The 269,323-nt window shown below is 41.6% G+C and overlaps 18 protein-coding genes and 3 long non-coding RNA genes across 34 annotated transcripts; 7 read left to right on the top strand and 14 right to left on the bottom strand.

Moving 5' to 3' along the window:
- Window positions 1-2,382: 2,382 nt before the first annotated feature.
- Window positions 2,383-9,090, bottom strand: LOC134094772 (uncharacterized). The gene is made up of 3 exons (XR_009940498.1): window positions 8,824-9,090; window positions 5,132-5,290; window positions 2,383-2,470 (listed from the first exon to the last, which is right to left on the bottom strand). It is a non-coding gene; the product is annotated as an uncharacterized LOC134094772 (long non-coding RNA).
- A 32,645-nt stretch (window positions 9,091-41,735) lies between these two features.
- On the bottom strand, window positions 41,736-49,316 carry api5 (apoptosis inhibitor 5). Of its 2 annotated transcripts, none has more exons than XM_062546953.1 (14): window positions 48,977-49,316; window positions 48,168-48,329; window positions 47,981-48,074; window positions 47,576-47,641; window positions 47,193-47,344; window positions 46,709-46,915; window positions 44,357-44,461; window positions 44,152-44,241; window positions 43,716-43,897; window positions 43,357-43,450; window positions 43,089-43,145; window positions 42,904-42,986; window positions 42,374-42,492; window positions 41,736-42,251 (listed from the first exon to the last, which is right to left on the bottom strand). In XM_062546953.1, exons 1-14 carry the CDS (start codon window positions 49,046-49,048, stop codon window positions 42,172-42,174), a joined length of 1,563 nt encoding a protein of 520 aa, XP_062402937.1. In that variant the 5' UTR covers window positions 49,049-49,316; the 3' UTR covers window positions 41,736-42,171. The 2 variants fall into 2 exon arrangements, with proteins under 2 accessions (XP_062402937.1, XP_062402936.1); XM_062546952.1 differs by having other exon boundaries at window positions 42,350-42,492; window positions 48,977-49,313.
- A 77-nt stretch (window positions 49,317-49,393) lies between these two features.
- On the top strand, window positions 49,394-52,861 carry traf6 (TNF receptor-associated factor 6). Of its 2 annotated transcripts, XM_062546951.1 has the most exons (7): window positions 49,394-49,862; window positions 49,969-50,286; window positions 50,387-50,537; window positions 50,704-50,862; window positions 51,053-51,124; window positions 51,478-51,555; window positions 51,686-52,861. In XM_062546951.1, the coding sequence occupies exons 2-7, from the start codon at window positions 49,982-49,984 to the stop codon at window positions 52,487-52,489; spliced, it is 1,569 nt and encodes a 522-aa protein (XP_062402935.1). In that variant the 5' UTR covers window positions 49,394-49,862; window positions 49,969-49,981; the 3' UTR covers window positions 52,490-52,861. The 2 variants fall into 2 exon arrangements, with proteins under 2 accessions (XP_062402935.1, XP_062402934.1); XM_062546950.1 differs by lacking the exon at window positions 49,394-49,862 and having other exon boundaries at window positions 49,924-50,286.
- A 567-nt stretch (window positions 52,862-53,428) lies between these two features.
- On the bottom strand, window positions 53,429-65,711 carry prr5l (proline rich 5 like). Of its 3 annotated transcripts, none has more exons than XM_062546954.1 (9): window positions 65,571-65,711; window positions 59,314-59,438; window positions 57,873-57,953; window positions 57,696-57,744; window positions 56,942-56,999; window positions 56,541-56,632; window positions 55,974-56,114; window positions 55,685-55,805; window positions 53,429-54,487 (listed from the first exon to the last, which is right to left on the bottom strand). In XM_062546954.1, exons 1-9 carry the CDS (start codon window positions 65,592-65,594, stop codon window positions 54,147-54,149), a joined length of 1,032 nt encoding a protein of 343 aa, XP_062402938.1. In that variant the 5' UTR covers window positions 65,595-65,711; the 3' UTR covers window positions 53,429-54,146. The 3 variants fall into 3 exon arrangements, with proteins under 3 accessions (XP_062402938.1, XP_062402939.1, XP_062402940.1); XM_062546955.1 differs by lacking the exon at window positions 65,571-65,711 and adding an exon at window positions 61,354-61,693; XM_062546956.1 differs by lacking the exons at window positions 59,314-59,438; window positions 65,571-65,711 and adding an exon at window positions 58,740-58,980.
- On the top strand, window positions 64,712-72,775 carry LOC134093744 (ubiquitin-conjugating enzyme E2 H). The gene is made up of 7 exons (XM_062546957.1): window positions 64,712-64,976; window positions 68,522-68,598; window positions 69,063-69,137; window positions 69,535-69,574; window positions 69,692-69,744; window positions 70,187-70,315; window positions 70,765-72,775. Exons 1-7 carry the CDS (start codon window positions 64,924-64,926, stop codon window positions 70,887-70,889), a joined length of 552 nt encoding a protein of 183 aa, XP_062402941.1. The 5' UTR covers window positions 64,712-64,923; the 3' UTR covers window positions 70,890-72,775.
- A 7-nt stretch (window positions 72,776-72,782) lies between these two features.
- LOC134093739 (nuclear receptor subfamily 2 group C member 1-like) lies at window positions 72,783-83,936 on the bottom strand. Of its 3 annotated transcripts, none has more exons than XM_062546948.1 (14): window positions 83,502-83,936; window positions 82,634-82,774; window positions 82,228-82,452; window positions 81,190-81,271; window positions 80,901-81,080; window positions 80,160-80,304; window positions 79,949-80,045; window positions 79,382-79,569; window positions 78,991-79,144; window positions 78,316-78,437; window positions 77,753-77,895; window positions 75,775-75,912; window positions 75,466-75,571; window positions 72,783-74,950 (listed from the first exon to the last, which is right to left on the bottom strand). In XM_062546948.1, the coding sequence occupies exons 2-14, from the start codon at window positions 82,706-82,708 to the stop codon at window positions 74,776-74,778; spliced, it is 1,830 nt and encodes a 609-aa protein (XP_062402932.1). In that variant the 5' UTR covers window positions 82,709-82,774; window positions 83,502-83,936; the 3' UTR covers window positions 72,783-74,775. The 3 variants fall into 3 exon arrangements, with proteins under 3 accessions (XP_062402932.1, XP_062402930.1, XP_062402933.1); XM_062546946.1 differs by having other exon boundaries at window positions 82,634-82,765; XM_062546949.1 differs by having other exon boundaries at window positions 82,634-82,755.
- Window positions 83,937-84,085: 149 nt separating this feature from the next.
- Window positions 84,086-97,240, bottom strand: LOC134094522 (FYVE, RhoGEF and PH domain-containing protein 6-like). Its single transcript, XM_062548063.1, has 21 exons — window positions 97,040-97,240; window positions 94,006-96,037; window positions 92,367-92,499; window positions 92,118-92,185; window positions 92,005-92,035; window positions 90,673-90,824; window positions 90,369-90,525; window positions 90,141-90,228; window positions 89,136-89,186; window positions 88,958-89,016; window positions 88,779-88,850; window positions 88,222-88,290; window positions 87,434-87,517; window positions 87,265-87,344; window positions 87,051-87,153; window positions 86,787-86,927; window positions 86,486-86,612; window positions 86,112-86,206; window positions 85,858-85,986; window positions 84,978-85,129; window positions 84,086-84,889 (listed from the first exon to the last, which is right to left on the bottom strand). The coding sequence occupies exons 1-21, from the start codon at window positions 97,050-97,052 to the stop codon at window positions 84,853-84,855; spliced, it is 3,873 nt and encodes a 1,290-aa protein (XP_062404047.1). The 5' UTR covers window positions 97,053-97,240; the 3' UTR covers window positions 84,086-84,852.
- A 3,478-nt stretch (window positions 97,241-100,718) lies between these two features.
- LOC134094385 (uncharacterized) lies at window positions 100,719-104,222 on the bottom strand. The gene is made up of 7 exons (XM_062547889.1): window positions 104,054-104,222; window positions 103,545-103,758; window positions 102,906-103,245; window positions 102,393-102,509; window positions 101,554-101,696; window positions 101,212-101,370; window positions 100,719-101,090 (listed from the first exon to the last, which is right to left on the bottom strand). The coding sequence occupies exons 1-6, from the start codon at window positions 104,220-104,222 to the stop codon at window positions 101,247-101,249; spliced, it is 1,107 nt and encodes a 368-aa protein (XP_062403873.1). The 3' UTR covers window positions 100,719-101,090; window positions 101,212-101,246.
- A 1,108-nt stretch (window positions 104,223-105,330) lies between these two features.
- Window positions 105,331-106,195, bottom strand: LOC134093615 (uncharacterized). Its single transcript, XR_009940366.1, has 3 exons — window positions 106,091-106,195; window positions 105,675-105,824; window positions 105,331-105,426 (listed from the first exon to the last, which is right to left on the bottom strand). It is a non-coding gene; the product is annotated as an uncharacterized LOC134093615 (long non-coding RNA).
- Window positions 106,196-111,964: 5,769 nt separating this feature from the next.
- On the top strand, window positions 111,965-113,233 carry LOC134094538 (uncharacterized). 2 transcript variants are annotated; one of them, XR_009940450.1, is made up of 4 exons: window positions 111,965-112,036; window positions 112,167-112,252; window positions 112,470-112,605; window positions 112,868-113,233. It is a non-coding gene; the product is annotated as an uncharacterized LOC134094538 (long non-coding RNA). The 2 variants fall into 2 exon arrangements; XR_009940449.1 differs by lacking the exon at window positions 111,965-112,036 and having other exon boundaries at window positions 112,112-112,252; window positions 112,868-113,231.
- Window positions 113,234-115,537: 2,304 nt separating this feature from the next.
- On the top strand, window positions 115,538-123,369 carry LOC134093785 (methionine aminopeptidase 2-like). Of its 2 annotated transcripts, none has more exons than XM_062547036.1 (11): window positions 115,538-115,724; window positions 116,840-116,944; window positions 117,153-117,212; window positions 117,555-117,657; window positions 118,362-118,523; window positions 118,708-118,889; window positions 118,989-119,083; window positions 119,308-119,404; window positions 119,501-119,604; window positions 121,060-121,175; window positions 122,565-123,369. In XM_062547036.1, the coding sequence occupies exons 1-11, from the start codon at window positions 115,568-115,570 to the stop codon at window positions 122,815-122,817; spliced, it is 1,434 nt and encodes a 477-aa protein (XP_062403020.1). In that variant the 5' UTR covers window positions 115,538-115,567; the 3' UTR covers window positions 122,818-123,369. The 2 variants fall into 2 exon arrangements, with proteins under 2 accessions (XP_062403020.1, XP_062403019.1); XM_062547035.1 differs by having other exon boundaries at window positions 116,837-116,944.
- Window positions 123,370-124,664: 1,295 nt separating this feature from the next.
- On the bottom strand, window positions 124,665-130,747 carry LOC134094313 (cilia- and flagella-associated protein 100-like). The gene is made up of 16 exons (XM_062547799.1): window positions 130,615-130,747; window positions 130,340-130,390; window positions 130,182-130,250; window positions 129,837-129,928; window positions 129,047-129,209; window positions 128,861-128,928; window positions 128,617-128,780; window positions 128,426-128,506; window positions 127,690-127,871; window positions 127,414-127,495; window positions 127,224-127,317; window positions 126,769-126,920; window positions 126,524-126,659; window positions 125,329-125,531; window positions 125,060-125,153; window positions 124,665-124,898 (listed from the first exon to the last, which is right to left on the bottom strand). The coding sequence occupies exons 2-16, from the start codon at window positions 130,368-130,370 to the stop codon at window positions 124,788-124,790; spliced, it is 1,722 nt and encodes a 573-aa protein (XP_062403783.1). The 5' UTR covers window positions 130,371-130,390; window positions 130,615-130,747; the 3' UTR covers window positions 124,665-124,787.
- Window positions 130,748-134,002: 3,255 nt separating this feature from the next.
- Window positions 134,003-142,218, bottom strand: hal (histidine ammonia-lyase). Its single transcript, XM_062547806.1, has 20 exons — window positions 141,937-142,218; window positions 139,850-139,910; window positions 139,595-139,622; window positions 139,405-139,479; window positions 139,230-139,302; window positions 139,048-139,114; window positions 138,920-138,957; window positions 138,607-138,732; window positions 138,374-138,513; window positions 137,952-137,999; window positions 137,621-137,768; window positions 137,417-137,512; window positions 137,263-137,321; window positions 137,100-137,180; window positions 136,426-136,491; window positions 136,160-136,325; window positions 135,917-136,051; window positions 135,457-135,565; window positions 135,254-135,323; window positions 134,003-135,059 (listed from the first exon to the last, which is right to left on the bottom strand). Exons 1-20 carry the CDS (start codon window positions 142,181-142,183, stop codon window positions 134,928-134,930), a joined length of 1,965 nt encoding a protein of 654 aa, XP_062403790.1. The 5' UTR covers window positions 142,184-142,218; the 3' UTR covers window positions 134,003-134,927.
- Window positions 142,219-142,554: 336 nt separating this feature from the next.
- Window positions 142,555-149,934, top strand: LOC134094321 (ETS domain-containing protein Elk-3-like). The gene is made up of 5 exons (XM_062547808.1): window positions 142,555-143,085; window positions 145,494-145,702; window positions 145,825-146,601; window positions 147,570-147,692; window positions 149,288-149,934. Exons 2-5 carry the CDS (start codon window positions 145,496-145,498, stop codon window positions 149,384-149,386), a joined length of 1,206 nt encoding a protein of 401 aa, XP_062403792.1. The 5' UTR covers window positions 142,555-143,085; window positions 145,494-145,495; the 3' UTR covers window positions 149,387-149,934.
- Window positions 149,935-150,317: 383 nt separating this feature from the next.
- On the bottom strand, window positions 150,318-172,039 carry LOC134094320 (cyclin-dependent kinase 17-like). The gene is made up of 17 exons (XM_062547807.1): window positions 171,771-172,039; window positions 165,145-165,293; window positions 161,774-161,938; window positions 161,422-161,555; window positions 158,864-158,989; window positions 158,093-158,149; window positions 157,764-157,878; window positions 157,202-157,296; window positions 156,866-156,928; window positions 155,331-155,454; window positions 154,757-154,877; window positions 152,975-153,072; window positions 152,709-152,814; window positions 152,207-152,249; window positions 151,887-151,977; window positions 151,532-151,609; window positions 150,318-151,409 (listed from the first exon to the last, which is right to left on the bottom strand). Exons 2-17 carry the CDS (start codon window positions 165,269-165,271, stop codon window positions 151,372-151,374), a joined length of 1,581 nt encoding a protein of 526 aa, XP_062403791.1. The 5' UTR covers window positions 165,272-165,293; window positions 171,771-172,039; the 3' UTR covers window positions 150,318-151,371.
- On the top strand, window positions 171,986-176,632 carry ucmab (upper zone of growth plate and cartilage matrix associated b). The gene is made up of 6 exons (XM_062547809.1): window positions 171,986-172,129; window positions 173,609-173,777; window positions 174,032-174,100; window positions 174,187-174,282; window positions 175,586-175,684; window positions 175,906-176,632. The coding sequence occupies exons 2-6, from the start codon at window positions 173,720-173,722 to the stop codon at window positions 175,980-175,982; spliced, it is 399 nt and encodes a 132-aa protein (XP_062403793.1). The 5' UTR covers window positions 171,986-172,129; window positions 173,609-173,719; the 3' UTR covers window positions 175,983-176,632.
- A 693-nt stretch (window positions 176,633-177,325) lies between these two features.
- camk1db (calcium/calmodulin-dependent protein kinase 1Db) lies at window positions 177,326-194,301 on the bottom strand. Of its 2 annotated transcripts, none has more exons than XM_062547972.1 (11): window positions 193,851-194,301; window positions 184,418-184,549; window positions 183,147-183,221; window positions 182,634-182,772; window positions 182,408-182,531; window positions 181,882-181,957; window positions 181,333-181,445; window positions 181,098-181,176; window positions 180,566-180,653; window positions 180,310-180,472; window positions 177,326-180,119 (listed from the first exon to the last, which is right to left on the bottom strand). In XM_062547972.1, exons 1-11 carry the CDS (start codon window positions 193,943-193,945, stop codon window positions 180,004-180,006), a joined length of 1,200 nt encoding a protein of 399 aa, XP_062403956.1. In that variant the 5' UTR covers window positions 193,946-194,301; the 3' UTR covers window positions 177,326-180,003. The 2 variants fall into 2 exon arrangements, with proteins under 2 accessions (XP_062403956.1, XP_062403957.1); XM_062547973.1 differs by lacking the exon at window positions 193,851-194,301 and adding an exon at window positions 184,897-184,977.
- Window positions 194,302-195,076: 775 nt separating this feature from the next.
- Window positions 195,077-206,554, bottom strand: dhtkd1 (dehydrogenase E1 and transketolase domain containing 1). The gene is made up of 17 exons (XM_062546833.1): window positions 206,285-206,554; window positions 205,821-205,973; window positions 205,283-205,494; window positions 204,948-205,142; window positions 204,439-204,708; window positions 203,540-203,711; window positions 203,236-203,434; window positions 201,258-201,570; window positions 201,037-201,121; window positions 200,200-200,339; window positions 199,826-199,976; window positions 199,423-199,529; window positions 197,705-197,869; window positions 197,360-197,442; window positions 196,437-196,606; window positions 196,062-196,147; window positions 195,077-195,870 (listed from the first exon to the last, which is right to left on the bottom strand). The coding sequence occupies exons 1-17, from the start codon at window positions 206,463-206,465 to the stop codon at window positions 195,769-195,771; spliced, it is 2,784 nt and encodes a 927-aa protein (XP_062402817.1). The 5' UTR covers window positions 206,466-206,554; the 3' UTR covers window positions 195,077-195,768.
- Window positions 206,555-207,560: 1,006 nt separating this feature from the next.
- Window positions 207,561-230,747, bottom strand: LOC134094753 (CUGBP Elav-like family member 2). 2 transcript variants are annotated; one of them, XM_062548391.1, is made up of 14 exons: window positions 230,657-230,747; window positions 222,471-222,667; window positions 220,814-220,896; window positions 220,074-220,122; window positions 219,692-219,829; window positions 217,028-217,107; window positions 215,949-216,107; window positions 215,591-215,657; window positions 215,018-215,149; window positions 214,619-214,738; window positions 213,541-213,717; window positions 212,539-212,682; window positions 212,233-212,408; window positions 207,561-211,150 (listed from the first exon to the last, which is right to left on the bottom strand). In XM_062548391.1, the coding sequence occupies exons 1-13, from the start codon at window positions 230,707-230,709 to the stop codon at window positions 212,281-212,283; spliced, it is 1,527 nt and encodes a 508-aa protein (XP_062404375.1). In that variant the 5' UTR covers window positions 230,710-230,747; the 3' UTR covers window positions 207,561-211,150; window positions 212,233-212,280. The 2 variants fall into 2 exon arrangements, with proteins under 2 accessions (XP_062404375.1, XP_062404374.1); XM_062548390.1 differs by lacking the exon at window positions 230,657-230,747 and adding an exon at window positions 228,816-229,157.
- Window positions 230,748-237,689: 6,942 nt separating this feature from the next.
- Window positions 237,690-249,353, top strand: LOC134094217 (S-adenosylhomocysteine hydrolase-like protein 1). Of its 4 annotated transcripts, none has more exons than XM_062547659.1 (17): window positions 237,691-237,906; window positions 243,325-243,439; window positions 243,688-243,831; window positions 243,927-244,027; window positions 244,247-244,349; window positions 244,535-244,629; window positions 244,854-244,960; window positions 245,115-245,231; window positions 245,327-245,390; window positions 245,757-245,845; window positions 245,942-246,012; window positions 246,221-246,315; window positions 246,658-246,756; window positions 247,407-247,475; window positions 247,689-247,767; window positions 248,463-248,583; window positions 248,710-249,353. In XM_062547659.1, exons 1-17 carry the CDS (start codon window positions 237,712-237,714, stop codon window positions 248,714-248,716), a joined length of 1,671 nt encoding a protein of 556 aa, XP_062403643.1. In that variant the 5' UTR covers window positions 237,691-237,711; the 3' UTR covers window positions 248,717-249,353. The 4 variants fall into 4 exon arrangements, with proteins under 4 accessions (XP_062403644.1, XP_062403643.1, XP_062403645.1 ...); XM_062547661.1 differs by lacking the exon at window positions 237,691-237,906 and adding an exon at window positions 239,450-239,658; XM_062547662.1 differs by lacking the exon at window positions 237,691-237,906 and adding an exon at window positions 242,389-242,518.
- A 16,514-nt stretch (window positions 249,354-265,867) lies between these two features.
- On the bottom strand, window positions 265,868-269,218 carry gpr22b (G protein-coupled receptor 22b). The gene is made up of 2 exons (XM_062547558.1): window positions 268,060-269,218; window positions 265,868-267,553 (listed from the first exon to the last, which is right to left on the bottom strand). Exon 2 carries the CDS (start codon window positions 267,547-267,549, stop codon window positions 266,194-266,196), a length of 1,356 nt encoding a protein of 451 aa, XP_062403542.1. The 5' UTR covers window positions 267,550-267,553; window positions 268,060-269,218; the 3' UTR covers window positions 265,868-266,193.
- Between the last annotated feature and the right edge of the window lie 105 nt (window positions 269,219-269,323).

Below are 269,323 nucleotides of genomic sequence, written 5' to 3'. Positions count from 1 at the left end.
ACACAGACATCTCTTCATGACTGATACAGGCGCAAAATGCGTTGTATTTGAGTATTTGTGACCAACGCGAGATATTTTAGAGAAAGAGATAGGTAAGACTACAGGGGTGCATAGCTGACAGTGGCTTGGTCTGTAGGCTTGATATAACATGCATTCCCACTGTCGCCATTCTTGCTCGATTTACGGAATAGACCTGTAACTAAACGTAAATACCAAGCAAACGAGATATGGTAATGGACATTTGGTATAAGTAAGTGGTTATGGGAGGTTCCCGGAGTATAGGAAACATTTTATTTTCAGGAAATCTGGCATAAACATTATAGTTTAAACGTGAGAATGTAGATGTATAGTGAACCACCATCTCAGAGGACTATTCCTGCCCCATACGCAAATTTCAGTTTGACGTGAAATAGCCTATTTGCGACTGACAAAACATCCCTCTCTTTCTTACATTTTATTCTTTACATAGCCTTACTCACATGGAAATTGTACCTCACACAAGCACACGGGTATTCTGAAAAGTATGTGATTTGCAATATGATGACTTTATGTGCAGCTTGTCTTATGAAAGTGTGAAGACAGAGGACACAACTCGAGATACATTTCAGACACATGATATATCATAAAGTTTATTAAAGTTAAACACACATCAAACACATAAATGAAACATACCATGGTAAAAAAAATATGATGGTTATAGTTGCACCATCGACAAATTCTAAACTAAACAAACTGCTCTAATTTGCTGGATACACCATTAGTAGAGACTAAAACCTATTCATGCATGGAAACACAACTTAATCATTCCTTTTCATTTTATGTGTACAATCTGTAACATTATGATGTCCCTTTTTAAATATATCCTATGCCATTACAAATCTACAAACCATTTTAAAAATAGGTCGAGCCTTTTACAATGTATTGCACCTCCGTATGCACCAACATCAACTTTAGACTACCACCACTTTCCTTTGAGGGAAACACGCAGTCACTATAAACGTTTGTTCCAAAGAACCTACAGAGAGACTATCAGTGAGAGAAACTGCATCACGAGAAAAGTTATCACATGAAAAAAAAACATTTAAACGCAACTTCAACTGCTTTCACGAGCTGAACAAGAGCAGAGCAGAGCAATTCAGCACCACAGGCAGCGGACAGCGACCAGTCTTGCATTGCTTTATGTTACATAGCTTTTGCTCCCTCAATTCCACAATCATCACGGTTTCGATGCACTTAAAGAACTTCCATGAATTTGATACGTTGGTAACTGAATGTAGGCTACCCAGTGGTTGTTATTAAAATCTACGTTTTTTGCAGTGACCTCCATAACGCCCAGAGGTATCTCCACGGTTTTATGTAGGACTACATTTTCTGCGATACACCATTCACCATAAACATTTCAAAAGCACAAGAACACTGAGCAGTGATCACACACACTCTCACTCTCTCTCACACACACACACACACACACACACACACACACTAAGTCACTGCTCAGAGACTAAGGCAAGGAATTTAGTAAGAACTCACCTTGAGCCTTTCTCTTATGCCTTTAACACGGACTTTGTCTGTGTTTCATATATTCCTAACGTTCTAACCCATCATCAGTATAAACATGATTTATTTACATTAGAAAAACCTTTAAATACCTGATCAGGAAACTGAGTTTACAGTAAAAAAAAATATGAGCAACACGTGAGCAAGACACGCCAGCCAGAAACGGATATTAGCGGACACGTACCTCACCGTCAACTTCTCACCGAGCAAATTCTTTGACCTAACGACAATTCAGCGAGTTCTGCTTCATTCTGGGAAAACACAAAATACTTGTAATTAAGACATATTTTAAAAGCCAGACATATTAAAAACAAAAACAAAAACAAAAAAAACCTTTTTCAATACAGAAATCAGGATTGACTTTCGTTTTATAAGACCTCTAAATTATATGGTATGGACAAACGTATCCTCCTCTTTGCCTGGTTTATTGTCCAACATTTAAATGATAATTAAGTCCAATGAAGACAACATCTCTTTTTACCTTTGTGTGTTAACACAAAATCTTACAATCTCTAACAGCAGTTTTTAGCATGCTAATTCAAACAGTACTCTTACATGTTAGTACTCACAAAAAAATGTAACCTTGTGTGATACATTTCCAGTTATTCACAAACAGCAAATTCGTTCTGGACAGCTCTAGTTTTTTTCATCTATCAGTGTGAGTGTACAGATCCCTGTGTGTGTGTGTGTGTGTGTGTGTGTGTGTGTGTGTGTGTGTGTGTGTGTGTGTGTGTGTGTGTGTGTGTGTGTGTGTGTGTGTGTGTGTGTGTGTGTGTGTGTGTGTGTCTATCTGTCTGTCTCTGTGTGCACTGTACTTGCTTTGTCCTCACAGGATGAAAGGACAGACCGTCTGTAAATGGACACTTGTTTCGGATGGTCTTGTACTTGTCCCTTAGTGGTCTTCATGTTGTGACTGCAAGAAATAAAGAAAAGGAAATATTTAGACCTCTGAAATTCAATAATAATATGCACACACGCAATATGCACACACGCACGCACGCACACACTCACACACGCACGCACACACACTCACACGCATAGAGAGAGTCAAACTCTCTGCACAGTTACAGCTGTCTGTTGGAACTAATATATTTTTAGTATCTGTCATACTTTGGATGTTGTAGACATTATTATACAGTGTAGGATAAAAGCAATCAGAGAAAGAAACAATGAATAAGTCTGTGTATGTGTGTCCAAACTTTTGACTGGTGCCGTACATACAGAGATAAATATGCACATCTATGAAACACGATACACATATACAGTATACAGTACAGTATATGCACATGCCCACAGATATGCAGTAGGTTCAAGATGCACATTGAGGAAGACGTTGTCACAGAAAACATTAATGCATGTACAACCAGTCCACAGCACACACCACGCACACACACTCTCTCTCGTTCTCTCTCTCTCTCTCTCTCTCTCTCTCTCTTACACACACACACACACACACACACACACACACACACACACACACACACACACACACACACACAACCACAAACCACACACACAAGCACACCACCACACAACCACCAAGACAAACATACACCTACCCACACATAAAAAAGAGCATTTTATCATGCGTACACACACACACACACACACACACAAACTTACAGTCATTCACATTATAGTGTCCTTTGATACATACCAGCCAAACATACATACACAGCTACCTCAGTTTACGTATATGAACACACCTTTCTTTATTTGTCTTTCTCTCTTCAATACAAATACACACACACACACACAGATACATACATACACACACACACACACACAAGCTTACTTTTCAGCTTATATCTCCCATTCATGTTAAAACATCCGTACATACACAGTCACCTAGGCTTACAAATTTGCTGCCACACCTCTCTATTTGTCTTTTTCTGTTTCACACACACAACCACACATACAAATCCACATGCACGTGTCCGCGCGCACACACACACACACACACACACACACACACACGGAGAGTAATACATCTGGATAAACTGTTGATATATCTCTCCTTATTTGGTGATATAAAATATCTAGTTTTTTTTATTTTTGAGTCTGGGATATGTGTGAAACATCATTATAAAAAAAAATCATAGATGCTAGTAACCCTTCCCTTTGTTTTTATTAATAAATAAAAAATAAAAGAAATTAAAATTATGTAAGAGTATATTCAGATCAACTCTTTAACTGAGCCTGACCTGTTCAATATTTTTTCGGCAACAGCAATTTTTTTCCCACTTGGACTGTGTCGACGTACCTTATTCAAAGTCTCATCATTTCTCTGATACTGAAACCGTTTTTGTATTCATAATAAACAAACAACACATTTTCATCACAGTCAACCTAATTCAGAACACAAAGACTTCCATTCAAAAATCCGTTCAAAATCTAAAACAGTCAGTAACATGTCACTCAAAAGGCTTTCCTATTTGTGCCTATGGCGTCTCTAGAGCTAGGTCCATATTTGACGAATCGAAAGACACATGCCAGATCTTTTTGCCATGCACAAAAGTCAAGCCACACACACACACACACACACACACACACACACACACACCACACATCCCACACGCACACAGTAATCCACATTTTTGCTCACTTATTACAAACCAGCCATAATAAGCCATAGTAATATGACATTCTCTCCTAAATACTTATGGTCTACCACATACACAAAGGTATTTCTCAATGTAAATATACTCTCTTTGTAGAGACACTGTCCACAGAGTCTTTTTAGAGCAGAAATGTAAAGACACATTGCACACGTGCTGTACCCTCAACTATAGCTATATTCTACATGATCTGTCAAGCCTCCCTGTCAAGCCTCCCACTGTGAGGTAAATACGTACACCATGTTGCACACAGGTCATCTCCTGTGTGTATGTCTGCACTGAATCAGCACATACAGACAAGCTGTCACATGTGCACACACAAACATACAGGCATAGACATACAGTAGGCCTTGCTCGACGACCTACTACACATACATAACATCTACTCTCTGCTCAAAGTCCATCCAGCCATACAATAGTCATAGGAACAACAATTCTTTAAAGACTGCTTTAACAAAACCAAAAAAATAGAAAAAAAATCATACCACCATCACATCCAACAATTCATGCCAGAGCACTTGCTTCCAGGCATTTGTAAACTAACTAAACGCTTGCTTCTGAACTTTAACATGGATAGCCTTGTCTTATCAATGTGAGATATTAAAACTCTGGCTAATATTAGTTTTAAAGAGTTTGGATTACTCTAGCTTTGAGAATTCAAGTAACATATGATATACAAACTTCTTTTCCAATCAATGGGGACCCATTTTGAATATTTCAAGTAGCTCAGGATTCTAATCTTTGGATCTAAAGCCTACACTACAGTTTGACCAAAAAAGAAAATCTACATGTTTACCTGCAACTCCAACAAGATTTACATCACAGAGGCCATTCAGCATACCCTATTTCCCCTGATTGACCACTTCTGGGTCCCTTGAATAGCCCCACCCGCTCTCTCTTCAATCCCACCTCTCATTGTCCAGCCCAGGTATGTCAGTAAAGGTGTTGGCTGATACCTGGTATAGAAACAGCAGCTGTTGTCCTGCCCCACTCAGAGACCGGATCCTTGAGCCTCTCCTGCTCCTCTCCTCCTCTCCCTCTCCACTTCTTCTGTTGAGGTGAAGAACGATCTCTCGATCTCTCTCTCTCCCTCTCTCCAGTCACCCACTAGTCTCCTGCAGGACACAGACAAGTCGTCGAGACACAGTCCAAACAAGTTGAGAACGACAAGTACAGTATGTGTGTCTGACATAATGTGTGTTTTGCTTTGTTTTGCATCTGAGTCGGACTGAAACATTTATTTGTAAATCAGTTCCTTGCAAAACACTTAAACAATATCCTCCTTCCCTGCTGTCTTTCTTACTAATTTTATTTCTGACATCTCTCTCTCCCTCTCTCTCTATCTCTTTCTCTCTATCACTCTCTCTCTATCTCTCTCGCGTGCGCGTGCGTTCTCTCTCTACAGGTAGTCACACACACGTGCACACCCACACATGCAAGAAATGTGTAAAATGCACTTCCTGACTTGAAATAATAAAGAAAACATCCAAACTCAAAATGTCACAATGAACACTGATCCAGATATCCATATAACACCTATGCAATAACAAAACAGAGTCAGTGAAAGGTAACCTTGGTTGGGCTGATCCCAAACTGTTTGTTTTTGAGCATTTTTTGTTCTCTGCACTACGAGTGAAGCATATGGAGAACGTAATTAGAGGAGCGAGCCTGCTCCGTGGAGCGGGGACCTGGCTGCAGGACGCCCTCTCCAAATGCCCCCTCAGGGCCCTGTCCCAGGCTGCACGCAGATTAAGTGTAATTTGCGACCACAACCGCACAGACACCCACTCACTATCACACACACACACACACACACACACACACACACACGTGTGTGCGTGCGCTCACACACACAATCACACACAGGTGTGCGCTCACACACACACAATCACACACAAGTGTGCGCGTGTGCTCACACACACTCAAACACGCACAGACATTTACACACATGCACATTTATACACAAGCACATTTGCTGGCATGGAGATAAACACTCACACAGCATGTGCACAACTTTAAAACTAAACTAAGAGCAAAAAGTGATTTTAAAACAAGCTGAAGTATGGCACATCTTCCTCCTCAAATCAAATTGACCATAAAAATGGTTATAAAAGAGACGCTGGATTAACAAAAGATGAGGATGGTTAAAGTAGGGCTTGATAATAAGCCAGCACTTCCATTTAGTGAGTCGAGACATCCCGTTTCTTCACCAGCCGTCCATTAAAACTGTTTACAGCTTTAATTTACCTGTGACCGTCTATAAATAGCCACGGCCCTTTGTTTTTGAGTCTGAGTTTTGGATACTCGGGGTCCGCACGTCATCCACTGCTCTGCCCTCTGTCTGCTTGCAACAGACATGGGAATGTCTGTCTGTCTCTAATTTCTCTCTCTCACTGTCTCTTTCTCTATTACTCTTTAAATCGGAGTGGTTTGTCTCAAGGTCTGTCTCAAACAGATCGTCTTTTGTTTAATTGTTCATGCTGCTTATTTTCTTATTTTCACGATCATTTCACCCTTACACCTTGGATTTCATGAGGTCTGTCATAAGAACAAATCACACATTAGGTGGTTAATTGCATTTCTGCCAAAATATCTGGCCAAATGTGAGCACTGTCATTAAAGATACACCAGTGGACTTACTGTATATGGAAAACTGTGACTTTCCATGTTGATTCTGATTATATAGAATTTCCAGGAATTCAAAAGCAATTTAAACAAAACAAATCTACAAATATATATAAACTATCAATTTCAACATATACTGATCTAAGTCAGAGATTACAAATAATCATGAAAAGTTTTAGAACACTCAGTAAGTAGATGTGATTTCTTGTAAAGTGTATTTTCAAGCTACCTGAAGAAATATATTAAATCTGTTACATTTCTGCTCTGGTAAATGCATACAGTTATGCCTCAACTACTTTGTTTATTTTGGAATAATTTCTGTGTCGTCTTTGAGCTCCCTATGTCCCCCTTATTTAAAATGTAAAAGTATTTAAAGCATCTGAATGGAACTGAGTGAACCGGAGCTCGAATTACGTGGGAGCCATAGGGAGCCGAACTCCCATAGAGTGAGGACTGGCTCCCATGAAAGCAGCAAAGTCAAAGATCTGAGGAGGTCTCTCATATCTGAAGGTGTCTGCCATATGTGGTATTGTAATTTAATCTAAACAACACACATTGTCCATCCCTGTGCGGTCTCTTACCATTAAAGACGTTAAATTAAAATAGCCTACTGTATATAGGCTACCATGGGAGGTACTGTAGACCTGAGCCTATCCTACTACGCTCAAGAACATAGCCTGGTTCATCAGGTACAGTACTTATTTTGAATGGTTCACTCCAGTGCTCGAATTACCTTTTTGTTTCGAAGGGGGTCTCTTATTATTTGACAATATAAATAATAGGGATGCATTCCATTTCAGCATTAAAAGGTACAATTTCCAAGAATTTCAGTGTGACGTACTTTTCTGGTGAATATCAGCCTGACTCAGCCTGATGCCAATTTGTTTTTAGTAATGTCAGTGAGAGCTACATAGGAAATAGTATCTCAACTGGCAAAGACAAACCTGCTGGCATAGATGGACTAGAAAATAAACTTATTAGAATGGTTGCAGATATTTTAGCACCTGCGATCTGCCACATCATCAACTTGTGTTTCAGTAAGAGTATTTGCCCATCTAAGTGGAAGATTGCAAAGATGTCTGACCAAGCTAATGGGGATCCAAATAAAAATCCAAATCCAAATCCATGTTCACAAATTCCTCACATCAAACAGATAGGGTCAATGTTCGTGATACACGCTTCCGGGTATTTTCTTCCAACATCGCATCATGTATAGTATATCACTCAGCAGACTGAACGTTTTGCACATGCACAGAGCTATTTAACTACCAACATTTAACTACTAACAATATTCAACTACATAAATGGAAATTCATATTTACAGTTATTGCACATATTATACTGGACATATTTCAGAACTTTCAGAACTGAACAACTATCATAAGGAACACTATATAGTCAAATAAAATGGTTGGAGTATGTGTAATGTGCACTTAAGATTTGTGTAGAAATATTACATTTGTTCCATGTTTGCATGTTGCAAAACATTTTGGTGAATTAAAACAACTGTAAGTATCTTATAGATGAAATATTTCAACTATTTGCCCACCGTTTCAAATAATGAATGTAATTTCTATTCCTCTAGAAAAAAACCCATTGTGCATTATATACTAGTTTCAACTATAACTACCTCTTTTTATGGTTTGAAAATTCAGAGGGTATTCAAATATTGCAATTTGCAAATGTCAGGGAGTGAGTGTGTGTGTGTGTGTGTGAGTGAGTGAGTGAGTGAATGTGTGTGTGTGTGTGTGTGTGTGGAAGTATTCCTTTTGGCTAATATTTCTAATGAAAAATGCCTTCCTCTCCCACATGAATGAGCATATGCCCCGCCCATGATCCATGTGCATCTAAACAGGTTCACATCCTCTGTGTGCCCACCCACGTGTGATCACAAGTTATTTGCAGCCAGAAACTAACGCTGACGCACCCCCACCTGGCACGCTCTGTGAACCTAAGGTGTGCGGAAACAGCCGGGGCGTGTGGCAGTCTGTACCTGTTCTCCTGACGTCACCGGGAGCCTTACCTGAGCATGGGAGGGGCGCCGGTGCTGACTGACCCCCTCGCACCTCCACTGACTCATCAGCTCTCAGCGCAAGGACACGAGGACACCGGAGGCAGGGTGGAGAACACCCACGGACACAGCACCTCAACTCTTACACACACACACACGCATGTACACACACAGATGCAGACAGACAGACAGACAGATACACACACACACACACACACACACACACACGCACAGAGAGAGAGAGAGAGATACTGACACATATGTCATATACTGTATCTCAAGAAGGCAGAACACAAAAGCAGAACCATAATTACAAAATTAAAGATATTGAGTTCACAAAATTAATTCATAAATGTATGTGAATAGGCTAATACTACAATGTTTTAGTTATAATACAACTCTTTTATCAATAGAGTGGGCAATCAGAGACACATCTTTATCTGCAATTATACCACTTTCTCACACATAATCAACAAGAAGTATTGGTGTAGTTGTATTACAAAAAAATGACAGGTGAATGTAAGCAACATAGTTTGATGTCAATCATCATCATCAAATACTGTCCTCACCATTCCATAATGAAGAGATGTGGGGAAAGAGAGTCCATGGTGAGGTGAGGTATCTGTGATACAAGACTGGTCATGATGACATATGAAAACATGTACAGGGTTCCATGATTTCCCTGTAACGGATGAGGAATAGTGAGAAAAGGTAAAGAAAGATTATATAACAGATATTTAGAAATCATTGCTGGACTAAGGCAGCATAAACGACTTAATACATCAGCTACTAGAACAGAATGACATCTTCAGAGAAAGGACCTTATCCTTATCCTTATACTTACAGTTAAATTACTGTAAGTATCTATGCACGGTAAAGAATGAAAGCACAACTGAAAAGGAGGAATGTATTTGTAGGTGCAAATCTGAAAAAGGTAAACACTATAAACGTGAGTAGTGCATTAGTCTGTTTGCACCATTAAAGACTGCAAGTGAGATCAGTGTGCTCCAGTCTCCTTCCTTTACGATAAAAGTCTATGAACATGAAAATAAAAATATTTCTGGTGTATTACTATTTCTCAGAATCATGTCACCCTTCTTTAAAGTGAACAATTTAATTCTCACAACATAAGACTCAACAAGGTCTGTGTGTGTGTGTGTGTGTGAGAGAGAGAGAGAGAGAGAGAGAGAATGTGCGTGCGCTCTGTGTGTGTGTGTGTGTGTGTGTGTGTGTGTGTGGACTGGTTGTACGTGCATGAATGTTTTCTGTGTGTGCATACTGTATATGTGTATCGTGTTTCATGGATGTGCATATTTATCTCTGTATGTACAGTACCAGTCAAAAGTTTGGACACACACACAGACTTTTTTTCTCTGATTGTTTTTATCCTACACTGTACAAGGCAGTAAGGGGTTCGCACTCTGAAAAAAGGCTCACCCAGTAAAAAACCTTTCTTCAGCAAAGACTTTGTCTACATTTTTTCAGAGTGCGAACCCCTTACTGCCTTTTTCTGATACCTTTTGGTTTGACACACCTGACTAAAAATATTTTCATCGAGAGCACAACAGTACCCCACCTTCTGACACTGTACAACAATGTCTACAACATCCAAAGTATGACAGCAGACAAAGGCCTCTAAACATATATTATTTCCATTCCATCCAAATACATTAACTCCATATTCCTCGCCATTTACCTCTATGACAACTTTGCACACAAAGACACAATTGAGATTATTAAAGCCAACTTAATTCTTTTCAATTAAAATCAGTGAAAGACAAGCCGCTCACAAGTGTTCAAAATGTATGGGACATTTGTATGTGAAATTTATATGGAACATGCCAAAATTGTTAGATGTCTATTCCAGCTATATAGAGTTGCTTGAGACATTGAGCAAAAGCTCTGTACTTTGAAGAATTTCATGCAAATAAAATATCAGAAATGTATTCACACTTTTTTGCTTTCAAAAAGTGTGTGTGTGGGTGTGGGTGTGTGTGTCTGTGTGTCTGTGTGTCTGTGTGTCTGCGTGTGTGTGTGTGTGTGTGCAGGAACTACTGTATGTACGTGCTCTCACATCCATACTTGAAGCATATCTGAGATCATATATGATTTATGAATGAATTCATATGTTACATGGTCAGTTAGTACATGTTAATGTTATATGTGTGGACTTGGTGATAATCAATGTTGTAGGCATGCTTGTGTGTACATACTGTGTGTGTGTGTGTGTGTGTGTGTGAGAGAGAGAGAGAGAGAGAGAGAGAGAGAAAAAAAAAAAGAGTGAGAGAGAGTGAGTGTCTGCACATTTTCTCTGCATGTTTATTATGCTTATGATTAGTGATGTACAGTACATATGCTTGATGACGTTTACACAAGTTTTTGTACTGGGTGCCACAGTGATTGGCATGCCATGTTGGTAAAGTACTAGCATTTTTGGACGGCCAACAGGCTGATGTACTTCTGCACTTCTTATTATGTGTACTATTTTTTCCCTCGCACTGTGTGTGTGTGTGTGTGTGTGTGTGTGTGTGTGTGTGTGTGTGTGTGTGTGCACATGTATGTGTGTGTGTGTGTGTGTGTGTGTGTGTGTGTGTGTGTCAGCCACTGGGCAACTCAGAGTGTAAGTAAGGTTGTGAAGTGTGTGTGTGTGTGTGCAGGCTTTCGAATATAGCTGTAACTAAAATGGATGAATGAATGAATGAATGGGTGGGTGAATAAAGTTAATTGTTTTAAAGCAAAAGATCAAATTGTGGCATTTGCACCTTTTTATCATCATCACCCGTATCACACAAATATCATGGCAAAAAATAGCTCTACTATGACGTTTTGAGTGTGTCTCAACTGTACTGATCTGAAGTAAACAGTTGCTACTGACCTGAAGCAACAAAAAATCAGTTATAAAAAAGTAAAACAAATCTGACGCATAGTATTAATGTAAATCAACACCTAAAGTACATAATTACACAGCTGTCTTAAGTAACTTTTCAAATACAGGTATAAACCCAGCCAACGATTAACTTTGTCGAACATAGTCAGAACTATACAGTAAAACCTACCCTGAAGAAGAAAGACAGGAACTTCACAGATTATCCTTAACGATGGATATGCACAAGCATGCTTCATTTGTAAAGGATTGATAAAAAATGTCCCTGTCGATAACTGACTAACAAAAAGTTTAATGCCTTCATCTCAACGCTTTCTATCCAAACGGAGAGGGGAAACAGGGTTCCATTCCTACGGAGGTAAGGGTGAGGCAAACACTTTCTGCCCTCTCTCGACTGTTTAGAATTTGAGTGCTGTAAATCTCGGTGTAAAGCGTGTATGATGTATGAGGTAACCCTGGACATACAGCCTACCTGTCTGAACATGAGCATGCGATAACAATGGACTCCTCTGGTTTAACGGACATGTCCAAGCCCCTGAGACGGTCGTCTTTCTTCAAATGGAGATATTGTTTTTCGGACCTGCAAGGGCACATGACGTTGGGAAGCATTCAGTGTAAGGAATTGAACATTATCCCAAAATCATAAAACACACAGCACGGTCATGCAATTCATTGACACAACCTCTAAATTGCTGAACTTTTATAGCTGAACATACCAACATTCAGCGAGTTAAACTAAAAGTGATAAAAGAGTGATAACTGTATGCTACTGACACATCACTTCCATAAAGTAACGTATAGGCCTGGCGTCCATAGTCCATTAAATCCGAAAAGATGTCCAAACGACGCCTATTGTAGGCATTCTAACATAAATAGATCAACCGTTTTATACATAGAATCAATTCACTGGACATAGGTCACAAGTAGGCTATGCCTCAAACCCCCGTTCGACTATAACCTTTATAACAACGCAGGCCTTATATTGTGTCACAGATCAACGGGTAAAACGTTGCATGCAGATATATTCACAAAATGACCGGGCTCGGTTGTCGATATTTTATGTGGTGTGCTCAAGAGTCTGTGTGGCAGTCTGGAACAGTGTGGGCCAAATCAGAGGGCAAATAGTAACCTTTGCCCTGGCATATTATTCCATTTCGCATGTAAAGGCGTGGCAACTGAAACAAATATAGCCTACTGTGTCATCACTTTGATTACATCTAGTTCAGCGAGTTGTCAGAGTTCTGATTTGCGGTTTAGGAAATGGCTCGCCTTGAAATATGACTATGAAGCTAAAAAGAAGGTCGCCATATATATTTGTAGGCCTGTATACACTCACTGATTATTAATTTCTGATTTCTTAGCAAATTAAGGTTACATTTAAATAACATGTGCCTCCTCGAGTGTTTTAATGACTGCTTATTCTTTGACTTAAAAGTATGTCGGCTGCTTTCAAAAAGGGACTGGGTCAGAAACTGGTGTGTTGTGAGTGAGTGAGTGAGTGAGTGAATGAATGAATGAATGAATGAATAGCTTTGTGTTAGAACATTGTGTCAGAGGAATTCCTGGTGTAGACAAATCGGATTAGTTTTGTTACAAGTTTAACTAACGTACATCTTGATCTAAATAGCTAGAATAGTCATAACGAAACATGGTAGACTAACGTAGAAGTTTACCTGTATTTCCCTCTGGTGCACATCCTTCCCCTGATCCATATGATGGACAACTAGTGAATAACTTAACGTGACCTATACCTCTAACGTTATCTTGCTGTACAGCGCACGTCTGAGGGGGTCTCGAACACGTAGGCTACCTACCTCAAGACCCCTCGACGTGAGGTGTACATCAGGGTGACGTTAGAAGTATGTCACACATTTCTAGGTCGTTGTCCCTGACAAAGGTCTGTGAAATTATGTGAATCAGAGAGGCAAGTACACGTTGACTTCTACATTCCCATATTTCGTCTTCGTATATCTATTTGTTAGGCCTTATTATTATTTTTTTATTCATTCATTCATTGATTTATTTTGGAGGTATGCATGTTATTAAATAGTAGTTAGTTTCCTACTGCCTATCTTATATATGGTTCTCTAATGATCAGTTTATCAACCACAGAATTCTTTTCAGTGTGTTAGTCTTGAAAATCATAATGGGGGAGAGGTGTAAGGGGCCATGGGACATCAATTAAAAATCCTTAAACACGTGTGTCCGTGTCCGTGTCCGTGTGTGTGTGTGTGTGTGTGTGTGGAATGTGCGAGCGGAGGATGGCTAAAAGCATCGCAGCGCACAGCTACTCGGAAAGGGTGATCGTACGCCGCTGCTCGTTCTCTCCCCCTTCTCTTTCACACACGCGCGCGCGCACGCACACACACACACACACACACACACACACACACACACACACACACACACACACACACGGTGTACATTCAGTTCGAGAAGAAGGAATCTGAAAGTTACGTCGCTACTTATTCTATCCTCACCTGTCCATTTTCGTACTACGAGTATAAACCAATCAGATAGGCGCCAGGTATGCATGCACTGTAAGCCATGTGGTCGTTTGGTGCATTTCTAAGATGATGTCTTGCATTGGTGTGTATCAGTGTCTTTACACTCATGCCATTATTGTGTGTGTGTGTGTGTGTGTGTGTGTGTGTGTGTGTGTGTGTGTGTGTGTGTGTGTGTGTGTGTGTGTGTGCGTGTGTGAGTGTGTGAGTGAGTGTGTGTGTGTGTGTGTGTGTGTGTGTGTGTGTGTGTGTGTGTGTGTGTGTGTGTGTGTGTGTGTGTGTGTGTGTGTGTGTGTGTGTGTGTGTGTGATACACCAAGGGATGAAGAGAGGGGTAATATTTCAAGTACAAGTAGAAGAACAAGGGATACACAGGTGAGGTGACCGCCCCACCCCTATCTCACTCCCCCTCCCTTTCTACCCCACCCTATTTTGCTTCTCCACGTGGAACTTGCCCCTTTCAGGATCCCCTTGTGTTTACACCCAGTTGTTTTCACTGTGTCCCTTCATTCAGGTGCTTTTACTCTTGCAAAAGGTGGAATGAGAATTTTTGCTGGACGGTCTGCAACATTTTTGTTTTAATATATCCAATGTATGATGAAAACTGAGCCATTGCTCTCCTCATTTGGAAATACCTAGGAAGTCGGGAATACAATGAAATTTGAAGTTCAAACTTAAATTTTAGTCAACAATATTACAAATAAAACATTAAATGTTTTCATTAACAAATCATTTAAACAACATCAATAATAATAATAATAATACAAATAATATTAATTTCATTATTATAATGATAATAATAATAATCCAGGAAACATATGAGAGGTCCTCTGTATTGCGACGCACTTTCGGTGAATGCGCCCTCCGCAAATGCTTTTTGGGGTAAGGGCTTCCCAGCTTACTAGTTATGAACAGCAAGCCCAGACCGCAAAAAGATTCGCGAAGGACAAACGGCAGTCTTGTCCGGCGGAGTCCAGAATATTAAAGTGTGACATCCAGAGATCTGATTTGTCTTCATTACATATTCCCTGCATCCAACGGAACACCTAAGCACAGCAACGTTTTGTGCACTCAAGTGCGTCTCCAACTCGTATTCAGTTTAAGCGAACAGAGGACTTCCACTGAGGCCAATATCCCACTGCCAGCAAACTGCCGTCTAGCGCTGTCCGTGGTGCTGAAAATTCTCCCGTTACAGTTTATTTTTCCTCTCTCGACTCACGATCCAGTCTAATAGGGTTCAGTTCGTTTGTTTTTGGAGGACGCTTGTCATACGCCTTGGCAGTTAATTGTAGGCTACCATTAAGTTCTCAGTATCTGTGTGCACCAGTGTATTTTGTTAGGTTCTATTTCCTTCGTTCGTGCTGTCGTCCAGTACTGAACTGAGCCGCTGGAGTGCTCTGAGTAAGGAGAGAGCAGTCTGTAATCTGTTCGCAATAAATAGAGAGCAGGGAGGGATCTTATTGGAGCAAACAAAAAATCGTCATCCACCAATCGCTGTCTAGCTCAGATAGGGACCCCCCTTTTTGAAAAAAAAGGGGAGGGGGGGTAAATTGTATCCTAGTTGGCACAAGACTCTAGATAAATACATTAGTCTAGCGCTGTACACAAAGCAGATGTTTATATGTATGTACATGTGTGCTCTCACATTACATCATTCTTTTTCTGTATGTTTAGTGATTCGCCGTCGATACATCGTAGCCCACACAATATTCACCGTAGCGACTGAGTAGCAATTGCGATTCAAAATGCTTGCAATCTACAGTCACGGTTAACAGTATCTTCGCGGATTATCCTAAATCATTTGGAGACCTATACTGACGAGATATAGGAGAACGTCGCAACGCCTAATGCATGTCATTCAAGTGCGGAGGGCACCATACCGGCCCTGCACGACAACAACAACATGGCAAGCTTCTGAAGCGATTTCATTGCATGACCACTGAGAGTTCACTGGAGGATACCACTAAGTGAGGACAAGGGGGTCTCTAAACTCCTTTCAGAACCCTTTAAAGTTTAATGCATACAATAGTCAAACATGATGGACTAAGATGGTATTAAACAGATGATTCCAACAATAATGCAATATTGTTGGAATGCAACAATTCCAACAATAAACAATAGTCATAGCAAAAAAATATGTATGCCAACATTCGAGATTATATTTTAACAGTGATTGTAACACCGACGGTATTTGCTACTAATGAATACTGTAAGACCAGATTTATGTTGAATAACAATTATTTTATTTAGCTCAAAAAGATCGGTTAGATAAGAACAGAAAAAAAGTATCATCATACTTACTTTTGGCGTCCTTTTCTCAAAGTTCCAATTTTGTATTGACTAGTCGATCTATCAAACGCCCCACAACATGCCCAGGCATTCCATTCTTGAAATTGTGTACAAGTAACTGTACCAAGTGGGAGGGTCACGATCTATATCTGGATCAACCCCCTCCCTCCTTCTGTGTCTGATTTCATCCCAAACTAAGACTCCCACCAATCGCCCCATGAAAACATGAACACTGAGAATCTCCTTCTCTCTTTGTTGATGCAGGGGCAGTGGATTGGACAAGGAGAGGAATTCAGGCCAGGCATGAACATGTGAAAAATCCGGCCGCGTATGATATCCTGACGAGAGTTTTATTGGGAAGTCTTTTCATTTGCGGACGTCTCCAGTCAGTCACGACCCCCCCCCCCCCCCCCCACCCCCCCGTCTGCACTGCACAGTGACTGCCTCTCCTGACGCAGCCAACGCGCGCATATTACTCACTTTAGCAGTCACGACTCCAGAAGCCGTGTTGTTTCCACTAAAATTACACCGCCAGCATTGAATTATTTAAGAAGATATCACCTCTGAGCAGGTTATGACCACTAAACAAAAACGAGTGGATTTAAGAGGTTTATCTCTTTAGTGTCTTCTCACAGGATATGACCATACAACATCACAAAGCAAACCATGTATTTCTGATTCATTTGGAACTGAGACAGACCAACTTTTCCCCTAAAACCTCATTCTGCCTGGATATCATGGAAATTATCCGGAAGAAGACTGGGGGGAAAAGGTACTGGGGAGTTTCTAGTATAGCCTACAGAGCTCTTAACGATGCTCGTTGCCTGTCTAGCTAGTGAGCGAGGATAAAATAATTGCCGAGCTTACAGATCTTTACGCCAAATGAGTGCTACTCAAAGTTTAAAACGAATGGGTAGTGCTGTTTTGTATGTTGACCACATTCAGGTGGTGTTAAGAAGAGTTAATCTGTTTCTCTGTTTGCGTGACGATGCCAACAATACCGCTTCACACGGACAGACTTTTAGAGTCCTGTCCGTTTTTTTGCAGAGAAGTATTGATGACGGACAATAAATTCATGTTTCAAGGCTGCACGGGTGGCATGCGTTAAAACTGGCGAGCACACAGTATAGGATGATTTCGTCTGGTGCACTAAAGACATACATGACGTGGGCGGAAGAGTAATGCAAGTCAGCCCGCCTATAGCTTCTCTGTTTTCCTGCACATCATCTGATAATACTGTTCAAACATCGCGGGCGGGAAGATCAGCAAACTGCTTTATGCACTAGCAGCCAACGCGAGCTTTTCCGGCGCATTTCACTTAATTGTAGTTTCAAACACTATCAGCCGTCCATAGCTCCGCTGGTATAGCTTCCATCAGACAAGCAGGCGTAGTTCATTTCTATCAAAGGGAATTTGTTGGTCTCCTGGTGTTCGTGATTTTGTTGCAGGACACTTAACGATAACCCATCCCCTTCTATTTCCCTGTGCATTAAGACATATTTTCAGCACCACCACCGCGTGGACAGCTCCTCGTACAACCTCCCCTTCCTCCCTATTTTGTCAGCGTTTTGCAGTTCGGAGTCCTCCAGTACATTTCCATTGTTGTGCTTCCATCAACGATGTATTATAGTCCTTGTCTTAAAATACGAGAGTATATAATAGTTACTTCATCAAGGGAGGATTCCGGCCCCTTCCTCAACATACTTGCAGAGAGAGAGAAATGTGGAAAGAGACTCAACAGCGCCGTCAGACAAAGGAGTTTGCAGTTGCTTCTCATTCACACATTTACCATTAGGGTGATTCCTCTACTGCAGAAACGGGCTATTCTCATAGAAATCGCAGCTGTTTTGCGTGCACACACATGCATGCATGCCCTATGAGTTAAAATATGAAGCTAAAAGGGCAAAAGCAGCATAATATCAAAAACATGCTCCCGCTCATGCAAAATATAAAAATAGATGGAGCTACGTGAACGCTGTGCTTGCGAATGGTACTTACCAAGAAAGGGAACCCTTCCTGAAACAAGGGAAATAGAAATACACATGAAAACACTTTTTAAAAGCCATACATTCCTTAAATACAACATCCCACTTAAAGCAACACATTGCATCAACAAACACTCACTGAGCGATTTCTATCCTCGGCAGCAAGTCCAAGTTTTCCTGAGAATCACGTTCCTTTTTATACAAGTGATACCCTCTGTCTATTTCTGGAGCGCGATCAAACCCGGATGCTATTTTTAGTTCGCGAAAAGGAAAAAAAACACTCACAAAGGCATCGCTCAGGAACGCTACGTGGAGTGAATGTAATGTACATTAATTTTGCCTCTCCAACTCTGCACAAGAGCTCCGATTCCCCTTCATTGCATCATTGCAGTGTTTTTTTAACAATCAGCCTCCGATTACCCACCCCCTTGTTTTTAACACAAAACACTACCTACATGTCTACCTGAGCGCACAGTGTCGGTATTTAAGTTATTTCAGGTTCGTTTTGCATGTCTTCAACCGTATATGGCTAATCCTTATTTGTACAGTCCTCTCGTCCTCGCAGAACTTTCGCCGGAAAACCCTTGGCTGATTTGTTGTTTTTTTATCTCAACACACACAGCACAGCCAACGCTTACAGGATCCATTCAAATGTTGCAGTTGTAATGTTTGTGGTTTTTATTTTCCCTACTGAACACCTTACATTTGTTATAATTAAAGCTTGCTGACAAGAAAAATAGATTTTTTTTCCGTTTCAGGGCTGCGTCAGTTACTGGGCATTGACGTCACGTTTAGGTTTTCCCACTTTCTATAGCTCCATACAAAAGCCGCTTTCTGTTTAGTTCTAATGATATTTGCCTGAAACCATAAAACAATTGTAGGTGAAATATACGAATGTCGTGTGTAACTATATTATATATTTGTCTTCGAGGCAGATATGTAAGGCTTGGCTACTGGCACCTTTGACAGCATCTCCTGTTCATGCTTAGCTCCCCTTTGCATGTATTGTGTCAGACAAAGGCTCTGTTCTAGCAGGTGACAATAATAGTGCATAGAGAATTTCAACGTGAGCTTCCTTTTCTGCTAGCAGCTCGTGCCCACGCGCCAGACTCGTTCTCCCACGGAATCGACTCGCCGTGAGCTGTCAGATCAGAGAACAGCAACATGATGAGTTTAACCATTCTATGAATACGACGCTTTCCATTCCTCCCTTTATCTACCCTCAGTCTCATCTGGATTTGGTCACGGACTCTCTTCCACTTGCGTTCTCCCGGCATCCAGTGGATGTCACGCGAGACATGATCACTGCATTTCATTTAGAGAGCGAGCTGTCTGTACAACGAGAAACGGTTACCTCGAAAAGTCAGCTCAGAGAAAAAGGGCAGTGCCCGTCGCATCGCTCGATGCTATTTTTATCGCATAAGCACAGCTCCTCTGTGGCTGCCACTGCAGATTCTCCCCACTAGAAAACATACATAGCTTCGTCTCTTCCCTGACCCCTTAGGGCTGCTTAACCTTCGAGTCGTGTGTCTTTGGTCGAAAATGCACCGGTGGTGTCCAGATTCTATACACAGTGAATTATTGGCAAAATCTCGAAAGTACACTGGACAAGTTCCTTAAGTCTGGACAGACGGTAGCCTACACTATTTTAAGTGGAGGGTCCCATATTAAGCGGTGTAGCTCTAAAAGTAATATTTGCATACTATTGTGTCTAATTGTAACATTTGTGATCACGATTGTGCGTAATATAAGCACAAAAGAGTGCATCTCTGACTTTATTCTCTGTCTCCCATTATTGTTCTTACAACTCCCTCACGCCCCCTGTCCTCCAAAACATACCAAAACACTACTTAAATATTGATAGGGAGTACTGGTGCCTGTGCTCACATATGCATCGCATATCATTATCATATTGAACATAATAATTGTATCTGATGAGGAGCTAAATATCAATGAGTGGGTCTGTCTTTGGAAGCCATGGCAAGCCGCGTGGAGTTGCCTTATGCAGAGTAAAGGGGGCGATTTCTAAAGTTTCGAAAATGTCTGCTCGAGCATATCCAATTTCCCCTCAAATGTGGTCTAATTGATCAAGTGAATGTATAATGACACACCATTCTTACACTGAATGGCATGAAGTATATGCACAGCAAATGCAATGTTGAACATGTAGGGCGGCCAGAAGACCCGTCTCCACAGACATGTTTCCAACTTTTCAGTAAATCATGCGGTCATGGGAAATCTGCCGTGAAGATCCAGCAGTTTGAGACAACTCTACAAAGACACCTCTCAAAATCGCTAGCACCCCCACATGCAACTCCGTTTGTCAAGAAGGTGGTCAGTGCAGTGAAACACTAATCCTTTGACAACAGCATTAAGCTCCTTGTTTTTCAGTCTACCTTCTGTTTTTCCAAATTATCAATTGAAAAGTAAAGATTTGGGTTTTGTCCCTCGAGATATGACACAAGTAGATTGCACATCACGTACAGATTTCAAAAACAGACATGAATGGCCGTGGTGGACGTGTGAAAGTATAGGGATGGACGAGAGTATGATATATAGTAGTCAAACAAACTTGACTGGGGCTAAATTGTATTCCATAATACTGCACTGTCAGTAACGGTATAATGAGAGATGTTTTTGTGGACGTTACCATCTTGGAAATGTGCCTGCTAGTCCAATGTCTTCCTCACTCCTGTGATAATGGACACTCATGGGTTGATTTGAAGTTGTAACACACATCATGCCAAGAGGAAAGTTGTTTCCATTCATCAAACTCCGAAAGCCCTCTCCATGTATGTGCATGTCGTGATGGGACGAGAACAAGACAGACGTGCTGGGGACTTTAAATCAATAAATCGGGACAGTGACAAGCTAATTAATTATGAACATTAAAAAAAGAAGAAGGAAAAAAAAGAAAAATTATGTTCAACACAAAGTATGAGACTTTGCTCTGCCTGCCTTGGCGATTTGGAGCCTTGCTGTTCTCTCCTCTTTTAATTCCGGTACTCTATACTATTGCAATAGCAAAGAGAGGGATATGAACGTGGCGCTCTCCATGGTCCTGACCAGTAGTTGCGCGCAGGGGCACGCGAGTGGTACTCCAGGTAAAATCACAACTGGAAAATAATGCCTGCTGCATGTAGCCTATTAGAGTATTAACTCATCTGATGAGACTTTTATCAAACTTATTTTGCCGTCTTTAACTTCCCAATTTCTGCAAGCTACCAAAATTGACTTGTTAACTTGAAGCAGTCTGAAATAGAAGTCCCCTTCGCCCAACATTACTTATGATTAGTATATTCTTTCAGATTGCGTGTATAGTTTCAACAAATGCCCATGTAGCTATTTACTTTAGCCCTGATAAAAGTGTTTACCTCATATTGTAAATAAGGGTAAGATTTTCAGGTGAACGCCGTGTGGAAACCTGCCTTTCAGACAGTCTGACAGCTCTTATAGTGGCGGGCTGTTACCAGGCATTTTAGCGGAATGGCAGGGGTACCTGAGGAACCCCAGCACGTGTATACGTCTATGCATTAGCGCATTCAGGAATTGGTCCGCTCATCCAACGCCTGTGTATCATGTGTACTGATTGTAAATTGAAAGCTTACGCTTTAATATAAACAGAACAAGAGATTGCTGATATTTACAAACGTCAGTTAAGCACCCAAACACATTCATATTCTAACCTTTTACAATACTGTTGCCAAACATTCACCACAGGTGTTCATTGACAGAAGTGTTGCACTGAGCCCCAGCTTCGTACATGTGATAAACTGTTCTGTATGAATGAACTACATTTTGCAACATGTCTATTTGCCATTGCATGTAACCATATAAAGCGTATACTTACCTCATTGGTAACTTGTTAAGACTTGTTTGAAGAAACTGAAAAGAGCAAGACAGTAAAATCAGATCGCTCCTTTTTCCGTCAGGACGAAGGATATGGGTCACATACCGTGTTGGTTCAGTTTTCTGTTTGTCGCGAAGTGTTTTGTGTTGGCACTCTGGTGGCGAGACAGGAATGGCAGGCGAGAACATCATGTTACGAGAACCGCGCGGTTATAAAAAGAAAAGACGATATTCCTGCTACTGGTCATGGGATCGGACAGGAGGCTCCCTCTCTGCTCCTCCTAGATCGAGGGGAGAGGTAAGAAAAGGTGTCAGGGTATCGCATTCTATTAATCCTATCCCGCTTAATACCACTATTCCTTGGCAGAGTTGCATTGAGTTGGGATTTAGGGGTTTTTACGAAGTATTTTTGAAGTGTTCTGATGAATTCAGAGCTTTGAAGAGGACTTGGTGTTTATTAAAGGCGAAAGACGTTGTTTTCACGTACAGACAGTGGCTTTTGGGAGAAGTTCTCCAGCATCCTGCCATAGTCTGCATGCGCAGCCGCCAGCACGCTCCTCTCAACCAGTGTGCTATTGACCTGCATTGACGTCACTGCGTCATTAGGTATCCCTTAGAAACACTGACTCTCAAAAATAGTATCAAATTAATTCAGCAGGCAAGGAGGGTGGACGAGTGCAAGGGTAGGGTGGGGGTGAAAGGGATAGAAGGGGTAAATAGTTAAAGCCAGAAGGAGGGATACCACTCTTTACCTTAGCGAATGGAGCGATTGGGACTTGCAATGAACAGTTTTTCAGAACAGACCACATCCATCCATCCCAAGCGAGGACCTTGGGCATGCTGAGTAGAACAAAAATGAGTGAGTGAAGAAAAAACATTCAGTCTGCGTATTATGATCAGGGCTTCCCGCTAAATGCATGCCCAAAACCGGAGTGAAATGTAAACTTTCTAACTTTCCAGAACGGATTGCTGTCTGAAGCTTGCAGATCCCATTGGCACTATATGAATGGGTATTTATGAACACAGAATAGCCTATGAAACATCACAAAAACTTGATGGATCCCGATTAAGATGGAACAAGGCAACAGTAGGCTAATTTTTGGGGATCACTTATTGAGCTATACGATTTCATTGAAAAGCTTCACTGGAAAGGGGAAGCTATATTATTCCAACAAGAGGAAGGCCATATTTCCACAACTGTGCTTTAGTCCACGCATGTGATCAAACTGTGTTCTCCCCATAGAAAATGTAGGCTCGGTGGCGTTTAACACCCATTTGATTTCACTGTGACAGAGGTAATGTGGATAAAAAACAAAATGGGCACAATCTACCAAAATCCATTTCAGTTTGGATCCAAAATTCGAGAGTTATAACGAACTATGTGTGGTGAGATAGGCTTGGTAGTCCACGAGGCCACTTAGTTTACTGTTTGACGTTAGCAGCCTGAAACGTCCATAAAGGGCGTATTGAAACAGGACAATCTCTTGCTTTGAGATTTTCTGGAGATATCAGAGCTAAGCTACAACCGAGACAAAAGCAATTACAGTTCACCTATTAGACGTCACGGTTGCAGGGCTTTAAATCGACCTCCTGCTCAAAAATGAGCCTTGGCTTACTATATGTGATTAACCATGACAATGCATAAGTGCAGTCTTGCGAACAGTGCAAAAACAATAAAAGAGGATATTCCTTTATACAAATGACCAATTCTCCAGATTTTCCTTTGGCTTCCTTATAGAGCACATATTGGGAGAACATCAGGAACCGTATTCTACTCCGCCAGCTAATCTGACAGGATGTTTTGATGATGAACCCACATAAGGTGGATCAGAAAACATCATTGGGAATCATCAGCCTTACGCGTCACTCAGGGGTCAGTGTCAATGCCATTGGTGCATAACCATCTAGGGGATGATTAAGATAGGCCTACGCTACAGGGTATGGAGACATTTGTCTCTCCCCTCCAAATACATAAACACAGTAACCCCACCCGTTTGGCCGGTATATCAAATCAAGTTGAAACGCAATCATTGGCCTTGATAAGTGCGTGGACGACAATCCCTGAGTCAATATTGCCCGTTTTAAAACATTACACACCCTATTTCCATTAATTAGACATCCAAAATATTTGCCTTGCGTTGTCCGGTATACACGGCTGTGTGTATATGGATCTTTTAATATGTTTGATGTCCCTCCCACCTGTTTTAGCGGTTCCATTCTATCAGGCGACATGTAGATGTTCTAGGAAACGGACACTGTTTTTGTTGTTTACTATTGGGAGCTGGATGTGAGTAAGGATTGATGGGGGTTTGTTTGAATATCAAGCTAAGATTAAGAATCTCCGCCCCTCTCTTCTCTCTCTCTCTCTGTTTATTTTTCCATCTCTCCTGCCTAAATGATGTCAATGGAAGCCGAGCTATAGAGCTATTTATAGGATAACCCCCCTCCCTCTCCCTCTCCCCATCCCACCACCACCACCACCACCAGCATCACATGGTTCAGAGCCGATGCACAATATTCACCTCAAGAGAAGCGCATGAATAAGGGCGGTGAATATTTGTGAACGGGCTGGCGTTGTCACATATGCCCGCAGCATAACGTTGGGAAAGTTTGTGTACAACCTAATAGCTGAGGTGTGTGAGAGCATCAACTCGACCACGCCATTGCCATGCCCCAATCAGCGCTGTTGTATGCGGCTTTCTCCAAAGATACTTACTCCTGTGTGCTCATTCATTCATTAGAGCTATCATTTTACGTACCTCTTCATTCACAACCACTTGAAGTAGGCTATCTCAATGGTCAAATGCGCGAACTCTCCCAGGGCCAAAGGGTTGGTCAGTACAGTTGTGGTTGTGATGAGAGCGCACACAACTACACAACTAGCGCTCTGGTAATTCATCTTCTGTGCATGGCGCACTGCATGGTCGACATCTCTTCCCCAACCCCTTCTCGCTCATCACATGCCATGTTACGTAACAAGGCTTTAAGTCTCCTTCCATAACAAATAAACGCACGGTTTGCTGCACAAGCGTCTTCCATTGAGAACTCGGACTGCTATAAATAGAACACACTGTTCCCAGAATCTCTTTGAAGGGAATGAATTGCAAGCACTATGCTAAAAAGAAATGTTTTAAGACAACTACATATCAATAGGACATAGGAACAAAAAATAAAAACGTCTCAAAGAGCCACACGCTCAGAGAATAATAACATCCACTTGTACATGCGGATACCGCAATGCATCTCTCGTATTTTCATGACTGGGCTACATGATCGCCCCTGTCGATGTTTAATTAATGCGAAACGCGATATTTATAGTAGTTCATATATCTATAACTGCAACACGTGTGCAACCATTTCCCTGCACTCCTGCTGAAGTTGACATGTTAACACTCACTGGCTGCTATATTTAGTAACCCTCGCAGTGCTGTTACTATTCCAAGCATTGTACATGAGGGGGCGAATCGTGTTTTTTATGAAAGGGAAGAGAAAGTTCCTTTTCACAAGGCGTTATCTCCAACTGTACATTTCAGACAAAGCTCTTCAGGACTGTGTTTGTCCATCACGAACAATGTGCAGCTAGAGGGTTTCAGAATATGGTCATTTAGTCGCATCTCAATTGACATTTTCGTAATTCTTGTACGATCATCTTTATAAGCTAATCGTCATTGAGATGCTGTCCAGATCAAAGCGCGTTCAACAGAAGCGTCTCATATTTGTACGATGAAAATGAGTGCACCATAGACGTTACAGATACAAAGTTGAGAGATGACTGTCCAAAGCCTATTTTGCTGGCCTGTAGAAGGGTTTCAGAGTCAGTGAGGTCATCTCATCTGAGACTGCTGCAACAGACAATCCACAGTTCTCGTAGGCTATGTGCCGCTGGCAGGTAGGCGTACTATATTTGAAGTAACCTATACGAATGGACCAAGTTGTTCACTAAATGCTGTGCTTCGCAAGATCATACATGAATTGCGTAATTAAATTCCTACCTAATGGTTACCTGTTGACAACACTCACAGCCTCAGAAATGATGGTAGCGCCCGGTAGTCTGGCCTATCGGTAGCTTCGCCAATAGGGGATTTATTTTGGGTTTCCTCATAAAATCAACATTGGACTTAACAACGTGATTAGGCTACTTGTTATTGATGCTGTCCGGGCTCATGTGAATGGCACACAATTCGCAAAATGCGGAGACATCAGAATGAATGCACTGCATGTGTTTACTGTGACTACTGCGAGTGGAAACTCGCCACAGCCTGTTTTTAAACGATTGTCTTTCTGCTTTCCTGTTTTTGCTGTTGCCCACATCCCCCTCCCATTTTTGATTATTTTCAGCAGCAGAGAGTGCGTGTGCGGCACATGTGCAAGGTACCGGCTGGCTGGTCTGGGAAATACCTGTTCACGATCAATCAGAAAGTAGTTTCAGTATGGAAACATCGCCCCCAAGCGTAAATATATTCAAACTGCGTGTAGAACCATATTTAGGGAACAAATGTAGCAGTTAGTAGGCCTAGTGCACACATTTCAAGGGTCATCAAGATATTAGACATTAGAGGAAAGAAGAATTAGAGAAAAGTAGCCTACAGTCAGCACTGTTCTGAATTCTAAGCGCTCACCTCTATCTGTAGGCCTAATTAGTGTGCTTGCAAAAGCACACTATTGTTACATTGCATGTCAATGCAATGTACTGTTATCACTGTTCTTCTTATAGTTATTCTTCTTCCGACCAAAATCAACGATCAAAGGCTCTAAAACCACTGAACCGTTTGACGTCATTCAAGCACTCCTACAAAGGTCTCGAAACAGAGATTTGTTCTATGTATTTTTCACATTTGTGAACTTTATACCTTTTGAGATATTTACGATAAAAAAGTTTAAAATTCCCATAGAGTTTACATTGAGACCCTTTGGCGGCAAAGACTAATTGTTACGTCAGTGCTCAGCTGTCAGTAATCAAGGATCTCTGAGTCTGATCCAAAGCCATGGCATCACCGCGGCGCTAAACCAGGCTTAACGTGAATGTTACGTTACGTCTACAGCTGTGAAAACATTCTACCTTGCCACTGTAATCCAGGACGTTGTCGTCTTGTCTCCTGTTAGGCTACTCCTTACTTGATTTGTTTATATCGTTACAGTAGCCTAACCGGTTTGCTCTCGGTAACATCAACAGCTAAAGACAATCTAACCTAAAGACAATCTAACCTAACGTCAATGTAAACACTGTTTAGCTAACGACAACCAAACTTGCTCCAGGCTACGTTTAACGTCGGGGTAGGCTGCAAGGCGATCAGGGTTTAGCAAGCTAGTCGTTAGACTTGCCAGCTAGGCAATCATTTAAAGCTTTCGGTATCATTCACAAATTAAAAACCTAAGCTTATTGTACATTCCTGTTAGGACAATCACGCACCTGAACACACTTCGAAGAACATACTAGCTCATCCTGTAAAATGTGTAGCCTACATAAAATATCGTACTGTAAGCTAACGTTACATTTGCTAGATATCCTACCTGTTGCTGCATCATCGTTGATTGGCGTTGTTTGAGAATGAGATTGTATTCCGTATTCCATGCCTACTACTTTTAACCTGCATTAGTGTAGATATGAAGGCTATAAGCTATCCTACCAGTCGTTTCACTACTGAAGTGTCAGCTCTTGCAACTCGTTTGAAGTTGGCAACTTCATTTCAGTCTTTTCAAATTCTAATAAATGAAGAGTTATTTTCCAAAATAGCCTATATCCACAATTTTGATGCATTTTCATAAATCACTTTTTAAATGTGACTTTCCAAGTAATTTCAGTGGAATTGTAATTGGGTTATTGTTATTTATCTATTCGTCTGTGTAGCCTAGTTGTCTTTTTAACTATAGGCCTAATACAATGATGTCAGTAACCTTTTTGCATTTACATGCAATGGTAATTCCTTCCATGGAATTACATTTTCTAGTTCTTCCTATTATTATCATTTATCTTAACGCCAACTTTTGTCTCCCTAACTTGTCCTAGGGATTTGGAGCTAAAGACACCGTTCCACCTCTCACGCGTGCGTCCTGATGCGACGATGGTGGCTTGTATACAGCTTTTTGATACGCCTTGTCGTTCTCCCGTTATTCCAGTTTTTCCGGTCGATTTTTTCCCATAGGAATGAATGGAAAAGCGACTTTTGAGCGCTGATGCCCACACATTTTTCCACCTGTAGCCCAAACCGTAAGACATAAAGTCATGAAATTTGGTACACTGATAGAGGAGACTACCCTGATTGACACCACCAGGTTTCATGCTCGCCACTCTCACGCCCTAGCGCCACCAACTGGTCAAAGTTGGAAAACACGTTAATGCCTGTAACGTTTGATCCGTATGGCCGATTTTGATAAAACGTATACCATTGGAATCATCTGACTCAGCTGATTCCAACGCACCATGTGATGTAATTTTCCGCCATGATGGATTTTCCACCATTTTGAATTTTGTCCAAAGTCAAAGTAAAGCGACTCTGGCCGCATAGTTCCTCCGATCGTCATGAAACTTGGCACGCGTGATCTACAGACCAAGGCGGATCAACCGCCTTGATTTCGCCTTCATACGTCCAAGCGTTCGTCTGTGATAACCAATTAAATTCAGCAAACGAAGCCGCCAAACAGGAAGTGTGCCTATCTTGGAAATACTGTGACGTATGAAAGCCATATTTGGTGGGATGACTTGAGACCCCATCCAAAGCACCCTCAATAAATTTGGTGTTATTCGGTCTGTCGATGGCTCTATAATTAGCAAAAACGTGAGTGTTGACGAATGTATACTATTAAGCAGAATAGCTCATCTTAAATTGCTTAAGTAATGTCAAAAGGACATTCCAGAGTGATTTAACATACAATGTTGATATTTTCAAAAAAAAAATCAAAGTATGCCAATTCTTGCAAAAGCAACTGGGACGGGATCTATCATCTCGTTAATTTGTTGACAGCTTAGTTGTATGGCAACATTGCGCCGATATCCTAGTCAGGCCCATCTGAGATTTTCCGCAACGGTACGATTTGGGTTGTCGGCAGCGTTGTCTCATCCAGAGACTGCGTGTGTCTTAACGACGCCATGGCCTCGAGAGGCAAGTACGGACTTACTCGTTGTTAATTTCATACTATGTCCAGGTGGTATAAGGTTGCAATCACACGAGTTTTCACTGTGACGGTGTTTCGTTTTTGACAATTTGTAATAGTTTCTCTTCGTAATGAATTGCTATTTAGGAGATTGTAATGATTACAGGATATTGTTTGATATATTTGTGATGTTTTGAGAGTAATTCGATTTTATTTCTTGTTATTTACCATAATTGACCGGAGCATTCTGGGTAAATCACTTCCTGTAATAAAGACCGCTCCTGCACGTATGCACCAGTCATTATGTCCGTGCACTTTCTGAGCGAGAGAGACATTGTGCTATCTTTGGCGTGCGTGTGATGATAATTGACCATAAAGTGAGTTTGACACCTCATTCCTACATGTTTATTGTTTAGTCAATAGTATTGTCACGGTCTGAGCCGACCAAGATTTCATTTATGTTATTGCACTCAGTATTTACCAGTCATTTGTTATGTTAGAGCGCCATCTACTGGCCTTATCAGAATCTACTTTGGAGTGTAGTAGGCTAGTAAATACTTCCTGCTTAGCGTTAAAACGAGAGAAGTCACTGAGATAATTCACACTGGTTGCTGTCTCCGGACAATTTATGTTTTTCACCTGCTATAGTTATTTCTTACCCATACGAAGGCAATGCCTGTAAGTATACATTGTTCTGGTGAAATATGTGTTTAGACATAAGTACAGAAAATAAGATATGTTTAAGAGAAAGATTTATTTGTTTTTTGATATAGTGGCAATTCGGTATATGCGTGGTTAGACAAGACAAATGGACTGAAAATAGTTTATTTTTGTATTCACAGTTTTACAGCATAAATGAAGGAAAGGAGAAAAAAGTGAAGATTTCCTGCATTCTTTGTTTGTCCTTGCCTAGTGATTGTAAACTTGCTGGATAGCTGAGCTAGCTCAGAACTTATGAGGCAGTAGCCTAGCCTACAATATTTACTGTTCAGCATATGTTGTAACGTGCCTGAAACATGTTGTTTAACGTCTTTAGAAGATGTAACGGAGATTAGGCCTATTGTTTACTGTCGCTTTGCATTTTTATATGTAGGCTACTGCTTTTGTATTCGTTGTGTATCCTTTGAATGTGCACAAGTTTACATCTGTAAGGTATTAGCGTGTAGAATTCATTATAGTTTGAGTGATTATGTAGAAAACGCCGGGACTTTTGTGTGTTCGCTGTGATTTAGCATTTGTCGCGATATTTCATGTGGTAAACTCGCGTGCCTTCCTGTTAAGTTTCTTATTTTTGTTAGCAGGCCTACCTGCAGAGACGTGCAAGTTCGTTGTGCACTAAAACAGAGATAATTAATTTACCTTTTGACAATTCCTACAGTTATCCTGAATAATCCAGTCTTTGACATTCAGAGTTGCGAGTCATTGATGAAAAGTAAGTTTGTATGATGTTTACATCGAGTTAATTCACACTGGTATGCAAGAGGTTTGCTTGTTAAACTTGCTCTTGACATAATTTCCATGAAGTAATATAGTGTAAGTGTTCTTTGAAATTATAATACTTCATGTGTTTCGCTTAGGAATCTACCGTTTAGCGTGTTGTAAGGATGTTGCATTTCCAAATAGAGGAAGTTTTTAACGCTATTACACCGTACCATTTTACGCCGCTAGATGGCGTAATTGACCACATAATAACTGTAGTCACGAACAAAAAGGTTCCCTTTCTATCTTGAAGGGGTTAGCGTTGCTGTATGCGTGTCCTGGCTTACAATTCAGTTTAATGAGCTTAGTGTTGATGCATTTCTGTATGCTGCAGATATATTATTTGTAAGACTAGAACCTAAATTGTATTTGTCTTTTTCTTATTTCAGACTATCTATATATATATATAAATAGCCATACCCATATTTCTCTGTATGGAAATCCTGAATGTCTCTGCTGGAACAATAGTTAAACCCCATCTCTTCTCCGTCCTATATTCTAACCGATATACCATCCAGTATATTGCCACCACCCTACCCAAATTAGTGCAAACCTATAACCTCCCCAGTAATAATAGTAATTATAATTAGGTAAAAATAATAGTTTCCGCTTTAGGGAGAAATCCCAGAATTCCACTACAGCTAAGGAAAGTGGGAGCTACGTTTTTCGACTCGGTAGGCAAGCTTATGTGTGGAGACTTAAACTGAGAAGTTTGGCCCACTTATAGCAGTTAACAATTCTAGGTCCAATTAATTACATCCAACACAAAGTGTTATAGAAAGTATTACTGTGTGTTTCATTTAACTATTGTTCATGGCAAACATTTGATTAATTTAGGCTATGGGTGGTATAGGTGAATTATTGCCACACAGTTACTATTTAGAACTACGTAATCCTTAATTGAGATTTCATTGAAAGTGATAGGTTGAACTTTTAAAAAGGGGTTTAAAAACTATTTTTGTACTTTCATTTTATTATGTCATACTGAACTGAATTCTAAGAGTTGAAAACAAAGGATACAATAAATGTTTTGTGATCGTTGCATTATGCATAGTATTTCATTGAGGATAAGCTATATCAAAGCAGGTAGAAGTAACTGTAGTCACTTGACATTTCTGAGGATTTACATATTTCCACCAGGGCAGTGGTAAAGACATTCTTCAGTGGAGGCACCACACTAGTTAATCACGCTATCAACATCTTCTTTCCTTTTCTTCTGTTATTACTATTCTTTAACTTTATGGTAGACAGCGAGTCCAGCAAATTGAGAACCTAGGATCCTGTTTATGTTTATGAATGTGACTCCAGTATATGTTGAGACATAAGGGTGGAAAAATAGGCTACATTTATATAATGCAAATGATTAAGTTAACAATATCATTGAATATGTTGTACAAACAAGAAGAGCGAAAGGGTAAACTTTTAAGAAATCATCATCCACATCATAGTTTGACGCTGTGTGGGGTTATGGACTTGACAGTTTTGCATGGAATTGCCCATACAGTATCTACATATATATATATATATATATATATATATATATATATATATATATATATATATATATATATATATATATATATATATATATATATTAAGATTTGACACATTGCAGTTTTTTAATGCAGGGATTATTTATAAATCAAAGAATTGTGGGTAGATGTGGGTGAACTGTGCAACATGCAGTTTGTGGACAAGAGGCAGACGTAACAGACAGATATTTGGGTTTGAAAGGGGTGTGTTTATGTGTGTGTGTGTGTGTGTGTGTGTGCAGGGCTGGACTGGGACCAAAAAACGGCCCGGGCATTTTTGGCCATAGTGGCCCACCATGATAATTTACACGATAAAACATATGTGCACACTGTTTTGTTTGTAAAAAATATTTAAGTAAACCGCAGTAGCCTGCATGGAAGCGAGTAGGCTAACCTACCCTTGCTAAAAAAATATCCATTATTATTATACTCTCTCTCACACACACACACACACACACACACACACACACACTAGAGTGACCTTTAAACCAGCAAGGATGAGGTTGTGCACAAAACTCATATGCTATTAAATGCTTCACTAAATAAAACCTGCTATAATTTATGTTGAGCATTTGCACAGTTTTAGCCAACAATACACCTTAATACTATTTAGTGAAGATGTATAGGCTACACATCCCAAAACATTTTCATTGTTAATTCCATGGCCTATCGCCATTCCTGTTTCATTCCATGCGTCTGACTGCATGTCTGTGTGTATGGGTGTCTGCTTGTCTGTGCAAAGAAATTTGATAGTTTGCTTGTTGTACTGCGTCAAGATTGACAACAATTTCGACCAATCGTGACTGTCTTAAGATTTCAGAAGGTTGATGGCGAGCCGACAACTCGTTAATTTGATGGGTATCGCAATTCAAATGCATGCGAGAGGGGTAGGCCTACACAGAAACCACACAAAAAGACGCGCTCACACTATAAAACTTTGTTTTGCTTAACTGGGTGCTGAATCCTACATAGTAAGCAGGTTAATACATCTAAAAGAAGCAAGGGGAAGCAGCAGTCGCAGATTTCAAAAATGTTTGTTCATTGTGCGCCCAAAAAGTTCAGCCAACATTTCGGCTACTTCTTACCTGGCTCACAGTAGCTATTCTGACCTCCTCCTCAATCTGTCCCTGCTGGGTCACGTCTCTCACCTCTTCCTCCTCCTCCGAATCAATTTGAATAGCTACTCCTTCCTCTGTGTAACTACTCTGTTGCACACTCGCATGTGCCTCTCTGAAGCCTGCACTCGGTGCTGCTTCTGCACTGCTGCTATATGTCGACGGCCCTGTTTGAACTTGTGGTGGCAAACATTTCTGTAATTTTAGCACATTTTTGCTGCATCCACTTGTAGGCTTTTGCCTTTTATCTCGCAACTTCTCTGCGCCCCCCTTGCGCTTTTGTGGTTTGTCTTCGTACATTTTCATATGCAGACGGTCTCAAACTCCGGTCGAAATCCAGTCAAGAGGGAGATGAGGCCGGGAGGGAGATAGGGAGGGCTCTGAGATTTCATTGGACTAGCCCAATGTCCATTAAGGCAGTCAAGCAATGGGCCGCGATTCGCTACCGTTGTGGCCGTACGCTATATAAATGAGCCTAATATTTTTTAAATTATTATTAAATTGACAGCTTCGGCCCAAATAATGCGTCGGCCCACCGGGCATTGCCCGGTATGCCCTATGGCCAGTCCATGCCTGTGTGTGTGTGTGTGTGTGTGTGTGCCTTGTTGACGGTGTACAGTATTTCTGAATATGAATGCTGTCTGGACAGGAAATGGCATAGCTTTTATCACATGCAACCAATCCAAAATCGATTTCATATTCAGAAACGTTAACCAGTAACAGCCTGGTTGCTTTGACATATCAACACCAAATTTGATCCTATTACACCATTTGAACAGGTGAGTCGTCCTGTTTATTCTACCATCAATTTGAGGCTATAACACATTGCAACTTACTCAACAGTGAGTAAACAGTAGATGTTCCCGCAATTCTCCTAACATTACTCGTATTTGTTCTAGAAACATGCCTAGTTCCTTAGGCTCCTTCCTTCTTTCAGTGGTTACGTGTTTCATGCTGGCTACACGTGAACAACTCATACATAATTCAACACAAGGTCTACAGACCTTAGAGGTGTACATTTCATTTCCATACATCAAAGCGTTCGCCCATGGCAGCCAATCAAATTCGATGGCGAGGCCTCCAAACAGGAAGTGAGGTAAAATCTCGGAAACGCTTTGAGGTGTCAAGACCATATTTGGTGGGATGATTTTGGACACCATCCAAAGTAGCCTCAGTAAATTTGGTGTAATTTGGCCACTAGGGGGCGTCGCAATTAGCAAAAATGCATTTTGTCTCATATCTCTTTACGTCTTTGGGATGACATCCACATTTTTAAATTGAGGTGCTCTGGGACATACCACTGATGAACCTAGGCAACCCTTCACGTCAGTTTAAGAATTCGGCAATCGAGGGCAACGCCGCCAAACTCGAAGCAGCTTCGCGTCTTGGCCAAACTTTGGCGCTTTGACCTGAGGGCGAGCGGTCGCGTCTCCTGCCGGGAAGCTGTCGCGGCGCGTCGGAGCAAGCACACTTCGCACTTTCCCATCGGGGAAATGCATTCTAGTTAGCTGATTGCAGCCCATTCATTCAAGGAGGCATGTGAGTTTGAAATAATAAAAAGGTTAAGCCTTTTAATGTACCCAACGTATAGTGATACGAATCAATAGTTTCAGTGATCCTGCAATGACCTGTTAACAAAAATTCCCAAATAGGCTTGCTGAGGAAATCTGGTCAACGTTTGTCCTCTAGTGGTGAAACACAGAAAAAACATACAGTATTAGACATAACCTAGCACCCATGTATCAGATGATGGAATATAGGCCATTAAATAAATATGTCTACTGTTGTGAGTGACATTTTCCTTATTTGTCTAGAAATCTTAAACATAACAATCATATATACTATATCTCTGCTATACTTCTATAAAGAAAAATATGTAATATTTTGCCAAGTGAAATGTTTTTGAAGCTTTGGGCCTTTAAAGACATTAAGACATCCTAGCTCATTCTGATGACATGTTCAAGTAAAATGGGACAGCCCGTCAGCTAAAATGGGACCGAGCCAGCTCTAGCCTACTACGCATTGGTGGGTTGGTAAAAATGTTGGGTGGGCAACATAGCAAAAAGGTCAAGTTGGATCAAAATTGACAAAAACACAAAAAATCGGTACCTAGCTTGAGTTGCTGCTGCCAACAGCCAGGGATAGATACATGGAGCACAGCGTTAGTTCAGGCAGGGATAGATACATGGAGCACAGCGTTAGTTCAGGCAGGGATAGATACATGGAGCACAGCGTTAGTTCAGCCAGGTCACGGAGTCCCGCTGGTTTCCCTGGATGGCCCAGCTTGACTGTCAATCTAACCACTGAGCTGATTGCCAGCTGAGTGCCAGCCAGCCAGGCTTTGCTTTCATTGGTGGAGATCATTCGATTTAAACTGCCTTTGCCAATCTGCTGCCATTGGCTTTTTCTGCAACTTTGCCAGCCACCTCCTCCCATTAACCCCCTCATACGTCTTGTCGTTGATGTTTGTTCTGTACCTCATTGGGGGATTATTGCTGCACTCCCTGCCTTGGGCTTTCTATGTTTGAACATGGAAGGGCAAGGGGCCCCCAGAACTGAGCATACCGTCAAAATGTATTTCATTTGAGATTCAGAAAGATGATCCAGTGCAAGATGAGTAACATGTAGGTTGCGCACGCACGCACGCACGCACGGACGCACGCACGCACGCACGCACACACACACACACACACACACACACACACACACACACACACACACACACACACACACACACACACACACACACATTCACACACACACACACACACACACACACACACACACACACACACACACACACACACACACACACACACACACACACACACACACACACACACACACACACCACAAACCTCAACTGTTTTTCAGAACTTTAATCATCCAATTGGAAGACATGGAACCGGTTATGTAGTTGCCCTGCAACAAGTTGCCTCATGTATCGCCTTAATACAACACAATGAAAAATGAATTTAATTAATAATTTGGCCAGACCCCAATCATAATATTGAGATTCAGGAAGATGATCCAGTGCAAGATGAGTAACTTGTAGGTTGTTCACACACATAATACACTCCTTTATACCAACCTCAAACTTCTTGAGAACTTTAATGATCAGTTTCTTGAGAACATTACTCATTCAATCGGAAGACATGGAACCAGGTTATGTGGTTGCCCTGCAATACAGCTCAATCTGGGTGTGCATTGACAATGTCAGAGACTTGTCTCCACTTTGTAGCCTACTGATTGACACGTTCAGTTGTGACTTTTTGAGTGCATCTCTGATACAGTATTTAGGCTATGAGAAGTAACAGGCAGGTCAGCATATTGATCGGGTCGACTATTTGCAGGTTATGGCAGGTCTTGTTTTTTTTTTTTTTAAATAAAATACATGTTTTACGTGTAAATACGTGTACTTTTGCCCAACCCTGTCAACAGCTAGAGGCAAGCATGTGCTGGGAGCATATTTAAACGCATGCCCCTTTAGTATAGCTGCCTTGCTATAAATTTACAAACCATAACCTATAAGATGCGCTTTATATACTGTGCATGTTGAACAGCTATGAGAGACCCCTCTTGAAAGTTTTGAAACTATTAAAGGAACGGTGAGAACTGGGTAACTCATTCCACCAACATGGAACCACTGATGAAAAAAGTCTTGAATTTGACCTAGCATTTATAACTACTCGACACAACAGACGCTGATCAGAAGACAGCAGTGGGCGGGTGGTCAGTGTCCTTTAGGCCAACATGAGAGATTTAAATTTAATTCTGAGCCAGTGGAGTGCAACTAGAAGAGAAGCTACACGTGTCCTCTTTGGCTGATAGAAGACTTAGCATGCTGCAACATTCTGAATCAATTGTAACAATCATACAAGCAGGTAGGCCAGCTAACAGTGAATAACAATACTCCATCTTGGAGATAAGGATGGCCTGAACAAGAAGCTGTGTGGAACATTGTGTCAGATCAGATCTGATCTTCCTAATGTTGCAAAGGACAAACCTAAATGATTTTGCAATTGAGGCTACATGCTCAGAGAACTGAAGCTGGTCATAAAATTATGACACCCAAGTTATCGCCCAAGCATGCATGCTGATCTAGTTGGGGTTAGTGAAGATGAGTCAAGCTGGATGTTAATCTGTTGGAGAATAGTTGTTTCAGCTTTTTGGAAACACCAAAAGCTCAGTTTTTGAGAGTTTAAGCTGAAGGTGCTGATCCAGACTGAAATATCCTTAAAGCATACAGAAATCCGATGGGAAACACTAGTCCTTTGGTGGGAAAGATAGGTAAAGTTGAGTGTCGTCTGCATAGCAATGATATCAAATCCATGGGAGCGAATGGTCTCACCAAAGGAAGTGATGACAATAGAGAAAAGCACAGACCCTAATACTGATCCCTGAGGCACACCTCTAGTGAGGTCATGAGATTTTGATGCCACTCCCTGCCAAGACACACTAAAGGTGGTTTTCCACCAACAGCTAACCCGGAGTTGAACTGGTGCCATTCGGAATTCTTGGATGGGTCATCAACAATTAGGTGTTGCATGCTAAAGCAAAAGTTAATGAGATGCATAAACGGGAGAATGATATGACCAGTTATATATGCATACAGCATAGATGTAATGAGTCAAGGAAAGCCAGCCATGCAACTTCAAGAACAGAGGCCCAACAAATCTTGTGAGAATCGTGAAACATTACCATACCAGTAGATATAGCTCAGTTAGAATAGAATAGAATAGAATAAGTCTTTAATTGTCCACCAAGGTGGAAAATTGTCTTTGGCTCACCCAAAACACAGGATAAAACAGACATGTTTCACAGACACATTGATTGGACATACAGCAACTGGACATACAGCAACATACAGCAACATAGCAACTGAACATACAGCGACTGGACATACAGCGACTGAACATACAGCAACATACAGCAACATATGGCAGCTGAACATACAGCGACTGGACATACAGCAACTGAACATACAGCAACATACAGCAACATATGGCAGCTGAACATACAGCGACCGGACATACAGGACAAACATCAATGGTTATAAAAACAATATAAAATTAAATAAATAGGAGCAGTTCTTGCTGTCAGGGGATTCACTTTGAGTTGATAATATTAATGGCGTTTGGGATAAAGGATTTTTTAAAAATGCCTTTAGCCAATGGGACCCTGTAGCGCTTGCCAGACTTTAACAGTTCAAATTGGCTACAAAGGGGATGAGAGGCATCAGCTGCTATTTTCCTGGCTTTCCTTTTCAACCTGTCAGCATAGAGGTGGGTTAGCTGTTTTTGGGGTTTCCTCACTATTTTGCTTGCCATAGAAACTACCCTGTTTAGTTTGGTCTTACATTTGCAATTTAAGTGCCCAAACCAAGCAGGGAGGTGGAAGGTTAAAATACTCTCAATATGTGTAGTATACACAAGTTCTAGGATCTGTGTACTGACACCAAAATTGCTTAATCGTCTGAGAAGACTTAATCTCTGTGAGCATTTCTTGAACACACTCACTGTGTTATCAGAGAAGCTAAACTGGCAGTCAAGGAGTGTGCCCAGATACTTAAAAGTTTTCACAGTCTCAACACAATGGTCATTGTTGTTAATCCTTGATATCCTTGATATCCACAACAAAAGCATTTCCATTGTGCATAAGTCACAAGAAGTTTGCTATTTACAACAACTGAGTAAAATATACAGGAAGTACTACGGTCACCATAAATACCTAAACCTGCATAGTATTAAGTACAAACACAACACAGGTGTATCATTTTTCTAATAATTTCCCAATTTTCCCACATGAAAATGAATGTTTGGGATAGAACAACTACATTTCCACTGAATGTTCTACATAAATTGTGAAATTAATGCAATGACATTCACATTTTTTCTTCCTTTTCTTCAAGATGAGAAATTTCTTTAAGGAATTCTGGTTTCCTCTTACATAATGAGATGGAAAGCTGAGATTATCTGTACCGATTCAGAAATTTGTGGTGGGAGAGCCCACCCACTGGTCTGCCCACATACATTTACACATGTGTTCATGCATGCAGACCTTAAATTATTGAGCGCCTGATTCGACTTTCTACTTCAAAGCAGCGTCCCCCCCCCCCTTCAGTCCCAACACAGTGGGAGCTGTTTGGAGGAAGGCGCGGGGAGAGGGTGAGGCTAGGAGTAGGTGTAGGTGTGAGGAAGACAGAGGAAAGCCAGAAAAAGAGCATCCAAGCAAAATAACTGGGTGGAGAGACTACAGGTACACATCAAAGAATGAAAATATAATAGACCCCAAGCTGATGCTAAAATCAGCCTGCATATACAGGTATTCCTGCAGGCTACATGACAGAGTTCTAAGTGGGGGGCAGATAGGAAGTGTGAAAAATGCACTGGATATAGAATGATACAGTTCTGGAAGGTGGTAGTCAGTGTATTGTTATACACGTCTGTTGTGTAAACAAATATTTATCCATGAATGCATCTAAAAATAGGCAACTCAAGTAATAAAGTATCACCTCGCTTGAAATGTAGCCTACTAAAAGACTTAAAACTTGATTTCCCATGGCATCTCTGGTTAACAACCATGGCAGCTGAAATCACTGTAGGCTAAGCAAACCCATTTAAGAAGTTGGAGAGAGATGTTAGGAAGCAGGGCAGTCAGGGAAAAACTATGATTTGCAAAGGCAATTGGGCCGTCAACTGGTTGATGGGTGTGCTAGACATGCCACATTTAAAAAGGATATAACTGTTCATACATGTACAGTGTTTTCCTCTCACTCAGTCTTTTCTCAAAACAGCTCTGGAGGACTTCGTATCATCTTTAGATTTATTTTCTTTCGGAATATCATCGCCATCTGAAAACTTGAACTGTGGAAACAGCTGGAGCTTTGGCTGGCCACTCATCTGGACCAAGGACTGGGCTATCCCGACAGGCACTTGTCCATGTTACAACGTTAAGCTGATCTTGTTGCCTTCTCAGCTAGTTATGGCAAGACACAAGACTGGTCCACTTTAAGTGATACTATGGGGCAAAAAAGGGCCATTCGAGCTCCAGGTATCAGTTATGAAGCCTGTTGTATGTTAAAGTAGAGTTTGAGAAGGTGTTACAAGTGGAATGCAACTACTGACAGCTACACAGTGAACAGAAGCAAACAGAAGTGTAGCTGGAGCACTTACCATGCAGTACCTGCTGCACTTCATTTGAACTTTCTTGTGCATAGGTAGAGTTTATGGAGTCAGATTTGACAATCGCGTAATTTCCCAACTATTAGCTGTGGCTTATACATTGATTTTACCCCATAAAATGTATTCAGCTATTAGGTTTATACACGTGGGAAGTTTTGGCATCAACACGGTTTTGTTTCTTTTAACTTACACAAAACACTGTCCTGCGGCTTATATGCAATGCGGCTAATACACAGGAAATTACTGCAAACATTTCATCTGCGAACATAATATTGTAACAAAATACTTCTGGGCACATCAGTGTGATCCCAGGGCTTGAAAGTCAGTAGCTCTAAATTACATTTCTACAGCTCAAAACTCCACCCTATCAGCTTCATAATATGAATTAGAATTCATTTGGAATATGGATAATGTAAGAGGATATTTTGGACAATTATTATTCAGGCTCAAAAGCAAGCTATATGCACACATTAAAAACAGAAAATGAATGCAAAGAAAGAGCAGTAATTTGAAAACAAATAAATTAGGAATAAACACTTGCCATCCCACCAATTTCTACCTGTGGTTCTAAACTCTTCAAAAACTGGTGGTCAGATCATGTTTCAGAAGAATCAGCTTTGTGATGGGTCTGTGAGATAGATGACTACTGCACATTCCTTTGGATAGAAAAGTTTACATTTACTTTGTTAACACCCTTAAAAACTGAAGTGGATTTCCCACCAGTGCCAATAACAGAACTTTTGATTGCTGATTGATTACTGTGACGTTCCCTACAATCTCACCGTTGACATTTAAAAGCAACATCACACTACAATACTTGACTACTCCCACCAACGATTAATCAGATTTAAACTGTCAAAAAAAAAAAAAAAAAAAAGGATCAATACTGCCAGACCACTGTATAGACAAACGCGATTAGTAATACTTTTCTCACAACGACTTATATTAAATAGTAGTTCTTCCTATGGTATGCCTAATAAAGTTACAAATCTAATCAAAGAACAGCAACATGTGACTTCAAATACAAGTTTATGATAAAAATTCAGATGAAAAACATTATCAGGATTTTACAAACTTGCAACAGGTTTCTCTACGTCAAACATGAATCTCTAAAAAAATTAAAAGATTAAATAAAAAAGGTACAATGTAAGTCATTTTGTAAAACAATCATTTTTTCTCCATCAATCAAAAACAAACTATCAAAGTACAAGTTGGCAGTCCTTGTTCCACAAAAAGGTCAGGCAAAGAAGGAAAACTACAACAAAACGTGATGCGGATCATTCTCTGGAAGGGATCAAAAATTCTCTTGGAAAGAACAAAAACAGGATCTAAAATTGCGCTGTAGATTGGACAATGGCACTGAGGTGATCAAGCTCAGCGCACCAACGGTCTTCTTATGCCTCAGTTTGTGTGTGTGTGTTATGTGGTAACAGACAGTCCTTCACCACTCAGTAGATCCTTCCTCGGCTCCGGTTCCCTCTGCCTCCAAAGCCTCGACCTCTACCTCCTCGGAAACCACCACGCTGTTCTATAAACAAAACAAAACAAAACAAAAAACACTTAAGAAACTATTTTTTCCCCCAATTTGAGAAAAAAAAAAAATTATGTGAGGACAAAAGTCCTCACCATTTGGGAAGTTGCCGATGGTACCACTGTATTTGCCACTGGGGGGGTTGTAGATCTGACGGGCATCTCTCCTGGGCAGCGTTGGTGCCAGCTTCTTCACAGTGGTGCCAGGGCCAACATCATCCCCAGGCGGCCGTTTCTCGCTGCAGAACAAATTACATAATTTTCTCAAATTCCAAAACACTTCGTGGGTTTCACAGGATGGATGGTTAATGTTCATTTGCTTGAACCACTGATTGGTCCTAATTTCCCCAAACTTCTTTGGTTAATCTACACTTTAAGAGCTATATTTACTTTTCTGCGTTTTAACATTTTGTTGCTGGCTTACTGTAGCATGGTGATGTTTACATATGGCACTTGTTGATTCAACAGGTCTTGCATTTCACTACCAACCTCAAGATCTCAAAAATCTCATCCAACACTAGATAAAGGTCCAAAAGTTTAGCTGTGGACCTACTAAAGCTGGGAACATACCCAGTACATTAGAGATCCTGTGGCCTTGAGTCTACCTCTCTGAAATCAGAGAGAGGAGCTCAACTAAGCAAAAAACGTACCCGACTGCTGCAGCCTCCCTCTGCACAGGCTTCCAGGACAGAGTGACAGTGCTTTTGTAGGAAGGAGGATTGTGGAACAGATCCTACATATGAGAGATGAGGGTCATGAGAGGTCATATGATTTGTTTGTTAGTTTCATTCATAAAAGAAAGTCATTGGTCATACAGTGTGATTTTGAGAGATACCTTGATGAGGACGTTGATATTGTTGGTAATTTTCAAAGCCACCACTTTGATTTTGTTCTGTAGGAGAAAAAAAGAACGCAAAACATAAATTCCAGGAGACCACAGAAAAGGTATTGTGACTTTTTAAGTAGACATTACCCACCCACTAATCTTATGTTTTTATTACTATACCAGCAACCGTGACTTCAAATATTATATTTCTAACCTTTGGCAGTACTAATTGCCAACATAACCAAGTAAGACATAACAAACATGACGAGACACGTACCTCCTCCGTTTTAAGTGCCTCCCCTGTCTTGCCCTGCAGTGCAACTCTGAGCTGACGAATGTACACCTGCAGTCCTCTGGCAAAGTACTGCAACCTACACAACAGTCATGAAGTAAACAATCAAGTACAACTTGTATGTCTCAGGTTAAAACATTTGCGGTCACAGGGGGCAAAACATATTAAGTCAACCATAATTTCTCAACTATTAGTCGCGGTTTATAGACTGAATTGATTTGGCAAAATGTCTTCATTTATGACATTAATACATAGGGGCAGTTAATATGGTATTAATATGGTTTTGTTTCTTTTAACTTGCATAAAACACCGTCCTGCAGTAAAGAAAGAGTCTTATAACTTGCCTGATTTTGAAATCTTTCAACTTGTCTGCATCGATTTTGTCAATGAGGAAGTCGGGCATCTTCTTGCCAAGCTGGTGGAAGCTAAACAGAAGGCACTCCACATAGCTGAACTGCAGCTTGGGTTCCTCGTTGGCGGTGTTCTCCCCGTTCTCTCCTTCCTCTGGGGGCAGAGGCATGAACTCCTGCAGCAGGAGAGAAGCCAATCATCAACACAATTCATCACAACTCAAATGCGTTTTTATCACAAACCAAAGATCAGTCCAGAAAACCACCAAGGGCATTATTTCGAAAACGGATAGATTGATGGATTGAATGGATGGATGAAAAATAATTGCTGGGTGCTCTAGGCACTGTGGCTGGCAAATGTCTCGTGAACTTGCTTCGCCCCTGCTGCACACGTCATTTACTTTGTAATACTGATGGGTAGAGGCATTACCAGGAGTTTCTCAAACAACATCTTGAGGTTGTTTTCAAGCTTCTCCATATCACCACAGAACGGACTCATTTCTGCCAACAACTTCAAAACCTGAACAGAGATAAAGAAAATAGATTACGGCATTAACATCTGCCCTTCAGTAAACAGCAAACTACACGCTACATGAATTCCATCTAAAAATTACAACACAGAAAAAAACACTGACCTCCAGTTGGATATCAAGTTCTGCCACTGGACTGGTCAATGTGCTGAGATTTGGCAGGACGTTGTCAGAAAAATACGTCACAAAACGTGTGGAATGCACATTTTTCTAAGGAAAAGAAAAAAAAAGGGCACAATTATTTAACAATACTTAGCTGCACATGAGAGAACAGTAATTTTCACCAGATGACCCGAGTAGCTTTATTTGGGAAGAACAAAAACAAACTAACAAAAAAGTTGGCATTCATGTATGCAGCCAAAAACAGACTAGCCAGACTATCCGTTTTTGAGGTCAAACCCTGATCTATGAAAAGTCACTGGTGTTGATAGAAAGAAACTGGTCTTTTTTTTCAATCCATTATTATTTGTTATACCACTGCTTGGTCAAATTTCCTATTGTGATACGCTGTTTGGAACGTGCATTATTTTTCTATATACCGCACGGCTATGAAGTAGTTCCCTACTTTTGGGCTTATTATTACACTTGCATATTAATTCGCCAATGTCAATGTAACGGTAAAATCAACAACGTTGTATCTAAGACAGCGGCAATATAAACGAAAGTGATAGTAGCAGTGGTATAAGCGGGATAATCAACTCCGCGCCTTGCGTTTATAGGAAAATAATGCACTTATCGAAGTGTAAAGTCCCCTCCGCCTGCGGTGTCTAGGGGTGGGAATTGGCAAAAGAATGACAATTCGATACTATTGCGATATTTGGGCCACAATCCGATATTATTGCGATTCTAAACATATTGCGATACAACAAGTATTGCGATTCGATGCTGCGATATATTGCTATTCATGTCTCTCATATTGTTCGAAAGCATTACAAAAAATAAGGAAAATAACACTGTTCAACCCACTTTGTCATGGCATGGTGCATATCAAGGTCCTTACTATTTGCTTTTTGTTGAAAACCGAAACACACCCACACTTTCAATTTGAAATTGCCGTTGAATGCACAATAAAACGCCACAACAAGCGCCACCTTGTGAGCGTAATATCTTGAATTTCCCCCTTGGGGATCTATAAAGTATCTATCTATCTATATATCTATCTATCTAGCATATTTAATGTGATCAGAGTAAACCCTGAGTAAACTCGCCTCAAATAAAAGTAAAATAGATAATTAAATTATATAATTAAGTATTGCGATACTTTGAGCTACTCGTATCGATATAATTGCATGCACAAAATATCGCGATACTGAACAGAATCGATTTTTTCCCCCACCACTAGCGGTGTCGGGTCCTTATTACCACTTCGAATGTGCATTATTTTCCTATAAACGCGCGGCGCGTCGTTGATCATCCCTTACATAATTATTTTGTGAGGGAATAAATCTATTCCTCATGCTACGTCAGTGTCTTTCTGCTCCTCCTGTGACAAGTGAGGCTGCAATGATGACATATCCCAACATATTTTAAAGGGGGGGGTCTCCAATTGGTACGCTATATCCATCTGGAAGCCTATCCATCTGGAAGGATGTCTAACTATCAGCAATGCATGGAAAATATGACAATGTAACTCATGAACAAGCAATAACTTTGCAAGACAAGTGTTAAGCAGAAGTAAATTCACAATTATACTCTGTGCATATTCTTTTTGTTTCACAAAGGAATTCAGAATGGCCAGTTACGGGAATGTGAATTTGCGAGTACACTAACACTTGTTAAGCTCACCAAGGGCAGAAGAAAAGTAGCCCAACAATGTTATGTTTTACCTCGAGTCTATGGTCAGACATACACTTAAGTGTAGCATGGGGCATTTGTTAGTTAGCCAACATTTTCTTTTCCTCGGTCATAGGCAGGCTATGCATAAAGCCTGCCGTGAAAAACAACTAATAGGCAGGTCTGCAAGAAACAGCACAAAAGGGAGGCCAACCACTAGGCCAGTGTTTTTCAACCTTTTCCGAGCCATGGGACATTTTTTTATATTAAAAAAAAAAAAAGTGTTCTATTTGTTTACAGTTCAGAGTCTGCTTTTTTCCCCTTTTTCAAGTAGGCTAGGCCTATTTATCTATCTCTTTTCACCCATAGATAGAGTACGCTCTATTAAGAGCGAGTTCTATTAAGCAGCATAGGCTACATGAACGCGAGCATCATATTGCAACACAACAAGAGACATCGGACTGATCGCCAATCAGTGACACCGGTTTCTCTATTGGCCTACAGTAGGGATCTCAAATTCAAATGAGCTGGGGGCCACTGTTGCCAACGTCATCTGATTGGAGGGCCAAGACAGTGCCCTTGACAGAGTAACACAAATCGGTAAATGGCAAAGAACCAGCCCTGTACTCAGATCAGTGTTAGAAATAGGAGACGTCGGCACACCAAACAGCGAGGAACACTCACCGAGAACAGGGGCAGAGCCTGACGCGTGCACTGCAGCAGACGGTCTACGGCGTCTGCGTCGGCCGGGTTGAGCGCCTGTTCCAGGAAGGCCTGCTCCACAACCAGCTCCACCAGCTGCTGCCGCCCGCTCACCGTCTGCAGATTCTTCAGACCGGACAGAATGCGCATCAGCAACACAAACTCCTCCCCCGTCACATCCTCCAGCACCTGGGGGAAACACAGCAACACAGTGGTTAAGTGGAAGTACAGACAGGTAGTAAGTAGGAATACTGAAACAAAACAAACAGTAAAAGCTGAGGCTTAGTCCGTTTCTCTTCCATGCAAATCCACCACTCATTCATTCATCCATCCATCCATCCATCCATCAATCACTTTTAAATAGCCATCAACAACCACAACAATGAATCTCCACCCTATTCAATAACAGTGACCCCCCCCCCCCCCCCCCCCCCATTCAATGATGATTGAATCTTTCCTAACTTACTTTCTTGGTTTCAGTGAAAATGTGGTCTTCAACCTCTTTTGTCATAACATCTTCAGGCATTGTCTTGAGTTTGGTGGAGAGAAACTTAATAGCCCGCTCCCGCACAATGTCTTCTCCATGCAGTATTTGGCTAAACAGACCACCCAGAGTACCTTGAGTAACAAAAGAACATGCAACAAAATGACCACAAAGCACAGAACTGACAGTAAGTTACATAACAAAATCCTACATACAGCATCTGGAGGACTACATTTCACAGCACCAATGGTATATAATGTTAATTAGATGCATCTGGTTGAAACGAACAGTCCAAAAATATAATAATATCTATTCCTTTGACATCGCAAAACACTGCCACAATGGTAAAACACAAAGAAATGTACCTTTGGCATCAATCTTGAATATGGAGATCAATGCTGTGTTCACTTGGTTGAACTCTGCAGAATCATCTGGGCAGGAAACACGCAGGAAGGCATGAACAGAAAATCTCAGTTCATAACAATCATCTAGTATTATTGCTTCTATGACAACGGTAGGTTTCTGCATCCCTCAAGAAAGTACTTCAATGTTCACTGTGTAATGCCTCCAAGTCTATATCATTATCACAGGTCACATTGTACAGCGTGATAAAGATACCACCTTGCTCTACACAGACTGAATGATCTTGACAACCAGGTTAAAAACTCAAAACAGAAGGAATAATGTAATGCGTAAATGTCAGTACACTACTCTGGGAAAGTACATTGTGCCATTGATGTAACCACCAAGGCAGTTGGGGAATAATATACCTGTTTGCAAAAGCTGTGTCAGGATGTCAGCCACTCTAGGGAGGTTTTCTCCAGCAGCAAATCTAGGGAGTTCCTTGATAGCCTGCCTACGGATCTGGAGAAAACAGACATGCAAACATTAAGGTACAACAAGCTCAAACTAAGCAACCCATCAAACACCGTTTTACAAACATGCTCATATTCTTACTGAGACATCTTCATCTTCACATAGGTCGAGCTGTGCGTTGATGGCAGCATCAGCCAGTTCAGGGAAACTGCTGAAGAATTTAGGGATAAACTGGGCGGCCAGACGTTTCTCCTTCGGGCCCCCCTTCACCCCATCCAGAATGACTTGATATGCATCCTTGTGCTATTTGAAAATGAGCAAAGGAAAACATCACAACATGAAGTTAACACAATGTGCAGTTGCTAATAGGCTAGAACGCCACTTAGTGTAAGTGACGATAAAGCTAACTTGAGCAGCGCACTTACACACATTCGTTTCTGACGTAAATGTTTAACGTTACCAACTGGTAAAATGTATCTAGTGATACCTGGCGACAAATCAACGTTATTGACCTACTAACGGTAAAGCAATGAACAATTGGCTAATTTCGTTTAATTAGTTAATGCTAAATGCATCTGGCTGTGTTGGTTAGCCTACAATGCAGAGTGCGAGAGTCGAGGGAAGCTAGCTAACATTAGTTATCATCCCACGTTATCACTTAGCCAGGAAAGCGGACAATCCCATAGGGTTAGCCGAAAAGCTAATAGTATGCGATTGCGCTGGCTAGTGAGGAACTGACATAGCTAACAGATAACCCACAGGCTAACGTTAACGTTGCTACTGCTAGCGGTGTGTGGCTTAACGCACGGCCATGCTCCTGTAACATTACAATTTGTGCCTAGCTAGAATAGCTTACTTAACAGTGTTTGGTTGTTTACAAGGTTACCCATATAGCTTTGTTTCCCACCTAGTCACAAACGTCCCACAAAATACTCTTTAAACCGACTTACCTGACTCAAGTCATCCTTTGCGTCTGCAAGGATCCCATAGTTTCGATACAGCTCCTCTACAGTGGCCGCCATCAGCTTGTGACCGTGTTTGTATAACGTTAACCTTAGCTAGCGTTTGCAAGATGAAATTCCTCGTTTGCAAAGTTTCTTCTGATACCAAAAACAGCAAATCCGGTGAAATTATCTCCTGCAATACCAACCGGGAAGGGGAAAGGGAATGGAAAATACTAGAAACAAGCGAGATAATATCCCACTGCTTCTTCCTCGCTTTCAAGCTGTTGATGCTACAAGCCCACGGCGACCAGCGGCAACAGAGCATGCGCACAAGATTCACCAAGTACGCAGGCGTCACATATGACTTCAGGAGAATACCAGCAAGCTCCGCCTATTATATCTACAATAATTGCTGATAGTCTACTGCCCGGGTTTGGTCGACTATTGTTATCGTTCAATATAAGCCTGAAACTCAACTTTGACTTAAATCTTAGTCCTGACTAACGCAGGTTGTGTAAAATGAAATGTAGTTGACACATGCATAACATTCTTTTGACTAGGTTACACAGCTGTCCGAAGCGGTCCGAAGCCTAAAGTCCCCTAAAACATTTTAGCCTAGGCTAGGGTATTTTTGTAAATTGCCTTAGCAGGTTATGGGCGAAGGCGTCTGCTTTATCAAATTTAATTGGAAATGTGATTCAAACCACCACTACTCTAGTTTATGGTGTGGTCACACACCTCACAGAAATGGGAAGTTAGTCGCATTGTTCTCTAAATCATGTCGAACAATTCTCCATATTGAGGAAGTAACTTTAACTATAAGTTCAGTATCAGTCAGAATTGTGTTCACTGTAAAATAGCTGCATGTGCAAGAAGTCATTGTCGCTTTCGGGTAAGAATGATAACATTGGAATAGTATGGGCCTACTTTTTTATGGGCTTCACTTTAGTTTATATGGATATTACTCTTATATTGTCTACTTTATTCATTATTTCCAGACATCAAGTCGAAATGATGGGGGAACAGTGTTGTAGTAAGCCTACTGTTAAAAGCTGCGGAGACGATGGAGGATTTGAGATGGGCCTACCTGTGCATGAAAAACTTACAAAATCCATTAGATCTACTGACACTTTGAATGTAGGCCTACAGGAAGACTCTGGTATGCATACGCCTCCGCCACAAGGCTATGATGCAGAGTTTGACCCTCCACTTGAGAAAAAATATGAATGTCCAATTTGTCTTATGGCGCTCCGGACGGCAGTGCAAACTCCATGTGGGCATCGGTTCTGCCGTGGTTGCATCGAGAGATCAATTAGGTGAGTTATTCAACACGTCGATCGATTAGGCCAGCAGACTTTGGCTTGGGTTTTACATTATTCCTACAAAGAGATCGTATTTATCTTATGTCATTGATAGGGACGCAGGATCAAAATGTCCAATAGACAATGAGGTATTAACACTGGACCAGCTCTTCAGCGATAACTTCGCCAATCGAGAGATCCTGTCTCTCACTGTGGCTTGCTGCAATTCCGAATGCCACCAGAAGATGGAGCTCCGATATTTAGAAGTTTGTTTCGCAAAAAAAAGAACACAACACATTTTTACTGCGAAGTGCGGACAAATCCTCTGTTTTCAAAATGTTCTTAAATATTCCAGATGATCAAAAACCAAAAAAAAAGGACATGGTCATACAAAAGATTTATCACAAACTGACAGATTCTTCTTCCTAACAGTCTCATTTGGCCCAGTGCCAGTTCTCTACTGAGCCGTGCCCGTTGTGCCAGGCTGCACTGCATAAGAACCAGCTGGACGAGCACACAGTCCAACACTGCCTACGTCGCCCAGTTCCCTGCCCTGCTTGTATGGAAATGTACATCTGGGATGAAAAACAGGTGTGTCACAGCCATAAATAACGTAGTCGACCCACAGTTATTTGATGTCGGCGTGGAGTGTCATGTTCCATCAAAATAATTGGTTGGCAAAGCCTTTGCATTCAGAGGAGGAAATGACCGTATACATGCTCAATTCTAGTCATGTCCTGCGTTCAAATGTTATAAGTTGAACCCTTTGTTCCTCTTGCAGCTTCATGAAGACCTGTGCCCTTTCGCCAGTGTGGTGTGCAAGTACTGCAGTGGAGAGCTCATTCGTGACCATGTGAGTCAGTGGAATCAACAAGTGCTAAATTAATTGAACAGTTACTAAAATCATACTGATCACAAGCACCGCACAGTAGTTAAATCCTTGAAATAATGTCTAGGCCTATAGCTAGCCATGTTTTCACTGTTTTCTTTGTTGAACAATGCTAAATATAGCAAGTGTATTGTGTTTAACCTGACAGTGTAGCCTACAATCCAGACTAGGCTCGACCATTGACTAACATTTAGCCAAACATTCTTCCAGGCAAAAATACAACTATATACCATGAAGAATGTGGGATAAATGTATACATTAAGGCAGATACTGTGGCATCAATAAAGTTACATTTTATGCTCAAACTTTTATTTCAGTTGGCGTCACATTGTGATACAGACTGTCCTGAAGCTCCAGTCACTTGCACTTTCAGTTCCTTCGGATGTGAGGAAAAGGTCCGTTTACTTTTAATTTGTATTTTTCAGGGGTCACTATATTGTCTCCGCTATTTAGCTACGTGAAGAGCACTTCTACCATTGACACCATCGATCCCATGAACATATTCACAGTTGCTTTTGTCTACAGATGTCACGCAGTTCCCTCGCCCAGCACATGCAAGAATTCACCCACTTGCACTTAAATTCCATGGCTGCCTTTCTCAAGCGCCAGAGCCTATATGGAGAGCCGTCGTCCATGGGTGCGGCTGCGAGCAGTTCTGCAGTCACATCTGAAATGGATACTGGCTCGGTGGACCACTTGGGCCTGCGACAAATGCGTGAGACGGTGCAACAGCTGGACGGTCGCCTGGTGAGGCAGGACCACCAGCTCCGCGAGCTGAGCATCCAGGCCCACACCCAGGCAGCGCAGCTGCAGCACCTGCACCAGCAGACCGCCACTCTGGAGCACGCCGTGCAGGAGCTGGAGGCCCAGCAGTGCAACGGTGTTTTCACATGGCGCGTGGAAGGCTTTCAGGAACACCTCGAAAGCCACAGAGCCAATCAGCCCGTGGTCTTGTACAGTCCAGGCTTCTACACCGGCCGGCCCGGCTACAGGCTCTGCCTGAGGCTGCAGCTACAGCCACCCATTGCCACCCACAACCCCAACTTCCTGTCTTTGTTTGTGCACACCATGCGTGGGGCTTTTGACCACCAGGTGGCCTGGCCCCTCCAGGGCACATTAAAGCTGACCATACTGGATCCAGCTGAAGGTCTGCACATGACAGAAGTCATGGAGACCAAGCCAGACCTACTTGCATTTCAGCGCCCTACTGCTGATCGCAACCTGAAGGGCTTTGGTTATGTCACTTTTGTGCACATGAGCAAGCTGTCTAAGAGGTATATGAAAGACAATGTCCTCCAGGTGTGTTGTGAGGCCACACCAAAACTTTAAGCTGAAGGGGAAATTAAGCCATTGTGGTTCACCTCAACATTTGAAGATGCTGTAAGCGATTCTGGATGACATCACGTTTGTTGATATTTGAACCAAATACCACACAAAAAACCAGAGAGTGAGCATGCTTACTACACTATGCTACAATTACTCTGAAACAGAGTATTTTGTGTAGTGTATCAATATCCCTTGTTTTTTTATTTAGTGTTTAACATTCTTTCAGAAGTTCAAGCAACTACAAATCATAATCGTAGAAAGTGTAATCATTGTCAATGTTTGAATAGTGTAACTAAGAACTGGGTTTTACCTAACAAAGATCTTAACTCTGAAGAACATTATCATAAATAATAAACATCAATGTTTGTGCTTAAAGCCCTATCCAAGACAAATGATTTGCCTAGTTATTAGTCACATTTTAATGACTGCCCATCATTTACATGGAGGCCCAAAGAGTGAAACAGATGTCTGTGGTATAAAAGGTATTCTATGCGACTGACTTCATATTGAAAAAACAGCATGAACTGTCTAAAACACAATTGTAATGAAATAATCTAAACATTCACAGTTATTTTTGCTCCAAACGCATAGGCTTTTAAATGAGAAACCTTGGACTAACAAGACTAGTCATGGCCAGTTTGACCTTCAAAGGTCAAATGTCACTGTAACACTGAAAAAAGAAAGGCTTACTCCAATGCTAGACGAAAGCATATTACAGCACATAAACAAGAGTGACACTGTTCTACGGGTCTCCACAAAGGTTTTCCCAGGAGAGGATCAGCATTGGAATAAGGCCACCAAAGCTCCTTATCCTCTCCAGGCCCCTGAATAGATCACATAGAGAAGCTCTATACCTCATGGGTAGTGTCTGCGTCTTCTCTAGAGATGCATCCAGTTAATCATTCTCTTTATCTAATTAATACACTTTCTTACACATCGTGAAATATTTTATTCATCAGTTTTATTGAAAAAAGACATTGGGGGAAAAATCTTAGTAAACGTTCAATACATATACTTTGTACCAGAGCCTCCTCCATTCACCAAAAAACTGGACAAAACTCCTTCAAAGTCCAGTTCATCAAGACCACTTGTTCATTAATGTGCATTACAAGAACCTTCAGAGACTCAAGCAATTGAAAGTGATAAAGGACCAGTTCCTCTAAGGACTGTGTAAACTCATCCCTGGCACCTCATGGTTGTGTAAGGTTTTCGTGTTAATACCAAATGAAGTCTTTGTAAACGAAGTGGTGATGCTGAGCAGGACTGGAATTCCACACGCCAGTGGCACTTCCATAGCGGATGGCACGGCGGCTGGGACCAAGGGGGGCGGAGCCTGTCCCTCTCTCCCCGAAATTACAGGCCCCTTCAATCCTGTCTCCGTTCCTAAAGATGGAGCTTCCTGTGCCTTCACCCTCCACCACTTAAAGGCATCTGGCTGCAGGCTGGAACACAGTGGCATAAAAATCCCACAGCTGGAAAGCATTCGTTCCCCTGTTAAGGGGAAGTGTTGCATTCAGTGAGAGGCACGAGGAGAGGCAGTGATCTCCCCATAAGGCCCCATCAGTGAAGTGAGTCTTCCTTTACAAGGTCTTCTTCAGAGATGTTGATTTGTACCTCCCAGGCCGGTCCCCTGTGAAGAGGGCCGTCTCCAGTGACATTGCTAGCTGGGTGGCGCACAGATGAGGTCTCCCGAACTCTGTCGTCTAGACAGTCCAATCACCCCTACTGGGGACTCTAGGATGTCAGATTCACTGGAGAATGTCTTAGCCGCCATACTTCCCCCTCCAGTCTCTCCACTGCCAACATGCATCCTGTTGGCTGTGGAGAGGAGCTTAATGTCTGAGTGGGCATTAGCAACTGTGTGGCGTCGAATGCCACCTGCTTTCTCCAGGTAAGCCTCACCTTCTTGTTCCACCAGGGGTCCAAGTGGGTCGGTCACAAACTGTGTGATCATGATCTCTGGCTGGCCAAATTGTGATCTGGAGTGGGGCAGGTTGCATTCTATCAAAGGTTCAAGAAATATGTTAATGATAACTAAACATGACGATCAACCCATTTAATTGACCACTTTCAGAGGTAAAGTCTGCAATTCTGGCAAAAGGTTGCTAAAGTTTGATATCAACCAGCAAACCACATCCCTAGTGTCTGCGTGCCTGAAACAACATGCTGATCGATTATGGCTCGGACCAGAACTTTGTTTGGGTAGCATTCACAGAGCAAACACATACAGGACTGTGTGGAGCAATTGACTGGGGTTTGTGTATTTGAATAGAATTATGAATCTCATCTTAACAGAAACCAGGGATGAGTTTTCACTGTTTCATACAATTACAGTTACTTTAGATAAGCATGTACCAATATGAGCAATTCTGATACTTCACTGTACTGTATATCTGTATCTGATGGCAACATACATGAAAGATTCTATCATTATTTCCGAAGTGATGGGTTTGCATTCTGCAGAAATAGATTTAACATCACTTCAAAATTCCTGTTGTATATAACTCCCCAATGAATTCTACACAACTAATATTATCTCTAGGTAGTATCAGTATGTCCTTTCACTCTTTTATATAAGTATTCTGCAGTTGCCTATTATTTCCTTTAAATAACTACAGATCCTGAAATGTGGCTACATGTGGAGACTAATCCTCTGATATGAAATGTCAATAACTGTAAAATTGTGTATTTCTCTCAATATTTTAAGTAAGTAAGTAATGATACACAAGGCAAGTTTTTGATCAATGTGACTTGGCAGTGTCCCTTTAAGTATTGTGGTTCTGGCACCTTCTTATTGATTGTACAGCAATCGTTATGTGGTTGCCCAGCAGCATTGCTCAAAAGGCTGCCCCAGGTGCGCCACACCTCAAAACATTGCTGAGAGCGGCTTTGACATGAGTGCAGTGCACTGTGATTTCGACATTCGATTACTTTAACAACATTATTCTCAATACAAGCAAGTCACCAGTTGAAATCATACAAGTCTGAGCAACAACTGTTCTCAATCTTTTGAAATGCGACTAACCATGCCACAACAAACAGAAGAACATGGTAAACCGAGTCTTTACCGGCCTCCAGTCCCATTTATCTGCGTAAGGCTCAGATTCTAGTGCTGTAGAGCAAATCTTCACTCCACACTCTGAGTACACCACACCTCTGTGTGAATGTTTATTTTCTGCCCCTCACATGGCTGCTAACCTGGAAGATGTTCCCCATTGCTCCAACTGAGATAGTTTCCCAGGTATGGCGAGATGACCATAGCCACCAGTCTCTCCAGAAGGCAGTACTCCTCAGTAGGCCCATTGGGTTCATGGATGCCCTGGATCAGACACACACACACACACACACACACACACACACACATTAAATTATGTTTTAGGCCATACACTGTAGAAAACAAGATAATAGCTATATGTGGGTTCATGTATAAACACATTATGAAGGGAAGATGAACTGGTACAGAACTCAGTGTAGAGGCTTCATTCACCTGGAGGATGAGCAGCATCTGTGTGATAGCAGGAGGGTGAGGAAGAGGCGCTTTAGGCAGTAGGGTCTCAAGGGACAGCTTTAGAAGCACAAGGTCTCTGAAGCCCAGTAAGGCCATCTGTCTGACGGTGAGCTCCTGACCCTACACACACACACACACACACACACACACACACACACACACACACACACACACACACACACACACACACACACACACACACACACACACACACACACACACACACACACACACACACACACACACACACACACACACACACACACACACACACCAACAACAACAACAACAACAACATTACATAAAAACAACAGAAACATTTATTTCCAGGGATACTTTTCTTTTTCACAATGGACTCTGTCATGGATTGACACATTATGAAGTCAGGTATGGAATTGCATATACCCAAATTAGACACACACAAGCTTTCTCATGGGAGGACCATAGTTCCTGGGTGTACACCCACGCTGTTCAGAGAACATTACACCTCATTTTACAACAGGAGACAAACACAGATAATGGGGTGTGATACCTGTCACGACCCACCTGCACTGGATAGAAAATGGCCTGAAGAGTTGGCATGGTTTCCGTGAAAAATCTGCCCCACATCTCAGACAGGATAAGCAGCTGATCATCACCTGAACGGGGTCAGCAGAGCTAGAAAATCATACCTGTGCTTTTCTTTCTGTGCTTCCCAATTCTATATTTCTCCATGCACAGTATATGAGGACTGAATTATTGTCTTATTTTACTACTGTGTGTCTGTGATGACTGACACAAAATTACGTTCTTGATGAAGTTGCAGCAGAATGTGCTGGGCAAGCAATTGAAATGCATCTGCCCTTGGTAATTAAGCAGATAAAGCAATCAGTAATAAAGCAATTGTTGAAAGCAAATTATCTCATATAGACAAACATAACATAACATAACATTGCCATCATGCCTACCATCATATAGCTGAATTCGTTCCAGTATATAAGCAAGGCCTTTGTTTAGAAGCTGATTCTGTAAATGAGCATATTATAAAATTTCAGTTAGTAAAATGATTTCATTGGCAAGATTCTGATTTTGCCTCAGGAGTGTCTATTGTCCACTATGCCAAACCTTTACAACATGGTGCTTCAAGGTGACCATAAACTGTAATGTGTAAGGGACACCTGTAATGACATTTCTAAATGGTGTGTTGTATTCATGTCGTATTTATTTTCATTTAGTGGATATGTCATTTCAAACAGACTACTTTTTCAGATACCTTTTAGATAAGCTAGGTTTGATTCCATCACTGAAAATATCGGCATTTATTTTCTGGGAAGCATTTAACTTGAGTATAACATTGTCATAATGTTAAAAAAGACATGTTGTCCTATAGTCTTTGCCTTTGCCTCTGTTTAAGTCACACACATCTTGGTCTGCCAAGTACCCTTGACTTCTCACCCCCTAATTTAAGCAAGGTAGCAGAATTTGGCAAGGGTGCAACTGATTAAAATGCCCAAGCATGCAAGCAATTTAAAGTTCCTTTGTGTGTGTCTGAAAAAAGAAAAACACTTCAATCTACTCCCCGCTCTAGATTAAAGGTAAAGGTCACATACATCAATAGTGAGTCCATTTGCATTACATTCTATTGCTTTGTTCACTAACTATCCAGTGGATATACCCAAGGCTGACAACCATAAAAACTCATTGTTTTTAAGTCAAATCCACCTGGAAATACTCGGTGATGAAAGAGCCAAGTTCTGTTTTCAGAAGCCACCTGCAGGAATGAAGCGGCATAAGTCATTTTTAATTGAAGTGATCAAAAAACATGACTGTACAAGTAATAATAATAATAATAATAATAATAATAATAATATAGTAAAAAAAAGTTCTATCACTTTGTACCTTATGCTTTCATTGAGGGTGAAGAGCTCATTGGTCTGCAAACCTCCTCCTTGGAACACTTTGACCACAGCAGACTGGACACTACAGAACATGCAACATTAGAACAAAACAGAGACATAACATGGTCATCCTCATTTTCAGTTACTATTGTACATTAAGAGTTGGGTCCTCCATTTACAGTATATTAGTATGTCAACTAGTCTATGCAGCACAAAACAGATGTCCCTTCACTTGGCATCTTTTGGCTAACATTAGGGCTATCTGATCTCTTACTTCATATCCTGATGTAGTTGTCAGCTTTAAACAGGTAACAAAACAGCCATGCTGTATGATTTTAACACAAACACAGAAAGACAGAAAGACAAGAAATCAGGAAAGACATAGCTAACTGTCACTGGTCAGACTGTTATTTGGCTTTAAATGGTTTCATTTGTTTGGTCTTTCTGGCCCTCACTTGAGCACAATACATTATGCAACAGGAACTTTGAGTGCTGCATTTGATGGCAGATACACAATGCAACCTTTCAATTGGCTGACACAAATGCCAGTGTGTAGAAGCTAGATATAGAGATATGAGGAAATGTAGACAAGAGTATCTGCCACTCCATCATGATATCACAGGATCTATTTACATATGGATACAACACCCTTTAAAAAATCTTTCATGGCACAGTTTTTTTTTTCAAACCATAAAATGAGTGTGGACTGGTCCGTTGCACTTGAAATCATCAAGCAAGTTATCACCCAATATAGAGCCTAAACAAAATACAGAACATGCGGCAGGTCTGCTTTTCACACTTAGTAGCAAACTCACACATGCAAATGAGAACTTGTCACAGAAGACAGCAGTCATGGTCATGGACTTACTGCTGCATGATAATATCCTGCTCCACTGGGTCCTCTCTCCCCTTTCCTGAATGGGAGGACCAACCTTGTACACGTTTCCACACGGAAGTAAAAAGGGCAGAAGGCTCACTTCCGTTTCCTCAGCAGGACATTCTCAGAAACAGCTGCCTCAACAGGATTCTCCTGACTCCAGTATTTTTCCACGCCCCAAGAACCACACATTGGGTTCGCCAGATGACAGGCTAGGCACTGTGGTTTGTGAGGATACAGTGATGAGCTACCTAAAGTTGTCCAATTCTGACCAAACACGTAGCCTACTGACTACACATCAGGCTGACTACCCTGCAAAACACTGCATTCACTTCTACTTCCAGTCCCTAACACTTTAGCTATATACACTTAAGATACTTATGACGGACATTGATGTGGAAATGATGGAGACACCCAGATATACATGTACATTTGTGAGAGTTTGGGTTGGGATGATGAGATGAAGATGAAGCCCCGATGTAAGCCAACAGTGGCAGCCTTGACAAAAATCAAATGATCCGTTTTGGACCAGATCTGTCCATATGTGTAAAAGCAGTCCACCCACCTGTTCCACATGCTGGCATTTGACAGCTGCAGCGCAGGCGTACTCGCATGGAAGCGGGCGAGGTCTGTGAGCACGGGCGAGCTCATGAAACGAGGGCGCCTGAAGGAACCCATCACACTTAGCGGCTGAAAGGAGAGAAAGAGACAGATATGAACACAGAAACCAAGAGGCATCAGTTTTTGTGTTGTCTTAGGGGTACAATCGAAAACCATTTGTAATCCACATGTAAAGGGTGGTAGGGAGTGGGCCTCAGCAAGAAACGTACATGAGCAGTGTAGTAATACCCACAGTGAGAGTTTTTAGCTGAAAAAAAAAGGCGAACTGGAAATACCGGGGCTTGTCAAATAAACAGTAACACAGAGTGCAACCACAAAGTCGCCTAAATAGAGGTGTGTGTCATTCTGAAACCAGAGTGACAACTCCGTACAGTGTGTTCATGCTAACTTCCTCTGGTCTGCAAACTTCCTGCCTCACTGTAGGGTAAACGTATGATCACAATATGTGCAATGCCTGATACCTGGTCTTGTTTTCTGTTCAATAATGACTTGCGCTTATGAAGTTTTGAAGTTGAGATTGAATGTTTTAAGTAGACCCAATATGAGAATGGTCCTTTGAGAAGCTAAGCAGTGTCTGCAGGCACAGAGAGTTTTCATTGTCAAAACGTACAAAGCGTGTCCCTGCACTCCCTTTGCCTCGACTACACAAGTCAGTGCTACAGATTGGCATGAGGCATGTCCGTCTGTGAGCACTCAGTCATGGACAATCCTACGGCTCATGAGTAAGCCTCTCCCACTCCTTTCTGGCTGTGATGAACCCCTCTCAACACCTCTTTCTAAACACATCTGATAACAGCATCTGGTTTTCAAGCCACCACAGGCAATCAGTCGTTTGAGCTTCTGTGGTTCAACTGTAACTCACTTCAAAGAATCTGTGAATCATCAACAGGCAAAAGAGCATTAATCTGAAGCATGCCAGTAAGACTCTTTCAAATCGTGTTGCTAGTGGTATATGGACCAAGATATCCATGACAGAGTTGAAAAGCCAGTTTGCACTCAATCTCAATAGATCCTATTCTCATTTTCACCATCTCTCCCAGACTTTCTATCTTTCAACCCCCTCTGATGCTGTTGCCTTTGTCTGCACGACTGAGTTGCTTGGCGACGCTAAATAAGTATTTAGCGTTGCCTTCTCTCTTTGGCAGACAGATGAAAATAAACAAAGGCATGCTTGTGAGCACCAATCCTAAACGCTCAAAGTGCCTGGCTCCAGAAGCGCGTGCTTACGGATTGAACTGAAACGGGCAAGGCAGAGCCGACACTCCCATTATATCTTAATAGCCAATGTGCTGGCTACTTTGAGTGTACCAGTAAGTAAAGCGTTATTTTTCTGAGACCACAAATTAACGATATGTTGAATGTGCACTCAACCTATCAGCGGATGGGCTTATTACATAACAACTTATAAGGTTCTAGGGTATAGCCACAAACAGAAGATTTAGCCTATAGGCTTGTTGTCCAAAAGCAGGCCAGGATGCAACATTTTAATGTTCAGCTCCTCGCATGTTGTATGGAGAAAGGTAATTCTTGGATCTGTAATCCTATAAACGAAGACCACGGTCATGGGAAACTACTCAGTTGAGCTAATGCAATTAAAATGTCCAAAGAAAGAGTGACATGCATAGAATTGTTTGAAATCTTAACGCAATGGATCAGTCAAATAAAATGTGTCCATGCGATTGGTGTCCATATTAGTTCACGAGAACATTCAATTCAACAGAACACTGCCTTGTGTAAACCTAAAACAGACCTGATTATAGCACCAATTGTTTTTGCTTATGGCAAAGTAGGCTATCAAACTCGGCATTCATTATATGCAAAACCAGAGTCCAGCGGCACCTATTTCCATTAATTTCGCCATAGACATTTCCTTACATCAAACATTATAAAGACAAATGAAAGCTCAGGATTTGAGATGAGATCATTTGAGAAATGACGAGGTAATTTTACATTTGATAGACACGGTCAGCAATAGGATACTCACGGTTCTCTTGCTCCAAACAACGTTTCCCAATTTTGTAGGTCTAACATAAAACAAATGCACAGGTGCAATGAACGTGGATGATAGATACTTAAGCGACACTATAGCCTAACACTGGACTACTTTTCCAGGATAGCCTACTCCCATGCGCTTTGAAGTTAAAAATATTCGTGTAGGCAACGCAATCAATGCGAAACAGGCTCGGATTTTGCCTGATGCATATCCAATGACCAATCAGTGACCCCAATATTCAGCCATCAACTTTATCTAAACACATTGAAAATATTGGTGATGCTAGTCCCGTCACAGCTCGCACCTCCGCGAGGCATTGCATGTTGAAAGCGCATGCGAAGTTTTAACGTTGATTTGGCGCCTCCCAGCAGACTTCAGGGAAAGTCCTCCTCTTTAGAAATTATTCATACTTCTGAAACATTTTCGAAGCTAAGACAGCAACTTCACTAAATGACAATGTGCGCTCTCTCTGAATGAGATTATATTGGCTCACTGTCACCGATTTCACCTAAAAGTTAAACACATAGCCTGGCGCATGGCCCAGGCCTTACGCGCACTCATTGGAATTCTGTGTACAAATATCATAATAGCATAACTGCGTGTGTCGTTGATGTGGAAAGACATTTTCCTCCTCACTCAAGGCACTTCTACAATGTAATTTCTATGTTAACGTATAGGCTATTTTCCGGTATCATGAGGTAGCCTACATGTGCCTAAAATAGAAGCTGGGAACATTTTATTATCCATTTCCTCCTAATAGAGTTTAGGACAGAAACCTAATTTAACCTCCGTGATAAGTGATGGGTAGAATCTAATAATTGAATAAGTTCTGCCACCCAGTGGCTCACTATAAAATAGCTTAGGGCTTAGGCACCGAATGGATAGGATCATTCTTCCAATGTCCTCTTGGCATTGTGTATCTAATACAGCGTTGGTAGGTCACCTGTAAAACTTTAGGAAATCCTCGTCCGAATTGGGTGATCACCCAAATGTTTTGTTTTTTTTTTTGTCTGAGACTATCCTCATTCTTATCCTCTGATCACTATGGTAACCCATTAGACTAATGGGGTTTTTTTTGTTCAGAGGACATCTTCATGTGATTTGGATAAGGATGTCTTCTGGTGAAAAGACATTAATAGCATTAAATAAATATCAAAATCAAGCCGGGTATTACAGTTTTTTTCAATCGCTAACAAGCGTTTGTCCATTCATTTGACACATTTTCAAAACTCTAAACACAGACTCACACCTACAAAACACAATTGGCCAAATGGATCATTTTCCTCTCAAAAACACATTCCATGTTGTTACACTACATTTTGTTACATATACACTAACTCGTCATTTCTCTGCACACACACTAACTTTACCAAAACACTGGAAATCTGACCCAAAATGAAATAATTCTGTCAAAGAATAAACTTTTCACTTCACAAGATACATGCAGTCAGTCAGAGTACAATAGGTTTCAAAATACTGGCTATTGTTGACATTACAAAAACTGCATAGACTTTTATGTTTCAGTTTTACAGGTATCTGCATGCAAAATATGCAATCCACCATTTTCACGCTAAATTTCTTGGTTAGGAACTGTATATCCACATGTAATGATCACATTCAAAAGCATTCCAATAAAAAAGCTAATAGAAAGTAGAAAGTTGTACATTATTGCTTACAGTGAACAAAATATGAAACACACAAGAGCATTCTGAACAAAAACAAAAGCAAAAAGCCCAGGTAAAAAGGGGGGAACAAAACACAACACAAAATCACTGTGTCATCAACATTGCATCTGATATTTACATGTATTCTCACCAGCCTTTCTCGGTGAAAGGCCTAGGTTGATTACATGGGCAATGGTAGTGGCACAAATTTCATCACTACTGTTCTTGCAGCCCTTGGAATGCTACCACCACACATTCTTACACCTCTACCTTGCCCTCTCCTTGGGCCTACTCTTCTCCCTGGCCCTGCTCCTCTCACTGCTCCTGCACCTCTCATGGCCTGCCCTTCTTCCTGGGCCCCTTGCTCTTACTCTTCCTCGTACAGACATCACAGTGTTTGTCTTTTTTCTGTTTTTGCTTCAAAAAACATCACTCCTCAAAGTCCTCCTTTTACTGTGTCAATGTCATATGAAAAAAAATAACCCCTGCCCTGCCACTGAGTCTAAGCCAGACTGGAATTGGCTGTGGTTGGCCCAATTTACCCAACATCATGTGTGTCATTTATTCAATTGTTTGTTTATTATCAGCTGAGATATATTGCTTTTGAACTGATATCATTGCAGAAGCAGAGGTTTTTATACTGTATCTCAGGTTTGGAATATTGTGTTTGCTATTGTGGGATGTTGTGTGTTAACAATCGTAGATAATAGAAAAACGATCCATAATTTTGTTAAGAGGTATAGCTTGTCTGTTAAGAAAATGTAAGCATTGTGGAAATGTATTCACTGACTGCATACTCTGTGAAAACGACATGAAATGTGTGAATGGTATAGCCACAAAAGACCGATGCTGTGCTAACTGTGTTAGAGTTTTGAAAATGTGTCAAATGAATGGACAAACGCTTGTTAGCGATTGAAAAAAACTGTAGTATGCAAATTGCAGTTTATGAACTTCACATGTGTGCATGCTAACATTATTTCTAAATGCTTTTGAGATTGATGCTGATGCAAGAAGAAATTAATCTGAAACAATTATTACTAACATACAAATGACAAAATTCATATATTTCTTTGCAGAATAAAACTACCACTCAAAGACATGTTTTTGTCTGCCTTACTGGATTGTTGAATGAATGTGCCAAACTGAATGCTGATCACAGAGAGTAAGAGTAGGAGCACATTACAAGTAAGAATGCTGATTGACTTCACATTCAAGGTAAATGATGAGAGTCTGGCTCTAATACGATCAATGAAAACACTTTTAGGCAAGAGGAGGTGGAGATGAGAGGAGTTCAAGACTATCATTGTTGCAAAGGCTGTGATTAGCCTACCCCAAATATGCTGATTTCTTACCAACATTATCTAGGCTACTTGACAAGACAAGATCACTGTGGGGAAAAAACAACATCTGATTCATTGTGCAAGCTGCATAGGCCTAGACCCAGCCTCAGGGTGGGCTACCTTTAATCAACACTCGTGGTAATCAGATAGAATTACTCTAAAATAATCATGTGGACAAGTATCAACCATGCAGAGCTGCCAATGTTGTTGATTTAATTTTAATCAGTACTGGTCTATGATCTTGAATCAATTATAAACTACATGAACTACAAAGGCGCATTTGTGTGACGTTTAATACAGGCCACTTTGCCGTGTCGCTTCTGACACGTCATTGGCAGAGGGAGAGAAGGTTCAATAGCTTGTTAGTTGAGGAGAAACAGTGAACTGAGTTCTCGTGGTTGACAGAGGTTATTGTGGGGTGAAAGTGGGCAACGTTGACAATTTTAACAACGGGAGTAGATTAGATTGTGTGTACGAAGTAAGATCAAACTCCGAAATTTAGTGTCATATCGCACAAAGGATTTCACTGCAGTGTTGCACTGTACAGGGACGCAAAAATGTCGTCTCCAAGTCCGGGCAAGAGGCGAATGGATACCGACGTGGTGAAACTGTATCCTTTTTCTGTAGATTAAGAGAAGATCATTTTTTGCTCCGAAATTACAATGACAGTTATCAAGAAGTAATTGCATATATACTATTATTATATGTAAGCTGCCCATTTCTTTGTGTAACGTTACTCTTATGTCAATTTACAAATACTTTTTATTTGTGTTTGTTATGGGAGAACAAAAGTACAAACCATATTTTGACGGTCACCAAACGTTCGAATAAGTGTTGTGTTGTCTTTCAGTAAGCCTTTGTAGTTTGTCATTTCAGTGACGCAAGGTAACGTTAGATAGCTTAATAGCCGAACGGTCACTTGTCAAATTTGTTTTTGCCCCCCCAAAAATGCGTCTAAGGAGCCAACTTACATTTGCTATCTTGCTACTTAGAAAACGTCAGATAGTCTTAGTTGACTGAGCAAACAACAACTCGTCGTGGCAGTCGAGCTAGGTAGCTAGCCACGGAGCTGTTGAGGAAAACAACTCGAGTTCATTTGTCGTTAACAGCTAACGTTAGCGTTAGCTAGTTATCTGTAACAGTTTACTATTACTCTCCATCCAGCTATATCCTGAGCTGCATTAATGTCAACCAACGCTGTTACCTTTCTTTGATGCATCCTGGTCATCTCTTGTAAAGTATTCTATTGTATAGCCAAGTATAACGTTGACAGTTCGCTAACGTTAGCTAAGTAAACTGGCGTAGTCAACCATATTTATGGAACCAGTTCACCGAAGGAGTAGGCAACCATAGTTCCTTGATTAGGTTTTAGATGCAAAGCAGTTCAATTATTGGTCGTCAGCTGAACATAGTGGTTAGATTCATTGATGGCTACCTAACCATCTCTTGTTTGATAACATGAGTGCTCGCTTGAGAGATATCACGTAGAGGGGTCTGTATGAACAATCGTTAGTGCAGGCCAACGTTGTTGACAGGCCCGCTGTCTGAAAAGACAAAAAATACAACGCAGTCTCTATATTTAGGCACAAGGGTATGACGTTGGGATGAAAATCACATAAAAGTGCGAGTACAAAAATTGTCATTTGTCCATCGACTTCTCCTTTGGTATGCTACATTTGGTCGGAATTCGGAAATATCTTGTGTGATTGAGCTTGTTATGCAATATTATTAAGCTTTTTACGAATCCGTATGCAACCGCATAGCAAGTAACTTATGATTAGTATTTCGGTAGCAATTGATACTAGATGACGGAAACAAAATAGAAGCAAAAGTAATTTCTCGAGACGTGACCAAATGTAAGCCATTAGGCCTACAGTGTCGTTATGGATAGATCCGTAGCCTACTGCAATTCATTTATCAGTAGATATGTGTCCATATATAATGACTTTGATACATTTTGTGCCATTCGTTCTTTGTGCATGTTTATAGCATGGTGTATTTTCGTCCCGTTTACGCTGTGCACAAAATAGGCGATCACTGAACGGCGCGTCAGAATTCTGATTTTTCAAATCTGCTTTACAAATCTCTAATTTGTATGTTTCTGTAATCATTTGTTTATAGGCCTATCTATAAAACCCATCCCAACTTGCTTGAAAATAATTCGTGTTAGACACGGTGCGACCATAGAGAAGGTAAACTCTATCTGTAGTCTACATTGCGTTTCTCCAAATAGTCTATCTGTCTTTCGAGTTTTATCGTGTGTCCGAGTGCGTTTTACTGTCTCCATCAGCGGGATGTAGCCACCGAAGTTTGAGCAAAGGCTGTGTGGTCAAACGGGTCTAGTATTGTTTTTCTGCTCATGCAGTAGCAGCTGGGAAAGTGATTGGATGGTGTGTTACCATCCGGAAACGGGTTGGAGGCGGAGTTTTGCAAACAGCTGATCGAGGACAACAAACCATGCACTAGTCTGGAGCAGGGGCTGGGAATAGCATGCTCAGTGATCAGACTATAAATTGTGGCCCACCTGGCTAACGTGTCTAGGTTATGGGAGTGAGCGACCCTCACCCAGAAAATCACCCACTCTAGAAACTTTGGAAAAAATGTTCAAGCTACAAATCTGACTTGGCTTTGTGTCTTATGTCTTACCCTTTAACTTCAATACTAACTAATACTATTTCCAATTTCCATTGTGGCTAATACTATTTATACACCAAATGATTCTAAAAGGAGTGATCAGTTACATTGATATGGTCATGGATTCTGTTTTAATGTTCGATCTCCATGACTTCAATGCTTTAGAACAGCACACATGTTTCAATGCCTTTTTCTGGTTTTGTGACTTTAAAATGTAAACATCATATTATTTTACAAGTTGAGTTTACTTTATGGTGTATCATGTATTTGATTGCAGTTCATTGAATTGAATTTGAAATGCTACCCCTTTTGACCACTGGTGGCAGGATGGCAGTTCTGACCAAACAGGTTGAGGGCTTTTATATGTGAGGGGTGTCAAGAGACTGTTGCTTACCTATGTGAGAGGTGGGACCAGAAGCGTAAATTCCTCTAGTCCTGCTCCTCATCCTGGAATTCTGCATGCAAACGAGCAGTGTTTAAGGTGACAAAGCTTTCACAGTGGGATTCTGCAGTTCAGCTTCTTTGGAGCAGCTGGATGGGCTTGCTTATGAAGCTGCACTTCTCTTATGTGTGGGGTTATCTCCCCATCAGTGGTTGTTTTGCAAGGTAATTGTTTTGCATTCACTAAGAATGGTCTCAGGCCCAACTGGAAGATCTTGTCCTAGTTTCGCATATTTGTGAAGTCCACACACTTGTAATCTAAAAGAGGATAAAGGAACAAATGATAATAGGTTAAAAGAAGATGTGAAGCTTATTTAGATATTGGGCCTCCTTAACTACTTGTATTTGAACCACAGGCTATTTTCACCAGTTGTGGAGACTAAAATCCAACTGCAATCCAGAAGCGATTCAGGTCAAAACCCAGCAAATAATGGATTTTTGCTAGTGTGTGGAAAACAAACTGAGGTGCATACAGTACCGCCCACAACAAGGGAAACAGCTAAAAGAAGATCTAAGAAAGGAAACACCCAAAATACAAAGAACAAGAACAGTGGAGGGTGAACAACATACAGTAGTCCCGCTTTGGAGTTGATGTGATTTCAAGTACTTTGACAATGTTCACTGGATTTAATATATTTCAGTCAAAATACCTTTTCTATCCTGGTGACCTAAGTAATCTCATTTGCTACACTTGTGTTTGCTTTCAAACATTGTTTTTCAATTTACATCCTCAACAGGAAAAACGGGAGCATTTAGAAGTATTTCATAACTCACAGTATTTAGTGAAGGTAGATGCTGTACCAATTCTAATCATGGATTGAAGGCTTTCCGCCTAAGTAGAGATGAACCTAATGTACTAACTATAGGTGAATATATGGTTATATACCGTATATAATGTTCCTGTATTACAGGTGTGTTAGAGTTTTTAATTTATGACCCATTGAGACCTTAGGGGATGTTCTCCAGCTCTGTCGCTGTACTGTGTAATGTCATCGTTAGAGTGACTAGCCCCAGAAGCAAAGGTGTATGTTTTTTCCCCCTTCTGACTCACAATCAAGTTCCTTAACAACGCGGCAACAGCATTGAAAGCAAACATGAAGTTACTATCCTGAGTGGACTGAACGAGTTTGTGGTGAAGTTTTACGGACCACAAGGAAGTAAGAGTTTTGATGTTTATGCTTGTGTTTTCCCCCCACATGTCTACTACACCAGTTACACTATTTGTTTCCATTGTATTGCACAGTGTGCAACTGTTTTTGTGGCGGTCACAAGGAAAGTTTCAGAGGACAGGTCATGAATTTTGAGCTGACAATTTTTACACTTTTGGAGTAAATTCCCATTTTTTTCCCCGTTGGAACAGCTGTGAGATAAGCTGTTCTAATTTTAGCATCCGTGAAGGGAAATGGCTTTTCATATCCAGTCTGACAGTAGGATGCACATGCATTTTCACTTAAGAATTTTATAGCTGATTGCAGCTATAGAATGTATGAAGCTCAGTCTATTTGTGATCTCATTTTGGGGCACATGGCCACTAAAGAAGTAGGACACCGACAGCATGTTTATTTGGGGTGTTTTTTTTCTGTTGTCTTCAAATATTTTCAGTTGATTCATTCTTTTTCAGCGCCATATGAAGGAGGAGTGTGGAAAGTGCGGGTAGATCTACCAGACAAATACCCGTTCAAGTCTCCGTCTATAGGTATGGTTAGTGGTGCTTTGTGCTATAATGTCTCGCCACAACTATAATGACAAAAAGACACTGGCTGCAACAGGAAATCACTCTTGAGTCACTTTTCAGTTTGTCGTGCATAGCAACATGCTCAGTGTAAAATAAACATGGCCAGTATCATGTAAACAATATAATAAGACGGATGTAGTTTTATGTATTGTGTATGTATGTATGCATATTTATGTATGTAGTAATATAAGTGATGAGAGTTTCTGCCACAAAAGTGTCCTATTACAATCTATGTCTACTATCTATATTCTGACTTACTCTGTTGCGCTATACAGTACACCATTTATAACACATGCTAGCAATGTGTCAGCTTTGTACATGTATTTGAGTTTTGACATGGGATTTGTTGTCTTTACAGGTTTTATGAATAAAATATTCCACCCAAACATCGACGAAGCGTAAGTGCAGCCTTACAGATAGAATTATGTACAAACCAATGCATTCTAAAATTTCTCAAATGAAAAGCCTTTCTGACCTACACCCAGTAGTGATACACTTTTTTGTGCACCTTACAGATCAGGCACTGTCTGCTTAGACGTCATCAACCAGACATGGACAGCCCTTTACGGTAGGCAAAGCTGAATCATACAGTACATTCACCAGAAAAGTAGAGGTACACCCAAAATGGCTATTTGTGTATCTGGTCCAGTTTTGTGTGAAAATGAAAAAGTGGAAAAAAAGCTTTTACAGTGTGTATCACTGAACATTATGTAGAACATGATGTTTTAATGTTCTACATCATGTAGAACATTGAAAGACTCAAGTTAGCATGCTAGTAAACTTTATGTTGCTGTTGATGTTTGTAGGGATATTTGCCTTTTTGGTAGTTGTTAGTAGATTGGTAGTTTCAGAACTTCCTGATGCATGAAGTAGTCCTCTGGTGTATAGTATGTGACCAACTTCCTCCATGTGTGTCTTTTTGATATGCCAGTTGTAGTGGTTAGTACACAGTGATTCTGTTCATTTTCACTATTTGTGTATTTTTGAAAACTTTTCCCTTTCCCTTTCAGATCTCACCAACATCTTTGAGTCCTTCTTACCTCAGTTATTAGCATACCCTAATCCCATTGATCCATTAAATGGAGATGCAGCTGCCATGTACCTCCATCGGCCAGAGGAATACAAACAGAAAATCAAAGGTAAGCCACGAAGGCCTCCTTTTTAAACTGAAAACATGTCAATCTTATGCAACTAACTCAATTAACATAATGAGATTGATTTTTCCAGAGTGTGAGTTATAACGTTAATGAGGCCAATTACCTTGCTTTTTTTTAATGTAATCTTGCTGCTAGTTTAAAACATTGAAGTGTAAGAGGTCAGTTTATTCTAGAGCAGTTTAGGTTAGTCTGTGAAAGGGTTTGCTTGAAGATATGCATCTACCCAAGCTGATCCCATCAGTGGTTGACCTCTTCCCTCAGGGCTCTTTGTGGTGCTGATTCTGTTTCTGTGCCTGATGTCCGGCCTGGGTCAGGCAGTTTAAAATGTGAAACTAGATCATTATGTGTACCAGCTTCAAACATTTCTCATTATTTTCAAACATTTTCCATGCTTAAAAACCTGTTCACTGTTCTGTTTCCCTCTCTGGTAGAATACATCCAGAAATATGCAACAGAAGAGGCTCTTAAGGAGCAAGAGGAAGGCGCTGGGGACTCCTCTTCAGAGAGCAGCATGTCGGATTTCTCAGAGGACGAGGCCCAGGACATGGAGTTGTAGGGTCATCCTGACTCCTTTCCTCACAAAGACTATGATGTTTTTCCTAAATATCTGAAGCAGACTTATGATATTCATATTTAAACATGGCAATTTTTTATTACTAAACAGGAATTTTTATGACTATATTATTAGCGTTTGTGTTAAATGGCACCCTTTTGTGAGGGTTTTTTTTTTTTTTTTTAATTTCTTGATCATCTTCCCTTCAAATTTCACAAAGCATCGTCAAGTCCTGTCCCACAAGAGTAGTAGCCCAGTCTGACTGCATGAGACGACTCATACCCCAGTCATTATTTGTCACAGAAAAAAAAATGGGGCTGATGTTGATAAGTGGTGGCCTCCTACACCGACTGGAAAAAAAATGGAAAAGGAAACTGTTGCTGCATCATAGCAACACTAATATGGTCACTTTCACAAATGGCCACTTTTCGTCTGTTTTGAATTGAGCTGTTTATTTTTACAGTATACAAGTAGTTATATATGGACCCGAGTAAGGATTTCAAAGGCTTGTGCTCGTTATCTACTACCTTATTTGCCTCTTGCAAATTTTCTCTGCGGATTTTGGATTTCTTGCTTACTCTGAGTTGTGTGTGGGAGGGTGGGACAAAGGGGTGTTGTGGACACAAACATCAGCAAGACCTTTTTTATATGCACAATGGATATTTTCACCTAATTGTTCGTATTAAGAGCATCTTGTGTACATAGAACGTGGCGCCAAACTGAGGATCAGAGGCTTTTCTGATCTGAGATGGGAACTCTTTATAGGCATCAACCAAGACACTCTTCAGGTGAACTGTTGCCTGACCACGAGACTGCTGTCAAGGCTGTAGACATCTGTAGTGAAATGCAGCGATTCGTTAAGCCTCGGCCCCATCTGGTTTTGTGTCTTATGTGTCTTTTATCCTTTGCTCGTGACCACAAGGATTATTTACACGGAGATACCCACAATAAAATGTCCTGAGCATTGCTTTTAAAATAGCCTGCAGATATTTTGGGTAACTGGCTGTGTGTATGTATACATCTTGTGTAGGCTAATCAGTATTCAGTTTTTATTTGGGGAGTGGGAAGGGGGAGGGAGGGGCGTAGAGTGTGTTTCATTTATCTTGTTTTTCCAGATTGTTAACACATCAATGTGTTAATTCAAAATAGTCCCGCATATCATTCTCCATGTTGCCAGTCTCGACAATGGCTTTGTATCATGACAAATAATTATTATGTCAGCAGGATTTGCTATTCTGTTAAGTCACTATACAAGACACTGTACAAGCCAAGTCATGTAAAGAAAACCAGTTGTATTCCCTGAAAAGAGGAAATGGCAATAAAGAGCGATGTGGGGGAAACAAATTATATGTTTGGAAATGAAGGCCTAGTGACTCTCTAGTTGGAACAAGCAGTTGGTTATTTGTTTGTTATATTTGAACTCTGAAACAAACAAGCCAGCGCGTCTTGAAAATAGATTGACTGTTGACATCTTGACGGAAGGCATTGTAAGGGACGACAGACTGACATTTTTTCTTGAAAGTAACGAAGCAAGCCAAACTTTGAGGATTTCCATTTCGAAAGCACTCTGATCTGTCTATTGCCTGTTAAGTTACATATTTATACCTGCTGGAGTTAAAATATTTCATACAGGGGAAAAATAATAAGGGGTATCAGTCTCTCTAATGAGGAAACTATAGTTGATACAGACTAATTAATTATCCACTAGATTGTCACTAGGTTTTCAATACAAGTATATGCTAATGAGCAGCAGTACTTTTCATGGTTCTGGCATTTGACATTTCACTGGGGTGACCAGAGCTTACCTGAGTTCTGTAGGCTATTGGCATTTGATAGATTTTAGTGTTTGAATCAACCAATAAATTCATGCTGAATGAACGGGCCAAGAACGTGATATTATGTTATTTATTTTTTGACAGAAATTAGGCTGAAATGTGAATGCTGATGCTGCCAATATGTTTTGCTAAACACTTCAAATTGAATGTTGAATAACATCAAGTTGTTGCTGTGGGTCAGCTATATCCCTTAATTGAAGGACTCCAGCTGCAACATCATTGAAACATAATTGGGTTACGTGTTTTCCTCTGTTGTCATACTCATAATCAGTAGCTCAAAGGCAAGCCATTGTTCTGCTTCCTCTTTCCTTTTTACATTTCAATATTATTTTGCCACATATTGTAGTCATTTTAACTTTTCTTTTCTCTGTTTAAAAACCTTTCGAAGCCCTCAACAATTTCGGGAAACTAAACTCAAGTCTGAAGTCATACAAAAAAGCAAATTCATTAAATTGTGAAATCAAAGACAAAGACAACCGGACACTTTTGACACTTTTAAGTAAAAAAAAAGATTTCCTTAAGAACATGCAAATGGCTGTTGAAAGCTGAAGTTTTACATGATCAAAGTTACAACAACCAACTAATACAAAAAAAAAAATGGCTTCACTTCCCCTCCAAGTTGTTCTCAGAAGGGCGGGCCTATATAGGCCTACCTATATACAAATTTATACATGTATGACAGAAAAAGGTCATAAGCTAAAACAACCCTGTAAAGGCCTCTGAAGTTACAACGTCACAATTAGGGCTGTAACTTAAACTCACTGTTCTCATAATCAATGAATCAGTTGATTATTTTTTCAATTCATGAATTAGCTGTTTGGGCTATAAGATGGTATGAAATGTCAGTCAGTGTTTTCCAGAGCCCAAAGTGACATCTTAAGATGCCTGGTTTTGTCCTAACGCCAAACATATTCAGTTTATTGTCAGAGCAGTAAAAAAAAAAAAGAAAATTAAACAAGACGGACCAATTAATTTATAACCAAAACAGTTGGCGGTTAATTTAATAGTTAACAACTAATCAATTATTTGTTGCAGCCTATTGAGGCCAACATGGCCCAATTTGCATGAGTTTTTTTTTTTGTGGGATGTCGGCCACACTCACCACATTTGGATCAGAAGATAGTAAAACGAGAACAGAGTTGAGATGGAACGGCAAGATGGGTACCATGTGGTCCGATACCCTTAAAACTAATACTAAAAGCGTGCAAATCTCAAATGTTCCAAAATAACATAAAACATATGAAAATAGAAAAACTCTATACTATAACCATAAAAATGCTTACAATGAAACATGGAATTTCAAAAAAATGTTGATTGCGTATACATTAACTCCCAAAGCATTCATAGCTAAACCTGTGGTAAAAGAAATAACTGGGCTGGTGGAGCATGTTTTGTGTGGGCACAGCTCTGGGTTCTGCTAGGTGTTTGTTTGTTTACATTATTCAGCTTTTAAGTCACCAAGCTCACGAAATTGTGAGTCATATGGACCACACAATTACATGCTGGCTCATCCCTCCTTCAGAGGATTCCCATCTCTGCTAAATGTTAAATAAATAAATAGATTGGTATCATTATTCCAATCATTGTTCATGACATTAATTATAATGGATTTCACCATAAGCAAGAATTTGCCTGATTAATGAAATGTTCTGTTTATATGGCTTTGATTGCGATGATAAATCAACTAATGAAACTACAGAAACAGCTGATGAAACTTCACCATTTAGTGTGGCTGTCGCAGCCTTTATGCACAGTGGCCATTACGTTCCGGGGCATGTCCGGTCATGAGTAAATGTTTTGTGTCAAAGCCTATCCAGGTCTAGTCATGATCAGGTCAATGCCAGGACAAGACCTCATGAGGGGCTGCGCTTCTTTGTCCTACTGTACATGGATGATCACATATCCGGGCCTGTTCTCTCTCCTCTTGTAAGGCAGAAATGATTAACTCCATCCACGGTATTAACAGCTGAAGGTAGGAGGACCTTACGCAGGTGGCCATCTTGCTCATGCAATCTGTGATCAGCAGTGCAGCCAAGACGGTGGACTTCACTGAATCAGGCTGTCGAAGTGACCACCTGGCTGTTGTAGTCGGTGGACTCCATCTTAAGGATGTAGGGGATGATGCTGTCGATCTGGACGTTGCCAATGAGACCAGCGAAGAAGAGCTCCTCTGTGATGGCCGCACTCATCAGCCGGAGCGCCGGGAGACGCAAGAGCAGCTTGGACAGCCTGGAAGAGGGAGAAGATCAGCTCAGCAACAATGAGATGGCTCGAAGGAGGGAGAGAAGAAAAGAGGCTCTACTGACAGACTTAAATGTGTTGGCAATCTGTGCAGAAAGGTGTCAGTTGGAGTAGTCAAGTATGGCAGGCTCTCATTAAAATTTAAAGCCCTCCAGTCGGTAGTGCTCTCCTCAGTCAACTGCTATATGATAGCTGCTGACATGTGTGGACTTCTTTTCAACTGCGGCACGCTAGACGGTTGACAGATATGCCCAGACACACCCGACATGTTTGTTTGATTAGTCTTATTTTCAAAATGTTTTGCAAGAAAGAATGTTGTGCCACGTATGTAAAAAAATTCACATATTACTACACTTTATGATGTAACTACACTTGTCTAATGTTTATATTAACGTCACCAAAAAAACTGCACATTGCCATATAAAACTTATATCAGACAATTTATCAAGGCATGTGTCTTTCTTTTCTACTGCCATTTCTGAGAGTGTAAGTGAGTGTCCAACCTGTATGTGTCCTCAGGATAGGTCCTGGCCACATAGTCCTGAAGCTCCATGATGGCTTTATCCTGGAACCGCTCAATCTGCAAGGTGTTGTCAATGCCTGGATGATCTGACAATCACAAATGTTTGGATTTACAATCACAAGCATGGTCTATTACCATCAATGTGGAGACTCCAGCTCTGCAGCTCAGGCCAGGCTCACCCATTAGGATGCCAAATTACGCAATGCAGAGGTAATTATACTCTATCTATTTCTGACCATCCCTCCCACAACCTCCCATCACACACGCGCTCTCATGTTTCTGGCCTCACCAGGGCTGAAGAGGACGGCTGCTTTGAGGTAGGCGTACTCGTACGCATCTGGGGAGAGTTTGGCCATGCTGTTGCAGAACTCCTGCATCCTCCAGATGTGCTCCATCACCAGCTTGATCCTCTCGGCAGAGACCTTCTCTGCAAGACGATAACCAAACATTAGTCATTCTCTGCAGACTTCAGAAGACTCAGAAAAGCCAAAAGAAGCACTGGTAAGTCATGCATCTCCCAGTATATGTAGGCAAATGCATATACAGCCCCCTCTACATTTATTGCCAACCTAGTAATGATGAGTAAGACGAGGTATTTTCAAAAAAATTGGCACATAGTTTTACAAAGAAAACAGTGAGAAAATTCCAAACGTGATGGGAAACAGATTCATTCTGAGAAGAAAAAAGAAAATACAAAAGGAGATTTGGGGCCTTATTTCTGAATATCTGCATCCCTCAGATTCCTAGGTCCACACTATTGCATTCACCTTTTTAAGTGCACTTCACTGGTCAGGGAAATGAGATAATCATAACAAAAACTTGGATTTTGTGTTCAGTAAACCAATTCTGTGTTGATTTGTACATACGATTTGCATCACTAACCTGCTGGGTGATCAAGTCATGACCCACTTTGACGCATGATGCATCTTGGCAGAGGCATCCAGATTTTGATTTAAAATGCCCAAGTATTTCATGGAGTTCATCCTGAACCCTAAGGAGCTTCCCTAAGCCTCTGGATTAAAAACAGCCCCAAAACATCAAAGACCCTCCATCATACACTTACTAAAGCATGGGGTTCTTGTCAGTAAAGTCATTCTTCTCTGTCTGTCAAATCTTTTCATCTGACCCTAGAATATGATTCCAGGATAAGTCCCAGTAGCATTTAGCAACCCCAGCGATGTGCATGACATTTTCAATAAATTGTTAGCATGGAGGTCACTTCTGATGGGGGGTTTTAGACTTTGTGACCAAGATGCTATATTTATCTGTATGTTATCTATCTGTATCTCTCCCAACAGTTATCCTTATTGATCTTTTTGCCTTTAAACCACACTCCTCACTATGTGCAGGGGCAAGGTAGACATTCAATTACATTCGATTGGAACTTTTTAATTATAAAATGCGTATTTCCAAGCAAGTAACGTATTCTATACCCATTTCTTAACTTCTTGACTTCATGAAGGTTTTTTTTTTTTTTTTTTAAAAAGTCACGTTTTTATTGATATTTAGCCTCCGTGTCACTTGTGCTTACTTTTGTACCTTATTGAAACAGGATCAAAGGAAACAGTAATTGTTGAATTTCAGCTAGAATATTCTGTACTCTGACCACCTTTTGATTATAAGATTGTCTAGGGGTGCCAATAATTGTGGCACATGTATTTTTGTTCAAATATATTTACTTCTTTATGAGGACTTTTTTCATCTCAGAATAAATTTGCTTCCTTTCAAGGTAGGGGTTTTCCTTAGGCTGGGTGAACCCTGCTTGACCTGCCGAATTTGGGTTTTGCCCGGCAGCTCAGACTAGAAACCTGCACATCTATCTCCCCTGCTTCCTGTCCACAACCTTTGGCTCCAATCACAAACTAGCTTATCCAAAAGATGCACCGGATCGTTGGTCTGATTGGTTGAAGGACAATCCAAGCGTACGGAGTCATTTGAACTATGCCCATTGATCACGCCTCTTGTGCAGTAGAAATAAAGCACAGACTCCCCATACTAATGTTCAAAGATTGGGCTTAGTATGGTGATAGCCAGACTAGGTTTTCCTCATTGCCCTTGTGAAACTAAGAAAAAAACAATTGATTATTTGAAATCCTTCTTTTTACTCATTTCATGGACATGCAAATAAATGTGAGGGTGCTGTACTTTCATTGTACAGTGCATACCTAAAAATGTGTTACGTATTAATACATTACACACATGAACTGCCATATATTTTCTAAAGACGTTCAGTCTGGTCAGTGGTGGAGTAATATAATAGTACTGACCTTCCTGTAGACTGGTCTGAAGATGGCTGATGATGGCTGCCAGGATGGTGGCTACGTTCATCACATTGGAACACTGAGCCAGGCCGAGAGCAAACAGCTCATTCCAACAAGCCTTCATCAAGTTGATTTCATTCTCTTGCCCACTGCAACACAGGGAGCAAACATAACTCATCTTCTTTCTTTCGTGACTCATCTTCTTTTTTAATGCCACCCCATTCCCTTTACTGACTACTGCTATCCTCTTATGAATCTCCTCAGTCAGCAGTGAAAAGACAGTTAAGGCCAGTTCAAACCAAAGATTCGCGACGGTCTGAGACGGTTGCGGAGAGCAGTTGCGGCGGTGTGAATCAAAAGTTGCAAGCAGTTGCAAGCAGTTGCAAGCCGTCGCTAAACATTCAACATGTCAAATCTTAGTTGCAGAGTTTTAGAACGTCGCTGGTTTTTAGAATGTTGCAGCTCGTCTCGTCGCGGATCTTGTGTTTGGACTGGCCTTTAGAGGATGCAGATGGAGATTCTATACTGTATCTTGTCAACTCACACAGCCAGATACGGGCCAGACTCACCCTAAAAGTTGGAATGCAGGTATGGAGCGCGCCCAGTGCACTGAGAGGAAGAGGAGGCGGGAGGCTGACTCACAGATGTAGTTCACATTGAGGTATTCGGGCGTGGGTGAAGGCATCATTAGCTAGATACAAAACGAAGGAATGTCAGCTCTAAGCTCAAACGGGCAGAATGCACTTTGATTACCTTTGAGCTTGATCCCTGCACACAAAGGAACAAAGATAAACCCAATCCCAATTAATCATATTTGTGGTCATCTAAGGCAACAGATGCTCAATACTACACACATAATCTCACGGGAGTACAAAGGTAACGGCATGATGCCAAAATATTGGTGATCAACTATGTGTACCGAGTGTATTAAAGCTATGGAAAAAGACTGACATCAAATCTATAGAAAACAAATCTTTGATCAATGGGAGAATCACAGGTTCAAGAAACACATTTCCAAATCTGAGGCGAGTCTTTGCACATCTGCGTTCACGGATTAAAACTGCCCACCTTCAGGGGAGCTATAAGCACAGCAGCAGCAACAGTGATCAGCGACCACATGCAGGCCCAAGTAGTTCAAGTTCATGGTCCTTTCTTGTCACATTTCTACGATCCCTGCTCAATAAAGGCAACAATATCCTAAAGTAAACAAAAAAAACATCTCCTTTGTTCTCCGTCTGTCTTACTTTGAAGGGCACATGGCTGTCTGAGAGCAGGGGACCCTCCAGCTCCAGGATGCTGCCAGACTGGTCTCCCGACACCAGCTGCATGGTGGCCTCCAGGGACTCCTCAGCAGGGCTGTCTCCGGGGTTCAGAGCCTTTGCCAGGGTGTCCAATGCTCTGGCACAGAGATGTAGCACAGTCAAACACTACTGGATTTGCTCTCCAATGGTGGCCTACAAACTATAGAAGTGATCTTGTAGAAGCAATTTTGTAACCAAATGCTCCCCTGATCAAATCTCCAGCTGATAATCAGAGGGGAAACAACAGCAGACACTGCATAGAACACCTCCTTAGCTCAACAAAGGACTAAAAAACAAACCCAAAACATCTGGGGGAGAAGGCCATTTCCCTCACCTTGTAATGTCACTCGCACTTTGCTCGTTATCCATCTGAACCTCAGCTGTTGTACCATCGTCGTTGCTTTGCGTCTCTGTGGTCATTGCGTCAGGGCAGCCATCGCTCATCTCCCGGACCTTGTTCAGGTGGTCCAAGGACGTGACCACATTTGCCAGAGTGCTCAGGTCATCCTGGGAGTGCTCATTCTACAGAGAAACTCAAGTGTGAAGTCCTAAACCCAAAGTTTCCAGATAAACCTAAATTGACTAAATCATTGAATTGATGCAAGTAAGAGACCACGTGAAAAATACATACCGGTAACCCAATAGAAACATTTTCCTGAGCTAATCCATATCTTTAAATACTTTCCTCATGCACACTGGCACATGTGACAGATGCGGACCAGTCCTTTCTTTTGAGGAATGAGATACCTGGGCTACATTTGAGTATGAGGATGGTATGATCAAACTAGGATTTACAGAGCACTATAAGCATCCTAAAAAGCTGTCAATTTCACTATAATTTACAGGCAAAAGCATTTATAAATATCTATAAATAATTAAAAAAAAAACAGATGAAGCTCACCATTTCAGGAGATGCTGAGAGCAGGACTGTGTTTTCCACTTTGGGGAAAGGTTGCTGAATGTTTAGTAGCATGCTAGACTCCAGCAAACCTGAGGACCTATTAAAAGAAAAGCCAAATAACAAACAAATCCTATTAGCATTCTTGCAAGAACACAAAAAAAGAAGCTGAGACTGCAGATCCAGCTTGTATCCCCCAACACGTCCCCCATACTTTGCTGCTTTGTTGGTCACAAAGGTGGGCATTGCAGTCAGTGGGCTGCACAGGTTCTTCCGGATGTAGATTTTCTCTGTGGATGCAGCACAGTTGTTGGGCTTTTCTCTGCATACCTCCACTGGCTTCCTCTCACACTGAACAGCTGCATGAGTTCAAATGCACATGTGATTGGCAAAGTAATTAACAATAGCATGATACATAATAGCATGATACAGTACATAAAAGTTAGTTCTGAGTAGAAAGTAAAGAAGCAGAAAAGAAGTATGTAGTTGCGGTTTGAGTTTCAGTAGCATGTTCAGAGGTACGTAGTTGCAGTTTGAGTTTCACAGCAGTAGTTGTGAGTTTCCAACATCCAAAATATATTGCTATAACCCCTATGAGAACTTCAACAAATCCATAGAACTCCCTCAAAGTTCTGACAGACTTTGTTTTCAGCTGGACAACAGCTGAAAACAAAGTTTATGCTGGCCCCACTGTTGCCTGTTTGTTTTGCTATCCTTTCCTTACTCCCAGCTCTTTTCATTGATATCAGGAGTTGCCTTATCATATGTGTGACGTACAGGATATTTGAACTTGTGACTTGTTCAACTTACTTAGAAAGAAAATAATCACGATTGTGCACTCTGCTAAATGAAATTAAACTATATGTCCCCTTCTACCTATGTTCTATGAGGTTCTGGCTTTTAGGCACAATGAGAATAAACAACAAAGGAACAAATAGCTTTGTATAGTTCATACATTCTTGCTTCATGCCAACAGCTATGCAGCGCTGCAGTCGACAATATTGACAGCGGTTGCGATGATGCTTGTTGATTACACACTCTCCTGACCCTCTGCATGTGTACATGAGATTCTTCCGGATGCTCCGCTTGAAGAACCCTTTACAGCCCTCACAGCTCACAGCCCCATAGTGTCGCCCTACAAAGAGCAGTAGTAAAGAGTCAGTGTGGAAGTTATGTCTGTGTTTGTGATATGTCATGCAACGCATGTTGTGACACGCGTATCAGAGCGCCCATGAAATCTTTACCTGAGGCTTTGTCTCCACACACCACACAGTATTCAACCACAGTCTTGACAGGTGACTGCTCACAACCATCTTCAGTCACAAACTGAGGAGAGGCAATATTACAAGTGAGTTTTCAAGCACAATTTTCAAGTTACAAAATACACCACTGAAACTTTTCTCAACGTCTACACATTCAAAACTACAACTATTATCATTATTATTATTAGTCATTATTATCATCAAATGTATTGATTTGTGCTAATGCATCCTTCCTGGCAACTCACAAACATCTTGATATGAGAGTGCAAGTAAGGCCCTAACCCAGTGTTATTCAACCTGTTTTGAGCCACGTTACATTTCACATAAAAACACCACCAACCAAAAATGAAACAAAATTACACACTGTAGCCTAATACAACAAAATAATGGCAATTAAGTCTCTCCATTTGTCTACAGTTCAGTTCAGAGTCTGCATTTTTTTCCTTTTCAAGTATGCTAAGCCTATTCATCTACTGCTGTTTTACACCTTTTCATCCACAGACATTAGAAAGTAAGATACCACATTTTCCGTCGACTTGTAAGTGGCATAGCTACATGAACCCGGCTGTCACCTACAGTATGGGCAACACTCGCCAACAATCAGAGACACCTGTCTGATTTCCAATCAGAGACACCTGTTCCTCTAGGCTGGGTGAACCCTGCCTGACCTGCTGGCGAATTTGGATTTCGCCCGGCAGCTCACTGTCCCTCTATTGGCCTCCAGCTTGTTGCCCCCACCTTGATGTGCTATACTGTAGGTATAGGCTAGTAACCCAATGCGGTGTCTAATGTATTTCTAATGTGTTCTAATGTATTTCACCGCCACTACTCGTGCGCATCAATTAATTAACACGTTTATTGTGCAACCTGGTGCCACGCTGACATAAAAGACTTCCTTAGCAAGCTATTGCAGGCACAGATGTTCAACAATGGCATCGCCTACTATGTTTTTGGGCCAATTAAGTGCAATTGGACAATTTCCCACGGCACAACACACTGGTTGAAAAGCACTGCCCTAACCTGTATTTGTTGTCCAGCTAGATCAGAGGAGGTAAACAGTAGCTGATTGCCATCAGGTGTAGCAAGAATGACTTTGCCCTGAGGAGATTCCTGCTTGGTTAGAATCACTTTGCCTGCTGTGGCATAGTCTGCATTGGCCAAGATGAACTGCTGTTTCCCACCAGACAGCTGCTCCAATGCTGTAACAATCTGTAGTTTCTGGCCTGTCTGTTGATCTGTCACAATCTAAAGAGGACAAATAATTGTGAACCACACGCAAAAGAGTGTTAATTCATCTTGAACAATTGCTTGTCTCCAACGCTAATTAGTAAATACTCAAGAGATGTTCAATGATTTGGAAGTTTACACAACATCATTTTATGTAGGCCTATTATGAATATTCATATCTCGTATGTAGGCCTATGACCTGAATGCGATGTCCTAGTCCCACTGCTGCACCTTCTCCTGAAACCAGATGAATTTGAGGAGTCTCTCCATCCATGCTGATAACAACATCAAAGCTGTCACTTCACAGGCCCATGGTGTAGGCTACATGAAACTGTTAATACTGGAAGACAAAGACTTATGTGACACACACAAATCACATCAACGGAGTCAAAAAGCAGGATGAGCTTTCTTTAAATTAGAAAAATTGGAAGAACAGAACGTGTTGCATAAAACCATAGTTCAAGCATTTTGCAAGCCCATCGTCAATGCTAAGTTATCAATATGATTAGCATCCATTGAAATGTTAGGTGTTTTGGATCTTCACAGTGCATTTAAACCGTCTGAGTCATGACATTAGGCCTAAGCGGATAGCACGATCGAAAACATCGAGTTTATTATCAAAATATGACATCTTATCCCAAATAACTATAGGACAGCATTTCACGTCAGTCTGTATGTCATGCTATTCAGTGTAAAATTAATGGTTTAACATGGTTTCTTTGTTTGCTAGCAGCTAGCTAGCTAGTCAAATACGTAGACGGTGTAGAACTTTCAAGTCAGCTAAAACTCTGTTGTGAAATATCACGTTTTATGGTAATATAGCAGAGATGCCATAGCTGTCAAGACTGATTCACGTTTAACACACTCAGTCGAAGTCCGTAACAACGGAAGATAAATAGATATTTCTTTTCCTGTAGGTGAAAGGTCAACATTGAAGGGTTAAAGAATGCTGAGGTCGACAGTGCAGCAGCCACGAGGCGAACAAACATAAGATGGAATGCAGCGAAGCAGCTAAACATAGCCCTAATGTTGCAAAGTCATTAAACAAATCAGTTATGATAACACACCAGTCGTCTGTCATATCATCGAGGTGCTTCGGACCAGACGCTTCCAACTGTTCTTCAGTCGACACTCGATACAATGTCTGCTAGCTTGTCTGGCTAATATTAGCGACTTTGCTAACAGTGAAAACAAAAACAACTTAGCTTGACAGCTGTGTTGACGTGGCTACGCTTCGAGTGAAATGTATATCATGATATAAAATGCGTCTTTCCAGTACTGTACTAGACAGTTCTCTTAATTCACATTGCTGAGGCTGTGAAGTTATGTAACGTTAACAGTTATTAGGTTTTTAGGTAGTGTTGACATACATAATTTTGACCACAGGGCAAAATCTAGGCTAAGCTAACTGGCTAACTTGCTAACTATAAAAGAATGCACGTTAGTTATATCAATCCTAATTTTAAACGCATTCCAGTCGAGTGTAAAGGACATTGATAGCACTCTTGAAATAATCTCAAAATTCAGAAAATCAGTGTTGAAACTGCTGTAACATTACACATGCGCAATAGTTCACTTGTTGGAGCACCTTGCTGGCAGTAGGCCTACATGAAAATGGTCTGCAAATCTATAAATAATCCAAAATTTAGCATTTTCATGTCTTTTATTTGAATCGTCACATTTCCATGATGTGTAAAGTTATTTGCACCAAATGCAAAAGAAGGCGAGACCTTGATATACAAGTTAAATAAATATTGACAATATTTACAGTGCATAGGAACAAATATGGCCATATAGGCTTGCATGAAAGGGGTAATCCTGTCTAGTAGTGAAAGTGATCCCAAAAAGAAGGGGTAAAAACTTAGAGTAATTTATTATCACAATAATCTGACCAGGAAGCCCACTTCTCACCTATGGTGAAAGAAATATCCATTTAACTAGAATCACCCTGTGTCAGCTTAACTAACTAAATGTTCTGATCCATCTTCAACAATGTATGTATTATCAAATGTATTATCTTATCTGAACCATCGATACTAAAATACCATAGTTTATTTTAAAACACATTTTACAGAATGTACATGGTGAAATAAAAGTTAGCCTGCTTATAAACACAGGAGGTAAAAAATGTTTTCATACATCAAAATCATTCCATTTCATTTGCACAGCCTACCACATGCATGGTTCCATGAGTCCACAACATTAATCTATGAAGCAGTCACTGAACACTACAGGAAATCTATTTAGCAGTTCCCACTTTAAACCTATTAGTTTATGGGACGCTTCAGGAGGACTTCAGCCGACTCTTGAAAGGTTCTCTTTGCTGTCAGTATTAGTGTTACAGTACATCCATGCTATGTCCATTTACTGATTCACCATAAAGAGCCAGAGAGACAATCCATGAGTCTTGGATCAAGGTCACAGGACCATGGCTTTTTGGAAAGCTTCGGTCCATCTGCATAAGAAACACAAGAACACATCACTTCACTGTTGCCCAACACATTTATTTAGAGGCTTCTCATAAATCTGAATCAAAATAGTACCTCTGCAAAGCATGGGTGTCATCCGCTTTAAACATGTGGTAGAGGGTGTCTTTATGAAAGAGCTTGAACTGCAGGGTCTGCAGGGTGCCAGACTTCTCCTCCATCCTCAGCTTGAAGCCCAGAAGAGGCTGACTCTCAAGAGCAGCAACATCCTAAAACAACAACAAACCATTAAATAGTATTCTTCATTCCCTTCGAAAAAGGCCTCTATTACAGTGTTTTAGGCTTCCAGCTGTATCATATCATTCAAGTATATTTCATACAGGAAACTCTCAGAATTCGTAAATAAGATTTTATTAGTGTAAGTACAAGGTAGTATGCTTGGCCATGGCGCCCTAGATCTGCTCAAGATGCTGCTGCAAAGTTAAAGCGGCAAAGCTGCAAAACTGAAGCTGCATAAAATACAAGTAACACTGTAAATTGCTGTCACAATAAATAAGAATCAGAAATTAACGAAAATCCCGCTTTATACCATAAGCAGATCTAGACAGGTGGAGCTGGGGAGGAGGAGGGAGCAAAAAAGCGGCGTCATAGCGCAAGAGCTAGGTGAATCTGGCAGTGGAGACCGCGGAGAATTTAAACTAGCGCAGGCGTATAGGAGCAAAGGTGATTGTTTAGGTTGCGTTGTCACTAATTAAGGGCGTCACTCCGATTTTCCTGTATGAACTTGGTCATTGAATTGTTGAACATGAGTATAATTTGTGTTATAGAGTGCTCACACTAAGTGAATATTATATTGTATGGTACTGTATTAACTAAGAGAGTCTTAGGGGCCAGCAATCATTTTGATATGTACTGTTTGTAAAGATACCAACGCAGCACTTGATATACAAGTTTAACTAAACAATGAAAGTTGCTCGGTTTTTGCATGGACTCTTACCTCACTCGCAGCATATGTGTACAGGACCTTATCCTTGATGACAAACCAAAACCTTTTCCATTGCTTCTTGTTGCCCTTTGACCTTTCAAGGTAGCCACTCATCGATGAGACATCTGTATTTGCGGACACCTAAAATGTGGTTGGAATATGAACATTTGAAGCCTTTCATCTCTGTGAACATGTTTGATAGATTGTATACTGAGAGACATTTAAGAGTTGTAACTCTATTGTGCATGATGGAGAGGAGCAGCAACCTCTTTAAGAGCTGCAGGGATCCTCTTCTGCTTCCTGAAGGGGAAGGCACCAGGGGATTTGCCAGTTGAAGAGGCATTGCTTTGCGCTTGGCCACCTAAGAATGAAAAGTTGGAATATGTTTTAATCTTCACACATTCTTAAAAGTAGAAACTTGCACAATATTCACATTTAGTGCAATAACATAATACACAATACCTTAATAACATAATAAACTACATAATATTTTTATGAGACACTTGTTAATGAGCAAATTAATACAGCAAATTCTTACTGAAATCGCACTACTCTGAAATGGAACCGAATATTCATAATACTAAAGAATTTGTTCTATCAATCCCAATGTTTAGCTATTTCAAAAGCCGGAATATAATACCTGTGCCGAGCGTCAGTTCTGCGGTCCTCATCTGTAGCGTGACAAAGCACTGATCACACACACGAGCGGGTTGGTTCTTCAAGTAATCAAGCTGATGCTTGTTAGTTGAACAAGTCTGACACACCACCTGCCACAAGTAAATACAAGTTAGCAACGTACAATGCCCAACCTAATACAATTTTTAATTATCCCAACTTTCAACATGCACAGGAAGGAATTTTATATTTCTCTTTTTAGGTGCCACTGTCTGTATTTGGATTTGAAGTGAATTTAAATCCCAGGTGGTCTGAAAACACCTCACCTTCCCACAGGCCCTGCAGTGGTGTCGTCTCCAGGTGAGGGTGAACTCACAGGTGCAGATCATACACATGGTGGTCCGTGGGTCTGGGATCCAAATAGGAGCTTTAGAGCCCAGGGAGGCCCCACTGGCATCGCCCTCTCCCTGCACACAGAGGAACCTCCAGTTACACTTGCAGCATGTAATGTAGTTATCACAGAGAGGAGGTTTGGGCTCACAGTAAAACATGAACCCTAAAACCATAACATGGCAGCAGAGGCTGCTCACCTCTTCCTGGTATCTGCTTGAAATGAAAGTGATCATCTTCTTGGTATATTCACTAATGGCAGTAGAGATGGCTTCTAACCAGGCATCTCGTTCTGCTTCGGAACTAGGAAGAGAAAAATAAATAAGATAAATATGAGTAAGGTGAAGAGAGTTTTAACAGTATTTTTCATTGACAGCCTTCCAGGTCTGAAATGTCTGCCTGTGATATAATTACCTTGCTGATAGAATGAAAGAGCGTTCAACGCTCTCAATGTTGAGTTCATTTTGGTATCCTTCCTGACTAGGCCTGGTGACCTGGACATTGAGTGTCATACTGTCAATAACTTCACAGACTCAGACATAACAGTAGGACAGGAGTCAGACAAGATTGTGTTCCAACTCACCTTCATTCCTGCTAGAGAAAGCATGTTGTTCAACTTGAACTGCCCTGACTGGACTGGAGTTGTATACAGCAAGGCATCGTTGAACTAAGAGAGAGGCATAGAGTTTTGTAGTAATTATTGGATGCATAAAGTTATTTGATATCATTTAAATAATAGTATCAGCATTTGTTTATCAGAAAACGCTAAGTAAACAGAACAGGAGTTTTGGAAGTTTGTAAAAAACAAAAAACAAAAAGTCTTTCCATAATGCTCATAAATATGTTGCAAACATGCAGTGGACATAGTGAGCAGCTAGATGGCAGTAGCTTCTGACTGACACCGACAGAAGCCCAGTTCTGCATTGTGATCAAACGCTACAACAGAAGGCATCACGTGTGGGCCAAAACCTATGGTTTCAAACATGAGGAACTAAGCAACACATTTTACACCACTGAGCTCTGTGCAGACATTGTATATGTTAACATCCTAAATGCAACTCCCCTCATGTTTCCCTCCCAATCTAAGCCATGGTCCCCTTGTAACCTGAGAAACATACCCCAGTTCTGAGATCAAGCCTGAAACCTTGAGGCATACATACAATAAAGCTCAGGGAATGAAGTCCATACACAGGTTGGATCCAATTGCCCACTGACATTTTTTGACTAACTGATACTAGTGAAACAGTCCTAATCTGTTGCCTTCTTTAAATTAAATGCTACCACACTTTCACCATCACCAACTTCAGAAAAAAACTCCAAACTACAAAGTCTTTCTTTTTGAAAACCTTTTTACAATCTTAGTTGCCTTACCAGGAAAAACATTCGTGGTTGCATGACTTTCCTTGAGAGCTTCATCAGAATGCCCTCTTTCAGGAAAACCTGCCGTGACAGAAAATCCCAGAACCTCAGAGTCATCAGAACACAAGCCAAAACTGGAGTATTTTACTCCAGTTTCAACCGGTTTCTTGTTAGCAGGTGAACACTTGAGATCAATCAATGAGAACAATCATGGACAATCTGTGATTTGTTGTACACTTAAGACAAACTTCTTTATCAAATGTTTGACAAAAGGAGCAACAGCTAGTGACTGGTATCAACTTGCATTGTATCCAGAGATGAACACTAGCCAGAGGCCATTAGTGAAGCTTATTAATGCATGTTGGTAAAACTATTTTTGGGCAAGAAAGAAGAACTTATGCTTTCAGGGCTTAGCTGGTATGTGATGACCACATTAAACCTTTATCACGTTATGATGACACTACTTCCTCAGTATATAAATAGACTGCTGCTACGTGAACGTAGCTAATGCTTACAGAACAGAATACACTCAGAATTAAATATCTCTCTGTAATGTCTTCAAAACTCACCCTGCCAGGCTGAACAATCTCATGGTGCCCAGTTAGCCTGCACTGGACTTGCATGAGTTTCTGAAAGTTATCCTATGAAAACAAAAAATCAGTCCGCAATTAATAAACTCTGCTATAACACTTTCCTAGATAAGTATACACATATTCAAAGCTAATTGAAATTTGAATTAAGGCCTTACCCCTTGTTTCATGATGTCATTTGCATGATTGGCTACCTCCTTAACAATATTTAGAGCCGCTGCACAAGAGGAGAACATAGAATACATGATAGAATATCTAACGTTTTAGTCCTTTATAGTATTCCATGTAATATTATCTTACATAACATAATATTTTATTTGTATTGTGCTACTCAACCTTGGGTGTCTTTGTAATCTGTTGAGTCTTCTGTAAGATTCTTTAAGTAATCTGGAAAGATAATTTAAAAGTGTTAAGCCCACAGCATGTCAAAACAATACCTTACAGTATGTGAATACATGTGCTTACAAGGTTCACAAAAGGGCTGTTTAATCAGATTTGATACATGTGTAGTTTTAGAATGCCAAGAAACACCAAACACCAGGAAAACATGACGGCAACATTGCTTGTGAAAAATGTAAAGAATGTTTTATGCAAGAAATTCTTTGAAGGATGATTTGAGAACAGGCTGGTCAGCCATTTCAACTTAGGATCCACGACTTAGCCTCTTTGGAAGCAGGAACATGATGGAAACAACAACATATTTTACTGGATTTACAGAAAAGATTATATAGCATGAGGTGCCACTAAGACTTAGAGAAAGTTGTGTTCCATAAAATAATGCAGTAATCATTCCCTGTAGAAAGTACAGCAGGGTCAGCACTAAGACAAAAGGCCTCTCCTTGTCCTGCTCTCTCAAATGGCTACTCATGCATAGCCTGGCTAGCGCCTACCACTTCTCAAATGAGACGTGGTCTGGCACCAGACGTTCATTTTCTCTTATTTTAAAAAAATGCCCAGATCCGTTCATGGCCACGGATGTCTATCAAATGCGTTTGTGCATAGCTCATCGTTGTCTTGTTTTCCCCCCTGTTCTGTGATTGGTCCCCTATCTCAGGCAAAAATTAGGGAGGTAGTTTCCAGAATCCATTTTTTTGCCTTAGCAGCGTGAATGAAATCACCGCGCAAGGCAGGATGGGAACACCCAGGCTAGCTCATGCATGCAAATGAACTAGTTTGTTGTCATCACAAAGTTAATCGGGTAGACCCCCCCACCCCAATAAAAAAACATTGTGCCCCTTTGGAAATAGCAAATGCCCCCTCTGTCACTGTACTCTGCAGCTACAGCATATGACAGTACATATGACTTTATTGACATAATAAGCTAGCCCTCCTCCTCTGTACCTGTTAGTAACAGCTGGTATTGAGGTATCCTCTGAATGGGTTTCAGTAGGTAATGCCTCAGTGCTAAGTTGGCACAACGAGGGTTTGCCTGTGAAACAAAAAAAGAAGATTAGAGGATTAAGACAAAATTTGTCCAGTGGAAAAGCATTATCCACACGGAAATACACCAGGCACTTCTTCAAGGTAAGAGCCATAAACTGACGAGACTGGTTGACCTGGATGACTTACTTCAAATTCCCTCACAGCGGCAGCGAAGCTTGGGTTCTTTCGACATTGCTCATCTAGTAGGGCCACATTCTTGTCAAACTCGCGAATATACGTGGAGTACATCTTCAAATATGGCCCTTTCTTAACAAAGATGTCGGCTAACTGGGAGTAGTGATCCCTGTCAAAACAAAAGGGAAACGTTTTTTTTTTGTTCAGTTTATATTCTCATAGACTCTAAAGCAATTTGTGCTTTTATTTGATGAAATGACATCTTATTCTTGCTGGTGCTATGCATAAACAAGCATTATGAAGATTGTGAAGGTACCATTGGGCTACCCGTTCCTCCAGCTCTTTAAGCAGGTCCTGGTTGAGCTCATATAACTGGGGGAGGTAGTACAGGATCTGATTCAGGTTCCGCTCCTCAATCACAGGCTTTCCTGCCTGCTGAGAGACCTTAGCCACTGCATCTCGAAAGTCCTACAGAGTAACAAATGGGTGTATCAGACAGAAAATCAACAAACAGTGACAAAGGTGCAAAATCTCACACACAACATTCGAAAATGTCCTACTGTAATTGTGCATAACAATAGCAGGACTCTACCCGTCTGAAGATACACCCTACAATTTCACACAGAAAATAAAACGTGACACCAGCAAAACATGGCCTAATTTTCCTTCTCTGGCATGTCTGCCAGGGCTGATGTGCACATGGACAGCTGCCTTGGGTTTCCAAAGCCTAACAATAGCATGGGCTTGAACGCAAGGGTCCGCCTGGTACAGCTTAGCAGATGGTGTGGTGCTTTTGTCCTTTCCAAGTGCTTAGCTTGAAATACAGCACTTGGCAAAGCCTTAGGCCTTTTAGACGCCCCCGAGTCTTATGACCACAAGTGCTTCAAACAATGTCCGATATATTTACCTCTTCATGCAAAGGTGGACAGAACAATTCTCTCTACAGTCACTCAAATAGATCTCAACATCAGCTGTCAGTACACAGGAACAAATCCTCGCGCTTAAGTGCCAAACTGTTTTAGTTTTTTTTTTTGTCACATTGGCCTGAAAATCAATCAATCAATAAATTAAATCAATAAATAATGTCTTGCAGTTAAACTATTCTTGTAAATCCATGAGCAAGTAAAGGGTTAAACTGCCGTCAGTTGTTGACAGAACCAAAGCCTTTAAACTTAAACCATGTTTTCTGAAATGGTTCAGACTTCTGGAAGAGAGCACAAACAGAGCATGCTACATGTATATTCACAATACCACATCTTAATGAGTTCAGAATTTCTCTCATCTGGTCAAAACAAAGCACAGAGCAGAGGGCTCAGAGTTCACCCACAGTCTCATCACTCTGGTTGAGACATAAGTGATCTTGTATGGCTAATTTTGGGGCCGCATTCAACCACTGAAGAGCTGAACAAAACCAACAAAAATGCCAGAAATTCAGTCTGCTCTTCAGACTAAAAATGTTCATGGGTACCACATGGGTGTGCCTCAACTGTGAAAACAATCTAAGATATATAAATGGCACTGTCTCACACACTGTAGCACATAATAAATATAAAACACTCAAAAAGGCCACAGCACCAAAGTTGGCAGTAAGAAACTGACAAACCATTTTCTAAAGCGGAGGAGGTTTTCTTTGCTTTCAAGTACTCACAATATGAAGAAGCTTCAGAACATCCACAAACCTATAAGGAGAAATGAAAATCAGTACTTTGTCTTGCTAAGTGAAGGCAGAAATAACAAGTTTCCTGTGGTATAGTAACTTACACTTTTTCTGAACTCATTATTTCTCTGGCGATATGAACCACTTTGCTCTTCTTGGTTTCTCCAACGTGCTGAGAAAAGACAAGTTTGGTATTAGACATTGGGACAAGTACGGGGTATATCACAAAGGGCATATGATTATATTTGTTCATATACTGTAAATCCAAATTTGATCCACACCTTCCACTTTTATCTCGGGCTAAAAAAACATCTGGATTAAACATAGAAAGTCCACAAACATAAGAGACTCACATGATTGTGTTCAGAAAATTCATGATCCCCCTTGCTTGAGCTTGAGCTCCTGTCATCCTCATCCTCTGAACTGTGGCAGATTTCCTCTTCAGAGAGTCCAGAACCTTGACCCACATCCTCCTCAATACTGTCCCTGTGAAAACACACAGAAGGTCTGACAGTTTCCTTTGGCATGAGAGCAAAACATGATCCCTTCACAGTTGTAATTTTGTGTTTGCCATAATTGTACTGGAGCATTTTTGTTTAAAGTCAACAACCTATGTTTTATTAGGTTCCAGATCATATTTGCACAATAGTATTTTCTGTTCACTGGTTTTACCAAACCAAATCACATGTTTTGTAATGCCATGGTAAATGGCACTTGGAGTGAGGGCTTAGCTTATGATAATCTTGTGGAGCTATCCCTCTTTAATGACTAATCTCCAAAAACTACAGTTAACAGATAAGTTTGAGTTTGTTTTGAGTTATTGCATTGAGGCATCATCCATATTGTCCTTATTATGCAGCATTGTTCTGTGACTAGATTTCATGGAATAATAGGCTGTGCAAACACAGCTGTCCAACACATTGGCTACACAGTGGATAGGAGTCAAAATTGTACTATCCCACAAGCCAAAACACAATATGAGACTGTAACTTCTGCACAAACAATACAATGTGGCTACAAACCAAAACTATTGTGAGTCTTGCAGTCAGACCCACGATGATGTCTAGTCCATCATTAATCTTGCAATGTTATAACATGTTGTGTGTGGTGTCTTAAGCTGCTGGGACCTTGAATTTCCCCTTGGGGATCAATAAAGTATCTATCACCAATGTTGTTGACTAAAATGAGCCGACAGATTGATCTGACAGGCTAGGACATCTCCTACTTCATCATGGAGTGTGACAGACTACATAAGGGACATTAACATTCAGAACATTCTGAATTCAGAGTTTGGATACAACACTGCACTGAGCTGCTTACTGCTGTGGACGTGACCATTTCTGAGCACGTTTGCAAGCCTCTTATTGAAGGGTGCATGCTGCTCAGCACAAGATTATTATTGTGCAAAGTTTTAACCCTGAGTGTTGTCATTTTCAACCACATTATAAATATTTGGATGACTAGAAGAAGATTGCTGTTACCTGGACATTATTTTTTCTCACTTTATTCACACCAAGTTTACTAGAGATTCCTTGAATTCTAGCAGGCCTATATAGACATGATACTGTGGGTGGCAATGAGTGGGTTGAAATGGAAAGGAAAACAACTTGGTGGAAACACCTAAATATATTTAAGGAATACTTTGCATTCTTCTTGAGCTTGTACTCCACCTTGTCACCTGCCTTAGCCACATTATTGTGTCACCATAATGGCTGGTATAATAAAAGAATGAGGGTGTGGATAAGGGCATAAATCATTTAGAAACAGCAAAACTTTGTGCAAGGCTGTCATATTTTCCGAATATTAAGAGACTGAATGTCGTTGTCATCAATGTCTGAGAAGACATTGCTGCATGCATAGCAGGCAATTTGAAATGAAGGTAAATTGTGTTATATCAAATCAAATAAAGTGCTTTACCCACGCTATGCTGGTGCGATGAGGTATTATTGGTCCATATATTAGTCTGTGTTCCATATGCACATTGATAATTACCTCTCATATCCATTGTGCTTTTGGGTGTCATCAGCATACTCTCCTATCAGCTCATATGGCTCCTGCTCTTCATATATATTCTCTTCGTCTGTCCAAGAGGAGCTCTGCCAAGTCACTGGGGCTGAGGAGGGAGCTAAATGATTTGAGCATGGAACGTTCATGTATTCTGGAATATCCTCATAGATTGGGAAGTTCTCATACTCTACTGCGGCTTCTGCCCCAGGAAAGATGTCCTCTCCATCTACACTCTGTTCCATGCCAATCACTGGACAGGAAAACTTCCGATTCGCGGGTGGATTGGTCTTTCTAGCGGGGATTCCCTCTCTCTCCACATCCCCATCTACAGACTCTTCCATTTCCACTGACATACAATCAATGGACTGTCGTTTGGTCAAAAGTTTGGGCAGCTTTTTCACAGAAATATTAATGTCCAGAAACTTCCGGAATGAGGTTTTTTTGATTCCATCAGGGCGAAGCAGATCCACAGATGTGAAAGACTTGGATTTTGGCTTTAGGCTTTGACCAAACAGCTTCCCCTTTGTGTTGCCAGGACTAGAATTAGCAACTTGCTTTCCAATGGACTTTTTTGTACTGTCCAGTTCTTTTGAAGCAGGATTAAGATAGTTCTGATTGTCTTTAGTTGTTCCCATGGTGCTCTCCACTTTCGTTGTACTCTGAGACATGACAGTAGGCAAGTGCTGTCTATGTTGCTTTTCTGGGGATGTCTTTGGTGGCTTTCCATCCTCTGACCTTACCCTTGTTGCCACAGTGAGTTGATGAGTAAGCTTCAGTTGTTTAGGTTGGATAACTGTGCACGGACTCTCACTGTTCTCAACTTCACAGTCATCAGCATCTACAGAAAATTCAGTTGCTTCATAGAAATACTCTGCCACGTTCGGGATCTCTGTCCGGCCAAACGGAGCAGGTTTTTCCAGGTTTTCCATTTTATGTTTAGGAATAGGAACTGGCAGGTGCAAATCCACATAGCCTGTTTCAACAGATTCATATAAGGAGGTGCTTTCACTCGGAACTGCAGTGATGTTCACTGCATCAGTCATTGCCTCAGCGAGATCCATACCACTGGATGTTCTGATCTCGTCTTTGCACTTTTTAGTGCCACCCTGTTGTTCTGGGGTGTGTGACCTCGGCCTGCGGGGCGCTGGAATAGGTAAGGCCTTTTGGGGTGCTGCTGGGATTGAAGGGGTGCACCCCGTCGAGTCTCTGATTTGATTCCGGTCTAATCTGTAGCTGTCTGAGGGTTTTGCAGAAGTCCTTGACTGTTGACAGTGAGCGTTGCCATTGACCTCATCACTCCAGGTCCTCTGAGGAGGAGTGCATTTAATTCCAGACGCAGTGTTCCTGTGAGCTGTGTTATTGTCATCAAGCCTCTCAACAGGGCTGCTCTGGTCCTCCATCACTTCCTGAGCCCTTTGCACGTGATTATTGTTGCTAAGGACACTCTCAAGCCGTGTGCCATTTGGAATCGTAGTGCTGATGAGGCCCTTCTTGGTTTCTGGCATGTCAGGCTCCACGTCAGATTTTGTTCGATATCTCGATACAAACTTCTTGAAGCCTTCATTTTGCCTGTTCCCCTGGTCTTTTCCTGGATGGCCAATATTTGTAATAGCTTGTTTGCTGTCCGCCTTTGGCTTGCATTGTGGACAATCGTCCCGACTGCAGACACAAATTGGAATTATGTAATCCCATTCACGTTTCTTCGGCCCCAGGTGTGTACCATTCCTTGAATTGAGCAAACCCACATTACTAGTGGTCCCTAATTTCTCTTGTGGTGAGAGAAGACCATTTGTCCTCAGAACTGGAGATTTCCCATGTGCGGTCGTGTTGGAATTTTGGGGAAGGCACGGTTTAGGTGCAATTGGTGGCTTCAATCTTTTCTCCACTGAAGAAGGCAGTGAAAGTACATCTGGCTTAGGTGCTACAGGTGGTGGTTTTGGTTTTGGTGTCTTCTGAATGGCTTTTGGTGTCTTCTGAATGGCTTTTGGCTTGGGTGCCAAAGGTGGTTTTTCCACACCTGAGTAATAGATGACAAATAAAGGAACAATCAATATCAAGGATTGTACACATCAAGGATTAAGATAAATACTTAAAAAAAAAAAAAAAAACAGAAAACCAGCAAATAATTAGCCAACTGAAAGGATTAGAGAATGCCTGTAATTCTCCAACCCGTGACAATTGCCCATTTGTAAGATTTGTTTTAGTTAATACATATCTGAAACAGAAGGCTGAAAACTGAAAGAAAAAAAAGCATCCCACAGGATCCATTTGAAAATTACAGGTGTTGTGGGTTTGTATATTATGTCTCCTATAGCCTATATTGTGCATCATCTTTACTGTGTCTTTCATGTTCCATTTGAACATAGGCTATTCTTTTCTCTAGCCTATAGGCACATATATAACCTAAAAATAAAGTTGTACTAAAATAAAGCCCATACAAGACTTAAAGACTGAAAAACTCCTTCACACAGATCATGTACAAATTGGACAGACTGTGTTCACACAACCCACCACATTGTGCCCCGACAAACACATTGAAGTGCATGTTGTTGTCAAACTAAAATTGTTACTACAACGACGTCAACGATATATTGACATCTCCTTAATTGCTGATTTAGAGGGGGGGTTAGACTAGCCTACGCATGAGTCTACAGCAGCTGGCATAATTCAGAGACTTGTGTTCTGACAAGGTGCAAATGATTTTTTTCCTGTGCCCCACAAAAATGCTGCCTTCAGATAATGTGCCTCATTTTTTGATATATATTCTGTTAACGGCGTGTTTGCCCATCAGGTGCTTTTACAACTTAATCACAGATGTGGAAAGTGAGGATGCAAACTAGTCCTAATTGAATTGACGCACATCGTTCATAAAGAAGAACATGAAAACAATCACAACCAACCGTAAAATCCTGGTTAGAAAACACAGTGCTGAATAGGGACTGATTAAAAGGTTTAGAGAATGGCCTGTTTCCTGTATAGTAGGTACCTACCTACCTCATAGAAAGTGTAATCAACTTACCTGTTCTCATCATCGTTCCAACGCCGCTGTTCTTACAGTTCTTCAGTCTCAAACATAATCCAAATGTTACTTCTGAACGACGTAGCTTCTAATTGACATCGCTAAGACGGCAGAGATCACTTCTGTGTTGTTTTCATGGATGGTTAGGCTTGCCTTATTAATTTCGCATGTGCTTCAGTTGGCTACTGCTTCTCTGTTCGAGCTTCGCAAACACTGAGTTGCTACTGCCTACTCTCCAGTCGAGTGGAAGAACACGGTCAGTAACGAAACTCACCGCTAGAGGCGCTGTTCTTCTATCTTAAGCCTACCTTGAGAAGATTTGGGAAATATTCTTGAAAGATTGTAGTCTTTTGAGTAAAGCTTGAATGTTAGTTAGTTAGTTAGCATTAGTTAAAATACTACAATCTTTCAATAATCTTTCCCAAATCTTGTCAGTGTAAAGCCTACCTTAGCTGTGTCATCATGGACCACACTTCAAACTGGTAAAAGCGTGCATGTAACCCAAGGACATCCATCCCATACTTAGGCTAAACATAATGTCACTGGGCTTTAGATAGATAGACACCCAGCAGGCCTATAAGATGCCAAATCAGTCGTGACATCTCTCTTAGTTTCATTCAAAGGGGATGTATTGAGAACCTTTCAGACATATGAATCTAGACATGATTTAGATATCACATGGGTGGGCTGCATGACCACAATCGTCCACGTTACTTGACCTTGACATCACCCGGGCCTTACCCCAGTGAACTCCATTCTGCTTGGTTTGGATCTCTGCATCTGTAGGCCTATCAACAGTATCACTATAGCTGCCTGCGAAGAACCTGAAGTGTTACCTGTGGCCACGCGGGTATCACCATAGTGAATGAATCAGTGTCAGGGGGAAACAGCATACTCTCTTTTTAAGAAGGGTTCTTGGGGTGATATATAGAACCATGCAGGCTTTAAATTATGAATCCTTCAAAATGGTTTAAAGAACCCTTATAGGTGTGCCATATATGAGGCATGCAATAGAACCATTTTTGTTTTGGCTCATTTCTCAGATCAGAATGATATTCTCAAAACTGTTCAAACTCCATATGATCTTATCACTTATGTGCACAGTACACAAGTCAGTGCACATCACTGAAGCAGTTTCTCCCCATCTTGAACAAACAACTTGCTTTAATCCCCAGGATGACACAGAGGTTAGATTTGCTTTCCCTTTTTCACAAACTCAAATCTTCTCACCTTACCAAACTACCAGACAGCACTTCTGACCTGAGGTTTTCTTGAAATTGTTCTTTTGGTATGAGAAATCAAAAAGTGACAAACCATAGGTAGTCCATTCAGCAAGTAGCTGAACATGGTGTTGATCATTTTGTTCTCTAATCACTGTTTATTATAATAATAATAATAATAATAATAATAAGCCTTTGTTTAACCAGGGTAGTTACATTGAGACAGAGGTTTCTTTTCCAAGTGTGAAGTGCAGCTTCTCAGATGAAATGTAAAAAATGTGACCGGCAAAATTAATTCTGTGATAAACACCTTGACAAATCTGTCCCACTGAGCAGTGTCAAGTGGTTCAGACTGACTGGATTGGATTTGCCAAGATCCAGCATATTTGAACTGTCATCAACAGCAGAGGACCTTACATATCCAAACTCTGTTTGATTGAGTGGAGAAGGCCATACATTCAGTGTGCCATTGCTGTGAAGGTATTTAGTGCTTTGGCACAGCTTACTCATGGAGGTCTCCTGGGCAGTAGTCTTTTCAATATACAAGAAAGGGCAGAGCAGGCTGTACTTCCTGAGGAGGCTGCGCTCCTTCAATGTCTGCAGCAAGCTCCTCTGGATGTTTTACCAGTCTGTTGTTGCCAGCGTCCTCTTCTATGCTGTGGCATGCTGGGGAGGAAGCACTAGGAAGAGGGATGCTGGGCGACTAGACCGGCTGGTAAGGAAGGCTGGCTCTGTTGTGGGAGCTGATCTGGAGTGCATCACTTCAGTATCAGACAAAAGGACCCTGAACAAGCTACACAGCATCCTGGACAATGACTGTCATCCACTCTACAGCATTATCATACAGCAGAAGAGCTTGATCAGCTGGAGACTACGCTCCATGACATGCACAACAGACAGACTGAGAAAGTCATTTGTACCCAGGGCCATACAACTGTACAATGCTTCACTGAAGGGAAAAGGAGAGTTGGACTTCTATGCATAGTATATCTGCACCTCCACCCTCTTATACACTTACATGGCATGACTTACATGTCTACCCTCATGTCTAACTCTTATATTATTACTATGTTAAGTTTATTTTAATTGTCCATATATTTATATTAGTACTGTTATTATTATTACTATGCTTACATTTTGTACTGTACATATTTATTACTGGTCACTAGAATTTTATCTTGCACTGTTGCACTGTTGGACTTATTTGCACTACCAACTTGACACACACCTCAGACTGGATCACAGTACCAATCCTCAGTACATTCATGCATACTTTATCTATAGTATTCTACTGCTCCTTTAGTCATTGTTGATTTGCTTTTTAATCTTCCTGTTTACATTGTTTACATTGTACTGTATGTTGTGTGTGGTGTCTTAAGCTGCTGGGACCTTGAATTTCCCCTTGGGGATCAATAAAGTATCTATCTATCTATCTATCTATCTGATGGTGTACCTTCGCCACGCCACATGTGTAACTGAAGCTTTATGCATCCTGCCATGTCCTGCCTCTTGTGCTCCCTCAAGAGGATGTGGGCCTGGCTGGGTGGTGAGGTCCCAGCATCCTCCCGTGAGGACCGTCGACCTGTCCTGCTCACACCCTCGTCTGTCACCACACCACACCCTCTCACCTTGGACCATTTCCTGTGGCCTCACTCATCAAACCAGTGCCTTTCTCTCGTGACTCTCATTAAATGGCTTCCACATTATTAGAGTTTCCTTAAAAACTAACTGATGATGTTCTGTTAATGGTGAGTACAAAAAGGCTTAGATTTAGGTTTATATTGTGGTTTTATGTTTAAGATCAATATGGAGGTGATAGAGTAGTGATAGAGGGTTGATGAAGAACTTGATGGCAGTTGAGAAGGCAACTGGGGGGACCAGAGAATAGTATTTAAGCCAAGAGTGATGACAGAGGTTTTGCGCAACATCACAAAAAGGAAATTGGCTATGTTGTGGGTGGTTGCATAAATGTGGAGTTGCAGAGAGGTCAGTTTCAGAGAAGTGACATGGCTGATCACAGAGGACATTCACGAATGGAGGCAATTCCACGTCACGGAAATTAACGCCGTTTCAATTGCACCATGACTATATCCTGAAAATCAGATGATGCTCAAGTTGGATGGCCAAAATCTAGAGTTAAGGTTTCAATGCGTTATAAAACTACTGTTAGATAAGAAGGTGTCATTCTTACATTGACATTGTAGATAAAAAAAAAGTGTTCATGCCAGTTACACAGCCACTGTTACTCAAACTCCAGTTTCCCCTCACTCCCCCTTGTGATGCCTGTAATCCTTCCCATGGACTATTTATAGAGTATTGTCATGTAAGCTGAATATCAGCAAAATCTCACAAAATGTGTCACAAAATGTGTACGTCACATGGTGTGACTGACTCATGTCAAAAGATGTCATTTGAACTTTTGAACGTCTTAATCTTTTATGATGTTACATTAGAGAAAATACACTTGGAATAGAAGTTTAAGATACAAAAGCCACATTCTAAAATGTAAAAAATACAGTGTTTTTTCTCTCCACAATCAACAGAATTTAGCCAGGACTGTCAAATCTCTGTGCAGCAGCAGTTTCAAACGTGCTTACTTATGGTGTCAGCTGATCTTATTGGTTAGGAAATCACATTGATTGTTTCCATAGCTGGCTGCACCTTGGGGGACTGTTACTGCAATGGGGCTACAGTAACAAAATGTCACATTGTTGGTTGGTTCCTCTCCACTCAGACTTGACATCATCGCTTCAAAACACACTGCTTACAAGATAAGCAGCAGGTGGTTACTGGGTTACTGGAGGGTGAACTGCAGAGAGAATCTTCGTGGCCTGCATGAAATAGAAAGAGCAAGAAAGCAAAGTGTAGTTTTTGTCAGTAAATTTGCAAGTGATTCACCAATGATGCGTACAGTAGATTATCTATGTTCATTAGATGTGAGGTAAACCATACCACATAAAGTCCTGAAAAGTTCTCTCTGGCACATGTTACGTGTATTCCGAGGAGTCCTTCAGGGACTGATTCACACACAGACCTCCTTCAGCAAGAGTTTGACCTCTTAGCCCTGGATTAGAACCATCACCAAGGACAGTGTCACTCCTCATCTGTGAACTGACAGAGGGGACATGTCAAGGATTTCTGATGCTTGCTAAGCAAGTTGATGTGCAGGATATATTGTCTAGAATGGTCTTGAATACGTAATGTACCATTAATGCAAGAGAATAGGATGTTGTACATATTATATGATGTACTTATCAGAGATTATGTGACGGTTAATGCTGGTTTTATTGGTACCTGGATTTAAAGTCTGGAGGCAGGAACTGGCCAAGCCGGTAGTCTCTTCTCGTTTTGGCAATTTGTTTTTGAAGATCCCTAACAGAGCAGCCGTAAGCACTAAAGATGTAGTTGGCGAAGAGAAGCTTACCTCTAAGATACAGCTGTGGAGCAAATGAAAACAATTTAAATAAATATATTTCCCTGGCAGAATAAATCACACTACTGACTTTACACACTACATGACTTTATCTATCTGTTTTTATGATCTAAGGAGTGGGTTTTGGCTGTGACAAAAGGTTGAGGATTAGATCATTTAAAGCATTTTCAGTAGTAAGCCTATACAGTTACAGTATTTGGTCTTAAGTGTTGGCCTGTGTTCATTATTCTTAATGTGAGCATTTTCACCAACATGTGCAGGTAAAAGCTGATTTCAGGATGATAGTTAATTTATCGACATGAGACCATGCTTTCAAGTAATTCCAAAAAATAACATAGGCCTACAGCTTAGACAGAGTTACAATTTAACCTCTCAGGGACAGCTCGTGGTTATTGTGTTTTCCCAACCTGATCTGACCTGTTCTTTACAATGGTTATCTGTAGTCTGACGGAAGTAGTGAGTCATGTGCAGAGTAAGGAACGTAAAATAATATCATTGCTGTCAACAAAAGAGAAGTATGTCAGGTACTCTTCTCTTTTGTAGGTGACCATCCTACAGCAACATGCCAGTGGCCTCACAAAGAATGACACATATTAACTGGTTCTGATTTTTTTTTTTTTTTTTTTTAAGTCAATGCATTGCAAATGCTGCCCTCTAGAGGATTAAAAAATAAAACTGCATAATAAGACAACTGACATACCAGGAACATCCCAGGAGCCACATTATGTCTACGCTGCAATAGAGTGACGTGGGTCTCCCTCCGGGCTTCTGGACTAGGAACTTCATATCGCAGGAGTCGGTAGGAGTCCATCTGACACTGAAGAAACAACACAAAAAGAGCCATAGAGTCCTTGAACTTACAAAGAGCAAGTCAACATAATAAGGGTAGATTGAATTTGCTTGTTTTGTTTACATCCCTCTCATCCATGTCACTCATGATGCTCTCTGAACAGACATTACATTCATTACATTCATACATCAGAAATCCCAAGAACTCTATTCACTTTAGACTTTTAGAACCTTCAAATACATTGAATTTTTTATTTTTAAAAAAAATTGTAGTGAGTGACCACCAATTTATTATTGGTGGTCACCCACTACAAGCCTCCGTTGGTGCCGCTGCCGCTGCCGCACTAGCTGAAATAGGCAGTGTTTGCCAATAATGTGTAAGCCTAAGGATGTATTAATATTGAATGACATATTTGATTTTTACCTGTGTACAGGGCATATTTCTCTTTCTGTTCATCTTCCTGTACAGCTCTTCCAGTCTGTCGCTACTGAGTGAAGGGGACGAGGGGAAGTTCTGCACAGGTGAGGTGATGCTAACCACCAAGATCTGCTCACTGTCTGACCCCTGCCCAGCTATGAAGGCATCGTACTCCGTGTCCGTCAGGATGGGTATCTGCTTGCAACTGCAGCGGCACGACTGCCAGCTCTCCTCTCCCCTCAGTGCGGCACGGAGAACGACCGGGCACGCGATGGCAGAGCCAAAGGGATCATGGGGCATGGGTGATGGGTGCCAGTTTGCAGGGAGCCATGGAACTAAAACTGGACTGGAGAAGAGAGAGCATTTTGAGATTGGGTCAGGTAAAGAGGGAGAATGGTATGGTGTTGGTTGCCTGAAAACATAGTCATAAACTGAACTCCAGTTTGATGTTACTGTGAACCCGGATGATCCCAGTGTCTGTGAGATGCTGAGGGTCTTCCTTTAGTGTTTTTTTCTGCACCACGTGGCTGTCAATACACATGGACTGAATAATCATTTTCTCCTTTCTTCATTCACAAAACCTTAATTTTGTTCACAACACACTCACTACCATCTATGACTAGATCACCATCTTGTCTTCCTTACCACTGTTTTTTCAGTAAGGAAGATGCAAGGTTGCTTGTAGGAGCACACAAGCGTCTGGTGATCTGTCCTCTCCTAGAGCCACTGTGGGATTGAGCTGAGCTGTTGTGTTTTAGGACAAAAGTGGTCAAAGAGGGAAGGGGTACAGACGGCTTCTTCTGACTCAGCCTCTGCTGACAGAGGGGCTGCAAACTCCTCCTATCCAGGCCGCAAACACCTAATAGAACAGAGCATTGGGGAAGAAACTCTGTGTCTACATGCGACAAATGAACGCAGTAAAGATACATGCAGAAGTACTTAATTAATGTAGTAGTAATTAATGTTCATCTGTGAATTTCAGGCAATGAAAGGTCTATTGAGAAATTGCTGTAATATTACTCAGCAATACAAGTGAAGGCATTCAAGTGACAAGTGACATCAATTATAATCTGTACATAATCCCTGAGAAGCTTTTTCAGCATTATTTCTCCCCTCAAAGCCCCACATGAGTCAGCTTTTGTCTCATGCTGTACCCGTGATTATATGGTAGTGCTGCAGCCACTTCTCAACAATGTGCCTGGCTCTCCTCCGCAGCCTCTTCAGCTCCAGCAGTGGGCAGGCTCCCTGGTGAAACCGAGATGGATCCTCCAGACGTGCGGCCTCCTGGTCGACCCCAAGGGCCTCACTGGGCTGTGATGACATCTTGACAATGCAGAGGGTTTTGTTACTCTAAAGTGAGCTACTGGACACTTACAGCCAGACACTCAGGTACATGCAACGAGGCTAGCTAACAACATCAAGAACAAATTCATTCACTTTCACTGTCTCTTGTATTCTTTCCTCCCCTTGACAGGTCCTGAAATATAAAGTGGGTGCAAGCGTGTAGGTAATGTAAAGGGCATGTAATTTGTCTCAACTGTAAAAAAAAACAACAGCTGTAATAGGCAAAGCAAAAAGCACTCACAGAAACTCACACACACTTACAGTATGCATATTCAAAAATAACTGACAGACATCTAACCTGTTTGTTTTGCGTGTCTAGGTCAGATAGAACAGGTAATAAGAGATGGACAGTTTCATTCTGAGCTATGAACATCAGGCTAGCGTTGGTGGCACTGCATAGTCTTACAGTAATTTCCTCCGTTACCTGCAGAACATAAGTGTTGGAAAGTATTAGTAAATTGGTTGAATGTGGATTAGGTGAAATACTTCATAGGCACCAACTGCACAACAAATTGCAATTACCTGCAATAATGCTTGGCTGAAACCTAACCGGACCAAAAAGTTATGAACAATGGCTGTCACTCCTCAATATAGGCTATGTTTGGAAAGCAGATAGTGGATCCTGATCAGGATAATAATGGGCCTGGCAGTGATACTGCAATTTGATAAGCTGGGTCTCCAAGGGTCACTCGACAGGTCCAATATACCCCCCTCCTCTCTCATTCTTCCATCTCCTGCCTCACACAGACAGTCACATGGCCACCTGTTCATCACCCATGCACTGCCCTCTCTCCACCTGTCAGTGTATAATGACCCTCACCATACCCGATCTCATATCAGACTAAAACAAGCACCGTCATTATCCAACACATTGCATACATATACACGTAATATTCAGAACCAACATGATATTGAAACACATAGGACTCAGGTCTTTAAATATATATATTTTAAATACATTGTCAGAAGAGCAGAGCAGTGACTGAGCTGATATATAGTCCCAAGACGGTCACAGTGAGTATGTGGCTGTGTAGTAAAATGTCCACCTCCAGTTGCCCTCACCTCTATCACCACGGTCTTCCCTGGCCTTTTGCCCGAGCACCAGCTCCACTTCTTGGACACTTTCCCAGTTGGGTCCAACATCATCCCCCCATTCTGATCCCATACAGAAGAAATCACTCCACTGGAGGAAACAGTGGGAAACAATAATCAATTGAGTTCTGGGCTTGGAAAATGTGTGAGTCTGCACTTCAATAAGTTAAGACTTTAAATTCTGGAATTCATGTAGGCCTACTTAAATATATGTGCATAACTCATGAATCTTAGATAAACATATAACGTGTGAACACATCAAAAACAATTAAGATTATCATATGGACCTTTAATAATCATTACACATTATTTTTCATGCACAAAAATCCTTATGTTTACCTCTGAGGCTGTGAGACAGTTCCATGACCAAACGCTGTGACAGTTGCCAAAACACATGCTGGGGATGTATCACTGTACACGTGTGTATAGAAACCACCAGAGCCCAAGCCAGAGTGACTCTGACACACGGCAACTTGACCTGAGGGATAGCTGATTAAAAGCAGTCATGGAGAAACACACATTGTTGTGTTTTTTTTTAATATAGATTGCATTGAATGGGACACAATCAACACTCAAAAAAGTGTGTGTGTGTGTGTGTGTGTGTGTGTGTGTGTGTGTGTGTGTGTGTGAGAGAGAGAGAGAGCGAGAGAGAGTGTGTAATGTATGTATCTTTATGTGTGTTCGCAAGAGAGCCAGTGAGTGTGCCAGTAACAGAACTGTTCTGTTGTAACAGATGCCAGAAGCTTGAAGGATACTAAATGACTGATGTTCCATCCTGGACCCTGTAGTGTAGTTTCTGCAGCGGTGCACTCTCAAGCCTTAGCACTGGGACTCTGGGTGTGCCATCACGCAGAACAAACATCTGAACCTTACTGGTGGTGCTTTTATTCCTATGGCCTTTAGAGTCACCATAATGACGAAGGAGAACGGCACTCTCCCCCGGCTCACCTCTTTATTCATCAAAGTAATCAAATGAAGTGTAACAGTCTAAGTCAGTCATATGTTGCAATTATGGCATGGTTAAAAAGGGCTGCCATACATTTAGCATTCTGATTTCATTTGACAAATTGCAAGAGATGTATGTGAGATAATTGTATCACTCACAAAGACTTTTGAGCTTGTTGGAGCCTGTTCACAACCCACTGACACATGCTGCCCCAGTGAGAATCAATGGGAATTGCATCCACTGGCTGTATGATCCATTCTAGATGAGACACATCATTAAGGTAACAACAAGTGAGAACTTGTCCTCACAAACGACGTGATCCATTCAAGAAATTGGAATTGTTACCTTTGTCTTTGCAGGATTTGGAAGACATTGCAAATCCAATGGTTGTCGATGCTTGAGACCCCGGTACTGAAAAGAATAATAATAGAGCCGACCATATAATGTCAAAAAGGGCTTTCATGTTATCACCACATTCCTGGATGTCTATTTCTCCATCTGTTACTTATAGCAGCATAACCAATACAACTTGTCTATTTAGTTCCTATTTCGCCCAGCCTGAAGCCAACTTTTTTTCACATGTATAGCCTACAGTGAGGTCCATGTACAGCCATTCTTTAACACAGTCCAGTTTGCCAACTGTTGAACAGAGAGACCTTGCACATCACTCTAGGAGTGTCAGTATTCTGAACACATGGGGATAAATAAGTCATAGTAGTCCCACTTTATTATGTGCTGCAACCATCTCATCACTTAAGGACAACGACCAGGAACCAAATTGGCAAGTCCAATGATGTCATAAGTGTTTGACTTTGATTTGTGCTAAACGAAACTTTCATTAACCTAACTCTCTCTGGTATGCCTATGCTGTGAACGTTTAAGTAATTGACTTCTTTTCTGTAACCTAAGATAGGTTGAAATAAGTTGATCAGATCTAACATATTACCTGTATGGCCATTCATAGCCAGTGTCTGTTTTATGTTATTTGGAGCATCTTCGACATTTTCCAGTGGCTCATTTCCCAGTTTTGCTTGTGTTTTACTTCTTTTCTTTTTAAACGAACCACCGGGCCTTTTCTCTTTTCTTTGTTTCATCGTGTCTGATTGTGAAGGGCTACTTGTTTTATGATGAACATCTGCTGTCAGTTCTTTCCATGTGTAGTTTAGTATATTCACCAATCCGCGTGGGAAGACGTCTTCTCCCGATTGTGCGTAACGGCAGAGAAGTTCACCCAAATCCGCGAGCATCTGCGGAGCGATGTGTTTGCATTCCTCTATCAAGGACATTTCATTTTGCCTCTCTGTCATCTCAAGATTGATATTTTGGTCCACATAGCCCTCTCTCTGAAGGTGCGAACTGTCCTTAAGTTCCACGATATGGTCCTGCGCGTTTTTGTCCTGGATATTCATGAAATCTTCCTGCTTGATGTCTTCTAACTTTGTTGATAATCTGTTAAGGGTAATAGAAAATAAATAAGTAACCTCAATGTAAAGTAACCGAATGATGTTCATTTTCACATGGTTCTTCTGATTAGGCTTCTCCTTAATTTCGAATCAATAAGGCTAGCCTATATAACTTACCTCTTTAAAAATGACTTCGTTTGTCTGTCCTGTTTGTTTACACGTTGTTTGACAACTGTTGGCTAAAAATGTTGAAATGGCTATGAATTACTCGGAATCAAAAAGTGGTTACCTTCACCAAATGAAGTTTTACATAGGCTATTAGACGAGCTCACCTGGTCAAAGAAGAAAACAGGTCCCATGTTTCCTATCATTGCAGATGGCGTTCGTTCAGACAGTTATAATAAACATAGACGTAGGCTGATATACTCAACGTTTTTTCTAGGAAGGTCTATTGTAATTAATCGTTTAATTAATGTGGGTCATAACTCGTGGTGTCTTCCACTGGCGTCGAGTGTGCCTCTTCTAGCCTATATCTACCACTTGTTGCTTGGATACTTTGTGTGCTGTTTGCGTCCCCTGTTGCCCAAGTTATGAAGTCTTCCAGCAATTTTCTGTCTTGTAGAGAAAATGTCCCTGAAAACATCATCAAAAATAACGTCTCGCAAGCAATCTGGGATAAAATAAATAGTAATAATAATAATAATAATAATAATAATAATAATAATAATGATAAAGTGAAGTGGGTAATTTTACAATTTTACAATCATGCTTTGTTTCAAAAGGGTAAATAATTAGATTATCTAAAATCTATTTACACTCAATATACAGATGTGCTCAAAGGTTTATGAACCCATGCTAAAGTTGACTAAAAAGAGGAGTAAAAAAAACATATTTCGTAAATTGATCCTAAAATTGAAATAAATGAGAAAAATACAGGGACCATAAGATTTTTATTTGTAAAGCAGTTATTTCAAGGATCCTGGATATCATCCTGACAAAGTTCCCTGGGCCTTTAAAATGAATTAAAATAGCTTCACATCACCATCACATAGGCCTAACCTTCACCATACCTAGACATAAGATCATGTCACTATTGCAAATCAAACCAACTATTAGGCTAACTGAAATAAAACCATGCTATCTGGATCATGCATGTTTCACTGTTTAAAAAGTGATGCAAAGCCTGTTGAATGATTGGACAATAGAGCCAAGAACTGCAATACAATATGATAGGCTAAAGGTGACACCATAAGGTGATGTTGTTTGGGTGAACAGGTGATTTTAATGTAGAGTGAGCAATATATGAGTCTTTGGCTGCTCTTTGTGATACACACATACACAGTAAGCATGATACAGATCATGGGGCGGTGGTAGTGTAGTGGTTAAAGAGCGGCAGAGTGGTGGGTCACAGATCATGGGGCGGTGGTAGTGTAGTGGTTAAAGAGTGGCAGAGTGGTGGGTCGGTGGTACTGGTTATGGAGCTGGGCTAGCGTGCGGTATAGCCTGAAAGTTGTTGGCTATAGGCCTCTACCGTTGTGCCCTTGAGGGAGTTAACCCCAGGTTGCTCCGTGGTCCCTTGTAATATAGATGTAATAAGTCACTTTTTACAAAAAGTGTCTACTCAATGTGATGTAATCATGGAGCTGTTTCCGCAAAGACTGAGAGCTACTGGTGAAGGAATGGGGTGTCACCCATATCACCCCTTAAGCCAGTAGGTACACTGTAAAAAATGGCTGTGAAATTCACAGTTATTTACAGGAAATTTCACAGTAGCACTACTGTATATGCTTTTTACAGTAGAATGTTGTAAAATTTACAGTAACGCCCCTACAATTACAGTAGTCCAAGTGTTACTGTAGACATTACAGTAGTCAAAGCACTACTGTAAAACAAACACAGTATAGCCACTATAGTACTGTAAATAGTAAAGTAAACTACTGTATTTTTTCTTTTCAACAATTGGCCAGTAAGTTACTGTAAATACTACTGAAATCACAGTATTTAATTGGTTTTCATTTTACAGTGAATGCATAAAATACTGTAAATGGAAATGCGGTACCTTTACTGTAAAAAGTATTCACAGTAACTTGCTGGCAACAATTGGGCAGTAAGTTACTGTAAAACTACTGAAATCACAGTATTTAATTGGTTTTCATTTCACAGTGAATACATAAAATACTGTAAATGGAAATGTGGTACCTTTACTGTAAACTACAATTACAGTAGTAAGTGTTACCGTAGAAATTACAGTAGTCAAAACACTACTGTAAACAAATCACTATAGCCACTAGTAGCCTAGGCTACTGTAAATAGTTAAGTAAACTAGCCTACTGTGTTTTCCCTTTTTTAATCTTATCTTTCTTTTAACTCATAATGACATACCAGAGACGGTTGAGAAAGTCAATTTGATGTCAAGAATTAAGGCTTTGATCACACTATTGAGCAAGCATAACACATTTCAGCCTAATAATTTTCCACGATTGTTTATAACGGCTGCTTATCGCCTCTTGATAAGCGCATGCGCACACGCAGTAATTCCCATCCCCCACCCCTGACTTTTCAACTCCAGCCAGAGTGACTTCGCTTCAACCGTCACTTTTCAACCATGAATCTGACTGCAATCTTCAACTCTGTACAAACATCATATTCAAGGTAAGAATTACAGTACTTTTGTGAAAACGGGAATTTATTAGAAATGTATTGTTTTCACAATGAAATGTTAACCAAAGCCATTATTGTCATGTTAGAATCAGCATACAACATATCGATAGCTAGAACTAGCGAGCTAACGTCGCTAGCGTTAGCGATGTTAGCTGTTAATGTTAACTTTTCCAGTAACTAACTTAACCATCAGGTGGGATTTTTCGAATGATAGTCAATATCCTATCTAGCAATAATTCAGTCTGATATGTCGTTATGAATGTAGAGTTTTAGTTTGAATGAAATATCAGACGCAAGTAGCTTAGCTTAAAGTGGCTGTTACCATGCAGGCTGAAGGCTGAAGTTAGCTAGCAGACAGACACAGGTGAAAGTTGTTAACGTTAGCAGCTAGTTAGTAACATTACTTTGCGAACTCCATGGGGCATGGGTAGTTAACATTAAACTTAATACATGTAGTGTTGATGCATAATATGTAGTGTTGCTATAACTGGAAAGAGGACCAGTAAAACAAATGAATGAAGTAGGCTGATGCGTAAGTTATCTCACCCCTAATTTAGGAACTGTAGTTTTGCATAGTCATGCTCATAGATCCGTCATATAGTGGATGTGAAAGGGGAGCATTTGGGGAATTTCAATTACCAGAAATATCATGCCGATAAGTAAAGGGATCTTTAGTTTGTGAAGGGTAGTGTTTGGCTAAATGGTATTCATTTTATAGCCTTTATTTGCCCAATGTTTGGTGACTTACATTGAGGCATGTGTTTATTTAAGATGCATGTGAGTGTAGTAGTGCTTCAGTGATGGTCTTTTCATGTTCTGTGTGTTTTGCAATGTATTAATTAATGTAAGCCTCTTTCTGTTCCCTCTGTTAGTAGGTGGTGTGAGGACTGCTGCCCTGAGAACGCTGTGTCAGAGACACTAAGGGCGCTTACATACTCAACGCGAGCAACGCAAGCAAGTAACGTTAGCTACGCGAGTGACGGGCTCCCTTTCATAGTGTACACAGCGAACGCAAGCAACGCGGGCAATAGCAAAACGCAATACACCGCTCACGCAACAGGGGGTAGCACTGTATTATCCACATTCACATCATATATAGGCGATAATCATCAACACCCTGAACAATTTAAGACCACTGGTATTGTTAAAAACATTGGACAATAATCTCTCTCTCCCATTTCAGCCTCTCGAGGAGGTCACACAGCATATTAACTTCATACACACACGTACACACAACGTTGATTATTTATTGCCTACCGAAAATGTTCACTCGGTAATCCTGTGCTTCACGAACTCACTCAACCATCTTAACTGCCAGTATTTATCGGTAGCTGGGTACAAATGTGGACATTTTCGTACTTTCACATAGTTTTTACTCTTTGCCCGCAACTGTATTCAAAGCTTCTTCTGTAAATATGACATATAGTTGAAATACTGAACAATTATTGGAGTATCGCCCCCCACCGACAACGCATGGTATTGCATGCTTTGGTGCGTCGCATATCAAAAACTGGGATGACACATTTTGCTACGCATCGACGCATAATGGCGGCCGAAGCGTAGCGATGTGTAGCCTTGCGACCGCGAATGCGTAGCAATGCGTTGAGTATGTAAGCGCCCTTAGGCTGTGTGCATTTTGGAATGTTCCAAATGTGTGTCACTTCCATAAGGAAGAAGTTCCAAGCCTGCAAGTGAGTTCACTCACCAAATAGAGACACACGCATATAGCATTTAATATGTGTGCATGTACTGTATTTGTTTATCCCCTCCTTTCATGTGTCTGTTATGACTTTGTGGGCTCAACTGTCAACAACTGTCCAGGGCGAAGTCGGTCTACCCTGATGGCACTACCTGATGGCACTACCCTGATGATGTCTGTTAGCCATGGCTGCTGCCCTCAACATGGTGTAAGTGTTTGTGTTTTATTTATGTTCATAAATAAACTGATATCAAGAAGTAACATAGATGGTGACAAGGGTGGCAAGGGTGCCTCATGGCAAGGTAATTATCATTTCTATTTCTACATCTGATTGCCTTGCTTATTTTTTAAAGCTATGATTTGTTTTGTATGGCAATTGCTGTTTATTAACAAATCATATGGCAATTGCTGTTTATTCTTTTTAGGAGCCATCCAGAAGTCCCAGCCTGGAGCCAGAGGCTGCTATTGCAAGTCAGATGGGAGACGGCCTACAGTATGTTAGGCATCAGAAAAGTGGTGTACGCATGAAGGCAGAGTTGCCGCAGGCAATTATGAGATTAGGTATGATATCACATAGACATACTTCTGTTCAGAAGTGTAGGGTCACTTCGAAATGTCCCCTTAAAAAACACTGGACATATCAAAGTGAACTCCCAAACTTTGCTATGGTGGTGTATTGTACACATCTGCATTACTTCTATCTATTGCACCTGACTAGTGTGGGTTTGCTTTTATTTGTCACACAACCGGAGTAGTTTGCATTAATTACTGTATATTCATGAACGGGGTCAATTGTAATGTATGCTTTCTTTCTCTTTTTCAGACACTTGACATTTACTGCGAAAGGTACCATCAGAGCACCTCTCCCTACCCTGCAGGATACCTATACCAGAAGAGTACAACAACGGCCCAAAAGTATTTCAAAAGACATTTCACGCTCTGACCACGGACTGTTTAAACCACTGAGGTCAAGCAGACGTCTCTGTTCCCACGTGGCAGACTGAGGGAACACCCACAAAACAGACTGGGGATGAGTTTCTTTACTCCGCATCCTGTACACACACAACTCCTTATACTACATTACATAGACTTGCCAGTTGCCATACTGCACTTACACACACTGCGCTTTTAACCCCCTTATCTGTGTCAAATCAGATAAGGTTGTGGTTGAATTCAAACCATGTCTACGGTTGTCTGTCAACATCCACTTAAGTCATACATTTGAAATGTCTTAAATAAATAACAAAAGTTAAAATTGTTTTATTGTCTGCAGTTAACTGAAATATTTTGGAATATGAGTTATTCTATTAATGATTGCTAATGTAAGTTCAATTGAATTCACAGTATTTAACTGACCTAGCTTCTACAGGAAAACAACCAATACTGTAAATACAACTAAAAAAAAAAAAAAATCTTAATTTAAAATCAATTGTTTTTCACTTGACAGCAAATACATAAAATACTGTAAATGAAAATGCGGGACCTTTACTGTGAAAAGTATTCACAGTAACTTACTGGCAACAATTGGCCAGTAAGTTACCGTAAATGGAAATACAGTACCTTTACTGTAAAAGGTTTTCACAGTAACTTACTGGCAACAATTGGCCAGTAAGTTACTGTAAATGGAAATACAGTGCCTTAACTGTAAAAGGTATTCACAGTAACTTACTGGCAACAATTGGCCAGTAAGTTACTGTAAATGGAAATACAGCACCTTTACTGTAAAAGGTTTTCACAGTAACTTACTGGCAACAATTGGCCAGTAAGTTACTGTAAATACGACTGAAATCACAGTATTTAATTGTTTTTCATTTTACAGTGAATATATAAATACTGTAAATGGAAATACAGTACCTTTACTGTAAAAGGTATTCACAGTAACTTACTGGCCAATTGTTGCCAGTAAGTTACTGTAAATTTTACAGTAAATTTTTTACAGTGTAGGCTTGTCCTGGTGTGAACTGTCTCTCGATGTTGTCCCACCAGCTGTACTCAATACACTCAATTCACAGTGTCTGACAATTTATTTTTTTCTCACATGCCCATTGACTTGCTAATGTAAGAGCTGGGTTGCCAAAGTGCAATTAAAATGTTACTCAAGTTACTCTGGGTATGGCCAGCCACTTGGAGACCTTAGTGAAGTCACTGTGCAGCACCTCAGGTAGTCTACACCAAAATAGCAGAATATCTTGCTGAGGTCCTTAGTGGTGATGGCAGCTCTCTAGTCAGGCATTGCATGTGCCTCTGGTGAGCACCACAAGGACGGGTCGGTGCTGGACCCTGGACATCCACATCCACAAGCTCCACGACCCTGGGGGAGGTCCTGCCTGTGATCAGTTAATTAATTTGCTACAATCTGATATGGAAATCAGGTCTCGGGCCAAAGCTGCACTGTACACAACTTTAATAGTCAGTGGTAAAATCACTGCCCATGCAGCCTCACTGATCTGCACAGTCAATATGTTTTTAGGGAGCAACATCCTATCAGTCATTGCTCGCCCTCTTCATCTGTTTTAGTTGCTTTATGGCTCCCACATTGGACTTTCCTCTGTAAAAACCCATTCAGACACTCTCTGGTTCTCTGCAGATCTCAGATCAGGGACAGAGATGATTTGCATTGGTTTATCATAACACGTTTTAAGTGGTATATGACCTTGGCTGTGTCTCTTTGGTCAGTATATTCCTGGGTTAATTCCCATCCACCATAGCTGCAGCATTATCCTGTGCCCTCGGTTCTAATATTAACGCAACAGTAGCCTACGTTGTAAAATCAAATGGGATAAAACATGAATGTTATTGTAATATAAATAATACATGATTTCATCATTATTATAATATAGGCCTATTGCAAAAAATCCAAGTAATGTTGTTTTAATATGTGACACTAACCTGTTGTAAAACATCATGATATCATCACATATTTCACAGAATTCAGAGATCTCTTACTCAGGACCTCTGTCAAGAATGCTTTCCAGAAATCATGTCAAGTTGATGATTTGTCTAGAAGTGTCTATAATGCAAATCAAAAGTATTTGGAAATTCGAATAATGAAGACTCACGATAATATTATACAAGGCATGTCGTTTTCGTCACACTGATGGATATTCTTTTTGTCCTAGAGGATAATGATATGAGGTGTGGTGGTGCATCCTGTGAGAATACTATCTGCACAAGACCCCTGCATTGTTTATTGCTCATCGTGCAGTCACGGTAGAAAAGAATGCAGTTAAAAAAAAGTTTGTAGAAACAAATATTAAATCGTTCAACATTTAGATGAAGGAGTGCAATTTATCAGCCTAGGATATGTCAAATGAGCATATTTGGAAAGGGCATAAGCGTCGTATCGTATAGAAATAGGCTCATTACAATATGCGCTCACGCACAGGCTTCTGCTTCATTGTGCGCATTATCTGCGCAAGAGTACTCTCTCCACGCCCAATTTTTAGAGGGCTACACCCCCTTGGTACAGCGAGTTCTCCCAGCAGCCTATGCGTCTGTCTTTTGCTCGGCCGCATCAGTAATCATGGCGGACGGAGAAGTTCAGGTGCAGGGAAAACTCGAGCATGAGGCAGTAGCTAACGGGGAAACAGTGAACAATGTGATAGAGGCGACAGATCCCGCTGAGGAAACTACTAAGAAGAAGAAAAAGAAGAAGAAGAAGAACAAGTCAGCTGCCTCAGGTTGGAATTATTATCTCAAACTGCCTCGCAGTATGACTGGTCGTAAACTGCTTTGGGTAACGATATGCTAACTTGCTACTTTGCTAAGCCAGGCCAGAGTAACGTGAAGTGTCAGCTAATGTCTGAAGATTGGATAACGTTGTGATAGTTTGCTTTTGTGGTGTGTAGTTTAAACTAAACAAAATTGAAGCAACTTTCAAAGACTGTTGCAGTTATGACTATGCAATGTCGTTATCCGTGAAGGCGTAATAAGAAGCATTTTTGTTCATTTAAAACATTGCGAGCCAACCATGTGATGGAATGTGCTCGCAATATAAATGTGCCTCAGCCTGCGGTGTTACGTGATTGATCCAACTCCATGTTTTCAGATGCAACTTGTATAACTCTATGCAGAAACTGCTTACATAGGCACTAGGCATACTAGCATTAGGAGCGCTTCATCTTTCTGTCGAGTACCGTCCTCATGTGCTTTGGCTTTTGAAAGGGCAACACAGGCCTGTACTTTTTTGTTTTGTGCAGGTATTCGTTTGTCTGCTTCTTCGCAGATGGTTCTAAAACTGTTTAAGTTTCTCAATAATATTCTCTAAGTACTTGTATTCGAGCTATTATTGGGACATATTGGAATATAATGCATCCACTACTTTGTGTCCATATTACACCAAACATTCATAGTGTTGTGTGGTATGATTATCCTCATAGCCTTAATGCATAATCTTTCTGGTTTCTTCACTCTGTAACTTGTATTTTGGTAGCCTTGGTCTTTTTATTCCCCTGGGGCATAATAAGGGCATGTTCTATTTTCCATCAGCTCAAATGGGATTTAAACAGGCAGGCCGCTTCTGAGTGTAGTTGAACAGCTGGAAAGATATAGCCTTAGTTTGGGTTTACCCATTAACCAATTGATGACTAGTAGCCTGATAGTGCAGTAAGGAGAAACCAAAAAGCACAAAGTGTGTTTATGGTGTTTTCTTCAGACCTATCAGGGAATAGTGGGGTCTTGCATTGGTTATAGGCTTTTTTGGAAACCTCTGCTGTGTATGGCCTCGATTAACTTTTGTGTCTGTCTGTGTCTGTGTCTGTGCGCACGTGCATGTGTGTATTTGACTTTGAAGCAGGGAACAACGAGGCAGAGGGCGATGGAGACTCGAGTGGTGTGGGCAAGGTGACAAAACAATTGGAGCAGCAAGTCCTGGAGGAGAAGGAAGAGGATGCTGAAGAAGGTGTGTGCTCACCACTGTTATTCAGCTCCACTATCCCCCATGTTTGTCATGTTAAATAGTTGCCATTAGCGCCACTGATAGTTTTATAGATAAGTAAAAGCTATATAGGGCTCGCTGAGTAAGCCATGCAAGGCTAATACTGTCAATTTTTGTCGGTTCATGCTACAATGAACAAATTTAATTACATTGATTGTGACAATTGTTATAGATGGAGAAGAGGGTGAATCAGCAGGGAAGAAGAAGAAGAAGAAGAAGAAAAAGAAGGGACGTAAGTACTATTATGGCTCACAAAGGCTTACATGCCCCTGTATGTTAGTGATGTGCTGTTTTCAAGTATTGGGATAATGTTTTCCAGCTATGCACACAGGTGAAGAGCAGTCATAGGGCTTATGGTAAAACCTGAGTTAGCTCTGTGCTTGTAGTGTGTATCAACCAAAAAGTGTCTAATACAAATGTATTGAGGTAGTGTGTGCGTGTGTGTGGGGGGGTTGTCCATTTAATAATGCACATTCTATATTTACAAGATTTCACTTGTGTCAGGCACTTGTCCTCATCCTGTTTCTTAAGCAATACATGATACTGAGTTGCATTTGTCCGGTTTCACTAACAGCAAAGGTGCAGACAGATCCTCCATCAGTTCCGATCTGTGATCTCTATACGACCGGCATTTTCCCAAAGGGACAGGAATGTGAATACCCATCTACACAAGACGGGTGAGTGTAATGCAATTTGAAAAAATACTTTGTCAAGACAGTGTTTGGAGTTGTGCTTGAAATGGTTACATTCCATACATTATCTCTTTTGGAAAAAAACAGAGTTATGAACTGCCCAGTTGAATGCTCTAGCAGACCTGCAAACTTGTCGCCGTTTTCTTGGGGAATTGGATCATTCACATGAATCATTTTTTTGGGGGGGGGAGGGGGGAGGGTAAGGCTGAAACATCACTATTTTAATTGGCCTATCGAACTAGCTAAAATCCGCCACCGTCATGTGCCACGACGTTATGTTCTGAACGTCTACAGCTTGGATGCAACGTGACAGTTCATTTAAACTTCACGAGTTTGCCAAATTAATATTCCAGTGTGATACGGCCAACAAATTGGATCGAGTTCATAGGTATCCAAATAACACATAATGCACCCTCTATAGGACGCAGGACGCACAGGGAATTCAACTAAGCTGTGGAATGAAAAAAAAAGTGTCAATCTCTTTAAAAGTTAAAGATGTTTTGACATTGATTTTTGATAAAGTATGCTGTTTTTTGTTAAGTCACGTTCAGAAATGTGTCATTTGCACATATGTATATGTGTGTAAACGAGCATTTTTTTTTAGTATATTGAAAAATCTAATAAAATCATAGAGATGCATTTATTCAGATGGCCTAATTTATCTATCCATTTATTTGCAAACTGTTTAGCCGCACAGCAGCTTGGCGGATGACGAGTGAGGAGAAGCGGGTCCTGGACCAGGCCAACGAAGAGATGTGGAGTGACTTCCGGCAGGCAGCAGAGGCACACCGGCAGGTCCGAAGTTACGTGCAGGGATTCATCAAACCAGGGTTGACCATGATCGAGATCTGGTCAGTATACTTCATATTTAGTTATTAGTTATGCAAGTGTTTGAGTTGTAGATCTAACTGAAAGACAGTGATTCATTTTGCACTCTCTCTCTCTCTCTCTCTCTCTCTCTCTCTCTCTCTCTCTCTCTCTGTGTCTGCGTCTGCTTTGTCTCACTTTCTCATTCTGGCCTTCTTGTCTTGGCAGTGAGAAACTGGAGGACTGCTCCAGGAAGCTGATCAAAGAGAATGGTCTCAATGCTGGACTGGCGTTCCCCACAGGCTGCTCCCTCAACCACTGTGCTGCACACTACACTCCCAATGCAGGCGACCCCACCGTGCTTCAGTACGACGATGTCTGCAAAATTGACTTTGGCACGCACATCAACGGTGAGTGTGGAACGTGGCATCAAACCCTGGCTGTCAGTTGAAGTCAATGAGCGTGATTGTCAAGACTACAAGTCTCATTTTGAGTTGTCTCTTCTACAGGTCGGATCATTGATTGTGCCTTCACCGTCACCTTTAATCCAAAGTATGACAAGTTACTTGAGGCTGTGAAAGATGCCACAAACACTGGAATCAAGGTAGTTTTCATGCTTTCCCCTAAAACATCATTTTGGTAGCTGTCGTTATGTTTTCTAAAGAGAATAAATCGGATCATCTTTTGAGTTGTGGTGGTTTTATTGAAGCTCTATCTGTGTGCATTACTGCTTGAATCATATTTATTCAGAGAAATGGTTGTAGCTGTAGTGCTTTTGTAACAATTATTTCGTGGGAAGATACATCTGCTGTGTGATCTCTGTTGCAGTGTGCAGGTATTGATGTCCGCCTTTGTGACATTGGTGAAGCCATACAGGAGACTATGGAGTCTTATGAAGTGGAGCTGGATGGGAAAACATACCAAGGTATTTAGTCTTCCCCCTAATTTCTTTCTAATTTCTGGAAGTTGAAATTAAAACACACCTACTCAGCTCTTCACTCCCTTTGTACCTATTTCACAGTAAAGCCAATCAGGAATCTTAACGGCCACTCCATTGGACAATACAGAATACATGCTGGCAAAACAGTGCCAATTGTCAAGGGTGGAGAGGCAACCAGGATGGAGGTAAGTCCTGTCCTTGAGTGATTTTGTATGTTGCCCATTTGTACTCAACTACATGTACATACAACTTCTGTGTGGCTGTGTATACAGTGGTTTTCAGTTAAATAGAATTAGATTAGATTCAACTTTAATGTCATTGTGCAGAGTACAAGTATAAAGACCACGAAATGCAGTTTGCGTCTAATCAGAGATGCAAAAGGCAGTGCAATGTGAAATACAGTAAAGTAAAGACAGGTGCTGCATAGACAGGGCAAAGGTCTAAATTTAACCTCCCACAACATGACACTGACATGTTGGTATAATGCTGAAGGCATAAGTAACTGTCTGTCTAACCAGCTGGGTGACTTCATTCTACTGTGCCATAATATGGGACATTGTTGATGTTTACTATGGCCAGCACAATCAGTGTACTAGCCCCAGCAAGTGGGTTAGCGCACTGTGAACATGGCCTTCACAGACAGTTCACCGACAGAACAAGTGACCTGTTTTACAGTGTGTCTCCCTTGGATTGCTGTGCCCTGTGGTATCAGTGTGTTGCGAGTGTGAGTTCTGCTGAGGTTGAGAAATGAGGCTTGTGTATACAGAGTGAGGGGATGAGCCAGGGGGAAGGGAGTGTAGCGTTGGATGTGTTAGCTAAAGGGAGCGGCAACATGGCGTCCGGAGAAACTCTTGAGTTTTGTAATGACTCTTGTCTTTGACGTGCTCCTCATATAGCATTGAAACCCACTTGCAACTTACAAATGTGTCCAGTTGCCAATACTTTTTAACAACGGGTGGTTAAAGATACAGACTTTAGGGGTTGTGAGTGGCTGTGAGGTAATTGTACCGACTCTCTCTTCATGTTGTCATGGTGTAGGTCAAATACAAACCCAGTTTGTCCTTGAAGGGATACACTATGCATTTTGACTTGATTTAGTTTGAAATCACCCTTCCTTTTTAAGCACACTTCACTGAGTGTTCCGTGTGAGAGCCTCTAGATAGATGGGGTTTGTTTAAGTTGCAGATGGGTGGGGCGGGACAGATTATCGGGGCAGCCATCCGCTATCAGCTCCTGCCAGAGGCCTGTCTATACAAGAGAGTTGCACTCTTCACAGGCTTAGTGTGAACAGCTCATAGTAGTCTTAGTCTTTTGAGTCTAAGGCAAGGGCAAGTTGACTGTGCTCTGACTGGTATGCAGAGGACTGGTCTGATGTTTTTTAATCATCTTCATGACCACCGAATTCATGACCACAGAGGATCAGTGATGCGTTTTGCTGATTTAAATGAATATATCTGATAAACTTTCAACTTTTTTTTCTATAAATCATTTCTGTTTTGTCAGTCTTGTTGAAATTTGACAACACCAAGATTATTCATAAATTGGTTGGGTTTGGTATGCACATGAAGAAATGTTTGTAAAACACTAGTGTAGAAAATGTTTCTTGACCTTTTTTATTATTATTATTTCCTCCCCAACAGGAAGGAGAAGTCTATGCCATTGAAACTTTTGGTAGTACTGGAAAGGGCATGGTCCATGATGACATGGAGTGTTCACACTACATGAAAAACTTTGAAGTTGGTCATGTGCCAATAAGGTAGGTGCAGCATCTTTTTGATTAACGTAAATCCTCAAATTATGGCCTGGATTCTATTTATAGCCGGGGAGCTGGCCCCCAAGTACAAGCCGGGGTAATAATTTATGTAAGGGATAATCAACGACGCGCCGTGCGTTTATAGGAAAATAATGCACGTTCGAAGTGGTAATAAGGACCCGACGCCGCAGGCGGAGGGGACTTTACACTTCGATAAGTGCATTATTTTCCGATAAACGCACGGCGCGGAGTTGATTATCCCGCTTATACCACTGCTACTATCACTTTCGTTTATATTGCCGCTGTCTTAGATACAACGTTGTTGTTTTTACCGTTATATTGACATTGGCGAATTAATATTCAAGTGTAATAAGCCCAAAAGTAGGGAACTACTTCATAGCCGTGCGGTATATAGAAAAATAATGCACGTTCCAAACAGCGCATCACAATAGGAAATTTGACCAAGCAGTGGTATAATAGAAGATATTGTTTCGTTTAACTCAATGAAACAAAATAACTCTTAATGTTTTATATTGTTGGTTGGCTGTTGCCAATAAAAAGTCAAGCTACCAGTTGCTTGCCTCTCCTCTCAGAGCTCGCAGAAGCAGTATTACATTTAAACACAATTGTTACCGCGAGTTATTCCAGCCTACGAATTTAATAAAAAGTAAATCATGAATAATTAACAAAATAACTTAATTTGGGCTACTTGACTACATGATAAGGTTTCCATTACAGCACAGCGCACATTCAATGAATGAAAGACAGTGGTTGCCTTGACTTGGAATAAAAAGCGGGTGGAAATCCCGACACTTTCAACTAAATGAAGCTTAATAGTGAACATTAATTACACCCCAGATTTCAGTGCCTATCAGTCTCAACATTCAGCAATAAATCAAATGGTCCAAAAGTAAATTAAATCCCAAACCAAACTGAAAAGCTTCGGCTTTTGATAGCCTACCGGTATGCTGGTTACGGGAAGTGTTCAACAGTGTTGGCCCACTGTAGTCTTTTACTTTATTTCTAAGAATAAAAAAATCTACAACAGAAGCCCAAGAAATAAAAGCCTGCCTCAATTAAAGGCCTGTGCTTTGTGCAGCGCAAGTCAATAACATAGCCCGGCCACAATTTTAGGATTAATGGTACTTCCACCAGAGCTGGTGTAACCCTATTCATCCTTTAACTCCAAACATGAAACTATAATCCGTTGGTAGAGAAACTGTGTTCAGTTATTTCTGGTCCATAATGAAACTTAACTGTTTAATTTAAAACAGTAACTGTTTAAATCTAACTTCTATGTTAAATGTTGCCATAAACAAAGCTGCTGAGCTGTTAAGACTAAACAGTCTTGAGTGTGCCTTCACACCCTGTGCTTGTCCCTGTCTTCCCTAGACTGCCAAGAGCCAAGCATCTGCTGAACGTGGTCAACGAGAACTTTGGCACGTTAGCCTTCTGCCGCCGCTGGCTGGACCGCCTGGGCGAGAGCAAGTACCTGATGGCGCTCAAGAACCTGTGTGACCTGGGCATTGTGGACCCTTACCCACCACTGTGCGACACCAAGGGCTGCTACACAGCCCAGTTTGAGCACACAATCCTGCTCAGGCCGACCTGCAAGGAAGTGGTCAGCCGTGGCGATGATTACTGAACACGGCCGAACGCACGCACCCACCCCCCCAGACAAAGAAGAAAAGTATCACGCACGGAAGAATCACCCACTACTACTCCTCTCTCGCTTTTGGCTGGCAGCAAAAATATGTATAACAACCTCTTGAGTTATTTTGTTCGCTTCAGCTTCTTTTTCCCTATTCAGTCTGGACAGAGGGAAATAGGATCAAATGTCCTAGAGCCAGCCTGTTTGCATCATCCAATTTGAGACAATGAGAAGAACTTTAGCGATAACGTTGTCCGTTTTCATTCTTTTGCCTTTTGAGAGCTCTACCAGGATACTTCCTCCCTTCTGGGTCGGTTCAGGTAACAAATAAACTTCTTTACACCTTAGGCTTCGAGCAGGATATTGATGACCTGTTCCAAAGAAAGGCTAGTCATTTTTAGACCACGACACAAAGGAAGCACAATGTAGCGTTTACATTTTGAATGGCGTTACATCGGTAAGAAATCCTGTGTTTGGATACATTACAGTGGATGTTGACTCTTTAGAGTCATTTAAAAATACATGTAATAAAAAGAGATAAGTCACCCTTTTTGTGTTATTGTTTAATTTATGGCAGACTTTAACATTTGCCTGACTTAAACTGCAGCTTAATTTAACCTCAGTTGAGTGTTATCAAACTGCACCAATGTGCTAACTGGTTGGAGAAGCTGCTGGTTTTGGTGGTTGAACCTGTAAAGGTTAATAACATACTGAAGCCTAATGCAATAATACAATGATCTTTAATGCAATGTTAAATGTATTTTGTATATTGAGGCTGACCTTTGTAAGCATAGAGGGAAATGAATTAACACTAAACTGCATTGCATTATTTTAAAGTAAAAATGCATAATTATAATATAATACCTTGTATAAGCCATAGCATGTTAAATAATTATAGGATTACCCAAACAGGCACAGTGGCCCTGTAGGGAGATACTGAAATGGGTCATTTTAAAACAAACTGGTTTGAATTGCTGATTTTTTGCTGCATGTTCTTGTCAACTTCATCTTACAAGCCACAGCAACAGATTTTTCGCGTAGTTTCATTGACCTAATTGAATATTCTTAGTAATTACAGTATAAACTGTCCACACCAGGAAACATTAGAGACGCCCAATACTATGCCACTAAAACATCCCAATTCAAGAGGGGTTCTGGTTTGCATTACAGGTTGGTTGGTTCAGGCTTTTACCGTAGTTCACTAATGTTTCCATCGGTCCGCAGATTACCTGTCCAATCAGTGAGGAGGGGATGACGCTATGGTTTCGAAATCGAAAGTGACTTTGGTAAACGTTAGTAGCAACACCTGCAAACATCAAAAATTGCAGTCAGAAGAATGGGTACATTTATTTACAGCAAAGGAAGACCCACATACATTGTTTCCTGACTGCCAATGCTGTTTAGTGTCAGATTGTTTAGTTTAGGCGAAGTAGGAAGAAACATTATGAATCCCTGAGTAATGTGATTGACTAGGCAGGACCAATGATTTCAAAGTAAGTGCCTGTTGTGATGCAAGTGTTGGAAAGGTATCATAATCATGAGTGATCAGACTAGTCACTTTGAGAATGAGTTTTGTTTACCAGTCTAGGGTGTTACACCCAAACACATAATGTTTAATCACAGTTGATCCTCACTAGTAGTTATGGAGCCTCCTCCCTTCTAAGTATGTGAAGATAAATCAGTCACATGGCAAAGAAAGGTTGGTTACCTGAACAAGATGTACTCTTATCTTGCTCACACTGGTGAAGTTGAAAAAGTAAACAGCAGAAGTCCACACTCTAAAAGCCTTTAATACTTAACAGTAACAGATCCTGAGTAGATCTATTCTTGTACACAATGGAGCTATTGAGCGATTGAACATATCATAGTACAATAATATATGACACAGTTTTAAAAAACTGACTTGCGTAAGTTATAATACATCACAAAGTTACTATGATTGCATGGTCTTTGCACACTGGAAATTAAGAAAAGAAATACATGAAATCTTCCTGTTCTTTTGTTGACATCAAATGACACTGATCATTTTTCTTGATCGCAGGGGGCTCTGAGCGTGTCATCAGTTTCCTACCAGCCTAAAGAGATCACAACAGAACACGAATAACTCACCTGCACAGTCATTTGAGTTCATTAGGCGCAAACCCAAGAATCTGGCATACTGATACTATGAACGACTTATGCTGTTCAATCTGCTGACAGTATTGAGTACTGGCACATTTTGAAGTGAAAAACAGACCCATTTTTTGGAAGCTCGTGTGGCTCTCTCCAGGGCTATTTTGATCCTCTCCTCCTGGTGCTGTTGTTTTAGCTGTAACTTCTCCTCTCTCAGTCTTGGTTAATGGTGAAAACAAACAATAGAAAAATAGACACAACAGTAATCATTTGATAAAAAAAAAAATATTGTCTCACCTTGAAATATGTGTTCACAAATCATAAGCTAAGATTAAAAGTAAAACACAAACAAACAAACAAACAGACAAACACAGCACTGCTTAGATTGGTCACCTCATTCTGGTGTCCTTTTCTCGAGCAGCCTTCATCATTTTCAACTTGTCCTGTGGCTGGAGCTCAAGGCATTCCAGGATCTCGAGCATTTTATGTTCTATTCTGGCAAGCATTTGCACTGTGCTGATCTTGCAGTCCACATTACCAACACAGGTTCTGTAGACCTCCTTCACTTTCTTATGAAGCTGATCAAGCATGGCATCCTGTGAGGGGGTATAAAACAAATAGTGCAGATTTTTTTACAGCATGACAGAACTCATCTTCTCATGGTCCAGTTGTAATGGCATGTCGTATCTATATACAGTGAGGAGAAAATGTATTTGATACCATGCTAAAGTTGCCTAAAAAGAGGAATATAAAATCATCATTTGACAATTGATCTTAATTTCTTAATTCAAAAACTGAGTAAAAATAAAACCGCTAAGTACCCCAATTTTCTTTGTGATCGAAGAATGTTTCGTAAATAAATAAATGTTCTTCCTAAATGCTAGGGGGAAGGAAGTATTTGACCCCCAATGTAACCATATGGGAATTTAACACATAGGGTTAACATAGGGGCAGGCACATTTTTATTTTTTAAGGCCAGCTATTTCATGGATTCAGGATATTGTGCATCCTGATAAAGTTCCCTTGGCCGTTTGAATTAAAATAGCCCCACATCATTATACACCTTTCACCATAACTAGAGATTGCCATGGTGCTTTTTCCAGTAGGCCTATTAGCCTGTTTGATGCTCATTGAGCTCAATGCAAATCAAACAGGCTAATAGGCCTACTGGAAAAAGCACCATGCCAATCTCTAGCTATGGTCAAGGGAATGTGATGATGTGGGGCTATTTTAATTCCAAAGGCCAAGGGAAATTTATCGGGATGCATAATATCCTAGATCCATGAAATAGCTGGCCTTTAAAAATAAAAATCTGCCTGCCCCTATGTGTTAAATTCCCATAGGGTTACATAGGGGGTCAAATACTTCCTTCCCCTAGCATTTAAGGAAAACATTTATCTATTTACGATACATTCTTCAATCACAAAGAAAATTGGTGTCCTTGGCGGTTTGATTTTTACTCATTTTTTGAATTAAGGCATTAAGATCAATTGTCAAATGATGATTTTATATTCCTGTTTTAGCATTGTATCAAATACATGTGCTCCTCACTGTATTTAGTTTTTTTTTTCTTATCTGGCCAGAAGACCTGTTTATCAGCTCTGAACTCCCCAAAAGAGAAGATTTTTGACTTGAATTGTAACTCTCGAGTCTTCTCCTTTTCTCTCTCAATGGCAGCGTGAAGAATTTCAATCTCTTTCTCGAGCATTTCCGTCTGACTTTTCCTTGATGATGAAAGACACAGTATAGTGAGGAGAATAGTCTGTTCCAAAGTTGTTAAAACTCACAAAATGAAATCGCTCTTTTAATAATTTGTCAACTTAGAACACTCACATTTTTTTCTGTGTCTTTAAAACTTGACAGCGAAATTCTTCCGTTGCCTCCTCTGTTTCCTGAAAATTCTGGATATAGGAGAGATTTTGTTCCTCCAAGTCAGCCAAGACATTCAGCATCTCTTGCGGGTCTGAGAAGTAGATCTCAGGCTCCTTGAAATAGTAATCAAGACAGGAATGGGCAGATGACAGTAAATGGCACAGGTCTTGACAAATACAGTTTTTTCATAACGGGGCCTTCCTCACATTACTAATGGCAACTGAAACTGCATTAAACTGAACAATGACTGTATATACACAGGACTTCTTTACAATAGTATAAAGATACTAAACAAGTTAGTGCTGTATTCTGTACATCACATCACATCTCCACACCTCCTGTCTTTTACTCTAAAGTCTTTTCGCTAAAGCTTGTCCATTAAAAAAATATGTCCTTGTAGGAAAAAAAGACAACACCTCATCGCTCTCAAATACATCAGATACATCTATTGGTTCCTCAGCTATTTCAGGAAGTGAGTGTTTCTTCCCCTGAACACTAGATTGTCTTCTTCTGCAGTCAGACAAAACATATTTTCACATATACTGTATGTAGAAATACTCAGATATACCATTTATATTAACCAGTCATGAAATAGCAAATGCTCACGTGTTCAAGGAAGGTCTAGTCGGCACAGTCTTCAACATCTTTGAATTTTGTCTTGTAAGGGCCATGCTTGGTTGCTTATCAACTGTATAAACAAGCACAAATGAGACCTCTGGTCAACCACGTATTTAAGTCAAATTAGTTGGTCACTTAAGTTAGCAACTTTGTTGGTTGCAATTCAATTTCCAACAAACATTGGCAACAAACTAAGTTGCTAACAGGTTAGCAACTATGCTTTTGGGAAACACCCCGGGTGATTATTAACGTTACTAGGACCACCTTTCGCAGATTGCAGATGCTGGTGAGCGGCCTTATCTCTCCAAAGTCCAAATAACTTCACTTGTCTCCTTTCCTCTCTTTTACGCTTCTGCTCCTCTCTCCACTCAGGGGGTGCCAAAGCTGTGAGGAACTTCCTGTATGTTCGGTACTCATTGAGTACCTCCTGGTGCTTCGAAATGTCACTGACAGATAAACATGATAACAGTTCTTAGGCGAGGTCATTCAACATTTGTTTATATAACACTTTGTAAGAAATGTGAGATATCTACACCCTTGGATTTGTAATTAAAATTAAATAAATAGAATTAAATTGAAACATTTACAAACCATATTAAACAGATGAATGTAAAGCTGCGGGCATGGATTTAATCTGAGTGAAGAAACTTCTTTAATGAAAGGTCTGTTCTCTTAGGTCGCATTACACTAAACAGAACATAATGCCTGGCCCTTAAAAACCCCAAGATATGAATGTTACTTAAAAAGCCACAAACACTCAACCACTTCAATCACAATTCTACAATAGGCCCAGGAATCAATTCAGCAGCCAACAGCAGTGAAATATTAAATCAATTATATATTTTAATATTATTCCATATAGCTGTTTATTTTGAGTGACTAAACATAGCTATGTTTCTTGAAGAAAGTCTTTTAGTCGCAAGTTGGATCTACCAGTATTGTGCTGCAACACAGGCATTCTAGTCATAAAGTTTACAATGTACAATGTGTGCAAACATACCTTTTGACTGTCATAATTTCTGACATCACTTTTTTAATCTCTGTGGTTTTCTCCAATTTAGCCATAGTTTCCTTCTCTGTCCTAAGGAGCACAAATGATCATTTAGAAAAGAAAGAGAGAAAGAGAGAGACTGAGAGAGAGAGAGAGAAGGAAGTGATCTCAAATGGTGGAATAACAACTGGATTACTGACAATTTGACAGCCTCCACAGAACTTTGATCGTTTAGTTTGAGGAATTCCTCAAAGGCCACTGCATCCTCCTCTAGATCCAGCTCTGCCTGTTTGATTTTGTGCAACGCATGCTCTGAATCTCTCTTCATCTTTCGAATGGTCTCTTTTTTAACTGCCAATGCATACTGTAAAGGAAATATATTTCAGGGGGTGTTCACAGATTTGTTCAAAGAGAAAGTATGATACTTGTTCTCCTCAGTCTTACCTGCACCATGAACATTTCCTTATGTTTATCTTTATAAACTTGTATGCTTTCCTTGTCTTTACGCCGGCCTATTCGAATTTAAATTAACACACAGAAGGGTAACGGGTAATATTTCAGGACATGATCTATAAAAACACAACTTTTACACTTTCATAGTTTCAAAAGTCAAATATCGGACATTCTTGCCATTTGAAACAACTGTTGTCCATATGGTCTTATCTCTTTTGGATTTTTGTGTTTCATATTCTGGCTCCTCCTTGAGCTCCCTCAATGGGGCAGAGCGGCTTCTGCGGCGTGAAAGGAGGGTGGTCTTCTCATGAACAGGCAGTCTGCTTTGAAATATTGTCTCCTAAAAAGACATCAGATTTAGTTGTTGGTGCACCATGCTTTATTTTGATCAATCCTCATCTATATCATGAAGGTATAGGTATCAAAACAAGGGCCTGTAGAGGTTTTTTTTTCTTCTTCAAATCCTATGTCTTCTTGGGGCCCTGAGGCACAACTGACTAGACAAGACATTTCTGAGAGTGTAATAACTACTAGTGTATAACTTACCATTAGTAAACCATTGGATTTACAAAACACATTAAGCAGACAAAAGAACAAAATTTGAGATGATATAGCAATTATATTTGCTGGTTTTTGTCTGATTTGACACTGACTGGCCAAAATGCTTTGATCTGAAGGAGCTGCAGTCTGAAGTGGCTACAGACCATAGACCCAAATTTAAACCCAACCCCTGGTAATTTTATGATCCTACCCCATCTCTCTCCATCACTCATGTCCCGTTGTAATCAATCAATCAATGCATTGATCTTCAGTGTCCAGCGTAAGAGGTTCTAATTTTAACTCTACACAAATACAAGGAAATGCATTATCTTGTTTTTTGAGCTTCTACAAGCCTTGTGGCGTTGATTACCTGTAGCCTTAAAAGTAAAGAAAACGAATTGAAGAGGAGAAAATTCAGTAGGCCTACTTGCTGTTTCTCAAGGTTGTCTTCTATTCTTCTTTTGAAAATGTCAATATCCGTGGGAACAACAAATGGGTTTTGAGACTCTCTCTTCTTATCTGCATGGTGTATAATATCAACAATAAATACAAGGAAAGACCATGGATTGTTTAGTGTTTCAGTTTGTATCTTAATATTTCAATCCAACACAAGTGAAGGAAGTTTTCTCTCCAGTAAAATTCTTTCATTGACAAAAAGGAGTAGCAGCTAGGCTAAGGCTAACTCTCTTATTCATGCATTATGTTTTACTCCTATTCAACTATTAATTTCTGGCCAGACATTGTGAAGTGAAAATATAATGTGGATGTTTACCTGAAGCAACACCAAACCTTCTTAGGAGATAACTATAGTCTTTTGATGTTGCTACAGTCTCCCCCTTTCCTGCATACAATGACAAATAAATCAAATCAGATTGCTTGCTGAACATTAGCTGCTAGAAGGCGTATGATATTAACAGTATATCATGTTACCTTTTGATGTGACATTAAAATAGTTCCTCATGGTGTTTAGCTTTTAGCTTCCTGGAAAAGAAAACAATACAGGGACAACAACGTCAGCATAATTATTCAGAAAATCGAGCCTAGGCCTACTTCATTAGTGAGTTTAGGGATTTCCATAATGAATTCTACATTCCTGTTCACAATTCTAGTTTAGCACAACGTTAATGCTAATTAGCTGTCAGCTAGCATAACTTTCTTAAATATTTATTCTGAGTAATTAAAGCAAATTATAAAAGTATTCTTACACTAAATTCAATAGCAAGGTCGCCTGTTGTATAACCACATGAGTTTAGAAGTAGATAGTGTTCCGTAAGCTATTATCTTTATCCAAATTGTACTTCTTTTGAATCATAACAGTATGCCGCAATGCGATCTGCTCGGCGCTAGCGCTCAAACTAGCTGCTGCTACTGCCGTTTATTGGCTCAACCAAAGATCCGCTAACCTCTCTGGCTCAGCCACCACAGACCTGTAACAGAATGCAAGGATTTTTGTCTTGTTTAGCCTGTGACATTTTTCTTTCTAGCTCAAAGGTCAAAAACTGTACATTTGACTGTTTTTCGTAAAAAAAAAAAAAAAGTTTATAGTTTTGGAGGACTTATTTGCAGTTCTTATGCTGTAGGCCTAACAGGCTATTTGTGTATTTTGTGTTTTGTAATCCAAAAGCAATTATTTTGTAAGGGAGAGGGTTAAAGCAGAGACACTTATACTTTGGTTAGTAGGCATTGTGTGAAAAAAAAAAAATGAAACTTGATATTTAGAGTTTTGAAAAAACTTGCTGTGTTGTGATTGTTAAGGTGAATAAATAATAATCTGAGATGGCTGGAGAATGCAGGGGTCAGCAGGAGTCAGCAAGTCCTTTGATTTATTATTATTATTATTATTATTATTATTAATAATAATAATAATAATAATAATTGAATTATGATCTGTTTGTGGCCATTTTTCATGCAAACCATGGATAACTAAGCACTCTTGCGCCATCTAGTGGATAAAACAAGTAGGCCTAGGCTTGAGTGAAAATGCATAGCCTAGTAGTGCATAGTCTTCCCTAGGCAAATCTATAGAATGCCTTGGGAAAACAGTTTCCTTATTAGTTTTTAAGGGTTTCCTGGACTCGTTAGCCCACTTAAGCTGATTTATTATTGTTTATAAAAGAAGGTCAATCAGAATGGTCGGCACATGATAATTTCAGAGACTCTGAAATACTTCTTCAACCTTCTGGTAATTCACAATATATTGATATTGGTTGGTTGGTGTTCATTGGAGTTGTGTCAATTTGGCCGTTGTGGAATTCCTGGAAGTCCCTGGTGATGGATTAAAACAAAAGGAAACGTCTAGCTAATCCTTAGGAAAAGTCTAGCTAATCAGAAATATACAAAGCCTTACCCCATGGCAGTGGATAATTTCCAGACCCCAAAATTGGTAGAGGAGGGCACGTGTGTGCGCGTGTGTGTGCGTGCGTGCGTGTGTGTGTGTATGTGTTGAAAAGACATAACATTTTATGCTACGGTAGTATCACTCACTGTTGTCCAAAATAATCACTTAAATCTTAAATAACTGACAGAGAAAGGGAGTGCAGAGGTCAGATCTCAGTTACGTGGAAAAAAAAAGACAGAAAATTGCCTTGCCTTGCACAATTATCCTCTCCTGAGCCATTGCTTAGGCTTCTATATTTGAAATACCATGGAATTGTGAAATACCAATTGAAAAGCAGATGTACGGGTTGGTCATTATTTCTGAGAAATGATGCACTGCTGTCTCTCTTCACCCCTCAACTTCTAGCGTTTGATCAGTGACTAAAGTGTATCGTCACACCAGTGTGACGGGAATGTTGGAAGATCAACATTCTAAAGAATATCTGAGTTCATTGAACTCAATATAGAATTTTAGAACCTTGAGTTGTTGCGGAATGGAATGTTATGTTAGAATGTTCAACAACCCACACCTTTCACGAGCTACTAAGTATTGTGAGGCCTTATGCCATGGGGGAGGTCATGCATGGTCTTATGTGATAAACAATATTCAAGCAAAAAACAACTGCACCCTAGTCCAGTGGTTCCACGGACCCCAGGGTCCAAGATTATATTTGCACACATTAAATGTATAAAATCCCTATAACACTTGGATTGGATAATCAAAACTCTATAATCCTAATGAAAACACATTTTTGTTCCACATTTAAATTCATGTAGCTATTTATTATCTATGACCTCTGAACTTGCATAAGCAACCTTCAGGTCGGGTTAGGCTAGGCATTAGTAATTCATCCCCGGATTGTTGCCGGTATAGTTCGGCTAGGGGCCTCTGGACACATGCAAGGGGGTCTTCAAGGAAAAAAGGTTGGGAAACACTGCCCTAGACTATGCTATGACACTTTTAAACTAGATAAGTCAGTTTTTGCTCCTTTATTCACCCTTTTATCCCTGCCCAAATGGCATCATGCCCCCCTCACTCTTTATGCTACTCTGAATGCATTAGTTAACATGATCACATGGAACCATGACAATATAGCCACGCATAGATCTTTGAATATTTGGCACAGATTTATGTCATTGTTGTAAGGCAGGTTTTCAGATTCCTTTGAGGCAGATGAGAGCTGAATGCCTTTTGCTGCTAATTTACATCTGTGTGAGCTTCTGATAGCTCATTGTTGTCTCAGCTGGCTGTGGCCGGAACCCCATCAAGCAGCCATCAACACTTCTCCCATCGATTCAGTGAAAGTCAAATTGACAACTTCTGAAATACTCAAAAATGTATGTTGTAAATGTAATACATCCATGTTTGGTCTTAAATTAATACTTGTAATGTGGGCAACAGCCTAATCACAGTTTCATTGCAATCTAATGTATTTGTACATAGTTATAGACTAAGAAATACACTATAGAGTTTTAGACGCCACACCCACTTTCAGGTAAAGAAATCCTGCTGAGTCGGGAGTGGCTGGATGGATGAAAAGGAAAACTCTTGGTGTGATGGGCTCTCTTCTCTCTATCTCAGCTCTGGGCAAGGAGGTCACTCTGATCTCTGGTCCCCTCTTCCTACTCTGATCTCTGGTCTCCCTCTTGCTCTCTCTCTCTCTCTGCCTTCTCTCTCTCTCTTTTTCTTTCTCTCCCTATCTTTTGATTTCTTTATGGGGTTTGTTATTTTCATTATTTGATATATTGTTTTATCTGGTGTACATTGTAACTTGGTAACTTGTTAAGGTTTAAGTCCAAGTTTATTGTTTGTTTTGAGGTTAAGATTACTTTATCCTTTGTTCTTTTGTTTAAGGATAATTACTGATACTTTTACTCTTACCTAAGGCTCAAGGCCTAATAAATGGTTAATTCTCCTCGTTCAGTTTGCTTATCTCTAAAAGTTTAGTGTGCCATTCCATTCTCTACCATAGTTAAACAAACAAGTTATGTCTTATGGAGTCAGATTAACTTGGTGAAAATTTCTAATACAATTGCCATCTAATTTCTCAGATATTTTTACAGTCCAATTCAACCTCATCGAAGCGCCGGACGTAGACAGAACACGTATAAAAGTGGGAAAATATATTTTCGTATATTTGGCCTACTTACATTGTTATAGTTAAGGTTGTAATTTGTTCAACCCTCAATGGCATACGATAAAATGGCGCATACAAATGAAAAGAAACTGTTTTATTAGACATTGCTTAAAAGAAAACATAAACCCGTATTATCCTTTGTGAATTTGAATACACAAATTCCAGAGACATTGTCAGTGTGGAATATTGTGCTGCTTTAAAAGTCTTAAAAGAAAGCTGATAAATGGGGGGAAATGAGACTGAAAAATACTATGCATTGCTATCTATTGGATTTAAACAATTGAAGGCCCCGACCCAGAGAATCACAAATTGCCTACTGCAATTGTGCAGTAGCCTATTATTTGCATGAAGTTACCCGTTACCTCAGATGACAAGACTCAGAGATTATCTTGGCCTGTGTGTACACCAATCCACATACTGTGTCAAGGGGGAAGAGTGCAAGCCATGAGTAGTAGGCCTATTTATGACAGTTGTGTAAAATACAATTATTCGACAACTGTAGGAGGACCCCAGGCTGGAAACTTGCACATCTATCTCCCCTGCTTCCTGTCCACAATCTTTGGGTCCAATCACAAACTAGCTTATCCAAAAGATCATTGGTCTGATTGGTTGAAGGACTATCCAAGTTTATGGAGTCATTTGAACTACGCCCATTGATGACGCCTCTTGTGCAGTAGAAATAAAGCACAGACTCCCCAGACTAATGTTCAATCTTAAAAGAATGAGCTTAGTATGGTGATAACCAGACTTGGGGGAGCCCAGTAGCAAAAAAAACAAACAAACAAAACCAAACTGCATTAGATTTATATGTGTATTTTTAATTAACAAAACACAAAGGCAAATGACTATGTTTCATCAAAATATGATTAATATTGTAAAATAACACTGTAAAAACATATCTACCATATTCTATTAACACTTTTCATATACCACGGATAACAATTTTGCATCTTCAGTTCCATAATATAGAAATGGTATTGAAAAGAAGCCTGGCAAATATCCCGTCACTCGAGACGGACTCGCTTTCTTGGGGATGCTGGGGATTCCAAGGAGAAGGCTGTCGGTGAGCTGGGTCGAGACTCTGGGAAGTGCTCCATGTGGTACTTGTCAATGTAAGGCTTAGCCATTTGCCATACCTAGTGTGGGAGATTGAACAAATGTTTTTCTACATTCACACATTTTACTTACAATATCTCATATGATTGAATAAATCTAATGCAACGTCACAAGAAGGAAGTGGCACCACTGTCTCAATGTAATTTCCATTTTATCAAAAATGCTTTCACTCTGTTTTAAACTAAACTTCATGAAGGGTCATAGTGGACATTACCTTCTGATCAAGCAAGAGCCGGTGGGTAGCCTCAATGTCAGGAGCCATGAATCTGTCTTTTATCCATGGCCTGATGTTGACAAACATGGAGGACAAGAGGAGAAAGAAACAGACAGAGAGTAGAATGAGTTAGCCATTAACCCTCTTGGGCAATACCCCAGGATATGTCCTTTTCAATTGCTGGGGACCACTGTTTGACTTACTTGACTGTGCTGCGCACAAGGTCGTACACCTTCTCCAATGGTGTTGTAGTTCGCAGGGGGCGTAGGAACTCAATACCCTGGCAGGCTGCAAGTAACTCAATGGCAAGCACTAAAAAGCAGGAAATTGTTTCAGGGTTGTAGCAATAGAACATATGACTGGGTTTGATCCTGACTGACTGACTGGTTTAGACTCTGACAGAATGCTATTCATTTAAACATATTCTTACTTTTCTTAATATCTTTAATCCTGGGTTTCCCATACATGGATTACCCCTGGATCCAGACTAAAAGTTTTTGTCAATCAAGATTTTCACTATTCTAGTCCATGTATGGGAAACCCATTCCCGATGTGTCTTTTGTGCTTATACAAGCCGTGAACATATTTTGTGAGTCATCTTCATTCCATTAGCACTTGATTAGTCAGATATGTGACTGTTGTTGAACCCCGAAGATGTAGTACCTTGCTCTACGTTCTCCACCACCCGCAGGGCTTTTCTGGCGGCCCAGCCCCCCATGGACACGTGGTCCTCGGTGGCAGCGCTAGTTGACAACGAGTCCACAGACGATGGGTGACACAGGACCTTGTTCTCTGACACTGTGGGGAGGGTTGGGGGAGTGTAAGGGAAACACTTGAGCAGGCTCTTTCAAGTGTGTTATGAAAGTGTTGTGATGCTGAGGTGATTGCCAATGATTGGCGACTGACCGAGGGACGCGGCGGTGCAGTGTGCAATCATGAACCCTGAGTTCAGGCCCCCCTCGCTGACCAGGAAGGCGGGGAGCTCACTGAGTGAGGGGTTACACAAGCGCTCGATCCTTCGCTCGCTGATTGCGGCCAGCTCATGAATGCCGATGGCCAAGTAGTCCAGCGCCTTCAAGAACAGAGGCCATGACAGCTCATTAAAGTGAATTGGCTTAAAGCATATACTGTAGGTGTGTTAATGGCCTCTTTGAGTGTCAATGAGTGTTTACCTTTGCTGGATATTCTCCATGGAAATTCCCACCAGAGATGGTCTCTCCTCTCTCAGCAAATACCATCTGAAATAGTTCTAATAAGAAAACTAAGCAGAAAGTGGAGAACTGAAACACTGGTATGGATACATAGTAAATGTCAATGGATCAGAGAGATGAAAATACTCTTTTCTGATTGGCTGTAGGTTGGCTCTTAATTCTGAATAATGGGACACGTATGATGCAGATCTGGTAAAAAAGTTGAATAACCATTCCATATCAATGCTCATTGAATGGTAAAGGAAGGTTGAGCCTCGAAGCAGGCTACGCAACAATGGAATCAACTGTAAACAAGCTGGCCATCGTAATCACTGTCAGGACCAAAGAAAGTACAACTAAATGAACAAGTCAGCCTATTTTTAACTGAACCACTTGTTTCCTTTGCGTGCTATAAAGGCATGACTATTGCCTGTAGTGGCAACTGGGCGATAAACGGAATAACAGCCTTCAAAGTGTCCCATTATATGGCATTAATGGACTTGCCGGTGGAAACTCCTACATCTCGTCTATTCATTCTGTATTACGGGACACCTCGGTGCCCGTCATCCCTTAAACTCCAGTAAATGTGTACTGTACATCTATGCAGATACAGTATATGGGACCTCTTCCTGGTATGCATGATATGAAAAGGATACAGGGTTGTCTGTAGCACTGTTGATTTCTGTGTTGATAATGTTCTTGGCAAATTCAATTGTGTCATTAACAATACCATGAACCTTGGGGAAAAGCATAGTAAGTGTTAAATGCTGTTACTAGACAACAACATACTGTACAGTATTCCATAATAACCCATCTTACTTGTGGACAACAACGCATAGTGTATGCATCCTGGACCCTATCACAGAATCGATGAGACTCTATAGGAGAGAATGAAGTAGCATTTTACGAGATGACACAGAAAAACAGCCACACTACACAGGACGATTCTTCTGTCATCCATTGCCTGTCCTACCTGCAATTTCAGAGGGATGGTGGTCTGAGTCCAGCAGAGAGCGGAAACGCAGGGCCACCTGAGTTTGTCCTGGATGGGGACGCAGCCTATGGATGTCTGACATAAGAGAGGAGGAAGTCATGCACTCAGTCCTCTTGTGTAGTACTTGTAGTGATGTAAAACATTATTTTTGACACATGAGACTTAAAAGAGATTCATTCTCACCACTATCAAAGGCCTTGGTAGTTCCTTTCAAAACCTCCAGTGTGAGGGCAGCAATGATGTCCGCCTGTCTGGCAATAGCCTCTGCCCTCTCCACAGCCTCTGCCCCAAGAGAAGTGATCATCTGGGTCCCGTTAATGAGAGCTAAACCCTATGTAAAGCGGACATATACAGAATAGTGATCTGGTCTGCTCTCAGTCTCTCAGTCTCAGTCTTAGATGTACATTGGTCTTGCATGCAATATTTTAAACAGTTGGAGCTGACATAACTTTGTTTTGGCAAGTAAAATGAGTTTCATATGTAGAAGACGAGATAGTGAAATATCAAAACACACCTCTTTTGGCTTCAGTGTTACAGGCTTCAGTCCATGAGCCTCAAGTACCTGGAGTATACGTTTAAATACAGGATTAAAGTTTAAAGAAGAATTTGAAGCATCTTAATAATGGTCTGTATATCTTCTGAAAGATATCTCAACAACGTGTTAAGCTGTGCCAATATTCATTTCCCCTATCATTCAGTGTAATCCCCTGATCTCTCTTAATTCCCATCTCTACCTTGGTACAGCCTAAATAAATAATTTTCACACTAATGACTGTTTACAGTTGTATTCCATGTTCCAAGTGGCATATACAGTAAGCATCATATCAAGACCTAATGTCAAACTGTCTAACATTTCAACACTGAACTATGTTGGCAGTATACAAACAAAATCAATGACAAACAAAATGACACTATGGATATGTTTTTCTCACTTACATATTTAGCATCAGCCCATCCACTTTTAGGAGACCACATCTTCCCCTCTCCCATAAGACCTAATGCCAAATGGGAAAGAGGAGCAAGATCTCCACTTGCACCAACTGTACCCTTTTCGGGAACAAACGACAGGCAAGATGCTGGAACAAAAGTTAAATGTCAGATGCCACAGTTGACAGGAAGAAAGCCCTTGAAATCCCAATTTCATGTTGGGATCTTGGGTTTTTACTTACAATTGAAAGCCTGAACCATTGCATGGAGAGTTTCCAGAGAGATGCCACTGTACCCTTTCGCCAGGACATTGATTCTGAGAGCAAGCAACATGCGTGTCCTTTCTGGACTTAGAGGACTCCCCACACCTAGTGTCATGTAAAGCAGTTCTTCAGGTCCATCATAATAACACTTACTTTTGATTGGAGGTAAAGATGGAAAATGCATTGATACCAATATCAAACAGATAATCATTATGCAGTCTGACATACCGGTACATCCAAAATACAAATGACACAGTTCATAAAAAGGCAGCTGGATGCATGATTAACATACCGGCAGAGTGTGATCTCACAAGATTTTCTTGGAGTTCCCTATAGATGAAAGAATAATGTGTGTTAAGAAGTGAATAATTCCACACATTCTGGACATCTTGAAATCAATGTGAGATTATAAGAACGTACTTAAGTTTGGCCACAGGGATGACAGTGCGCGCAAATTTCCCAAAACCAGTTGTTATTCCATACACAACTGAAGACAAAAAAACATATCAGATTTAATTCCAGATGCACTGTCAATCATATTTTTGATGCATTTACATCATATAAGTCTATTATGTCTGAATATGGGGGGGAGTGGCACCTACTTCTGTTCTCCTTAACAATTGTATCCAATAGCTCTCTTGATTGCACAACATTGTGTTCTGCCTCCTTGGTCAACTATGTGAATTAAAGAGATAGCAAATTAGACAAGGAGAACCAGCAACTAAGTAAGAAAAGATAAGAAATTACATGTTAAATAAATCAAACAGTGAACTTTACCTTGATCTTGTAGAAACCCTTCCCCAAATTAACTAGGTCTGTAGAGGTCAGGCTGTTACCATCAAGAGCTAGGTACTTTAAAGAAACAGAGAAGAATTGGCATTCCAACATTCAACACTCCTTCACTTATTCAATCACAATAAAATTCAAAGCCATAGGCTCAATTCTCATAATCTTAATTCATACTCACATCATCAGGTTCTCTGTACACAGCTGTTCTGTCAATTATGCTTAAAGAAAAATAACAATATCCGAAGACACAGGAACGAAATCAAATGGAAAAAAATGACCTCATATTTATAGTAATATACTGTATATATTATATATGATAGCCTAAGTACATTTCAATGTGTTACAATCATAAAAAATCATCAGTCATCAAAAACAGTCATTATCAACTTTTAACCAATTTAACACAGTTTTTCTTATTACAGAACAAGGATACAAGTGTGACACTCCTGGCTGGCACTGGATGAAGTCAGGGGACATTGACTCTCCTTCAATAGCTGCAGAGAGATTCCCCATATTATAATGTTACTCACACATGATCACATTGAAAGTGTTAAAAATGCTCATTAAAAATGTTTTCATAAGAAACTGAACACATTTAAATGTAAAATGATTGGTTTGAGTAAAACGGAAAATTGTGTTTTCATGTCAGTAACAACTAGTGCTGGCTGAACTTGGCTCTTCTGTGTAACACAAATACACAATCATAAAATCCAAGATTCTTTCAAATAAAACCTCAAAATCTTAACTCTTGAGAGGAGTTTGCAAGCAAGATGTCAATAACTTGCCATTAACTACTGGCATGAAGTAGGTACATCATTCAGAGTGAATCAGAGGTGGAACCCAATTAGGCCTGACATGATGACAGACAAGGCCGTAACCAGGATTTTTAAAATACCGAGGTCAGGGCCATCGCTAGAAATTTTGGGCACCCCAAAATGCCAGAGGGGTTCTTCCGAGCCCTCTGATCATTTTGCCAACGACATAGAACTATAGATGTGTTCATTGTATAACATGTTTTGTTCATAACTTGAACCAACACACTTTTCCACAATATTCTTTTTGTAGAGCCTCAAGAGCCTTTTCCCAAACTGACTTTGGTTATTTAAACTGGACCCTACACCATCTGTGATTAAGAATGCTCTGCATCTCCTCTTCAGTGTAGGGAATGCTGCATATAAACTGCAGGGTCATAGCTAGGGTTGCCAACTATGTGAAAATAACATAAGGAACATTCAATGTGAAATGGAGCGCGGGGCGTGGAGCTTAGCTTCTTTAAGTTGAGGCTTATGGCAAACTTTGGGGTCATAGGGCCCACCTACACGTACCTACACCCCACCCCCAATCAAATCCTCATTATGATGATCATTACAATAATTATTATGCTATATAGTTAGACATGCACTTTCACTTCAAAGCAGTCAATGTTTGAAGTGCCAAAATTGTTCACAACAAGTTTGTGAAAACTATGCATATGCACATGTTAGCATGTCATATGCACATCAGAGCCCTGCTTTACTAATGTAAGATATACGTACAATAGTGCATTGCTTTTGCATGGTTGCATGGGAGAATGGAGAAAAAATGGATATGGTTTATAATGAAATTTAATTTGAATGCCTGAATGTAAGGATTCAGGAAACACAATAGCAACTTTTGTCTATGGTAAACGGCCGTGCAGATAGGCGAAATCTGGAAATCTTTAAATGAAAGACTAGATCTGACCATGTTCAAATTTGACTTAACGATACTCAATCCTTGAATTTCCCCTCGGGGATCAATAACGTATCTATCTATGCTAAACAATGTATTGTACAGTCTCTGCTCTGTTTTTATGGGAGTTGCGAGAATCCACGTTGTTCTATTAAATGTTGTTAAATAATTATAGCCTTCCAACAGGTTGACGCGGAGCTTTGCCACCAACGTAGTTTCAGTCACGCAAACGCGTACACGCATGCATTCAATGAACGTTCATACCACCACTTAATTGTATGGCTCTATGTTTAATCACATCAATTTAGCAAGCTTTTCCTCCTGATTGCAGCAACGTTTGCTTTCTTTTTCTGTCGGTCCGCGGTTGCTTGCGCAGTAAATTATCAGGTGAAGCACCGGACCTAATTTCACTCTATGCCTCGCTGACCAGCAGTCTCCACGTTGCGCGGCCCATAGTTTGAGAAACGCTGCACAAGTGTCATTAGGGTGTATAGCCTGTTCGGGTTTTTTATGTGTGTTTTTTTCATTGTAACGTGCGTGCATTGAGCAGTTTCTTAAAATACAGAACAAAGAGCGTTCCGTATCAGTTCAATACGGAAGAAGACTTTAACGTGTAACACTTATAAAACGAAATTTGAAGAAAAAAATACCGAGGACATGACCTCGGTGTCCTCAATGGTAGTTACGGCCATGATGACAGAGTTCAGTTCAGTTGTTATGAACCATCCCTTTACATCTAGTAAATAATAGCTTTTCGCAGTAAACAATATTTAATTCTATACAAAAATGTTCCAAATGCATGTACTTTACCAAGTTCAACAAAGTCATTATCCTCAAGAACATCCTCAATAGTATCATCGGAATCCAACAGCCCAAGGCCTTGACACCTCCTTACAACAAAATTAATGTCTTTGGTCAACATTAATCCTCCATTATCTGGCTTGTTCTTCACATAGCGTTTCAAAGCCTCGAGTCCCAACCACTGTATGGTACATGTGGTGTCTCTGCATGGCACCGTCAACCATTCATCCCTAATGTGCACAGTAATACGAGGCATTCTGGTCCTGATAGTAAGTGAGCTTCTTCTGATGCTGAGAAACACTATCCAAGGTAATACATACTAGAGCAATGTCCCAGATGACCAATCAGAGATGACCAGCCAGTCCACACCTCTGTACTTTGTTTGTTTTGCAGATGCATCAAAGCGCAACATAGCTATCCAAGTGCGCGCGAGCGCGCGCGGGCGCGTATGTGTTTGTGCTTGCGATGGTGGGCATCCTTGCCTGAGGTTACGCAGCGCAGTATGAGGTTATCTAAACACTGATAAGCCAGATGTAGATTTGTTCCCAAATAGAAGCTTTGAACTCAAAAGTTCCAAGTCCATATTTACGCGTTTTCAATCATAGACTATGAGGCTACTGGTGATATTATTTGAAGATCATCAAGAGGGTAGATATGTCTGATTTTACCAGTGGACTTCTCTTGTGCAAGAGGTTTTACCTTTTTCCCCAAATTACGATTGAAACTGACATATTTGCTGAGGGAAATAAATTGATGGAAAAGTTGTAGGCCTACCTTACCGTATTAGCTCCCCCAAGTGGTGCTGAAGAGAAACGTGGTGACGTCAGTGAGCTCTACTGTGCGTCGACATGTAGTTCCAAACTTGCCATATGTGTTATAATAGACCAAAGCAATGTTGGCCATCGGTAAGCACGGTGAAGCAAAGGGAGGATATCTCTATTTACATACCCGATAAAGCGATTGGGGAATACTGCAGGAGAGGAAGTGATCCGACTCTGTGACTGCTTCTTCCAACTTCCTGCTCAAAAAGAAAGAAAAAATCAGGATCTCATTACAGTTGAAGAAAGTGTCCTGCGACAGACAGTATGGAAAAAGAAATCATCGTTCAGAATTTTGTTTAGAAACCATCAGGAATTAATCAACACATTTCATCGAGGGGTATGTGAATTTATGAATGATCTGACGATCTTTCATTTGGTCATTTTTTAGTAGGCTAACAACTATTTGTTTAATCATACACTGTGTTTCTTCATTCGATAGTTCAACTGTACTATGCCATATTTTAATTGTGCCTCGTGTATGGCGAATGTTTTTGAGAGGTTGGTGATGTTGAATCAGTTATTTTAAATGCTTCTCTAAGTCTGCAACTGGGAGTAATGAAGCACCAATAGAGATCCTAGTTAGGGTACTGGACTTCCGGTTTGAAATAGGTAACAGACAAATGTTAAAGAATATGTAGAATTATAGAGTAGGGATTGCCCTCTTGTGTTTAAGTGTTTGTGTATGTGTGTGAGAGACAGACCGAAAGAGAGAGAGAGGGAGAACAAAAGGAAGAGAGTAAATGTGAGAGACAAAGAGAAGTAAGCTTTTTTACAAGCGTTCAGAGTGGTAACTTCGCTTGTAAGGATGCTGCTCCGAATTTTCCACTTACAGTGCAAAAGAAGACTCAGTCACTGGTACGGCGATGTCTGCACACAGCACTTAATTGCATTAGGAGTTTCCGCTCTCGAAACTGTGCCGCATTGTTTAGCTTCTATGAAGCATGTCAACAAAATTTCCAATTGGAAGACAAGTAAAAATGTAATGAAGAATTTGGGATAGGCTATTTGAGAGTTTGCGTGGACGTAAAATTAACAGTAGGCCTACTTTTAGTTCAGGAGTGTTTTAAGTGTTGTTGCCTATTAGGTTTTGTCACCTCACATGCTTCAGAAACGTTCTTGAAAACAGAATTGAAGGAAGTCCTGAATCTGACAGTTTTGGAGCCTCATGTCGTGCCCGGAAAAGTCAAGGTTGGCGCTGTAACATGAAGATGTCATTGGTGTGTGTTTGTGTGTTTTCGGGAATGAGGTCTGGGTGGGGGTCTGGCAATCAGAACAGCATAATCAAAACACATCCTGTGGAGCGTTCTCCTCTCTGGAGCCTGTGAGGAGCAGAGCTGTGAGACTCCGCACCTTGGCTGTCCCTCACTTTGGTGAGGTGCTCTTAACTTTGGGTGGCAGTTCCACCAGAATGCAAGCACAGGACTTGGTCCTGAGTTTGATGTCCAAATTCCTCCATTAGAGGACACGGCTGGTCTTGGCCTGCCTCACTTCCTGTGGAGCCAGGCCTGGGCTGAACCGCCACATACTTTTGCCCTTAGCCTTCATTTGACTTCCTGTGCCACACCGCATCACACTGTTTTGCCACAGAAGGACACACAACTGCAGCAAACTGAATTAATGGTATGGGATTTTATGGGAATAATACAACTAACTACCTTAGGAAATCTAAAAGAATATTGCCACAGATTCACATGTGCTTGTGTCACTGTATCGACTAAGTACATGTGTAAGTAGCTACACTAAGGGCATTCAATTTGTAGAATAAAATGTACATTCACACTGCTCATTTTTATGAATGTATTCATAACTGGAATAAGATGTATAAATCAAAAGCTCTGTAAAAAGCTTACTATATGAAGAAAAATGCTGCATACTTAATAAAAGCTAAGGTGTGTGTGTGTGTGTGTGTGAGAGAGAGAGAGAGAGAGAGAGCAAGTTTGCAAAATTGTGATTGGGTTATTGTCACTATCTGTAGTGTCACCGGAGTGTGATACTATTACAGTGATTAAGCCAGTATTTCAGGTTTTCTGGTCATCAGATCACCTTGCACAGATGACCCAAGAGCGTTCCTAGGTGGTGAATCCCTCTGTTCCCAGACTCTGAATTGATGTTCATCTGGAGGCTTTCACTGCAACCACAGCATTATCGGGAATGACATAGTCTTCGTTATGCCCAGTGCAGTGGCGTCCATGGCATCCCTGGTTGCCCTCATATGAATGCCCTCCATTCAACTCTGGTCATTCCCTCTCACACTCAAAGCAGACTCCATCAATCCATTTCATGTTACAGACATCTTGCTTTCTGTGACCGCACTGATGGCACTGCTGATTGTTTCCACAGTTGTCTTAACTTGTTGGTCGTGTCATAAGCTATCTCAATTCTAATCAAGCAATGACCTAGCACCATCATTTGAACATATCAAATAACATATTTTTGATATACTGGTAAGTATATTTTTGGGCTTTTTTCCTGTATTCAGATAGGACAGCGAAGAATGACCGAAAGCAAATGAAAGAGAGAGAAAGGATGAGTAATGACTAAAGGCCAGACTCAAGCGCAGGTCCTTGCGTGTTCTTGGACCTGAGCACGGTACAGATGCAGCAGCCAGTTGTGCCAAAGCTCGCCCCATCAAATAATGATCTATGTATTCGTTATGTGATCCCAGTATGACTTCTATGACCTGAATCAGTCTGAATGAGAATGCCTAATGATATTCGGGGCATCCTGTTGTGTTTGTGTGTGCAGGTATGGAGAGTGCCATCACACTATGGCAGTTTCTACTGCAGCTGCTTCTGGACCAGAGTCACAAGCACCTCATCTGCTGGACCTCCAACGACGGCGAGTTCAAACTGCTCAAATCCGAGGAGGTGGCCAGGTTATGGGGCCTTCGAAAGAACAAGACCAATATGAACTACGACAAGCTGAGCAGAGCTCTCCGCTATTATTATGATAAGGTGAATCTTTATTAAGAGCTAGAGGCTTGATGAATGTTGGGTTGCAGGACTGAGCTTTTCAAATATTATGAATATATTATGAAATAGTGCTCTGACACATATAATGTCTTTCTTTTCTTTAGAATATCATCAGAAAGGTGATCGGACAGAAATTTGTTTACAAGTTTGTGTCATTTCCGGACATTCTCAAGTTGGATCCCCAAGCTGTAGAAATGGGTCAAGATTTCAGTACGGTAGTGGTCACCAAAGACGAGGCCCAGGAGATGGAGGCTCGGATAAAGGAGGAGGTGGAGGACGACGACGACGATGAGGAGTCCCCAGACCCTGCCATATCGGCGGCCCTTCAAGTCCAGGCGTGCTACCACGAGTACTTCCGTTCGGGCCTGTACCCGGGCTTGTCATTCAGCTCCCTGCAGAGCCAGTCGCAGCTTCTGCAGGCCATCCGACAGAGGCACGGAGATCCCCGTGAGGAGGCTCAGAGCGTTATACAGTTTGTCGCCCAGGCAGCCGAGAAGAGCGACGCCCTCTCCTCCTCCCGCCGTCCGTCCTCCTCCGAGTCATCTCTCTCCTCCAGGCCCTCGAAGCAGTCACCCCGGTCCCCCTCGCCACTCTCCGTGGCACCCTCCCACCCCACTCAGGCCTGGAGGAGCCCCAAGGCGGAGGACTCCGAGCAGGACGTGCAGCCGCTCAACTTATCCTCAGGAAGCAGAGAGAGCGCCCTGACCTCAGACAGGAGAAGCCACCAGGCGTCCGGCTCCGCGTCCAGGAGCAAAAAGCCCAAAAGCCTGGAGATCGCCAACCCTTCCGTGGTGCTGACAGGAAGTGACCTCGGTTCTATTGCCCTGAACAGTCCCGCTCTGCCGTCGGGCTCCCTCACACCAGCACTCTTCACAGCACAGGTGGGCTCACACCATCAGGCCACACGCCAGGACTCGACTGAGTTGCCCTCCTGTAGAGCTTCATTGATGCCAAATTGTAATGAGCTATAATGAACAGTCAGATTTGAACTCAATTGAATTAAATCGTGGCTCTTATTACATTGTAACTATCCTGTAGGGTGTAAGTGCTTATTATAACCTTAATTATCTGGTTGTACATGTACTTAAGTTAAACACTGCACCCCTTAGATACAAGCAATACAAGGTGTAACTATTCAATCATGAGACTATTATTATAAGTACACCAGTTATAGTTAGCATAATGATTGTTCTTCCCCACTGTTACAGCAGTATTATCATTATTTAAAAGCCACACCTCCTATAAATATTATGCTATACTTAATTATTTAATTACAAAGGCAAAATTGCTACTATGTTTCTAACTCAACAATTAAACAATTGAGTTAACCTGAATGGCCATAACATCTACAGACACGTCACACTGAGTTTCTGTATTTGTCCCCGAAATTGAAATTTGAGGCAACGTTTTGTTTCATTCACATTCCTCTCAACCCATCACCCTCATATCTACATCTGTCACCAACTGACTCAGGCATGGCTCACACTGATATGTGGCACAGACGATATCAGACTATATCCACGCCTCAACTCAGCTGCTCACTTAGTCAGAGAATGTTAGTGATTTAAAAAAAAAGATAACACCATTTGCTGCACGTTTCAGGAATATAAACAAATGTGTGTTCAAGATGAATTCGGACTATTGGACTTAAACTGTCGATTCCAAAATACTCATGACACATTTGTTTCAGGCAACAAATCTGTTAATCATGTAATTTTGGTAAAGGCTCATATCGACAGTCATGGAAACATAATATGGCAACATATTGACACAGCTGTGCTGCACTTATATGAAAAGCAGCAGCTTGAAGCGTGACGTGTATCTGACATGCGGGCCTCTCTCTCTGCAGACGCCGTCTGGGCTCCTGCTGAGCCCCAGCCCCCTGCTGTCAGGCCTCCAGCTCTGGAACAGCCTGAGTCCTGTGGGGCCCCTGAGCCCCAGCCATTTGCAGGGCCACGGTCCCCTCTTCCAGGTAAATGCCTCGCTGTGTGTGTCTATCTGGAAAGGTGTGATAACGTTCTCTTCACTGTCTTCTTTTCTACGTCCTCTGTTCACGCATGGCTTGGAGTATGGCAATCTTTTTTTTTCTTTTGCATGACACTACACAACAATTATAAATGAATGCCACTAGGTGAATCCATTTGACACGTCCGACTGTTTAGTTGTGTTTTTGACACTACATCGATGTCTTTCAGTGTTTGCATTTTCCTTTGCTTTGTGGTTTTACACACCAGATGTAAATAGGGAGTCATCCACAAATATGGCCCAAGAATTTTGTGTGTGGTTACAAAGAGAGTAGGAGAGAGAAGAGGAGAAAAGGAGACAGAAAGAGGAGGGGCTGGGAGGGAGGGGGAGGGGGAAATCCGGTGGCCACTTCCTGTTCAAGCCCAGGGGAGTCTGCCTGAATGGGCCGAACAGGTTTTAAAGCTGTTCCTTATTTATGCCCCCCCCCATCCCTCCCCCCAAACCGCTCGGCAAACACACCAATCCCCGACAGCCTGACTCCTTTTTCATTTCCTCCTGCGCCTGACTCGTGAAGGTGACTGTTGGAGATGAACACGAACACACAGCACAACAGGAAACTACACCGGAACCTGACCCTGATGCTTGCCCACGACTTCTCCATTAGCCAACAGCCCCTACTGACCAAAATAAGACAAACACCACATACTGAAAGTCTAAAATTGTACCGCAGAGGCCAGATAAGACAGCAGAAAGACGATTAAAAAGAAATAGGTGTTCTGTTCTTAGTGTTGTATAAGTGGCACACTTTATGATAAGGGGATGTCCAAAAACATTCAACTGATTGGCCAAGTAGATAAATTGGATAAAGTTACAGCAGTGAAACTTCTAAGTGCCTTCTAACTGGCCAAATATATCACAGTTGAATCAGTCGGAAGACAGAAGTATCTGATTAACAAGTGAAGAAAAAAAAAATCTTTTTTCAGAGAAGATCATGTGATGAAGTCAGTCCTCTGTTTGTGTGTGTGTGTGTGTGTGTCATTTTTTGACATGTCATTTTACTTTTATTATTATCACTACTAATCATGGAATCAGTATTTGTCCTTTAAAATTGTAATCTTATTGAACACAAAAGCTATTTTTAATTGTGCATAGATATGATCAGAAACATAATTTCATTATTAACATCATCTTGGAAATGTAGGGACACCATGTATTTTATAGTCTTTGCAGTCATGTGACTACCATGGATACGTGGCGTGCAAGAAACGCTCCTGGCGATAAGTAGTTTAAAAAAATAAAAAACATAACCCCGGCTTATCCAATCGCACAACTATCTGACGTGTCGTTTTCACTTCAAAACACCAACTTTCGGATGATAAAACTGGCGACATCCTGGCAAGATCCTTGATTGGTTTACTGGGTTTCGTTGCTGTAGAATGATGTTCTTGCTCACCAGCCAGTAGTTGTGACATCATGTGCAAAGTATGAATTTATGCATGTATGTATTTGCATGTTATGGATTCGTATCTTTTAATGTTATCATGTTGCATCCTGCAAAATAGAGAAATATAATTTGACTCCATTGTTCTCTTGTGTCTGCAGTTCCCCACCTTACTGAATGGATATGTCACAGTGCCCATGTCCAGTTTGGATGGCTCTTCCTCCCCCTTGCTGCTCTCCTCCACCAATCAGAGGTCTTGATTTTCAGCGTCAGACACGTTTCACGTCTAAACTATTGTTACTTTACAAAGGATCTCATGCTTTAGTCTGAGGCCTACAATTTCCCTGAAACCCTGCCCACAAGTCAGGACAAGCACACCTTGCCCTCAGTATCCTGAGCTGCTGACTCAAGACTTGAAGCCTGGAGCAGAAAGTGTACAGCAGTACTGAAGTCTGAAATAAAATGGAGAATTGGCCCTTGTTTAATGCTCTTCTCTTATTTCTCCATCATAATTGAAAAAAAAAAAACACGATCAAGACAATGAACTGCTTTTACTTCCTTTGTACATATTTTGCGTTGTTTTGTTATGCTGTGTTGTGTCTCATGTAATGTGTTCTGTCTGGCAAATTGCACACACTGTGCCTTCTGAAGTGAAAATGACATCTGTGCCTTATGTTTACCAACCTAAGTACTTAAAGACGAAATTCCAATTCAGTGGAATTGCTTTCATTTTTTAAAAAAAAACAAAAAAAAGTTACACCCTGTTTTTGTCTTTTTTAATTTTTGTTAAATAAAGTATATAACATCACTACCTTGACCTACTTTGATTTCAAACAATCTACCAACAGACACAAAGGCTGAGCTTGTAGGATAGGGGTTAGTAGAGAGGACTGTTAACTGGCCATTTGGGGATATTTTGATGACCTAACGTTCTAGGATATATTTATATACACACACTCACTCACTCTCTCACTCACACACACTCACACACACACACACACACACACAAATAGATGCACGTGTCTGTTATCCCGATACTGTACGCTATTCTTACCTTGAACTGGATTTATGTCCTTTGCACATTGCCAACTTGCATAGAGACCTGTATAAACCAGTGATTTAACGTTCCTCTTTTTGGACAGCGAGAAGACAGCAGACACACCAGACAACACATACAAAGCACACGCGGAGTCCAATTAAATCAGGTGACTTTTTTTCTGAAAAATATCAAGCTCAAATGGGGAGGGAGGTCAAACTCCTCCAACATACCACCACAATAAGACAAATATTCATAAATAAAGCTATTATACAAAATATATTTCTTAACACTATGATGTCAGTATTAGTTAGAACTTCGGCAGAATGGGCACATCCTCAATGTGAAGACAGTGACTGTGCTTTTTCCTATGACTGGCATGCAGAACAAAAACTCGGCCAAATTCACGTTGAACCATCACATGGAGTACAGTAATGCAGCCGGCAAGTTCCGCAGGTGTGGGCAGTCTGGTCCAAACTGCAGCCCTGCCTCACAGTTGCATTGGGGAGAACCTGACAATGAACGTTTTTTTTTTTTTTTAACAAAAGTAAGGGACCAAGAGGAGCCATAATGCATAAGGAGGTGGACACTAATGGTGGCACTTTAACAAGGAGTTCCTGCCAAACCCGGTTTTTATACACGTCGAGATGACACTCGAGGCCAAACAGTAACCGTTGACAGGAGAGAAATCAAATGTACACCAATGTGTTGAGGGCTTTAGAGTTAATAACTATAATAACATAAAGTCACAAATACAGGTTCAGTCTCAGCATAGCAGACAGGCATTTCATAACTAAGGGTCTGTACACACTGTGTCTTGTCTACACAATGAGAAAAAATACACAAAAACAAAAATAACCAAATCAAACCGAAATGATATAAAAAGGGATGAACGGTGGTTTGAGGGTTAAAAGACAGTAGTTGGTTTAGCAGCATTGTTCTTTTTTTCACATAAATAAAAGCCCAACAGATCTCTTTTGTACATGCTCTTCTCCTGGCCACCTGTGTGGCCAATGCAGCTGCGCTGGGTCTTGGACACGGGAGCCATTTTGAATGTGGTTGGATGGGTGAGAGGGAGGGGAAGGGCGGGGTCTCTCTCTCATCCTCCACACGTCATGTCATGCAATGAGGCTCACACAACTCAGGGTGGGGTCAGTCCACAACTCTGGACAGGCCATCCTCCATTTGACAATGGTGAAGAGCAGGGCTTCAGAACAGCATACTTTGTCTTCTGTTCTTGCCGTTTCCTGAAGGAAATGAGAGGGAGAGAAAGAGGGAGGGAGAGAGAGAGATGTAATATTGTTGTATGTTGTAAAGTAGGACATTATCTGTAACTCAAGATGTATACGGCCCCTAAGGTGATCTGTACCGGTCTCTGGGAAGGCAGAATTCCGGTAGCCTGGATCCTTTTGCAGTTGGAGTTCCTTTAGTGTAAATAGAGATAAACCTGTAGAGAAAAAGGTGGATCTCATTATGATTATCACATTCATGCAGTCTGGCATCACCAGTGCTGACTTTCTGTGCTGTTGATGTCAATGGTATTGATGTACACTCATTCAGATATACCTCATAAAGATAACTGCACTATAGCGGAATTTTAATGTATTTTGGGAAAGTTTTTTAACAAGATACATTCAAAAAAGGAAGCCCTGACTATTGACAGGAAAAGTAAGACGAAGGGCACACGTTGGCTGAATAGCCAGAGGGAGGCTGGATGAACTCACTCTCTGGTAGTGTGTGCGCGCGGCCACCTAAACTCCTGAAGTACGGCTGTTTCATGGCCTCCTCAGCAGAGATCCTCTTCTTGGATTCATACTTTTTTTTAAAGAAGATAGAACACAAAATGACTGAGATTCGGTCTCACATGAATGAATGGCATTGCTAGGAGGACAAAATAATATTCATGCATGTACAAGAAAGGTAGAGTTTTGTTTAATCTAGTGGCATTTCTATTCAGTTGGGAATGTTATGAGAACTTAAGTAACTAAGTACGTAACTAGACCATAGTCTTTTAAAACCTTTACGTAAGTGAAAGGAAACTCACTCGTAAGAATGACAACAGCAGGTCAATCCCATCTATGTCCAATCTGGAAAACAAACATGAGTACAAATCTCAGGGAAGTATTTCACAACACTTACCCTAATGTTATGTTCCTATGTTGTCATTATGCATTAATTTGTTGCCTTTTTGTGTTCGCACAATTACTGCTATTCCTTTAACCCTGCAAACAGGCTCGCATAAAGACAGGAAACAAATTCAGGAATCTAACAGGAAATCCTGGTAGGATGCGAGACACACATGTACTCTCACATACACACACACACACACACACACACACACACACACACACACACACACACAAACATGCTGGTGGAAAAAGACAGTGTCGTTTGCTCGTTCTCTGGGGCCACACACAGCCTACTCATAATAAGGGTTCAGCTGAAACACTGGGGCATGGTGCTGAACATGAACGTGATCTAACAACTCGTTACCACTGAAGTGATTCAATCAGTACAATCTCAATGAGACTGGCCTTGGTGCCTACCTGGGCGCATGGTTGATGAAGGGCTGGGGCCTATATTTGGGGAAACTGTAGGACTTGAATTCATCGATGGAGGAAATCCCAGGCCACGTGACCTCGGTGGGAGTGCCTGTGGGGGAAGGAACGTTCTGCTTTAATGTTTGCAAACAATTACAGAGAACAGGGCCAGCATGTGCACTTCAAGTAAACAGTGTGACAGTGCTTCTGGAACATTAGATTAGGAAAACATCCTGCAATACCGAGTGCAGCCTGCAGAGGTCTCTACTCACCCAACAGCCGAAAGATAAGGTGCAGCTCGTCCTCCACAGTGGACCCAGGGAACAAGGGCCTGCCAGCGGCCATCTCATAGAATATACAGCCCACTCCCCTAAGGAGAGATAAGGGATGATTAGGGCATTCGGTTACACTCATCAACTCAAAGGCAGATTAAGATTGCCCATCTTTACTGTTACCAGATTTCATATCAGAGAACCTCAACAGCCCTTATCAATAAACAGGCTTAGCACTGAGGATGTTAGAATGCACATTCAACTGCACTGTGATTCTGAGACTGAACTGCAATATATGAAGATGAGATTGAATGCTTCCTAGGGTAAAAATGATTAACTCTAAAATGGCAAACTTCTCGTATCTTGAATCTTATCATATTTTGATTTGGAATATTATTTTGTATGTGACAAAAATGTAGGCATTATTAATGGGCTAATAATATTACATTCATTACTTGCGCTATGTGTTCAGTACATGTTGACAAATAAGTTAGATCTGTCATTCCTTATAGTTATTTTCACATGGACACAGCTGTATTTATAACAGCAAGACTAGATTCACTCATTCAGTTTCATTATCACTGGCCAAAACTGAGTCACAAACGGTATGATTTTGCTACGGACCTACAGAGCCCATCTGGCAAACCTGTGGCCAAATAACCCTGATGGCAGTCGAAAATAGCCCAATAGTTTCTTATTATGGAACAGATGATTCAGTAAAACAACAAAACAGTCTCCAATGATATGAAAGAATGCTCCTTTTTGTCTGTGTACATGTGACTGCATTCAGAAGGCTGAACAGAGCAATGCCTTTCATCCGTTATATCTACTCTGCATATTTTTGTTACTAAATCTAGGGCGCTAACTAACTAACGTCGTCAGACTTGGCTTGCAAAAAAACAAAAATAGCACAGTTGGCATGGACTAAAGTTAGCCTGTTTGTGGCTTTAATCTGGCACTTTCATCTCTGCACTTTCACTTCAAAGGGATTTTCTCACATCAGTGACAATGAGCAAATACATTTTTGACATAATGGAGAAATGTTTTGAAGGGAAACTTGTATATACTGTGTGTGTGTGTGTGTGTGTGTGTGTGTGTGTGTGTGTGTGTGTGTGTGTGTGTGTATATACACTGTATACACACACACACACACACACACACACACACACACACACACACACACATGAATATGAGAGAGAGAGAGATAGAGAGAGAGAGAGATGTTTTTTTAAGATGAATTAAAGTTGCAGTAATTTATATTCCTCTTTGTCCAGCATTACATAATCAAGCACTGGATAATTTCTTTCCAAATCACAGAAGCTCAGACGTACTGAGATTCTTTTTGCCCAATTCTAGTACTTTTTACAATATTTTCTAAATCTTAATCTGAATTTAATATGCTGACTGGATCAGGCACAACACAGTTCAATGGAACTTAACAGTTAACAATAAATGCATCATGTATTTAGTAAATATATTTTCATTGCCTGTTTACCTGTCTTATGCTGGTATTAAATCCACCATTCTCTATTATGGTCTCAAATACAAAAGCAAAGTTAAGCAATGAGCCCCAAGGCATCCAACGCAATTCAGCCAATCACAATTAAGGACTGGACCTATTCGTTTTTAGAAATGTAAGACGACTGACAAAACAGGTCATAGACTTTTCTCATCATTTAATGAATAGACTATGAATATTAGCTCTTTAGATCCCAATCCTGAGTGTGTGTGGTATGGGCTGGGTCACTACACTACAGTCTGGAGTGCTGGTGAAGCTCTTACCACATGTCAATCTGTGTGGAGTATTCGGAGGAGCCCAGCAGCACGTCTGGAGGCCGGTACCACAGAGTCACCACCTCATTTGAGTAGGTCTTTGTAGGGACTGATTTGGCTCGGGCCAACCCTAGATTAAAATAAAAAGAAAAGATTAAATCATTTTAAAACACACAGGACATTACAACGGCCGTTCTCTTAGCAAGACGCACATCAACTGAACTGAATGTGTCCATTGTATCTACGTATGGAATCAACAGCTGAGGGTGACTCATTTTATTTTGGTTGGTAACCCTTATAGTCTGGAGTTGAGGTGTTAAGGAATTACTGTTAGTCATAAGGCTCACTGAAGTACTGCTATTGTTTGGCAGGTAGAAAAAAGCCATCCATGTGCTCCGGCTAAACAGGACAGCGGGAATTTCTTTCTGGTTAGAAAATGCTAAGCACATGATACCAACAAGAGACTCTTAATTCCCTTGGTCCTACTTATAACATGTGCTTGTATTCAAGAGCTGTTTTGCTCGAAAAAAAGGTGACATGGAAGCATGACGGTGGGACAATAGTGGCTTGTTGGTGCCCTCACCGAAGTCGGCCAGCTTGAGCTCTCCTCGGTCGTTGATGAGCAGGTTCTGAGGCTTAAGGTCTCTGTGGAGAACTTTCCGACGATGGCAGTAAGCCAGACCACGGAGGATCTGAAACAGGAAGATCTAGAACAAGAGAGAAACACAAGTCATTAGAACACAGTACACAAACACACACAAACACACACACACTTTGGAGCATGATGATACACACAGGTATCTGTTTTGCTACTGCTGTTTCACCTTGATAAGAGGTGCTTTGATGAAACACATACAGTCTGTCATATAAGCAGACTTTCTAATGAGGAGAAACAGCACTAAAAAAAACCTCCACAGAAATGCATGCACATTCACTGTGTCTCAATTGGCGCACTTCTGCACTTAAAATACTTAATTTGAGTGCTTGAGGGCGTTCACACTGAAACTTCGAACAACACGAAGGGCACTGCAAGTCCCCGGATGGTGCACTCATAACGGTCAAAAAGTTGAGTGTGGAACGATGGACATTTTTCGCCCTTAACGGACGCCAACTTGGCTATATAACGGAAGGGGAGGGAGTATTATCAAACTCGTAGAAATCGCGGTAGAGAAATCTGAATCAACAGCAGTGGAAAACACAAATTATAGAGGTACAAGCAAGTTACAACAACTGTTCATGTTTTGACACAGTACGACCATGTCACGGTCGAATTGAGGACACCAATAAAATCATATTTAAACGTTACGATCGTCATTTCCGTGAAGTGCACGGAGGTTAGCGTTTGATATGAGACGACACTGTTCTGTTAAAATGTGCACACTATGCCAGTAAGCACACAGGGCACATAGGGTGCTGCAGGAAAGTGTACTCACGGACGTAGTCGGTTTGAGACAGAATGATTGTGTCAATCATGTGGTGTATTGTGAGCACACTGTGCCAATCATATGTTGTGATCTTGCCACTGGAGCGTAGCCTAGAAATCTAGACGCCCCTAGCGGCAGCAAATGTAATTTGGCTGGCGGGGCAGTCTAGGCACGATCCATTGAGCCAGGGAGCTGAGAACCCGTAGCACCAGCGGGCCAATCACAGCGTGTATAGAGTCGGTTGGTGGGCTTAACATAATGGTGACTGACATGCGACCAGAAGTTGCGACGGCAATGCATCCTGTTATTTGAAAACAAGAAGATGATTCGTTTAGCGTTATCCTATTGCGTGGAGAAGGAGGGTTACGCATCCTGCTACTTGAAAACAAGAAGATGATTCGTTTAGCGTTTTCCTATTGCGGGGAGGGAATTTGAAAGACAACTGTTTATCCCACCCCTCCGATTGAGCCCTGTCTACGGTGAGTGTCCAGACCCTACATCTTGATGTGGGTCTGGCTCGTCAGGCTAACTGGAGCGAGTTTGGTGCTTACACATGTACATTTCTGCCCAAATAGGTGCCCGATAAGTGACCAAAAAGTGTTGCAATAATATGGCTACAGAGTGGAGGGACTTGCCTTAAAGGACATATGTGTATAAGCATGTACACATAGACCATCATGCCACAGAGCCTCACCTTCACATTCTGCATACTCATGATGTTCCCGCAGTCGTCCATGTACTGCTTCAGGTCCTTATCCTGCAGAGGGTGTTAAGTGTCAAGGTGAAACTGCAGCAGAGATAGACGGCTAACACAGCCATTATGACTTGACCACATACAGTATGACTCAGTATCCATCACAAGTCACAAACAATGACCCTCTGTGACTACTCTCCAATATGTGCAACAAGGGGAGTAAACATGGAGCACCATATAATCTACGGTCCATTGAGACAGCACATTGATAGGTGAGAAGTGATGTGGCTCTGGTGTAAACAAACAAACAAACAAACAAACAAACATGCCTCTTACCAGATACTCAAACACTAAGGTGAGGGACTTCTCTGTGTGGATGATGTCATGAAGTGTCACTATGTTTGCATGCTTCAGATCCTTCAGTAAGGACACTGTCAGGGATGAGAGAGAAGAGAGAAAACACTTGAGCGTGAGAGAGGGATAGTAGGAGGGAGAGAGGGACATCAGGAGGGATATTTTTTTTTTCCCCAGACAGGATGAGGGATGACAACCAGAGAGGCACAACTGACATTTGAATAATCTCTCAGGAAAGCATAAACAAAGATGCCCCACTTACGCTTCTCTTGTTCTAGACCTTAAATGCCAGCGAATGACCCAATCCACAACTCAACCCCTTTCTTTTCCCCCCACATACGTTTTACTGTAGCTAATGCACTATGACAACCAGTGCATTCTTAAAAAAGAAAAAAAAACTTTAATTTAACCCAAACCATTAAAATGTCACATCCTAACTAACGTGCATCATAAGGAGCTCCTCATTAAAGAGAGATTGGTTTAGGAGTCTGTGGTATTTCGAGACTGTTTTAACTGGCACGGATCGCGCTCGCCGTTGGCACACCTTCTCGAATAGCGGTGCACGGAGCTCCCTCCTCGTGCTCCAGGCGGATCTCCTTCAGGGCCACAAGATTGTCTGTCAGCTTGCTGCGGCCCTTGAAAACGGTAGCGTACGTCCCCTGGGGCGACACAAGCAACAGCTCATTATAATTAAGAACCCCCGCAAATCCAACTGAAGGGATGAGTGGTGAATCAAAGAGAGATTCCAGTAACACGTTTAAGGCGTAACTAACGGTAAAGTACATTTCCCCCTCTGTCAATATTAAACGTTTAAAAATCCATACAGTGAATATATAAAAAGCGCAAATCTGAACAGTAGTAAGAGTGGCACACCTCTCCAAGTTTGTCCAGTTTTATGTAGGTCTCCAGTTTTCCAAATCCTATTTCAGACTGAAACACAGAGAGAGATGGGTGACATTAGAACTGGCAGAAATGTGTTCAGGACTCATACAAAACAACAGGCAAACAAACTCCTTTAAATTGATCAGTATCATATTGAAATAGTGTACATATTTTCAACAGCCCAGTCAAGCCTGCATATCATCACCTAAACAGCAGGGGGCACACAATATGAGGTGCCATGGGATCAGATACGTACATACATCCCATCCTAATACTGCCCCTTCTCACTTTATACACTTACAAGAAAATGCAAATATATTATGAAGTCGGTCTCTTGCTGTTGCAACTTAGACACAAAGGCAAGCATGTATAGCAAAAGAAAGCGGGGCAAAGATTCATGGCAGCAGAGAACAATAGACACAACTAGAAGTGTAGCAAGTGACCTTCAAAGGGTAACTCCATCCATTAATCTCGGAGTCTTAAAGACTCAGACAGTTTGTAAGAAAAGATGGGTGAGATGGATGGGGTTGAGAGAGACACACACAGAGAGACAGAGAGAGATAGAGAGAGTGAGAGCGGTGAGAACAGCAGGCACACTCATGGGTGAGTGGGCAGGGGTGGTCAAGCACATAGAAAAACAATGAAGGGCTACAAGAGTTAGCGCAGTCAAAACGAGACACCTGCAACATAAGGCTGTGCAAGCAGGGTGAGGGAGAAAGAGAAAGATAGAGAGAGAGAGAGAGAGAGAGAGAGAGACCTCACCAGAGAGGCCCTGCGAGAGCGACGACTCAGAGGCTGGTCAAATTGATGACTGATCATCTGCAGCTTCTCCAGGTAGCCGTCTGGCAACCGGATGTCGGCCGGGAGAGACAAGCGCTTATTCAGGTCCTAGAAAGCAAACACCAGACACATTATGAGACAAGCGCTTATTCAGGTACTAGAAAGCAAGCAAACACCAGACACATTATGGACCAGCAGCTGCTAGCACATGTTCTTTCCAGACCACTACTCTCCATCCTAGCATGACTAGGAATAAGCCCGATAGAGCATAAGCATCTAGTTAAAAATTGAGGCTCGCGCAAACAAAACAAAAATAGAAATGACACCACATCACCAGAATGGCTAAATAAGCTTCATCTGATAAAAATGAAAGATATCACTGACCACAGTCTGTAAAAGTAGTGTAAAAGCTGTGTGTCTGATGCTTAAGACTCGTGTTTTGATTGTTTAAACATGACTATTCCTACTTCTATGCAAGCAACACGTCCGCTTAACCTGCGCACTCCGATCTTAAGCGGTTTTAACGGTGTACATACAGCGTTACATAAATGTTCTCCTGTACGCTGATCAGTGTTTTTGAGTGACTCTCGAGCCCCGCGAGTCCCATCCTACTGCCTCTGCAGCCACAGACAGGACAGGACAACCACATGTGTACATGAGAGTAGCCAGAGAATCACTGTTTACGACGCCAACCCTGAGAGGGATCAGTCATAAACCCTGGACATAATGACATGTTATGTAACACACACACACACACACACACACACACTCGGACAGACGCACACACACACACACGGGCACAGACACAGGCATACACACTCACACAAACACAACCAAACACACTCAGCATGCTTCCCCCTCATACCATTCCACTATTTGACAGATTACCGTTAATCCCACTCCCTGACCGGCTTAGGGCCAGCACAGTGCCCCGCGCCGAAGTAACCATGGTGCAGACGTGTGGGCCACACTCGCGCATTTACGCAACAGCGCATTCATGACATTTCAATAGTCACCAGGGGTGCACCGCTGTGTCCGCCACCGCCTGCCAACTGAACCCACTGGACCTTGTATTTTCAAGAGGTGGCTTCTAATTAAATTCATCACCTCGGATTTCTTAATGGGTTTTCGTTAGCTTTATTTAGACATTAAGGCAAAAAAAAAAAACCCAAACAAGCAAACAAAACAAAACAAAAATCCATAAAGGGTAATATTTCCAAATAGATGAATACATCCATCAAAAATCAAGCCTCACATTCAGTTCAGGCTGGTGCACATGCCAACTACTGACCGCTAACGCTATAGCGTAGTTGCGTGGTTCTGTTGCGCTCTTTAGCTCTGCCTTTTAATTAGGGCATTCCGTGTCCTGGGTGACAAAGTCCTGTCCGGACATGAGACCTGGCCGGTGCCCCCCCTGGTGAGGCCTCTCAGCCATCAGCCGACCTTTGAAACCCCCCCAATCAGCTTCTCCTAATCGCTCACACCACCACCCATCTGGACTGTGTTACAATAATCCTGGTGATGTAATCTCCCCCAAATAAATAAAGAAAGAAAGAAATACATGGATCTGCCTCGTTTTCACTGGCACAGTTTGGAACTGATGCCTCGTTGATTCATGAAAAAACACTGGTGGTTGGTTTCCACGAAGGCTCTGTTAAATAACACTACTTACGGCCTCGCTGAACATGATAAAAACGGATCCAATGCTGAACGTTGAAGCTTATGATTTGCTTGACTAATGGATTACACCAATATCATTCAATGCATTAGTTCACCTTAAGCATTACCACATGTTAACACAGTGAATGCATTACTGATATGAAGAGCACATATCTAAAAGAGCTCTGGTGTGTTTGCTTTGATAGAATATGACTGACACAAACGCGTGTGTCCCATAAAGCTGTCCTGTGCATGTTGGAAGATGGAGACAAAGTGGGACTCATAGAGGGTCTGGACTCTGGACCCAACCGGTTTGAGCGGGGTATGTGGACGTCTGAACATCTCACATTTTGAAGGGATATACACACACACAAATGCACACGCGCACATGCATGCGCGCACACACACACACACACACACACACACACACAACCAAACACACCCAGTGTGCTCTTTAATGCTCTCCTGTTTCACTAGCAGTGTGAGCTAAGTTTGTACATCCGTGATCCGTGAGCCCGGGGACAAAGCATGTAGCAGCGGTTCTTCGTCACTGATGTTAATTTCCCCCAGTCATGTATGGTCATGCGGCCTGCGCGGAGCCCACGAGGGGATTATGTGGTCTTATAGGGACATGTGAACAATGTGCTCTGTGGGTAAACATCCTGGAGAGCGGCGGATTCAAAGAGAGAATCCATCTCTATTTCCTGCTGCCGGCCAGAGGGAAATGAGGAGAGGTGGGCTGGGAAGCTGAGGTCAGTGCGGGGCAGGGCAGGGCCGGGACTGCCAACTGGGCATGCCATGGAACTGACCGTGGGGGGTGTGTGTGGGGGGTTATGTTACTGAGCTGGACATGTGACGAGTGATCGCTATGGCAAACCCACCGCAGCAGAAATCCGCCGGCCGCCCCTGTTCCGCAGGCACACGCCCGTTGGGGATTGCACCTCGTCAGAGGACGTCCCGGAGGTCTGGTCGCTCTCCCCGTCCGAGCCCATCTTCTGGTTCTCGTGAACGATGCCTACAGAACAGCAGTGGGCAGTGAAAATGGTCGCACAAAACAAGTCAGTCCTCAAATGTGACTTTAGGATTTAATATCTCATTAACTTGAATGCCATATTATGGGTAACTATATGGAGATGTGCGCTTGACATACAACAAATTGTGAAGGCGGACATCTGTGCACAACTATGCTCATGTTAAGGTGTGGCCCCTGAGAGATTGAGGAAGATGGATCACCTAAATGGCCACCATTGCGGGTTGCAGCCACAGGAATACCCAAGCCGTCCCCTATGACGCTGTGTGGCCGGCGGATGGGAGGTTTCTTGAAGGAGCCGGTGTACTGGTTAAGGAATGAGTGGACGCTGTGGGAGGAGGGCGGCCGTCCATTCCTCACTGCAGCATCTGCAAGGGAGACACCAGCCTGTATAAGTCAACCTGCTACACATGAAGGTTAATTCTCAGAAGCAGCAAACAAAAGAAATGTATGATAAAGGTCAACTGGTCTGTCTGCCGACTATGAACACTACTGAACTTTTATGTACACAAGGGGTGGCAAAATGAATTAAAACAGCATTAAGGAGCTCTGGTCTATAACTATTGCACAGTACTATTGAAAAGGCATGCAAAAAAAACATAAAAACACCAAAAACATAATAACAACAACACATCTGTTAGCATAGACAAATCTCTTGCTAGCATTGAAATGTCTGCTGTTTTTCTTTTTTTACATTTTTTGCTGGGTGGTCTGACCCAGACCACAGACCTCCACGGTATACAGCCTTGGTGGCCAGTTGGAATGACAGGTGTGTTTGTCTGTCCTTCACATGATTATCCTATGCCAACACTAGTTGCTTCTAAAACATGAAATGTTGAAACAGGAAAACATGAAAACTATGAAATAGTGGCAAATGGTAGTATAATGTCTCTTTAAGATACTTCTTACAAGAGTGTGCTCTCCCAATTTATATTACAATAATATATTGTCATTACTAAACATTACTATAGACCAGTAATCATTACAAACTATGTTTCCTGGCAACACCCCTGACTCTCAATCACAAACACTCTCCTCTATCTGTTGCAGTGAATCGTAGTCTATCCCTTATGTGGAACATTTTGCTGAGTGCCTCAGTATTTACTGCAATGGCAAGCAATTCATTAAAAGGGGGCTACCAGCCTGAGGCAACATTTATTTTTCCGTAACTATTAATTTGACACTTCACTGTGTGACGATTCAATAGCACAGCGAAGTCATCTGGATGACAATATCCTCTGACTTACTACTGAGAAATACTTTCTGTCCAAACAGACTGAGAGGGAGGAAGTAGTGATTCCCTGATCACAAGCCCACTTGAGTTGGGTTTTACTAAATGTATTTTCACTGCTTATCCGGCAGATGGCTGAATTGGATTTAAGAGACTTGAAAAATATACCCCTACACGGACCTCTACTTTCAAACTGCACAAGTCAAGCTGTCCCTCTTCCACTCAAAGCACAGCTGCACCAATACACAACGTTGCATAATAAGATACTGGGTTAGGCTAGGCTTTCTAATACATCTTAAAGTACTCAGCACAGATTGCACGGATTGTATCCTCCAAATTCGGTGTTGGGCCCTGGGTCTATCTCACTGCGAGTCATAAGGTTACGGGAAATTCTAAAGACAATCTTTGAAACCTGCTGCATGCCTCCTGTATAGTCCAGGTCTGAATGATGTCGCACCAAGTTACACTACTCACAAAAAGTTAGCGAGTGAAATTTAATGTTTCAGTACATAAAGGACTGAAACATTTAACTGATGGACATGCATTCAAAAATGTAGAGAAGATCACATTAAGTTCACACGTAAAGATTATAGTGGATTTTAGGTTCATCCTGAAATTTCATCCGAAAGCCAAATATCCCTGACTTTTTATGAGTTGTGAAAATGAGGATTAGACTTTAGTAGACTTTTGTTTTTATTCTGAAAATAATACCAATTAATATATTGCCATACAAATGAGAAAACTGAAAGCTGAACTTAAAAACTGAGCCAGTTAAGTCAGTCTAAGTAGGTCAGGTAAAATAGTTCCTGTTTGTAGAGTGGATTCCACAGAGAAATATCACAAGCTCAGAGAGAGGAAGAGAAGAGTCCGAGGAGGCTGGGAAAAGATTCCCATCAGGCTCAAACTCAGCAACCAGAGCGACACAGGCGATGTCATGGAAACTCTGGAATGTCCAAGAGACCCTACTGCCAAGGCAACGCCATGGTAACATTTGATAGAAGACTTTGTCAGCTGTTCCAACAAATGACCTCATACACATACTTGTGTTTGCAAAAAATAAATAAATAAAAAATCTATGCTGAAGGTGCTGGAAACTATAGCCCCTTTCACATTCAGAAACGATACATTAGCGTTTAAGAAATAGCGGGTTCAGGGGATTTCGCAATGTGAAAGGTAGACGTGTTCTGGTCCCGGGGTTGTTTGAAGCGGGGTTCAGAGGCGAGTTATGGGAGGCGTTGCCTAGCAGCACGTCACACGCAATTTTGTAGTGAACAATGACGTTAAGCATGCCTTGGACCTCGGAGATAAACTGATAAACACAACTGTCATGCTAGTTCTACGTGGTTTAGCTTCCAAATGATGGCGGGCCACTTGTTATGTTATTTGAATGCCAAATGAGGTCCTTTTGTCTGTCGAAGTCATATTTCAGTGTGCTGAGTCCTGAACAACTTCTGCTCTGACAGTTAGCTCGTTGGCTAGTTAGCTATCATTAGGCAAACTTTCTACGACGTGCTGGCAGCAGACGGTTTTGGTAACCTAGCAACAATAAACACTTGACCGAAGTGCTGAGAAAAGGAGATTCAGGGCACTCTCAGCATAAAAAACGTGATTGTTGTTGGACACATATATATCTATGGACACAGCAGCTAAAGTTATCCTGTCTCTTGTGTGTTTCCTGTATTTTAACCTCCCGCCTGGCCAAATACGTCATCAGTCACACACCCCTAATAGCGGGGTTGACCTCTGTTCCTTTCATATTCAACACGGCTCGGCTCTGATACTACCCCCCGAGACGGGTTGGATTGCCGAGGCGGGTTGACTCCCCACCCCGTGTCGTCAATGTGAAAGGAACAGCCTTAACGTTAAATTCGGCTGATTTAGCGTTAAATTCGGTGAATGTGAAAGGGGCTTATTTCTCCTCCTTGACTCCCTCCTTCCACTTCCATCTAATGCATTCAACTCACTCAAACTGTACCCACGTGTGCCCCTCTTCTTTCATACAGTACACTGCAAAGGTAACAGCCCAAAATGTTGCCAGCTCCACTGAATGCAGCCAGATAGCCACACTCATGTGCTGGTAGTGGGCCAGGTTATGAGCGTGGGCAGCTCTCTTCTCCTGCTCCTACCCCAGAGGTGACGATTCGCACAGGCCCAGTAGATTAGCGTGGAATCCCCAGGCTAGAATCCTGTCCTACCTTCAACTGGCTATCAGATAGCACTGCAAGTTCAAATTTCACGAAGTTCACAGTGTGTATGTGTGTGTGTGTGTGTGTGTGTGTGTGGAGGGATGAGGGACAGCGGAAAGGTCACGGACCACAGACCACGGACCACCGGGGCACTCACCGCCGTCCTTCAGGGCACTCTCCTCGATGGTCATGTGCTCGGCCAGCTCGGACAGCGACTCCTCCACGGTGTGGCTGCCGCGCAGCGTCAGCGCCAGACGCCGCTTGAACTTCTTCATCCTCTCCATGGAGCTCAGGGGCAGGGGGGGCCTGTGCGCCACACACACACACACACACACACACACACACACACACACACACACACACACACACACACACACACACACACACACACACACACACACAGGGTGTGAGAGAGAGAGGGGGGGGGGGGGTTAGGTGTCGTTTCAAATCCATATAAACATGAAGCTGCTGTGGGGGGACACCTAGAGAGTGATGCAAATGTCAGCCATTGTCATGAGGGCTTCCTGTCGTGTGTGATTCATGGAGAGCGGTGAGACTGGTAGGACTAGTCCGGTGGGTTTGCTATTGAGGTCAAGTTGGATGACAGAGCAAAACTCACGGTGGCTTAGCCAACCGAAGTTGAGTTTATGTTTTTGCAAGCAGGGCAGTGCCCGTGGCACTGACAAAGTAACCCACTTCTTTTACCAAATATGTGACAAATATACATGAGTGTGTGACAATGGATGGATCTCAAAGACCAATAGGGCCTACTTAAAATTCAAAGCCTCTCTGTAAAACACAATATTTTCACAACACTGCCTAAAACTGAAAATAAAAAGCGCTTTTTTGGCTAACATCACCACATATACACACACAAAAGAGACATGAAAATACTGTGGCAGCAATAAGGTGGAACTGTAACAAAATGAGCTTGTATCTGAGATTTATTTCCTTATTTGTGTTGGCAGAGGAGCTCGTACTGACACAGAACCCATAAAAGTGAAAAGAGAGGGTGCAAGGGCTTTATGGCTTAATTATAGGGGCTCCTGGGCCCTTCTCCGTGGCCCTGCCCACACCACAACAAACTCCCAGGGAGACTCGGGCCTACTTGTCACTTAGCCAGTGAAATCAGTGGGGGAAAAGGATTGATGCGTCACGGGTGTGTCATTTGTGAAACACAGCGGCACATGAACAAATAAAAGCAGATGGCTAACTGGAGGGATATATGACTTCAGGGAGGCTCTCCCGTCAAATCACATTTCATTTGTCTTCATATGTGAATGTGACTGAGTGTGTCTTCAAGAGGCAGGGAGAGAAAGAGGAAGTGCAGGAAAGGTTAAAAGTGACTGATTCCAGATTAGGGATGGCTCTATTCCAGAAGTTGGCTACACTTAAATGCCCTGACTTGCCTTCGGCATCACTGACGTGCAAGGCAGAAAAGGGAGAATTGACATGACATATATTCCTGTCATGTAATGTAGAATCATAAAACACACTCAATGATTGCACAGTTGCGCAGCTGCTAAGAATAGCTACGAATACGAAAATAGTTCCATAATGAGGTGTATAGAGACACATTGGATCGTCTTTTATGAATCAACACAAGGAGATGCTTTATTGTGATAGGCCTACCTGCAAACTGAGATTGAGCGAGTCAAATCAGTGGTTTAACTTGACATCACAAACAGCGTTGTTTGTGAGAATTAGGCTCCTGCGATTGCACTGGAGCATTCTGGGTGATGTTGCAGTCCCTGAAGAATGACAAAATACCTCAGAAAGGCCTTTCTTTCAATGACACTGGCACTGTTGTTATGGCAACCCTCACTTGGCGGAGCTGCAATGCACAGCTCATCAGAGACTTTAAAGATCTCCCCACTCCTGCAAACCTCCACCACCCTCCACTCACACCACTGCAAGTCTGCAGTGGAAGGGGTGCAATGGATGGAGAAGAACGATGTAAAGATAGAAAGAAAAGAAATAAGGAACGAGCTAAAGGAGGCTAATGAAAAGGTGAGAATGAGAGAAGAGAATAAATACGATGAGACTTGGGGGGGAAAATGAACTAGTGAGCTTGCAATTACGGTCAGACAAGAGGGGAGCGAGGAGGTCCTTATGGCGCGAAGAAGGGAGGGGGAGAAGGAGTGAGGACAAGGAGTGAGGAGACGAGACGAGAGGTGAGGAGACAAGAGGAGAGGAGAGGAGACGAGAGGAGAGAGATGCTGGCCCACAGCTCAGCGCCTTCTCTCCTTAATGCTGCTAGACAGGAGCCGTACGCTTGGATGAGGCCGTGTTCCCTGACTGCTCTAGTTAGCACCGCGGTGGGATGCAGAACAGGCTGGGAGCTTTCAGGGGGCTCTTCTGAGCCCAGCCAAATGGAAGCCACTCACTACTGCCCTGGAGGGGAGACAGAGACACAGAGAGAGAGAGAGAGAGAGAGAGAGAGAGAGAGAGAGAGAGAGAGAGAGAGAGAGAGAGAGAGAGAGAGAGAGAGAGAGAGAGAAAGAGAGAGAGAGAGAGAGAGAGAGAGAGAGAGAAAGAGGAGAGAGGAGAGAGGGCTGGAGGATGCTGGGATTGGAGCGGAGGTGACCCAGTGGAGGCCGTCAGCGCCGCAGCCTATGGTGCTGTCCCACTTACGCTGGGGAAGTGTCACATGGGCCAGGGCCATGACTGCCGGGCCCGTTCCAGAGCCACACACACCCACACACACCCACAGGAAGTGGGGCACAGTCAGTCAGGGGAGCTGACCTCCTGCTGACCCTTCCAGAAGTCCCTGTCACCAGAACAGTGTCAGAGCAGTGGGCGAAGCATACTGTTTGACGTGAAGTAGTTGTGATCGTGAAGGGTGGGTGACATCTTAAAGGCAAATACTCACGCAAACACGTGCAATACAGGCAAGAAATGACAGATATTTAGCAAGTGTCTGGTTTTTACAGATTGCTGTTACCTAATATCAGTACAGTGCTTGAGTGTTGCTTTTTTTAAACTCGAGTGTAAATAGCATCTGCCTTGCTCTATTTAACAGGCCAGGGAGATGCAACCAGACTGGCACATACCATCTCACCCAGTGGAGAAATCCGAAAATATAACCTAAATAATCAGCTTCTAGGCTTTTCTTACCATCAGTAATACATATAGAAAATGAGAAATCATAATATGTGAAAAGTCAATCCATGTATATTTAAGAGATTAAGAGATTTACAACAATTACGAAGATTCACAAGATTTACAAGCCTTTTAAGGTTACAATTGTGAAAAATGTGAAATTCTTGGATAAACAGAAACAAATCAGTCTAAATCCAGGGAATATCTATTTGGATTCTGGCCCGTCACCAACAGGGGCCCACAGTGACCAAGATAATTCCTTCTGACAAAAGTGATGAGAGTGGGCACGGGTAGAAACGGATGGATTAGCCGGCATGGACGGAGAGGGTAGCAACAGGGTCGTCACCCATCTCCAACATTATGCCATTCAGCATCTCTGAGAGGGATGCCATGGCAATGGGCTGTCATAGCCTATATGGTCAAACAGTTACTGTGTGTTAAAATGGGCCAACCCTCATTACACATAGCAGAAGCTCAAGTAATAGTAAAATGGCCCTGCAGATGATGGTGATGTGTAAAATGCCTAAAGGTACTACCTTTCTGGATATCAGTTTACTTCACAAGCTCGCTCCGAACAAAAGGCATTGCACACTGTCTACATTCCGAAGGTGGTTTGAAACTTGATGAGTTCTTCTGGTACCGAGTAGACATCCTAAAAACCTAAAGACCTTTTCTAATCCCTCTGAAGCTAGAGCAGATCAAACGATAACACGTGATTGATGAGGGCCCAAGTAGCATGACTTCTCCAAAATCTGCACAACAGAGTCCTTGTCAATGTCTTTGAGGAGCACATGCTCAACAACAAGCCCTGGCCCTATACACAGCCTGGTCATTAACTGGGTTTCCATCCAACTCATTCGCATGAAAAAGGAAAAGAGTCTCCAACCAGTATGTTACGTGGATTAATTCCCTTAATCAAGGAAAGAGTTGTAAACAGCTATAGGATAAAAAAAGGCCGCCAGCGCAAATATAAAGGAGACATTTAGCATAACAGTTTCATTGATTGATTTTGATTTGATTATGAATGAACTACCAAGCCATTTTGAGTAGGCCTTAGACACAGTACTATGTCAATCGGGAGTCAATCCACCCGCTTTGACAAGAAGACTAATTAATTTAAAGACTATTCTATTCGATTAGCCAAAGTCTGAATGAAAACGTTGGATGGAAACCCAGCAACTAATGTACTTTTAACCTGATAAAGTCCCAAAAGTGTATCCTAGGGTTAATTGAATCCATTCAGTATTGTGAATGGGAGATATTCCTGCAGGTTTTGAACTCGTTATTCATAACCTATTGTTATAAGAACACACACAAGACGTCTGGATGCTCATGTTATGATTGAGAGATGCTTTTGTGCTATAACTGATTACAGGTATATTTAAAGCCTTAAAACAGTACAAGCCCTTTATATTCTTGAAGTTTCCAAGCAAAACAATTTCCAGAGACAGCTTAGGGATTGATTAAATTCTAAATCTCTGCACTGGGCTTTAATGGGCTTTGAATGCTAAACTAAACTTTAAACGTGTCTGATACTGGAAAACAGCCTTAAATATCTTCAAAGAAAACCAAATGAGAGAAATCACATGAGCACAGGGAGGTCTGAGGCACAAGGGCCAGACACAGGACAAAAACATGGGACATCCTGATTTGATTTGGGCTGGACTTCCATGTCATTACAAACAAAAAGCACACAACCTTAAGACTGTTGAAGAGAACAGAGACTGAATAACACTGGTGATGCTCATTACAAAGGATTACACTGTGAAACAGTAATAGCAATAGCCAGTAATGGGCTATCAAGTGTGTTGTGTTGAGCTATATAGGCTCTGTGATGCTTTCAGCCCCAATGGTTTTCAGTGAAATTATAGTGGCATAAGCACAGAAAACACACACACACATACAGTACACCAACATATGACAGGTCGGTATGGTTCCAAAGTCTCTGAAAAGCAGAATAAGTGTGACCTGTACATCTGTTTGCATCCTCAAATATTTACAAAAGCACACACAAGAGATATCCTTGAGAGTAGATTAAAAGATGCAAAGAGAACATGAGTTCTATTTTCAAGTTCATTGTCAGCGCTCAAGCTACTCCAATTATTTTGTACATACAACCAATATAGAAACAGGAAGAGTTCATATTCGTTGCTATGTATAGATAGGAGAGTCGTAAGTGGCAGAACAGCTGTTCCTCAGGGAGTAGTGACATATTAACCTTCAACCAGATGTCCTTGGTCCGTCCATTTAACATGAGCTCTCTCATACACATGCTTGTGTAAACGCACACAGACACAGCCACACAAATACACATACGACTCGACTCGAGCCCACCGCAGAATGTACCCTCTGTGCTTTAGGCAGCAGAAATAACCATGCACATATTTGCATGCGCACACCCACACACAGAGGAGAACACATCACTCCTCATACAGCACTGGCATACCCAGACACATACAGGACAACAGAAAGCACACATAAGCTCACAGGCATGCACGCTTCCAGTCCACACACACACACACACACACACACACACACACACACACTGTTTGCACAGAGTTGGCAAAACCCCATCTGATATGTGGAGCCTCGGTAATGCTGGCCCTCCTCAGGTCAGACAGACATGACCACAGCTGCTGTCACCCGCGCCTCACAGGTCAGGTTACCCGGCCAACCTAAACCCCAAGGCCCTCGCCATAGAAACACACGGATGTGTGGAGTCAAAACAAAGTGTGCCACCTGGCTGCCCTGCGGCTGGAATCTGCTGACCCTCTGCATTGCCCGAGCCATGTCCCTTGTGGCCCCACAATCAGACAACAAGACACCACACAGGTCCATACACATCCATACAATTCATTGCTATAGGAGTTTTGCTGTTGACTTTATGGCTTCATTTCATGTAAAGAGGTTTTCAGGATCAGTGAATGTTTATGTAGGCCTAGCCTATAGTCTCAATATAGCAAGGATACCTTAAATAACATTTTCCATCAATTACACTAAGGGCTTGTATGCAGAAAATCTGTAATAACATTGGACTATTGACTGTCAATGTTGCAAAATAAAATTGGACATTTAATTTGTTTGAAGGGGCATCGGCTAGCTTCACCAAATTAAGTTTGCAACCTAAATATACGACTCACATAAGAGTCGGCTCAATGGATTTACTTAGCAAACAACGAAGCCTACACGTCGAAAGGAAGGAAGCGACCAAAACACAGATGACTATTTGAAAACACAGCATGGACTCCGCCTGTTAAGTTACCTCAGCTGCTGCTAGACCCAGAACAATGCTGGACAATATAATGGGTACGCTACTGGAATTAGAGACGGTATGCAGCGCTGAAAGGATATTTAACAGACGTTTCTAACGAAGTTCACGATGCAATTCTATAACACACTGGCTTATCTTGGAGACAGAGATGTTTACCATCAAACAATTACAGCGGTAGATAGCAGATAGCAACAGCATTTAGCCTCGTTGCCCCCAAGTCTGAGCCACGTAAATTTATGTAGGTTATGGATTTTCGAAATAGAACAGGACAGAATCCGAACACACCATTGCATGAAAGAAAATAAACGCAGTTTTAAGCAATCTGGCTAACAAGTATATTTTTCGCAGTTCGCCAACTTGTGGCCATCAGCAACTGGAATGCCAACAGCAGAACTGCGAAGAGCGCTCACCAGAAACGATATGCGCTGTTCCGACCACTATCCCCCACCTCGGAGCTTCTTCTGAGGCCGGATGCCGTCTTTCCAGCCAGTCACCTCAAAAACAATGTGTTTTTTGTCTTCTTGTTGCCTATGCTGGCAGTAAAATCCCCCCGAGCGTGTCACGCCAATGTCCACAGACTCAGCGTCGTTGAAAACAACTCAATGAAACTATGTTACTCTGCTGTGGCTGCTCTGGACGACTTGAGGTTGATAACGAGGGAGAGTCCGCAGGCTTGGTGGTGACGCCTTCACCCTGACGTGACATCAACAGGATTGTAGCCGACTGACTGAACATATCCAAGTTGAATGGGAGAACAGCGCCCTCTCAAGTAACCACGGCTGAATGTGCTTTAAAAAGACGGCAGTTCAGCTGCTGCGACTGCTCCCAAATATTTTCATTTGCGTCTCAGTTCAATAGCATCGTGAATGGATGTGTTATGTCACGTCTTAATTGACTGGAGCCTAGGCTTAGCCTGTTTTATGATTACACAGACGGACTTGGCTAGCCTACCTCATACAGTTAGGCCTATAGATCAATTCAGAAATGACTGGAGGGGGAAAAGGTTGCTCTCGGTGGCTCATAACAAATCTCTGTTCACTGTAAGGACAAGCTCATGCATGTCCCACCACTATTACCTCAACAAAATGGAAAATAATAGTCCCTCCCTGACAAACCCTTGAGTCCAATATGAGACATCATGAAATGTAGCTGTTCAGACCATAGGAAGTTGAATCAGACAGAAACTAGGCTACATTTTGCGTGCCATTTTCTTTCTTTCTTTGTTCTTTTTCTTTCTTTCTTTCTTTCTTTCTTTCTTTCTTTCTTTCAGAAAGTCTTCTCCAGAATCCAAGCATCATAGCAATGTGGATGTGATTCAGGCACATAGGCCTACATGCACATCACAAATATAGGCTACCCAGATCCTACACTGATCCCACAATCCATGTGGATAGCTGTTTCAACAACTCACACATTCACTTCTGTGGTTCTCAGCCAGAGCACAGGTGAAAAAACGACTTAGGTCAACATTGACCTGCACAGTTTCTAGATTGACTGCAGCAGGACTGAGAGAGCTGCTTTGTTGTGGGGGCCCAAAATCAACCTCCTATGGGCACAGATTCAACCAAAACGTCCAAATGCATTCCACAACGTAGGCAAGCCTCACCTCAGATGAAATCCCCTGGTGCATTTTCGGTGATGTGTAAGTTATTCTCACTCATTCTTGGAATTCCCTAGACCTAACTGAAATTGTACCTAAAGAAAAAGAGGTAAATATATAGATTATGTCAAACTACCGAGGTATTTCCCTGAAATTCATGATTCATTTGATTGCATTTGATAATCCTGACGAGCAACAACAAACTCAACCCTTCAATAGTCATAACAACAGGACTAGGCCTACCTGTCCGCTGGACATGTTCAGAAATTCCCGTTGGAGGAATTTCAGAGATAGTTTCCTGAGAGGTCTGTGGAGCATGTGCTGACATGTTTTGGAGATCAGGAGCCATGTTCACTTTCCCTTTCATGAGTTATGCCTTAATTGTTTATCCAGTATAATTTAGATGAAGGCGTGGGGAAGAGTTGTGGTCATTTCAGTGATAAATGCACATTTGTTGGTCACAGACAACAAAGTCAAGTCTGATTAAATGTGCAATCATTCACTGCATTTTTGCATTTTACAGTAGCCATCAGATAGCAACCATTCATGGGTGAAACATGGACTTGTATGGTCTCTTATCCCCTGCAATCCATCTCTTGTTTGTCCATTCCAATTCCCCGCTGCTCCTCCCCTCTCTCTCCCTTGCAGAATTGCCAGAGCTGACCTCCCAGTCCCCAGCCCCACCTCATAGGAGTTCTCCCTCACGTCCAGTTCCATTCACCTTTGTTCTGCAGTCGATCCGCAGACCCAGATCTGACAATGTCCTGGACACATCCAGCACTCCTGGCTTTACTTGCTGTCCTTGTTGCCCTGACCTGTGAGTATGAGCGAGACTGGGGAAGGCTGGGGACGGAGCTCCCCTGATGGACTTAGGCAGGGGGTTGGTGCAAGTGGAGCCCCTCAACAGAATTGTTGATTATTGCGTGACTTAGTGATGCATGTTTTCACTTTCTTTATGGGCAGATCGAATGTATGCAAGATAAAACATGTATGTCCTGCATATTAGAGTAATACTAGAGTAACTGTTGAAATGTCAGATGTCAACTAACATTGTCTGCGTGACTTTTACAGTGTCAAATGGGGCTAACAGTTCAGCTGTGTCTGATGATAAGAAGGACTCCAAGGCAGCTGGCCCTCAAGGTGATAACAGCAGCCAATTCGCCCTCCTCTAAGCTGCTCCAAAGCCTTATTTTCCAGTCTTCTCATCTTCATACTGCTCACCCTAGGTGCAATGAAGAGAATCTTCATGCCTGAGACAGACGCGTTCAACTTTTTCAGACGACGGAGCAGAAGAGCTGTGAAGTCCCAGGATGAGCTCAACGGTGAGTTTTTTTTTGTCCAGTTTTTGCTGTTCTACAGTAGTTGTTGTTTTCTCAGTGAGATTGAATTGTCATCAATTCTTATTACTGTGTATGAATATGTTTTTTTTCAATCCATGTATGTTTAGTTTTAAATCTAAAAAGTGTGTATGCGTGTGACAGAGAGAGACAGACAGAGTGAGAAAGAGGGAGAGAGAGACAACAAGGAGGACATAGAGAGAGAGAGAAAATTAATCAGCTGGAAGAGGAGCTTGGGCTCCACAGGTGCCTCTCCTGCTGGGCTGTCCTGAGCTGAGCCAGTGCAAAAATGCACCAGGGCGGCTCTGCAGGCAGAAACGGGAGCCTCAGGCCTGCATGGAGCAGAGCAGAGCAGCCAGCCCTCCCCTCTCTTGTCCCCTCACTCTGCTCCGCGTCAGGTCAGATTAACACATAACAGAGAATGGATCACGTGTCCACTGCACCCTCATTGCCGAGCGCATGACCATGACGGGCCAAATTTACACCTTCTGAATTCATGAAAAGTGACTTAATGATTTGATTGTTTACATGTGTGATGCCATCCAGTGGTCAGAATGGAAAATGCAAGTAAAAAGACAGTTAACTTGTGGGTGATATGTAACCACAGCCTTTATTGTGACCAGAGAAAGTTGCACTCTTAGACAGTGTGACCCACTGTGAGAGTGGTAGAAAGCTGCATGAATTGCCACAAGGTAGCCGATACAGACCGTTAGTTTGGCCATCATTTTTCGGGAAATGAGGGAGGGGCAGTGATGGGCATCTGGTTACATAAAGTCTGTTTACCTCAGAGGCTGTGGGCCAGACAACACAGTTTAAGCGTCTGGGCAGTGGAGCACACTCCATAACCACATCTACAGATCCTCAGAGTCCACTGTCCTGTGTTCCCTTTGAGGCAAAAACTAGAAAATGGTCTGTTTTGGATTTCTCTTCAATCCTTAACGTAAAACATCAACACGATGCTTGGGCTTGTATGTAGAACTATGCACATCAGGACATGTTGTCTGGAACTTTGCTGGCGGTCAGAGGCGATCCCTCTGAACATCTATGACCTGACCTCTCGTTAGAATGTCAGAGATGAATGGCATCAATCTGCATCTGCCTCAAGCTAGGAATACATTTGTACCTTTCTCTTCCCAGTCATCTCTCAGCTGTCTCATTTGTCTTCACCTGCCAATTTCGATCTGACATGACTGAATCAGTGCGTAGTGAGAAATAGGTGGAGAGCAAGAAATCAGTAGGAATTAGACATTGAAATGGCTCTCTGCCTCTTTACCACTGATTCTTGCAGCTGAGCAGAGGCAGAGGCTGGCAGCAGACGAACGCATGAAGGAGTACCATGAGCACCAGAGAAGCAAGTATGAGAACTATGCAGAGGAGGAAGGGGACGGTAAGCTCTCATAATGTTATGTTCTCTCATTTGCATCAATTGAAAATAATAATAATAATAATAATTTTGAGCACTCACTGTTCTCACTTGTAAGAGAGTGAAGAGAATGTTGGCTTATGGACAAACCTCAGAGCATCTTTATGGACTTGTCCGATTCTGTCCATCCAAGGCAAGCAGATAGAAGTGATGTCGTAAATATCCTTTGTCCTTTGACCCTACAGAGCAGGATGAGAGGTCCCGTGAGGGTGGGGAGCAGTATCGAGAGTTCCACTATGACGGCATTGATCCATCCTATTAATGCAACGTCATAACGTCTCATGAATGACCACCATCGCAGAGGAAGGAAACAAGGAGCAGGTGTACACTATAGAGGAGCTAATTTGGAAATTGTACACATTTCTTAATCCTTATAGCCTTACAAAAAGGATTTATTATGCAAAAAACATAACCAGACGTATCAGAACTGAAGCTGTACATAATAAGGTTTACAGTGCCACATACAGATCATTTGTATTTCATAGTAAGATATTGGTATCTTAAAAACATTAGAAACTACTTCTTGTTCATAATTTGTTTTGTGTTATTTTTCATTGGTGTATCCTGATTATCTTTAATTGTCAAGTAATTTGTCTTCCTTTTTGCTTTTGTTCAATTATTTCTTTCTTTGGTTTGAATTTGATGGTTATACTACATTGTAAAGATATGTCCTGGACCTAGAGGTTGAGACCAACCCTCACTAAATCCATTATGTCTATTCAAACTAAATAACCTAACAGAAATGTAATCTATTCAATGTTGTCTTCTGGTACAGTGTTTAAACTCTATAGTCTGAATCAGTAGTTGAAATACTGTTTGAATCTCAATAAACATTAGGTCCCTTAACAAGGACCTGAATTATCCACATCTTATTAAATTATCTATATTGTATTAATTCTGGTGTGTCTATCAAGCTACAATTATTATTAATAATAATAAAAAAAAAAATCTACTTCTATGTCTGCATAATCTGTGTATGATCATGTGTATAAGGATATACCTGCTCACCAAGAAACACACACAACACATTATGTACTCCATAGTAATAACAGGACTTCTCCTCTGCTTTGCCTTAGGCATTCCTCATGTCCACTATTAATGTTCATTGGGCGGCATGTCAGATCAGCTTATCTAATGGCACCTAAAATGTTTTTGGAGGTTCTCTTCAGTCAGTTTTTAAACCTTTTCATGTAATTAAACACTTGTGGGAGGCTTGTGTGGTCTTCTCTCTCTACAACCTTCCAGACTGGAGGGACGTCGCTAGACAGAACACTTCTGTGTTCATATCCTGGGATATCAATGAGTGACCAACACCTAGATGCTAAATTCAAAGCCCACATATGAAGGCACAGTAGCCAGTACTGTATGTTAGCCAGTAGAGTTTTGTGTGTGTGTGTGTGTGTGTGTGTGTGTGTGTGTGTGTGTGTGTGTGTGTGTGTGTGTGTGTGTGTGTGTGTGTGTGTGTGTGTGTGTGTGTGTGTGTGTGTGTGTGTGTGTGTGTGTGTGTGTGTGTGTGTGTGTGTGTGCGTGTGTGTGTGTGTGTGTGTGTGTGTGTGTGTGTGTGTGTAGTGTAGTATAATTAGTATACATGTCACAGAAACACAGTTTGATATAGGTCAGTTTTATTTGGAAGAAAATATAACCAATTTAATCTTTGGTAATGGGACATAGTCAACATGATTGTCCAAAGCATTGTTATGACCACATAACAATACATTACAACAGCACTGATATAGCACTCTACTACATTGCAGGGTGTACAGGGGAGTTTTAATTGATTAGTATAGGTCACTTACCACTTGAACAGTTAGTAAAGACAGGAACATTGAGTTAATTCATCTTAATTGGCACCTGATTTACCACAAGGGCAATCGTTTAAACACAAAGGCAAGCATTCAAATAGAGCCCCATACTTTACCACACAATACATTAGGACTGATGGAGCACTGGAATAACATTACTGATTTGTGCAAATGCATTTCTTTGCTGGTCATAAAGATGGCAGGGGTCAGATAATCAAAGATATAAGGGAAGGTTAGAGGAAAGATTAGAGGCAGTTGTAGAGCTAAGAACTCAGATGACTCAGATACAAGCAGCAAATACGACAGTTGGAATGATAATAACAAAATCAACAAAATGGGCAACGCAATAATGTTTTTAGATGTGTTAAATGATTCACTCCGGTGTCTAAACAGTATGGAACATTGACAGTGGGAAATGGGAATGGAATCCTGAAGGATTCCTGATCAAGTAATTTGTGAAAAAATAGCTGACATTCACTGAAGGAAAAGGCATATCAGAGGGCAAATCATAAAAACATAAATACTGTAGAATTACTTGAGATAGATTACTTCTGTTGATGACCAAAATGATTCGGTTGAAATACTTTTTAATACTCATACTTTAAAAAGTGGTGAAGCTACTTTTATGCCCATGAGTTTTAAAAGTTAAAAAGTTATGATCAGTAGCATAACCAAAATGTAAATGGAAGCCTAAAGGGCCTTTCACACCAAGAATGATAACTGTTGCTAAGACAATATGAGCGTCCACACAGACCAACCATAAGTGAAGTCTCTCCTCTTGTTGAATTTATTTTACTTATCTTATCTAAAATTCAATGATTTCTGATTGGCTGTCAGCTTTTTATCGCTCTAAAAGTCGCTATGAAAGAGATCCCTGACAATTTAATTCCTCATGTTTTTATCATTATAGCGGATGTTGCCTTTGTATTAGCTGGAACGATACTTTTTAAATGTAATTGTTATAGTTGTGGTTCTTGGTGTGAATGGGCCTTAACTAATAAGAGTTTGAAATAGTTTGGTTTTTTTAATCAACTGTGTGCACTTCACTGGCTATTGGATTTAATATGAAATGATATAGCTCCCTCTACCATCGAAAGCTGTCCACTGAACTCTACATTTAAAGCACAATATAGATTGTTAGTGCAAAATAACCTGATCACAGTTGTTACAATGACTCTTTAAAACGATCTACACCCTCACTAATAAATACCAGCCATTTAGAAATACATTTATCTGAACCACATAACAGATAGCACTGATTCCAAAGAGATGAGTCCCCTCCAAGAGCGCAAGTATACATGGCCCATTATAGAATCAAAACCATTGGCTTGGGTGAAGTCCTATGAAACCTGTGCTTAAATGGAAGCTGACGTCCTGTACTGGAATCTAACTTGTAACGTTTTGATAAATCAAATTAATATCTAATAGTAGGTGTTGGATATATTCTTAAGTCCACAGTACTACTGTATTATGTGACATACCTTAGTCATTATGTAAATTAATGTCTATTGGAAAAATACTCCATCATTAAAAGTTTTGCCGTGGCCGACAAAAAAAAAAAAAAAAACCTCAATCGAATTTAGTGGATGTGAGCTACTACAATTCCTGAGTGTGCATATGGGATTAAAATATAATAATGCCAAGTTATTTAAGAGCAAAGAACAAATAATATATGATGTGTAATATAAAGCACGATAATATCCTCACCCTCACAAAGCAATACAAGAGCAAAAGAAAATACTACAGATTTACAAACATCTAACAAAAAACCGTCCACAGTGAAACTTCACCCTCAGTTTAGAGGAAATGGTCATACAAAAGCATTATTCAAACCAAGTAAAGCATAGTAGCTTCACACCATATTGAATGTCATATGTTGAACAACAACACATTACTGAAAATGTTGAAAATATACATTTTCTGCAAAACGATGAAAATGTATACTTTCAAATATTTTATATTTTTGTTCACAATTATCTGGACCCAGCACATAGCATGGTGTAAATGCACATCCCGTAAACACATCATTAAATGCACAAACTCTGATACCAGTGAATGCAATGACTGCTACAGATGTATGTCTGAAGTCTAAACTGCAGAATGCTTCTTGAACTGTCCAGCCTCCTATTCCAACAATGACAATGAGTCTCACGGCAGCTTTAGTTACACTCAAATGGGAATCCCATTGTATGGTTGGCCTCTGAAATGTGCAAGACCAGCCACCTCTGATACGCCCTCCATGAGCCCATCAGACAGACTGGAGTTAAGGCCAACTCTGTAAGGGGTCAACTGCTATACTGTACCACTCACCTCCACGCTGCAGGACGTTCCAAATCTGGGCCCCGCAGACAAACGACATCCCCCTTCCTCCACAAACTGGGAGCCTCAGCAAAAAGAGAGGGGACTGGGGAGATAAAGGGCTGAGCCTGACATCTTTTATGCTGTCGCGGCCTCCCTGCTACTCTCCCTGGGGGTCTGCTGTCATTTGCTGCCGGTGTGAATGGTGGTGACGGTTGAGGGTCTTGTCCGGCGGGGTTCGGCTGAGCTTGGGGAGCCGGTCGACTCAATGCTGCAGGCTGCTGGTGTAGCGGGCACAGCTGAAACCACATTTATCAAGACTGGTAAATACAACGTGGATGTGTAGAACCAAAGACTGCATATTGTTGCTTTGTGAATTTTTTTTATCATCAAGACCACTCATATTCTAGGTCAAAATAATCGAGCACTGTGACCGTCTGACCTGGATTCATAAATGTCAGAAAAATAAAGTTGAAAAAATCAAATTACATTCTGTGTGGATGACCGGCGCGCAGTCCACAGACTGGCTCTTGAGCGGCATGGAGGGGTGGCCCTCCAGATGGGGTGCTGCGGTGTCCACGCTGCTGCTCAGGCTGCTGCTCAGATGCAGGCGCCGCATGTGGCGGATCACCGCGGTGGCGTTGAAGGCTTGCTGTGGTGCAGAGCAAGGCCAGTCAAGACACAAGCAAACACGCCAAAGGTACACAGACATCTCTGGAGGGGAAGGCGAGAGCCAAAAACATACCCTCCATTTGCTTTTTGCAAAGTTTTTCTTAATCTGCCGACTGACAGATTCATGGATGTTCTTGGAAAGTGCAGTGTCTCCAGCTATCCTAGAAAGACAAATAGAAATCTCAGCATTTTACAGTTATGAGTTAACAATTTAAATATAAGAGTAACTAACTACATGGTGTAACGTAAATCATTTGATATGAGAGATTCATAGCAGTGCAAAGTAACGTGTGCTAAAAAAACATCTCCCGAAAATGTCTCCCATCAAGTGAGTTAGATCACATTAATGTTCAATAATGGTCACAAGTAGTGATTATAATTTAATTACAGACACGATTGGACATATTTGAGTATTATCCAACTCATCTTTACGTTAAGGTCATATTGAAGGCAACATGGAGAAAATAGTACACTCTCGCACACAATGTGCTTTTGTGACTGCTATTTCCATGTGGTTAACTAGTATCTCGGTATCCAAGTGTCCATACTAGGTAAAACCCCAGGTGGCGGCAGGTCACTGAACCGTACTCGGCACTATAACTCACCACGGATGCTGCAGAGCCTCTTCACAAGTTAATCGCTTGTCTGGATCTTTCTGCATCAGATTACTGATAAAATCTTTAGCTGCAAGACATGCAAGGATTACACAGTATTCAGAATACAGTATTCACATTCAAACATACACACCCACAAACCAACAAACACTCATGCACAAACAAAACCCATCAATACACACATAATACACAAACACAAACGCGTACACAAGGCACACAAGCTTACCTGAATCTGATATATCATCCCAGTATGGTGCATCAAACTCATATTCTGCCTTTAAAATCTGCTCAAAGAGCTTAGAGTCATTCTCATCATAAAATGGAGGATATCCACACAATCTAGAATGAGAGATGAGAGATGAGGGGAAAAAAAGTGTATGATTATGATTGTCTTTACACTTGCATGTTCAACTAATGTTATACGATTATACTTATTGAAGGGAACATGTACTAGATCTTGCCCTATCAGATTTTCAATCATATATAAAACATATTTTGTTTTAAAGTCGTATTGGCTGGTGGTTCTGCAGACACAACAAGCATATGCACACGTTCACACAGCTTCATGCCGAAAAGCTGGTAAAAGGTGGCAGCCATAAACAAATGTGCCACGGTATAGCCACGGTAACAGGCTTGGCAGACGTGTCAGACTGGGAACCACAGACCTGGGGAGTGGGCTACAGATGAAAGAAAACTGTGTAGGCGGGATACCATGAAATGCAGAAATGAATGCAAGCACGAGTGAATGACGGATATGTATGCAGTGGTCACTCACAAAATGTATGCGATGACTCCAATAGACCAGCAGTCCACTGCTTTCCCATAGGGTTTCTGGGCAAGAACCTCAGGTGCTAGGGCACGAAAAGGACAAATTAGTCTTTCGAAGAAACAAACCACTTAACAGCAACATGGATGGAATTCTCTGACATCAAGTGTATAATATGTAACCCAAGCCCATTTTCTTCAAAATGAATGATTTACTACTTTATTAAATGTCAGCACTTTCACAACGTGAATGAATGATCACATGAAAATCTGCAAAAGCACAGGGGAGGGCAAGAGGAGTGCTTCTAAGAGGCTCATGGCATGATTCCACTACAGACATCTACTTTTACAAAAGACATAAAAAACCACAGGTACAACAGACACACCCAGAGTCGAAGTTTCATAAAGCAAGACTACGGCTATAGAGGGAAAAAAACAAAACAGAACAAAAAAAGGCTGCTGCATGGTCTGTAAAAGAATGAGGATCAATGTACACTCAAAAGTACAGGTTTGATATTATTTTCACACGGCCTTACCAACATATCCTGGGGTCCCACAAGCAGTTGACATGACATCCGCGCTCTCAATCTTAGACAGGCCAAAATCACTGATCATGATCTTGGACTCATCTTCATCATTGAAGTATAACAGGTTCTCTGGCTAGACAGAGAAAGAAAAACATAGAAGTTGCTTACTTCCTTGCCCACTCAAGGAAGGGGAGAGGTAAGGGTGGTCCAACAGCATCTGTTGGCAGGGAATTACCTTGAGATCACGGTGGACTATGCCCATTTCATGGAGGTAGTTAACTGCATTTAAGACCTGCTTGATTAATGTGCTGGCATCCTGCTCTGTGTAGAATCCCCTCTCAACAATACGATCAAAGAGCTCACCCCCAGATACTCTGGGGAAAGACAGAGAGACCTTGCTTTAGTCTTTTAACTCCAAAAATAATCACTGATTTTTGAGAAAACCATAACGTGTTTTTAGAAAGCGACGTGAAGCAATGACAAAACTGCTTCAAAAAGGGAACATACTTTCATTTCACAGTTGCGGTAATATGGGCCATATTTCATATGGTCATGATTACACTTCGTGTTTTTGGTTTTGAATGGAACAAAGAATGAAGATGAATGAGATGACACAAATACAAAAAGTCAGAAATAAACATATGGAGACTTTTAGAGTTTAGTAGTATTTGATTTAGCACTGATGGAATCTGGCTGTATTTATAGGATGATAGAAATAAACACCATACACATTTTTAAGAATACTTACAGCTGCATGATGAGGTACAATTGATGTGAACTTTCATAGATATCTTCCAAGGCAACAATGTTCTCATGCTTTATCCTAGAAGGACAAAAAAAAATCATTTATTTCCATAGAAAACTCTGAACCTGATGTTCAAGGTAGTAACTTGACACTCAAAACCAGGCAAAAGCCATAACTTCCTGTCTTTTATTTTCATTTCTACTATTCCACTGGAATAGCAACTGAAGCAGACACTAACTAAAGGTCAGCCTTCAACTCAGCTTTGGAACATAACCTTGCTTCCTGAATCTCTACATAGAGAGTACAATGTCCTTGGGCCAAATCATGATTATTTGCAGTCCAGCTCTGGTGGGGTTAGATTTTGTTCCCCCGAATTTCACACCCCTTATTCGTACAAATGTTCCCTTCTCTCTGCTGACTGCCAAATGATTCCTAGAAACTGCCAAGACGACATTATGCAGTTCTGAGTTGAAATACTACCTGGCAGGCATGATATTGTTATAGCCATGATGATAAAAACAAGGCCCCTATCATTTATTTGCCTGTGCTGCGGTCCTGCAATACCTATCCTCGCTGCTAGATGCTGCTACTCATCTCGCTGTCACTGCTGAGCCAAGGCTCAAGCAGTATCACTTCTCACGTCTCACGTCTCCCATTCTCTCCTCTCTCTCTCTCTCTCTCTCTCTCTCTCTCCCACTCTCCATCTCTCTCTCTCTCTCTCCCACTCTCTGAAATCCTTTCTTTCACCATGGCAACGCTGGGGGCGTTGAATGACCACGCGCGAGTGTGGCAGACTGAGGCGGGGAGACCGCTGAGGCGCTGCGTCCGAGGGCGGACGATTGTGTGAAGGAGCCTCCGAGACCCTCAGCCGTCGCCTGATGGAATCAGATGGCTCGAGAGTGACAGGTGCGATGAGGGGGCTGAGGATGCGAAAATGCGTCACAGGGACCTTAGTCATACCCACCACCAAAGGGAGTGCGAGTGGCACGACCACAGTACCCTCATTACAACAGCGAAACGCCACAGAGAAAGGGCTGGGCTCAACTAGTGTCTGGCAAACCTTTTGATAGCCATTTTTTTCTAAAGACATGTGTTAGATTTATAGCCAGGGGATTTCCTTTCCTTTTTTTTCCCTTTCATCATTTTCTTACCAAACATGTGCAAACCTCTGTACAAGCATAGCAACAGACTGAGCACAGCAGACGCAGAACAACACTTGTTTTTCAACCTGCAGAGAATGGGCGGCGTTGTTTCTGTTCAGTGCGTGCACCTACTTCCTGAGCACGGCGATTTCATTTTCAATGCTGCTCTCCTTCCCCCTCAACGCCTTCTTGGGGATACACTTCACCGCAAACCTCTTCCCTGTAGCCTTCTCCTTGGCAAGGACCACTTCAGAGAACGCCCCGCTGCAAGAGAGACAGAGAGAGAGAGAGCGAGAGATGACTAATGGTGGCATAAAAATATGCATTGTTATTGAATGTGTTACACAACTAAATGCCCATAAAATACAGACACGAGATTCATCAAGCAAACCTCTTGAAGCACACCACACAGTGCGTAGTCAACTAGTTTGTCATCAAACTAAAAATTTGTTCTTGATGGCATGTGGTTGTGTAAAGGACAGACAAACACATCAGGCACACAAGCCATACAGGACATGCACATTACAGTACAGTAATTAACCGCATATAAGCCGCATTGTGTACAGTATAAGCTGCGGGACAAGTTAAAAGAAACAAAGCCATATTGATACCATATTAACTGTCCCCGTGTATTAAGCTCATAGCTGAATACATTTTGCAAAATCAATGTATAAGCCGCAGCTACTAGTCGGGACATTACGGCACTATATTCCGGGTCAGAACACCACGCGGAAAAGTAAACATTCAAAGTAGGGCATTGCCAACTATATTGGCATAAGACAAGAGGTAGCATGTCAGCAGACTTGTGTCCGTGCCAACCAGGCTGTTCATTGTGTGCAAACATCAGGCAGTTAGCCTGCTACCTTTACAGCAAAACTCCCTAGTGCAGCTTAAACCTCCATGGCACATTCATGAATATCAGAGTGTCATTTGTATCCTGTTGCTGATAAAAAATACCTGTCATCCAAACAGAAATTCTCAGAGAATGTTTTTAAATCATTGTATGGGCGACTAATGTAATGACAACAGAAGTATAACAATCAGATGTTATAATCATCTTACTAAGACAAAATGCATTTGATCAGATACATGTCTGGGGTTGGTCTTGAGCTACCATCTTTCTCTTCAACACACCCTCTGACTTCCTTCCTCTTCTCTGACCTCATTCAATAGATTAAACTAAAATAGAAAACAGACACCTCCTATACACTTCACAAAATCTATTGTGGCAAACACTCCTACCGCTCAAAAGGGCGTCATTGAAACACACAATTGTTGAACATATGAAACACTAAACAACAACATGCAATATGTCCTCTCTTTCTTGCTCTCTGTTTGTCTTACGTAAACAGTGGCTGGGCCATTTATGTTTTTTGGCATGGTAAGGGATGCCCCATTAGACCGACTGGGAGTAATCAGCTCTTGGCGGCAGGCTTGCCAATCAGATGCAGTCTGCCAGCTAAGCTCTAACTGGTCCCTAGAAATCCCTGCTAAGCCCTTTGACCACACATCCATACGGTAAGGGGGTGAACCCTGAATTAGGACAACCATACTGGTACCAGACACACCCCCTGTGGTAAAAAATTAAGTATTAATCCACAAAAAGGCAAAAAGCAACGCACAGGCAAGCCGTCCGTACAAAGGTTTATTCACGATACCGGAGACAGGTTACAAACACACAAGCATCCTAGGCAAGCATGAGAGCAACAAGTCTGTCATAGACAAAGTCTTAGCATTACTTATAGGACTAAAACAGACTATTCTTGATGGATCACATGAAATGAAAGGAAAAAGAGTCATGATATGTCTATATATGTGTGTGTGTGTGTGAGTGTGTGTGTGTGTGTGTGTGTGTGTGTGCGTGTGATGTATGTCATGATGTCTAATCACTGAAAACTTCCCAGACCCCTTCAAACAACAAACTTCCTTTTTCAACAGCCTTGGCTTTAGTTTCTGTGCCCTTGACCTCATGCCAATTCTTAAATGATCAATATGCATTTGTATCAGGTTGTCCTCTAATAGCAGGACAGCTAGAAAAGATGAGGGTGATAACTGTGTGTGCATTCCCCGTGTGATGGGAAAGAGGGATATGAATGGATGTAAAATCGATAACTCGAAGTAGTTCATCACAGAAGACCCAAGTATTCAGGTCAGTTCAACTCTACTGGTACAATCAGTAGGCCACACCTCTTTCGGCCCTGCTGTTTAAATCTGAGATTAAGTACACATAACTAATCATAACCCAGATAAAGGCCCTTGGATTATCAGTGAAGCAAATACAATATTGCATTATAGCTCATTTGTTGGGTGCCACTAAACAATATATTGTACATTATCAAAGAGGATAACATGATTTAAATTGACCAACATAGGCTACAGCTTTCAATAACTGTCTGAAGTAAATACATAGTTTTATTTATGACATTGCACAGTGTCAGTGCTATTCTGTATACACCCTGTTATTTATATACACATTTTATGACTACAGCCATATTGAGAGCCTGTTTACATTCTCTGAGCCTTTTAAGAGTTGTTCACATTTCTACCCCTCCGGTGACCCCAGTTAACTCCTCATCTTGTCCACACTGAACTTTGATGTCAGACAGACGTCCATTCATCATACAATCAGGATACATAAACATATTAGGTACGCTGAAGACAGCCTAGCCTCCTAAGCTCTTGTTCCCTGCTTGTGATTGGTCAACTGGATCCGGTATCCCTTGGTAATGCACACACAGACACAGGCTCCTACTATTTGCTTCTGGCTACAGCGGAGACAAAACAATTAGAACCACAGGAAGCCTTGACGCTCCCCAGGTACATGTTTATCACTCCGAGGAGAGGTGTGAAAGTACAGCCACCTGCATATGTCACCGGTCCAGTGGACACATGCAACTGTGCTCTACAGACACACAATAAAACCACCGCGGTGGTCTTACCAATGCACACCGTATATAGAGAAACATGAAAGAAGCCAAACTCAGCAGCGACAGTGAAATGTTGCCTTGCGGGAGGATTCCACCTGGTTAATGCTACTGTAGATCAGATACAACGGGCAGACAATGGGGCGGGTGTTCCAATTGTACGCAGCTGTGATTGGTGCTTTTGTTGTGAATAACGTCTGGGGGGAAAGGTTAGGGTTAAGGTTAGGTTTAGTCAGTTATGAGTCAAAGTTACAAGAGCGTCATCAGGAACATGATCTAGAACTCCCTCCCTGTCTGGCAGACCTGATCTAGACACTACCTTCACACCCTGTCCAGAGGCCTGAAGATCTCACACAGCTCCCTCAGGGATGTCCTGAACAAGCAGCCAGCTCTGCGCTTAAATGCACTGGATTAAGGCCTCATGATTCAGATCTAAACTAACTTTAAATCCTTTACTAAAGGGGAAAAAAAGAGTTTTGTTCCAAGTTCCTGAGGGCATTGATGCATCATGTGCTATCATATGAGAGATAAGGCTCCTTTGCTGAATTTTCCAGGCCATTCTAAGTTTACATTCTAGTATTCTTTGGCAAATAACAGAACCCTCCAGTATTCCCAGTGGACAGGGCATAGTGCCATATACAGTACCTGCCATGCTTTCACAATTAGTAGGTAGAAGTAGCCCAACTGAATCTGCTTTATAATCAAATGCTACGGTAAATTTGTGCCCAGCAAGCAGTGATGAATAATCTTTGACAGTTGAAACCTACCCCTCAGAAAGCATTAGTTGCCAAGTGAAATTAGCAAAGTACTACATAATATGTTAATGCCCGTCAAGGTTATGCTCAGTTTGTGTTCTATTTCACTGACGGATTTTGGCATAACTCTGCAAGAGTGATTCAATTAATCTGTTAGTTGTCGACTATTTTGCTAATCGGTTAAAAGGTCAAAAAGAGACTTCTAAAGCTTCAATATCACCAACTTTACTTACTCTGCTGTGACAATGAACAGAATACCTTTGGCGTGTAGACAAAACAAGGCATTTGATGACAATCTTGGGCTTTGGGTCAACAGCGATTTTGACATTTTCTCAATCAATTAAATTCTATACTAAATCTGTAGAAATTAATCCACAGATTAGTAAATTGCAGCCCTACTCTTGAGCTCTCTAACACCTGTTCAAACCAGAGCCATATAGATAGATGTCTCTCCAGGGCTCTGGTTCAAACATCACTTATAGCACTGTAATGGAAATATAAACTCACTTGTAATCTACAGTAAAACAAATAAGTGAGGACACTGAAATAAATGGAGACACTGCACAAGAAGGCCAAACGGCATGTATTGTACAGTAATCAGTTCATTCAAAACTGTAACAGGATGTTCATTTGCATCAACCGTGGCTCACATGAGAGCACGGGCTGAAACCACCACGCTCTGCAGCCTGCGACGTTTACTCTGCACACGCTCACCATGCAGCAGGGTTACTCAAACAAGGAGAGGGGAAACCTTAGGGAAAGGGTGACAGCACTCGAAACTATCAAGACAGTTGAGAGGGTGGGGGGAAACCTCTCTTAATTGCACACTGCTAATAGTGAAGCTAGCATGCAAAGAAATCAGGACTCATGCACACACACCAACACACAAGTATAGGCACACAGACCTCACTGGGAGAGATACTGCAGCGCAATCACTGGATTAATGACAAGGCACAAGTCACTCCCACACTGATTTAGACAGACACAGGAACCGAGCCACATTTACGTCGAGCATTAAGGGGATCACCACAGCTTAATCTAAATTTGTCATAAGATTTAAACTCACTGTAATTGCCATTACTACGGCAAAATTAAAATAACTTCTTTCTCCAAAATAACCCTAGTAGCGGATAAAGTTGAGCAAATAAGTTGGTTCCAAGTGCTGTATGCATCAATTGATTCTATATGCAAATGATAACAAATACTTCGTAAAAATGTACTTCCTTAGCTATAAAACAGGTGCACTGTCTATAGGCTCGATAACTGGAGACAGTTCAGTCATGCACAGTATATAAGCAGAGACCCTGCAGAACTTTGATTAGATTGAGCTAAGCCACATTAGTTTGTTGAATTATGTGAAGTTTCCTACCTCTTTGGACGATATATCAATACCAATTTTGCATTAAAATCTAATTAAGAAAAGTCTAATAAAAAACGATTCAAACGATTCAAAGGAGCCAATGGATTAACTCCTTATGAACTCCTGGCAAGGCTTTTAAGGTGCCCTGACATACAAATCCCACAGCTGTTACGTACGGTGTCCTAAAAGCCGTAGAGGCCTTACATATCCCACAACTGCTCAATGGTTCCTCCTTGATTAGGAGAACAGCGTTTAATTCTCATTACACAACAGATGGAAATGTACACAGATTGATATTTTCTTAAACAGAAGATTCATGAATGTGCTTAATATAGTCAAAAAGTTGGATGGAAACCCATGTTGCTTATGGTGTCCTCATCATGTAGGATCCTTATCAATCTTTACCACCATAGACTCGGCGGGTACAAATATTATGGCTGTTTTCATGAATGAACCCTTACGACTCCCCACATTTGTTGTGTCAATACTGCCATTGTGGAAAGAGCCTTGCTTTAAGTAGAGTTTTTGCTAGTCACACTGGTGCAGAGATATCACTCCGATACCTTGAGTGACCTGCATGAGAGGCTCTTGTGTAACCTAGCTGGACTGGCGAAGTTAATCCTATAGCTTGCTTTAAATTCAAACTGCACTGGCTCTTTATGCCACTGCAACCACTATGTCCTGGCAATACTCCCAGACAACTAACAACAGGAATGGTGGTTTGAACACGGGCTCTTCCCATGCATTTCGGTTTAACTTGCATGTGTTCCTTATGAGAAAGGGAATCAATTTAATCTTTCCAAGTTGATAAGGCATGAATAGGGCTGTGATTTGTGTATTTAGTCACTGAAGGGTGTGAGAGGGTCTGATTATTTCTAATGACAGGTTTACCTGATAATATGCCAATCTAAAATAACTCACTATGCTGGATTTCACTGGTATACTCCATTTTATATCAAATTCACAACAGCTGGAAGGAGTGGCACAACAGACTGCTGAATTCTTGTATGGACTTTGGGTCCATATTTTGGCTGTTTTTCCTGTACCTTTACCTTGTATACAGTTGTTCAGAGACTGGACATCACGACATAAGTGGCCTGTTCAGAGATTGCGTGACATTGAACAATTTCCGTTGGGCATTACAAAACAAAGCAAATAGTCCATATCACCAAACTCTCCAGGTGTGCTGTGCCATGCAAATCACGGTGATAAATGACATTAGGAACACCTGCTAGTTTGCATCAGTAAACATAATGTAATGCTATATCTAGCTGTAGTGGATGCACCTAAGTAGTTCTGTGGTGAGACTGCCAAGCACTGCCAAGTAGCCATATACAGCTACATTATTAAAACGAAAGTCTTGGAAACAACACAAACTGTGCTGTCCCTATCTGGATTTAGAGATGTGTTAACAACTACACATATTTTAAGAGTGTACCTATATATAACATTCATTTTAAGAGTGTATCTGTACATGATACATGTCAGAATTGTAGCCAGTTTTCCACACACTCTGTTTCATAATACCATATTTCTGGACAAGATGGAACACCGTCAGGAAGATTTTCCCCCTCAAATCAACAGGCAAGAGCCAAAAAATGCAACACTCCTACCAAGAGCTCTGGCCTGGCATTTCAAATGACTCAGGTCTGTGTGCACTCTATTTCAGGATACCAAATGTTCACTCTTTCTGTTCCATTGGATACAGTCACTCATTAATATCAACAACACCTGTCTGCTGTCAAGATGGCATTCCTATAATATGAAGAAAGTAAGACGCTGACTGTTACTGTAAGACCTATACATTGACACATGCTGAGAGACCTGCTGGGCATCAGGGATAGGTTCTCAGGGAAAGGATCAGGGAGAGCTAATTTATAGCACCTGAAAAGAATCAGAGGTCACTAATGACTAAGGGACATGTCTCCCCAATAGCTACAATGACAAGGACTCCAGGAGGGGAATCATTTGTTAGCTGCACAAAGAAGAAATGAACAGATGGAAGACAACCTGGCACAGAAAAGAGTGCCACGTGGAAGAAAGTAAGAGTAACGGATTAGAACCTCTTAATTGGGCTTGGAGAGCTGGGGTAGCTACTGACTACAAATAATGGCCATCTTAATTAAGGAGAGAAAGCAAGCAATATCAGATACCCTGGGGCTTGGAAATAATGATTAGGTCTAGCGACAGCACCAAGATGAAGAACAAAGCCCTGGATATTTCACCAGCATGAAAGAGCACTAAAGACACAGTGGCAACGGCTGAGCAGAGTCTACTGGTAATCCGGTATCCTGGTATCAGAGGGAGCATCAGCGCTGAAAATAATCTAAGCATCAACTTCTTTCACAGCGCATTTAATCCTCAACCAGAGCAGCGTGAAGCACTATGGACCAGCAAGACACCTCTTCTCTTCTCAGCCATGGAGCACAAACCACCTTCCCTGTAGCGGGGGATCGCTAATGACACGAAGCGTCAGTGGGGTCTGACACGTTTACACAGCAGGCCTGAGAGACCTGGCATGCGCATTTTAGAATTCACTGTTCAAAATACTGTACATCAGTAAAAAAAAATAGTAGACTAATGTCCTGACATGTCATAAATATGAAAGACTTTGGGACTGACTTAAGTCAGAACACACACACACACACACACACACACACACACACACACACACACACAGACACACACACACACACACACACACACACACACACACACACACACACACACACACACACACACACTGTAATAAATAGAACCAGAAGTAGGTTATACCTCATTAATATCTATTGAAGAATATGAATGCCAATTAAACAATAAAGATCATTTTACTTTGTTGTCATTTACTGCATCTTTAATATATTTTTGAAAATGCTGTGGTAGTCAGGTCTGAGTTCCACTCAAAGGCCATTCAGTCTTCAACACAGTGGTGATGAACTCCTGCATAACATCGTCTCTGCCTGGTCTGTAACTTAACTGCCTGGGTGCTCACATCAAGAGAGGAAACAGCATCCATGATTTATGGAATCATGGGATTTGTCTGTGAACAGCAGTACTTTATAGACTCGGTCCTCTTTTTTTTATGGGTTTTTCCATTAGGCCTTCCTGTGCTCCACTGTCTCATTTGGACCTGCCATGGGCAGAAGCTGTGTGGCAAAGGCATGAAAGCAGAAGACATGTGTACATGGACACCCAATGAATGAAAGCTGATGCAGGATACAATGATATCACACACTAAAGATTACGCAGTACAAATAACAATCTGACCAAAACATGTACACCCAGTTTCCATCGAGCAGTGAGAGATTCCAGCACCCATTTTTAGTCAAGTGTTAACCATAAATGGTCCTATGACTCTTTGACAACTATGTTTGTAATCTCTTCCTAAATCTCCACTACCCCTCACTAAATAAGCTTTTCCTTTGACCTACGAGCTTCGAAAAAATTAACTGTTTGGGCAAGTGGTTGCCCTCAAAGTGAGCGTTTATTCGCTCACTTTCATTCTCATGCACTCTGGAGCAGGCCTCATGTCAAGCAGCACTAAGTGTGGACTGAAATAAACCCTCAGGAATTTGTCTGCAGCCCAGCCAAAGAAAGACTATTCTGAAGCCGGTGAGCTGCCGCATCTGTCATAAACATGATGAGTAATGCCTATGAAATATGTCCTAAACGTCAGACATTAAACCTTCAGCACGAGATCTCACAGCGCTCCCACAAATAAACAATGAGGTTTCAGCACATTGAGTGCATTTCAGAACGGCAAGGACCAGCATTCCTCAGGCTTTATTAACATTTAGGCTGATACCTGATCCAAAGGTAAATATATTGTTCAAAGTTAAAACTCACTGCTGGAAACCAGACAACCAGTAGCCTACAGTTTAAGGCCAAGGGCCACTTAAGGATATAGATGTAGTCCAGGCTATTTGGGATGGGATTGATTTGCTATGGAAACACCTATACATGCCACTATGAATCACCACCACTGCATTGAACACAGACAAGAAACAATTATTTTAACTGGAAAATTTGAAGTAGTTGACTATAACCACTGCAATGTTTTGTGAACATCTCAATCAGCTTCATGGCTTATCTGGCTGGAAATGTCAGGCACACCAAATACAGACTAAAGACAATGTCACCAATGATTCACTACATTGCCTATATCTTGGTAATGTCAGCCATCGATCCATCCTAACGTGGTATGTCGAAACGGATGTAATGTTCCCGTCCATAGACCCCAACCCTAGCATTCACCTTTTAAAACAGGAACAATAAGGTTACAAACTTTCAGTTTCTTTAGGCCAGTCGCTCCGTCACACCAGACGGTTAGACCAATAGTGAATTTTAAGGAACCATTGTAGATTTGGTTGTCATCACAGATATAGCTTCAAAAAGAGTTGACATTTGTGTGGCTCCATTTGGTTTACAAACTGCTATCAGTAATAACAATTTTAGACATTATTCATTCAGATCAGAAAACGATAAATAGGCGATACAGATCCAGTGCGTGACTTGAAGTTACTCACGTGCCAAGGGTCTCCTTGAACTCGAATGTATCGTGGATGTCATTGACTTGCTTTTTCCAGGATCCATTCACAGGTTCTTGGTTCACCCTGGCCATCACTGAACCAGGGAATCCAATATGCGAGAGCACGATCAAATTTGGGTACTCCTAGCGCTTCACTGACAGTAACAGTGACCGAATGTAATTCTTTCCTTTCGGTGTTTTCCCAGTCTGTTTAAACTGTGCTTGTGTGATGCCAGAAGTGATACCCTTCACCTTGCTCAGCTAAAGGGGTTCGCCCCGTCGCGCGCACACGTTATCGTACTAATCTGCTCTAGGCAAATTGACCGAGGTGCCCTCTGAGTTGTCACGTTCGCCGAGTTAGACTACCTTATTGTTTGAATAATGATGTTACAGACAGCCTTCATCTTCTTTCCAATGCCTTCTGTGAACACTCCTGAGCTACACATTGATGGTTGAGAATGTTAAGTAAAGCGGAAGCGTCGGCTACACCTCCTCTTTGTTGAGCGCGACTACCTGACCAGTAGCCTCTGCGCTCGCTCTACAGCCAATAGTCCACGGCGCATTTCTAATGTTAAAGGGATGACGCCATCAAGTGAATAACCAAGTGTGATTGCACCGCTCTGTGCCCCGAAGACATCGAGGATACAGTCAGCAGGTGTCCTATGGGACAGGTACGAAATCTCTGTCTCTATTGCCGAGCAATTTGTCAGAAATCATACCTTGAAAGCTGACTTAACATCAACTTTCTTCTGTGTTTGACAATATTTCATAGGCCTACTGTTCCATGGTATTAGTATGATCACAAATCCATGACAGAGTGCCTCGCTTTAATTACAGTAAATAGTGAACACACTGAGACAGTAGGCTACACATAGTTGTTATTACAGTTTGGAGGACATCAAAATTAACAGGTGACCTGATAACTACTGATTGATTATAGTAGCCTACTAAGGTCATGGTAGAGATAGCATGGCATTAAACTTTTAAGAGAAAAGAAAAATAAGGCAAAAGAATGGAAGCTCCACTTGCAGGTGTGTCAAAAATATAGCTTCTGTCCTGTAGCTGATGACCATGTGACATCTGTCATGTACAGACAGAGGGATTATAGAGAAAATTATTTTAAAACCACAATCAACAATTATTCAATAATACAATGGACTATGATACCGGCAAAGTAAAACAAACACCTGTTGATCATAGTTGACCAAATTAAAAAGCAGTTGCTGAAAACAGAATGGGGGTTTATTTATTTTGTGCACAAATAAACTGCCAAAATTGCCAATAATACATAAAATACAGTGTTATTGTTATTTGTTGAATTGTGTTTTGTTAATGCAATTATTCTAACTATCCTGTTTTGAAAAATAAACAACTCTTTACATCCAGCATAATAACTTATCCTACATAATTTACTATACTAAATAATACTTTTCATTAACAACAAAGACAAAACTGATCACTGTTACTGAGGCTGGAGTACTATTGAGAGGTCAATCTAGTAAACTGTGTTATGCTGTATAAATTCATTGAAGGATATTGTGCCCCGTGCCATCAGAAAAATATTTTGCTATACAGACTAAACATCCATTTCTATAGTTATGTCCTGGAAGTCAGTAGGGTTGAAGCTAATATCCCTTAATGCCTGTTTTTTTGTTAGCCTTGGAACTCAAGTATTTCTACTCAACATCCTTCAACCAAAATAACAATCTTGTTAACCATGGATATCCAATGAAGGAACTGGATAGGGGAAGAACACTTTCAATAACAGTTATAAAAAATAATCTCTCTTCTGTTAGACACAGAGCTTCTTCTCAAACTCAACATTCGAAGAGGTCCTCTTCCTGAAGGTCAAATTAGGTCCCCTTCAGTGGCCACCGTGTGCAGGTGTTCTGTATTGTGCACCTGGAGGAGGCCTCTCAGCTGAAGGAGGCGGCGAGAATGGCCTCCTGCTGTTGATTGTGCAGCATGCCGATACCCACAGCCGGAGCAGGAAGAGATGGTCGACTGACCAGTCGCAGCTGAGGACCAGAGAATAGCAGGCACCAATTCAGGTAATGAATAGGTAGTACAATAGTCATTCTGCAGGCGTTCAATGATACAAATTTATGTCACAGTTACAAAATAAGAATCTAAGGCACATTCACATTCGCAGATTCACAAATCATTTGCATTCCCAACAATATTACTTTCGATATAAAAGAGAATATACCTTGCATGCCAGTTGTTTTTCAAATCTTGGGTTCACAAAGGACCAGGCACCCATGTTCTGGGGCTCCTCCTGACTCCATATAAACTCTGTGGAAGTGCATAAGTGTGGAGTGAGTGAGTGAGTGAGTAGAAGGTTGACAATTAACCTACTACATACAGTACATACAACCAGATAACCCATGCTACTCATAACCAGATAACCTAAGGCTGTATAATCAGATAAACTCCAAGTAAATAAACTTCACAAGATAATCCAAACAATAGTCTGGGATAAGTCTTGATGATGACTATATGATTACTACACAATAACATGACTCACTGAAACACCTACTGTGCTTTCAGTTGAAAACATTCAAGGGTCTAAACAGTCGCTCACCTTTGGCATTGGTGTATTTAGAGAGCTCGGTCTGAAGAGCCTCCAAGGGGAAGGGACAGAGCTCCTCCAGCCGGATTAGTGCCGTGTTCTGGGCAGCTGCTGCCAGTGACTCCCTCTGCTTCAGCAGGGCGTAGTAGTGTTTGCCAGAGCAGAGCAGCACCCGCTGGACACTGTGGGGAATTACAGGTTTGACTAGTAGAGTACATGAAGCGCGAGGAGGAGTCATGGAAATAATACTGAATGGAAGCATTTAGTATTAAATTAATTACATCATGCTCTTTCATTTCAAATTTACTCTGTGCATGACATAACTTAAAACGATGGTTCTTAATCTTTGGAACCCTTTCAAGGCAGGCCTCACTTTGACAATGAGATAAATTAGCACCCATTACCTGATAAAACTGATCAAACCTTTATGGATCAAATATGATTTCATGATGGATGATTAAATAAGATTATTTGTTTTGGATTGGCTTATGTTAGGCCCATGTCCCTTGTATTAATATTACAACTAGCCATATTATTACCTTAAAGGCTAAATGGTAGACTCTAACCATACTCTGAAAGTAAAAAGTAAGCTTCAAACTCATTGTCAAACAGGTTATTCAACATGCTGAAATTACACTGCCGAGGTTAATTTGACCTTTAGCTGGTTGTTTGGATTCTCGTTTTTTCACTCTCAAAACATGCCCCTCTCTGTAACTCCCTGACCTCCTCTGGGGGCCCGCAGACTTTGGAACGTACAGACTTAAAAGTGCCTTTTGAAGAGCTGATATTAGACCATGGCATAATTGTTTAGATAGGGGGAACACGATCAAAGTTATGGTTCTTTCTGGCTCTCTGCCCAGTCTGACACTTAGTTTTAACACTAAAGCACATTACAGCTGCATGTAGAGTTCAAAGTTTGTGATCAGACGATTCACCTAGAGGGGTTCACCGATGGGTCACCAAACACAGGTTTGAAAGATGTTCCTGGAGCCAAGTCAGCAAGGCTAGACACAGCACCCTATTAGGGGGACACCAAATTTAGTTTGAGTCATTATCTGTCTTTTCATACATACAGTCACCTCCCCTTCCACTCTCTCACTCACACTCACACACACAAACAGCAGAAATATACAGACTTAACACAAAGTTAATTAAATTCATTAGATATTGAAGGAAGCCTCAATAATGTGGTAGAATTGTATACAGAAATATAAAGCCATGTATATTGAGAGGTGGAGCAAAAGTATGCACATAACAGGTAGGAAAAAAGTCAGACTTACTGAGAACCTTAGCAGTGTCTTTGGTCCGGCTACAATCAAAGGCTTGCGGAAGTTGCGGATCATCTGTCGCCGGAGGAGGTGGAAGTATTGTGCTGGAGTGGTGGGGTTCACCACAGACATGTTCACTGTGTCACTGTCTACACCCTCCTCCTTGCTATCAGTCATCTGATAGATAGACAAATACCGGTACATAGAATGGACATAAGCTGTGGCGGGTATTCATAAACGGCAAATGCTGGGTCACACTTAATACTGTACGAGACGAGTTCAAAGTAATAGTACTAGATGTCATAAATGCAGAATAGGAAAAAAAACTCCTAAGGACTTTTTTGCCTACTGCAACTGATGACTGAAATTCCAATAGTCATGACATACATGAAATATAACATTTCTAAAATAACAAGCATTTTATTGGATAGTCGTTGATGGGAAAAATTAGACGGGACATCGATTTGGAGAAGGAAGTCTGCAGGGAACGAGAAAGTCTAAAACGGGGGTCTCCAACCTTTTTTCCTCCGAGAGCTACTTTGACAAAATGAACATGGCCGACAGCTACCACCGTTTTAGTAGTAGCATGTAGTATTCACATAGCTGGTCTCCATCCAAAACAGCTGAATAAGCGTTTTATGTATTTTAAGGCTCATTAAAATACCTTCTCTGTTAGTGCACTGTGAATTTGATTTGAAATTAACTTTAACAGGATTATCAAGTGACTTTATCAGATTTATGAAAGTGTCCTTGAAGCTTTTGGGGAGCTACTCAAAAACAGTTGGAGGGTTACCGGTTGCTCGCAAGTTACCTGTTGGACACCTCAGGTCTAAAACATGACACCTACATGAAAAACCTACATAAAAGAGTGAAATCATTTTGAGAATTCAAAGAACTTAATAACCGTATATTTTGCAGTGTTATTGTCTTATTATTAGACTGCGAACCATAAGGTGCAAGATAAGGCAACCTTTAAACTTCATCAAATAATAACATGGCAAGGGGGTGTTATTTGATATTCACTGGCTTTTCTGATTACCTTGGAACACCTTGCAGTCAAGTAGCAGTGGCCCATATGAGAGAGGACACGTGTGCCCAGTGTTTATCGATGCTTGGAAAGTGTGCTTCTTAATAAAATAAATATTCAAGTAGGTAGACACATTTTTATGCCTTCTAGCTGCTACCATTATTAGAGGCTCTTACATTTTGTATTCTAGTCACAAAGGCAGTTGTGTCTTAATTAAACATCTGTGGGTGTCAGTGTCAGCAGAAGTCCAGATAAAATAATTCACATTAATAGACTATCCCTCCTGGGAATCAGCGCTGCGCAAGTAGGCCTTGAGAGGTAGCCTTCTCAATCAGCATGATTTACAGTATATGAAAATCTTATTAAGGGACATCGATGTCTTACTAATGGACAGGCGGTTCAGTGAAAACGTGTAGGCATATTTGCCTCCATATTATGGGCTGTGATACATAATAACTATCCACAGAGGTTTTCCCATCTGTTAGACAGAGCTTTATCTTGTGATCTCACCATCAGAATGCATAGAAATGTATGTAGAAATATTATCCTGTTAATGCAACTGTTTTTTGAGCATAGCAACGTTTAGAAATGAGGCCCCTGAACTGGCGTGGGCAGTGTGAAAGGAGACATCCCTGCCCATACAGTATGTGCTGGTGAACGAGTGAGTGGGTGAGATAATTAGAGACACTGACAGTTTCCTCACCTGTAAAAAGCGCTCAATTCTGCAGGAGGAGTGCTCAGGTCCAGCTCCATCATAGCCATGTGGCAGCAAGATAACAATGGCGCTCTGTAGCAGCCATTTAGCCTCACCTGGAGAACAATGCCATGCACTTACATATGAACAGACAAGTCTTTTCAGAAAAACCCAAGTTTAAGCCATATGTTCACATTCTCCATCAAGCAAACGGTTTTGTTAAAGGCACAACTTCTACACCAATTAATAAATCATATGGTAATTTCAAAATATGCGTTACACATAGTCCTGTGAAATTACCAAATGAATATGCCCAACGCATGGAATGTGATCCTAAAATGAAAAATGAGACAACACCCAAGACAAAATGCCATGGCTGCATGTCTGAAGGAGTTTTATAAACTGTGGTTACCTCCTGTGATGAAGGTATCAAAGATGATCTGTGCTCCATTGAAGAAGTCTCCAAATTGAGCTTCCCAGATGGGTAGAAGCTTGGGTTGGGCAATACTCATACCATACTCAAATCCCAGCACTGCCTCCTCAGACAGGGGACTATTGCACACCTGATGCACACACACACACACACACACACACACACACACACACACACACACACACACACACACACACACACACACACACACACACACGAGAGAGAGATTGTTACTTTAAACAAAAGGACATATATCCATCAAAGCATTCATTACTCAAACAGATCTTGAAAACAGAGAAGATTAACAATTTTCAAACTCAGACAAGCTCAAGTCTTTTGAGCTTTCCACTGACCTCTAGGAAGCCCCTCTGCGTTGGGTCGATATGATTCAGTGGGATGTACATGTCATTGGACTCCTGGCATACAACCATGGCATGGCGCTGACTAAACGTGCCTCTCCCAACATCCTGCCCACTGATACGGATATTGAACCCTGGCCCAAACAAAAATCAACAAGCAAAGATCACAGACCGTCACACAAAACTGCTGGACAAGTGTGGCAGACTACCTCCACACTTGGAACCTGATTAAAGGTGGGTTTGGAGCAGGCTCTCTGGAGCATTTTTTAACATATTGCTTGAAATACTCTTCACACCCCCATTGCAACCAATTAATTAAAAGTTTTGACACAAAAATGAAAAGTTTTAGTGGCCTCTAGAACAAACAATCCAGGAAAAAAACTATCCAATCATACTGAACGGATTGTTAATGATGATTGGATTCTGATGCCTCTATCAAACCTTTGACCTGTGTATTTTCAAAATGCAGCTTTGCTGGAATAGATATCAAGTATCTTCTACCCTACCTTTGATGGTGGGAAGAACTATATTGTTAGCATACAGTTTATAGGTCTATTACATTACATTACATTTGGCTGACGCTTTTTAACCAAAGTGACTTACAACATACTGTAGTAAACATTTCCAGCTTTTTAAGGCAAATCCAATTCTAGGATTTTTTTAAAAAAGCTGCAGTTAGAATAATGAAGAATGAAAATGTAAAAAAAGGTAGAGTGCAGTAAGAATAAATGCAACAATGAGTGCAATTGTCCGAGGGGGAATGCGGCTGGGAATGCATATCTATCTATTTGTCTAGTTCCCCTTCTTTAAGTTCTGATCGCCATAGCCTACCTTGGCAGAGCAGTGAGCCAAAAGCCATGGCTTCAGCGGTGGACCAGTCCAGCTTGGTTCCGTCTTCCAGCTTCTGCAGCCGAGCCTGTTTGGAACATTTCTCCATGTCAGCAGGCTTCTTCCTTCTGTTTCTTTGTAACAACTGATTCCTCTAAAACGTTATCAGACACCTCATACACTGTAACTTTACGTCAAGGACATGGCCTCCGAAAGGCACAAACCTGCACGTGTGTCTTTCTGAGATGACTGTGAAGGTTAATCTCCTCGGGGATGGCCACTGACTTGGCCCCCACAAACTGCAGCAGGGGTGCGGCGATGCCAGTGTCCCAGGTGGTGATGCGGGCCTGGGGCTCCACCAGGTCCCCCCAACGGCCCTGCAGATTGGTGGACGGCGGGCTGTACAGCGTCATGTTGGCCAGCCGCTCGTTCAGCATGCCATAGTGGGTGGACTTTATCTGACCTCGCTCCTCCTCGGTCATCAGGCCCTCGGACACCAGCAGATCCGCATACAAGTCTGGAATGCTCTTCCTGGCCCTGGAAAATGGGAAGGGAAAAAGGACCACATTCACAAGGATGTTTCGCCAAATATTTCGAGGGCTGAGAACCAAAGTGAGTGACATTTCACCAACTTTACAGGAGAGCCAAAACAAATCTAACTGCTTCTATATGTTCACAGTTAAAGACCTGTGGTTTTTGTTCAATAACTTTATATTCATAAATATTTTACTGCTATAATTTTGTCAGCTAGAAAGAGCTCATCAAGAGCTTTCAGGTAGGGATATCGGCCCCGATATGAACAAAATAGCTGGATCGGGGATCGGAGAAAATGAGCAGATCCATGGGCCGATCCGAATTTCATTTGATTGATTTGACATGGAACTACACTCTCATCTGGCGTAATAATCAAGGGAAGTTGCAAACACAGTAATATCACAAACTACTTAATGCTTGTTGTCTATAAGGACTATTTTCAGATATCACTGTGCCCATGGTACGTTTGCAACTTCCCTTGATTATTACGCCAGATGAGAGTGTAGTTCCATGTCAAATCAGCCTAGAAAAACCCCAGGTTTCATTTTCAGTTGGTCTTATTGCACTTTCTAACTTGAGAGGAGACACGTTTTAAATGGGAAAATTACCAGAAATCTTAGTCACTTTTAAACATGAAGCTAGCAGGCGAGAAGCTAATGGTCTAATCCGATTCAACGGTCTATGCTAGGCTGAAGCTAAAAGTTGCATCACCAGAATGGCTGGATGAACGGGAACAAGGTAAATAGATTGTTTTGCTCGAGGGGAGGTGGGAAATGAGCTTATTTCCAAAAATGGCAGAATATCCCTTTAAGTCAAGCTTGATGCCTTTAGTCTTTTCCACATGGAGAGGTTTACAGTTTATTAATTGACAATGGGATCGGTGTCGGATATCGACCGATACGCAGAGCCCAGGCATCGGTATCGAGACTGAAAAAGTCAGATCGGTGCATCCCTACTTTCAGGTGATATATATATAACTCAATTTTGACCAAAATGTCACTTACGCCCCTTTGGTTCTCAGCCCTCGATTTTCTTCATGAGGTTATTTTCTGTATCAGTAATTTTACTCAATGCTACCAACAACACGCACTACTGACATTCATTCCATGTACATACTCTGCTTCACTGATTCTTTATATTGACTGTTTATGTAAAAAATTGAGTATTTCTACTCATGCTTCACAGTAGAGAAAAACATAATGTGTTTACAATTAGTGTCTTTTCAACACGCCATTTACTGGTAGTGCAGCAATATGGAAGTTTTGGTCTAAAACTAGTGATCCCTAAAAGGCAGGCAAAATCTTGCCAAACATCAGCCAGATCCTTATTGGCATTGTCTGCAGCCTATGCCTATACCATAAAGTCAACAACAATTGTGCTGGGACAGGCTCTCCTACATTTTTGCGGTGTGGTGAAGACCTGCTTGCAGAGCAGCATAATCCTGAATGGCTGCTGTTTATCTGGCCTTCACAAGAGCATGTACAGTACCATCAAAGTGAATTTGAAGATGATATCAAAACTAGTTGCATGATGACAGCAAAGCTCAACTCAAAAAGTGGCAAATTGTTGCCTAGTGTTACTTTTTACATTGTATGGTATGTACTATAGTACAGTATAATGGATCAACAATGGATCATTGCAGCAAAACTTCATAAATAAGCTGCATACCGGATGATCTTGTACATGGCTGGATTGGTGAAAAATGGTTCATCCAACTCGTTGTGTCCCCACTGTCGATAGCACAGTAAGTCAACGACCACATCCTTCCGGAACTTCCGCTGATACTCCACTGCAAGTCTTGTTGCCCGAAGAACATCCTCGGCCTCGTCGCCATTCACATGTATCACAGCACAGCCAACCATCTTACCTGGAAGAGTTGCCCAGAAATCAGTTCACTAGTCCTTCTTTGTTGCAGCATATCAGCAATCCAGTGTAAAATATACTTGAGCAGAAACGCTTTGTTTTCACTTACCAACATCACTGCAATACAGCGATGATCTTGCTCTCTCCGCAGGAGTGGTATATCCCACTTGGTTATTAACAATGAGGTGAATACTCCCACCAACTCTGTAGTGAGGTAGATTTGACAGTGTAAAGTTTTCTGGCACAATGCCTTGGCCTGAAAATGAGCCATCTCCATGTACCTGCAAAAGGCAATTGGTTATACAGATCACACATGATATGCCCTTTTGATATTGATGTATTTGATATGAAACAACCCTAAAGCACTTTTCCTCTGTCGCATGCACGCTATTTGTTTATCCAGCTCCGGCTTCGCAAATAACGATGTCCACAGACAAGGTTGAGTATGTTGCATGATTTTATGAAAGTATGATGTTTTGCAACATCAAAGCAAGTCAAATTTGTAGTTTCTTATATCTCATTCCATCGAACTACAGATCCGCTACCCCATCTGCAGTTATACCCAATAGGGCTGCAAAGGGAATGCAGTAGAGCCGTTCACCCTGTTACAAGTTGATGAGCTACTGAAATGATTTTGGAAACATTATTTTAAGGACTTTACAATGGAGCATCCAGTGTGTGAAAATTGTATTCAGGGCTTTCTGCTTGATGAGAGCTGTCACTCCAACAGCATTTTCAGTCATAGCTGTGGCCCCACAACACACTCCCACATGGCAAGACAAATCAAGTCCATTGCCTGAATACTCATCCAAAACTTGAAAAAGATCTCTTCCTCTGACTATATATATTTACATTTATTTATTTTTTTGTTTAATTTCTCCTTACAACTTGCTGCGGGCCCCCTGGCACCCCTTCGCAGCCCCACTTTCAAAACCACTGTGTCAACATACAGGAAAAATACATGTTCTCAGGTTTATAGTTGCCCAGTGTGATGCATGGGGGCTGTACCTGAAGGCAGATGACTTTGTCTCCGGGCTGGGCACTGCTGTCGGGGGAATAATCGCCATCCTGTTTAAGCTGCTGTCGGGCGCGTGCCTTGCCCTGGGCGACTGGGTTGATGGCTTCCAGGTGAGATGGGTTAGGCAGCATGGTGACGTGGACAGGGTGACCAGCCCCGAAGTCAAGCTCCACAGAGGAAGTGAGGTGGGAGAGCACGTCGCCGATGGAGGGAGAGTTGTCTGGGAACTCGCTGAGGCCACGCATTTTGCGGAACATGAGCTGAAACACACAAAGCCGCATCGGAGTGAGCCAGACCTCATGCAAATGAGGACGCCCCTGGGAACAGAGTACTAGAGAGACTATAAGTTCTACAACACTTAGGATCAATTAATTAGTATAATAATTAATAAGGCTCCTGCTCCAGAAACCATGAGGCTGCAGTTGCACAAAGTGACACAGGCACAGTAACGAGCAACACGAGTAATGGGATAGTATGTGCTGCTCCTGCTTCTACTGACCTCGGGTGGACACTGTAAGAGTCCCGTCAGCAGGTTCAGGCGTCCACGATGAGGCATACCCATGATCACATCTGTCACACCACTGTACGCCGCATGACGGAACAGCTCATGGAAGAATCCCATCATGCTCTCCGCTCCCTCACCTCCATACCGCTTCACAGTAGCAAACTTGGTGCCCAAGAAATTATCAAATTCCTGACGTTTCACATGCATAGACAAAAAAAGGGGACAAACAACAGAATAATCAGATGAATGTCATCTTATCTAGGACAGGCAGTGATTTTATTTTATCTTGCTGCCTGAGACCTGTCACTTTCCACATCCCAGTGACTTACCTGAGACTCAAGCATAAGCTGAGCTAGCCGTCTTCTCTCCTCTGTAGAAAAAGTTTCCTTTTTGAGCTCCTCAAATCGGTCTGCAGTCCATTCTCGCTCCTGCACTGTCTCCAGATGGCTGATCTCCACAGAGATCTGCCCACAGTAGGTTTGTTTCAAGTAAGCAAGGACTTCTTCCAGTGATGCCTCTGCTTTCCCAAAGTGACGCAAACCTACAAAGATGCCCATAAATAAATAGATGACATGAAACAGAATATCACACACACACATAAAACACACAGATTTTGAAATCGATAGGATGGATCTAAAACACGTTGATGTGTTTCCTGGTTATTTCTTACCAACCACATTTCAGTTGATTCTGATATAAGGTCTTTTTTTCAACACTTAGGCTGATTAAGTTTATTTATTAAGACATTTAATTAACTCTCATAAAGACTTGAAGTAACTACTATAAAATATTTGTAAAAATGAGTCAGCTAGGGAGTTAACATTTAACCTACAAGAGTTTCTAAGGTCACCTACAACTAGTGCTCACCATTGGTCCTGAAGGGCCCCTCAAGAGTCCCATCTAACGCGCTGATTTCCGGAACGGTCTCCAGCACCGGCGCATCAGGAAGCAATGGGTTAATCTTTGCTGCTTTATGTCCATGTGCTCGATATGCCTCGACCAGTCGTGCCAGTCCATGGTCTGTTCATGCATGATTCGACACTTTATATCAGTTGCCAATTAACCCACAACACAACTGAAAGACCGAGCTTGTGAATGCAAGGATAACGCACTATAGTGAGGCTAGTACATACCATTGTGTTCATGCCACGATGAGAACTTACAAAACTATGTAACGTTAGCGTAGGGTTACTGCAACAGTCACCTGTTGCATTGCACATCAGAAGTGACATCAGATATTGATCGTAGCCTAAAAATGCCTGACGTTTGGTAACAGTCAATTAAATGTACATGATTACCTTCCACATTACATGTTATGTCCACACACTGACCTTGATTTAGCGCAGAGATATGGTCGCTCGTCAAAACTTTGGAACTCAAGTCGTTCTGTCTGGGTCTGTAACCATACACCCCCTTTTCCGTGTGGTACAGACAGGCCAAATGTGGTCGTGGAGCACAGACAGTATATCTTGAAAGATTGTACAATCTATTTAATTTAAGAAGAGCTGACATATTTGGTAACCGTCCAATCTTTCACGGTGTTAGGTTCGGAAGTTCACAGCGCCAATATGCAGAGACACTTTGCAGAAAGCAGCCATATTATTATGACTGACGGGGGCGGCGCAAAGACCTGAAACGCCATTGGTTACAGTGTGATCCAAAAAGTAGGGCCAGTTCGAGGACGTACATTTGAAAACATTTGTCGCCATCGCTGTAGTAGGCCTATGCAGTGAGGTAGATCTAACATATAGTCATTATTATCATTTAATCACCTCAAAATAATCAATCCGATAAATTAATTGATTCAATATGTAATCCAGGGGTGATCCCCAAACTCTCGTCATAAACTGTCGTGACATTTGTTTGCTTAAATTTCATATTAACACATACTGAGTGTCATTACTGTACCCGACTGGGGAAATAAGAAATTATATGTTGAGGGACAGAAAAGCTGTTTAGCCTACCTCTTCCGTAAGTAGCCTTGTGTGATCAGCAGGGGGTGCAGGTTTGCTGCCACTTTTCGGGTAGGTCCTGTCCTGCTTCTCTACGGACACAGTAGCCTACGCCTAGCTGATTCACAAACTGGTCTTTCCTGTCTTCAATTAGTACATAATGTAGATTGTTTGACTGAGTTCCACTGTACTTGCCAGAGTGAGATTTTTGTTCATTGCATAAAATAGTGGTGTGAGTGTGACAATTACTATGAAATAGCAAGACTGGTCTCACTGGTCAAGGACAACATTTGTGTTGGTCGATACACCTTGGGGGGCTGATGTGGTGATGAAGATGAATTAGGTTAGGATTATGACAGTGAGACAGTAAAACCCACTTCACAATCAGCAGACAACAGTGAAATCAGGCCAAACCCCCTACCATAACATGGCTATGGTTAAATGTACAGTAACTGGATAAAAGAGGGGAAGATTGAAACCTTCACAAATGTTTATCATAAATTACAGTAGGTCTATAGCACATACTGGTTGGTGAAATAAAAAGGGTGAGGGGGATGCTAAAAAGACAGTAAAACAGAGGTCATAGACAAAGACGTAGCACAACGACACCACCACAACACTGGACAAGCACGGAAACTAAACACACACAGACAACTTAGAAATTTGGGGAAATGGTTTAATATTGGAGACAAGGGCAGAGAACACCACACAAGAACAAACATCTACCAAAAGAAATCTATACTGTCCAAACTACACACATTGTGACAAAACAGTAAAAAACCTAAAACTACAAATAATTTACTTAACACATTATATAGTGACGTCTATAATTGCCTAAAGCGTCAGCTGTACAGACTTCACAGAAACAAATGACACTTACCGCTTTTGAGGCGAAGTGGCACAAGCAAAAAGAGACACACAGTTATGTGCTCGATTAACAGACATGAATCAACACTGAGGTGATGCATAAGCAGTATGTGAAAATCAAGGTTGTGTAACTCAAAAACAGAATCAAACTGTCCTTGTACCACATATATGCCAAACCCGGGGACCAGTAAAGACAAGGCCGCAGGAAGAGGCCAGACATTTTTTTCCAATATAGAATTTTTCCTTTAATTTCCAATATAAAAACGATCCACCGGTACAAAATGTGTTAGTACAACCAGCTGTATAAAGAGGAAAGCCTTATATCCAAGGTCATTTGTTATGCAGGCAAAAACACCAAAATGCAATTCCTTTGGCTTTTCTCAAAACACATGTATCTATCAAAATCTTTGAAGGATAATAAAACTATCAGATTACATACAAGCTTAAATGTTACAAAGGAGAAAGAAAAGAAAGGACATTTATTCCACAATATCCAAAAGAGGCAAAGCAACTACAAATTTGATTTGAAAGCACTTCAGAGCACCAGAAAAGGACACAGAAACAAACCATACAAGTCGAGTGTGGGGGATGAGAAATAGTCACCATTGCCACTTAATTTCATGACCCGTTTCAATATTGTGCTTTTATATTCATTTATGACATAGCTTAAACAAAAGTATGGGTCACATGGCAATCATTCACTCAACTGATTGACAACTTTTAGGTTTTGTGGCAAAATTATCACATTATACAATACCTAGTATGGTATACGACACTAATGGTTCCATGCCAATGTGGGTCATTAAAATCAGATTATTTCGAGATTAAAAGGTCAGATGCATGGGTCACTTTCACTGCCCCATTCAATATGGTGTTTGACCACAATCAGATTTAGCATTTGAAACATACACATTGCAATGAACCAAGTTTTATTGATGGAGGCCAGATTGGTGTTTCACCCCACTTTCATTATTTGTTTATCATTTGAATGAACATCCACAAGAAACACTGAAAAGTGATGGTTCACATATTTAAAAAAACAAAAACAAAAAGGTGCCCCTTTCTCCATAAGGATTCAGCTCAAGTCCCTACTACTACCAATACCTTCTAGGCAGTTACTCCAGATATTATGGCACTTATTTTATTTTTTTTGTATTTTAATTTGACATGTGCACCATATATATATATAAACCAATAACTAAGTACTGAATGCACACACCATTTATTTCAAACACAGGAAAAATGTCATGCATTTGTGGTTGAGAACACATTTCACTCTATGCACATCTTGGAAAGTGCACATACCCCATACCTTGTGCTGGGACAAAAAATTGAATCTTTAATGGTGATCATTCCTCTTTATTTTTAAAGGTCAAACCACTGTGAAGAAGAAAAAAAAAGTTTTTTTTTTTTTAATTTTAATAAAAACCAAGTTATGATTTGAGAGCAATTGTTTTCCATTTCATTTTGTGTCTGATTCTGTGGTCCCAAAGAGAGATATCACAGAAGGTCCATGATAAATTTACTTGTTTTCTAAACAGAAATGTGTTTCTCCAGACACAATAGACCCTGAGTGAATGTTATAGTGCCACAACTATCATAGACATATCCTGATAGAATGCAGACCGCTGGGGGTACTACGAGGGTAGGGATGGGTACTGTGCTATGTAAACTGTAAGCTTTTTCAGATTCAAATGGAATGCTTTGGTAAAATATCTGTTCTGGAGGTTTATAGCATTTTTCCTCATAACACAGGCTATTCCTCTGACTTGGGTTTTATAGCAAAGAGAAACGATGAGCTAATTAAGGCCTACAGCTGTTTTGCGAAGAAAATCATCTGAGAAAAAGGTGTGGTGCTCCTGTGCGTGTATGTAAACATTAATTTCTGGCAACCAATAAAGTATGTGCAACATCCTAAAAGTTAACTATGACACCGAAAACTGAGACACCTCAAATCCTGTGACATTTCAACCAGGGTGGCTAATACCTAATGTGCTCTGTCTGTACACTTCCGTAAAACTAGAAAATGCGTACCTCTGTGCCTGAACAACATGTCATGTGTTCTCATGGTTATAGAGCTGTAGAATACAGATGAACCGTCTTAGAAAAACTGTTTACATGTGAGCATGCTTCAGTGAAAATCTATGTAGACTATGAGGAAAAACAAGAGACTTCACATCTGTATGTCGATGGTTGCACATTTAACAAGGGAGGTTTTAAACATGTCCATCCCATTCAAATGACATGCTTACTGCTATTTCCAAACTTTATCTCGCAAAACATAATCTGTTCATTAACACACAGAAAATTAAAACAACCATGTTAGACCATATAAAAGAAATGCACTTGAATTGTTGGCAAACCATTTTCTATATAAATCTCACACTTTGGTACAGAGATTTACACAGTAAGAGGAAATCGAAACAAAGCACTAGATTTAAAGACAACTAAAAATAAAAAAAAGTTCACAACAGCAATAGCAGTATTGTTAGAAAGCCTTTGTCATTCTCTAAAAAAACAAAAACAAAAAAACAGCTTTCTGTAAAACACAACACATTGGAACATCACATACAAATTAAGTCAATTTTTTAAATCCACAGACACCTTTGTTATTGGGGCAGTTAGTATTTATCCTAATATTCTCCTTTATTTTACATCTCAACAGTAAAAATATAGGTATTCTAGTGTGCATTAAACCACAGATTGTCTAGTTGTGAATCAGTTCTAGAAAAGAGACTATTGTAGGTAGCACGTTCCCAAAATGGGTGAATTTTTTTACTTTAAAAAAATGTTCTGTGCTTTCATGAGAAAAAAAAATCCCAGTAAACCTAAGCATGCTTTTTTCCTTCCGAAGAGGCAATAGCAATGCCCTTGGTCAAAGTATGGCAAATTCAGATACTAACCTTCTCCTCTCTTCAAACTGCTCAGTGTATTTCTTAAGTCAATGAACAGTATTGCTAGTGGCATTAGATGGTTGTGTGCAAATCCCTGTATTGAACGTTCAAGTTTACTAAGATCTGGGATTAAAAGAAAAAGAAAAAAAAACGTATCCCCACAGATTTTTTTTGTTAAATCTGTTTACAAAAATCCAGTCTTGTACAAACACAGGTTAGATTTCAGACCAGCTTGATGTGAAATTAAGTTACATGCAAAACCAAACCAAAAGAACACAAAAACAAAATTGAAGAGAAAAAAAAAGGGGAAAAAAAAGAAATTCACATAACATCTGAACACAGATGGAAGTCAGGCAATGACTGAACTTAAGAGAGCCGTCAGACAATGATGTGGTAGCGAGGCCAAGGGTTTGTTTTTGGTTGGATCTGAGAGTCATGGAGACATGCTACAACAAAGATGAGCAAACAGGGATGGAGGTTTCTTCTGAGGGAAGAAAACAAGAGAACCAAGAGGAAAAAGGCGGAGGGGGAGGGGCATAAAAAAGGGGACATAAGACAAAGGACAGGTGGGAGGGAGAGAAAGAAAGAGATAGAGAGAAAGAGATAAAGAAAGAAAGAGGAGAGAGAGAGTTAGACACATTGCGACACGACCACACACAAATATAAGTACCTGTGCACATCCTATTAGACTACAAACGCGACAATGAGATGTAAAAGCACCAAGTAGCAAGAATAAGGACAATACAGCAAACAGAACGTCTGCATGTTGCCCTTTAATAGCGAAAAAAAAGGCCTACAAACACATACATAGATGAAGTCATGCATCTAGTCTAAGTGGCAAACAAAATCACTTGGAGAAATTTTGACTCAAGCTTCAGTCGATGGTAGCGAACACCCAACAGCGGACACAGTTGGCAACGTGAGTGAACAGGAAGGCAAAGCAGGGTAAATATGAAAGGCCATGCTTGGGCCTGGGAATCTGGGATTTTTTTTATTGTCGCAAACAGCATTATAATACTGAGCTAAAAAAAGTGAGTCCACTCTAGAAATGGAAAAGTCCAATTTGAGGCAGTGCATTTTTGTATAAAAAATATACATTGTATGTTATTTTCTCCCTAAACCAAAATGTCAAGCCAGCAATCTCACTGTCCATCTCTGAATACAAACACACATTTTGTTCAGCTTCAATTGAAAGGAAGAAAAAACTGGAATGAACAAAAACGATTTCTAATGTTTGTTGTGCCATGAACAAGTCTTTGACTTGGTTAAGAGGAGTGCAAGCCTCTTCTCTAAATCTTAATACTGTACAGTCAGTACTCATATTCAGTAATCAAGCATATAACTTAAAAGAAGCTTAAATCACACCCGTCTAAAAAGTATTGGATGAAAAATGTAAAAAGAACCACACTTTTACCAAACTATGTATTTCATTCACAGCTAAACTTCATAAAGAACAAAAGAAACTGGACAAATAAATGACAAATAAAAGTAATCTTCATGTCCAATACCACAGCCCTGCCCATATCTACAGCAATGTCTGCCTCTGGCGCATCATAGAGGACTTACCCTTGCAGTGCTAACTTGACAGCAAGGGGGTGAGAACCCCAGCTGACATCAGTAGGGCTTGCTGTCATTCTTGGATCGTTTCAGCTGCACCTTCAGCCTCTTCATGCCGATCTGGAAGCCGTTCATGGACTGGATGGCTGCCTGCGCTGATACCGGATTATCATAGCTGACAAATCCTATATATATATATTTTTTTTTTTAATGGAAGTGAAGAAAGGCGTTAGGTACAAGTCATAAGACAAATTATAACAATTGGTTGCAGTACAATATGACTAAAGTAAACACTAGTTAAGGTAACACACATACCAAAGCACTTGCTCAGATTGGTCTGTTTGTCAATGAAGACTTTGGCAGATACCACATTTCCAAAAGGCATAAACATCTGCAGGACGTCCTGGTCCCCAAACTCCTGTGGCAGGTGGTAGATGAAGAGGTTGGCCCCTTCAGGCCCTAAACACAGGAGGAGAAAAGTGAGATTAACATCACATTTGCACAAAGATCATATATCATTTTTTCTGTGCCATAATTGTAACTATATAATGGTAAATAATATATAAATGTATGAAATTCAACAATGTTATACTATAGGGTGGACAAGAGTGAAAAACAGCATACAAGGACGACAAAAACATAAATAAACAAATCAGTCTAGCGGCCAGAGTGTACTCACAAGGCCGCATAACCGAAATCACATTGAAAACAAAACGGTCAGAAAAGGATGTAATAATGCAATACTGTTTAATTTCATCCTCTGTCTCATTACTTAAAAGCGGGAACAATGATGTTTGGCACTACCTCGTACTTCGAGAGTTTATGAGCCAGTAAGGCGTCATTCATGGTCCAAACAAGAGTACAGGTTACTTTAAACTCTGAATTAGCATAACTGCTGAAGAAAGGTCCGCAGAACAAAAAGCATAAGGCCTTTCGCAGTTGTCAGTATGCTTGCGTGAGGTATGCTTACGTGAGGTGTCGCACATGTATAGCTTTACAATATCAAACAAGGAAGTTAGTGTGCTGACAACTGGTTAAATAAAAGGGAATGCTGTGGTTGGAGAGTTTTTTTTTTAACTATTATAATTGGTCAACTTTGGAGAAAAGTTGCAGTAGTTGCAGACAAAATGGCAAGGTTGCTCAGAATTCATAGGTATTGGTTGAATGTGTGCTAATTGTTGTAATCGCACCATTGTGAAGTCCTGCAGGGACTGCTGAAATATTGCGAAGATTAAAATATTAACGTTGACCAATTGTGGTCAACATTGACTTATCACAGCAAGCGCATTATATAAAGAGATGAGACGGTGGCCTTACCCTCCTTCTGGCTTCCTGCAGCACCCTGCTGCAGCAGAGACTGGTTGTAGAGAGAGGGCAGGGCAGAGGCAGTGTACTGCTGCATCCCTGAGTACGCCTGGGTAAGGGCATCCATGGTACCTGCCGACCCGTTGTTTAGACTTGTGCCACCCAGTCCGCCATTAAGGGCAGCCATACCTGAAAGAAGAGCAAAGGCGTTAGGACAGAGTCTCTGAACGAGCACAGAAGATGGTTAACTCAGCAAAATGTCGGGGACCAATATTTAGTTAGATCTTTGTGTTGGCAGCAGGGGCAGAAGAGTCCGCAACCTCTAAACAATATTGCGTGCCTGCCACAATTCTGAGGCAGCGATGGCAATATTTTTGTGGCAGTGGTCCAAATGTACAGAGAGGAAACACTGAACACTGTTCTAGCGGATGACACACGTAACACGCTCATGTCCAATAGCAGCGTGCAAATCATTTTGTGTGCGCGCACAGAATCCCATTTAGAAGTCACTGCTCTCCAAACATTATGCGTTGGCTCCAACTGACCACATTTTATATATGATGTCACCACACAGGTTCCCCAATAAAAAGTTCAGAACACTTTGCACAGGGGTAGGTATGTGTGCGTGTCCTCTCCTACCACTTCTAACCACCGAACATGCCCTTTCCTCTCCTCTTCTACTACTTCCTCCAACACTTGACTAGTACTTGTAACATCCACACCCTTATAGGAAAGCCAGGAGCAGGCGTAACTGAGGCGTTCTGTTTGTGACGCATACAATCCATTGTAGGAGATTGGCCTATTTTTTTTCAACATAGGCGCCGCTATCACGTCTGGTGTAGCTACTTCCATTGGTTTTAGTGGAAGGTAATTGTAGCAGTAGACGGAACGTGAACGGAACGCTTGTGTAGCTTCCCCGCCATCCTCTAGTAATAGTACTGATTGATAGCATCAAGCATTAATTCCTTCCCAACGTCTCCTATGCACTGAATCTTGAATGTTATGCCTTACTTTGGATAAAAGCATCTGTTAAATTGATAAATATAAATGCGGTGTGTGTGTGTGTGTGTGTGTGTGAGCATGTACTTACTGTTGACATTTCCCTGAAGGGCGCTTAGGCTGCCGAGCCCAACGGATGCCCCTGTAAGGCCCTGAAGGGCTCCCAAAGAAGCCAGAGAGCTCATAGCTGCACTAGAGTTGCCTGCGACACCTGATGGTTCAGGGGGAGATACAAATAAATGGCCATCATGTTATTTAAAAAACAAAACAAAACAAAACCCAACAACATTGGGTAAATCAGGCTAAATCAGTGAAAACACCAATTCTACAAATTACTTACAATAAAATATTTAACGAACAGAAGGTGAGCATTTGAACTTTCAAAGTCAAATAGAGTGGTTACCCTAGGCCCTATAGTTACCCTGTACTGCAGGCATGCAGTGTGCACAGTGTACAAGAACACACACTGAAATAAAGGTATTTTACACACCTTGGCTAGCCAGACTTCCAAGGCCGCCTCCGTTGGTGGAGGACGACATTGCGCTAGAGGGGTTGGAGGTCTGAGCAGCCGCAGCCGCTGCAGCTATCGTGGCCAGGTTCTGCAGCTGCATGGCACTCATACCTGAGACGGGACAGAATTTCTACATGAATAGTTTGAAACTGAAAGCAAGGTGTGCTGTACTTTTCAACACACTCGCCACCATTATGGCACATCTTCCTACGTGGCCTTCTTCGCAATCCTGTACTCATTCATACCGGCCTGGAAATCACGTGGAATGGCTGCCATGTTACAAAAGATCTCTCCCTCATACAGTGTCAACGTTAAAGACTTCCCATGTGAAAGTCACAAAGTGGCTTTGAGAAGAGGTAATGGCTCAGGGAAAATACGAGAAGAAAAAAATGAAATGAAGCCACTCAACAGGGAGCCGTCACCCAAAGGGGCTCATCTGACAACAATCCGAATGTGAGGCTCGTTTCTTTTTTTGACTGGCACGTTGGAGCTTACTGGTTGGAAAGGATTTTAAGTCAGGGTTTGCATTCTGTCTTAATCCATGTGACTCACCACCAAGCTGCTGCACGCCACTGAACGAACCAAGGCTACTGGAGGAGGCTGCTGCCTGCTGGAGCAACTGCAAGGAGAGAATGAACAAAAGCTATTACCATGACGACATCAAATGCTATCACAATCTCACGCTTTGCCATCTGAAACATCCTCCATTTCAATACACAAACCCATTATCAACATGGGGATAAATGCCAAGTCATGTGGCTCACAGAGAGTGCTTACAGCACTTACAATACATCATGCGCGAGCACAGCTTAACAAGGTTAAGAGGTCCATCATTGCCCCCTAAATGACTTAGGGCGGGGTTCCCTTAACCGGGCTAGTGGTGGTGACCATAGAAACAGCCTGCTCTTACGGCAAGGTATTGTGGAGTGAGGCCGCCGAGGCCCGAGAGGTTCCCCCACGAGGAGGTGCTGTTGAGCTGCTGCATCTGCTGCAGCTGCTGCTGGAGGCGCCGCTGCTCCTTGTCCTTCTGGGTGTCTGCGAATTTCACCACCATGGGAGAGGAGCAGCCCTGCGGAGGACAAACAAACAAAAACACACTCTTTTAGGACAGACTAAACACACACACTCGTTCCAGTGTTGTCATGGCTACCAGAGATGAAACACAGGCCTGTGTGTGTGTGTGTGTGTGTGTGTGTGTGTGTGTGTGTGTGTGTGTGTGTGTGTGTGTGTGTGTGTGTGGGGCGGGGGTGGGGGCAAAACCAAAAAAGCTCCACACTAATGAATCAGCAAAATGGGACCAGTGGTTGCATAAGACCAGAGTGTGAACTAAAATCATCGCTTTCCCTTGTTGTGGTAAAACATTACATCACGGCAACTTTTGTCAAGGCATCAATTAAAGGCCAAACACAACAATGCAGACCAGAGCACAGGCTGCCCTCAAACACACACACACACACACAAACACACACAAAGTGGAAACCAGGACAATTACTAAGAGAAAAATGGGGGGGCAGGGACACAAACACACACACACAGAAATGTACACAATTTTACAAACACAAACCCCATTACAAGGTTCAGACAGATACAAAAACGAGCATCGTCACAAAGTATTTCTTAAGCCATTCATCAGGCACTTCTCTAATTGTCAGGCACACATGGAAATGGCTCTTCACTATTTCCCTATTAATTTCCATGCCCACTCTAAACACTTGACAACCGCAACAGACAAGAGATTGAAAGCATAAGACCCTCAATCTTGGGCATAGGAACTTCTTGTGATCAAATCAATAGTTCAGTAGGAGAAAATAAAATAAGCAAATAAAGTGGCCTGGAGTGTGCTTGCACAAGAGTCAGTTGGACTCAGAAGTTTTGCATAGGCGACCGAACTGAGCACTAAGCTACGCTGAGACACAGAGGTCCAGATAAGATGAGGTGTGTGTCTGAGTTGGGGAGGGGAATCAAAGAAAGGGCTGAGGGGTACAGTACCTCCATAGTCTGAGAGTGATGCATGGTTTTGATTGCATTCTGTGCCATTGCCCTGGTAGAAAACGTAACAAATGCACAGCCTGTAGGGGAAGGGGGGGGAGGGGGAGGGGGAGGGGAGGAGGTGGGACAATAGGAGAAAGGAGGAGGAGAGACAAGAGAGAAACAAAAACAAGACAAAAGGTTTTGACAAGCCATTATGAAAATAACATGACAAAAACAGAGAACAGAGAATGGCATTGAAAGCACACAGAGCCGTTCTCATTGGTTAGCACACAGAGAGTAGACACACTCACACAAAGTTTGAGTAAAGATGTTTGAACATGCTACCACTGCACTGGCATTAAAAAGGTACAGTCCGCGATTCTATACCCTTGTCAAACTCAGCAAATTGCCCTTTGCGGCCCCCTATCTGTTCAGTGTGGGTGCAAAAACATTAGGCTAACTATCACAGCCAATCAATATAGTGCTTCAGAACCTCCGAAAGCAGAGGTGCAATGTCTATTGAACTCCAATATCCAGTAGTTTTTGCAAAACCAAAACTGAATTGCAGACTGCATCTTTAGGAGTTGCAAAAAATATATATTTCCCCTTTTACCGCATATTAAAGGCCATTATCAAGGACAATGAACACTACTGCAATTTCAGGCTATGTGAAAAACAGGAAGTGTTAAGCACAGAGGCGGTTATTCGAGAACAGGAAGATACTAACGAATGAGTGTCACCCTGGCTCTAAATGTTTAAAAGCTCATTATTTTGTTCTGGTGAATGTATCATGTTGGAAAGATGCATGTGCAAGTACAGGGGGGACAAAAAAGACAAGACAACACAAAAAGGCTTTCAGCATCCACACAGATCTACAGTGGTCCAGGCATGAAGTGTGTTTTCCACAAAGCCCCAAAAGGTTGGTCAATACAGAGATAAACACCCAACGAGGGGAGCAGTCACATGTAAGCGACTTCGACTGGCAAATGTTTAACTTTCCACCACTAGCATAGTGAGAGACACCAATATTCCCACCCAGAAACAGATAAAACGGTTTGGACTTTGATTCAATCACATGAGGCAAAAGGCAGTCTACACGTTTTGTGCCACTGGAAGTCTAGCGATGCTTTCGAAAAACAAACAAACAAAAATGGTATAATGACAGTGAAGTACGTTTGCACAATGATAGACTTTGATACACTGGGGCAATTGAATGTTAGAGGACCATGTGTTGAGATATTAAAGCGACACCCATAGCGAGAACCAGTATGAGTCGTATCTCTGGGGTTGAGAGGGAGTGCGTTTACCAGATGCCAAAAATAACCTGGTGTACAGGAAAGTGTCCACAAATCATTTGGGGCACGTCTTAGGCGATCAGGACAACTTTAGCCTAGTTCAACACGGCAAGACAGACAGTCAGCCCATGTTCCAGCAGAGAATAAATCAACTGGCACACAGTTGACTATGAGTCATGAAGTACACTACAAGTGTGCACTAAAAATAACCAATTTACTGCACAGTTCCTGTAAAAGTGACTAATACTGAACGTTAGAAGAGAAAACAGTTTCATTATTAAAGAGACAATAACTATTTCATTTTATATAATAATTGTTATTTTAGCACGGTTTTCACAAAAGCAGGCCTAGATGTTCTAAGAATTACCGCCAAATTACAGCCCGTTTCTGACCTTTGCACCTTAAAACATTGCATTGTATTACTAAACAGACTGCACATGGATGAAAGTGCATTTTGCCTGCCATAGGAACTCCGAATAGCACAGTGCGCTTTTCTTACTCATGCATAAATCTATGGGAAGGTTGAAGGGAAAGTGGTATTGAGTATTGAGCAAAAAGATGGGAGAAGTGTTAACAGTACTTGATTCATTTAGGTATTCCAGCATACGTATGAAAACAGTGCAAGTCTGTTTTGTGGTGAAAAATGTCTGCTGGTGTAATCCAAATTGCATCAATTAATGGAACCTTCAGAGATAATGTCGTACTTCCACATCATCTACTCCCCATCTACTAGATGAGGGTAGGCTATTAGATGCGTCATATCATAGCCTATATGCTAAAGTATTTATTATTTTTTTTTCTAAATGGAGTAGAACTTGTATCCCTATATGGCTGCTTATTGACATCATGACTGCTACATTCTGCTACCGGTTAACTCCATTCAACTGCCTGCGGATGATCTATACTGTTCAGTTATGGGCACCGCAAATTATGTTAGAGGCAGGTGACTGGCGGTGATGAGCACCGTTTACCCGATGAAGTGAAAACTTTGTTAATTCCACCCAATATGGCAAGGCACAGCGTTCGCTTTCTGCGGACAGAAAAGCGTGCTATTTGTGCCATCTTTGTGTACGTTGAGCCAGTGTACGTTGAGCCCTCAGTGCTGAGAGTCTCTAAAGCATGCTCATAACCTAAATGAGTCACACAAATATGTGTATGTGTGACTGTACATTTCTGCGTGTACGCACAAATGTGAGCTGAATTCTGCTGGAGTGTTCATGGTGAGCTGATCTGTGGACAGAATTGAGGCCAGTGTGCTCAATGCACGTGACAGAACAGAATGAGGGGCTGAAAGACCGGATGGTCAGAACAGAGGATGGTCACGGGAACGTGATGCTGCAGTGGCCATTTCCCCCACAAAACGTTGGAGAAACTGAAGTTTACCCACCTCGGCTTGTACCATCAGGTCCACGCAGAATCCGACATTCTTCTATCTGTCCGAAAGGGGAGAACATCATCCGCACCTCATTTTCGCCATACTTCTTGGCCACCATGCCGATGAAGAGTTTGCGGTCCTCCACAGCTGCTGCAAAACCAAGAAATGTTTGAACTTTTGTGTACTCGCTGCCATTATGAAGCCTTCTCTTAAGTCCTCTGGGAATTCTCTCATCCCCCCCCTCCGAAAAGTTCTTTAGTCCTCCCTCTAGTCTCTTTGTAAAACCAAAAGGGAGCTGAGCTCATAATTTAATCCCAGAAACGAAACCCAGTGAGGAACTAAAATGTGCTGACAGGGTCCACAACAACTTCATGTTCCTAGCACAGCGGCTCACCATTTGTTTTGTCTGTGTCTGCAGGCTTCATCTGAATGGGATGATGCATCTAGTAAAATAGAGAAAAAAAATGAAATGATTATTTCAGTAACTGTTGATGTGACTTTTCACTATACCAAAAACAATAAGATTATACCCTGCCAAGGATTTATGGAATGTATTTCATATGCTAGTGAATGAATGCATTTAACTTTATCCAAAGGCGCTTCAGAAGAATTCATACCGAAATGCACCTGAAACGGTCCACACATCATAACCTTTCCTTAATATCAGCACAAATGTTTCCCTGCTCAACACAACTTACAGGCTGCCTGACACTGCTCTCAGGAGCAACACTAAAAATAAGGCAGAGCACCAGAACTGGCAATGCGCTTTTTTGGGGGGGAAACAGACCAGCATGGAATACAGATGGTCCTCTCAGCACGAGCATTAACGTCAGGAGCACAACAATGCAGAGTTCGAGTTCTGCCTTTACAGCCAATGGCACACTGCTGTCTGTACAGCATGGGTGAAAATGACATCATTTATGTATTCTACATTAAACTATAATGAATGACTCGTGTAAGAAAATAAGACTAGACGGGTAACTTGGCTTTGAGCTGTTCTAATAAATTGTGGTTAAAAGCCAGATACATTAAGGCAAATTTACTTTGCACATACTACATTGATTTATGTCGCTCAACTGAGATATACAGGGAAAAACAGGAAGATACATTCCCAACACCAGAACATCAACTTACCCCAGCTAAGGTTTTTATGTTATGCAATGCATTCTGGGCCTCCAGAGCTGCCTTTCTAGTATAAAACGTAACAAAACAGCAACCTGCCGGGAGAAGAGGGAGCGTTTAAAGAACAAGACTTAAAATAGATGGCAGAAAAGGAGCACAGATTGGAGGCAGGATGCATACAAACACACACACGACAAGACAAACGTGAAAAGGGAAGCTATAAGAAAAGGATTACAAAGAGCGCTGGACACAAACTGGTACAATGCCCCTGCCTGTATCAAACCTGACTTTGAATTAAAATCGTGAGAGGCCTGAACACTCAACACAGGCAGCAGTGTTTTACATAACGCAAGGGTGCTCATGCACACACTCAAAGCAGGAGGGGGGGTGGGGGAGCGGGTGGAAGTGGGGGTGGGTGCGTATGTGTGTGTGCAACAGAGCAGGCAAGAGAGGAGATGGAACGCGCTCTACATCTTGGCGTCCCAGTAGAATGCCAGTGGCGACTCAGGCTGCCTGTCAGTAGCGCTGTAAAAGTGGAGCACTGCAGAGTCTCTGACCTACATAACGGAGCCCTCCGCTGCTGCTGCCGATTCTGCCCGCCTCTACCGACTGCAGGAGCGCTGGTGAAGGCGGCAGCGAGCCCGCGGTTCTCTTTGTGCGGAGGCTTCTATGGCGGTTATATTTAGCCGTTTCGACACCAAGGTGAATAGGTGTGTTTATTTCTGCCTCTCTTCACAGGGCTTATGCTATATCTCCATATTCAGTTCACATTAGTCATGGGTATCAATGCCCGGTTATGCACATATGCAAAATATGTGGTCGTCATGGTAACGGCCTCCAGGAGAATAATAGGAACATCTCGTCAATGGAAATTCACCAGCAGAATCAATCTGGATAAAGCACATGTTACGTACTACTGCAGTTCCATGCATGTTGAGCTGAAAATGAGACAAAACAGCAAGAGCATTGAGTAATGATTCCGAGCTCTGCTGGTGGAACTGCAAGCCATCACAAGGACACAACGTGTGTTATTGAATTTCTGGTGAGATATAATCACCTGCTCTGTTTAGTCAGTGGTGTTGCTATGGATGTGATGGCAAAGCTCTAAAGATCTGCAACTGAAACCACTCCTACTAACATTGATAATCACACAGTCAATTCAATCTAAGGCAACACAGAATCACCTTCCCATGTGTCAACAAAAAAGAAAGTACAGAATGGTGCAAAAGCAAACCAATAATGACTGGAAATTACTGGAATGTTCCATATACCAACTGATCAACTTAATTCCTGACTTAACCCTCTGCTGTATTCTTGAGCTAGGCTACTTTCCCAAATAGATTTAAGCACACTGACTGGAGGTGCACAGTTTGGCAGGGCTTCGGATTTCATGCAATAAAGTAGAGGCCAACTATGCCCTGGCATCTATAGACACCCTGCAGCGTGACAGCCATGTGAAACTACTGCAAACACGTGGTGAAGATCTTGACACTGTTGGTGTTATGAGCTTTACACATCAGTGAAGATCACAACAACAGTACTATACAAAAAAAGACTACTGGCTGTGATGTAGACACCCAGAACAGAGAGGTCAGGATGAAATGAAACGAGAGTAAAGCATGCCAGATGTGGTAGCAGCTGTGGTTGACATCAGCTAATGCAAGCTTACCTTTGCTCTGGGGTGGGTTTTGAGTGCGATCGCGAAGAATGTTGATTTGGTGAATGGCACCAAAAGGCTCGAACAATTCCTTCAGCTCTGTTTCTGTCCAGGACCGCGGGATCTGCCCAACAAACATCTTGATTGTGTCTGGATCGGGCTGGTCCAAATGCTCTAAAGACCCATTCATGTTGTTGCCAGTGCTGTTGCTGTGAAAGAGCAAGGAGTGGATTTTGTTTAATATAATGACAACGGCACATCAATTGTAAGAAGGGGGACCCGAGTTTGTGCGCTTTCCTATCTAAACATTCAGACATTGACATTCCATCTAAGTAAATGCAAATGTTGCCCTGTTGTCTGTATGACCCTTTCATATGCTAGAGAGATGGCGTGAGAAGGAGTCTGACTAACAATGACACATCATATATGTCAGACTCACATGCTTTCATTTCTGACTGAGATGACGCGAGGAACCCAATATTGAGACAAGATGGGCAATCATGAAAAAGCCTGAAGAGTCTAGAAGTACATACGCGTATAGTGCATCAAGTATTGGAAGAAAAACTAATCAAACAAACCCACAAAGGCGATGGGGAAACAAGTGACACAGATAAAACTATACAGACCTTTGTGTGCGAGTTATCCATCTCTTACACATAGAGCTCAATCGTTCAGCTGAAACACCAAGATCCTTAAAGGACTTAAATGACATCGCCCAGTTTAAATGCTAACAAAACGTAGCTGCTAGCACTACAAGTGTGGCGTCCTGTTAGTCCAGAACCTTGAAAGATGCCAAGTAATCAAACACTATAAAAAACGCCTGTGCAAATGGCCTCCTGAAGATTGGTCCTCTTGACAAACTCAATAACCATATCTGAAGCTTTTTACAATCCAAACATTTGCGAAGATGATGCTGGACCATATCTTCCTCAGCGGCTTAGTGACAGCACAGGGATCGACTTATGGTTCCCCTTCCAGAGAAGGGCTGACAAAAGGGTATTGTTTGGAAAGGCTGGCAAATACCATTCACGAATCCCAAAGCAACACAATAGCCCAAGTGAGAGATGGACGTCATAAACACATCGAAGGCTGCCCCTGCCAGGCAGTAGTCACCGAGGTATGTGACACCATTTATCAGGCTCCCCATGGCAAATGTGCTGGGGGAGTGGGTCGAGTTGTCAGTGCTCATACACAACTGTGTGACAAACCTAGAGTGCAACTGCCTATAGACGTCGCCAGGTATGATCAACTTTGGCCTTAACAAATGTGCACACTGACTGACCTGGCCATTATCTTCCCAAGTGTAAATACCTGGTGGGTATGTGGCAATACAGCAACGGTGGCCAATACCACTCAGAGCCAGTGAGTGCTAATACAAGAGCACGAGCCCTGTATAGGCAGCCCATGGTATCATTTCCAACTGCCCATTACTGTTGGGGACCTGCCAAACACACCTAAAGCTTGCAGTACAGGTTGTAATCACTTATCTCAAACATTTCAGGTATTACCTGGAAATAACATTTTGCCCATGTTTATATGCAAATCAATTTTAGTGTACATGACTGTTTGAGATACGAGACATTTTGCCTTCTGATCTGGACTCATTAAACCGAACAGATTAAGCTCTTCTACTCCTGCTCACTCTTAGATTGTTGGAAAACGCACTGGCACACCAGCCCACAACGTTCTGTTACCCAAAAATGAGTGTACAACAGAAAGCAATCAGATAAACAGTAACTGCTATCTTTAATTACTGTCATGTAACCCAATTAAAAGTCTATGTCGCTGTTTAACTGGCTTCCTCTCAAATACTTGTTTAACTGTAAGCAAATGACACCTCGTGCCTGGATAAGGCTGGGAGCCAGGACAGAAAGGTCAGGTTACTGCTACATACTCCTCCTCTCTCCTCGCCTCAGGTCTGATGATAGCCTTGGCAGATGACCGTCTCAAAAGACTGTTGAAACTAAAAGGTGTAGGAGCGGTCAGCTTTGCCATCAAACTACTTACTTTTATTAGGGCACGCAATACATCCATACAATTACAGCACCAAAGTGGATACATGTAAAGCTACTTCTATCAAAACTGACAAGTTATCAAAGAGCGTTCACCATTAAATTTGCATTACACATCCAGGCATGTGGAAATTTGCCTTTGACTGTTGTGAGATGGCTCCTAGTTTTGGCTGTTTGTCCCATCGGATCCTTACAGTGCCTAGGGTTTTTGTTTACCCTATTAGAACCTCAAAAACTCATCTACAAGCCACCGCATTGTCTGTCATTCATAAATGAACTACTGTATTAAGTGGGGAAGTAATTCCACCAGTTTCACCTTGTAAAATATTTTTATTTATTTATTCATATCACTTTTAAGAACAAAGCCATACACCACTCGGCAAGCAATTGTACAGCAGACTAGCAAGCCAGTTTCAAGCATGTGATGCAGCATTAATTTATTGTGCACACATCTTCAGATGTCAAATTACTCTAAATTATGTGTACAGAAATTATTTCTTTCAAAGTTAACTGAGTAAATAATTCCACAAACTGGTTGCTTGCAAACAAATTGAGTAGGCATAACTAGGACAGTTTGGCCCATCAAACTGTGTTCTAAATAATTTAGTAGATTTGAACCATGTTACTTGTATAAACACGATGATCGTGTCAAACCATCAACAAACTCATTCAGTTACATCAGTAGGCCTATCTCATAGGCATTGACCAGGTGTGACTTCCCAATAACTGCTTGCTAGTATCTTCAGTGACTGTGGTGCAATCAACCTGGAACAGGCTAACCATGGAATTGCTATACTTTCTACTTCCCCATGAACTGAGAAAGCTGATATACTCAACTTGTCAATCGCTGTTGGCATATGCAATGGACAAGAGATACATCTTTATGCAACTTTAGGGCCAATAACAATAACAAATATTTATCTGTTTGGTATGGCCAATAACAATACAATTGTTATAACTGCAGGGACTTTTACAATCAGGGTAAGAGCTTTGATCATTGTCATTCTTCGTTGTTACATCATAACCATACAATGTAGTTTGGGAATTTTGGCACACAGTCACAAAACATTTATATTTTACCTTGATGTTGTAAATACTTCCCATGGCTTGAGTCCTTACCCCTGGACATGGTACAGGTGGATTTGTTTTGGAGCCAGCTACGCTAGGTGCAGGATTTGTTAACCGTGGTTTACAGTCAAAATGACTGAAGCTGATATATTGAGGTTAAAAATAAATACATTCAGTGCCTTTAAGTGTTAGCCAATATATTTTGAGGAAGGCCTACACTACACAGAGATGTGTGTGGAAAATGTCAAGCCCTTACCCTGATCATGAAACTATGCATTCAAACAAAAGCTTCACCACACAAGTTATAAATATAATTAAGTAAGAAAACCCCAATTCCAATTTATGAACCCTTGTGAACCCTGTGTACCCCCCAGTTCGAACGTCCAAGATAGCGGTACCCAACTGTAAATGAGAGCTATAGAAATGTATTGTTTATTAGCAGTTCTGTCATGCGTATCTCTGTGTTCATGAAATCAATTGTAGAGACAATAATGTTCAACCTCTATAAACCCAACAAAACTGAGCCTGGCTACAGTAGAGTCCCATGTGGGAAGGTTCTACCAAAAATAGTTAATGGGGCCTAGTGGAGGGTACTTAGTCTCATGACAAATTAAATTAAAACAGACAATCTAATTAGGTCTTTCACTCACTAAGGACTAAATCAAATGTACGAAACGTTCCCAATACAAGATCAAAAAGGTGAGGCAACATAGACATGTAGACTCTTAGAGCAGTGTACGAGGTGGTTACATCCAATGCGTTCCGTGTTCAACACAATCTCATAAGCTGCAATAATTTTGCATCAAAATTTTCACCAACTCCTGCATGAATAGGTCTATACCCTTGGCATTATCGTGACCCGTCACACATGGAGACCACTCTCTGGTTATACCTAATTTTAGTAGTCTATTAAGTGCTCTGAAGTTCACACTAATTAATCTGTTTTATTGCTGCTTGACAGCTACATGCTTGGTCCTATGGTGTAAACACAAGGTATCGTGTACAGTTTCATGTCTGAGTAGTCTAGAGGCCTGGAAGAGCTAAACTACAGCATTTTAAACTTAAAACACAAGATCCTCTCAAATACTCAAGATAACTAATACAAAGACTACAAAAATGAACAAAGCTTTCATATGTAGAAGATAATCTCTCCCCCCCCCCCCCCCCTGCCGTCAGTGTAAACAAGCTCCTATATTAGTGTACTGAACATTCACATACCTACATAAATTATTGAACATACTTGAACTGAATCTCCCATGATATAAATGTAAAAATAAGAATAACAATAAAAATAAAGGGAAAAAAACATGCACAAAACAATGATCTCTACACTGTTTAGGCTGAGAAACGTACCTAAAACATTTTGCTTTTACTACCACTCAACTGTAAGGATCGATATAGCTGTTGGTATGCCCCGTTTAAGCTGGCATAAAATGGAAATTGGTCAAATACTGGCACAAACAAAGAATACAACTGAATGTCCCTCAATTGAGTAAAGCAATTGTTGACAAACCAGGAAATAGAAGTAGGGGGTACTTCCCACATTTGGATTCAAGATAAGTCCTACCCTAAAAAGAGAACTGTGAAAATTGAAATGTCCAAATAATGAAACAATAAGATTAATTAGCCTACATTGTGAAGGTATACTTGTATTTCAAGTGGCAAAACCCCAAGCTATACAAGTAGTTATCATGAACCTAACCTATTCCCCTTCAAGTTGCTACCAGCCCATGGTATATGCTACAGGCTATTGGTGTCACCAAGCATGTAGTTTGCAAACGCTATTGCACAAGTCTCACATGTCCTGTAATGTCAGCAAAATCTCAATATCCATTGCTTTATCAGTACCTTAGTATACAGTAGTAAAATATACACTTAGTTCTTATCTAGCTTCAAGAATCATGTTTTGTGTGTATAAAAAAAAATACACACACATATCTTATGATCACGATGTATTCGTGCTGCGGGGTGTGGGAAGACACGTGTTGTGAACAGCTGTGGATTGACATCAAGGTGAAACCAGAACCCATGGAAAGCAAAGAACTCCTAACCTTAATGAACATTAACTAGATAGACTGCATTAGGCTACCTATATTACCTGTCCCATATCTGCTTCCTGGGACACCAATCGCACAGTATCCTAAACAAAGGCAGTGTAAAACACACCCAACTGAAATATTTTAGCAAAATACCACATTGTGGATGTATATAATAACATAGTTTGACCATAACATATTGCAACAATATGCATTGGAACACCCCTTACACAATTGCATTAGCAACTAAGTTAGCACGTGCCCATGTGTCCCCAACCTCCATTACGTGACGCAAAGCGAGCTAGCCAACCTCAAAGCCCATATAAATGGCAAGTAGATAGCGTTAAATATTCGTATGATCACAACCAACTCAGCCATTAAAAAAGTTGAATACGGGTGTTCAGTAAACGCTATCAAAAATGTTTGGGCTACGTTATTTCCTGAATACGTTTATTATGTAGCAACAGCATAGCTAGTTTGCTAACGTTAATTTGGGCAAAATAGGGGAGGTGGCCGCGCGGGCTTGACATTCATTCGCTTAACCACACACAGATGGATCAAACTGTTTATTCATATGAATTAAACAAGTTGCATTTTCCTTTATATCGATCAGGTGATATTTTATTGAAATGGTAAATCATATGTTTCCTGATAAACACAGCAACCTACATACCTCGCCCTTCACACTACAGTTAACGTTAGCCACTTCAGCTAGCACGTTAACAACGCACCTCAAAGTGAACTTAGCCAGAATGCTAACGTGACTTCCTCATTTCCATACACAACCGTTAAAATTGCTTTTTTTGTGTCCTACTCTCCTCGATACACCCATCTTACATCGGCTGATCAACACCACCGTGAAAACGACAGGCTGAATCACGAGATGCCGACTGCTAACAAACGTTAACGCTGCTACGCCTTTCACACATTGAAGTAGAACTTGACGCTACATGGCTAGCGAGCGAGAGAGACAGCCCAGGATTGATACGTTTTCACGACACAATCATTAATAGCTCAAAGAATCCTATCGATACTTGTAATCCTATTGCAATGTAATATGTTCAGTAACTAGGGAGTTTGAAGTAGTTAGCATTTCAACATTAGCTAACAAGCTAGCTGGTAAAGGGTTGATACCGTTACGCTCTCTGGATAACTTGTGTAGCTCACAATAACGCCACACTACACGCTATTAGCTTCAATGTGTTATCATTACGTTAAGAAAGACAAAATAAATTACTTACATGGTATCACAAGAGCCCAGCAATCGACTATCGGCTTTCATATCCGGATGATATTCGAGATTGTATACAGAAGTCATGGTTGCATGTAGCTAACTAGCTACCACTGTGGTGTAAGAAACACGCGCGACTGTCTCCCCCCGCTTGTGTGATTCAGCTACTGCGCTAGATATGTCATAGAAAGACAGGTGCAAGGCCTCCCCTCCACAGTCAAAGATTCTTTACTACTCCACAGTCCCTTCTCTCCACTCTTTCATTGTTGTTCACAAAATCCTAACCGAAAATTTGTCCTCATGCCGAAAGATGATGTTAGCGAAACTAAATGGGTCAGAAGAATGGCCTTTTAACGGAGGCGTGGCTCTCTCTCTGAAAACCATAGGCTACCGAAACACCCATTCTGAAACCACAGGGGGATTTGAATTATTTAAATATTTTTTTTGTTTTACAAATAACATTGCGATGTTATGCAAATTACGTTTCATTAGTCGTGGGCATTGAAAACAAGGCGACATCGCAAGTTGTTGTTCTGGACAGCACCTCGTGAAATACTGGAATAGACTGAAACAAGCTGTTAAATAAAGCCCTTCGTGGTGAATTCGAATAGGCAACTACACCACCTAACCCTACAATATGTGCTTTACATGAGGAGATATGGAGTAGAAGCAGGGATCAAAACATTTTTGGGGGAAAAACTATAATCTAAAACCTATCCCATAAAAAAACAACCTATCTTCTTGAAACAGCAAGCAAATCTCACACACACACACACACACACACACACACACACACACACACACACACACACACACACACACACACACACACACACACACACACACTGTTTGGACGTTAAAGACGTTGTGGTGGGGGTTGGGAATAGCCTGAAAAACCCAGCGGGACTATTCACATTTCGCAACTCGGATTATGGCAATTTCCAACACTAAACAACAAAATGTAGCCTAAATTAACTCTGCGCAATCAATTAATGACTTGTTTAGGTTAGGTGTACTGAACCTGTAGCCAGTCTGTGATCTCACCTAATCCTATTTCACCATATTAAACCTACTAATCCCCTTACATTTAACCATAGTCCTCCTACAGTATGTTGTTGTTAATGTTTATGTTTTTGTTAGCCTGGGCTACTACAAGCGTACACCAAGCCAACAAGAACCTTTAACCCTCTACATTTCCACATGACCGGCTCTGGCAATGATGACACAGAAAACCACTCATGCGCGTTGGTTTAGTTAGTCCATCCTTATGAATACTAGGTAGCAATCACATGACATCAACCAAACAAGTTCAGTAGATCTTCACATGCCTAGGCCTACTTGTGGAAGGCAGAGGTGAACTAAAAGGTGTTTAAAACTGAATATTGTCTCACCCCTCAGCCACATTAGACCTGTAGAGCATTCATCAGGCAATTTTGATTCAAATGTTGCTGATTAAATGACAGACACCACCATGATTCAGCCTAACTCTGTGCATATAACAACAAAACAACAACTCGAGATACTTCAGTTCCGTATAATCTCAGGGGAGATATATAAATAACATTGTCATCTTTAATCGTGAATATATTTTCACATATTAAATAGGGCTATATTTTAGCATTCTGTGCCTGTTTGAGACACTGTTATTTTTCTGTCTTTTAAGATGAACAATATCAATTCTATTCCACACCACAGTAAAATGCATGCTCAGTTTCCACTGATGATGAAAAAAGGCCTATAGGTAGAAAGCTGAAGGCAAAACATCCTTGGACACACATAAACACAACATAAACACAAATCTTAGACGAGAAACCAGATTCTGCTATACTGGGAGGAAATTCGCACCCATACCTTAACAGTAAGTCCTCACTTCTCACAGGAGTACAAGATGGGGGGCAACGCATGCTGTCAACATTCAAGCTCTACACCGAGGCCAGATAGTGGAGCACTCCAAAAGCACTGCTTAGTGTGTGATTGCCTTGAGAAATGGCTCCTTTCTTTGCTGCCTCTCTCTCTCTCTCTCTCTCTCTCTCTCTCTCTCTCTCTCTCTCTCTCTCTGTGGTTCTCTACAATGAAGAAGCATAGATTCAGTGCAGTGAAGTGGAGCCCAACCCCTCTGCTGACTGGCCTGGCTGAAATAATCCTTTCTGACAGCTCATCCTGCACTAATGCATTGTGCTGCCTAAGGCAACCACATTCAGATACCATGAAACCTTTTTAAAAACATTTTTTTTTCTAAATGAAAAAGTTCTCATATATATCACTACTGCTATTTATCACATTATTATTTTTTTTTTTTTTATTATTATCATTATTATAAAAATTATTTTAAAATAACATTAGTGGGAGTTTTCATTTTCATTTATATATGAATGTTGCTTCTGCTGCTGTCATTTAATCTAACAGTCCCTGCATTTCTATATCTGTTTTTAATCACAGTAATGCTACATTAAAAAACAAAACAAAACAAAACAAAAAAACATTTGGAGATCATGGCACTTTTATGTGCTTCACATCACCAAAATGGAAAATGTCGACACCTGGTGGTATGTTTAACTGCTACAACTAGGCAGAAAGTCAGAAATAATCACTTCAGGCCTGGCTGACACCAAATCAATCCTCAAAAGTGAAATGGTTTGAATACTTTTAGTTCACTTTCAATGGGGTTCTATGAAAGCATTTAAAGGGGCTTTTAATACTGTTCAGCCAGCACTGTTAAGGATGAAGCTAGAAGGAGATGGGGTGGACTGCCACCTGGCTGCATGGATCAATCACTAACAGACCAAAGTATGCCCGGCTATGTGACTTTGAGTCTAATGTGATTGTCTGCAGCTCTGATCATGCATGAAGTGCATGTCTATGGATTCTTCTATAATATTACACCGCCATGTTGCCATATTTACTGACATAAAGTGATGGCTAAATTCCCAACTCATTCAATATGGCCCACCATACCACTGTGCAATTCCTTAATTTCTTCCCTCTCCAGCTCAAGTTGGTGTGTGATGAGCGTTCTGGTGCATAATGGTTCACTGGTGGTGGTGGTGAGGTTTCCCCTTCACTGTAAAGCACGTTGGGTGCATTGCAAAGTGCTATGTAAGTGAAATGTGTTGCTATGGTTGTTGAAATAAAATAGTTGCATCAGGGCTGTGTCATATTCAGTACTAACACATTACTGACCTGTATATCTGATATTTCTTCGGGGTAGTTGTATATAAACTTTTTTGATCCTGTGAGGGAATCAAAGTTTCAGTTTTCATTAGTTTCAGTGACATGCATCTCTATAGGAAAGCATCGGGGACATTTACCTCATTTCAGAATGCTATAGCCCAAGTCTGCTTCAGATTGAAAAACACACTGATATCAAACAGTGCCATCTGAGGCCCAAAAGACCATGGCCACCCATTGCAGTTTTTCAGCCCTGTCCCTTGTTTACAAAAAAATCTCTGGATTCTCTGAAAAAATTATATAACAGAGATGTTGAAATCCCCATATTCTTCACAGTTTCACATTGAGGAACACTATTCTTACTTTGCTAAACTATTTGCCCACACAGATTTTCACAAAGTGATGAATACTTCAGCATCTTTACTTCTGCCTCTGCCTCTGGGATGCTCTGGGATCCAATTGGGATGCCAGTTAACCTAATTAGTTATGAAATCTTCTTCCTTTTATCATTACACAACTTTTCTGGGCTTTTTGCTGCCCCCGTCTCAAAAATGAGCTATTTTCCATGAAATAGTCACATTTGTCAGCATTTGATATGTCGTCAATGAATTTTTTTGCAGACGAGACTTGTCCCAAACTTTTATGGAAATACACCGTAAAAAGACAGACTAGTTCTCAAATATTGTGCATCTCTTGTAAAGGGGGGGGGGGGGGGGGGGGTATTCAAAATGCAACTTTTCTGCCTGTGCTCTTATTGGGTGTGATGGGTGCATGATGATACCAATTGGGCAGGGATAGACGGTGGCAAAGGAACAAAGTCATTCTCTGATCAAGTTTCTTCATTTAGCTTGAAATCATCTCACTTCTGTGCTCCATTTCTGTCAGATATTTAACCATTTAGCATACCATTTTCCAGTCTGTAAAAAAAATGCTATTTTGAACATCAACAGGCTTTGATTCCACCAGATTATGAGACCATTAGAGTTGTTCTGGTCATCCATCAGCCAAAGAAGACACATGCAGCTCACCCTGGCCTATTGGGTTTCATCAGTTCCCTTTATACAGGTGTACAAATTCAAGCAGATTATGAATGCAGACTGCGTGGTGCTTGATTAATAAACCTATAGGGAGGGACCTGATGAAACCCGTGAATATGATGCTGATCTGTACCCGGCTACTTCAATTTCATGATCCAGCTCTACATCCTCTCTCACCCACTGCGGTCCTCTGATGAGTGTCTGCTGTTTTGGCTCTCCATTCATGGTAAGAAGTCACAAACAATCCTCGATCAATCCTCAGTGGTTTCTCGTTGGTGGAATGAGTTGCCCTGTGTTTTGCGTTCTTGTGTTTTGAGACTTTAAAGTACATCTGTACATCTTACACTTAAATAATTAATTGTCTTGTAGTTTGATTTCTATGGATTTTGTTAATATGAAAACTCACTATTTTCATTGTGGATATTTGATATGGTGTAATGAATGCAATAAAATAATTTCCCTACTCATCAGTCCCAAGGACACTTGAGCATTGTCCACTGATCAATTATGTACTGCACCAACAGTTTGGTGATTAAAACTTTAAGTTGCCTCGCATTTGCGTCTTGCCATCCTTGGAACATGTCAGGTTCTTGATATTATTGCTATCATGCTTAAGGTAGGCTTTTTTGCTTTTTTTTTTTTTTTTTTTTTTTACATTTTATTTTAAAGCATATTTTTTTTTAAAATTAGTGAAATTTGCTTTGGACAAAAGCATCTGCATAATACCAACCATATATGGTGACAACCTGGGATATAATGCCACCGGAAAGTTTTCAAACCCTCTCATGCTTTAAACTCATTTTTTTCCTCATAAATCTATACACAATGCCTCAGAACATGTGTTTGGAGTGTTGTGGAGTTCCATGAAAGAAAGAAGAGAAAAATAGTCCCCTTACATAAGTATTCAGACACTTGCAATTCAGCTCTGGGGCATCCTACTTTTATCAATGGTCCTTGAGATACTTCTACAACTTGACTTTGAGTCCATTGGTGCCTAAATTAATTCATTGGACATAAGGTGAGGCACACATCTGTCTATAAAAGGCCGTTTTGTTCCCTCAGTGAAAAAAGTGAAACTTTCATATAATTTAGATTAAGATAATCTATTTATTTATTTATTTGTTTATTAAATGTTTCAATTTTAAGTAAAAGAAATAGGCCTACTAATTTTTTTGTTTTTATCTTGATGATTATAGCTTCATGGAAATCATAAATCCAGTATAAACATATTAGAATACAGAGTTTATGATAGAGAAATGTCAACCTTCTGATAAGTAATTAACTGAGCAGTTTAATCTGAAATAATGTGTAAGGCTCGTTTTGAATAAATGACTGCATCAATGTGATGGAGGCAATCAGCCTGTGGCTCCTGATAGTGCCTTCAACTCGTCTGTATTGCTGGGTCTGGTGTCTCCAGTTTTCCTCTTGACAATATAATACCCCATACATTTTCTATATTCTATATGGGATTCAGATCAAGCAAGTTGGCTGGCCAAGCAAAGTAATACCATTGTCAGCAAACCAGCTATGTGCAGATGCCAAGTCTTACTGGAAAAGGAAATCAGCATCTCTATAAAGCTCAAAAGTCAGCAGATGGAAGCGTGAAGTGTTTTAAAATCTCCTCGTAGAGGGCATTGACTCTGGACTTGATAAAACACAGTGGACCAAACTCTGTCATCGATCCTTGCAATTATGGACCTTGCTTTGTGCACTGGTGCACAGTCATGTTGGAACAGGAGGTGGCCATCCCCAAACTTCCCACAAAGTTGGGAAGGATGTGTCCAAAATCTCTTGGTTAATGCTGAAGCATTCAGAGTTCCTTTCACTGAAACTCAGGGACCAAGCCCAGCTCGGGGGTGACCCCTTCCTGTTCCAACATGACTGTGCACCAGAGAAATGTCAAGTATGGCGTGTGTGGTGTGAGAATGGGTCAAATTGCGTGACTGTCACGGTCAAAGCGTGAGACTTGGCAGACATGGAGGACAGAGTTGGTGTGGATGAACTTGACTGGCCTGCACAGTGTCCTAACCTCAATCCAATAGAACACCTTTGGGATGAATTAGAGCAGATCCTGAGAAGCAGTCACCTCGTCCAAAATCAGTGTGTAAACCTCACAAATGCGCTTCTGAGAGAATGGTAACCCCCCTAAACATACTCCTAAACCTTGTGGAAAGCCTTCCCAGAAACGTTGAAGCAGTTACAGCAGCAAAGAGTGGACCAACGTCATCATAAATTAAGGGTGGGACGTGACCGAAGTTCATATGTGAGTCAAGGCAGGTGAGCGAATACTTTTGGCAATATAGTGTATTTGACCGTGGGGGGAGACGGCGAATAAGCTATCCAACAATGTCGGCGTGTTCTTTTTAAGTTTCGACTCCACCTTATGAAGTGAATATTTTGTGGCCATTAGATGGCAATGTTGACCACATTTCCTCAGAGACGTAGGGTGCTGCATTTTCCTAATTGACGCCGAACCATATCAGACAAGCAGAACACGTGCGCTGCAGCTTTTTTGAACCATAGGCCTAGCCTACAGTTATTTTTCGAACCTTTACCCTTATGGCCTTTTATAAATTAAGCCTGGCTATTTGATAAATGACACTGACTGAAAATATGAAGACAACAGCCTGAACTTCTATCGAGTGGCTCGAAAACCTGCAAGGAAGTAAGCCCGACGATTAGGTATTTTCTTTTAATGTAGGCTAGGCTATTAGGCCCTAAGCCTTTTCTTAAAAACATAGCGAACTTGTGTATGTAGCCTAGGCCCACTGGCTACTGTATGTAATATTGCAACTGTAATATTTAGGCTACTAATTTCAACCTGCCTCATTTAACATGCCATGATAGTTTACAAAACTCTAGACCTCTAAACACTAGACCCCCCTTCATCTCAATTGGCAACCCTCATGCTCAGATCCATCATGAAAAATGGGTGACATTTGAATTTAAAAATACAAAATGTCACCCATTTATACCCTATTTTTTTATTTAATTATTTATTTAGATATGTGTTTATTCAACAAAAAACCCCAATGCCCAATATTGAATTGCTGCTGGATTTCGAATGTGGAAACTTCACACATTTTTCAATGCCCGCCCACACACACACACACACACACACACACACACACACACACACACACACAGTAAACACATGGAAAAATCCCTCGAAAAATGGTGCCCCCAATTGGCCATTTTATTTTATTAATTTAAAGCCACAGTTGTCAAAATGGTTTTGATCATATTCACTGAAATCGACAGTATGCTCTGACAGAACAACATATAGCCTAAATCAGCCGGTTTTAGAAAAAAGCCAGCACTTCTACCTCCACTAGAGCCTATTATTTGTTTTGCAAAAATCCACTGCTCCCGGTTCTTCTGATCCAATAAGCGAACATAAGGGTTGTATGATCAATAGCAGATCTGACTGTCAATCACAGGTTGTGCAGTCACTAACAAGCACAAACTCAATGAGAGGGTGCTCTGTGGTAGTGGGGGAGGGACATGAGAGTTGTATACATTCAAAATGTTGGCTAAGTCCTCTCAATCTGCCAGACTTGTCAACTGCAGCTTTAACCTTTATTTTACCAAGTGAGTCCCATCGCTCTTCAAGGGAGCTGCGGGACAGCAAATGCGGGACAGAAAAGACAGGACAAGCAATATGGTATAGAATAAGACAACTATAAGACAAAAGGGAATACGGTTATCAGAAACAGGTGCGGTAATCTTGCAAAGACTTGATTAGTTAAAGTTGTTTAAAATGTCCAAGTGGAATAAAAATGGAGAGCGTGATTTCTTGGTTGGTACAGTTGACTCACTCAGCTTGGAATTATGCTGTGACTGTGTGTCTATCAAGAAATCTACAGTACCATGGCATCATGTTGAGGTGTAGTAAAGTAAGGACACAACACAAAGGTCATTTGATATTAACAGGATACTTGATGGGCCTGTCAAATACTCACTGTCCGATGGCTGTCCTCCAAGGCAGCTTGGACCAGCTCCAAAATGGCTGGTGTAATGTAACAGAATAATCCTCAACTATTCAAAATACAGAATATGTCTTTCAGGACTCATTGGTGGCACATTTAGGACAAAAGGACAGACATAGCAGCACCTGCCCATGTGGCCAAAACAGAGGGTGGTTATTATAAGCCAGAGTTTAGGCCTATAAATAGCACCTGAACCACCAATAGTGACCTTAGGGGTGGGAGGAGAAGTGTTGAATGAACAGTGACCAGGTGAATTCCTTACGGGCTAGGTCTTACGAACTAGGCCACCCATTCTGCGTACATGCAGGAGATACAGAATGAGTTGACACAACAGAGACCGCATTGCAGAACAGTGCATAACCTCAGGAAAGTCCTGATAGAATCTCTGCCAAACATGGCACTAGTGCTGATAGTAAACAATAGGGATAGGCCTACATACTTCACGACGGTCAGATGATTTGACTGGCAGGCAGTCGAGTCAATTTATGGAACCCTCATTTGTCATAGCTACCAGCATGAATACAGTATTGACCAAACCCACTTGCTGTTATGAAACAAAAACGACCAGGACAGTTGAAGCACTTCACATAATCGGATACCCACGAAAGACCTGCAGTCATTGTGTAGGCTATGCTTTACAAGTATGGCAGCAGAAGCCACAAATGTAAAGGACGTCAATCAAACGGTTCAGTCAACGGAAGATGGCTCAATAATGGAGAATACAAACGACTGCGACTCAAGCGAGGGCACTCGGTCATCCACTTTCATTCTGAAAATGCTTGAGGCTGCGGCAAGCAGACGTTCAGTCAGCATTGTCTTAGTCGATGAGGAAAAAGACTCTGCTAATGTCTCAGTGAATAAGGACTCTCCGAATGTCAAGGAAGCGGTGAAGAAGGATGTAGAAAATGTAAGTTGGCCTTAAAAAATAATAGTGCTTGTGTCTGACCCATTTAGAATACTTTTCTGTGTCAGCTGTGTCAAGAAAAAGTGGTCAGGCTTTGTGTCCTTGCCACAATGGAGTTCAGCGCAAGTGTCAGTCAGCAACATCTCATTCAGATCATGTTAGGTCACATATGCTATGTGGGTTTCTGTACATTTGGCAATTGGTATATGAATATCTTCCATTTTTATTATATTTCCATTTTATTATGTAAATGACAGATGCATTGAAGAGAGCAGTGAAATGGCACTCAACGTGGTTGTATTGGTTTGTGAGAAGCAGATGTTTACATCAATTATTGATTGTTTAGAATGAACAGTGTATATTTGGTTAAAAATATAGTTGCAATCTAGCTTGTTAGAAACGAATGAATATTAGATTGTGTGAATATGACCTAGCCACAGATTTGAACTAAGCACTCAGAAAGCGCAAACCTCCGCCAAGCGAACACATAGCCACCTCCTGCATCCAGATGGTGATACAGATCACTCCCAAAATGTAATCTGTTCTGCCTTGGGTCATTTCAGTCCTTCCCGAAATCCATCCATAACTTTTTGAGTCATCTTGTGAACAGACAGACAGACAGACAAACAAACAAACCCTGATGAAATAACGTCTTTGGTGGAGGTAATTAAGGAAACTTGTGTGTATGTGCGTGAGTGTGTGTGTCTGTCTGTCTGTCTGTCTGTCTGTCTGTCTCTCTCTCTGTGTGTGTGTGTGTGTGTGTGTGTGTGTGTGTGTGTGTGTGTGTGTGTGTGTGTGTGTGTGTGTGTGTGTGTGTGTGTGTGTGTGTGTGTGTGTGTGTGTGTGTGTGCGTGTGCGCGCCTTTGAGTGTGTCCCTGCATCTCACACCCAGGCACAGTGAGTCATTGTTAGAATCCAGTGAGTTTCCACTACTCACACCTGCAGGTGCCTTCACCACATCACCTGTGTTCCCATGGGACTTAGCCGTAGCCTACCTTCTCCCTACCTGGTACCTACCTGTGCTCTTGGAAAATAAAAGCAGGGTACCCTCCAATTGAAACCTCTCTTTGTATTACCGTGGGAAACATCACCCTGCAGATTATCCTAACAGCTAACGATGCATAATAATTGGAACATTTCATTATTTTCTCATTGAAGAAAACATGTTTGTTTATATTTATACATTTCTTTAAGGAAATTAGGTTTAGGAGACCAACACAACGTAATTGAAATGTAACATCTGATGCATATCAATGCAATGCTATAGGTGTAGTACTGTAATGAGGTATTGTAATGAGTTTGTGTTTCGTTGTTTAAATACGGAATTGTGGTCTCTATTCATATTCATAATGCTTTACATCCACCCTCGGTAATCATCACATCTACCAGACAGGACTACGTTTCCAATTTCAGGCAAAGTCAGCTATTGCAAAGGCGTGAATCCGTTGCAACAGCTTAATCATTGTCCTTGAATGCGTCACCTTAAAGATCACGTTATCCAAGAGTGTCCTCTCCACTCCTCTACCTAAGTTTATTTAAATGCTCCTGCCTCAAAGGTGCTGTTCATCTGTAGGCGGAACATACATTATTTCTCAGAAGACCATCTGCAACATATTTTAGCTGGCTTTGTTTTTTTTATGCCTGAGAGTTGGATTCTCAGAAATTACCTCCAAAACGATGAAGAAGGTCTACAACTTGGTGCATGTAGGCAAGGTGAAGGGGCAGACAGAGGCAGTGCAGTCCCTGAACATCAAGGTACCACTCCCTCGGCAGCTTTAAGTGTCTATTCCGGCAATATACTGTTTAAATGAAATTTGGTGAAGTTTTTAAAAATACAAAACGTTTAGGGTGGACATTTATTGTTTTATGCTTTGATATCATAATACACTAAGCTGTACTTTAACTGCTGTGACTTACTTGTATTTACTTTGCCTTCACTGCCATAACCCCATACATAACCATTTATAATGCGAATGAGTGTGCTTGTCACTTACCATGCAGCACATTATCAGCACTTGAACTTTGACCGTTCTTGTGGTGTGCCCTGCTGTATAATAGTAGTACTACTAATAGTAATACTCTCCGGTGGTCTTATGCTCTTATATATTGAATGATTGACCTTTGTGAATGCAGCCGGTTTCATAGTTAATGTGGTGTGACGAAGTGGAAAGCTATCTTGGTATTAATGTTACTGTATATTGGCAGAAGTCCACTCTTTAACGTAACACTAATTTATAAATTACACAGATTTCAAAATGACTGAATATTTTAAGTTAATAAATTAAAGGAAATCATGGACATTGAGTATCCCGTTTATCAGATTTCAACGTTTTCTGATTTTGTGTTTGTAAATGGGATACCAGTATTCATCAAGTATACAGGAATATTGATAGCCAGGTTACTCTGTATTCATAACCACCTTATCCTGAATATGAAAATCGATCAGAATCGTTATAACTACTGAAGTGCGCATAAGCATGTACTATATCTGTGAAGAGCCAAGGCCCATCCCCACACCACATATATTTATTCACATGTAAGTAAGTGGGTGGCAGTGGAAAAATCCCAATGGATCTGTATGAGGGGCTGGTCACCTCTGGACAATGGCAAATGGTGTTTTTATTTGAAATAATGATTGAAGGGGGTAGACATGTCCTCCTTGAGGCAAAGTCAAAACATGACACAACGTAGGGGTGTGTGCGGTTAATTCGCTTGGCCTGCAGTTCAACAGTGGTTGGGCTTTCTTGAATTGCTGGACTGTTGGAAGGACATGGATTTATACTCAAGCAATCTCAGTAAATTGAAGTAATTGGAAGGGGGTGTAATATCTCCTGTTTCTATTCTGGTTTTATCCTTTTACCTCTCTCTCTCCCTTACCTCAACCCTTTTCTCTCTTTCTCTCTCTTTCTTTCTCTTTCTCTCTCTTTTGTCTCTCCTCTCTCTCACTGTCTCACCTCTCTCTCTATGTGTGAGTCGATGGTGTGACTGACAACAGACAAGAGGAAAGGAAGACCTGACTCTTACATTGCTTGCCGTTTACACCATGCTACACTGACTTTTCCAAGTTAGTCACGATAATCATTATCATATGACGGTTCTTATAAAGACCTGTGATGAATCGTTTCCGAGAATTTTTGTCGGCTTAATAACACTGTTTTGATCTTTTCAGTTATGACTGCATATCCATTAGATCCTATTAGTGTGTTGATATGTTACCACGTGATTGTGTCACTGAATTGGTCTTCTCTGGGCAGACCTTGTTAGCTTTGTGCAGGCTTATATTTTCCTTGTGGCTAAAGGCCCCAATGTGTTTATGTGAGTTGATGCTCAGTCATGTCGGTGACATGATGCAATATGTCCACCCTCATTTGTTAAAGCTGACCACTTGCAAGTATGATAATGTAACTTATAACACAAAGTTTAGATGCTAAATGATGGGTGTCCTTTGGTTTTACAATGAACATAACATCAGTGAAATTAATGATTAATATTATGTAACCACACTGTATACTGTGAATATGCTGACCACTTTCTAAGTAATTTCTTGCACAGGTTGAAGTATCCCCATTTAAGAAGGAGCTAAATGTACTCAAAGAATTCCTGTTACTAAGGTTACAAATTGCTTCACTTGGATACTTGTCTTCCATGGTTGTTAAAAACAAGCTTTGTATGCTGTGGAACGCTGGTGTCAACCTTTATAACAACAAACTTATTTCAGGGGCATCAAGTATCTGAATGTCTGTAAGCACAGTAGGCGTTTAACCTTCCCACCCTTGTCTGAAAGTTCTTTTCTGTTTTTCAGACAAGAAGTCTGTAAGATATGGTATGTTGAGGGTTGACTTCTTTTAAAATCTTTCTGCTTGTGAAGGCCTGTTATGCTGTGTTTGTTTTTCTGCTAAGTTTTGAGTGCATGGGACCTGTTCTGTGGCTCAGTGGCTCAGTATGGGTGACAGCAATGTGATACCAACTCACATTTAGACTGACTAACCCTCGGATCCTTCCCACTCGCGCATGGTGTCAAATGAATGCGGCTCATTGAATTTCCCCTCTGACATGCAGAGCCTGTGCTCCCTCCTCGCAATACTTACTGAGGTTGCAACAAGTTAATATGTGCCATGGTTTGAGTCCACGCTTGTGTGTGTGTGTGTGTGTGTGTGTGTGTGTGTGTGTGTGTTGCACGCGGTTAGTCAGCGGGCAGTTAAGTGAACATGCACAATGTTTTGACTGGCCGTACGGAGAGGCTAGTTTGTATTACGCTGGAATGCAGCTCCATGGCAATGGCTTGCCAAAAGCCAGGAATTCAGCCTAGCAGGGCCCTGGGTTATTAAATCTGATTAAGCTCCTGGGTAGCCCGCCATGCTCTTTGGCTAATGTCTGACTCCAAGGGATCAGCCATGCAAGATGAGAGAGCTGGCATGGAAGAGAGAACCATGGGGTTTGAAGCGGCACGGAGGGGCTGGGTGGCGAGGGAGGGGGTGTGTGTGAGGGAGGGCTTTGCAGCGTTTTTAAAAGTGCCTCTCCGAGACAAGGGGAGAATTGAGCTGTAGTGGTGGCAGATATGGCCAAGTGGGACTCCTCCGGCGCTAACCTGGCTTTCCAGTTACCCCAGTGGATGGTGAGTTTATTTGGTCACCACGGTTTTAATCTCCTATGGCGTGTTTGGGTGATGTGTCGAGTGGCCAGATTGTTTGGTGCCAGTAAAATACTGCGTAGAGATTTTCCATGATGTAACTTATGAGAGAATGTTGTTTTGGCTGTGAACATACCATTGACAACTATGTATCTTCAGCTATGATCGGTCATCTGACAGGGAAATCTTTATACTTTTTGAGAATGGATTAATTTTCTCTTATAATTGTTGAATTGAAACAAATAAATATGACATGCAATGGATACATACAATACTGCTTGTGTTTATACTGATATTTTGTGGAACAGTTGTTTTGTGCGACAGTATGTTTTCAAACGAAGGCAGATGTGGCTTGTTTATGATGATGTATCCATGATTTCAACCAGTCAACTCACCATCTGCTATGCATAGACATAGCTCCTGAAAAAAACCTGACAGTGTAATCTGAACAAGTCTCATTGAATGGCAAAATTCGTGCTGTTTCCCAAGGGTTCACAAACACAGCCTCTTTTTTCCACTGACACCTGAGTCAGTCTGCTCAGCCAGGTGTGATATAGCAGTCCCTGCTGGTTTAATTAACTTGAGAGCTAATATAGGTTGAATGTCCTAGAACTATAGTGGCCTAAGACATATTTATCTTGTGTGTAGTAAGAATGAAATTCTCCATACTGTTGCCTCTACCTGATGTGCAAAGTCCCCATCCTGGCACGTATTGTTATTATTTCTGCAAGAGACTGTGAATGTAGAGCCCATTGAGTCTGGTCAAATTACTGCCTGGTTTATTTGCACAGCAAATACAGCTCACAGAGCAGAAGCAAGCAGAGTTCAACAAGCGCCCCGGGAAGATCGGACGCCGATCCTTCTCCCGCTCCATCTCACAGTCATCCACAGACAGTTTCAGCTCAGGTACTGTACCAACCTACACAGAGATGACTGGCATCCTAGTGTGAATTCACTCAGGCCAGGGAGGACTGTAACAATAGAGCTTAATGGATTTGTTTGAGGGGCAAGTTATAAAGCCCCCAAAGGAGTCAGCTAGTCTTGATCTCTTTTTTTGTAGTGTGCCAAAGTGCTTCTCAGACAAAATGAGTTTGTGTTTGCACTGTGAGCGCATTATGTTGTGAAAGACTGAAAGAGTTCATGTTGTTCTTCAGCTCCCTCAGAGTCAGACAGTTCCGAAGATGAAGGCACACCTCGTGACAAAGTGCAGAAAAACTCCAAAGGCAACAGTGACTTCTGCATCAAAAACATCAAGCAGGCTGATTTTGGGCGCAGAGAGATTGAAATCGCAGAACAGGGTATGTCAGACAAAAACAACAACACCAAAAAACCCTTTTGTGTTGGTATTTTGAAAGTGGCAGCTGAATTAAAAGTTCTGTTTTTCTCTGTACAGAGATGTTAGCCCTCGTTGCCCTAAGGAAGAGAGCTCAAGGGGAGAAACCTTTAGGTGGAGCCAAGATAGTGGGCTGCACGCACATCACTGCTCAGACGGCGGTAGGTGGACTGGTCCTCTCCAAAACTCACGTGGACATACACGTGTGTTCACACAGACATACACTTGGCTCATGTGGTGCTTCAAGTCAACTGGTTGACCCCGCCAGTGCCTGACTTCAATTCCCATGGAGGACCCATACTGTTAGAACTGTATATTTACTGGTAATGTAAGTCGGTGTGGATAAAGGCGCCTCCTGAGTGTTTTGCTCTTTTCTTCAGGTGTTGATAGAGACTCTGGCTGCGCTCGGTGCTCAGTGCAGGTGGGCTGCCTGTAACATCTACTCCACTCAGAACGCTGTGGCTGCAGCGTTAGCAGAGGCTGGTAGGGAAAACACACACACACACACACACACACACACACACACCTTCCAGTACTTTTTTTGTTACCAGCATTTGAACATTTCTATTTCACTCTGATTGTGTGTGGCTGTTTTTGTTTCAAATGCTGAGCTCGTCTCTTCAGTCTTCCCTCCAAAATGACGTTCTGCTTTCTGTTTGACGTGACAGGATTTTCAGTGTTTGCCTGGAAAGGTGAATCAGAGGATGATTTCTGGTGGTGCATTGATCGCTGTGTGAACCTTGAGGGCTGGCAACCAAACATGGTATGATATATTATGATATATTATGCCGGCTCATTTCTCTCTTGATAATGATGCCTTAACATGTAACGCTATTTGATTCCTCGTGTATCCTCTAGTCAGTAGTGTCTATTTCAGTAATTAATGTCACACTTCAAAATCTGTTCAATTACATATGAATCTGTATGCATACTGCATATCTAGGTAATATGCTTTGTCTTGTCCTCTCTTCATAATGCTGTTTGTAGATCCTTGATGATGGAGGTGATCTTACACATTGCATTTATAAGAAGTACCCCCACGTCTTCAAGAAGATCAAGGGCATCGTGGAGGAGAGTGTCACTGGAGTTCACAGGTTTGATTGGGTCTATCAACTCTTACGCCTTTATTTTTACTTTGTCCTGTCTCGTATATGAAAATAATGTCACTTTTGAGAATATATGGATAACTTCCAGATGTTTTCAAATGCAAATTAACTTAATTAACCATACCAACTCGTGTCTTCTTAGACTGTACCAACTGTCAAAAGCAGGAAAGCTCTGTGTGCCAGCCATGAACGTGAATGACTCTGTGACCAAGCAGAAGTTTGACAACCTCTACTGCTGCAGAGAGTCCATTCTAGATGGGTCAGTCGGTTCGCTTCCCTATGATCTCCAGACACACATTTAGAAAAGTACTTTCCCACACTAACGTGCATATCTCTTTGAAACTCCACGAACAGTCTGAAGAGAACCACTGATGTGATGTTTGGTGGCAAGCAAGTAATGATTTGTGGATATGGAGAGGTAAATGCATGTACCTTCCTTACTATCACTTTTATCTGGCTGATTATGTTTTGGTTTATATGTATTTTGTGACCATGCTGTCCATCTCTTTCTGTAGCTGTCTCTCTTCTTGTAGCTGTCTCTCTTCCTGTAGCTGTTTCTCTTCATCCTCCTGTTTCTCCTTCTGTATGTTGTATGTGGTACTCTGTAGGCTGGTCATTTCTGTCTCTGTATTTTGTGTGTGGTGCTCTGTAGGCTGGTAATTTCTGTCTCTGTATTTTGTGTGTGGTGCTCTGTAGGCTGGTAATTTCTGTCTCTGTATTTTGTGTGTGGTGCTCTGTAGGCTGGTCATTTCTGTCTCTGTATTTTGTGTGTGGTACTCTGTAGGTTGGTAAGGGCTGCTGTGCTGCTCTGAAGGCCCTGGGTGGCATTGTGTATGTAACAGAGATCGACCCCATCTGCGCTCTGCAGGCATGGTACCGTACAATAGCTTTATTGTTGTAGAGCCATCATTTCCCTCAGTTGAGCCCTACACTTTTACTGCCTCTGGCTCACATGATCTCTCTTCCCAGCATGGATGGCTTCCGACTGGTCAAGCTGAGTGAGGTCATCCGAAATGTAGACATCGTCATCACATGTACAGGCATGTAAATGAAATGCTGCTCTTCTGGTCCATTTTGTTTCTTTTCAATGCCTGTATTTTAACTGCAACTGCTTAGCTTGGTAATTTCTTGATAGACATATCCTGGAGATGTGTGGGTGATGAGAATTTCTGGCATTGCTGTTGACCTTGACGTTAAATTAGTTAACTATTAAATTGATGAGAATTGCTCCCTCTGATTGGTCTGTAGGCAATAAGAATGTTGTGAGGAGGGAACATTTGGACCGCATGAAAAATGGCTGCATGGTTTGCAACATGGGACATTCCAACACAGAGATAGATGTGGTGAGTGACTAAAACTAAAAGTAATTCAGAATAAAATACTATTACACCCACAGAACAACTGGGTCAATCGGTCATTTGTGCTGTAGCCTAGATCATTTTTGCTTGAATTTGTACACATTTGAACACTTTGGCACAAACTTTGTTGTACTATGTAAATACAGAAATATGACGTGTGTTGACTTGTTACATAAAATAGCATAAGTTCAAGAGTGCATGCCCAGTTCTATTATGAAGCATCTGGACAGAGAGAGGGGGGTGGGAGGGAGGGAGGGAGAGGGAGAGAGCGAGAGCGAGAGAGAAAGAGAGAAAATCACTAGGTTGATTGGTTGTGTACCCCTCCAGGCTAGCCTGCGGACGCCAGAGCTGACGTGGGAACGTGTGAGGTCACAGGTGGATCATATCATCTGGCCAGATGGCAAAAGGATCATTCTCCTGGCTGAGGTCCAATAGATATTTATAGTTATTAGATATTTAAGCATATTTCCCACTTCACATAACATCAGTGTAGACATCAGAGATGTAAAAGTCCGGCTTCAAAAAGCAAAACTCCTGCCACATTTTTTTTCCAACCATACACTTAAAGCTGCAGTTGGTAAGTCTGTCAGATTGAGGGGACTTTTTGAATGTATACAACTCTCATGCCCCTCCCCCACTACCACTGAGCACCCTCCCATCGAGTTTGTGTTTTTTAGTGACTGCACAACCTGTGATTGACAATCAGATCTGCCAGTGATCATACAGCCCTGCCCTTATTGGACCAGAACCGGGAGCAGTGGATTAAACCAGCTGATTTATGTTGTTCTGCTGGGGCATACTGTCGGATTCAGTGAATATGATCAAAAACATCTTGCCTATGGTACCTTTAATCACCTGAATCTAATCAGCACAACTCTTAAACCAGGTAAATCCGCTAGTCAGTGAAATCACAGTGCACAGGCAAAACCGATACATGGCAGGACATTTACTTTCTGAAGCTGGACTTTTACATCTCTCGTAGACATACACTGTGATTTACACAGTGACAATGATCAGTGTATTATTTTAATCACTTTGTGCTGTCTTTGGTCTGTAACTTCAACCGTTATGCGTAGGGTCATCTGCTGAACCTGAGCTGTTCCACAGTACCCACTTTTGTCCTGTCCATCACAGCCACCACTCAGGTAAAACAAATGTATATATGACTACTGACACCCAACCAAAGAAGTATTTGCCCCATCTCTGTCTCTACGTCTTCATGTACAGCTCTTTCAAGTAGTGGAGACTGGACTAAATATGCACAGGACTTCTCCCTGCGGTGTCTTTGCATTAGTGTGGGCACAGCACAAGCATGTCCAGGGAGGATGCTGCATTTGATGTCTTCCTCTGCTTTGCAGGCACTGGCCTTGATAGAGCTCTATAACGCACCAGAAGGACGCTACAAGCAAGATGTCTATTTGCTTCCAAAGAAAATGGGTAAGGCTAGTGGGTTTGGCATGGGAATGTGGAAGATATGAATAAGCATTGCGTCGCACTGACTGGGTGTAAAATATGAATAAGCATTGTGTTGAGTGTATGATAGGGGCCCATTATGTGACTGAATGTGGTGTTCTATTTGTATAGGGCAGACTAGCCTGGACGCCAGCTTGAATTTACAATGTCCACAAAATTTGAGTTTGAGAAATTTGGTCTAGAGTCACCCCATTGAGAAGCCTCTGTATGCCCAAAGCAGAGCGGTTGGCACCAATTAAATCGTCTGGATGGGTTGTATATGATTATGGATGAGCTATTGGTGCCTTGTCATTCATGCCACCTGAGCTGATGAACGAACTGGGTGTCGCTAGAGAAGCGGGTTAGAGAAGATGTTTACTGAATGACCCTTTACTTTAACACTAAATCAGTAATTAAGGCCTTTGCCAAGAAGAAATATTTTTTTTTACTGTTTTCCCCTACAGGATTTATATATTTTGTTGCTCTGATTGGTTAGGTCAGGTCCACCCAATTACGTGCAGAGGCATTATTTCCCCTGTATTTGTTGAAACTTGCCTCATAATCAAATCCTAATGGACTGACACCAGACTCATACTGAATAGAATTGAGTCTGGCTATATGTCAGGCTAAGGGTATGTGATTATCTACGTCAAAGTTTTCAGTCAGTGTAATTTTTTCAGATGAGTATGTGGCCAGTCTTCACCTGCAATCATTTGATGCACACCTTACTGAGCTCACGGATGACCAGGCCAAGTACCTGAGCCTGAACAAGAACGGACCATTCAAACCAAACTACTACAGGTAAAGCAAACACAAAATGAAATGGAATGTCCTTAAGATTTATTGCACCAAGAGTTACACGTTTGTATAGATGACAGACGTTTATGGACATTTTCACTAATTTCCTATCATGGTCAAATATTTCAGATATTAGCACACAACTATACAAACAACAAGAGAGAAGGGAGGGACTGCTGAGAGTGCTGGAACAGAAGGAGAGTAGTGAAAATGTGTCCCATTCACTACACTGCTTGGCCTCCAGCTGCTGGTACTCTGCTGCCATCTAGAGGAAGACTTTGGATTGTTTCTGTAACTGAACATCTTTATTTTCACAGTTAATACTACAGTGCTACTTTTTAAGTGAATCACAAATTAAACACTATATGATTTTATATGTAAATACACAGTCTATATTTAAAGAGTGCTTTCATAATGTTGGTGTACTATTGACTATTCTGTATCATCAAGGCAGTTTGTGACAGTTTGTCACTGCATCTTTACAACAGACCATAATACACATTATTGTGATTCATGACTAAATAGCTCACTGAAATGTGTAATACTATTGATTATTAAGTGTTTCATTTTAAATTAGTCATACTGATGATTTAAATATTGATTGATTGATTTAAATATGATATAAATATTATGTTAGATTTAGCTGTTTTTGTTCTAATTATTCTGTGGGTGTAGTTTCATGTCCTTGTACTTTAGCGTTAACACTGGGGCAGGATGAGGGGAGCAGGCTTATTCTGTGCCTTTTGGAAACAATTTAAAATGTTTAAAAACTCTTATGTTGGATGTGTCTGTTTATTTGCATAAAGAGAGAGAGAGAGAGAAAGAGAAAGACACACACACACACACACACACACAGAGAAAGAGAAAAGGGGGTTACTGAGGCCAGACAGGACTTAACTTATCCAACTAATTGTTTGGGTGCAAGCACTTGATTGCCCAGTCGAGTTATCACTCTCACCGCCTATGCCATTTAATCCCGCCGAAAACAGTCAGCGTGTTTGTAACACAGTCCACACGTATATTGTAACAGTTTATTGGTTTAATCTTTGCAGCTAACTAGACAGTTTCAGGTACATCATAACTGATTTTGTGACATTCATATCCATGTTGTTTACAATGTCACCATGCTTATGTGAGTTCAACACAACAGTTGGATAGAGTATGGGCTCAGGAGCTTGTGTCCTTAGCTCACCTGGCCTTCCATTTACTGGAGGTAACTAATCAGCAATCTGTTTGTCTTCTGTATGTACACTACTAACAATTTATCATGGTAGCTGCATCTGCCGTCATAAGTTGTCACTGCAGGTTCACTGACCCACTACTAGGAATTCTTTGCTAACAGGTAACTGGCAAATGTTCGGGGAGGACAAAGGCCAGACCAGAGTAATCACTCCCAGAGCATCACTCGGTGCGCAAGCGGCAGATCACTGTGTGTGTCCTAACATGAGACGTGCACTCCACCAGACTAGAGCTAAAAATACTGCTGAGTTCCAGGATTAGTGTAATCCCAGTGGGGGTTGGGGCATGGATATTTGGAGATAGGAGAGGAGACACGGTTCCCAGATGAAGAGTTCGGATGTGGACGTTTTGATTCACAGCCTTTGATTCATTCACATCTTCATAATAGTCTGTCTGAAGGTGTTGAGGCATAGGCTGAACAATCTAAAATTACTTGGTTAAAATTGTTTGACCCAATCCAGTAAAACATTTTCTATACACCCTCCCAAATCAATGTGGCTACACACCAGGTTCTCTTACTCTGCTCACAAACTCCTGAGTGTGGGATTCTGATTGGCTCGTCATCTGGACAAAGTTGAGAACGCTTGTGACAGATGGTCTGCTCACCCTATAGGTATCCGTGGTCAGACTGCCAAAGACAACCAGGAAGTGCACATTATAAAAATGATACATATCTGGAAAATAATGACAGTGTTACAATTCTTTATTGTTAATGTACTGAACAGTTGAGAAAACCATAAAAGTTGACATCATAGGGCTATTTCACAGGTTTGGTATTCCCCTTAAAATCTAGTTTCATTTAATATTGGCTTTCACCACACAAGCATTATTTTCCTTTGCAAATTCCTTTTCTACAAAACAGCCATTGTTCATTTAAGTTGTAACACTGCTGAAATGTTTACGTTTCTTAAAAATTGAAATGGGAATATCTTATTTCTTGTATAGCATGTGTGCCTACATGATGAGACTCCACCTTCCTTTTACCCCAAAGGCAAGCAGCACTCACTGAGGGTGGTAACCAGTAGCAACCCCTCATGGGACCCTCTTAAAATGCTGTGACCCACCCTGCCATCCCAACGTGCTGTAATTGGCATGGACCAGCTGTTAATGCAAACCCCACACCCAGTCCACGCCCTGAGCCCAGCCACCCCCTCCGTCCCAGCCGCATTACAGTGGAGTGATGAATGGGGGCCGTTAAGCAGGAAAACTGATTAGCAGGCATTAGAAGTACATTTACAACGCCGGACATTGAGGAACCCTTCTCTCCTGTCAGCTCCCATCCCTCAGCTATAAAGTGCCCACTCGCATTAACACGCAACCGTGCATGTGCACATACAATACGTCAAAGGACGTAAAGAAATATGGAGGCTGATACAATCATCTACAAGAATTATGTGTTAAAAACAACAACATGACATGTAAACTGTGTGATTGTCCGTTCTCACTGATCTCTCCCAATAACCCACTGAGGGCTGAATATCCTCTCCACCTCCTCAACCCTGTTTCCACTCTCCTATCCCCCTGGCAGCCTGAGAGAGAGAGGGGGAGAGAGAGAGAGAGAGGTTGCATCATAATCTGAAATCCCAGATGATAAAACTAAGGATTTAAGGCCTTCTGCCATTGCAAAATAGAGACAGAGAGAAACAAGCATAATCTGCATGCATCGTGCCATTCTTCTCCCTTCACCGACATGTCTAAACCTAGAACAGTACTTTCTGCATGCCACAAAGACACACACTTAGAAGGGCCTGTTGTGTGGAAAACACTGCTGATTTAGCATAAAGCAATAATATATTTATTTCTTCTGCATAAAGTAAAATAGCATTATCAATCTAGTCCCCTTTCATCACTGTGTTTTAAACCTGAAACCCAATACAATGTTGTTAGGCATAGTCAATTTTTAATGAATCTACTATGGAACCCATCGTTCAGCACAAACCCCAATGTATTCTCTGAGTCGCTTGACTGTACCAGAATAATGGCTTCTGCGTGTCCACAACTGTGGTTTCCTACTGAGATCATAGTATTTGCTTATCTGGCTTTTCCTCTGAGCGCATCATGTTACCAGCTCTGTGATCAGCTAATTGCGCAGGAGTCACCCCACAGGGATGATGCCTCCGGGGACAGAATAGAGACATGGGGGAGAGTAGAGGGAGAAGACGAAACAACCATTAGTCATTCTTGAGTCATTTTAGATCATACCTATATCAAGTGACTACAACTCCCCATTAGATGCATCAAGTTGCACATGGATGTCATTTTCATAATCCATGGTTACACCTTACATTCTTATCAAATCAATTCATTTATATTTACCACTACTGAATCCCTGTTTAACTATCGGAGACAATTTGGAGAACAATTCTGAGGGGGCCCTCAACAACGCTTCCATGGTGACAGTGGCTCTGAGACCGCAGGTGTGCAGAGGAGGCCATTAGACTCCACCCCTCCCTGCCTCACCTGTAGTCACTCACTCTGCAGATTCTCAGGTATGGCACAAATGATTAAGATGCCAATTTCAACCTGCAAATCTCAAAATTGAGGTGTATCCTGCTATGGCTATCGCGTGATATGTTCCATGTTCCACCAAGGACATTGGTACATGCTCTCAAACAGTTGTTGGCAAGTCTAGAACCACCGGATCCATCGTGCCCACCAGTGTGAGTTCTACCATTGCCAAACACTGTGGGAGAGTGATGATTTAGCCAGGGGAGGGAGAATCATGCTTTCACTGCATGGTCACCATCAGATAGCCTCTTTATCAGTCACATACGTACGTACACACTTCCACAACAAATTACTGTATATATTGCATACTGTACATCAGGTGCATCTCAGTGTTCGCATGCAATCAATGTCTCAAGAAGTCTTCATAACAATAGGTTCAGATACAAGATGCACATCTGCTCAATTTCACAATGTGGTCATACGCTCAATGATAACCAATACAAAAACATTCAATAGCCTACTGATATTCCCACATTGTACTATTTAGGTCTAATGTTACTGCTGTGCTGCAAACAAAAAACTCAGACATCCATGGCAGTGAAAGACATCTGAGAAGATTAGCTGATTGATCCGTCACCCTCTGTAGACTTTCCAAAGGTATTGAACATTGACAAAATATTAATTATGCATTATGCTCCAAAAGAAAGAGGGGGACAGAATCTCACTCTGAACCTCTGTGGAAAATATCGGTTGTCTGTCTGTCTTGTCATATATTGGCACTACACATAATTGCTCAACTGATATATACAAAAGCAAAAATGTGCTAGTGCCAAAATAGGCTAAGAAGATATAAAGCACTATTTCAAAAATAGACATATTTCCACAGATATGGGGGGGGAAAAGTCAGTTTGGACAGAAACATAATGTGGTTCATTCTCTACTCTGTTTATGGCCCTTTGGTAATTCACTGACTGAGTGTGTTTACAGTGAATTCTACCAGTGCCATACACAGAACAGGAGTCAGAGTGTATCGGGCCCAGCAGACCTGGCTGTGGATGGGTTTAGTCACTTCTGATGGCGGGTCCAAACCTCTCAACAAAAAATAAGAATATTATCTGAACCCAGCACCTTCTAAAACCAGAAAGAACAAAATTACTGATCATATGCATAGCTCCATTATTAGCTATTCAAATACCATTTCAATATCATTCAAATGATCACCATAATATTTGGAAAATGTCTGTAGATTATCTTTGTTTTTGGGAAAAGCATTGCCACCAATTTTGTAATAAATACTGATTTCACTGTAGTCCAATACAGACCTAATAACAAAAAATAACTTTTAAAATAAATTAAAGGTAAGGACATGTTAAAAGAGCACAACCTTTACCCCTCATTTTGAACCTGTTCACCTGTTCACGAGTCCCCTTTTTGCCATGACATGTGCTCAATTCCCTTTAAATAATATAATGAAAAGAATGAATACTGAACACCACAACAACATACAATTCAAAAGACTAAACTGACAAGTTATATGTTCTAGTCTTGTCACTCTCTGTCAGTTGCTTTCAGACCATCAGCAACACACTCACAGTCTGCCATGATAACAGTCTGGACTGAATCCAGGGCGAAAATTATGCGCTAAGTGATTTTTGAGACGTTCAAATGTCTCCCTGAGCACTTCTCATTCTCCCATTTCCGCTGCAAATCAATAAACCCGCTCCAAAAAGCCTCTTCAGCTCGCCAAAAACAGAGGCGTTGACTTGGATTTGTACAGAGTCTACTTGAGTGAGAAAATCTTGGAGCAAAACTACACTGGCATTGGTGTGCCAGTTAGAACACATAGCCTACAAAAAGGACGTAATTAATCAAAGGAGAGGTAAAAAAAGAATACTTTTTAAACGTAACGTTTAAACTGTTCACATCTCTTCACAGCAGGATGGCAGCAAAGCTCGTTTAATCTTATTGTCTGTGATTACAGTCTCGTCCTCCAACTCCAGTTATTTTAGGAATGATTAGGAATACGACCACTGGGTTCATAGGAATATCCTACTGTTCTGTTGATGTAGAGATTCAGTGCGATATACCGGCTTTATAAATACGAAAAAGTTATCTCTGCGGCAAATGCACACTCTTCTCATCTCCAGTCATGATTAACCCACTCATTTAATCTCAACTATGTCCTGTCCCATTACCCCACTTGTTTCTGCTCTAACAAGCTAAACTATGGTATCCTACTGCGATATCTTGAGATATATTGTTAGCATTAAACGAGGATATTGTGATCACTGCACCTTACACGCGCAATACTCAAGAACAACACATGGTAAGAAAGAACAAACTCAAAGACAGTATACATCCATCATTGTAAAACACAAAATCGTTGTGTGCAACTAGGCCTACATTTTACATTCAGATGTAAATCATTTCAAGCTCGTCTTACCAGAAATTTGACATAGAATAAACCATTTAGTCATCTCTGGTTGATGCTCATGTCAGCAGCCCACCTGTCCTCCTCGGTCACTACGAAGGACAGTAGCTAGTTGAAAACGTCCCGGTTCCGTCCTGGGCAGCACAGGCTAATGCTAATACACTTAGGCTGGCTCTAGGAATCCTTCGACCCGGTGACAAACACTCCTGCTGTTCGTTTTGCGAAGACTGGGATTTGCCCATGGAAAGATAATTAGCTTGTAAGCATCTTACCCCAGTGGCAAGAGAATAATCCCTCCCTGTTCCTCTGCCTCTGTTATTTGTGAAGTCACATACTCCATTGCAGAAATGAGCCCAAACGAAACTTTCTGAAGTCTCACTTATAATTAAAATCAAGATCTTGCACCAAATAAATGTGATCTTTATAGCTTCACACTGATACGGACAATATGAGGAAACGCGTAAAAATGTTTTCTCTCCACCATGGCAGAAGTAGTTTTACATTGTACATCAAAATTGAAACTTTATGCTTTTATATTAATGTTACACAATTATATACATTTGTGCCTGATAACCATTAGGCATTTTGAATCCCTTGTTGCCTTGCTGCCTTGTTGCCCTGCCCCCATGGGCGGATTACTTTTTTTTGCGTGAGATGACATATTGTTAAACCTGCATCTTGCTCAGATAGAGACTGCGGCAGGATCAGATGACCCTATCCAGATGGTCAATACTGAGCCCAATCTACAATTACATTTGCAGGATAAGAGTCCTTTCTAAGCGCTTCCAAAACGAACGACTTGGAACTCCAGTAGCCTAATCTGCGTTCCAAACCACCAAACCCCGAATGAAGTACAGAAATAAATGTGATGTATAGGTTATCATATCACCTACCAACAAACGTGAAGAATTCGCTTAGAAGGTCAAACACAGCCCAATCAGAGACAGTCCATAGCCTACTCTTGACAGCATGCGCTCAACGAAGACTACAGACAGACTAGTGTCATAACTTTAACCCTAAAATTGCATACAACCTGTGTAGCAGTGCGCAGTGAAGTCGCTTCTCCTTGAGGCCCGCATCTCCGGTGTGGAGACTGGTGTGATGATGCCGTGCTGCACCTTTCCAAATATATGCACCTGCCCCTTACCCATACGCCTCTTTTTCGTTTAATGAGTACACTTGCCTGCTGTTGATAATTAGACATACGCAAAGCCTATTTGGAAAAACTGATCCCACATTGTCAGTCAGTTAGTGGGATCCAGTTTCAGCCTTTCAGATGGAATTGTTACAGTGAAATCAATCCACAGGTTCTCATTGTTTCTTCCGCACATTTTTAAACAGGGACAGGGAGCCTGGTAGACCACTGTTTCATCTTGCCCTCTTTGTGGACACACAGTATCTGGTAAACCTGACCATGGGGCAGGAACCCGAGATTGTAACGCGCGGAGGGGTAAATGGTGGCGGCGGCAATGGATATGTCTACCAATAAATATTTTAGCAAGTCCCTCAACCTCCGCACAGGTGAGATCTCCCAAGTGCCACAGCAACGAAGCCAACACAGGTGCATCTAATGGAAGTTAAGTTAACGAGAAATGAAGTCACGCGTGCATATTAACAAGGATGTCTATTTCAGCACTTTTATGTAATTTGAGGAATCTAATTATTTATCAACGGTAAAAAATATATATGACAACGTTATTGCATATTATAACGTTATGCCATGGCAACGTTAACAGATCTTCAACAGACCTGCAAAACAAAACTGTTTATTGAACTATACCCATTTCATTTGATCAAGAGCGTTTAACAGGTCCGAATTTCTTAGAATAGGCTATGTTATCATTTTAAAGAACACACACACACACACACACACACACACACACACACACACACACACACACACACACACACACACACACACACACACACACACACACACACACACACACACACACACACACACACACAGAGAGAGAGAGAGAGAGAGAGAGAGAGAGAGAGAGAGAGAGAGAGAGAGAGAGAGAGAGAGAGAGAGAGAGAGAGAGAGAGAGGACAATGCAGAAATTACGACTCTCTTCCCATATAAAGTCTGGCCTGAACTGGCATTGGAAGTTATACCTTATACCTTTTTAATGTATAAAGGCTCAGTTATTTGACCAGTGAGTCTTTGGAACATTTGCAGCTAAATTGTTTACATTTCTTGTAGCATAGCCTACTTAAGATGACGGGAGATGTGATTGAATAGCACAAAAAATGGGAGCGGTGCACGAATAATTTTATGAGGCTGCTGTACCCCTTTCTCCTGCCTGCCTTTTCGATTTATCTAGGCTTTTAAGACATTTTGCTGGCTAATCTTAATTGAAGGAAAATATCTACAGTAGCTTATTGGCTACCAGTGCTTAAATATGAGTTAGACTATCTCTCAAAGAAACGAAGGCTATTTCCTTTTAAAAAAAAACAGTTGAGCAAATCCGCTCCAGGAGAAGTAATTCATTTTAATTGATGATATTAACTTATTTCTGCCTCGCAAAATGTGACCCATACTGTTTTGACCCCGTTGCATCATACAGCTGTCCCACTGACTGATAAAGCGAACGAAAAAAAGGATGGTTAATGATGCATAAGTGGAGGCATCACTGAGAAGCCTAGTCGAATGTCACTCACTCGATCCTTTTGGTGTTCATGTAGCCTAAGCCTGCTATACTTTAGATTAAACTTCTAAGATCAGTGTAAGCTTATCAGGCTTATAGCATCCAAAAACATTAGACAAACAAAAGAAAAACTAACGAATTAAAAACATGTTACAACGTTATGTGAAAATTATACAGTTATTATGGGCCTCATCTAAACTGCGAATGGTTAAACTATCTTAACACCAAGGGTCATCTTTGCTTTCTCCAATGACAGATACACCCCTGCCTTTTTTATTTGCTTTGACATAATCTTCGAAAAGTACTGCAAAAAATACTAGCCTATACAATGAGCTCAATGAATTGGAGGATAAAATCCGGTTGTAGGCTATGATTAAGCATCTATAGCTCTCGGTGGACACCTTGTGGTCAATATTGGACAATGATATTTTAAAGTATATAGAAATGTAGTTTATGTAAGGTTTAGGTTTGATAACATATGTTGAATGTGTTTCTTAACACTGTGGCAAAGAAGCAATCTATTTCACAATAATATAACTGCCATAAATGACATCATTGCAAAATAGGCCTATGAATGAATAATACATAGTAATGTACATTATACATATGTACAATTTTTTATATATGGAATTTCTGATAATCTTGAGACTGTTTTGTATTTGTTAGCCACTTAGTTATGCTTTTAAATGATAATCCTTCCACCATTTCTTGTCTGAAGTGCGTTGACTAAGTCCCCCCTCACTGTTGTGGGATATCTCCTCTTGAGCGTACAGTGAGGCCCGTCTGGCTCAAGCTGAGTTGAATATTCCACCTCACGTCCTCCCCTAGATATTTCTCTGGGTTCGACACTCACAACCTAGACTGGGCTGGTCTGCTGCCCATTCCTGCAGACTCTTGGCTTGTATACTTCCTCCCGTCCAGTTTGTGGCGAGACTCAGGCCTCGCTCTGTCTCCATCCCTAAGTTGCCTCAGTCAGTTGTGGTCTGTTGTTGTCCAGAGATGCCTGGTTGTGGTAGGCTATGTTAACTCAAATGAGCACATGTAACAACACACATGTATGCAGCCACTCGAGGATATTTAGCAATCTGAACATCTTCGACTTCCCACAGTTCTGTCCACAGATTTCCTGGAACCATCCTGATTGTCCACATTGTCAACTATTGAAAAAGTGAGAGAGACAGCAATCAATTAGGACAGGAGTATACCAGACCTGCAGCTAATGTGTAAGTAGAAGAGCTATGAAGGAGATGAGGGGGAGCTTGATGTTTGATGAGGGGAGAGTGACTTATATGCTTATATATGCTAACATATGCTTCATTTATGTTTTGTATACATAAAACAGATAATACATTTACACATGCTATATTATGTTGTCAGAACAACAACCACAACAATGGACGCCACAACTGATAGACAAAGACAGAAAAAGAAGAAAAAAAGAAAGGAAAAATAAGGGGTGCATCACGGTATAATTATTATCAGTAACTAGGGTGGATCAACAACAGTCTAAACAACAGATATACTGTCACAGTTCCTGGCCCATTCACATATTGTACAAAAGGGTTTCATATTTTGTCAAATATATGCACAGAGCAATTGAGAGTACATCTAATCTGTTTTAGCTTTATATTTCGCATGACGTCTGTAATCCATTGATTATTTGTTGGAGGAATTGAATCCTTCTATTTTAAAAGAATGACACGTCGAGGGGAGGAAGGCAATGACCCTCTGTAGGTGTGTTAGGAGACTGGACCCATCATGATGCAATACTGAAGATGGCGATCGTTGGAGAGGGTTGAAGTAAGAGGCCAGATTAAGACAAGACCATAGCATAATGGTAGATCACCTGTCATCACAAATAGGGTTTATTGTTGGAAATAGTTTTGCTAATCTAACTTTGGAGCCATGTCCCATTCTTCATCTGAAAGTGTATCCATTATCTGTAAATAAATAATTGACACCCAATCCTTCTTTAACAGATTGACCCTTAACAGAGAGTTAAGACAAGACAAAAGGGGAGTGTTTGGGAAATTGGCAAATTTCTTACGTCCAAAATCCCCGAAGTAAGTAGCGGAAAAAGTGTTCAAAGCTTGCAAAAGTATTTTTTCTATAGCGAAGTCCTGAATGCTACATACAGTATACCTTTATCATGCCAGCTCTGGAAGCCTCTATCTAATAAAGATGGCCGGAAAACGTGGTTATTTGTTATGGGAGAGTAGGATGAGATGCTCTGGACACCTAAGCATTTGTTTAAATGTGTAATGACTGAGTTACAATTACATTTCCACTCACATTATTAATCATTGATGTCAGGTATGTGTAAAGTAGGGAGGCAGTGTGGACTTCTTGTGACCTGTTGAAGTCACACATGGGCAATGCCACTCCAATCTTTCAACCACAGGGAGAAAGCAGATTTGCAGCCCAATAATATGAGCGTACCAAATACCAAATGAGGTTTGGTAAGGAATGTTCATCTTTAAAGAGTTTATTTCCCCAGTACTGATTACATTTAATTTATACATTTACCATGGCATCACATTTGTCAATTTCAACATTTGAGATGTTGTCTATGTCCTTTTTGCTGCTACTGTGTGAGCAGACACACCCTCCATCATTGCTTCCTGCTCTTTCTTTGGCACCATCTTCCTCCAGCTGGGGACCTTCCTCTCAGTCCTCTGCTTCTCTCCTCTGCTCTCCACCTCAGTGCCAGATCTCTCCATCTTGTCCTCGTAATCTGCCCATGCTCACTATTGTTTTGGTTCTGCTCTCACCTTGGTCATACTTTGTGTAACCTACTGGCAATAGATGTACAGTATGTGTCTTTACATGCTAGGTTATTCTTTAATGTGTTTTACTAAAAGAACATTTCACATTTGCATTCAGTCCTGACTGTATTTTAAGCATTCACAGTAGCTGTAAAGACTTTTGGTATAGAACTGGCACGCTAATGATACAGACCCAAATGAATTGAAAGAAATTGAGAAAAAGAGAACAAATTGAAAAAAATGTTTTAATTGTATCTGACCACTTAAATCACATTAGACCACTTTAAATGACTTCAAACTAGAAGGGCATACAGAGAGGGTAGAAATACTAGGGCCAAATACTAATTCTCATAACTCAAATTAATAACAAAATGAATGGGTCTGGCCTGTGACTGAATTTGCAAATGGATTTGTCGACTGCTCCACACCCAGTTACAAAAGTGCACTTTTGATGCCTGAACACATGGGGGTGCTTTAGTGACAGTAAAAGATGCTGTTTTGTACAATAGGGCACTTTTTTCTGAATGAAAGGCAGTATTTGGGATTTCTATTGATTTAATTGAGGGCCAGTTTGGAGGTACAATGTAAATGTAAAAACAAACATAGTTAAGTGCACATTTTGGATCTATTGTTTAAAACATCAGTTGTTTTCACTGTCTAACAATTCCCAATATATCTGATTCCAACTGTTTATTTATCTATTTATTAAGTCTTATTATTATTATTTACTTGATATGGGTGATGCTACTATCCAAAGTGACTTGTCTATAATAACAGGGCCAGTCTCCTCAGAGCAAATTAGGCTGAACTGCTCTTCTCAAGGATGATGGCAGACAGGAATTGACCCCCCAGCTTTTCTGAACACTACACGGTAGCTCCTCACCCCCTACACTGTCACCAACAATATGAACGCAATGATGAACACAAGACTGCATTTAGAGAATGCAAGGACCTCTCAGGACTCTATGGGGATGTGAAAGTGTAGCCGCATCAGTGTTTGAATGTTGTCGTTGCCCTCCTCTCCGTATCTGTTGTGGGAGATAGCGGGCCAGCGTGTGGCATAGCAGCACGCGGACACTGGGCGTTTTTTTTTGCGAGAGGGAAGCGTGTGCGCTCCTAATCGCCAGCCGCTGCTCCGAGGAGCTGCAGGGCACGGCTCCATGTTCCTCCCTTCGCCCCAGCAGCACGCTCTCTGTCTGCTCCTGATAAAGCAATCAGCCTGACGCATGCAAGGCACACTAGCGTGGCCTGTCGCCGGTGTCCTTCGCTTCTCTGTCCTGCGGCGGCTGAGACGAAAACAACGGGCTGTCGTCACCGTCTGACTGTTTGCTAAAGATGATTAATGAGCGTCAGCTGTATTAATTCACATCTGATCAACAGGCTATTGATCCGCTTCGACTCATGGTTAGGCACCCTATGAGAGCATTCATCAGTGTCTCTGAGGTCAAGGGGTCAACTCTCATGACCTTGTGCTTAATTAAGATATATTTGGCCTGTCTGGGTTCAGCAATGGAACGCTTGCAGTATCTTTGCTCATATCCCAAAAAACAAGCTTCAGTTTTTGATGACAGTCATTCATTAATATCTGCAGGCAGTACATTGATTGGTAACAAAAGCAACTTCCTTTTTGACATTTCAAAAATGACACTTGACAGGCAGTGGCATGCATTATGAAACTACAGAGTGGTGATTAACTCATTGAACGACTGTACAATCTGAAAGAGAAACACTGGATATTTTAATGTTTTTTTTTTTCAATTCCTTGAAGTGTCAAGTCCTTGCATATTACACAATCAAACCATGCTACACTCAATTCTTCTCCCTATCCTCCATTATGGCGAAATTGTAGAGAGTGTGCTAGCTTAATACAATAGAAACAGCCAGTGTGGCTGGCATAATATGATTTCCCAGTCTTTTATCCTCTGGCTGAACGAGAGCGAGAGAGAGAGACAGAGAGAGACAGAGAGATGGATGAAGAGAGATGATGGGATTTTTTCAGAGAACCAGGAATCTGTCCTCATATTGAAGGACATTCGAGAGAACAATATCCATCTTCCTGGCAGGAAAAAAAATGTGGTTGAACAGAGAGTCAATTTGGAGTGAATTCTCAAATTGCGACGACTCTCTTGAGGGGAAAACATTGTATATAGGGTCTAGGTGTGCAGGAAATTAGAAAAACAACCTGGGGCCATGACAGAGAAGCAGCAGGCAACACAACAGATATGGCCTCATCTTCTCAAATTATTCTAAAGAGATGAGATGAAATGAGGCTCTCAATGCAGCAAATGGTTTCCTGATCTTTGCTTTCTATTTTAGGTGCAATTGCCCCCCCCCAAAACACACACACACACACACATACACACAAACACACAAACACACACACAAACACACGCACACGCACACGCACACGCACACGCACACGCACACGCACACACACACACATTATCCTGCCTAGCTCTCAACACATGGCCTGATTGACTATCGTTTTGCATTAGGGTGAACAGTCAGGGTCAGCTCACATTCCTCACATCGCCAGGCTGAATGCGTTGTCAAGCCTGCCTCCTTGATCTGGGTTCGTTGCAGAAAGACGTGGTTTAGAAAAGAGAAGGTGTGTCGGTGAATACTGAGAGCATTTCCCAGCCCCAGCTCTACTCCAGGAGACATATTGATGTCTCTTTGACTGATAAATACAGTTTTTTTCCATCCCTCTGGTCTTTTGACGAGCTCTTGAGAGGCACTGGGTTGCTGTCATCCATTCTAACTTGTCTGTGTGTGGCATGTAATTAAAAGTTTGGACTGGTGAGATAACTTTCTCTGTTTGGACCAAATCTCATTGGAACTCAATAATAGTTTTCAAGACCTCAGGGGCTGGACTTTATTTCAGTCCAATCATAAGATTTGGACCTTTTTTCATGTGATTGACAGGTGTGGAATACAAATTATACACAGCTCGTGTAGGAGTCACTTATGTTCACATATTTTGGCAGCAGTTTGAGCAGGGAGAGTTGAAATGAGAAATGGTGTTTTTTTTCATCAAATGCCAAAATGAACAAATGGGGAATAGCCTCTTGCAGTCACACCATACAACTGGGATGCACCATACAACTTTTGGTCAGCTGATATTTCGGTGGCCTGGTGTGATATTGATCTTCCCTTTAACTACATAGAGTATTTATCATAAGAACCAATGTATTTCTTTGCCAAACCAAAGAAACAATATGTTTGCCTACGGTTAGGGGTAACCTACTAAACAAGCAGTAATATAAATGAGCCTCAGGTTTGCAGTATTGGCTTTATAAATTCACACAATGTATGCCGAGTACAGTAAAAGCTTGCTTCTGAGGATCGTGCAAACAATCAGATCTGATTGATCAGTTATATCTGCAGAATGAGAATATTGCTGTGGAAAACTTGGTCTCGGTGCCAGATAAGATGAAAACGTTTTCTGATGCATTCCCACTCAGCTTGCATGTAGTGTATTTCCATTCTGTCCAATGCAGTGCAATGCCTGAACCAAAAATGAGACCGAAAATTAACTGATGTGGGACATCAGCCTAATAGGCTGTAAAAGAGGAAGTCAGACTGAAATCAGTTAATTAATCAGTTTATAGCATTACATCATGCTGCACCAGCAGCAATTAAGGTCTGGGGGGGGGGGGACAATAGGAAGGAGCCAGAACAATAGGAAGATGGACACTGGTCCTCTGGTTCTGCAGGGCACACATTTCTGAGCGTTTCAGACTGGCAGTGAACAGCACAGAAAAGAGACACACAAAAACAACTAGCGGGCATGTTTGAGGATCTGTCAAAGCAGCGGAGCTCTTGTCAGGTTGGCGTGTCTCTCCCCCCCTCCCCCCCTCGCTGCTACTGCCAACCCGTCCCTGGCGCCACTCCCATCTCCACTTGTAATCATGGCTCTGGCCGCGGGGCAGGGAGGCATCCTCGCGCCGCTCTACAGCAGGGTCATAAAGCAGCCGCCATCAATATTCCTAAATCAGATCTCCGCGCAGCTGCAAAGCATGGCCCCTTGACCAGCATTACATAACGGCGCTCGAAACCTCCTCCCAAGTGTTCACTGTGCCGCAGCCCTAGAGTAAACCGAACGTCTCTCAAGTGTTGGGAGTTTGTCTCTTCAGCAGGCTTTTGTTGAATTACGTGGACTTGTTTTGCGTCCACAGTGTACACGTGAGGATTTGGGTATATGAAACTTTGTGTAAATATCATGAATCAGCCCCCTCATCTTCCTTTGGTTTTAAACATTGACAGACATGTCCACTTATGGTCTACTTTCATAACTTACACAATACGCTACTCTAGTTGACCTTTTAACAGAAATACCATGGAAAGTGAACTAAGACATTCAGCGTTGGACATTGCCAGGGCCATTTTTCTTTCTGGCATGTTTTGCATGAAAATGGATCACAGAGAAGCTTGAAGGTGACAAGAAACAAAGAGGAGCCCTATGACTCCATACACTCTTAGAAAAAAAGATGCTATATAGAACCAGAGATGGTTATATTGCATGCTTCATATGGCACCCCTAAATGCTTCGTTAAATCAATTTGAAGGGTTTATCAAAGGAACCCTACAGGTTCTTTAAAGCCTGCATGGTTCTGTTTAGCACCCCAAGAATCCTATTTTTAAGTGTATCTAGACAAAAGCATCAGGTAGAAACCAAACCTGGAGTTATTACCGTAAATATACACAAATGTACTGATGCCTCTCTGAGATGATAGAGGTCCCATATAACGTGAAAAAAACATACAGCTGCTCTGTATGGTATGATCTACTTGACAGCTTCTGGATGACTTCATGCAACCCTGTATTTGGCCTGGGAGACAAATGTTTCTGTGACATAAACGATTGTGATCGATGTTTGACGCGCAGGGAAATTCACACCAGTTCTGTGCAGAGCTACGGCAACCGCGACCCCCCCCCCCCCTCCCCCCTCCCCCTCCGCCCCACCCGCTGGGTTCTCTCCCCCGTATAACTGTCTGGCAGAGACTATTGATGTGCATGTTGTTGTGATACCAATAAATTACAAGTGAATGACCCCCATCTGACATGGGGCTGTGGCGGTAGCAGCTGTTGATGCATTAGGTGCTCACTGCAGTTAATGGGTATGGGGGTTGTGACTCTGAGAACATTATATGTGGGGTTTGAACCCACAGAGATTAGACTGATGCTGGCTGATGCATGATACCCATGGATACACACAGGCTCACCTGAGAGACACCTAGCAGATGCCAGAACACTGCTGTCAACCATGATCAACATCCACTACAGTTTCCAGCAGTGCACTTTTTTTAGTAAAAGCAGATGCATTTCTCTCTGTCTAGATAAAGTATCGGTCTCAGCAGAAGTGTGAATTACACTGAGGATGATTTAGCTTTGCCAAAGGGCACTGTCTCCTCTCTCATCTTCAAACCACATGTTATCCCATCCCCACCCCCCTCTCTTCCACAGCTTGCTTTTCCCTCTCTCATCAAGACAGACGGCCATCTTTCGGTGAACTCTTGACCTTGGCGAGGCTCAGAGCAGAGAAGCTACAGTCCCAAGAGGCCTCTGTGATGGAGACTGACTGACACAATAACAAATGTGAGCCCGTTCTCATTTGTTATGGATCCGCTGTAGTTTGGAGTACACAGGACCGCAGGGATGACTATATGCAGGCGTGGAAACAGTGAAACACCATCTGATAAAGCAACCAAGCAGGTTCATTTTGAACAAATATATTATAAATGTACAGATATTACATCACTTACAGTCCTAATATATGTATTTATTCATGATATATACAAATAGTCTATGTACACAAAGTAGATTTCTACAGTTACAAAAAGCCATGCATTATCTACAGCATAAATTATAGAACAACTCTATGAAATCTACCATACTCTGTCATAAAGTCAGAATAAATAGTAATAAATAATCTGTCTATTTCTCTTTTACACTTTTGATACACACGTATTTGCATGACACCTTTTTGATAAATGTCTTCCCTTTTTGTTTCCTGATGAGAACACTGTTTGTGTCGGTCAGTTTCTGAAAAGCAGAGAGTGTATGTAATGTCCGTCACTCAATCCATGTCCACTGAGGACAAGCATTTCTGCCTGGCCTCGTGGTCCTCGAACGTGACCTTTTTGTTCTTCTTGGGGTCGATCCACGAGTTGCGGATGACGGCGTTGTTGGGCAGCGGGTCGGACTCGATGATGGACACCACGCGCTTCTTCATCTTGCTCTTGAGCACCTTCTGGAACTTCTGCCGCGTGAAGGCGTAGAGCAGCGGGTGGAAGATGGTGGTGCCGTAGGCCATGACCAGGAAGCCCAGCCGCAGCTTGAGGGTCAGCCGGCTGAGGCCGGAGCTCAGGATGACGGCGTTGAGCACCGTGATGGGCGTCCAGCACAGCAGGAACGTGGAGATGATGAGCAGCGACATGCGGAAGACGCGCCGCTGCCTCTCCCGGCGCTCCCGGTGGCGCTTGACGGCGCGTCGCAGCGCGATGATGACCGACACGGACGTGCGCATGCCCAGCGCGGGCAGCCGGCTGACGCTCTGCGAGGCGTCGGCGGGCTCGGCCTGCGTCTGCGCCGGCTGCTGCGGCGGCGCGTGCTGCGACGTGGCCGTCAGCGAGATGTTCTTTTTCCGCCGCGACTTCTTCTTCTTCTGCGAGTTGTGGAAGCGCGTGCCGATGCGGATGTTGAGCGCCTGCAGGATCTTGTAGTAGGTCACCAGCATCACCACGGCCGTGAAGATGAAGATGGGGATCTGGGCCAGCAGGTGGTAGTACAGGCCCAGAGCCCCGTAGTCCTGCTCGCCCGCGTCCACCGTCGTCGCCGTCGCCGTCGCCGCCGTCTGGTTCCGGTCGGGCTGCGGCTCGGGCCCGAAGAAGCCCACCTCCACGAAGGGCACCAGGAAGCTGAGGAAGGACAGCACCCAGATGGCCCCCAGCAGGGCCACGGCGCGGCCCATGGTCAGCACGCGGTTGGCCGGCTTGACGGAGATGTCGTAGCGGTCCAGCGTGATGGCCAGCACGTTGGCGGCCGTGGCCACGCTGGCGAAGGAGACGCAGGCCTCGTGGAAGCAGCCCACCAGCGCCACGTCGCCCTCCAGCGACAGCAGCACCACGGCGATGGTCAGCGGGATGCAGCACAGGCACACGATGACGTCCAGCACGTGCAGGTTCATGGTGACGATGTTGCTGACCGAGTTGACCAGGTTGGACTTCATGCAGTAGAGGGCCAGCACGGTCAGGTTGCTGCTCAGGCCCAGCACGATCTCCAGCATCAGGAAGCCCGTCAGGGACACCTGGAAGCTGACGGGGTAGGTGGCGCTCGCGGCCAGGTTCATGTTGGGACTGACGACGGACTCAGTGTTGTCGTGCACAGTGACGTTGCTCATGGTGGCTTCTTCCAGCGCAGGGGGAACATGCATTATCCTGTGACGGAGAGACAGAGAGAGGGGAGGTCAGGTTAGGACACACTCACAGAGCATCTTAAATCAGCTATGCTTGATATACTTTGGTGTTGTGGCACAAGGTAGAAAATTGTCGATCCAGTATCCAGTAGAGCCGGGCGAAAATCACAAGAAAAGAAAATTCTTGCCTGTCAGAAGACACGGCTTATCTCCTTCCAATTCCACCTGTATTGATCTGTCATTTATCTCAGGTAGATCTTGTCACCTGGTTGCCAATAAGCTGATCTGATATGATTCTGTAGTTGCAGCTAACAGCCTGGTGGTGTTGCTATTGTCAATCTATATGTTTTTAGCTTTGTAGTATTTTATCAAGTGCATGTCTAATCGCAACACATTCATTTGTTTTGGCAAATACGTGATTCGAATGTATACAGACACAGACACAGACACAGACACACAGACACACAGACACAGACACAGACACAGACACAGACACAGACACAGACACAGACACACTCACTCACTCACCCTTCCCCTGGGCTCAATCTACACCCCAGGGCTTGGTGTGTGGGCCACAGACATCTTGACAGGATCCAGCTGGGTTATCCAATCCCAGCATGGCCTCTTCAGCGGAACGACGCACCACCTGTACTCCACTCAGTGGCACACCTGTTCGCAACCCAACCAGCATCTGGTCACTCTTCACTCAATAGAAAAGATCAGTATAGGCTCCTATTCCAAGACCAGTGTTCTTCTTCTTTTTTTCTCTTTCTCACGTTCTCTCTTTCTTCTTGATTGTATTAGATGATGAGGAAAGTAAAGGCAGATAAGCACGTTGACCGGGGGACTACCCAGTCTGTCCACTGTTTATGATATTTATAATTCCCCCAATGACAGGGCTTTCAGAAAATACACACAACAGCAAAGGTCAGATTCTCTCCCCCATAAAGCATTAGGCGGTTATGGGGAGATATTGACTGTGGTCTCCAGCCAGATAGACCCATTCGCTGTTCAGCGCAAACACTGGTGCTTTATGGTGTTTACTTCTGCCCCTCAATGAACAATTAATCCATCCATGATAGCGCCATTATCAAAAGACAGCACAGCGCCGTGTTCGGGATTCTCAGCCCCAGGTCCACCAGCAGCTACTCCGGTGGTCATTCGGAGTTTTTATCACAGTGCACGCAGGATTAAATCCTCATCGATTTTCTATGGCAGGCCAGCGATGACACCGGTCTGGCCGGTCAGTAAGCCGGTGGGGTCAGTGAGTCTGAGGGATGGGCATCTCTTTTCCTCCCCCTCTCTCTCTTGCCCTTTCTCTTTCTGGGGTCTCGTTGCTGTAGATGACCTTTAAGCTTCCCGGAGGTCACCTCCAACCATCCTAACAGGTCACCTCACAAGCCAGGAGAGCTGTGGCTAGTTCATTAACATCCACTAGAAAACACGACATCCATCCTTTTGAGCCAGGAGTACACTGCCGTTGAAACCCATGAAGGCTCAGCTAATACTATATTTTGCCTTTAGTGGTGTGTGTGCGTGTGCAAGTTGGTTTGCATGCAAAAGTAACGCTTGGGCGCGTGTTACTGTCGCGGCGTTTTTGAGCAATTGGCTCAGTGTTTCGCTTGAAGGTCGTTGGCCTGTAAGGGAAATAAGAGGGAGTCCATTAGCCAGTGGTCTTCCCTGGGGAGCCGGGGGCCGGCTGGTGGTGGTGTGTGGGGGGGTGGGTTGTCGAAGGCGGCGGAAGAGACGCTGTCGGCTGATTTATGCTGGGACCAAGCCCCGGAGAGAGGCA

Source organism: Sardina pilchardus, chromosome 10 (assembly GCF_963854185.1).
Source record: "Sardina pilchardus chromosome 10, fSarPil1.1, whole genome shotgun sequence".
NCBI classification, from domain to species: domain Eukaryota; kingdom Metazoa; phylum Chordata; class Actinopteri; order Clupeiformes; family Clupeidae; genus Sardina; species Sardina pilchardus.
Note: the sequence above shows the minus strand (reverse complement) of the source record. Positions and strands in the feature narration are given on the sequence as shown.

Excerpts from the sequence above, each read along its gene's own strand:
- traf6 (XM_062546950.1), top strand. The coding sequence starts at position 49,925 with ATGGATATTACTCTTATATTGTCTACTTTATTCATTATTTCCAGACAT. Across the intron at positions 50,287-50,386 it reads TGCATCGAGAGATCAATTAG|GGACGCAGGATCAAAATGTC; the intron begins GTGAGTTATTCA and ends TGTCATTGATAG. Across the intron at positions 50,538-50,703 it reads TGGAGCTCCGATATTTAGAA|TCTCATTTGGCCCAGTGCCA; the intron begins GTTTGTTTCGCA and ends TCTTCCTAACAG.
- LOC134094321 (XM_062547808.1), top strand. The coding sequence starts at position 145,496 with ATGGAGAGTGCCATCACACTATGGCAGTTTCTACTGCAGCTGCTTCTG. Across the intron at positions 145,703-145,824 it reads TCCGCTATTATTATGATAAG|AATATCATCAGAAAGGTGAT; the intron begins GTGAATCTTTAT and ends TCTTTTCTTTAG. Across the intron at positions 146,602-147,569 it reads CAGCACTCTTCACAGCACAG|ACGCCGTCTGGGCTCCTGCT; the intron begins GTGGGCTCACAC and ends CTCTCTCTGCAG.
- ucmab (XM_062547809.1), top strand. The coding sequence starts at position 173,720 with ATGTCCTGGACACATCCAGCACTCCTGGCTTTACTTGCTGTCCTTGTT. Across the intron at positions 174,101-174,186 it reads CAAGGCAGCTGGCCCTCAAG|GTGCAATGAAGAGAATCTTC; the intron begins GTGATAACAGCA and ends TGCTCACCCTAG. Across the intron at positions 174,283-175,585 it reads GTCCCAGGATGAGCTCAACG|CTGAGCAGAGGCAGAGGCTG; the intron begins GTGAGTTTTTTT and ends TGATTCTTGCAG.
- LOC134093739 (XM_062546948.1), bottom strand. The coding sequence starts at position 82,708 with ATGGATGGAGAGACTCCTCAAATTCATCTGGTTTCAGGAGAAGGTGCA. Across the intron at positions 79,570-79,948 it reads TCTCAGCATCTCCTGAAATG|AATGAGCACTCCCAGGATGA; the intron begins GTGAGCTTCATC and ends GTTTCTCTGTAG. Across the intron at positions 77,896-78,315 it reads CCTGCATTCCAACTTTTAGG|TGGGCAAGAGAATGAAATCA; the intron begins GTGAGTCTGGCC and ends CCTGTGTTGCAG.
- camk1db (XM_062547972.1), bottom strand. The coding sequence starts at position 193,945 with ATGGCCAGGGTGAACCAAGAACCTGTGAATGGATCCTGGAAAAAGCAA. Across the intron at positions 182,773-183,146 it reads TTGTACCTCATCATGCAGCT|AGTATCTGGGGGTGAGCTCT; the intron begins GTAAGTATTCTT and ends GTCTTTCCCCAG. Across the intron at positions 180,473-180,565 it reads TTGCAAAAAGCAAATGGAGG|CAAGCCTTCAACGCCACCGC; the intron begins GTATGTTTTTGG and ends TCTGCACCACAG.
- LOC134094313 (XM_062547799.1), bottom strand. The coding sequence starts at position 130,370 with ATGAGGAACTATTTTAATGTCACATCAAAAG. Across the intron at positions 128,507-128,616 it reads TCTGTGGAGGCTGTCAAATT|GACAGAGAAGGAAACTATGG; the intron begins GTCAGTAATCCA and ends TGTGCTCCTTAG. Across the intron at positions 127,496-127,689 it reads GCATCTGCAATCTGCGAAAG|TTGATAAGCAACCAAGCATG; the intron begins GTGGTCCTAGTA and ends TTGTTTATACAG.
- prr5l (XM_062546954.1), bottom strand. The coding sequence starts at position 65,594 with ATGACCAGGATGCATCAAAGAAAG. Across the intron at positions 59,439-65,570 it reads CCAGGATGCATCAAAGAAAG|CCGCTAAGTGTGATGGGTTC; the intron begins GTAACAGCGTTG and ends CTCTCCTTTCAG. Across the intron at positions 56,633-56,941 it reads ACGAATTCAGCTATATGATG|GTGATGATCAGCTGCTTATC; the intron begins GTAGGCATGATG and ends GACCCCGTTCAG.
- api5 (XM_062546952.1), bottom strand. The coding sequence starts at position 49,048 with ATGGCGGCCACTGTAGAGGAGCTGTATCGAAACTATGGGATCCTTGCA. Across the intron at positions 43,146-43,356 it reads AGGCACTTAAAACGGAGGAG|AACAAAATCAAAGTGGTGGC; the intron begins GTACGTGTCTCG and ends TTTCTCCTACAG. Across the intron at positions 42,252-42,349 it reads CATCGGCAACTTCCCAAATG|AACAGCGTGGTGGTTTCCGA; the intron begins GTGAGGACTTTT and ends TTTTGTTTATAG.
- LOC134094385 (XM_062547889.1), bottom strand. The coding sequence starts at position 104,222 with ATGTCATCACAGCCCAGTGAGGCCCTTGGGGTCGACCAGGAGGCCGCA. Across the intron at positions 103,759-104,053 it reads GCACTACCATATAATCACGG|GTGTTTGCGGCCTGGATAGG; the intron begins GTACAGCATGAG and ends CTGTTCTATTAG. Across the intron at positions 101,371-101,553 it reads CCTCCAGACTTTAAATCCAG|TTCACAGATGAGGAGTGACA; the intron begins GTACCAATAAAA and ends CCCCTCTGTCAG.
- LOC134094522 (XM_062548063.1), bottom strand. Across the intron at positions 87,154-87,264 it reads TCTTTCATTCTATCAGCAAG|TTCCGAAGCAGAACGAGATG; the intron begins GTAATTATATCA and ends TTCTCTTCCTAG. Across the intron at positions 86,613-86,786 it reads ACTGCAGGGCCTGTGGGAAG|GTGGTGTGTCAGACTTGTTC; the intron begins GTGAGGTGTTTT and ends TACTTGTGGCAG.
- LOC134094753 (XM_062548390.1), bottom strand. The coding sequence starts at position 228,892 with ATGACTTCTGTATACAATCTCGAATATCATCCGGATATGAAAGCCGAT. Across the intron at positions 220,123-220,813 it reads ACATAAAAACCTTAGCTGGG|ATGCATCATCCCATTCAGAT; the intron begins GTAAGTTGATGT and ends CTATTTTACTAG. Across the intron at positions 219,830-220,073 it reads AGACACAGACAAAACAAATG|CAGCTGTGGAGGACCGCAAA; the intron begins GTGAGCCGCTGT and ends TTGGTTTTGCAG.
- LOC134094320 (XM_062547807.1), bottom strand. The coding sequence starts at position 165,271 with ATGGAGAGGATGAAGAAGTTCAAGCGGCGTCTGGCGCTGACGCTGCGC. Across the intron at positions 157,879-158,092 it reads AACTGGACAAACTTGGAGAG|GGGACGTACGCTACCGTTTT; the intron begins GTGTGCCACTCT and ends GTGTCGCCCCAG. Across the intron at positions 152,815-152,974 it reads CCTTATCTTTCGGCTGTTGG|GCACTCCCACCGAGGTCACG; the intron begins GTGAGTAGAGAC and ends CTTCCCCCACAG.
- hal (XM_062547806.1), bottom strand. The coding sequence starts at position 142,183 with ATGCCTCGTATTACTGTGCACATTAGGGATGAATGGTTGACGGTGCCA. Across the intron at positions 139,480-139,594 it reads TGTACAGAGAACCTGATGAT|TACCTAGCTCTTGATGGTAA; the intron begins GTGAGTATGAAT and ends GTTTCTTTAAAG. Across the intron at positions 135,324-135,456 it reads CTTGTGCGCAGCACAGTCAA|GCCATGGATAAAAGACAGAT; the intron begins GTAAGTCAAACA and ends TGTCAACATCAG.
- gpr22b (XM_062547558.1), bottom strand. The coding sequence starts at position 267,549 with ATGCATGTTCCCCCTGCGCTGGAAGAAGCCACCATGAGCAACGTCACT.
- dhtkd1 (XM_062546833.1), bottom strand. The coding sequence starts at position 206,465 with ATGTCAGCTCTTCTTAAATTAAATAGATTGTACAATCTTTCAAGATAT. Across the intron at positions 205,143-205,282 it reads AGCTTATGCTTGAGTCTCAG|GAATTTGATAATTTCTTGGG; the intron begins GTAAGTCACTGG and ends GTGAAACGTCAG. Across the intron at positions 197,870-199,422 it reads GAATTGAGCGCTTTTTACAG|ATGACTGATAGCAAGGAGGA; the intron begins GTGAGGAAACTG and ends TCTATCTATCAG.
- LOC134093785 (XM_062547035.1), top strand. The coding sequence starts at position 115,568 with ATGGCGGACGGAGAAGTTCAGGTGCAGGGAAAACTCGAGCATGAGGCA. Across the intron at positions 118,890-118,988 it reads CTTTGGCACGCACATCAACG|GTCGGATCATTGATTGTGCC; the intron begins GTGAGTGTGGAA and ends TCTCTTCTACAG. Across the intron at positions 119,084-119,307 it reads CCACAAACACTGGAATCAAG|TGTGCAGGTATTGATGTCCG; the intron begins GTAGTTTTCATG and ends TCTCTGTTGCAG.
- LOC134094217 (XM_062547659.1), top strand. The coding sequence starts at position 237,712 with ATGGAGAATACAAACGACTGCGACTCAAGCGAGGGCACTCGGTCATCC. Across the intron at positions 245,846-245,941 it reads ATCTGCGCTCTGCAGGCATG|CATGGATGGCTTCCGACTGG; the intron begins GTACCGTACAAT and ends CTCTCTTCCCAG. Across the intron at positions 246,013-246,220 it reads CATCGTCATCACATGTACAG|GCAATAAGAATGTTGTGAGG; the intron begins GCATGTAAATGA and ends ATTGGTCTGTAG.
- LOC134093744 (XM_062546957.1), top strand. The coding sequence starts at position 64,924 with ATGTCGTCTCCAAGTCCGGGCAAGAGGCGAATGGATACCGACGTGGTG. Across the intron at positions 68,599-69,062 it reads GTTTTACGGACCACAAGGAA|CGCCATATGAAGGAGGAGTG; the intron begins GTAAGAGTTTTG and ends ATTCTTTTTCAG. Across the intron at positions 69,745-70,186 it reads GACATGGACAGCCCTTTACG|ATCTCACCAACATCTTTGAG; the intron begins GTAGGCAAAGCT and ends TTTCCCTTTCAG.